The 204,763-nt window shown below is 46.7% G+C and overlaps 2 protein-coding genes across 12 annotated transcripts, besides 74 other annotated features; both read right to left on the bottom strand.

The window, feature by feature from the left end:
- Window positions 13,400-13,600: a silencer, noted in NCBI's record as "peak5617 fragment used in MPRA reporter construct". NCBI's record gives its function as "represses an SCP1 promoter by STARR-seq MPRAs in K562 erythroleukemia cells {active_cell/tissue: K562}" and the evidence as "EXISTENCE:reporter gene assay evidence [ECO:0000049][PMID:32103011]".
- Window positions 15,403-15,632: an enhancer, noted in NCBI's record as "active region_23853". NCBI's record gives its function as "activates an Ori minimal core promoter by ATAC-STARR-seq in GM12878 lymphoblastoid cells {active_cell/tissue: GM12878}" and the evidence as "EXISTENCE:reporter gene assay evidence [ECO:0000049][PMID:35858748]".
- Window positions 15,465-15,629: a silencer, noted in NCBI's record as "fragment chr6:434746-434910 (GRCh37/hg19 assembly coordinates)". NCBI's record gives its function as "represses an EF-1alpha promoter that drives an FKBP-Casp9 reporter gene in an ReSE screen in K562 erythroleukemia cells {active_cell/tissue: K562}" and the evidence as "EXISTENCE:reporter gene assay evidence [ECO:0000049][PMID:32094911]".
- Window positions 37,358-37,407: an enhancer, noted in NCBI's record as "active region_23852". NCBI's record gives its function as "activates an Ori minimal core promoter by ATAC-STARR-seq in GM12878 lymphoblastoid cells {active_cell/tissue: GM12878}" and the evidence as "EXISTENCE:reporter gene assay evidence [ECO:0000049][PMID:35858748]".
- Window positions 37,428-37,667: an enhancer, noted in NCBI's record as "active region_23851". NCBI's record gives its function as "activates an Ori minimal core promoter by ATAC-STARR-seq in GM12878 lymphoblastoid cells {active_cell/tissue: GM12878}" and the evidence as "EXISTENCE:reporter gene assay evidence [ECO:0000049][PMID:35858748]".
- Window positions 37,748-37,807: an enhancer, noted in NCBI's record as "active region_23850". NCBI's record gives its function as "activates an Ori minimal core promoter by ATAC-STARR-seq in GM12878 lymphoblastoid cells {active_cell/tissue: GM12878}" and the evidence as "EXISTENCE:reporter gene assay evidence [ECO:0000049][PMID:35858748]".
- Window positions 37,988-38,167: an enhancer, noted in NCBI's record as "active region_23849". NCBI's record gives its function as "activates an Ori minimal core promoter by ATAC-STARR-seq in GM12878 lymphoblastoid cells {active_cell/tissue: GM12878}" and the evidence as "EXISTENCE:reporter gene assay evidence [ECO:0000049][PMID:35858748]".
- Window positions 38,538-38,687: an enhancer, noted in NCBI's record as "active region_23848". NCBI's record gives its function as "activates an Ori minimal core promoter by ATAC-STARR-seq in GM12878 lymphoblastoid cells {active_cell/tissue: GM12878}" and the evidence as "EXISTENCE:reporter gene assay evidence [ECO:0000049][PMID:35858748]".
- Window positions 38,932-58,623, bottom strand: IRF4 (interferon regulatory factor 4). Of its 5 annotated transcripts, NR_046000.3 has the most exons (10): window positions 58,566-58,623; window positions 57,007-57,277; window positions 55,368-55,554; window positions 54,440-54,528; window positions 53,123-53,264; window positions 51,440-51,547; window positions 48,598-48,951; window positions 45,245-45,357; window positions 43,476-43,609; window positions 38,932-42,920 (listed from the first exon to the last, which is right to left on the bottom strand). NR_046000.3 is itself a non-coding variant. In NM_002460.4 (9 exons), exons 2-9 carry the CDS (start codon window positions 57,220-57,222, stop codon window positions 42,777-42,779), a joined length of 1,356 nt encoding a protein of 451 aa, NP_002451.2. In that variant the 5' UTR covers window positions 57,223-57,277; window positions 58,566-58,623; the 3' UTR covers window positions 38,932-42,776. The 5 variants fall into 5 exon arrangements, 4 of the variants coding, with proteins under 4 accessions (NP_002451.2, NP_001182215.1, XP_006715153.1 ...); NM_002460.4 differs by lacking the exon at window positions 43,476-43,609 and having other exon boundaries at window positions 53,123-53,267; NM_001195286.2 differs by lacking the exon at window positions 43,476-43,609.
- Window positions 39,588-39,737: an enhancer, noted in NCBI's record as "active region_23847". NCBI's record gives its function as "activates an Ori minimal core promoter by ATAC-STARR-seq in GM12878 lymphoblastoid cells {active_cell/tissue: GM12878}" and the evidence as "EXISTENCE:reporter gene assay evidence [ECO:0000049][PMID:35858748]".
- Window positions 40,158-40,247: an enhancer, noted in NCBI's record as "active region_23846". NCBI's record gives its function as "activates an Ori minimal core promoter by ATAC-STARR-seq in GM12878 lymphoblastoid cells {active_cell/tissue: GM12878}" and the evidence as "EXISTENCE:reporter gene assay evidence [ECO:0000049][PMID:35858748]".
- Window positions 45,286-45,405: an enhancer, noted in NCBI's record as "active region_23845". NCBI's record gives its function as "activates an Ori minimal core promoter by ATAC-STARR-seq in GM12878 lymphoblastoid cells {active_cell/tissue: GM12878}" and the evidence as "EXISTENCE:reporter gene assay evidence [ECO:0000049][PMID:35858748]".
- Window positions 50,296-50,415: an enhancer, noted in NCBI's record as "active region_23844". NCBI's record gives its function as "activates an Ori minimal core promoter by ATAC-STARR-seq in GM12878 lymphoblastoid cells {active_cell/tissue: GM12878}" and the evidence as "EXISTENCE:reporter gene assay evidence [ECO:0000049][PMID:35858748]".
- Window positions 56,207-56,256: an enhancer, noted in NCBI's record as "active region_23843". NCBI's record gives its function as "activates an Ori minimal core promoter by ATAC-STARR-seq in GM12878 lymphoblastoid cells {active_cell/tissue: GM12878}" and the evidence as "EXISTENCE:reporter gene assay evidence [ECO:0000049][PMID:35858748]".
- Window positions 56,297-56,406: an enhancer, noted in NCBI's record as "active region_23842". NCBI's record gives its function as "activates an Ori minimal core promoter by ATAC-STARR-seq in GM12878 lymphoblastoid cells {active_cell/tissue: GM12878}" and the evidence as "EXISTENCE:reporter gene assay evidence [ECO:0000049][PMID:35858748]".
- Window positions 56,657-56,716: a silencer, noted in NCBI's record as "silent region_16813". NCBI's record gives its function as "represses an Ori minimal core promoter by ATAC-STARR-seq in GM12878 lymphoblastoid cells {active_cell/tissue: GM12878}" and the evidence as "EXISTENCE:reporter gene assay evidence [ECO:0000049][PMID:35858748]".
- Window positions 56,757-56,936: a silencer, noted in NCBI's record as "silent region_16812". NCBI's record gives its function as "represses an Ori minimal core promoter by ATAC-STARR-seq in GM12878 lymphoblastoid cells {active_cell/tissue: GM12878}" and the evidence as "EXISTENCE:reporter gene assay evidence [ECO:0000049][PMID:35858748]".
- Window positions 57,237-57,286: a silencer, noted in NCBI's record as "silent region_16811". NCBI's record gives its function as "represses an Ori minimal core promoter by ATAC-STARR-seq in GM12878 lymphoblastoid cells {active_cell/tissue: GM12878}" and the evidence as "EXISTENCE:reporter gene assay evidence [ECO:0000049][PMID:35858748]".
- Window positions 57,467-57,576: a silencer, noted in NCBI's record as "silent region_16810". NCBI's record gives its function as "represses an Ori minimal core promoter by ATAC-STARR-seq in GM12878 lymphoblastoid cells {active_cell/tissue: GM12878}" and the evidence as "EXISTENCE:reporter gene assay evidence [ECO:0000049][PMID:35858748]".
- Window positions 57,687-57,736: a silencer, noted in NCBI's record as "silent region_16809". NCBI's record gives its function as "represses an Ori minimal core promoter by ATAC-STARR-seq in GM12878 lymphoblastoid cells {active_cell/tissue: GM12878}" and the evidence as "EXISTENCE:reporter gene assay evidence [ECO:0000049][PMID:35858748]".
- Window positions 57,907-57,956: a silencer, noted in NCBI's record as "silent region_16808". NCBI's record gives its function as "represses an Ori minimal core promoter by ATAC-STARR-seq in GM12878 lymphoblastoid cells {active_cell/tissue: GM12878}" and the evidence as "EXISTENCE:reporter gene assay evidence [ECO:0000049][PMID:35858748]".
- Window positions 58,237-58,306: a silencer, noted in NCBI's record as "silent region_16807". NCBI's record gives its function as "represses an Ori minimal core promoter by ATAC-STARR-seq in GM12878 lymphoblastoid cells {active_cell/tissue: GM12878}" and the evidence as "EXISTENCE:reporter gene assay evidence [ECO:0000049][PMID:35858748]".
- Window positions 58,547-58,936: a silencer, noted in NCBI's record as "silent region_16806". NCBI's record gives its function as "represses an Ori minimal core promoter by ATAC-STARR-seq in GM12878 lymphoblastoid cells {active_cell/tissue: GM12878}" and the evidence as "EXISTENCE:reporter gene assay evidence [ECO:0000049][PMID:35858748]".
- Window positions 60,604-60,653: an enhancer, noted in NCBI's record as "active region_23841". NCBI's record gives its function as "activates an Ori minimal core promoter by ATAC-STARR-seq in GM12878 lymphoblastoid cells {active_cell/tissue: GM12878}" and the evidence as "EXISTENCE:reporter gene assay evidence [ECO:0000049][PMID:35858748]".
- Window positions 70,487-71,433: an enhancer, noted in NCBI's record as "H3K4me1 hESC enhancer chr6:378942-379888 (GRCh37/hg19 assembly coordinates)". NCBI's record gives its function as "activates a minimal SCP1, AML or CMV promoter by ChIP-STARR-seq in naive H9 embryonic stem cells {active_cell/tissue: H9 hESC(naive)}" and the evidence as "EXISTENCE:reporter gene assay evidence [ECO:0000049][PMID:30033119]".
- Window positions 71,129-71,358: an enhancer, noted in NCBI's record as "active region_23840". NCBI's record gives its function as "activates an Ori minimal core promoter by ATAC-STARR-seq in GM12878 lymphoblastoid cells {active_cell/tissue: GM12878}" and the evidence as "EXISTENCE:reporter gene assay evidence [ECO:0000049][PMID:35858748]".
- Window positions 71,459-71,528: an enhancer, noted in NCBI's record as "active region_23839". NCBI's record gives its function as "activates an Ori minimal core promoter by ATAC-STARR-seq in GM12878 lymphoblastoid cells {active_cell/tissue: GM12878}" and the evidence as "EXISTENCE:reporter gene assay evidence [ECO:0000049][PMID:35858748]".
- Window positions 75,155-75,355: a silencer, noted in NCBI's record as "peak5616 fragment used in MPRA reporter construct". NCBI's record gives its function as "represses an SCP1 promoter by STARR-seq MPRAs in K562 erythroleukemia cells {active_cell/tissue: K562}" and the evidence as "EXISTENCE:reporter gene assay evidence [ECO:0000049][PMID:32103011]".
- Window positions 76,183-76,756: an enhancer, noted in NCBI's record as "H3K4me1 hESC enhancer chr6:373619-374192 (GRCh37/hg19 assembly coordinates)". NCBI's record gives its function as "activates a minimal SCP1, AML or CMV promoter by ChIP-STARR-seq in primed H9 embryonic stem cells {active_cell/tissue: H9 hESC(primed)}" and the evidence as "EXISTENCE:reporter gene assay evidence [ECO:0000049][PMID:30033119]".
- Window positions 77,590-77,839: an enhancer, noted in NCBI's record as "active region_23838". NCBI's record gives its function as "activates an Ori minimal core promoter by ATAC-STARR-seq in GM12878 lymphoblastoid cells {active_cell/tissue: GM12878}" and the evidence as "EXISTENCE:reporter gene assay evidence [ECO:0000049][PMID:35858748]".
- Window positions 88,735-89,234: an enhancer, noted in NCBI's record as "H3K4me1 hESC enhancer chr6:361141-361640 (GRCh37/hg19 assembly coordinates)". NCBI's record gives its function as "activates a minimal SCP1, AML or CMV promoter by ChIP-STARR-seq in naive H9 embryonic stem cells {active_cell/tissue: H9 hESC(naive)}" and the evidence as "EXISTENCE:reporter gene assay evidence [ECO:0000049][PMID:30033119]".
- Window positions 88,735-89,282: a biological region, named in NCBI's record as "H3K4me1 hESC enhancer GRCh37_chr6:361141-361640".
- Window positions 89,090-89,282: a silencer, noted in NCBI's record as "fragment chr6:361093-361285 (GRCh37/hg19 assembly coordinates)". NCBI's record gives its function as "represses an EF-1alpha promoter that drives an FKBP-Casp9 reporter gene in an ReSE screen in phorbol 12-myristate 13-acetate-treated (for megakaryocytic differentiation) K562 erythroleukemia cells {active_cell/tissue: K562(+PMA)}" and the evidence as "EXISTENCE:reporter gene assay evidence [ECO:0000049][PMID:32094911]".
- Window positions 94,041-94,270: an enhancer, noted in NCBI's record as "active region_23837". NCBI's record gives its function as "activates an Ori minimal core promoter by ATAC-STARR-seq in GM12878 lymphoblastoid cells {active_cell/tissue: GM12878}" and the evidence as "EXISTENCE:reporter gene assay evidence [ECO:0000049][PMID:35858748]".
- Window positions 96,348-96,397: an enhancer, noted in NCBI's record as "active region_23836". NCBI's record gives its function as "activates an Ori minimal core promoter by ATAC-STARR-seq in GM12878 lymphoblastoid cells {active_cell/tissue: GM12878}" and the evidence as "EXISTENCE:reporter gene assay evidence [ECO:0000049][PMID:35858748]".
- Window positions 98,049-98,903: an enhancer, noted in NCBI's record as "H3K27ac-H3K4me1 hESC enhancer chr6:351472-352326 (GRCh37/hg19 assembly coordinates)". NCBI's record gives its function as "activates a minimal SCP1, AML or CMV promoter by ChIP-STARR-seq in naive H9 embryonic stem cells {active_cell/tissue: H9 hESC(naive)}" and the evidence as "EXISTENCE:reporter gene assay evidence [ECO:0000049][PMID:30033119]".
- DUSP22 (dual specificity phosphatase 22) lies at window positions 99,020-157,888 on the bottom strand. 7 transcript variants are annotated; one of them, NM_020185.6, is made up of 8 exons: window positions 157,815-157,888; window positions 145,714-145,747; window positions 138,413-138,495; window positions 115,212-115,261; window positions 104,447-104,521; window positions 102,101-102,272; window positions 101,534-101,606; window positions 99,020-99,553 (listed from the first exon to the last, which is right to left on the bottom strand). In NM_020185.6, the coding sequence occupies exons 1-8, from the start codon at window positions 157,833-157,835 to the stop codon at window positions 99,507-99,509; spliced, it is 555 nt and encodes a 184-aa protein (NP_064570.1). In that variant the 5' UTR covers window positions 157,836-157,888; the 3' UTR covers window positions 99,020-99,506. The 7 variants fall into 7 exon arrangements, 4 of the variants coding, with proteins under 4 accessions (NP_064570.1, NP_001273484.1, XP_016866551.1 ...); NM_001286555.3 differs by having other exon boundaries at window positions 99,020-101,606; NR_104473.3 differs by lacking the exon at window positions 115,212-115,261 and having other exon boundaries at window positions 99,020-101,606.
- Window positions 102,577-102,796: an enhancer, noted in NCBI's record as "active region_23835". NCBI's record gives its function as "activates an Ori minimal core promoter by ATAC-STARR-seq in GM12878 lymphoblastoid cells {active_cell/tissue: GM12878}" and the evidence as "EXISTENCE:reporter gene assay evidence [ECO:0000049][PMID:35858748]".
- Window positions 103,347-103,396: an enhancer, noted in NCBI's record as "active region_23834". NCBI's record gives its function as "activates an Ori minimal core promoter by ATAC-STARR-seq in GM12878 lymphoblastoid cells {active_cell/tissue: GM12878}" and the evidence as "EXISTENCE:reporter gene assay evidence [ECO:0000049][PMID:35858748]".
- Window positions 106,949-107,449: an enhancer, noted in NCBI's record as "H3K4me1 hESC enhancer chr6:342926-343426 (GRCh37/hg19 assembly coordinates)". NCBI's record gives its function as "activates a minimal SCP1, AML or CMV promoter by ChIP-STARR-seq in primed H9 embryonic stem cells {active_cell/tissue: H9 hESC(primed)}" and the evidence as "EXISTENCE:reporter gene assay evidence [ECO:0000049][PMID:30033119]".
- Window positions 107,927-108,196: an enhancer, noted in NCBI's record as "active region_23833". NCBI's record gives its function as "activates an Ori minimal core promoter by ATAC-STARR-seq in GM12878 lymphoblastoid cells {active_cell/tissue: GM12878}" and the evidence as "EXISTENCE:reporter gene assay evidence [ECO:0000049][PMID:35858748]".
- Window positions 111,176-111,375: a silencer, noted in NCBI's record as "silent region_16805". NCBI's record gives its function as "represses an Ori minimal core promoter by ATAC-STARR-seq in GM12878 lymphoblastoid cells {active_cell/tissue: GM12878}" and the evidence as "EXISTENCE:reporter gene assay evidence [ECO:0000049][PMID:35858748]".
- Window positions 117,947-118,116: an enhancer, noted in NCBI's record as "active region_23832". NCBI's record gives its function as "activates an Ori minimal core promoter by ATAC-STARR-seq in GM12878 lymphoblastoid cells {active_cell/tissue: GM12878}" and the evidence as "EXISTENCE:reporter gene assay evidence [ECO:0000049][PMID:35858748]".
- Window positions 118,137-118,216: an enhancer, noted in NCBI's record as "active region_23831". NCBI's record gives its function as "activates an Ori minimal core promoter by ATAC-STARR-seq in GM12878 lymphoblastoid cells {active_cell/tissue: GM12878}" and the evidence as "EXISTENCE:reporter gene assay evidence [ECO:0000049][PMID:35858748]".
- Window positions 118,697-118,806: an enhancer, noted in NCBI's record as "active region_23830". NCBI's record gives its function as "activates an Ori minimal core promoter by ATAC-STARR-seq in GM12878 lymphoblastoid cells {active_cell/tissue: GM12878}" and the evidence as "EXISTENCE:reporter gene assay evidence [ECO:0000049][PMID:35858748]".
- Window positions 119,633-120,832: an enhancer, noted in NCBI's record as "BRD4-independent group 4 enhancer chr6:329543-330742 (GRCh37/hg19 assembly coordinates)". NCBI's record gives its function as "activates an origin of replication core promoter dependent on BRD2, P300/CBP, MED14 and CDK7 cofactors, and independent of BRD4, by STARR-seq in HCT116 cells {active_cell/tissue: HCT116}" and the evidence as "EXISTENCE:reporter gene assay evidence [ECO:0000049][PMID:35650434]".
- Window positions 121,592-121,651: an enhancer, noted in NCBI's record as "active region_23829". NCBI's record gives its function as "activates an Ori minimal core promoter by ATAC-STARR-seq in GM12878 lymphoblastoid cells {active_cell/tissue: GM12878}" and the evidence as "EXISTENCE:reporter gene assay evidence [ECO:0000049][PMID:35858748]".
- Window positions 125,509-126,320: an enhancer, noted in NCBI's record as "H3K4me1 hESC enhancer chr6:324055-324866 (GRCh37/hg19 assembly coordinates)". NCBI's record gives its function as "activates a minimal SCP1, AML or CMV promoter by ChIP-STARR-seq in naive H9 embryonic stem cells {active_cell/tissue: H9 hESC(naive)}" and the evidence as "EXISTENCE:reporter gene assay evidence [ECO:0000049][PMID:30033119]".
- Window positions 126,831-127,040: an enhancer, noted in NCBI's record as "active region_23828". NCBI's record gives its function as "activates an Ori minimal core promoter by ATAC-STARR-seq in GM12878 lymphoblastoid cells {active_cell/tissue: GM12878}" and the evidence as "EXISTENCE:reporter gene assay evidence [ECO:0000049][PMID:35858748]".
- Window positions 129,776-130,075: an enhancer, noted in NCBI's record as "active region_23827". NCBI's record gives its function as "activates an Ori minimal core promoter by ATAC-STARR-seq in GM12878 lymphoblastoid cells {active_cell/tissue: GM12878}" and the evidence as "EXISTENCE:reporter gene assay evidence [ECO:0000049][PMID:35858748]".
- Window positions 130,856-130,915: an enhancer, noted in NCBI's record as "active region_23826". NCBI's record gives its function as "activates an Ori minimal core promoter by ATAC-STARR-seq in GM12878 lymphoblastoid cells {active_cell/tissue: GM12878}" and the evidence as "EXISTENCE:reporter gene assay evidence [ECO:0000049][PMID:35858748]".
- Window positions 130,996-131,045: an enhancer, noted in NCBI's record as "active region_23825". NCBI's record gives its function as "activates an Ori minimal core promoter by ATAC-STARR-seq in GM12878 lymphoblastoid cells {active_cell/tissue: GM12878}" and the evidence as "EXISTENCE:reporter gene assay evidence [ECO:0000049][PMID:35858748]".
- Window positions 131,510-131,689: an enhancer, noted in NCBI's record as "active region_23824". NCBI's record gives its function as "activates an Ori minimal core promoter by ATAC-STARR-seq in GM12878 lymphoblastoid cells {active_cell/tissue: GM12878}" and the evidence as "EXISTENCE:reporter gene assay evidence [ECO:0000049][PMID:35858748]".
- Window positions 133,860-134,169: an enhancer, noted in NCBI's record as "active region_23823". NCBI's record gives its function as "activates an Ori minimal core promoter by ATAC-STARR-seq in GM12878 lymphoblastoid cells {active_cell/tissue: GM12878}" and the evidence as "EXISTENCE:reporter gene assay evidence [ECO:0000049][PMID:35858748]".
- Window positions 135,854-136,033: a silencer, noted in NCBI's record as "fragment chr6:314342-314521 (GRCh37/hg19 assembly coordinates)". NCBI's record gives its function as "represses an EF-1alpha promoter that drives an FKBP-Casp9 reporter gene in an ReSE screen in HepG2 liver carcinoma cells {active_cell/tissue: HepG2}" and the evidence as "EXISTENCE:reporter gene assay evidence [ECO:0000049][PMID:32094911]".
- Window positions 136,875-136,944: a silencer, noted in NCBI's record as "silent region_16804". NCBI's record gives its function as "represses an Ori minimal core promoter by ATAC-STARR-seq in GM12878 lymphoblastoid cells {active_cell/tissue: GM12878}" and the evidence as "EXISTENCE:reporter gene assay evidence [ECO:0000049][PMID:35858748]".
- Window positions 137,195-137,254: a silencer, noted in NCBI's record as "silent region_16803". NCBI's record gives its function as "represses an Ori minimal core promoter by ATAC-STARR-seq in GM12878 lymphoblastoid cells {active_cell/tissue: GM12878}" and the evidence as "EXISTENCE:reporter gene assay evidence [ECO:0000049][PMID:35858748]".
- Window positions 145,360-145,409: an enhancer, noted in NCBI's record as "active region_23822". NCBI's record gives its function as "activates an Ori minimal core promoter by ATAC-STARR-seq in GM12878 lymphoblastoid cells {active_cell/tissue: GM12878}" and the evidence as "EXISTENCE:reporter gene assay evidence [ECO:0000049][PMID:35858748]".
- Window positions 146,229-146,308: an enhancer, noted in NCBI's record as "active region_23821". NCBI's record gives its function as "activates an Ori minimal core promoter by ATAC-STARR-seq in GM12878 lymphoblastoid cells {active_cell/tissue: GM12878}" and the evidence as "EXISTENCE:reporter gene assay evidence [ECO:0000049][PMID:35858748]".
- Window positions 152,739-152,828: an enhancer, noted in NCBI's record as "active region_23820". NCBI's record gives its function as "activates an Ori minimal core promoter by ATAC-STARR-seq in GM12878 lymphoblastoid cells {active_cell/tissue: GM12878}" and the evidence as "EXISTENCE:reporter gene assay evidence [ECO:0000049][PMID:35858748]".
- Window positions 153,569-153,728: an enhancer, noted in NCBI's record as "active region_23819". NCBI's record gives its function as "activates an Ori minimal core promoter by ATAC-STARR-seq in GM12878 lymphoblastoid cells {active_cell/tissue: GM12878}" and the evidence as "EXISTENCE:reporter gene assay evidence [ECO:0000049][PMID:35858748]".
- Window positions 156,596-156,655: a silencer, noted in NCBI's record as "silent region_16802". NCBI's record gives its function as "represses an Ori minimal core promoter by ATAC-STARR-seq in GM12878 lymphoblastoid cells {active_cell/tissue: GM12878}" and the evidence as "EXISTENCE:reporter gene assay evidence [ECO:0000049][PMID:35858748]".
- Window positions 156,596-156,761: a biological region, named in NCBI's record as "ReSE screen-validated silencer GRCh37_chr6:293614-293770".
- Window positions 156,605-156,761: a silencer, noted in NCBI's record as "fragment chr6:293614-293770 (GRCh37/hg19 assembly coordinates)". NCBI's record gives its function as "represses an EF-1alpha promoter that drives an FKBP-Casp9 reporter gene in an ReSE screen in K562 erythroleukemia cells {active_cell/tissue: K562}" and the evidence as "EXISTENCE:reporter gene assay evidence [ECO:0000049][PMID:32094911]".
- Window positions 156,666-156,725: a silencer, noted in NCBI's record as "silent region_16801". NCBI's record gives its function as "represses an Ori minimal core promoter by ATAC-STARR-seq in GM12878 lymphoblastoid cells {active_cell/tissue: GM12878}" and the evidence as "EXISTENCE:reporter gene assay evidence [ECO:0000049][PMID:35858748]".
- Window positions 157,156-157,415: an enhancer, noted in NCBI's record as "active region_23818". NCBI's record gives its function as "activates an Ori minimal core promoter by ATAC-STARR-seq in GM12878 lymphoblastoid cells {active_cell/tissue: GM12878}" and the evidence as "EXISTENCE:reporter gene assay evidence [ECO:0000049][PMID:35858748]".
- Window positions 157,506-158,525: a silencer, noted in NCBI's record as "silent region_16800". NCBI's record gives its function as "represses an Ori minimal core promoter by ATAC-STARR-seq in GM12878 lymphoblastoid cells {active_cell/tissue: GM12878}" and the evidence as "EXISTENCE:reporter gene assay evidence [ECO:0000049][PMID:35858748]".
- Window positions 157,506-158,925: a biological region, named in NCBI's record as "H3K27ac hESC enhancers GRCh37_chr6:291666-292166 and GRCh37_chr6:292167-292667".
- Window positions 157,708-158,208: an enhancer, noted in NCBI's record as "H3K27ac hESC enhancer chr6:292167-292667 (GRCh37/hg19 assembly coordinates)". NCBI's record gives its function as "activates a minimal SCP1, AML or CMV promoter by ChIP-STARR-seq in naive H9 embryonic stem cells {active_cell/tissue: H9 hESC(naive)}" and the evidence as "EXISTENCE:reporter gene assay evidence [ECO:0000049][PMID:30033119]".
- Window positions 158,209-158,709: an enhancer, noted in NCBI's record as "H3K27ac hESC enhancer chr6:291666-292166 (GRCh37/hg19 assembly coordinates)". NCBI's record gives its function as "activates a minimal SCP1, AML or CMV promoter by ChIP-STARR-seq in primed H9 embryonic stem cells {active_cell/tissue: H9 hESC(primed)}" and the evidence as "EXISTENCE:reporter gene assay evidence [ECO:0000049][PMID:30033119]".
- Window positions 158,636-158,925: an enhancer, noted in NCBI's record as "active region_23817". NCBI's record gives its function as "activates an Ori minimal core promoter by ATAC-STARR-seq in GM12878 lymphoblastoid cells {active_cell/tissue: GM12878}" and the evidence as "EXISTENCE:reporter gene assay evidence [ECO:0000049][PMID:35858748]".
- Window positions 162,998-163,067: an enhancer, noted in NCBI's record as "active region_23816". NCBI's record gives its function as "activates an Ori minimal core promoter by ATAC-STARR-seq in GM12878 lymphoblastoid cells {active_cell/tissue: GM12878}" and the evidence as "EXISTENCE:reporter gene assay evidence [ECO:0000049][PMID:35858748]".
- Window positions 163,288-163,357: an enhancer, noted in NCBI's record as "active region_23815". NCBI's record gives its function as "activates an Ori minimal core promoter by ATAC-STARR-seq in GM12878 lymphoblastoid cells {active_cell/tissue: GM12878}" and the evidence as "EXISTENCE:reporter gene assay evidence [ECO:0000049][PMID:35858748]".
- Window positions 168,944-169,098: a silencer, noted in NCBI's record as "fragment chr6:281277-281431 (GRCh37/hg19 assembly coordinates)". NCBI's record gives its function as "represses an EF-1alpha promoter that drives an FKBP-Casp9 reporter gene in an ReSE screen in HepG2 liver carcinoma cells {active_cell/tissue: HepG2}" and the evidence as "EXISTENCE:reporter gene assay evidence [ECO:0000049][PMID:32094911]".
- Window positions 195,060-195,260: a silencer, noted in NCBI's record as "peak5614 fragment used in MPRA reporter construct". NCBI's record gives its function as "represses an SCP1 promoter by STARR-seq MPRAs in K562 erythroleukemia cells {active_cell/tissue: K562}" and the evidence as "EXISTENCE:reporter gene assay evidence [ECO:0000049][PMID:32103011]".
- Window positions 198,182-198,251: an enhancer, noted in NCBI's record as "active region_23814". NCBI's record gives its function as "activates an Ori minimal core promoter by ATAC-STARR-seq in GM12878 lymphoblastoid cells {active_cell/tissue: GM12878}" and the evidence as "EXISTENCE:reporter gene assay evidence [ECO:0000049][PMID:35858748]".

Raw genomic sequence — 204,763 nt, 5'->3', positions numbered from 1 at the left:
AACAGTCTTGCGCCGTGTGCCCGCACTCCTCAGCCCCTGGGTGGTTGATGGGACCGGGAGCCGTGGAGCAGGGGGCAGCGCTCGTCGGGGAGGCTCAGGCCACGCGGGAGCCCAGGACACAGTGGGGAGACTCAGGCATGGCGGGTTGCAGGTCCCGAGCCCTGCCCTGCAACCCGGGCGAGAAATCGAGCGCAGCGCTGGTGGGCCGGCACTGCTGGGGGACGTGGCGCACCCTCCGCAGTTGCTGGCCCGTGTGGTAAGCCCCTCACTGCCTGGGGCCGGCCACGCGGCCGCTCCGAGTGCAGGGCCAGCCAAGCCCACGCCCACCCGGAACTGTAGCTGGCCTGCAAGCGCCGCGCGTAGCCCCGGTTCCCGCCCGTGCCTCTCCCTTCACACCTCCCTGCAAGCCGAGGGAGCCAGCGCCGGCCTCCGCCAGCCCAGAGAGGGGCTCCCACGGTGCAGCGGTGGGCTGAAGGGCTCCTCAAGCGTGGCCAGAATGGGCGCCGAGGCCGAGAAGTTACCAAGAGCGAGGGAGGGCTGCGAGCACGCTGTCACCTCTCACCCATGTCACTCAAGACCTCAGCAGCAAATAAGTAGCTGAGCCCTCGCTCCTCGAAACGCAGCCCCTCCCGGTTTCTTGGACTCTGAGTTCCTTTCACCTCCTAACTCATCCCTTGGGTGCCCCAGAGCCCATCCTGGGATCGCAGCAGTTCTCGATCACAGGGTCTCAGGCAGGCCAGGGGATTGGGGCCATGTCCGCGCTGGCCACGCCCAGGCTTCCCGTCTCCAGCCTCAGCTTCCCCTGGACTCTTGGGGTCCTTCTTGCCTCTTGTCTTTCCCTCTCGCCCCCACACCGAATCTATTGACCAGCTTCATTAACTCTACCTTAAAGTCCATCCAGAATGTGCTGGCTGCAGCCCTCCGTTCTCATCTGAGCCTGCAGCGGCCTCCTGGGGCTCTGGGTCCTGCCTTTCCCTCCAGGTGAGCCAGTGGTCCCTTACTTGGAAATTCCTCGTACTCCCTTCTGCTGGGCTCCACCTTGCTCCCTGGGGTCCCAGCCGCCACCTCCCTGCCTCTGGGGATCAGTGAGAAGTCCTCACACACCCACTGGATTCCTCTGTGGCACCTGCCGGCGCCTGGAACCGCATCCCCATGCTTAGGGCCTGTGTGACTCCTGAGCCAAACAGCCCGAGAGGACAGGCCCGGCCCCCACCCATCGCGGTGCCCAGGGCCCGCCAGCGCCAGGCTCAGGGAACACTGGCTGAGCTGGTGAGCTGTGGGACCCAACACGGGGTGCCTCCATTTCCTCAGTTATAAAATCAGGGGGCTCGGTGACTTCCAAGCTTCGATATGAAACCATTTCTCTAGAAGGGTGCTGGGTCACTTTGCTCTGATTGCCTTAACGAGCACCACGCGCTGGGCGTGCACTCCGGGCTTCAGCAACACACGTTTGTTCTCTCACAGTCCTGGAGGGCAGACGGCTTTGAGCCACGTGTGGCAGGGCTGGCTTCTCTGGAGACCTCTCCTTGGTTTGCAGATGGTGTCTTCTCCCTGTAGCCTCGCGGGGGCCTCCCTCTGTGTGTCTGCGCTCTCTCCTCTTCTTAAAGGAGCACCACTCATGTTAGTTTAGGGCTCACCCTGAAGACCTCATTTTAACTCAATTCTCTTTCTAAAGGCCCTGTCTCTAAATGCAGTCACTTTGAGGTACAAGAAGCGTCTTCATCCATTCTCTGTCACTTATAACAGAATATCAGAAACTGGGCAATCTATAAAGAAAAGGAATTTATTTCTTGAAGTTATGGAGGCTGGGAAGTCCAAGATCGCGGGGTGGGGCTGCATCTGGTGAGGGCCTTCTTGCTGGTGGGGATTCTGCAGAGTCCTGGCAGCGCAGGGCATCACATGGTGAGGATGCTGAGCATGCCGGCTCACGTCTCTCTTCCTCTTCCTATAAAGCCACCAGTCCCAATAGCATGATAAACCATTAAATCCATTAGCCCATTAATGCATAAACCATCTATTAAAGGCCCCACCTCTCAAGACTTCCACACTGAGGATTACTTTTCAACATGAGTTTTGTGGGGACAAATCTTCAAACCATAGCATGGGGGTTAGGACTTCAACATATGAGTTTGGAGGGGGACACAGTCAGCCCATAACAGATTATAATGTCACAGCCTCGAGTGGAGCCACAGGACCTCCCGGGGGGACTCAGTGCCAGGCCTCCATGGCAGTGGCCTGGAGGAAGGAGGCAATTCTGAAAGCAACATCTGAATGATGAGAAGGTGGTTTCGAGATTGCTGTGCTTGTGCTTACGAGCCTGTTTATTAGATGATTTTCCAGTAAACCTCCTTGTGAAAACGTGGGGATTTTTTCTCCCATTGTTTTGCTGTCCGATGGCAGCCCAGACAGGTGAGTGGAACGTTGGTCTCACCGCTTCCTCTCCACTGCGGCGCTCGGTGCAGCCCTTCCTCTGGCTCGTTCTCCCTCCCTCCCTTAAATACAGAAATGAGCCCCTGAAACATTACTTCAAGGGATGCTTACTCTGTGGGGCGGCCTGCATTGGAAATTCCTGTGGAGGAGAGAGGGACCAGCCCTGCGGCCTGGGCTGTTTGCATCTGGATCCCTCGCCGGCACTTCCTTTCGGGAGGCTGCCTGGCTTTCTCATTGTGCAGGATCCATCATGCAGACCACTGCTCTCCTGTACTGCATGGTGGAACGCTCCTCAGCACAGTGCTCGCCTCACCAGGGGGAAACTGTGAGTGACCTCAGAAGACAGAATTGCCACGCCAGTAAAAGCCCGCATCCCCCGCCCCCATGGCCTCAGCTAGGGAGGGGCAATGCTGCGCGCTGCGTGGTCAGCAGGCTTCCAGGGGCACCGGAGGCTCACCCGACTGCTGTGTGCACGTCCATCTTATGAGCCCCGCCCTCCCAGCCCCGCAGCCTCTCCCTGGCCTGGACATGCGGTGCCACCCATGAGCACCTGCTGTTTGTCATCCGTGCCATCCATGAGCACCTGCTGTTTGCACCCACACAGCGTCTAGAAAAGGAAGCAGTTCGGGGAGGTCAGGACATGCGCTGGGAAGAGGCAGGCTGGCAGAGGGTGGTCCCATCCTTAAAATGGGGTGCTGGAGAGCCGGGTGAGGTGGCCGGCCCCGTCCTCCCAGCCCAGCGCGCTTGCGCCTGGGTTTCCCCAGCCCCTCCCGGCCGCCTCAGCCCCTGCCTGTGTTCCATGGGGGCTTCTTGGTTTCTTGTAAAAGACACAATTAGAGTAACCCCAGAGCTTGATTCCCACCTCACTTCATAAACACAACAGGGAAATGCCGGTGACACACAAGCGTTCCTCAAACCACCTTGTTTTTGAGCTCTGCAATGGAAACACACCACTTCCTTCCACTGAGTCAGGCCCACGCCTCCCGGCGGCGGGCACCGCCCCCCAGCTGCCTGTGCCATCCCAGCCAGAGCCCAGATCATTCTTTCCACTAAGACGCCTGAGTCTCCTGGTGGAACCCAACCCTTTCAAAGACTGTGGGTTGGTGTGGGGTTTTTTTGCTGTTGTTGTTTGGTTTTTGGTTTTTCTTAAATTGCATAAGACACTAAATAGGTTAAATGAGGTTAGTGGGGTGTGCTCACCTGCAGTCCACATTCCCAGTGACACCCCCCAGCACCCCCCACTGAAGAGACTCCTCTGTGTGGCTGTTTGGATCCACATCAGCGACCCTGAAGCATGAGCAGAAGCTGGACAGGGAGGCAGAGGCAGGGAGCAGCAGGCGCCGGGGGAGGGGACAGACCTGCGCCTTCTTATCGTGGCCGCTCTGAGCAGCCGCCTTGCACTGCTGAGTTCTGCTGCTCCAGGGCTGCCCAGCACTGCAGCTAGAACTTCTCTATGTGGGACCCCAGCACCCCGTACAGCATCCCTTTTGCGTGTGAATAGATGATCCCTGCCTCAACTTCCCCTGCAGGGGCTGCCCCAGCTTTTGCCTCATCTCCCCTACTGCTTCTCATCCTTCCAGGGAGCCAGGTTGGGCTGGGGGAGGGACAGGTCCACCAGGCGGGCATGCAGGTAGGTGGGCAGGTCCTGGGCCTGAGGAAGCAACAAGAAGTGTGAGGGACAGGCACCTGATATTTCCATAAAAAGTGTGACTCAGCACTGAGCCAGGACCCCTAGCAGACAAGCCGAGGGGCTTCCTGCTAGGTCACAGCTGGACTCAGGAGAAGCAGCCGAGCTCAGGGCAGAGATGGCTGTGCCACGCTGGGCAGGGTGGCAGCTCTGAGATCCCCACCAGGCTGGCTGCCCAGTTCCCTCTCCTAGCTTTGTCCCTCAGTCCTCCTGCCCGGCCACCCCGCCCCTTCTGTTCACCACAGCCTCCAGCCCCACCTAGGCACTTCCTGAAAGCCCACAGTGACCCCAGTATTTTCACATCACCAGCACATAGGATGAGCATTGCTTCATTTGGAAATTGCAGTGTCTTCTCCTAGAGGAGTGGACACAGTAAGACCACATCTAGCTTTCAGCATGACTCTCAGAGACCCACTCTGGCCCCAAGCTTCCTGTGACACTGGTGACCTGGAGTCATGGGCTCTAGAGCTTCACAGAAACAGCCCATCATGGGCCGGAGACAGAGTGACCGCCCCCTGTCCCCCCACCTCCCAGATTCCCTAGCTGCCCCACTGGGGGCTCCTCCACTCTGGGATCCATCTTCCGTGCCTCTGACTCACCAGTGCCCCTGCTTTTTCCTACCCGAACCTCTGACTATAACAGGGCTGCACTTCGAGAAAGATATTTCTGTTGCAATCAACCCATTTTTCCAGGGGCCTGAGTGCCACTGTGCCTGCATTTCCCTGGTAACCATTTCTTGAACAGTTCCTATGATGGTTTCTGGAAAGGCCCAAACCAGGGCCCTAAGCAGAGTCTTCAATCCTGTTACCTGTTTTGGTTCCAGAGACTCCACTGCATGACAGCAAAGCTAAAAACCCAGGAAACCAGAAGTGCCAGAGAGCATGTCTTGGAGGTGTGCCCTGCCTCCCTCTGCTTGTTTACAGCCATCCTGATGAATCCCCTAAACTATCACTTCAAACCCCTAAAGGCTGGAGGAAGACAAAAGCAAATGCCACCACTGTTGCCATCTGAAAAGCAAGAGCAGCTCTGAGAGCTCAGCACAACCCATGTTTGTGAGTCCCCCTCGCCTGGCCCAGCCGTTCTCCCTCCACACCACGCCCTGCCCTCCCTGGCACCATCCACTCGCTTCCTCCCCAGTGTTGTGGTTTGGTCTTTGATTTCAAACACACTCAACATCCATTCAGTACATGCTGAGCTGTCATCAAATTCATTCACCACGCATTTGCCTAAAGCCTGCCGTGCGGCGTCCTCTGGAGCTCCTCAAGGCCCTACGCCTGCTGTCCCTCCCTGCAGGGGCCCCCTCGGTGCCAGGCTTGCTCCCGGGGCCACACCTTGGTCCCTGAGGAGGGCTTGTCCAGTGGACAAAAGCACGAAAGGCCTCAGGACTCATCTGCTGCAAGGGGACTCCCCTTAGTAAGCTGGGACCCGGGGCCCACATTGCTGTCCGCATCCACCTGTGTAATTCACGCGATGCCCACCCCAGCTTTGTGAGCCATGTGCTGCTGCACCCCCACTTCACAGATGATGAAAACTGAGGTGCCCCAGGCACCCAGCCGATCAGTGGCACAACTTGGAACAAAGCCACAAAGATCCCACCACGGCACTCAGGAGACAAGGGCGTGCAGGGGAAGGTGAATAGTGCAGAGCCCGCCCGCACCGCATTCTATGCTCCAAGGAGGCTGCTCCAGTGCTAATGGGAAGATGTTCTTTGTTGTTGTTGTTGTTTTGTTGTTGTTGTTTCTTGAGACGGAGCGTCGCTTTGTTGCCCAGGCTGGAGTGCAGTGGTGCAATCTCTGCTCCCTGCAACCTTCGCCTCCCAGGTTCAAGCGATTCTCCTGCCTCAGCCCCCTGAGTATCTGGGACTACAGGCATGTGCCACCACATCCAGCCGATTTTTGTATTTTTAGTAGAGATGAGGTTTCACCGTGTTGGCTTTTGAACAGCATTTTGGAGCTCTTCTTCCCTCCCTTGGTTCCTTTTCCCCACTTCTCTGCTTTACTTTGGGCCCCCAGTTAGTGGGTTAGAAACTCTAGGAAAAGCAAAAAGCTGTACGAGGAAGGGAAGGCCACCCAGCGCCCCTTGGCTCCGCGGGGAAGAGTTTCCTGGTGCTTCAGGGACGTGGCCTCCCCATTGGCTCTCAGCCTGTAGGGCAGACAAAGCGCAGAAGACTCGGTTATGGTCGCCAAGCAAAGCCCACATCATCAGCTGCAATTTGATCACAGACGACCATAGGCGTATTGCAGTTTCGCCCCAGAGAGTGACCCTGTGGCTAAGCGGAAGAGAGAGGGGGCCTGCGGGAAAGGAAGGGGGGATGCCACGGAGGGACAGCCAGCAGGACAGCTGGGGACAGCACTGTCACCATCGGGGCGTGGGAGGGTAGACGGCTCTCGAAGGCAAACTCCCGCACTCACTGAGGAAGTCAGTAGGTAAGACAATCAGCAACCCGGGGCACAGGGCGCACAGTCTTGGGTGGAGTCCTGGGTGGAGGCAGTCCTGGGTCCACAGTCCTGGGTGGAAGCACCTGCAGACGCACAGGTGGAGGGAGCCAGGTGCCGCTCTGGGGAAGGAGTGCCTGGGGCTTCTTCTTCCTATTCAAAGCCTTGCTGTGTTCTTTGATATTTTACCACAGATGTCATTACCTTGACAATGTTTTACAAGACCAGTGAACACAGTACCAGAGGAGTTGGGTGCTCGTCTTGGCTTCTTGTTTGGGCAATAGCTTCCCACCTGTAGTTAATGAATATCTTCCCCCACGTACCCCCACACAGTTGTTTTGAGGCTCAAGGGAGATATTTAGATAGTTCCAAAGCAGCCAGGGCATTTTCAAGTAGTAGCAATAGTAGTAGTGATTATTGCATTATTATCATTCTTAGAACAGGGAAGGCAGACGTGAAAAACAGTCCAAAAATAAAAATAAATTAAGACACTAATGAGAGCCATTCAACACCACTTCAATGGAGGAAGAATGTTTATAAGGGAACACCTGAGGCCTGCAGAGATGTTGCCTGTATCTGAAAAGGTGCTGGTTGCAGTGAGGGTGGCTCTGCCCTCAAGGAGGCAAACCCACAGTATGTAGACAAAATTATTCAAAGGGTCACCCTTGACCCACTCACTCCACTTGTTAAGAACATATTCCTTGGAAATAATTATTAATATACATGCACACATCTAAGGGGGCCAACCTAAATTTCAACAATGGAGAAACAAGTAATAAAATGTGGCTCTTGGCCAGGCTCGGTGGCTCCCGCCTGTAACCCCAGCACTTTGGGAGGCTGAGGAGGGCGAATCACCTGAGGTCAGGAGTTCGAGACCAGCCTGGCCAACAAGGTGAAACCCCGTCTCTACCAAAATACAAAAAAATTAGCCAGGCATGGTGGCACGCGCCTGTAGTCCCAGCTACTTGGGAGGCTGAAGTAGGGGACTCCCTTGAACCCGGGGTGCGGAGGTTGCAGCGAGCCAAGATTGCTCTACTGCACTCCAGCCTGGCGACAGGGCAAGACTCCGTCTCAAAACAAACAAACAAAAAAATGTGGCTCTTAATCCTCCTCAAACATGTTATGAATACCCTGTAGCAACATGGAAAATGTTTATTCTATTGTAATTAGACAATACAATTGCATTTATACGATGACTATAGCCATGTCAAAAGCATGAATACAATTAGAAAGGAATAACGAAAAGTAAAAGTATCTGTTGTGTCAGGAAGTGTGCAATGAGAGATTATTTTCTACATTTTCACTCCTTCCTTCATTCAACAGCCATTCCAAGGTGAAGCAGCCCCTCCCTCTGGAGCTGAGGGTTAGTCCCGCGGTCCTTAGGCAACCATTATGGCGCAGGAGAAGGGACGGTGCCACGGCATTTCCCCCACCTTAACTTGACAGGAGGAGTCTGGTCAGGAAGCGTGAAGAAAAATGGCTCTCCTTGCGATTAGGAGGCCGTGGCAGTGGACACGGAGATGAAGGATGGAAGAGGGACATTTCACAAAATGTGCAGTGAATTTGTGACCCACGTTTGCCCCGAGAATTTTAAGAAATGAATGTACAAACAGGTTCCCAAATATTTAAGTGCATTGTCTGGGGGAGCTTCTGCCGCTGTCCCCATCATGAGTAAGTGTCTGGATGGTGGAGTCAGTGCGGGAGGTCAGAGGGGGCTGCAGACGAGCAGGGCTGCTGAGGGGCTGGGACACTGAAGTGTGTCACCATCATAGAGGTCCCCGCCACCAAATACCAGTAAGCCAGGCCTATGTCCTCCACTCTAATGCACCCCAGCCTGAGGGTTGTGGCCAGGGCTCCCTCCAGGCCTCTTCCGTGTGGAGGTTGACCTGGGGCTGGGGGAACACAGGCAGGACACATGAGTGGGTCCCTGAGCTTGGACATTGACAGTGCAGAGGGTTGTATGCACCAGAAACACCCGCTCTTCTGAGCCTAACACACGTCCCTGAGCCCGGCCCCTCCTGGGAGAGCTGCCGATTACACAGGCCATGTCTTCTCCATGGATTCTGAACCTGCATCCCACCTGCAACCCAAACAAGAGGTGACAGATGAGGCAGCCCTTTCCCAGAGGCCAGTCCTGCCACCGGAAGCATGGTGGAGAGAACTGAAGAGGCCACTCTCCTTGAGGCTGGAGGTGCAGGAGAGATTTGGGAGGTGACAGAAGAATAAGTGCCGAGACCCCTCTGTGGGTCCTGGGTGAGCTGGCAAGATGGGCCACCCTTCACCTGTGAAAGGCCCCTGGGGCACTTGTCTTGGTGTGGGAATGGAGGGCTGTGGGCAGCCCCAGCTCCCAGAGCACAAGGGGAGGTGCCTGCAGTAGCCGCCTTCCACTTCCACTCAGCCTGCTCCCCTTTGAAACCCACCTGAGGGTGGGCCCTGAGCAGGGGTGAGGTGGGAGGTGTGTTGGCAGCTGGAGCTGCCCACAGACTCCACACAAGTGTCCTGTAGTGTAAGGCAAGGACAGGGGAGTGGCTGGGCTGCAGAAGAGGGGTACGAATGCCCTCGAGCTTCTCTGACAGCGCCTCCATCACCCATGTGCCAGCTCTTAAGTGTCCGCCTGGAGGTGATGGGGTCACTTCCTCTCACATTTCAGCTGTTGAAGTCGGTAATGTGGCTGAGCTTTCCTGCAAAGAAGCCAGGGGAGTAGAACTCACCAGAAAGTTTGTGAAACCTCATGCTTTCTATAAAGGGAAATCGATTTTGTCTTCAGTGATGGGAGGGGCGTGCCAAAGAGTAAAGACAGTGCCACTGGCCGTAAATAACGAGCTGACTCCTCTAGGCAGCTGTAGAATGGGAAGGGATGGGAGGAGATGGGATGGATGGGAAGGGATGGGAGGGGATGGGATGGAGTAGGATGGGATTGAAAGGGAAGAGATGGGATTGGAAGGTAAGGGATGGGAAGAGAATAGACAGTAAGGGAAGAGATGGGATGGGACGGAAAGGGATGATATAGGATGGGAAGGGATGAGACAGGGTAGGAAGGGATGGGATGGGATGGGATGGGATGGGATGGGATGGGATGGGATGGGATGGGATGGATAGGATGGATGGGATGGATGGGTGGGAGAGGATGGAAGGGAAGGAAATGGAAGAGATGGAAAGGATGGGATGGGGTGGATGGGATGGGTTGAAACGGATGGAATGGGATGGATGGGATGAGATGGAAGGGATGGTAAGGAATGATATGGAATGGAATGGAATGGGGTAGAATGGGATGGGAAGGATGGGGTAGATTGAAAGGGAGAAGATGGAAGAGAATGGTGGGAAGGGATGGGAGGGGAGGGGATGGCATGGGATAGGATGGGAATGGAAGGGATGGGAAGGCAAAGGATGGGACAGGTGGAACGGGAAGGGAAGGGTGGGATGAGCTGGGATGGGATGGGATGTGATGAAAGGGATGGGATGGATGGAAGGGATGGGATAGGATTAGAAGGAAAGGGGAAGGGAGAGGAGGGCAAGGGAAGGGAGCGGGGAGGAAGGGATGGGATGCCTACTCCCCAGACGAGCGCCAGCCTTAACTCCCAGCCTAGGAGTGGCATCCTGGGCTGGACTATCACTCTCCAAGACCCTACTGACATGCCCAGCCCCAGCCTCAACCCGAGAAGACAAAGACCACTTTCTGACTGGCCAGAGGTTTGAATAAAGGTAGTTCAGCAGGCAAGTGTGATATGAAAGGACCTCAGCAAAGGGAACAGGATACTTCAATGCCAAATGTGCCTGTGCTGCCAGGGCCATCACAATGTTGGCCATCACAAGATTGGTCCCGTGAACCGCAAGTGATAGAAATAGAGATGCACAGTGAGCTGATGCAAGGGAACGCAGCACGCTCATGAGAAGGTGCTGGATGAATGCCAGGTACTTCATTATCGCCCAAGCCATAGGTGGTAGATTACAGAGTGTTAATTACTACGGAAGACTTGGATCACAGCTGCCTTGCACGTGGCTGCACTGACTCTATCCTGTTGGAACTCTCTTTCCAGAAGAGCTGTTGCAAAACCCTTTGCTTAGGCTTCCTCCAGTTTTCACAGCATCACTGGCAGAGAGTGATTTTGTTACACCCCTATCAGCAAATCAGTAGGGCTCTCCTGGGAAATTTAAATTTCCTATGTTTTCTAGTATTGCGTGATGCTCTTCTTTTTGGCCATATTTTTGGACAATGAACATCCACGGAAAAATCTGAGTTTCAATGCAACTAGACTAGTAGAATATATTTGGTACATTTATATCAGGAAATACTAAGATTTCTTTCTGGTAAATTCAGATGAATCTAAATAAAGCAAAATGATGGATATTTAACACAATCCTTAGTTGATGTGTATGATATATTTATGTTAAATATTCTGAGACATACAAAATTTTCTGAGACATATGTCTTTTAAGAGTCATTTGTTTCTTGGCACAATGTCTGGGATTTATTCCAAAATAATTCTAGGGGAGGGGCAAAGGGCAGGTCACAGATGAGATGAGGCTGGGGCTGGTGATGAGTATACATGGCCATTATGCTATTCTTTCTGTCAGTGCATGATTTGAAAGTTATTTCATGTACACTTTGAACAGACAAGTTCCTATAAGGCATCAGAGCAATTCTTGGTCTGCTGCTGACAATGAAAAATGTATGATGAGATCAAATACCTGGGAGGTAAGAATACTTTTCACATGTTGTTAATGGCTGAAAAAAAATTATGTGCAGTGAGCTGGGTTTGAACCACAGTCCGTCGTTTGCAGACTCCTGAAATGATATCAGAGAGAGATGAGCACAAAGCCAAGAAGGGAAGGCATGAGGCCTGGAATCAGCCCACCGGCCCCGTCTGACAGCCGTCTCACCAGGGAAACCTCAGTGTCTCTAAAGAAAGTCTCAATGGAGCCATGCTGACCCCTTCAGAGAAAAAGTCTGCCACCCCCTGTGGTACGTCCTATATGTTTATGCTCATTTGTTTATTATTATTTGTATCCCCAGCCACAGAGGGCAGGTGTCTGCTTCTTCAGCACTCTTCACCCTGCAGAGATGAGATCAAGCGCAGTCAGGCTATCTGGAGCGGAACTCGTCCCTCTTATAAGCTGGGTGACCACGGGTAACTTATTTGACCTCTCTGTTCCACGTCTGTAAAATGGGATGATCGTAGTACTTCCCTCATGGAGTTCTTTTATGAATCAGTAAGTTAATGCCAGCCAGTAAACGACAGCCATGTATGTGTTCCAGCGATTACTGCCCTGGTGGCAGTCAGAAGTCATGGAGGCTGAGCTCCTTTGTTTTGCATTTCTAAAACTCAGTGTCCCTTCAGCCAGTTTTCCTAGATCTACTCTACTTGCCAAAAAGAAAAAAGAATCCACTCTGTCCTAAAAGAAGACTGACTTCTCTCACGCTTAACAGGTTCAAATTGTGGCAGCTTTCATAGAATGGTGTTTTCTCTGCCTTTACTATCAAGGACTGGGGGCTTCTGGGACACAAGTGCAGGGGCCCCTCCCTGTGCACACTGCTGGGTGCTTCTGCCAAGCACCTGTTTTCACCAGTGCACCCTGCAAATACAGCCTCCTTCAGCATTTGGCTAAGGATGCAGCTCTGGAGAAGCCTGCCCTGGTGAGGCCTGAAGTCCAGTTCCCGTCCTGGCTCTGCCACCGTTGCACATACCTGTGCTGGGCATGGGATCTGTTCAGTTAACATCATGTTAACTGTCTCCTGTCTCCATTAAAAAAAGTCAAGTCAGCTGCTGCTGCAGAAAATAATATGGTGGTCTTCAAAAGTGACACGGAATTACTACCTGGTCCAGCAACTCCACTTCTGGGTAGAATTCTAAAAGAAGTGAAAGCAGGGCCTTGAGACATTTGCACACCCATGTTCATCGCAGCATTACATATTTGCACACCCATGTTCATCGTGGCATTATTCACAAGAGTCAAAAGAAAGCAACCCAAGTGTCCATCAAAAGAAGAATGGACCAGCAAAATGTGGAATGATATGATATGATGGAATGTTACTCAGATGGCAAAAAAAAGGGGATTCTAACACATGCTACAACATGCATGAACCTTGAGGATATTTGCTAAATGGAATAAACAGGTCATAAAAGGAAAAAACACTGTGTGATTCCACTTCTGTGAGGCTCCTACAGCAGTCAATTCGTAGAGACAGAGCAGAATGGTGTCTGCCAGGGGCTGGTGGAAGAGGAATGGGGAATTGGTATTTAATGGAGACAGAGCTTCAGTTTGGGAAGATGAAAACGTCCTAGAGAAGGATGATGGTGATGGTTGCACAACCATGAAAAGGTGCTTGGTGCCACCGACCTCTGCACGTAAAAATGGTTAAAATGGTGCATTTTTATATTATGTGTACATAAAAAAATTGATGTTGGTGCTTCCTTCATCTTTCTATTCCCTGCACCTAGCTGAGACCCCTGGTGCTCTCTCCTGGACTCATTCCAGAGCAGAATGAAACACATTCTCTTGAACATTCACAGTTGTTTCCAGTGAAATTGATTTAGGGAAACAGCCAGATATTACTCAGAGTCCAGTCAGCAGGCGTTGTTTGGTTCAGCACTTGTATGTGGTGGCAAATGGATGCGACTGTTTGCCTGTGAATCCCAGAAACAGAAACTTAGATCTGTGACCACCACACAATGCGTGCCCAGATAGCAGCACAGCTGGCGCAGCAGGCGTCTCCTGGGCCTGGAGCTGGGCACGGAGGCCAAAGGATGTGGACTTTCCATGGGAGCTTCCCAGCTCATGAATGAGATGAGGCTTGGCCTGTCCTGGGAGGGAACTGCGCTGAAGGACGGAACTCAAGAGGATGCCACACGGCGAGGGCAGTGTCACGGCTGCTGATGCGCTGCCCCTGCCAACGCCTCAGAGGAGCCCCTGGACTCGAAATCCTGCCTCTGCAGCTCTGTAGGCCTCCGTCGGTCTATTAATACCTCAACTGATAAAGAAACATTTCTTTCCCATTCCAACACATCCTAATCAAAAACAAATGAGACCAGCTTGCTGGCGGATTGCCTTGTGTTCAGTTCATGCCGGTGGCTCAGACCAGGGAACTGGGGGAAACCACAGTGTTTCTAATAACTGAAGAACTGTGTTTGACCTGGGCGTTTTCCCCGTGAAAGCTGAGTTGATCAAGCCCGCAGAGATGAAAACTGGGCGTCGGTGGAGAGATGAGTCACAGCGCTCCGTCCCTCACGGTGGCCCTCCTGCTGCCCTTCGTGGGCTGCTGCCTCTTCTTGTGTCTTCCTCCACTGCTCAGCTTGCCCATAGGGGTCTCAGGCACCGCAAGGCCGCTTTGTAAAGAATGGATGGAGCATGCACACACAGTGCCCGGCATATTCCTGCTGGGCCGCAGGGTACTGAGCTCCTTCCCTGTACTACTTCCCAGCTCTGCAGTTAGGGTTCTTCTCATTGGAATGGTAAAATGTTTATCCCAAGTGTATGTCATCCAAATGCTCAGTGAAAATAGTCCACCTGAGTTAACCTCTGTCCCCCAAAATGCCACCTTGTATCTCTGATAGAATTCTTGCTCCCTTCCTTTGAGAAGTGGAGCCAGGGGTGGCAGTCCTAGCCCCGTTACCGTGCATTTAATTTTTAAGCACATCTAGCTGAGTCATCCGTGACATCCCAAGCTATTTGTTGGTGCCTGAGAATACAGAATGAGTAAGATGCCGCTCCAGGCCCAGGTGAGAAGTGACACCGTGCTGGCAGCCTTCACAGCCCTCGCTCGCTCTCGGCGCCTCCTCAGCCTTGGTGGCCACTCTGGCTGTGCTTGAGGAGCCCTTCGGCTCGCCGCTGCACTGTGGGAGCCCCTTTCTGGGCTGGCCAAGGCCAGAGCCGGCTCCCTCAGCTTGCGCGGGGAGGTGTGGAAGGAGAGGCGCAGGCGGGAACCCGGACTGTGCGCGGCGCTTGCGGGCCAGCGCGAGTTCCGGGTGGGCGTGGGCTCGGGGGGCCCCGCACTCGGAGTGGCCAGTTGGCCCGCAAGTCCCGGGCAGTGACGGGCTTAGCACCTGGGCCAGCAGCTGCTGTACTCGATTTCTCGCCGGACCTTAGCAGCCTCTCCGCAGGGTAGGGCTCGGGACCTGCAACCAGTCATGCCTGAGCCTCTCCCCAATCCCAGCGGTGGGCTCCTGCACAGCCCGAGCCTCCCGGAGGAGCCCCGCTCCCTGCTCCAGGGCGCCAGTCCCATCGACCGCCCAAGGGCTAAGGAGCGCGGGCGCACAGCACGGAACTGGCAGGCAGCTCCACCTACGGCCTCTCTGAAGGATCCAGTGGGTGAAACCAGCTGGGCTCCTGAGTCTAGTGGGGACTTAGAGAACCTTTATGTCTAGCTAACGGATTGTGAATATACCAATCGGCACTCTGTATCTAGCTCAAGGTTTGTAAATGCACCAATCAGCACTCTGTGTCTAGCTCAGGGTTTATAAATACACCAATCGGCATGCTGTATCTAGCTAATCTAGTGGGGACCTGGAGAACTTTTGTTTCTAGCTCAGGGATTGTAAACGCATCAATCAGCACCCTGTCAAAATGGGCCAATCAGCTCTCTGTAAAATGGACCAATCAGCAGGATATGGCGGGGGAGGAGCAGGGAGAGAGAGCCAGGTAAGGGAATAAAAGCAGGCTGCAGGAACCAAAAGTGGTAACTCACTCGGGGTTGGTTCCACATAGTAGGAAGTTTGTGCTTTCTTTCTTTGCAATAAGTTTTGCTGCTGCTGAGTGTTTGGGTCCCTACTGCTTTTATGAGCTGTAACACTCACCACAAAGGTCTGCAGCTTCATTCCTGAAGTCAGTAAGATCACAAACCCACCAGAGGCACTGCCTTAAGAGCTGTAACGCTCACTGTGAAGGTCTGAAGCTTCATTCTTGAGCCGGCGAAACTGAACTCACCAGAAGAAAGAAACTGGAAACAGGAACATCACTTTTAAGAACTGTGACACTCCTCGCGAGGGTTTGTGGTTTCGTTCTAGAAGTCAGTGATAACCAGGAACCCGCCAATTCTGGACACACAGGTGGAGGGAGGATGCCTGTGTGCCTCCAGGGACTGAGCTGCATCCTAAAATCATGGGCTCCATTGTTCCACAATCTCTGAGAAAGCCTGGGGGCGGGAGGGCCTAAGGAAAATGACCATAGGACTTTGTTTAGCATTCTTGTGTTCAGTGCTGGGGGTGCCTGGCCATAGCTGGAAAACACTTCGCTCCTGCTGTTTTGAAACTTCCCTTGTGCCAAGACAGAAATGCCAAGGGAAGAAAAAACATGAAGCGTGTGGTCCCAGACACAGAAGCCATGTCCATCCCCTCCTCTCTCCCTCCTGTTCCATCCCATGGCTGGTTTTCGTGGCCCTGGGCCCTCGTTCCAGACCTACAGGTACTTGCTGTTCCTCACCTAGGGAACATGCTGTGAAAGGAAACGGGATTATAGGAAAATGAAAGAGAAGGTAGCGAAGATGCTGGCAAGTCAAAAATGTATCAGTGTCTGGGATGGCCTGTGGGGATCAGTGCCTCCCTTTGTCCCGGCAGAGTCGCAGTAGCAGGGCTGAAGCCCAGGCCCGACTTTGCGGCTCACACGCCCTTAGCTTACGCATCTGTGAGCAAAAGCATGCTGGGTCTAGGAGGCACTTTCTAGCCTGGCCTGTGTGGTGCTTAGGGTCCCAGCCATGGCATGCTGAATGTTTGCTTCTCTTTGCTGATCCTTTACTGACCTGAATGAAACGAGGAGACTATAAAAGTTGTCAATTACATCAGCTTCTTTTTTTCTTTTGTTTTTCTTTTTTAAGTTTAATTTTGGCTCTTCTAGGAACGTTATGTACTTGAAAAACAGAATACTATGGCATTCCTCAGTGGGAAAACAACTTTTCTCAGATCCGAAGCTACTAAAATGCCTACTTTTGACGTAGGGTTTTTATTTTTTTTGTTTTTAAAAAGAAAGGTGCAGTAAAATTTATTTTTTATTTATTTATTTATTTTTTCAAACGGTCTTGCTCTGCTGCCCAGGCTGGAGTGCAGGGGTGTGATCTCAGCTCACTGCAGCCTCCACCTCTTGGGTTCAAGCGATTCTCATGCCTCAGCCTTCTGAGTAGCTGGGACTATAGGCATGTACCACCATGCCTGGCTAAGTTTTGTATTTTTTTTTTTTTTTTAGTAGAGACAGGGTCTCACCAGGTTGGCTAGGCTGGTCTCAAACTCCCGACCTCAGGTGATCTGCCCACCTTGGCCTCCCAAAGTGCTGGGATTACAGGCGTGAGCTACCGCACCTGGCCAAATTCACTCTTTCTGGTGTGCAGTGCATCAAATTGGGTAAGCACTACCATAAGCACTACCATAAGCATGGCGCTGAACAGTTGGGTCCCTCCTCATGCTGCCCTGGGGCAGACTCCTCCCACCCTCAGCCCCTGGTATTCCCTGATCTCTCCTCTGTTCTTACTATTTTTTGCCTTTTCCAGAATGTCGTATAAGTGAAACCTACAGTAGGTAGTTTGTTGGGTCTGGCTTCTTCCACTTAAATGCATTGAAAATTAATTCATGCTTATGTGAAGATAAGATTTCATCTTTCTTGGTTAAGGGATGCCTAGTAGCAGAATCTTTTGGTCAGATGGTAAGCATATGTTTAACTGAATAAGAAACCACCAAACTGTTTCCCAAACTGGTTTACCATTTTTCACTTTCGCCAGCAACGCGTATGAGAGTTTTGGTTGTTCCGTGTCCTCTTCAACACTGGGTATTGCCAGATGTTTTCATTCCCGTTTTAGCCATTCTAATAGGACTGCAGAGCCCCTTGTAACTGAATTTGAATTTCTGAAATGATGAATGACATTTAACAGCCTTCCATGCGCCTATCTGCCATCCACATATCTTCCTAGGTGGAGGTTTATTTGCTCACGAAATATTCAAACATGCAGATGTAACAGGTTCTCCTCCGCCCACTCACCACTGATGTCTGGAGGAGGGAGTCTTTGTCTGGCTGTTGGTGTGCAGCATTCCCATGGATGCTCTTGATTATTTGTTACTTATGTCGGTCACCACAAACAATATAGCTTGAGAGGCAGCATGAACATAGAATATTTCTGGAAAAGCACAATGGAAATGGAGATTCCTACCCATCTTCAACATCTGACTGTTTTGGCAGTAGTAGACACTGGGGGCTACTAGGTCGGGGAGAGAGTGGGGTAAGGGTTGAAAACTACTTATTGGGTGAAATGTTCAGTACCTGGGTGATGGGATCCAACGTATCCCAAACCTCAGCATCAGGCAATATACCCATGTAACAAACCTGCACATGCACCCCCTGGCTCTAAAGCAAAAGTTGAAATTATATATACATTGAAAAAAGATGTGGCTCTCCAAGCCCACATCTCCTGATATGCTCCATGAGTTGGCCAAGGCTGCATTGGTTCTGTTGTGTGGCGCTCTGACTTTTCTCCTGTGGTCTTTTTACAGGGTTGGTTGGGATGTGAGTGTAACCTCTGCTGGATGTGGTCACATACAACTGTCTCTTCTCAGTTCTTTGCAAAGCTATGACTGTTCCTGTGAAGGTGTGGTTTGAGGTGGCTGCTGGATTTGACCCTGACTTCAGGAAGTTAAAGGCAGGCGCTTATTCGGAACTCTCCTTTCCCCCACCGCACCACCCTGCGGGAAGGACATGCATTTCTAGTGTTGGCTTCTGCATGGCTGCCTGGGTCATGCGTTTTTGTAGCTCATTAAGGATGACTCACAGGGAAATGAACAGAGGTGGCAGCTCTGCGTGGGTCTGAGGCTAGTTTAGCTTATTTGTCTAGTGAAAGGGGTAAGAAGGCCAATGCCATGGCATTGAAACCAGTGGATACCAAGCAGGTGTCAGCCATCCTCAAAGCACATATTTCCATGAGTATCTAGGAAAAGAGGTGGCATGAATGAACTAAGGGTCTCCTACCACTGGGAAACAAACCTGCCGGAGCCCTCGTGCTGGCGGGCCAACGACATTCTCTCTCTATGGGAGCAGAGCATGTTTTAAAGCTGTTTCAGATGGTGGTGATGCGTCTACCGGAGCAGAGACCCATTTCTTGGTCTAATGTTGTCCCAGCAGAGCTAGAAAGCTTAACTCAATGTCTTACTTTCACAAGACCACATGGCTCCAGGGGCATCCCCAGTCCTCAGAGACATGCCCAGGAGTACATCGACAGATACTCAGTGCACAGGAAGCAGTAATAACAAAACGTGGCAGAGCGGGAGTGTGACACCCACCACTGCCTTTCACCCCATTCGCCTCAGTCCCCCCTTTCTTTCTTCACCTCTTCCATATACTTTTCTTCCCGGGCTGATTTCCTTCTTTATCCTCTGCCTTCTCATTTTTCCCACTGTTATTGGACCTGTTTCATCCTGCCTGTTAGTCTAGCAGTTAGACTGTGTGTCTGCTTCCTCCAGTTGACTGATGGTAAAGAGGGTTGCTGTGCACTGTTGTGAAGGTTTTATGCTGCACAATTCCGAAGCATCATTCACATTGTGGTCGCTGTATGTGTATTTATAAATATATACATATATGTAATACATATACATTTATTAGCACAACTTTCTGATTGTTGGCAATAAAATTGGTTTCAGAAAGAGGTGCCTCTGTCTAATTTGTACAAAGGTACAGTCAGGCTAATGATGGACCACATCTTTTCAAAATATATATAGGCTCTATTTTTCAGAATAGTTTTAGGCGCACAGAAAAATTATGCAGAAAGTACAGGGAGTTCCCAAATGCTGTCTCCCTCACCACCAGGAACCATGTCTTTTTAAACATCAAGCTCCCATATCCAAGCCCAATGTCTGCTACCCAGGAGGTTTTCAATACATGTTTTTTCAAACATCAAATTGTGTTACTCACAACTGATGATCTCTACCAGAATGTGGTCCTGAATTACCCCGATGAAAATCTGAGAAAGGATGTATTTCCTAGAACCCCTAGAAAGAATTTTACCCAATGAATGGCACAACTCTTAATAATAGCAATAGGGTTCAGCATACCTCTGTGTGCCAGGCACCAAGAAAGATGCCTCCTGGGGATCTTGGACTCTATGGGATTATGTAGGCCTCACAGGTTAGTGGAGTAGGTATTTGTACCCTCATTTTTGACTTGAGGAAGCCTGGGTTCCAGCAGGATAGGACGATGTCTAAAGTCACATCCGTAAGCAGGAGCAGCACCAGCATCGGAGCCCAGGCTGTGCTTCCTGACCAGAGGTATGTCCTCATCTTCACAGTTGAACACCATAGCCACTGGCCACATGTGACCATTGAAAATTTGAGGGGGGCTGGTCTGCACCGAGACATGCAGGAAATATGAAATGCACACTGGGGTTAGTGCCAAAAAGAACACTAACTATCTCATTAATCATTGCTTTGATTGAGTACATACATGTTGAAAGGATACTATTAGATTATATAAAATAGATTACTAAAATTAGTAATAATATTAGATTACTATAATAGATTACTAAAATTAATTCCAACTGTTACGTTGTACTCTTTTTGAATGTGGCTACTAAGAAATTCCCAGAAGGGTTCTCATCTGCAGGCTGTATCAAGTTTCTATGGGACACCAACTGCTAGGAGAAACTTAGAGAGAGTTTCCTATTCTGAAAGGGAAGAACATGTCAGGGACGCTGAGGACCTGGGCAGTCTCTGCTCCATCAGCCATCCAGCCCTGGGCAGGTCCCTTTCCCGCATGCTACCTGAGTTTCCCTCTTAAAGAATGTGAAAGACTGGACCGGGTATAAGGCAGGAAGCTCTCTCTGGATGCCTGGTTTTAGGCACCCAAAGAGACATTGTGCCCTGCTTCTTGTCTCTCCTAAGAACACAGCCAGTTACCCTGGTGGTTTGTGGTTTGGAGACATCACTGTCCAGCAGAGAAGACAATGGCTTTCTCAGGGTCTAGAGGAAACTGCTATGATGCTAGTGCTGTTCCCTTAATCCTGAAGGGCACAAAGGCCATGCTTCTCATTCACTGGGGAGACTTGTGGAGGTAAAGGGATCATCAGATGGAGGAGAGTCAACTGGCTTTGGTTCTTAACCATTTTTAGCACAGTGTTCCTCTCTTACTCTTCATTTCTTTCTTGTGGTTTATTTCATCAATGGAGGACCTTGATGTAATTGTTTCCCTGTAATTTGTAGATAATATCTCTCTCACTAAATATAGAACACTGCCTCTATCTGTGCATTTTACAGGGAAGTCGTACCTTGCATGGAAATTAAACAAGAAATTAGAATTACTAATAATGACTTAACGGTTGAATTTAAGATGACTAAATGAAGACAATAACATCATTGGCATAAACATGCAGGGTAACAATTGTACCCATTGCAACATTTCCCTTCGGGTTCCAGCCTCACAGCTTCCAGAGCAGGCACCCTCTGTTTATACAGTACTCTGCCCATTTTTTCAGCTGCCTTGGTGGAAGCCAGTCTCTAGAAAAAGCAAGGTGGTTGCCTCCCTGTGTGCTCTGCTCAGTTAGCGCCTGGAGAATTCTGTTTGATGTTCAACATTTTAGGAGCAGGACACAGGAGTGAAGGCGGCGCTTGCTTCTCTCCTGCAGTGCCACGACTCACTCAATGGAGTCTGCTCATCTTGGGATGAAGGACAGGACCGGAGACGGTCGTCACTCCCACAGTTATACCACTCGACTGGGGTCTCATTTCCACATGACTTCTCTGGTATTAAAGAAATCCTTCTCAAGCCTGGGCAACATGCATGAGAGAAATAATGAAGAGATGAGACACCCGAACTCAGTAGAGATGGTCCAGTGGAACTGTGGGATATTGGCAGAGGGCCAAGGGATACGGGGACGCAGCCTACCGCTTGGGCTACCTTTTACTTTTTCAGATTTTATTTTTATTTATTCACGCCTCCCTGCCCCTGAGGAAGTGAAAATGTTGGGTTTCAAGAAAAGAAGGGTCAGCAGGAGCAGGAGAGCGGGGACGCATGTTTGAAGGGCTGCCGTGCCGCTGCCTCCCATCGAGCCACTTCCTAACCAGTGCAGCAGGTGTCTCGGCAGGTAGAGGGCTCGAGACTGTGCTGCTGCTTGGACCCATTAGAGATTCCACGGGTGCCATGTCTGGACAACTGAGGTCTCCTTGGGCCCTCTCCTGTCAGGCCTGCAGGGCCTGCAGTAAGGTGCTTTCACCTCCCACAGCTTCCAGGGACTCGTGATTCATGGGCATGAGGGCAGTGGGCATTTACCCTGGCTATGCAGCAAAGTGGTCCCTAAAAAACAACTCTTGCCCCAAGATGGGGGCAGAGACATGCACATGAGCCCGCTGGGCATCTTCCCCACTGAGAGCAGCTGCACATGTGTGGCCACGTCCCTGTGCGTTGGTGCTCCTTCTCCCATGCTGAATATGGCTGCCGTTTATTGAGCGCCTTCTGTGTGTTGGGCAGTGTGGGAGGGGCTTCCTGTTTTTTTCTTGGCTAAGCCTGTAGCAGGGCATCCTGGTTCTGCAGAGGAAACCCTGCACACACTAGCCGAGACTCTGTCCTGCCACCCCTCTCCAACTGGGACAAATGCAGCTCTTTCCACCCCACTGTCCCGGGAGGCAGAGGCAGTCCTCATGGAAGCAAACACGCCTGCACTCCAACCCTCAGCTGCTCCTTCTTCAAATGTGGTGCGCTGGGATGGCAGAGCCATGGCTGTTGCTCAAGAATCGCCTGCCATGCGTAATCAAGGCAAAGAGGCAAGGAGAAGCCTGTTTTGAAAGAAATCTGAAGATGATGGCATGAGACTCCTCAGATCCAGTGTCAGCACTGCGTCTCTTGGTTTGGCCAGGCAGATGCCTGGTGCAGGGAGGGGGAAGCAGGGAGGCTCGGACACCCTCACAGCAAGGAGTGTCCGTGGCTGGAGAGAACCCAGTGGGTTTCCCACCTCCCAAGGCCAGTGTGGTGGGCTGCTCTTTCCCTGCCACAGTCAAAGGAGGGGCGCTCCAAGACACACACACAGAGCCTGCAGACAGCTGCACCCAAGAGGCACGCACTCTCATCTCCCTGGCCCCAATGTCTGAGAAGTGGGGAAAGATGCCTGGAGAGAAGGAAAGGCAGACACAGACAGATGTGGGGCAGCCCCGGTGCGGGGAGGCAAGAGTGGACCCAACAGAAGTGGCCTGGCCTGCCTGAGCTGGCCCACCCCCGGAAAAGTGCCTTGGGCAGGGCCTGCAGGGATGGGACTTCCAAGAGCTCTCCTTCCATCCCTACAAACCACGCTCCTGGGGGACTTTCCCCCTGCCTCACCTAGGACTCATTCACGAGAGCCAGCCTTTGGATACCTCTGCCAGCCAGAGTTGTCCAAGAAAAAGCTGTATTATGATATTACCAGAGAGGGAGAGACCTCAGTTCCTCTCCATCTCTGCTGTCCTTCTTTCTCACCCTAGTAGCCCCAAGCTGCTAAGACCAAAGGTGGAAGGAATGGGGAGCAGAAGAGCAAATCAAACCCACCCAGGGTGTGCTGATGCATGGCTTGCAAGCCGCATGGAGGAGGGGGTGGAGCAAGCCTTGATGTGCAGTCTCTGCCCATCCCTGTGGTGTAAATACTCCCACCAGCTTCAAGCTCCCAGCCTGATGCCTCTGAACGCAGGGCTGGAAAAGTCTGCACTTCAGCACACCCTTCACCCCACAGAGGCAATACACACAAACCGCCTCTAAAGAAGAGATGCTAGTAAATGCAGTTGAGAAATCAGGAAGTAATGAGTAGTTGGAGTATGGATTACCTTTGTTGCTAATATAATTCATTAGAAGTTTATGTATTTTTTATGGTGGCTCTGTTGAAAAACAGCAGAGAAGCAGACACTTGGCTCTGGCCCCTGGGGCCTGGCCCCCCCACCCCAGGCCTGCCTTGGCAGAAGCAGGGCAGGAGGCAGAGATGCCCAGTGAGGGGCGCTTGCATTTGGCCAGATTCCTCCCCCTGTGCCTTTGCATCCGCACACAGAGTGCAGAGCCCAGGGCTGCTCCTAGGCCTTTGACTGGCAGGAAGCCGTGCTGTGCAGCCTCTTTTTCTCCTGCCTGCAAGTAGTCTGCGTGACACTGAGACGTGACAGCATACTGGCAGTCCTCACAGCCCTCACTCGCTCTCGGCGCCTCCTCTGCCTGGGCTCCCACTTTGGCGGCACTTGAGGAGCCCTTCAGCCCACCACTGCACTGTGGGAGCCCCTTTCTGGGCTGGTCAAGGCCGGAGCCGGCTCCCTCAGCTTACAGGGAGGTGTGGAGGGAGAGGCGCCAGCGGAACCCGGGCTGCGCGCGGCGCTTGCGGGCCAGCGCGAGTTCCGGGTGGGCGTGGGCTTGGCGGGCCCCGCACTCGGAGCATCAGGCCGGCCCTGCAGGCCCCGGGCAATGAGGGGCTTAGCACCCGGGCCAGCGGCTGCGGAGGGTGTACTGGGTCCCCCAGCAGTGACAAACCACCGGCGCTGCACTCGATTTCTCGCCGGGCCTTAGCTGCCTTCCCGCGGGACAGGGCTCGGGATCTGCAGCCCGCCATGCCTGAGTCTCCCACCCTCTCCGTGGGCTCCAGTGCGGCCCGAGCTTCCCCGATGAGCGCCGCCCCGTGCTCCACGGCGCCCAGTCCCATCGACCACCCAGGGGCTGAGGAGTGCCGGCTCACAGCGCGGGATTGGCAAGCAGCTCCGCCTGCAGCCCCGGTGCGGGATCCACTGGGTGAAGCCAGCTGGGCTCCTGAGTCTAGTGGGGACGTGGAGAACCTTTATGTCTAGCTAAGGGATTGTAAACACACCAATCGGCACTCTGTATCTAGCTCAAGGTTTGTAAACACACCAGTCCGCACCCTGTGTCTAGCTCAGGGTTTGTGAATGCACCAATCGACACTCTGTATCTAGCTCAAGGTTTGTAAACACATCAGTCAGCACCCTGTGTCTAGCTCGGGGTTTGTGAATGCACCAATCGACACTCTGTATCTAGTTACTCTGGTGGGGCCTTAGAGAACCTTTGTGTGGACACCGTATCTAGCTAATCTGGTGGGGCCTTGGAGAACCTTTACGTCTAGCTCAGGGATTGTAAATACACCAATCGGCACTCTGTATCTAGCTGCTCTGGTGGGGCCTTGGAGAACTTTTATGTCTAGCTTGGGGGTTGTAAACGCACCAATCAGCGCCCTGTCAAAACAGACCATTCAGCTCTACCAATCAGCAGGATGTGGGTGGGGCCAGATAAGAGAATAAAAGCAGGCTGCCTGAGTCAGCGGCGACAACTCCTTCGGGTCACGTTCTGCATTGTGGAACCTTTGTTCTTTTTCTCTTTGCAATAAATCTTGCTTACTGCTCACTCTTATGGGTCCACACTGGTTTTATTAACTGTAACACTTATCTTGAAGGTCTGCAGCTTCATTTCTGAAGCCAATGAGACAATAACCCTACTGAGAGGGATCGAACAACTCCTGAAGTGCAGCTTTAAGAGTTGCAACACTCGCACTAAAGGTCTGCAGCTTCACTCTTGAGCCAGTGAGACCACAAACCCACCACAAGGAAGAAACCGAATGCATCCGATACATCAGAAGCAACAGACTCTGGACATGCTGACGTTAAGAACTGTAACACTCACCGTGAGGGCCTGTGGCTTCATTCTTGAAGTCAGTGAGAGCAGGAACTCAAATTCCAGACACAATACTTGGAGCTCTGGAGCTGCCTGGCGGAGGCACACCAGGGAGTCTCAGGTTTTGACAGTTTCACTTGTTTCCTAACAAGCCTCAGCGGGGTTCTGCCCAGGACCGCTGCCTTGGGACCCCCAGATCCCTGCTCCAGTTTCTCTGCAGCTAGCTTTGGTTCTTCTGCAGGTCTCTGCATTCCTCCTCCCTGGCCACGGCTCCCTTCTGCCCTGCTGTGCCCGCTTTTCGCCTTTGGGTGCGCAGGTTTCCTGCGGTGCTGGTTGGAAACGCGGAGTAGGCCCCAGAGCTGTCTGCAGAGGGAGCCTGGCCCCTTCCTCTGTCCCAGGAGGAGGCCCTGACACCCAGGCGCCAGGCCCAGCACGGGAAGGGTAACGCAGAAAGGAAGGCCCGGCGGGGGGCTCCGTCGGCGGGGAGGGCGGGAAGGCCCGGCGGGGGGCTCCGTCGGCGGGGAGGGCGGGAAGGCCCGGCGGGGGGCTCCGTCGGCGGGGAGGGCGGGAAGGCCCCGCGGGGGGCTCCGTCGGCGGGGAGGGCGGGAAGGCCCGGCGGGGGGCTCCGTCGGCGGGGAGGGCGGGAAGGCCCGGCGGGGGGCTCCGTCGGCGGGGAGGGCGGGAAGGCCCGGCGGGGGGCTCCGTCGGCGGGGAGGGCGGGAAGGCCCCGCGGGGGGCTCCGTCGGCGGGGAGGGCGGGAAGGCCCGGCGGGGGGCTCCGTCGGCGGGGAGGGCGGGAAGGCCCGGCGGGGGGCTCCGTCGGCGGGGAGGGCGGGAAGGCCCGGCGGGGGGCTCCGTCGGCGGGGAGGGCGGGAAGGCCCGGCGGGGGGCTCCGTCGGCGGGGAGGGCGGGAAGGCCCGGCGGGGGGCTTCCTCGGCGGGGAGGGCGGGACAGTCCGGTCCAGAGCTCAGCAGCGCCCGCGGCGGCCTGGAAAGGACCTTGCGGACTGGAGAGCCGAGGCCTAGCGCCGCATGGTTGGAGGTGTGCTTTTCCCCTGGCCGGAAGTTGTGCTTTCGCTGCTGGTGTCGGCTTCCCATCGCGAAGCAGTTCTCCATTGGTTCGGACTGGCGGGGCTGTTGTGCTGGGCTGGCCGGGAAGGGCTGGCTCGGGGCCCGCAGGAGCCAGGCCACAAGGAGACGGCCCTGGGAAGCCTTCCCTGTGCCCTGTTCAGGACAGGCGAGCAAAGTCACCTGCAAGTCCTTACCGATCCTCTTCCCCAGCAGGGCCCAGCACCTCCTGCCCTCTTCCCGGGCACCCACGGGCTCCTGGAGGTGGTCCCAGCCAGCACGGGCCCCGCGGCCACGCGTCTCACGGCACTGGGAGCCTCTGCAGCCCCCGCCGCACCCCAAGCCTTGCCCTGAGGCCCCCTCCGCCCACACCCCACCTCTTTCCCCGCGGCCACACCCATCTTTCAGGGGTTTCTCCTTCAAACTCCAGGACAAAAACAGCCGTCCCAAATGTTGGGGACCTACCCAGGTCTCAGGCAGACTCTGCTAGCACTAACGTGCTTCCATTCTCTACCTTGTTCCATAGCTGAGTTTTTCTTCTGCGCTCCAAAGGGACTTTGTGAGGGCTCCCTGCCTCCATCCTACAGAGGAGGTGGCATCCTGTGCCACACATGGTCTCTCTTTGGAGGCTGAAGAAAGTCTGGGATCAAGAGTAAGAGGCACAAGGGCTCCCTGCTCCTCACCCAGAGTGTCTTGAACAGAGCAGTGGGAGAGCAGGGACTCCGTCCAGGCAGGCAGGCCACAAGCCCATGGAAGCCCCATGGCCCCTCCACTCACCTTCCTCTTCTGGCTGTGGTCACTGGTGAGGGGAGACATGAACTAGCGCCTGATTCCAGGTGGAAGGAACCAGGTAGAAGGGGAGGGACAGCCTCCCAGCACAGAGGAGACTAAGAACAAAGTGACCAGCCGGCCAGGTCCAGGTTGGCTGCATGTGGCCAGGCAGCTCACGCTGAGAGGGGACGTCACTCCATCTCTCATTCTGCTTATTCTCTCCTTTAGACGGTTAAAATCTATTTTTAAAATTTTCAACCTAAACATCTTTTAAAGTTCAATGTTTTGTATCATGACCTGGGTCCTAAATGTCAAAAAAAAAAAAAAAAAAAAAAAAAAAACCCTGAATTTTGTTTTGCCATTGCTTATGAACATGAGGGAAAGCAGGCCTCTTGGTTGTTTCATGAACCTTTAAAACATTGAGCAAAAGTTATGTGGTCACAAAATCACACGGTGGTGAGTAAGCTCCGGTGCGAGGTCACCCAAGCAAACATAGCCACGGGGATGACTAAAATGTTCAGGCACCTCTGAAGTGAGTGTCTCAGCTTCAGTTGTTTGCATTTCTTGGCTCTTTTTTTTTTTGCCAGGAAAAGACTCCAACATGTAATCATTTACAGAGAAGAGTCATGTTTCAGCAACATGGAAAAAATGTAAATCAATCTATGAGACTGACCATGGACAAGGACTTTATGTTCCTTATCCAGAAGGAAGGCAGAATTTTCCAACAAAGCTGTGAAATTGTAGGAAAGCATCCAGTCACCAGGTTTCAGAGAGATTTGCTTGTTGGAGATTTATGGCCGATCAGAGAAAACGGTTGGTCAGAGAAAGAGGAAACCCCTCCTTCCAGTCTATAACTTGACCTACTGATTAAAGTTACAGGGTAAAAATGAAGATCTCCCCTGAAGTCAATAATCAATCAAGTAATTAATTCTTAATTGATTAAATTTTCTGTTCATCTGATAAGCATGAGGCCCCAAAAGCAGATGCTAGGCACCATGGGAGACAGATGGGAATTTGGTGTCTCTCTAAGGAGTAGTACTACACCTGCCACGGGTTTCGGAATCCAGAGGACTTCAGATGCATCTAAAGGCATTTTAATTCTTATTAATTATTTAAAAAAGATGTTGGAAAATAGATATATCATTGGCCCATCAAACTTGTGGCTTTTACACGTTTTATTGCTCAACATGGTGCTAAAGTAGATATTTAACTTTAGGCCAGGCACAATGGCTCATGCCTGTAATCCTAGCACTTTGGGAGGCTGAGATGAGCAGATCACCTGAGGTCAGGAGTTTGAGACCAGCCTGGCCAACATAGTGAGACCCCATTTCTACTAAAATAACAAATATTAGCCAGGTGTGGTGGCACATGCCTATAGTCCCAGCTACTTGGGAGGCTGAGGCAGGAGAATTGCTTGAACCCAGGAGGCAGAGGTTGCAGTGACCCAAGATGGTGCCATGGCACTCCAGCCTGGGTGACAGAGTAAGACTTCGTCTAAAGAAAAATGTTTAAAACCAACAGTTTTAAGAAAATAGCAATACTTTTAAAAGTATTTTAAGAAGTAATGTTTTAAATAGATAACAGATACTAAATGCATAATAGTCATATTTTTAAATTAAATAATGTTTAAATAAATAATCAAAAGTTTGAAGGCAGTGTAAATAGGACTAAAATTTAGGAAACACTGAGGTAAGAAGGTACTGCCCTACTCTCAAAGGAGCTTCTAATGAATACCAAGTTAGTAATAGCTGCTGTGCTTTAAATGTGTCCCCCAAATTTCATGTGTTGAAAACTTAACCCCCACATTGATTTGCTGATGATATTTGGAGGTAGGGCCTTTGGGAGGTAATGAGGATTAGATAAGGTCATGAGGGTGCGGCCCCCATGATGGGACTGGTGGCTTCCTAAGGAGAGGAAGAGAAACCTGAGCTGGCGTGCCCATGCCCTCTGGCCATGCGACACCCTCAGCCATGCGACGTTATGATGCAGCAAGGAGGTCCTTACCAGGTACCAGTGCCATGCTCTTGGACTTCCCAGCCTCCAGAATCATAATAATACATACTTTTCTTTGTAAATTACCCACTCTATGGTATTCCATTATAGCAACAGGCAACAGACTAAGACAATTCGCCAATATTTACATAGGATTAACTGTGCCCCAGCTATTACTCTTAGCACTTTATCACTAATCCCGACAACTACCCTATGAAATAGGTGTCCTGTTTCATAGAAGAAACTAAAGCACAGAGAGTTTTATAGGATGAAGATGGAGCACCTGGGTAGGACCAGCCAGGATGATATCCTTTCACCAACACTTGCTGACCATGGGACCCTCTCAAGATCCTCCCTGTGCTCTGTGCCCCCATCTGTAAGGTGAGAAATGAAATGCCTGTCTCCCAGGATTACTTCAAGGATTACAGGAGTTGACACATGGCAGTGCACTTAGCACCTAATAAATGTTAATTAGACCTTTATGCTTAATCCCAAACTCTTGGTTCTTCTCCTTTCTTTGTGGAACAGGCTGTTCTCTCTGCTCCCATTCTCTTTCCCCACCTAAAGAAATTGGCTCCCATCTGTGGGATACCAAGCATCTTAGAAAGTCTGGGTGTGATGCTGGAGGGCTGCTCACCAGTGGTGTGGATACAGGTACACCGTGCCACCTCTCTGACTCTTGGTACGTCAATGGTGGAAGGGAAGGCAGGCTGGCATCAGAATTAAGAGATAAGGCTATGAAACCACAAAGGCCTGGATTTGAATCCTGGCTTCCTCTTTTAGTAGTTGTATATTAGGGTACTGGCTTTACACTCCTGGGCCTCAGTTTCTCACCTTAAAAATGGAGAATGAAAATATTTCCTTCTCGGAAATGCCCTGCCCGTAGCGTCTGTCTCAGTGCTTGCTGGCCTCCTGCACCCACACAGAAGCTGTGCGATTACAGCTGGCTATCCCTGGAAAGCAGGGAGGGTCAGGAACATGGGGAGTCTTCAGAAGATGTTTGTGGAATGAATCCTTTTTAAAAAAATCAATGTTCTTCAGAAAATAACAAGTGTTGGTGAGGATGTGGGGAAACTGGAATCCTTGTGCATTGCTGGTGGGAATGTAAAATGATGCAGCCACTGTGGTAAACAGTACAGTGGTACCTTTAAAATATTAATTATAGAATTTTCATCGCTCCAGCAGTTCCACTTCTGGGTATACACATGAAAGAATTGAAAGCAGGGTCTTGAAGACCCATTTGTCCACCCATGTCCACAACAGCGTTATTCACAGTAGCTAAAACACGGAAGCAACTCAAGTGTTCAGGACAGATAAATGAACAAAATATGGTCCACCCATGCAATGGAATATGATTTAGCCTTAGAAAGAAAGGAAATTCTGACACGTGCTGCAACATGAACGAACCTGGAGGACATCAAGCTCAGTGAAATAAGCCAGACACAGAAGGACAAATACTGCAGGATTCCACGCATACAAGGTATCCAGAGTAGTCAGTTTCATAGAGATAGAAAGTAGAATGGTGGGGGCTGGGGGCAAAGGGGCCAGGGAATGGGGAGATAGTGTGGGATGGAGACAGGGTTTCAATTTGGGAAGATGAGAAAGTCCTGCAGACAGATGCTGGATATGGCTGCACAGCAATGTGAATTACTTAATGCCACTGAACTGTATACCTAAACATGGTTAAGATGGTAAATTTTATGTTATGCATATTTTCCACAAATAAAAAAGAAGAATCAATGTTCTTATCCTTCCTGTTTCCAGGCAACCCCAAATGCTGACATTAGCGTGAGGGGAAACAGCAGGGCCAAAGGCAAAGAGTCAGTCCCTAGCTGTACAGAGACTGTGATGACTGAGGAAGGGCAGAGACTCAGGAGGGTCCCAGAATGGGGGTGAGAGTGAGAGGGAGGTTCTCACATGGGGGTTGGAGGTGAGGAAAGGAGATCCCACAATGGGGGTGCTAGGGATGGAGGGAGATCCCCACATGGGGGTGGGAGGGGGGAAGGGAGGTCCTGAGTTGGGGGTGCTAGTGGGGGAGGGAAGGGAAATCCCATATTGGGGTGCTAGTGGGGGATGGAGGTCACACATTGGGGTGCTGGTGGGGGAGGGAGGTCCCGCATGGGGGTGCTGGTGGGGGAGGGAGGTCCCGCATGGGGGTGCTGGTGGGGGATGGAGGTCCCGCATGGGGGTGCTGGTGGGGGAGGGAGGTCCCGCATGGGGGTGCTGGTGGGGGAGGGAGGTCCCGCATGGGGGTGCTGGTGGGGGATGGAGGTCCCGCATGGGGGTGCTGGTGGGGGAGGGAGGTCCCGCATGGGGGTGCTGGTGGGGGATGGAGGTCCCGCATGGGTTGCTGGTGGGGGTTGGAGGTCCCACATGGGGGTGCTGGTGGGGGAGAGAGGTCCCGCATGGGGGTGCTGGTGGGGGAGGGAGGTCCCGCTTGGGTTGGGGATGAGAACGGGTGGCCGAGGGAGTTTCCGCATGGGGGAGTGGGGGTGCCAGAGGGAAGTTCACAGGCTGGGGGTCCCTGCATGGAGGCAGCTGCAGCCAGAAAGCTGAGAGAGCGTTCATCCTCAGTGTCATAGCTCAGAGGACAAAGAAGCATCTTGGGAAAGATGAGGTGGGGGAAAGCATATCAAGGGGAAATGGTAGGAAAAGAAATTAATGGAGGCAGGACTGGGAGATGGGCCCTGAGACCCTGAGCCCCTGGTCCCTTCACCTCAGAGCTGGTCCCACCCCCAGAGCTCTGGGGACCCCACAAGGCAGCTTGAGAAACTGGAAGCCCACCAAAAAATATAAAGGGACGTATCAACTTAGAAAGATTACATTTGTGCTTTTCTCCCTTTCTAGTAACAAAATATGTGGTCTCAGGAGAAACTTTGAAAAGTACAAAAAAGCACACAAGAAAATAAAAAATTTCCATGACCCCACATCTCAGGGGTATAATTTACACTGTTGAATGTTCTTTTTAAAAAATTCTATGTATGAGCTCCATGAAATTTTAAAAAGATATCACATTGTTTTGAAACCTGTTTCTTTTTACTTTACAAAGTAACAACCATTTCCCCATGCCATGAAATACTTGTATACTGCACAATTTGTAAGTGGTTCTATAGCATTTCATGCCATAGGTGGCTCATCACTTGGCCAGCATCCTATTGGACACTGTTGGACATGGTAGACATCTAGGTTCGCCAACTGTGTCATTTCCTGAGGATTCGATGGTGCTGACTATAAGCCAGGTGCTGCACCAGTACTGGGTGTTTACTGGAAAGCACAGTTCCCTTCCTCAAGGAATTTATAGTACAGAAGACAAATTAATAAACAGACAATTACAATAAAGAATGGGCAGTGTTATGCTGCGGACATGGTGCGTAGAAATCTAAGTCCAGAGCCAAAGTTTTTAAGACATGTAGTTCATATTTTCTTTAACAATATAATTGTTAATTTTAAGCTCATATTCCACTAGGGTGATGCAAATTCAAGTTCAGTTCACTTTGGATCCCTCTCCTCCCTCTCCTCCCTCTCCTCCCTCTCCTTCCCTTGAACTGGGGCTAAGTTTGGCATAGCTCCCACAGAGCCAGAGCCTGTGCTGGTGGGCAGGGGATCTTGTCCTCAATGCAGTTTCTGCTCAGACACACCCAGGCATGCCCACTCTTTGGCCCCATAGTCATCGATCCACGCCGGTTACCATGGAGTTATCCTTCAGTCCTGCCCACCTGGCCCCTTCGTAACCTGCGGTTCTCACTGCTCCTTCCCACAAACTTTTCTCAAGTTTGCTGTCTCATCAAAGTTTTTCCCAGGAGGCAGAAGATCGTTCCCCTTTATCAGGGAGTGGCTGAAGTCTAAACACTCATTTCTTCCTTTCTCAGCGAGCACTCGCTCTCCCTTCCTCAACCCTCAGCATTTTGCTTTAGTCTCAAGTAGGAGGCCAGGAGGGAAAAGGAGCTTTTCTCACATTCCCAGCCAGTTTGAGTCCTGAGCACCAGTGACCCAGCTGCTTGGAGAGTAAGGAAAGGGGAATGACATAGTGGGGCAAAGTGTTTCTCAAGACAAATATCACACTTTGGAGACCCAAACAGAGGGTGGAATAAGGGAAGCAATGCCTGCAGAAGGGGAGTGTGCCACAGCCAAGACCTGTGGGCGCAGACTAGCCAGGGGAGCAGAGGCAGAGGGCAGAGGGAAGAGAAGGAAGGAGTCTTTGAGGACTCCCTAAGGACAGACATTTTGCCAACACACTACCAGTGTGGCAGGAGGAGGGGTCACTGAAAAGGCCGGGTTGCCTTCAAACACCATATAATTCATAATGCTACACTGAAACAGAGAATATATGTCTGCCTGTGTTAATTTAGGTATAGCCTGTCCAGAGCTCCTTTGCAGAGAGATGAGACAGGACCCAACGTGTCTTTCTGGCCTAGGGGAGTACTGGTGGCACACTGCAACAAGCGTGTTTGTCAGGTGATCATTGTTTTTAGGAAATCAAATCCAATACAGCCAAACTTGTGCTGCAGTTACAGAACAGTTTACGAGAATAAACACTGGTACCTTAGAGATACATAAAATTACTTCAGAGCAATCTCAAGGGCTCAAAACCCTTTGGAATACCCTTTTAGATATAACCAGTTGATATATTATTTGAAGAAAAACTTGCCTATGCATGTATACTGACTTGAGTCCACCTGTATTTGTTGAGCAAATGGAGCCCCAAGAAGAAGAAAGATTGTTTATTTGTCCATTATTTCTATTTCGTTATGAAGGAAACCAAAATACTTCTTCCAAAAATATTGAGGATTATTAAGTTAAACACACTGAAAATGCAAGGAAACACTCTGCCCCACCTCTATTTGCCTGATGTCAGGACATAAATCCTTCCTTACTAGAAATTGGCCCAGAGAAGGCATCAGCAAGCACCAGAACAATCTGGGAACAAGGTTTACTATCTTCCCACATTTTCCCAGTTTTTAAAAGACTGGAACTGCCCCCTCCTTTGCTTTGTCTCTATGCTAAGATTTATTGTTTTTTGTTAAAATACTACTTAAGAAAGATTCCTCATCTACTCTGCCCTGGGAGAGAAATACATTTGAACTGAGGCCTTCTTCTAGGTGATGGGTACAATATTCATCAATAAACTTCTTCTGGCTTTTCTCTTGTTAATCTTTTTTTTTTCAGGAAAGTGTCTCAGGTAAGAAAATATGAGGATTGAGAAAATAAATCATATTTTCTTTCCTTCAATTTGACAACCACAAAGGCACACTTTGCTCACACTAGGGCCAATGGATGGAGCTCTGAGAGATCTGAAAGAAACCAGCAGAAAAGGGTAAGGTTTCTTACCAACGTCAGCTCTTCACATCTCTATTTTTAGTGCTCAGTTGAGAGGGGAGGGTAAGAGTTTTTTCTTTTTTCCTTCATTTCCAAATTTAAATAGGAGAAAATTATTTGTATAAATTGGCTCTTGGATATAGTGACTCTGGTGTTTTTATTTTGGCTTATTGGTTTACATCACTTTGAAATAAATTAGACTGGCTATATTTAAAATAAATTTCTTTTAGAGAAGTTCACTTTTCAAATGCCTGTAAGTCATTGCAAGATTGACAAAACACTCTTCAGCCTAATTCTCTAAGCCTTTCTCAGCCCATGGAAGATGTTAATCTTACCATGTTTTTGAAATGTTATTCAGGGAATTAATTAAGCAGCATTCAAGCAGAGATTGGATTTGACACAGAGTTAAATAAAGTTCTTTAGACCCACCACCAAATTGATTTCCTTAGTAAATACCTTAGCTTGGGAGAGAAACATTTATACAAATTAGTGTAAATGCCTTGTTTTTAATTATTTATATGAGTCTTGACTTTTTGTGGTACCCATTGGTAATCCTTTCTACTACCATGAACAGCTTTTGATTTCCTCTCTTACAGACTGTCTTTTTTTATTCTTCTATCTATGGACACATGGGGTTGTAAGGCCTTTGTGTACTTTGTCAGATGAGAACCTGAGACCCTAGATAGAGGTGCTAGTGAAATTTTCCTTTCTTTATCACATGACCAGGCTGCAAATTTTTCAAACTTTTATGCTCTGCTTCCATTTTAAATATAAGTTCCAGTTTCAGGTTATTTCTTTGTTCACACATATAAGCATAAGCTGTTAGAAGCAGCCAGGTCACATCTTAAACACTTCACTGCTTAGAAGTTTCTTCTGCCAAATACCCTAAATCATTGCTCCCAAGTTCAAAGTTCCACAAATCTTTAGAGTAGAGGCTCTTTGCTAATGCGTAACGAAAGCGACCATTACTCCAGTTCCCAATAAGTTCCTCATTTCCATCTGAGACCTCCTCAGCCTGGCCTTCATTGTCTATATCACTATCAGCATTTTGGTCACAATCATTCAGCAAGTCCTTCGGGAGTTCCAAATTTTCCCTTATCTTCCTGTCTTCTTCTGAGCCTCCACACTCTTCCAATCTCTGTCTGTTATCCAGTTCCAAACCCACTTCCACATTTTCAGGTATCTTTATCACAATATCCCACTACTGGTACCAATTTTCTATATTACTCCATTCTTGCACTTCATAAATAAATACCTGAGACTGGGTAATTTATAAAGAAAAGAGGTTTAATTAGCTCACAGTTCTGCCAGCTGTACAGGAAGCATGGCAGCATCTGCTTGGCTTCTGGGAAGGCCTCAGTAAACATACAATCATAGTGGATGGTGAAGGGGAACCAAGCATATCTTATATGGCAGGAGCAGAAGGAGGAAGTGGGGGAGGTGCTACACACTTTTAAATAACCAGATCTTGAGAGCACTCACTCACCATCATGAGAGCAGTACTGAGAGGATGGTGCTAAACCACTCATGAGGGACCACCCCAATGATCCAGTCACCTTCTACCAGGCCTCTCCTCTGGCATTGGGGATTACATTTCAACATGAGATTTGGGTGGGGACTCAGATCCAAACTATATCATATGGATATGTTATTAATATGTGTTCTAAAATTGTATGAGATTCCTAAAAATCTGATATGTTTTGGTAATGTTGTCAGTTATAATTATGGGTATTATGTTAAATTGTTGTAAGCCACAGAAAGTAACCAAATTTCCATGTCAATTGTGTCTTTAACTATGTCCATTTTAAGTCTTGTTATCTGCTATTAATTGCTTTATTATGATACTTTTTCTAAAAGCTCTTTGCAGATCCTAAAGTGTTATGTCTTCAAGAAGGTTCATAGAAAGGACTGAAAGAAGTACTCTTGAATACAGGTTCCTGACAACTTTGAGACCATATTATTGGAGTCATTAAAAATTTCCAGAATGCTAATGAAAAAAAAACTGGACTCATAAAATTAGTAACCCCAAATCAAGCAAAACAAGAATTACACGAAACTAAACCAAGGAAGGACTAAAATGATTTTTTGCAACATTTTTTGTTTAAAGCATTGCTGATTCTTTTTATGTTTTCTTTCCATAGTTGAGAAAACTTTTTTTCCCTCTTAAGTAATCTACAGCTTTACAGTAATTTTGTAAAGTATATTTTTGTGCACAAATATTGAAACATTTATCTTTTTCTTTACCTGAGCCCTCCAGGATTTAGAAACTGTATGTGAGAAATTCTATTTTTATGGCAAGATAGTTATTTGCATAAGTTCACTAGGAATCTGCTCTCTTCGGACTGGAAAAATTGGAAACACAGGTTATATCATCAAGGCTATGACTGGGACGTCATTTTTTCAGATGTGACCAGACTGCTTAAAGGAATGAACGTTAACTTTAAGGAGCCAATAAAACCCTTGAAAGAACTGGCCTGGCACTTTGTTCCTGAACTATGCGGTGCCCTTCCAGCACTTCTAGCCTTGCAGTAAGTAAATAATGTCATTTTCTGACAAGCCCAGGAACCTCAAAACATTTTGGAGACCTCAAGAAAAAAATTTACCCAGGTATCTCAGATAAAATCTGTTGGTAAGTCTGTGGCACGGCTTCCTAGTCTGAAGAGGGTTTTAGTGTTCTAATCTAATAAAATTCTTTACGAAAAGTTCCAGCAACGCTGACTTAAAAAGAGCTTATATGTTAAATCACTGTTCTTGCTGTACTTATGTAAATGATCCGGTTAAATATAATGACACTAAACTTGTTTTGTAAGTAAACTGGACTTATTGTGATTATCTTTGGTAAACAGGGAGGTGACTGTAGAGAGAAAAAATGTTTCAGAACAGCTATAGCATAGCTGTTATTAGATTCTAGCCCTGTCCATTGTTTTAGAGTTTTTAAAAATTATCTGGACTGAATCCTGAAGTTTTAGTTTCCTCTAATATCTGCTATGGCTCTTCAGACTAACATTCCCAACTTTCTCCCACCTTTCTGACTTGAAATCACTAGGAATTAAAACCGTGCCTTTCCTGAAGCCCTGCAAATGAAAGCTGAACAACTTGATATAAACTTTGGAGAAGTCATCACAATTTATTTATGGACAAAAACTTCACTGGAACGTCTGATGCAAACTATAATCCAGAAAAATCTGTCAGATTGCCACTGCCTGTCCACTCCAACTTAAAATTATTTGAACCCAAATCTAGAAATCTCAGCTGGTTGCTCTCCAGAAACTAGCTTATAGACTGCTTGAAACATAGACCTTTGTTTTCTTTTTATTTCCATACAAATGTCTCTGATAAAGTACCTGTGTGCCTACACCATATGGAAGACGTAACTCTTATGGAAGCCCACTTACACCACCTCTGAAATGGGATGCAATGATTTAACGGAACTGACCTATTTTCAGGACTGAAAGACTGATACAATAAGAGATGGAACAATGTACCCAAATTGGTTCCTTTCTGCTTGTTCCAAACTATGTTCTCCTCCTCCTTTGCCAAATCTCTTATCTTAAAACTTCTAACCCAAATCTCTCCAAAACTACCAACTTAGCTTTTAACATGTGAAACTTTCTGAAAGTAAAGCTTCAAGGGGGGACTGAAGGAAACCAAAATATTTCTCCCCAAAATATTGAGAATTGTTAAGTTAGGAACACAGAACTCACAGGGAAGCACTCTGCTGAAGCCTGTCTCCTGAGATCAGGACATAAATCCTTCCTTCCTGGGAACAGCGAAGGCAGCAGTGGAATCTGGGAACAGATTTTACTACCTTCTCTCATTTTTGTCCCCTTTTAAAACACTGGAGCTGCTGTCTCCTTTGTCTTATCACTATGCTAAGATTTATTGATCTTTGTTTTCAGGAAAGTTTCTCAACTGAACTTGTGAGGGTTTAGAAAAGAAATTTTACCATTTAGCAAAATCAAAATTATGCTAATCTACTATTCTAGGGGGGGTTCTAGATCCAAACTACAAACTTTTCTGACAGCTCTATGTAACCTTCAGCTGCAAGGATTTTAGCACCAGCAGCTGCAGCCTGGTTCTTTGAGTTTTTCTGCTGGACTGGAAGTTAGTAGGTGCATAGGAGCTGAGCCATGTAATCAGTAGAAGCGATGAAGCTGAGAAAGGAGACTCCCTTGCCTGGCTGCTCAGAGAGAGGAAGAGTTTGGAGCTGAGGTCAACAGCAGACGTACGGATCCCCAGGGGTTCCATCTAAATCCTGTTCTCTTTATCCAGTTTTCCATTTGATTTTCACATTTGGAGTGTTAGTTAACCTATATCCCTTCTTTTTAGCAATGACCAAAATCAGAGGAGCTTCGAATATAAACAAAAGAAAACATTAAAAACAACTTCCTTGAAAGCCCTAAACCTTTTAAAGTACAGATAAAGGAAGAGGAGGCAGATGCTAACGGGAGAGCAGGATGATTACTCTTCACAGACACTCCTCTGTGTGGGAGGAGCAGCCCGGCACTTGGCCAGCGTTTGTCTCTTTAACAAGGTGAACACTTGGAGATCTGATTTCAGAGACACGTACAGCAGCCTCTCTGAAGGAACGTAACCGCAGGAGAAAGTGCTTTAAAAGCTATCAGGATGCATGTTTAATAACACACACACACATTCCATAACAAATTTTTAAAAGTTTTTATTTACCTAAAAACATAAATTTATCAAACATATCAATTTGCTTTGCAGAGCAATTTACATAAAAATTCATGATGTATACCAACGACAGCATAGCATTATCTACCTCAGTTTGTGAAGCATCCTTTCCTACAGATCTCAGCAAAACGCAGAGCCAGTAGGGGAAATTCAAGCTTTCATTTGGGGGCCTCTGGGGTCCTACCTGCTGGCAGTTCTTTCAGCAGAAAGTGGGGTACGGGGGATGCTGAAGAGGGGGAAGTGGACCCCATTGCCTGTTAAGTCCCATCTGTCTCAGTTTGAAGCAACACGGGAATTTCCATTGGAGGAGGGTTGGCCTGCCGGCCTGGCCCTTCTCTCACGTCCCCTCTACTTCAGCTACATTTCTTATGCATGTTCCTCAAAGCTGTGAAAATCAATACAAAAAAAAACTGACCTTTACTTCATTCCTGTAACAGGCTATCAGGATCTCAAGGAGATCCACCTGCATCGAGATCAGTCTCAAAAACGGGGCATGTAAAACATAACTTACAAAATGGTGTGTAAGGTCTGAGAGCCTTCACGCACCATTCAGACAGATGCAGCTGGCCACAGAGGACTTGGGGAGATACGTAATACAAATAAAGACCTTAACCAATCCCAACACTTTCAGAAAAACTTTCACCTGTGGGGAAGTGGGGGCATGTGACTGGAGAGCAATGAACGGAAGTTTACACTGGATCTGAATTGTTACTAAAAAAGTAACTGACACGCACACACAAGTGGCCTTCCTGGCGGAGCATCAACAAAGCCAAGAGGTGCGAGTACCCAAGACTCCCAGAGTTGTTCCACCCCTGGGGCTAGCTGTATTTATGCCCTCGCTCAAAGACCAGCTTTTTCAAACACTAATACCTACCTGCCCTTGGTGGTAACAATACTGTAAGGGCTGCTCATTTCACTGTAGGATTTTACATTTTTCTCACCATGGCACAGTCTCTTTTTAGTTCATACCCAATAGTCTAGCTGGGTTTTCTGTAGGGCGACTAACTCTCCTGTTTTCGCTCAGGACTCAGGGGCTTCCTAGGTTTCAGTTGTAAATGAGTCGGTCACTTGGTTCTCTATAGTGTTCCAGGAGATATTAATTACTGCTTGAGGTTTTCCTAAATATACAAAATCTCAAGAACAAGACATAAACCAAGAAATGCACCTGGGAGACACATACATTTTTTCCATATGACCCAGTGCTCTTTAACAAGTCCTCAAATCTTCAACAGCACTGTCCACTGAGTACAAACTAAATTCTAGTTTGCCAATTCCACTTTATCAAGACAAGGAATGAGGAAGCCGTTCCTTTTCAGAGTCCTGAGACAAGTGCTAGGATTCCTAACCCTGAGTATTTCATAGCTAGTTCATTCCCTAGGTCATACCCTGGATCACTCAGAATTTTAAAAAGTCAACATACACATAGATGTAAAGATAGGAAAGGAGGTAGTGGCCCCAGCCAAGAAGCATTTTCCAGAAAATTCAGCTCCACTGTTAAAGCAGCATAATATTTAAAAAAACAAAGAAGAAGAAGTCACAAAGCAATTGAAATGGAGCATCCGCTTGGAGAATTAAGAAGACAGGGTGCTCCTGAGACAGACTTCCAAGACAGCTTCTTTGAAGTGCTGTGTGGGGTTAAATATTCTTCAGCAAAGAGGGTCACAGGTAAGGGCCCCGTGAAACAGCAGTTCTTAATATCATCTTTATCTTCCCTTAGGATAATATACCCCAAAATACTTTGCATCTATAAGATGTATACATCACTGCAGTTCACGAAACACAGTCTGCTGCCCAATACATATCCATGTTGCATGGCTAATGAAATGTCAAACCCTACTGGGTACATGGCAGTGGAGCTCCACAGCAAGGCCTCTGAGCAGAACGAGGTAAATCTTCACTGTTAGCTACAAAGAGCACTGCATGAAAGTGTGTGCAAGATGACTCCATGAGGTTTTCTTTTTAAGTTTATGTATATTTACAGAAAAGTGAAATGTGTTGGAAGAATAAACACCCCTTCTTGTGGACACTTTTAGAGAGGAGAATTTGGGCTGGGAAAAAAGGAGATCCTTTTTATTTTTTTGCTGTTCTCTACTGTTTGTCTTTTCTGTAGTTAATATTAATATTAATTGTATTAATATTCTGACTTTAATATTAGAAACTTTTTAAACATTAAAAAATAATGTTTCAGTGCTCACTGCTCACTAAGCTTGATAAAGGCTGAACTGTGTAATGTAGGGATACAGCAGGCACTTACTAGGTGCTTGTTGAATGAATTTAAAATATCCATTAGAAAAGCAGGAACACACATTTGAGAGCTACGCAATCTTCTGCTGATCCTGGGAGTAATAGTAAATATCCTGTAGTATGAGAAACGGCCTGGAGGTGACGCCCCAGTCTACTGCTGTACTTTCTCAAAACCACAAAAATGTAAGTGATAGGTATACTTAAGCAAGTGGAGGTCTTTGGGATTCTATAAATAGAAGCATTTGGAAAAAGCCAAGTAATTTTAAGGCCCTGTCAAACTATAATTGGCACGAGGAAGCATAGAACAGATGAAATAAGCAGAAACAGCCCACTGAGTGTGCAGTTCCGTAGTCAGCTCCATCCTGCTTCCAGTGGTGGGTCCTGGCAGTGCTCTCCAGCCTGGGAGTCCCCGGCTCCTCCTCCTTTAGTGTCGCCATGGCTGATCGCTGGACAGCCAAACAAACAGAGGAGCGTGGCACAGAGGAAGGGAACAGATAGTTAAGTACTTGGACAGAAGGGCAACAGTTCAAGTATTAAGATTTATGTTCCTTAATTTCTTCTTCTTTATGCGAAGAATTTTAGCATCTCTAAAGAATGAGGGTCAAAAAGATGCAGAAACAAGAAAACTTAACCATTACTTAGACATTACTAGATTGTAGGACAGACAAAAATGTCCCATCCAAGAGTAGCGCTCATGTTTTTTGACTCAAGAAAATAGGAAGTTTACTAACTGGCTTCCAGGAAAGGCCAAGGAGAGAAAGCCAATGGGAAGGAGGGCGGGGCAGAGGGACCCACACCAGGAAACCGCTGGCAGGTGGGGGATGGGCCTCCCCAAGGCTACAGGCACGGCTTCAGTCAAAGATTCATTTCCTTCACTCAGCAAGTGTCTTCCACAAGAACTGCAGCTCCTACATACATTAATACATTTCTTTTACGTGTGAGGCTTCTTCAATTTACATCTTACTTCCCTGAGAAATGGCACAGACATACCTACAAGCAGTCATCACTCTAGTCAGTGTCAATACTGAAAGGCAAGTTTTCTCTGTCTTCCAGCAAGACCTAATCTACAACAAATTAAAGAGCGCATTTCAGTAAATGTAAACACATCACTTGGTCAATTTTCACAGTGATCATCAATGATGGCAGTCTACAGAACACAAGAAATGCAAAGCCACCCTTCCTTTTGAAATAAGCTCATCTGCCAATCAGATGTCACTGATTTTCCATGCTTGTCTCGCCGCAATTCTCCTCAACCGCTGAACTGAAATCTCCACTTCTGAATTCCTCAAAACAGTAAGAGGGCAGTCAATTGGACGCTTTCACTAAAGTCAAATATTTACAATGAAAATCACTTGTCTTGGGTGGGTGCAGTGGCTCACACCTGTAATCCCAGCTACCAGGGAGGCTGAGGCAGGAGAGTCTCTTGAACCCAGGAGGCGGAGGTCACAGTGAGCTGAGATTGTGTCACTGCACTCCAGCCTGGGAGACAGAGCAAGACCCCGTATCCCCGTATCAAAAAAAAAAAAAAAAAAAGGAAAAAGAAAACCACTCATCTTGACATTTTTCATTCTTGAATAGAGGAATGGCGGATAGATCTGTGGTAATCTTCTGGATTGCTGATGTGTTCTGGTAAATCGTAGCCCCTCAGGAAATGTCCACTGTTTTGTTGAGCAAAATAATATAGTTGTCTGGCTAGCAGAGGTTCTACCTTTAATAAGAGATTTTAAAAAGACATTACTGAGATATCCTGCAACTGGCTCACTATTAAACAGCACTCAGATTCTAAGGAGACAGTAACGTAAAGCCCAAAGTTACATCCTAGAACACATCAAAACATTTCATATTTGGAGCCATCTAAAGAAGCAATTTTTTGGTTAGTCCTTCCATAGATCAACATGTAAAAAAACAGCCAAAGTGACTTAATTCTGGGTTAAAGATGTTACTTTCAAATCGACTGCCACTTAAAATGTACATTTAACTAAAACTGCATCAAATCAAGTAAAGTGATCAAATTAAAAGGAAGTCTGAGGGAATCTGCAGGGTAATTTAGGCCAATGATTTTGTTTTTCCACAACTGCAGTTTGAAAGAAACAAGGAGCTCATCCTGAATGATTTGATTTCTAGGTAATCTGTATAGTTCTCAACCAGAGGTAAAAGAAATAAAAAGTAAAGTTAAACAACAACAAAACTACTATTGTGGAAAAAGAGAAGCTAACTGGCCTCAAATTTATACTGTCTGGTTATTAGCGTGGATCACACTCACCAAAAAACAAAAACGCCTTAATGTTCAGCTTTTCCTGAATTTACAGCATCTAAGGCAAGCTGAATGCTCTCCATCAATCATGATATTAGAGACTGTATTTTATATATGACGACTTAAGCTAAACTCCTAAGTACCTGAAATGAATTAAATTAATAATTTTTAAAAGTGGAACTCATAGGTGTACACGTGTGTTTATTCATTTTATGGACCACGCAGCCTCGTCTTCAGCATGAGGGGGTCATCTGGGGATCCATCTTTCCCTGACTTAGAGGACAGTGACTTGCATCCATGTCAACTTTAAAACTGGATTGATGTGATAGCTGAGCTGATCATCAACTTCTTTTTTTGTTTTTTTTTTGAGACAGAGTCTCACTCTGTCACCCAGGCTGGAGTGCAGTGGTGCAATCTCGGCTCACTGCAAGCTCTGACTCCTGGGTTCAAGTGACTCCCTTGCTTCAGCCTCCCGAGTAGCTGGGATTACAGGTGCGCACCACCACGCCCGGCTAATTTTTGTATTTTTAGTAGAGAGGGGGTTTCACCATGTTGGTCAGGCTGGTCTCGAACTCCTGACCACATGATCTGCCCGCCTCAGCCTCCCAAAGTGCCGGGATTACAGGCGTGAGCCACTGTGCCCGGCCGATCATCAACTTCTTAAATGCTGCTTATCAATGCCAAGTTTATTTAGTCATTTAGCAATTCCTGTTGTTAACAATGTATCAGTTATTATTTCAACAATCATATCAATTATTAAGTCAATCACTGGAGAGAACTCATGAGAAAACTCCTGAGTCTATGGGATTATATACTGGTTGGTTGGCTGGTCTTTGTTTTTAAAATCAAGAAGGGGGGTTGTATGTTCAAGATTAAACCATGTTTCATTTCAGTTCTCAATGAGAAATAGCATCAGAGCTAGAACATGATGAGAACTTTGATGTTAGGGGGTGTAACTTTTACCTGGTATTGCTCAGCATGCAAGCCCGTTAATAATGCTTGCAAGTATGTAGCAATGTGAAGTTTTCAAATTCAAAAGTCTTAAGGGTTCAAGATTCTGTTTCCCATGGCAAATTAATGCTTCATGTTATCTATGGAAACCTTTTCTCATAAAAAAGAAAACTCTAACCCTAATCCTAACCCTACCCTTTTAGTGTTACTTGCCACAGTTGAACCCATCTTGAGCTATGCTAGAGAACATTACGAGAGGGTCTGATTTGCTTGAATTCCTTGAAAGATTCAGCCTCTTTCAAATATCATATGCCCAATAATTAAATAATTTCTAAAATTCCAGAAATAAAAGAGGTGCTAGGACACAGCTGCAGAGACCTACAAAATGCCTCCAGGGAATGGATAGTTTCTCATTTGGGAAAAGCTTTTCCATTGAATGAAGATCCACTAGCTAGATAGCATTCTTACAGCAATCTTAACCTGGAGAATTTTAAAGGGCAACTTTAACCATCAATCTTTTTCAATCCCTATAAAATGGAAATACGACAACTTTCCTGAAAAATAAAAAAGATGGGGAAAGAGGCACCCTCCTTTGAGGCTGTCCTCCCTGGTTCTTTGATGAGCAGATCTCAAGTCTGGGAGGAGCACGTGAGTCCTCAGACTGTGCTGCTCGTTGGACCATGCTTCCTCCCTCACTAGTTTAAGGGTTACGCTTATTTTTCCAGGTCATTTGACATTTACTTTTCATTTGGGACTTTTCTAAATGAAACTCTGGCCTTTACAAAGAACAGGAAGCCACTATGGTAGGAGTGTAACTGAGGACTCACGTGAGCTGTGATGAGCTTTCTTTGCCTCTGAGGGTCTGGAAACTCCTCTCCAAAGCATAGAGTCACCTGGAATCTTGGCAGGGAGCGGCCGTGGTGAGCAAACGCTTGCAGCTCTGTAGAAGCCCACAAGAAAGAGACCATGTTCAGAAACCCTCATCACCGAACACACCAGGTTAAACAGGAAGCAAGAGCTTACTGTGATTCTGAACACTGCAAGAGGAATGAGCACTCTTACTCCGCTGAGTGGGGCTCTTGATGTGAACATCTCAGATACAAAATAGCATGTATGCATTCCTTTGGGTGCTTTCCCCCCAGGGCCCTCGGTCTCCCTCGATTCTTCAAGAGGAACTAGTCGACAGCTAAAGAACACTGCTTTGCAGCATTGGACCCACGAAGATTCAAAAGGTAGTAGACCACAGTGAAGTCGGGAGATAAAGAACAAGAAACGTAGTCACGCAATGGCAAAAGACCAATTTATGCCATGGACAAGTTTTCATTTAAAAAATCAGAATGTTTCGACATCCCAGGATCATTTTAAAACCTCATCCCCTCACTACAGAGCCCACATAATCCAGTATCTGTGCTACTGCGGACATCCACGTAACTCAGGCACCACAGAAAATATGTAACGTCAACGTGGTGACTGAGCACCAGCCATCGGCAGCTGAGTCCCACTGTCACTATGCCTGAACTGTGTAACTCTGAGTAGACTTCTTGCCTGTCTCCAGGGATGGAACAGTAACTTGACTTGAGAACAGGAGTGGGGCAGCCCCCCTGGCCTCCCGCTTGTGGATATACACATGTACATCCTGAAGCCACCACACCTACCCAAAAGATACAAAACGGACTGGAACATTGTTGGAAAGACAAGTGCCCATCCCCTGACTTTAGCCCATGCTCCCTCCCCTGTACACAAGACAAATCTTCTGCCTGTAGCTACAATAAAATGTCACGCCCGCAAAAGAAACGAGTTGACACAGGAGCCGCTACAGCTTCTGCAGAACAGACGCGTCCTTATCAGATACACACCCTCGGGCCGGGCCCTGGGGGCTGTCCCTAGTGCTGTGCAGACCTGAATAGGAAGATATCAAAGATCTCCACTGTTCTCTTCAACTGAACAGAAGTTTCTAGCTAACTTACAGGACTATTTGACTTCCTGCTTTTTTTTTTTTCCAGAATTCAAATCAAACCCAAATGACTTAGTCAGAATCTGTAAAATACATTCACACTGCCGTGATCTGAGACTACACCTACACAGGCTAATCAGAATGGCGAGTTGGCACAATTCTCTGAGAAAGCATGGCTCCAACCCTAGATAACATGAGAGTGTTTGGTGGGAATCCTTAATTATGCAGAAGCTGGTTGGCACAGCTGCAGTTTTTACGTTCACAGCATCCTCCTTGAACCTCAGTGAACACTTTGAGGTGAGAGGCTGCAGTGGGCAAAGAGCACAGCCCTTGGTTACAGAGGAAGGAATGAAAGCCAAGACCAGCTCTTGCTCACAGATTAATAGTAAGTTCTAGTCGCGCAAGTCTACAGCCCCAGGACACTCACAGGCGTCCACCCCCTGCCTGTGCTGTCTCTCACGCAGTGCACCTGTGACTCAATGTGCACCTTCCAGCTTAGTCACCACGGGGGCTCTACCTCCCTAAAAACGCCCAGCAAGAGGCACTCAGAAAAGCCAGTGCCAGTTCCTTGTGACACTTTCATTAGAAAGCCCTCACCTTGTGGTATCTTCTGAATCCACTGGCACCAAGGTCCAGAGTCTTCAGAAATCCAGGCCCAGTGGGCCTTAGCCTTCCTGGCCCATGTGAGCTCTTCCAGATCCCAAGGCAGACACAGGAGATGCTGACAGGGGAGGGGGGGTCCCCCCAGTTGCCCTTCAATTTCCTTGGTCCCCCATGAACACCATGCCCAACCCCAAGAAGGATGGGACCGCCCTGGCCAGGGCTTGGGGATGGTTCTGCCCTTAGAATGAGAGGTGTCCAGCCCCAGGTGACTTCCTCACTTGCCGCCGCCTCGGGGAACCAGCACAGTTCTCCCTCTTCCTATGGTCAGCCTCTGTGTGAGCTTAGTTATTTTTTTGTGGTGCGGGGGGCAATGGAGTCTCGCTCTGTCCTGCAAACTGCAGCACCGTGGTGCGATCTCAGCTCACTGCAACCTCCGCCTCCCACAGGTTCAAGCGATTCTTGTGCCTCATCCTCCTGAGTAGCTGGGATTACAGGCGCCCACCATCACGCCCAGCTAATTTTTGTATCTTTAGTAGAGACGGGGTTTTGCCATGTTGGCCAGGCTGGTCTTGAACTCCTGGCCTCAAGTGATCTGCCCACCTCAGCCTCCTAAAGTGCTGGGATTACAGGCATGGGCCACCACACCTGGCCTGAAGCTTAGTTATCTGGGGACATATTTGCTTTGGGCACCAAAAGAAAATCTGGATGAGCTTACAAAAACTTGGGTCACTTACACCCAGAAGTACGAGCACATGTCAACAGTGCCAGAGCACACAGACGTGTCATATTTTTATTTTAAATAAGTTGAATGAAGAAGCACATTCAAGAAAAGGGGAGGCACATGAGAAATCAAAGACACAGGAGTTTCTGAAGGGGCTCAGGAAGGGACAGGACTGGGAAAAGGCAGAGGAAGAGTTGGCGGTGGGGTGGCGAGTGGCGGGTAGAGCAGCTCCCTCCCACGCGGGAGGCTCCCTCCACCTGGACAGCCCCACAAAGCCAGTGAGGAAGCCCAGCATGACAGGGCGAGGGGCTTCACAGAAGCCAGCCAGAGGTTCGCTGAATTGTCATGAAATCCAAGGTAGAAAAACAAAACTCACTGGTTCTGAAAAATATGCTTAGAAATGTTCATATCACAGAGCCAACTTATAGCACTCTCCTATAACTTCTCCTGTGCAAAACCAGTACAGTCCACTCCACCCTCCGTCTCACTCGTGGGCCAGCATCTGCATGAGGGTGACACACCTGACAACCAAGAATGTTAACAATATGCTTCCAACCTTTATGATTTTTCTGGGAACCTGAAAAGAGCCGCCACATCAGCAGACGTATTTGTCGAGATCATAGTGCAATGAAATGGAACTGTTTTAAGAGGCGACTGCTGAAAACCAGAATTGCAAGAGAACAGCCTGAGCCATGGTCCACCTGGACCATCTGATCCGGACTCTCTGCCCACAACAGAGCCAGACAGAAGATCTCTACTGGAGTCAAGCCCCAAGCCCAGTGGGCGCCGAAGTCAACAGGAGGAAGACCTCAGCCTGGGGTGGGAGGGACCCTGTGGTTTCTGACCCCTGTGGCAGGCAGGCCATCACCACCTCCATTCTAACAGATAACGAGGTGCCTTACCTGACAAGAACTGCTGTGTGTCAAAGAGCTTGCAGGTCTGGTCTCTCTCCAGTTTGTTGGGCCGGTCGTTGCACAGCGCCAGGGGCCCGTCCCAGTAGATCCTGCTCTGGCACAGTCTTTTCGCATAGAGCCCGTCGGGGGCCATCCAGAGGACCACGCCCCTCTCCAGGTGGCTCAGCAGCTTCTCAATGTTTTTCCTCTGGCCATTGTCCTCTGGGTAGGGGAACAGGACCTGGTCCAGGTTGCTGGCGTCATACGTATGTCCATGGGAGATCCGGCAGCCCTCGGGGCTGGACGTGGTCAGCTCCTTCACGAGGATTTCCCGGTAGTACAGGCAGATGTGCAGCCGGCAGTCTGCAAACACAGAGCTCCGGAGTCAGTGCTGGGGGCCAAGGACACCACCTCGAGGCCAACGACTCCACAGAGCCAAGCACCTGTGGTGGAACTCTAGTGTCCCACATGTCCCGTGGGGGAACAAAAGGTTCCCGCGTCAAGGAGGCCTGGGAAACACAGCGTGCCCTTGTCTCCCCCAGAGATCCACAGACAGCATGAGCTCGGTCAACACTTGGAGAAGTCCCGTGGAAAGAAACCCATTTAATCTGTCTAAACCAGCATATTACAAACGTATGTGGCCACCGACTCTTTTTTTAAGGAACAAGTGTATCTTTCATTAATTTTCTGGAAATGTAAGTTGAATTCCTATTATAGAGCATCACTATTAAGAACTTGCTAAGTCTTATTTGTGAATTATGATGATGATAGTGGTGATGTCATTTAAGTCATGTGTCACTGAATGAAAATTCATCTTTAAGCAAATCAATTTTTACTTTGGAGGAAATGAACCCTAAGTTTAATTTATACTAGCAAAAAATATAACGGTGTTTCAGAAAGAAGCAAGTCGGTCCACATACCTGAAACGTCCCCAAAATAATAACATGACATCATTTAGGTAAAAAGCAAATGTGTGTGTGTGTGTGTGTGTGTGTACATATATAAATTATATATAGAATTAGGTGCTTAATTATTTATGTCTATATAATTTATATATAAACACACTCACATACACACATTAAAGGGTAAGCACTGAGGCCTTAATGGTGATTTCTGGGTGGTAGAATGTGATATTTTTATTTTCCATTTTTGTTTTTCTGATTTTTAAATTAGTTTTCCACACTGGATATGTGGTGTTTTTATCACAAAATTAATTCTTGTGAAAAGAAAGAAATTAATGAGAAAAATACTCTAAAAGTTCATGTAAAGTCTGCTGAAATTCCCACTGGGCTTTGTGTTTAAGTTTGAAAAGAACTCTAAAACTGCGCTCTCTGAAACTTTAAACAAGATGAATCCATTTACAAACGTTTTGCTGATTTCAGAAGCCTCTTTAAAATATCGCCCATGAGTTGAAAGAACCAAGCTGGGTTTGCACAAGCTCCTCAGCCAGACCGCAGGGGAGTGGCACAGACAGGAGGCAGCTGCCACTGGTAACTGTATGGAACCCCAAAATCAATGGGAATCACAGTTATCTAATAAATGTGCTCATGGCTGATAATTAATCTGTATCATGCATACCAAAAAAAGAAACCCACAAAACTATCTTATTCCTCAACAGCAGGTTTTGAGACTTAACCCACATCACTGTCTCAATTCTCTGCTTCAACACACTGTCTGAAAGCGAGTCAGACAGTGCGCCCCAAAGAGAGTGGGTGTTGGCCATTCGAGGTGATTCTCGGGGCAGGTTTCATTTCATTTAATGTCATCAGAAATCACGAGGTTGCCGAGATATAAATAGCTGTTTATTTCCTACTCTTCAGGCACCCACACAAGTCTTAGGTGTTCAAGACAAGGGTTTGAAAGTTTCTAAAAACAAACACAAGCCTTCCTGCTCAGAAGCACCTCCTCCCAAAGGGCATCCTCAGTTACTCACGAGCACCTCAGAAAAAAAGGTGCAAGCCTCATTCACAACTAGAAAGAGCTGGTAGGTCAAACTCCAGCTCCCCTCTGAGCAGCAAAAGTGCCACAACTCTCGCCTCCCTGAAACCTTCAGAATTTAGTTAGTATTTTTCATCACTGATTTTTAAAGATGCCAGAGGGCAAGATGAGAATTCCAAACCTTAAGCTATTTGGTTTTAATATAAAAACAAATCCCATTTAAAAACAATCCAAAATATTATCTGAAAAATAAATATACATATAGCACGTGTGCTTGCCAAGCCTAGAGGTGCCTTCTTTATAGTAGGTAAGATCTCCATGGTGCAGGGATTTTTTTTTTTTTTTTAGAAATAAAACTTTAAAAATCAGATTGAATCCATATTTGTTTGCAAGCTATATTAAAGTTCAGAGGAAGACCAAAATGTGTATTACTCTTAGGCACATCAATGTTTTAGAGATGAGGGACCAGAACTAATGTCCCCAGGGAGTAGAGGAGGAGGACTTATTTGTGGCTCAACCTGGAAGGATGATCAGCTTCTCAAAATGAGAAGCCCTTCTACACTTCCAAGCAATTATTCCACATCGTGAGAATGTTGGCTGAAGAGGGGCCCTCGGTAAAGGTAAAGGCACATTCCTAGAAATTCAGAGAGGTGCCAGTGAAGAAGCCAAAATGACTCCATTCAAGCCAGTGGCTGAAACGGTCAGCAGAACCACAAGCAGTGATGTCAGGTTTTCTAATGGTGCTCCTAAATCACCCTGGTCACCTCACACACAGGATGTGTCTACATCTACTCCAGACCCCAGAGGGAGCAAAGCAAGTGTCTAAAGTCCCATCGAATCTGCCCAAAGATGACAGAGCTGGCAGCAGAGGCTGGCCTCCTGCGGTGCCTCCAGGAGCAAACCCTGCACTCACCTGAGAACGCCAAGGCTTCGGCAGACCTTATGCTTGGCTCTGTGGGGACTCCGGGAGCCTGGGACTCAGGTGGGGCACAAGCATAAAAGGTTCCTGTCACCTGGCAACCTGCATTTGCAAATAAAAATCAGATGATGTCTAGACAGAGAGTCCGACGCACCGCGGGGCTTCCTGGGGTGTGTGTGTGAAGCCTGGGAAGGAAGGGGCTGGCGCCCAATCACCTTCCCACCCACTCCCAGCACCAGCAACTAGCAGGGCACGCTCTTGTGAGGCAAAGATGAGCTGGAGACCAACTGGAAAACCAAAGCTGATGGAGAAACGAGCCAGTGCACAGCTTTGGAAGGAAACTTGGAGCGCTCTCTCTGTAACTGACTAACAGGGAGACTGAGGCTCAGAGACAGATGACATGCTTTGTCCTTGTTCACAAAGCGGGTTCACAACAGAGCTGAGAGTTCAGGTCTACTTGAGTCTGTGCCAAAGAGCCCAATTAAAAACTAGCAAATTATTTAGTCCATTTTTATTTTGCTTGTCTCTTGTGGGTTGGGAGAACACTGAACCATGTTCCTGAAGACAATGTTGTATGAAACATGAATGGAAAAAGAATGTGGCACAGAACACCTGATCTTGCTGCTGCTTCATTTACTGTTACCGATGCTTCAAGACAGGTCTCTACCTACTCCATCACTTTACACAGTTCTAAGCATTGCCTCTTTCCCATGGTTACTAATTCCATAGAGCCAGAGCAGTAAACGCAAGTCTGAATTTCAGGAGCTAGTTTTATGTTAGCCAATTCCTCCACTACCATATTGGAAACCAGCCCTTGCTGCAAATCCCTCTTGAAAAGCCAATGCAACTGAATTCTGAGCTTTTTTGTGAACATGCCACTCAGTACAAACATTAAAGAGTGGTACACCTCTTCACTACCTGCAGCCAAGGATAACCTGAACATGACTGGGGAAAAAAAGGCCAAATTGCAAAGGAACAAATATTCCTAAAACATCCAAAGGGTTCAGTGTGTTGACCTGTCTCAGGACTTCCATTTAAGTAACTAACTCAAAAGTCCTGAAGGCCTGAGTTACCGCATTGCTAGATTCTCCCTGCACCCAGCTAATGAGAGCTTCTGCTGAGGGAGCTCATTTTGATGTCTGGGGAACTCCCGAGGGCAGGGGACCACATCTAATCCACAATCAGCAAGTCTTTCTGGGACCCAGTGGTAGGTAGGCACCTGTAGAGACGTTTTATGTGTTTGCCATGGTATTTTTCCGTTCCTTTTTTAGTATCACCTCTAATTCCAACAATAGCAACAATGAACACACCACTATTCGAGAGAAATATACCAGCTCAATAATCTCCCAGCATCCCTACTTATTATTTATGAGCTTCCACAATCTCCTCTCTATATAAAAAGTGGGGGGCTGTTTTCCACTGCCTGGAGTGATCTCTGTGGTGTTTAAATAAGATCCCACGAAGGGCAGTGCCTAGCATGGATCCTGAGAGTAAACTTGGCTGTGGGATGCCACCATCCCACAGGAGTGAGAAAACCCCCCTCTCCCCGAGCTGCACACGCAGCCTCTAAGAAGGGGAAAGAGCTTTGGTGCTGCCCAGGACAGACCAGGATTCGCCATGGCCCATGGCCACATTAGCAATTAGCTCTTCTATTTCCTGCACTGGTATCCTCCTTACCATTTTCACAAGCTGGGCCTTGCCAGTGGTGGCCGCGGGGTCCAAACGTCATGGGACATTGGTACGGGATTTCCGGGTGTGGCTGATCCGGGACGTAGTCCCTCCAGCTTCGGTCGAGGGGTGGCATCATGTAGTTGTGAACCTGCTAAAGGAGTGCAGGAGAGGCTGAGATAAGAAGCACTGGCATTGAGACGGGGGTAAAGGAGTGCAGGAGAGGCTGAGATAGGAAGCACTGGCATCGAGACGGGGGTAAAGGAGTGCAGGAGAGGCTGAGATAAGAAGCACTGGCATCGAGACGGGGGTAAAGGAGTGCAGGAGAGGCTGAGATAGGAAGCACTGGCATTGAGACGGGGGTAAAGGAGTGCAGGAGAGGCTGAGATAGGAAGCACTGGCATTGAGACGGGGGTAAAGGAGTGCAGGAGAGGCTGAGATAAGAAGCACTGGCATCGAGACGGGGTTAAAGGAGTGCAGGAGAGGCTGAGATAGGAAGCACTGGCATTGAGACGGGGGTAAAGGAGTGCAGGAGAGGCTGAGATAAGAAGCACTGGCATCGAGACGGGGGTAAAGGAGTGCAGGAGAGGCTGAGATAGGAAGCACTGGCATCGAGACGGGGGTAAAGGAGTGCAGGAGAGGCTGAGATAGGAAGCACTGGCATCGAGACGGGGGTAAAGGAGTGCAGGAGAGGCTGAGATAAGAAGCACTGGCATTGAGACGGGGGGTGCTCTTACAGCCTCCAAACTCCTCAGGGAATCCCTTATTAGACTGACAGCCGAAGCATTTTATCATCCGAAAAGACTGGAGTGAACCCTTCATCAGACTAAGTGAAAACACTCATGGAGGATCATAAAGGACAATGGAGATACTTGTACTGTTTTATGTAAAGCTTCGTCATATGGCTAAACCTGGCACCAAAAGTACCACAGGGGAATTTGCCTTCTTTTACCCACCAAAGTGGATGAAACAAAGCTGTCATTCACATCAAGAAAGCCTGAAGAGATCAGCTGCCCTGTGGTTTCACATGATAAGGCACTACTTCCAAAATCTTCCACTTCCACAAAACATCTGTTTCCCAGAAGACCTGAGAAGCATATTCCAACAGGCGGACACGCCCGACCCTCCCCAACTTAAAATCCACACCAATGGCAGCACCGTGTGGAAAGTGAGACATTCGTTCAGTGACCTGGGGTTTTTCTGGGCTGTTGGAGCAGCCATAGCAAATGGCAAGTTCTGCTGTCTGGGCTGCTGTGGTTCTCTGGCCATGTGGGCAGCTGGCCCACACAGCCTCGCCCTCAGGGAGCCCAGTGCCCTCCACCATACCTGGGCTGGGAGCGAAGGGTAAGGCGTTGTCATGGTGTAGGGGTGGCTCATGGACATCTGCGGGTCCTCCAGGGTGAGCTGCTTGGCTCCTACATGTTTGGGGAAAAGGGAAATGGCACAACGTAAAAACAGGAACTGACCTAACTAAATGTCAAATCTTGTAAAAATACCTGAGCATTTAATTCTTAGAATGCATAACACGGTGTTGACAAATAAGGTATTTTTCAGCAACTCCCTTGGGAAGTTATTTTTTCATGCTATTAAACTGATTTTTTTCTACAAGGTCTGAGTTGTACAGGACAGGTAAAGAAATACATGACAGATGGCATGCGAATGTGCCTTGTGACATAAAGGACCCCGCCAGCCAGATGTTTCCCAAGTGAGGTCACCTGAAGGATTTGTTCCAGATGCAGATTCCTGAGCTCTCTTCCAGACACACTGGTCAGAATCTTGAAAAGAGGGGTCCAGGAATCTGACTTTTAATAAACACCTCAGCTGACCATGTTACACTTTAAAAGTTGACAGTTTTATTACCATGCATAGTGATGAGATATTCCTCTCATTACTCCTTTTCTGCAAAATAGTCACTCACTAAAGACTATTAGATAAGTAAATTTTAACAAGTTATCCAGTTTTCTTTTTTCTTTTTTTTTTTGAAAGACTAACTGGAAAACACATATTCAATGCACCCCCCCCCATATACATTGAGGCATACAGTGTGATTAATTCTCCTATGCTGAACCCCACAGGAATTTCAACTTGTGACCCACATAACTCAGGCAAGGAGGCTGGGCTTCACTGTGAGGCAGAAGGCAGGCAGGCAGGCAATACAAAAGGAAAGCTAGAAAGTGATGCTCAGAATGAAGTTAAGGTGCCTCAAGGATCTGGCTGCCTCTGTTAGGTGACCCAAATTCAGGAGAGCCCCTACCTTTTTTGGCTCCCTCAGGAACAATCCTGTACACTTTGTACGGGTCTGAGATGTCCAGCTGGCTCCGCTCAACCAGTTCCTCAAAGTCATTGCTCTTGTTCAAAGCGCACCGCAGGCGCGTCTTCCAGGTGGGAGGGTCCGGCTTGTCGATGCCTTCTCGGAACTTTCCTTTAAACAGTGCCCAAGCCTGGTGGGAAAGAATGAAGAGAACGAAAAGTCAAAATACATGTCTGGTTTATTAGCTTTCTTTTTGGAATCAGAGTCCTGCTCTGCTGCCCAGGCTAGAGTACAGTGGCACGATGATAGCTCACCGCAGCATCGAACTCCTGAGTTCTAGGGTCCTCCTATCTCAGCCTCTAGAGTAGCTGGGCCCTCGGCCTACAGGTGTTCACCACCATGCCTGGCTAATTTTTTTAATTATTATTTTTTGCAGAGGCAGGGTCTCACTATGTTGCATAGGCATCCTTCCACCTCATCTTCCCAAAGTGCTGGGATTACAGGTGTGAGCCACCATGCTAAACCCAAAATACAGATATTTTATAAGGAATCTTGAAATTGTATTTCTAAAAGAAAGAATGGCGCATAGGTCCTTCAGATTTACACCGTTGCTCAGAACGTAAACTGAAAGACCCCAGCTATGCTCTAGGAAAATGATTTTCCATCTTGGACCCTATCACTGCCAAGTTGAAGACACATTTTCTGGGTATTTATAACCGGTAGAGTGAGATGCGGAGGTTCCTTGAGGGGGCTCTACCCACCCAGTGTCTGAGTGAGCTTGCCTAGGACTAAGGACAGCTGTGGTGTGAGCTGTCACCCACAGGAGACATCTGGATGGCAGCACAGCTGAGGCACTCTGAGAGCAAATTGAGACCAAATTCCCGGAGGAAGTCCCCTTCCCCTGCTCTGCCCACAGGTGGGGGCTGGGCCCAGACACGTAGTTCTCTGGGTAAACTGCCTTAGGGGAGAACAATCGTAACAACGACACACGTGTGTGCACTCGCGCAAAGGGCAAGGGAGACAGCTCTAGACAGAGGCCCTGAGTTCCACTGCGATGGGGGAAAGAGAGAGACAGAGACACACAAAGAGAAAGACAGAGGTGGGAGTACCCGCAGAGAGCTAGCAGGAGCGAGAAGAGAGGCTGACCTCAGGAAAAACATGGAGAGAGAGAGACTCAGAGAGAAAAGCAGCGAAAAGAGAAACAGAGACGCGGTGAGAGACGAAAACAGCCGCCGGCACAGGCGCGGACGCACGGAGAGGGCGAGGGGGACCCACGGACGGAGGCGGCAGACGGGAGCCCGGAGGAAGGGCGGGAGGCTTGCGTGGAAACGAGAACGCACGGACGAACGCGCAAAACCCCTCAAGCCTTTGGCCGCCCTTCCCCGGGCCCGGCCGGGCCTTCAGCGGTTTCCCTGCAGCCTCCACGCGCCCAGGACCCGGCTCCCGGCCCCCGCGGTCCCGCTGAGAGCCGAGGCCTCCTTTCCTCCTCCTGCGGCTCCGGCGACGCCACCTGATGCCTCCGCCGCCCGCCCGTCCGCCCCGCGCGGTCCCCTGGGCTCGCCTCGGAGGCGGCGCCGGGGACCCCGGGCTCTGTCTCTGGGCCCTCCCCGGCGCGCCCCCGCCGGCTCCCGAGGCCGGAGACCTTGAAGAGCGCGGCGTCCTCCTCGCGGTTGTAGTCCTGCTTGCCCGCGTGCTTCCAGGGGATGCGGAAGATGCTCTTCTCCTCGTTCTCCCACACCAGCCCGGGGTACTTGCCGCTGTCGATCTGGTCGATCAGCCACTGGCGGAGCTTCCCGTTGCCGCAGCTCACCGCGCTCATGCCGAACTCTCCGCCTCGGCCGCCGCCCTCCAGGTTCATGCCCCGCGTGCCGTCCGCGCCCGCGCCCGGGGTCCTCCGCCCGCTCTGCTCTGCACTGCGGGGAGAAGAGCTGCCCTTCAGCCACGAGGCACCGCACTCCGGGCACCCCGCCCCGATCCCCTGCGCCAGTGACCACGAGGCCCCGGAGTCTTTGAGGCTGCGAAGCGCGCGCGTGCCGTGTCAGGGTCGTCCGGGCCCCCGGAAGAAGGCACCTTCGCGGCCGGCCCGGGCGCATCCCCTGGGCGGGCACAGCCGTCCGCCTTCCGAGCTCGGCCCCCGCGAAGGCTCCTACCCGCCTGCTCTCCTGTAACGCACCCGCAGCCCAAAGGCTCCCGACACGCGCCGCTCGTCTTGCACCCTCTCTCCCCACCCAGCCGCCACCCCTCCTGGCCCTCCTTCCGCACTCACTCGCAGCTCTCGCTTGCCTTCGCTCACTCCCAACCCGCTTCTCGCCCCTTCCCCGCGACTCTGTCAGTTTCCACTCCCCTGGCGGCCTCCACGCGCGGAGGACCTCGCCTGCGGCCGGGCGTTCCAGGGGCGCAGCCCCGGGTTCCTCCACCCTCCGCTTTCTCTGCTCGCATCCAGACCCTTCGCCCCGAATAGGACCCCTATCCCTGCCCAGCTAGCGCGCACTAAGTGGGCTCTGCAAACGACAAGTGGCGCAGACGCGGGGGCTGCAGCCCCAGTACGGGGGATTCCGCGCGCAGAGCGTCCGCCGGACCCCGGAGCAGGCCCGGGAGAGCGGAGGCGGGGAGGGCGCGGGAGAGGGCGACGACAGCTGCGGAGCCTGGGAGGCAGGGACCGCGCCAGGCCGGCTAGGCCACCGCACGCAAGGCTCGGAGCGACCCAAATGTGGAGCTCCTCCTCCTCCTGCGCCAGCGGGTGAGCACCGCGCCGGAGGCCGCCGTGAGCTTGGGCCCCTTAGGAACGAAGAGCAGGGGAAGGAGCCTCGGATTGGGGTCCACAGGGCCGGGCCTGTTTCTCGCAGGCAGTTGTGCCGTCTTGTGTGGGTGCCTTGGACGGCCCCGCCTCAGCCACTCCTGGGGCCCCGACAGTCCGGTTAGCTCATCCCGTCCAGCTTGTGGCGACCCCGTCGCAGGAGCGCGGAGGGCAGGCGGGGAGGCTCGGGCAGAGCCAAGGAGGCGGGCCTTGGAGCCCAAACCAGCGCCTCCGGCTCAGCGCAGATGGGGTGGGAGTCGGAGCTCCAGGACGGGGCGCGCTCCCTTCCCGCTCCGAAGCCGGGGTACCCTGCGCTGCCCTGGAGGTCGAACCTCTGGTTCGCGCTCCGGGTCCTCTCTGGTATCAGCCTCACACCCCTCCTCCTGCCCGACTCCAGCCCTTACCTCGCCCTGGACTCGGAGCTGAGGGCAGCGGTGGGTCCCAAGATCGAGCGGTGAAACTGAGAGTGCGAGGTGGGAAAGAGGAACTTTATAGAACTCTCTGGGGCGGGGCCTGGGGCGGGGCGGGGCGCCGAGGCCTGTGGGGGCCGGGGGTTGGACTGGGGAGAGGGACTTTGCAAGCCGAGAGCCGGGGCCGGCCGGGCGGGCGAGCCTCAGGGCCGGCGTGAAGGCTGGGGGCTGCCGCGGCCGGGGTGGGGTTCCCGCGCCCTTGGCGACCCTCCGCGCGCCGCGCCCGGAGAGCGCACCTCCAGCCGGGCGCGCGCCGCTTCGGGGACTGTCACTGGGGCCGTTTCCCGCGAAGGGCGAGGTGCGAAATGCGAATCTCGCCTTTGCGCCAGGACCTCAGGAGGCCAGTCAATCACTAAACTGCAGCGATGTGGCCAGGGCGGGAAATGGGGGGCGTGTAGTAGCGGGAATCTGGTGCGAAGGGGACTTCGCTTTGCAGAGCGTGTAACGGAAGACGGAGGAATGGTCCAAAGAGAACTGGAGGTGGAGGTTGCGGGAGCACCCTCGGCAAGGCCATCACCGGGAACCCTGCCTCTCCGCGGTGTTTAGAGAACATCGCACTCACTAAAAAGAAAATAGGAAATGGCCCAGCTCCCTTGAGCTATTAAGCTTGATTCAAATACTGTCTCTGCGTGTCTGACATGCTTACATCCTTTTGCATCTATTAGGCTGGTGAATTGAAGTGACTCAGACAATGCCCCGGCCCCGAAGTTTTAATTATCTTAGCATGAAAGAGATGGGGGCGGGGAGAGGCTCCCTAAGGATCCAAGTGCTTAATCACTTCCAGACTTCAGTTCACCTTAAAATGATGTCGTTTTAACCTCAACCTGGAGGAAAGCAGTTTACCAGTGGGGTATAAAAGCCCAAAATAGGCCAGGCGCTGTGGCTCAAGCCTGTAATCCCAGCACTTTGGGAGGCCGAGGCGGTGGATCGCCTGAGGTCAGGAGTTCGAGACCAGCCTGGCCAACACGGTGAAACCCCATCTCTACTAAAAATACAAAAATTAGCCGGGCGTGGCCCCAGCTACTTGAGAGGACGAGCCACGAGAATCGCTTGAACCCGGGAGGCTGAAGTTGCAGTGAGCCGAGGTGGGCGACAGAGCAAGACTCCATCTCAAAATAAATAAATAAAAGCCCAAAATAGGAATAATACTTAAGTGGACCAGGGATTTTACATACTTTTCCAAGATGTCCTTAATCGCAAAATTAACCCCCTGAGCTTTCACCCGTTGAGCTTTCGATCGTCTGAGATGCTGAGTATGTGCATTTACTTCGCATTTTCAGGTAAACCATCAGATCTCTGGTTTCTATATGATTTTAGACCACCACCACCGTAGGTCAACCTGCAACTTTTGAAAAGCTTTTGATTTCACTTATTTCTCAGTTTTTGTTTTAATCTTATATATTGGGTCAATGTCTCCTAACCAAAGAAGAATCTATGTTTAGGCTAGAGCAAAACAGGTAGTGAGGTATGGATAGGTATGCTTTTCCTAAAACCAACAGACGTTCTCAGAAATTAACAGGATGCCATTTTTTATTTCACCCAAGTAAGTTTTCCATTACCAAAGTCTATGTAATAAACAACAGGGTTTTGTTCACAAAAAGTTCTGGTCACAACCTGTTTTTCTTCCTTTCCTTTCACAGATTTATTCACTTGACAAATGTATTTTGAGCACCTGCTACTTGTCAGGAACCGTCCTAGGCACTTGGAACACATCAGTGAACAAAGCAAAGATCGTTGCCTTCTTGTTGCATTATATTTTAATCAGTGTTACCTTTCCCTCAAACGTTCACAAACATACCAGAGAGGAGTTTGCTGAGGACAAAAAATGGCAAATGAGAGCTTTTTGCACTTTCGTATACGTGTCCTCTGCACCGGGTTTAGTCATTTTCAACATACCCTCCCCTCACTCATCCACATCCTCTGCTTTTAGTTCAGAACAACAGTCGTTGTGTGAAACTCTGAGCCTTCACACCACTACCTTGTTTTTAAATGTAATTGCTAATCTTCAACGCCATCTTCTGGTTTACTCATTTGCCATATTGATCCACTAGAAGTTATTTTTCTTAATGATGATGTGAATACAAGTAATAAAACATTTTAATCACTAAAACTCCGGATGGCCTCATTACCCGTCAGGGAGGCAGTGAACAGGTAGCAGCTGGCAGTGGTGACCAAGGACTTTTATATCTTAGTCACGATTGAAACAAAAAACGGCAAAGGTTCTCAAATTGAAAAGCTTCCCCACCAAACTCCCACCCCCTCCACACACTGAGACTTGAGAAAATCGGTATTCCTTAGTAAAAGGCTGGATATTTATCAGTAAATGACACAACTTGTTGACAAGCAGAAACTAATAGGAAACCAGTTCATTGAATGTGTACCCAAAACAAAGGCTGACCGTGATATTCCACGAGGAAGTTACTTATTTAGTGAATTATCCGTATGTTGAGGTTGTAGTCGGCACACCATCTGAATGGAGCATTTCCATTTTCAATTTCACATTTATCGTAAAGAGTCTGCAAGAAAAGCTGAATTTACCTCAATTCAGTATTTTAAAAGCCAATCTTTAAAATTATACATTCACATGCAAGTAAAATATTTCAGAAAAACCCATCCTACACACACAAACACACACACTAGATTCTTAAAATCTTGGATAACACTATTTTCCCACTAATTCACTCTTTAAAGGGGGGGGCTACAATTGGCTAAAAACAATGCAACTGTATCCATAAAGAAATATAAAGGGCAATCATTTTTAATTACCAGAAAAAATCAGGAAAATACTGAAAGTGCTATTTTCATGTAATTTATATAGAATATATGTCTCTTCTAATCCTCTTTGGTTATATGTGTTTGCAAATCTAATTACTGGCCATGACACATTGCATGGCCAAAAGGTAGTATCATTGGGGATTAAATAAGTGCTTGAGTTTTTAAGGCTGTGAGGCCTTGGGAGAGCCATTTAACCAAAGTCCTACTTCTGGGTGTACAAGGAGGGTGGGGGTGTCCCTGCCTCCCAGCAGTGTTTGTTGTGATGATGAAATGATGCTTTGCGCAATGCCTGGCACATCATCATGTTCAACAAATCAGGGCTATTATCATTTACTACGCACTTCAATACTTAGGGGTATCTCACGGACTTTCACTCATTTGGCCCCCAAACCAAACCTGGCAGGCAAGGAAGGCGGGATTCAGCCCAAGTGTAGGGAGAACGAAAGAGATTGTGAGAGGTCCAGATGGCTGGCCCAAGGACACAGCTCTGAGGAACTATTTTTTCTCCTTGTACACAGGGATTGGCTGCATTTGGCATGACTATTTCAGAATCAGCCTCTGAGTGCAGGCTGTCATAGGAGGGGGAGTTTCATCTCTGGTCAGGTCAGTGTGGGTAAGAAAGTCTTCCCTGGCCTCATCCTCCGCCCCTGTGAAGTGGAGGCCGGCGGCAAGTGACCACTGAATCCTCGTTTAACCCTAAGTAGGTGTTTTTTTCTTTCTGTTGCAACTTAGGATCATTAATGGCTGCCTCGTGGCCTTTTTGGTTATGGTAAATTCAGAGTAAGGAAAGCTGCATTTTATTTTTAAGCCATGGATCTAACCATTGACCTTCACTTTATTCTTCTTCACAAGGCTAAATTCTCTTTGAGGAAATGAGAGAAACCTGGTGCTGCCTCTTAGCCACTCTTCTCGAATGTTTAATCCTCTGGAAAAAAAAAATCTAACCTTCTAAGCTACTTATACCAGAGAGGAGTTGGGATGGAACACTCTGGAAATGAGATTATATTATAAATGCTCTCACTGCACACTCAGTTTAAAATAATTGAATGTTATTTGAAAAGTGATAAATTCTTTGGTAATAGAATACAGAGCATAAACCTGGATTTTTTCAAGTAGAGCTGTACACATTTTCCTAATTTAATTAGCAGAATGCCCTGAGTGCCTTCAATGAGAAAATTTGCAGAGCTTCGACAGTAAGCATTCCCAGGGCACAGGGCGTTCAGGACCAGCTTGTGATCTCTTTGAGGGCAGAGTTAGTAAGCGGGGCTTTTTCCTACATGCAGAGAAGAACCCGCTTTCAGGCTTGTAGGAAATGAGACTTGTGATTGTAATCGATGACGTAATGAGAAGCCAAGGATACGAGGTGATGTCTCCTTTCCCTGTTTATAAACAGCTCTTCCCTTTTCGCCTGCTCTTCTTGCCAGCATTCTAAGAAGAGTCCTGGCAACACTTCCCACCTCTCTGACGTGTCATGCTCTCTACAGAAACAGTGACGTGGCTTTACACAGGGCCAGTTGACACTGCCAACTCCTTAACCAAGCCAATGAAAACGCAAATGGTTTGCAATACCTTTGGGCAATTTTCTGAAAACTGAAGCAAGAGGTGAAAGGCAAACGGCTTTGTCTAATTCCACCCATTTGTAACAGCGCCTAATGTTGGGTTATTCTAAAGTTCATCAACGGCTCTTTCAGCGAAATTTTGTGAAACAGCATACCGTCACTTGTCACACATAAGACTCTAGGCATGCTGGATAGAGGAGTGTATCTTTCTAGAAAGGTTAGGTTATGCTGTGGTAACGAGACCCCCTGAGATTCTGGGGGGGGGGTTACTTCTTGTTCAAATGAGATATCCATGGCAAAGCCACGGGGATCCGGAACATTCCTGGCCACCTGATGGAGAGAAGGGTACGGGAGAAGCATGTGCTGGCTCTGTTAGTTCCTGCCCGGCAGCGAGTTACATGGCTTTGGCTCATATTCCCCCGTAATAAGGTAAGAACTACAGTAAAGGAGGAATTATCTGGCCATAGTGTGGGTACCGCCCGAGAGAGAACAATGGCCAGGAGGCCGGGGAGGCCTCGGGGTGAGGTAGAGAGCTCTCAGACGGGCAGGTGCATGGGTGGCAGAGGAGGGAAGGACAAGCAGTTATGGGGCTGAGTAGACGTGCTCGGCAGGGGGTGGGGCGGTCGGGGAGTCAGGGGTTGCTGGAGGGTTTCCAGGATGGGGAATGACACAGGAGTCCCCTGTATCCACCGTTTCCCTTTCCACAGTTTCAGTTACCTGAGGGCAACCTCAGTCTGAAAATAAGAAATGGAAAATTCCAGAAATCAACACTTTGTGTTTGAAGTTGCATGCCATTCTTTGCAGGGTGGTGACATCGCGCAGGGTCCCGCTTCATCCCTTCTGGGATGTGAACCACTGCTTTGTCCAGCAGACCCCACTGTATATGCTGCTGGCCCATCAGCCATGTGGCAGCCATCAGGCCATTAGAGGGCAAGTGCCATGCAGTGAGATGTTGGAGAGAGCAACAACATCCACAGCTTTCATTACAGCGTATGGTCATCATTGCTTGGTGTTATTATTAGTGTTGTTAATCTCTCACTGTGCCTAATTTATAAGTTACACTTTATCCTAGCTATGTACGTACAGAAAAAAACATAGTCTATAAGGGGCTCAGTACTGTCTTCTATTTCAGGCATCTGCTAGGGGTTTTGGAACATATCTATCCCCTGAGAATAAGGGGGGACTACTATTACCAAGAACCCTGATAAAGAAGTGAGGAGGAGGAACACGATTACCGGGGAGACAGGCGAAGTTAGAGATGCTGTCTCACCATCCATGCTGAGTTATTTATCCAGCAGGCATTGGGAAACACAGAGTTTCTTTCAATCACCTTTGAACCGTGACATCTAGAAGTAGTGAGTGGCTCATAGTAATATGCTATAAACATGACTGTGTCTTGCCTCTTGGGTCATGCTTTTGTTGACAGTGATCCTAGTCCTCCTTCAGCCTTTAACAGGGACGGTGGCAGACTCTGAGATGGAGGTCAGCATGTATGATTAGGGAGCATGCTTGGTTGGAGTCAAGGGGAAGGGAGCAGAACTGGGCCGAGAGGTGCCCGTGATGCAACGCCAAGCCAAATGGACTCCAGTCAATGCTGCAGAAAGCTCTGGAGCTAGGACGAGCCTGTTCCAGCGTGGAGTGAAGGGATAGGGCCCCCGCAGCCCTGACTGAGCTAGCATTGGGTGCCAGCTGCCTCTAGAGGAGACGTGACCTGGGAAGTTCGTTTTCTCCAGCTGGAGCCATCGCCACAGAAGGCTGCCTGCTGAGAACCACCTCCCAGGAGCAGTCTCAGTACCCGAGGGAATGAACCTCTCACTCCCAAGTGGGAATCCAAGCAGTGCACAGCAACATCCACCCAAGTCTACACCTCGTTCTGCTGTGATCCATTTCCTCTCATAGCTCCTGAGGGCAGCTCCTCCTGGTTCCAGTGGGCCTCCATCCCTGGAGGAGGGTTGCCAGTTTTAGCAAATAAAAATGCAAAACTCCCAGTTAAATTGGCATTTCTGATAAACATTGAATAACTTGTTTTAGTATAGGTGTATTCCATGCAATATTTGGGACGTACTTACACTAAAGAAACTACTTGTTGTTTATCTGAAATTCAAATAGCAACTTTATCCTGGAGAAAACTTAGAAGAGGAAAGTTAGTGGAACAGATTCCAGCCTCAGCCCCTGCAGCTGGAACGCCAGTGAAGACTCGTGAGCGCCTCCTGCTCTGTCCTTTCTAGATGCTCCCACCTTTCAACTACAGCTCAGTGGCCATACCCAAGCCTTCATCCTTGAGGGCTTTGAACTGGTCACGGTGCCCTTCCTGGTCCAGGGGTGCTGCACCTCCACATACCATTTTCCATCAGTACACACAGGGAGAGCCAAGAGGTGCCCGGATGGGTTGCCGGGGTCCTGCCCCATTGTATAGCAGCAGCTCCACACCTCCTGATGACCAAGGTCAACATGCCTTCTTGCTGCTAAGCTCCACCCAAGGAGCCTCCCAGAGGCCTCCCACAGCTTAGAGTCTAGTGGCACCCTTTCTGTGTCTCCTGGAAACTTGCAGAAACAAGAAGCACAAATTCCCCAAGGGGTCTCTGAGAGTTTTGGTAAGTGGGCCGTTCCTCACCCCCACCTTGGCTCGTACTGAGGACAAGCACTATGTGAAGGTTTCTGACGCAGTGTGCGAGCGAGCTGCATCCTCCCAGCCCTTCTCCCACAGCACGCCCTGGCTGCAGCACTTCTGCCTGGCTTCCTGTGGTTAATGCTGTCTCACGTTCCTGGGAGCCATCCTAGCTGTGTGTTTCAGCATCTCTTGGGGCCTTGCTGGGTGCTCAGTGCTGTGTCCCAGGAGCATGGCCACAGACTGAACCACTCTCTCTTATATGAATCTATGCTCCCCATACCTCCTTGGCCCAGCACTCTCAGACCCCAGGACCGTGACTGCTCTCCTGGATCCTGCTGGCATCTCTTTCTTTCAGACACAGCCCCATTCCTCCTTAGCATGCCCACCTGGTCCCCAGCTAGGCAGATTCCCCAGCCAGGTGGATCCTGGGTGGGCAGGGGGCATGTTTTCTTGCAGGAGAGAAGCCTCTGTATTGTTTCCAAATCAGGGTAGCACAGCCCTTAGGAGGAGGGGGATCCCAGAGTTCCCACAGTGCTCCCAGCAGCCCAGGGCATACATCCTTCTTTCCTAAGTGCTACCCGGGCAGAGCCTCCCAGCATGTGCTGCAGGGATCTTGTGCAAGGCACATCTCCTGGGGCACAGTGTCTTCTCTGTGCAATTCAACCATCCATTTCTTTTAACCATGATGCATTAAGCCAGTGCCTCCCAGGCTTGGTGGATGGGGTCGGGAGTGGGGGAGTGGACAGCCTCAATATGAGGTCATTGCACCTCTCAGGGAAAGAAGGGTTGGCAAGGAAAGACCCCACACATAGCTCAGCAAACCAAGCATGATGCAGTAAGGCTAGTGGGAGTGTGTGAGGAAGACGTAACATGCAGTGACATTTGAGCAGAACTTTGATGGAAGAGCTGGGCTTCTCTAGGCAGGGCAGGATGTGGGGGGATTCCTGGCAGGAGGACCCTGGGCGATGACAAATGGGCCAGGAACCTGAGGCCTGGTTCCCAGGCCACTCTGGGTTCTGGGTGTGGAGTCGTCCTCTGGCTGCTTGGGAGGACTCGGGAGAGCATTTTGGAGCGGGAGCTGCTGAGTGTGCCTTTGCTCCTTGCTTTCCAGAGGTCAGAGCAGTGGCGGGAGAATGAGGGTTCAGGTGCTTCCCAAATGAGAACAGATTTTAGCCAGAGGGTCATTAGGTTTATTTCAACATCAACATTAGGTGACTCATCAAAAGTCCTCTTTCAGCTTCCTTCCATATACGTTTAGCTTTAAAAAATCAGAACATTATCTTTTCTAATGCTCTGAGGCTCCCATTCAGGAATGCAGTTGATTTTTCCCGTTTCAGAAGCGTGAGCAGCTACCCAGGCCAAGTGGGAGGGCATTTCCACTGGGACAAGGCCTTAGAGGTCTACCCCGCACGTGTCCTGCAGAGCCACAGCTTCTGTTGGGGTGGGCACCTTCGCAAGTGTGACACAGAATCCCTGCTTTGAACCTTTGAACTTGAGTGAAGGGCTGTGGCCTCCCAGAACTTTCTTGGCTTGCCTGGGGGCTCCCCAAGGTACTGTGGCATTGCAGTACCACAAACCCACGCACTCAAGTCCAGACGTTGCTTAGGATGCAGAGAGCGATGCGAGGCCTGGCCCATCTGATGTGATAGCCTGGCCCACTCCCCTGACAAGCTCTCCTTGCCCTTCTTACTCGCTGCACGGGAGGCGTGGTACCTCCATGCGGCACCTGCCCACCAGGGGCAGCCTGCTGGCTATGAAGCTTCTCTCAGACACCAGAGAGGCCGTGCGATGCATTCAACCATAGTTTCCTCAATGATTTCCCACTATAGCCTGGTGGGGAGGAGAAGCAGGCTATAAGATTCGGCTTCGGAGATGAGCCCATTGATATGGGAGAGGTCATTTGGAGTTGCTGGATGTCAATAGAAGCGGGAGCACGGGCAGACCCAGCTCTGGCTCAGGTGGGCTGGGGAAGCTAAGCTACACAGACGTAACCGGGCTTGTATTTGCACAGTGCAGCCTCAGCTGCCTCCTGGATTTGCCCCCTCCAGTCTTCTCCCCCCTTACTCCTGACACTTCACGCTGGCCCAGGCCTCTGCCCCACTCGCCTCTTAGCCCACCTCCCTCCCTATGGAGAACACGGAGGCATGAGATGCACCTGTTGGCTGCCCCATCCACCCCTCTCCTGCTGCCTTAGAGGAGGTTCCTGCCTCCCTGAAGCCTATCAGGGTGGTCCAATGAGCGAAACAGGGAATAACTGGGGGCGCCACACTATGCTTATCCTGTGGCCCTTAAGCAGCCGTTGCAGAGAGGCCCTGGTGCTCATTCCTGCACTAGGTGTGGCTCAGTCATTTCATCTCAAACCTTCAGAGTTCTGGGAAGGGTTGAAGCAGAGGAGTGAGACAAGGGAGGCACCCACGGCCCTGCGGGAGTGGACACGCATCCTGCCAGGGGCATTCAACTCACAGGGACAGTTTGGGCATTGCACAGCGCGTGCCGGCATTCTGGAAAGGTGTATGCTATTGTCAGTGTTTTGCGTAAGGCATATTGGACAGCACCCAATAATGGCAGCAGAAGGTTTCAAGAGGACGATTCTACCAGAACCATCACGAGACTTCCGCGGCGATGTGAGCCTCCTTCCTGCCGAGCTTGTGGGCACTCTGGCTGTCCTCTTGCTATCCCTTCTTGGTGCCTTTGTGCTGTGGGGCCCTCCACTGAGGCGGGCTGAATCCTGGCTGTCTTTGTACACCCCGAAGCCTGCCGGAGGTCCTCAGTGGTCACTGAACTAAACAGCGTCCCTCATCCAGTTCAAACTGAAATTTCAGTTATGAAACTCCCTTCAGAAATTCCCTTTCTATTCTGAATGTTGTGCTTTTTCTTTCAGTTCTTTGCAAAATCACCAAAGCCAGGAGGCAGTGCATTGAGAACAAATCCATGGGCTAGGCTGTTTTCTCTGCTCACTGAATTCAGTCTCTGTTTTAATTTGGTATTATCTGCTAAGTGTAAATGGAGCTAACTTATATCAAAGATAAGATCTCAGGAGTTATGCTGTGAATATTTTAATTACACTTCTTTGGCAGATGTATTTTGCTTTACTTGAACACTCATGGGTGGCTGCAGTCTCTGATGAGATGGTCACAGTTTCACAAATTAATTCTTCCTGGTTCCATCTGGGTATGTTCATCAAGGGTGAGCTGCACAGAACTTTTGGGAAGCTTAAAATGTTAAATGTTGCTAATTTGTGATTTATGTGAACTTTTTATTTTGTAAGTTATATACCTTCCTTTTGGGGGTGAAGTTTGTACTCTTTCCTGACTTCTTTTTATACTGTCTGTAATAAAAAGCCCCTAATACATTCTTCTCCTCTACCAGTCTGGTTTATGCATTATAAACCACCCTCCTTTTCTATTTCATGGAAACTTCTGAATTCCATTTGAAAATCAAGTTCAAGTTCCAGTTGCAAAGTTAAGTTCCAGGATGTGTTCATTTTGATATCCCGGTTAAAACGGAGCCATCTGGCATCAGAAGGACACTTGAGAGTTACAGAGGATGCATCCTTGTGGCAGTCGGAGCGAGATTTCTGTTGGCTTTTTCATTTTGTGTAGTGGAGGAAGATGTCCCAACATGCACTGTGCAACCCCAGGAGGGACTCTACTTTTCCAGGGACCACGAAACCTATGGTGTGACCAGGCCTCTCAGAGAAATGTAAGCGGGAGCCATGCTGCGGGGTGCGGGGCCACTGCCCGTCCTGCTGACGCGACGCGCCCTCTTTCCCTCCACCCCTCCTGACTGGTATCTCATGCTGCACTCCCCATGTGCCAGGGAACACTCCTCTGCCTTTTTCTGAGTCCCTGCTCCGGAGTGGTGCCCTGGCCTGTGAAATGAGGAGACCTCCTACTGCACATGCTCCCTCCCTTCTGGCGAGGGGGCTCACAAAAGCAGGACTTGACATTGGTGGAGTTCCTCTTGCAATGGTTTCAAGCTAGAATCGCATCCTGAGTCTGAACAAAGCATGGGTTTCTTCTCAGGTTCTGTGATTTCTTTCAACCCAGTAGCTTTTGTGAGGCACAGAACCAAGGTACTGAGGAAGACACAAGGATGGCTAGGACACGGAGCCACTGTGAGGGGACATGCACAGTCCCTTGCCTGGCACTGGGGGCACGCCAGCTCACTCGGGGACAGTGTCATCCTCCAGGGCAGTAGAAGGTGGAATGAAAGACAATGATGACAAAATGGTAAGGGGGAGGAGGCAGCTGGCATCGTGAAGAAGGTGGCGTTTCACCTGAACTTTGAAGTCATGAGATTTCAATCCACAGAAGCAGGAATTCTAGGCGGAGAGCCCAGCCTGGCAGTAACTCCTCCCGTGTGACAGTGGAACAGCAGGTAGTCTGGGCTGGGGGCGGGACCCAGGGCGTAGAGGCCAGAAAGGAGGTTTGAAGCCCATCCAGGAAGACCGTGGGGAGGGAGCCCCAACGCCAGCGAAGGAGTCCATACTCCACGGGCAGGTCACTGGCCCTTCAACGTCACTGGATGTCAGAATCACTTGCAAGCCCCAACCAGCTGTCTGGCTTCAGCCAATGGACCCAGGAATCTGCATTTCCATCAGACAGCTGTGAGATTTTCATTTATGGGGTCTGAGAACCGCAGTCTTTGAACCACACAGCTGGAGAAAAGGGAGGCTGAAGGAGGCACATCAGACATTTTGTGCCAGGGGTTCCAGGCTGGACTGGAGGCGCAAGAGAGCCCCAGTGGAAGGACTGGATGCTGCTGGGCCAGGGTGGCCCTGGGGATCCGGGAGGGTGCTGCCCAGGAGGGCTGTCTTTGAACACCCCGGGAGGCAGGACCCCAGAGATGCTGAGTACCAGGGGCCGTGGCGCCATCATCGGGGACAGGAAACCGTGACCGAGGAGTGGCATTTGGGATGGAAGGTAGCAAGTCTGGCTGAGAACTGGCTTTGCAGCACCAGAGGGATGTTCTGGAGGACTGTCCCGTAAAAACCAGCTGGAAGTTCACTCCCAAAGCGGGCTAGGTAGGTGGACCCGGCCTGGGTGTGCGAATATGGCACTCATGGGCAGACACACAGGGAAAAGAGGGCTCGTGACCTGTGCAGAATGCCGGGGACATTGAGGTTAACAGCAGGCTTCTCTATTTCCGGCCCCAGGCGTCTCAGGTTAGGGCCAAGGGGAGGTCAGGAGGAACCAGGTTTCCTCTGACCGTAGCGCTGATCACTTCCCTGCAGGCAGGTTTTCTTCAGCACAGCTTTGGCGTGGCCCTGGGGGGGAACAGCGAGGTAACTTCCTGTCCAGGCTGCCGGGCTCTGGAAGTGCCGCAGGTGTCCACGCCTGTTGGGCAGACGCACGTGGGGAGCGGCCCTGGGAGGAGCACGGTGACCAGGGCAGGGGGTGTGCGGGTGGAGGGGCGGGATTGCCGGGCCCTTCCTATGAGCACAGCCACTGCAGGGAGGATTCTTCTCCAAAACTGGTTTTGAAACATTAAGCCACATGCTAGGAGGAGGGAGCCTCGAGGGGGTGGCTCAGCCTGGCACCTGTTTACACACTGAGGCCCTCAAGGAGGTCAGAGGACTCCACATAGGAGTCACATCAGACTGGCAGTGACAAGCTGCAGAGGGGTCAACCTCGTGTCTGGTCTGCGGCTGACTTGGTGGGATTCTCTGCACCAGCCTCTAATTTTTCACAGAACCCAGTGGGGAGGTGAAGCAGGCACTGTGATTCCATTTAGAGAGGAACACATGGAGGGGGACGGGTTGGTAGAATTGCTCGAAGCCAACAGGAGCTGCTGGGGAGTGAGGACGGCCTCTGACACACGTCTCACTAAGGAACGAGCCCAGTGCGATCAATATTGAAAACATTTTCAGCCTCAGTAATAATCCCTGTTGGATGACTGCCTGCTCCCTGGCTGCATCTCAGGGAGGTCCCCGGTGTCCCAGGCACTCCCACACCTCAGGTGCCTTCGCTTCTCCCACAGTGCCTCTCTTCCTGTGCTGGCCAACCTCTGCCTCTCTTCTGCGGTGTTTGTCTCTGTGAGTGCCACGTGGGCTGGGGCCTCGTCTCTCTTGCTCTCTGAGACTGCCGGTGCTACAACTGTGTTCCCACGTGTTAGATTTCCACATAAAATCTTTTCGAATAAATGAATAAAGGAGTGAATGATTACTAAAAAGAAAAAGCAAATTCACAGCCATTTAAACGAGAGCACACAAGACAATAACCGTGCAGCTGAAATGCGCGTGCTTCCTTCTGGAGAGCGATGGGACCACTCTTTTGCAAAGATGTCCATCTCAGCATTGGTTACCGTAAAACTTAGAAATATTTTAAGTATCTAGACACGGGGGAGCAGTTAAGTACGCAGTGGTACATCTACACACTTAGGAAAACTATATGAAAATGTTGGTTAATTTGGGGAAAATGCTTATGATATGAGGTTAAGGGAAGAAAGCATACGCAAAATTGCATGCATGATAGGATCTTAACTCTGAGAAAACTCCGCAAGCCTCGGGGAAATCCCCAACATGTTACCAACATAGGTGGTGGGGTCACACGTTCTCGGTATAAATTGTTCTGGTCTCAGTTTTTTCCCCGAATTTTATACTTTTGGGGGGATACACATGTATTATTAGCAAAACCATACAGATATTTTCTTAAGAACAGAAACACACATCAGGATTGACGAATCATGTTGATTTATGTCAAACCCCAGGACAATATCTCCTGACCTTAACTTTTTTTCAATCCCTCCCTCTACGCCAGTCTTCCATCCTCCTCCTTTGCATTGTAAAATGTATTCCTTAAACGCATCTTGATGCTGTTTACTTATTTTCACATTGATGCCTTTTTTGTTGTTGTTTGTTTGTTTTTTTGAGACAGAGTCTCGCCCTGTTGCCCAGGCTGGAGTGCGATGGCACAGTCTCGGCTCACTGCAACCTCAAGCGATTCTCCCGCCTCAGCTACCCAAGTAGCTCGGATTACAGGCACGCACGACCACGCCCAGCTAATTTTTTGTATCTTTAGTAGAGATGAGGTTTCACCATTTTGGCCAGGCTGGTCTCGAACTCCTGACCTCGTGATCTGCCCACCTCGGCCTCCCAAGATGCCTTTTTCTTAATTGCTTGAAATGTGGCTTTGGTTGAAGCTCTCAGCAGGAAAACACAGAACCCCAATGTCAAAAATTTGAAGATGATATTCTGGGCTAGATGTTTTTGGGAAATACAAAGATATACGACAGCATGGTTCCTCCCCTCAATAAATTTTCAGTTGAGTAGCTCTAGTTCGGTCTTTACCTTGGAGGAACTACTTTTACCAAAACCACCAGTGACATTTTCCTGGCAAAAATCCAATGGCCTCATCCCTTTTCTGAGCCTCTGGGCCTCTCGGCCTTCTGCAATGTGACAGTCCCCTCCTTCAAGTCGCCTCCCCAGTGTGGGCTTTGGGGGTGTTCCGCACACACAGTCAGACTGCTTATGACCCGCTGGGTATCTAACTGAACTCCTCTCCTCCTTCTCAGAATCTCTAGGCTCCACCATGACATTAATCAACCCCAATTATCTGACCAAAACCCTGAAAAATCTTTATCATGACACCAGTTGTTCTCCTAACCTTGGGCCCGGTGGCCTAGTTGCCCTCTTCAGCCCAAAAAAGATAAATAACAGAAAACAAACCTCACTGCTGCCTCTCACGTTCAGCCTATTCCCATTTTCTAATGATTCAAGTCTATGTCTTTAGCAGAAACAGGCAAGCCCCCATCCCAGCTCTAATTAAACCACAGCTTCCTCTTCCTGGATGGGGCCTCTCTGACCCACTCACCTGTAGTGGGCTGCGCAAAGTTGTAGCTCAGAATACATGTAGTATCTATGGGCACTTAAAATACGTATTTCCTAACCAAATGGAAATTTTTTTGTAATGTAATTAGCATCTAAAGACAGCATAATATAATTATATCAGCTACTCACTTTGGTCAGAAAATCTTCCTTTTTATCTATTTTAATTGAAAAGTAAACATTGTATATATTTATGGTGTACAATATGTTTATATATATACACACACATTGTGGAAAGGCTACATCAAACATGTATATATAACCTCGCCTTTTTTGTGCACTGAGAATACTTAAAATCTACTCTTCTAGCTACTTTCAAGTATACAATTCACTGTTATTAAATATAGTCACCATGCTGTACAATGGCCCTCTTGAACTAATTCCTCCCATCTAACTAAGATTTTGTATCCTTACACCAGCATCCCCCTAAGCCCCTCACCCCTGCCCCGGTACCCACCATTGTGCTACCTACTTCTATGAGTTGGACGTTTTCAGATTCCACATGTGACTGAGATCATGTGGTATTTGTCTCTCTGTGCCTGGCTTATTTCACTTAGAATCATGTCCTCCAGGTTCATCCACATTGTCACAAATGACAGGACTTCTTTCTTCTTTAAGGCTGAATCTTATCCCATGGTGTACGTCCACCACACTTTATCCGTGTGTCCACTGATGGGACACCAAGACTGATTTTGGATCTGGGCTATTGTGAGCATGGGAGGGCAGACATCTCTTCAATATATTGATTTCAATATTTTTTGGATATATACCCAGTAGTGAGGTTGCTGGATTATATAGTAGCTCCATTTTTAATCTTCTGAGGAACTTCCACACTGTTTTCCATAATGGCTATACGAATTTACCTTCTGACCCACAGTGTACCAGGGTTCTCTTTTCTTTGATGGACATGCTTTTTGATCTTTGATTTGTGCATTTCTCCTGTAATCTCTTATTTTCTCTTCTATTTCTTAATTATGTTTAATAGAACTTAAAATAGTGTTGTGCACAAAGTAAGCTACCCATCCGGCAAAAGAGAGTTTAGACAGTTTTTCAAATAAGGCTGATTTGTAAAAACCTGCTATTAAATACAGATAAGAAATGTTGGTCTGCACTACTCTAACTATCCATCGACACTGGCCAGACTCAGCGGCCTTTTCCCTCTCCACCTCACTCGGCCCCTTCAGCGACCTCACTGCTATTGCACATTTTACATGGTTCTCAAGCTTTCCACATGATGCTTGAGTGCTGCCAGGGTTTAAAAGTGTCTTTTTTTTTTTTTTTTTTTTTTTTTTTTTAGATGGAATCTTGCTCTGTCACCAGGCTGGAGGCTGGAGTGCAGTGGCACGATCTCGGCTCACTGCAACCTCCACCTCCCGGATTCAAGCAATTCTCCTGCCTCAGCCTCCTGAGTAGCTGGGACTACAGGCACATGCTACCATGCCCAGCTAATTTTTGTATTTTTAGTAAAGACGGGGTTTCACCATGTTGGCCAGGATGGTCTTGATCTCTTGACCTCATGATCCGCCTGCCTCGGCCTCCCAAAGTGCTGGGATTACACGTGTGAGCCTCCATGCCTGGCTAAAAGTGTGTTTTCATCCCAAGTCCTTTCACTTTATTCCACAGGGGAGTAGATCAGTAGAGTCTTCTTAACGGTTTGTCCAAGAGCTGCCCCATCTCTCATGCTCCTGACACTTTGGCAGTACTGGTCACTCACTTTGTGGATTGCCTCTCTGTTGGGTGTGTCTGATGTTTCCTCCGGTTGCACTGAGGTTAGTGAATGTTTGGCAGGAATGCCACCGACGGGCATGTGTCCTCCTCACTGCCACGTGTCTGGGGGATGTGATGTCCGTGGTCCTAGGAGTGGTGCTGTTTCCCTGGATCACTTGGTTAAGGTGGTGTTTGCAGGATTTCTCCATCAGCTGCGACAATGAGAATGTCCGGCTTCTCCTCAAAGCCTTGCCCAGTGGTTGCAGTGTCCACCCATGGCTCTTGCTGACAGCAGTTGCTGCTGTAAAGTTTGCCTAGTGATGATTTTGTATTTTTCTCATTCCTTCCACAATCATTAACCTGGGTTCTTCTATAAGGAAGAACCGTCTCTTCTCTGTTGTTTATTATTTATTCAATTATTTATTTACATCAATCTGGACTTAGGGATATTTATTTTTATTCCATGGATTAGAATCCATTATTCTCATTTTTTATTTTGTTGCTCAAATTGCTCCACTTTTGGCCACTGGAAGCTCCTTCAGGTTAGTCATGTGGCTTCTTGTCATACCCCTTTCTTTTTCAAGCACCTCTTCATTTTCTGGCCCCATAAGATGTCTGAGGCTCCTCTGGTATTTTCCCTGCTCCAGGCCGGGAATCGATCCATGAAACCTATACTCACATATTGTTATCCATTTCACAGTCATTTGTAATCCAAATTTATAAACAGTCAAAAGCCAGGCGGTGAACCGCTCCGGACCCCACGGAGCAGGGGCCACCGAATAGCAACGTGAGAAGCATTCTCGCTGCTGCTGGGCAGCACCACTCAACTCTCCCAGGATAAAGCACTTGAAGAGTCTCTTGTGATTCTTATCACGGGCAAAACATTCTAATTGAACTTTTCAAAACTACAGTTTGAATGACACAAGATGGACCAGAACCCCTTGATTTGCCCTTTTGCATTTGAATCCACTGGAGATGCTGGCCCCTGGCGAGCAGGGAGCTGGCCTCTCTGGTCCTGGCTGTGCCCACTCTACCTGGAGCAGCCCCTGACACGCTAAGGAGCTCACCAGTGTGAGGGCAACGAGCAGAGCTCGGCTCACTTCTGTCCCCCTTGGCGGCCCCTCATCCCTCAGCAGAAGGAGTACTGGTGAGCGGCCAAAGAAGGAATTGGTTGCTTTAAAGCAATTCCAGCTTCTGCCAGCCTGGGGAGCCTAAAACCAGGAATCAAACCTCAGTCCTAATTTTTCTAAAAATAGCTCTTAAGGAAATAAGGTTCAGGAAAGCATAAGTCGCTCTGCAGAGTTGAATTCAGGCTGCTGCAGCGGCCAGGAAGCAGGGACACGCCGTGGGACATGTCAGCCAGTGCGTCACTGGCAAGCTTGGTATGTAACGTGCAATCCTTACATGGATTCTGCAAAACCCACTGGCATGCCTATGCCAAATTTATAAACAGTCAAAAGCCAGGCGGTGAACCGCTCCGGACCCCACGGAGCAGGGGCCACCTGATAGCAACGTGAGAAGCATTCTCGCTGCTGCTGGGCAGCACCACTCAACTCTCCCAGGATAAAGCACTTGAAGAATCTCTTGTGATTCTTATCACGGGCAAAACATTCTAATCGAACTTTTCAAAACTGCAGTTTGAATGACACAAGACGGGCCAGAACCCCTTGATTTGCCCTTTTGCATTGGTAAAGCGAGGCCATTTGTGGCATGGATTCTCAGATTCATGAAATGTGGCATCATAAACTGTAAAGAACAGTCCTTTACACTTTCCAGGACAGGTCAACCTCTTAACAGAGCTGTAAAATGCTGCCAGTCCTGGCTCCTGACTGTCTTTGGGATGTGAGAACAAGGAAGCCAATTGAGTTTTCCTCACCTTTGGGAGGCAGTCATAAAAAAGCAAAGTTTAAAGCCAGCTGCAGAGTTCCAACTCTGATACTGACTGCCCTTCCCTCAGGCACCAGCAGACCTTCCAGCCGCCACCCTCGCCGGGCACACATCCACCACCTTCACTCCATTGTCCTTTATGAAGCACCTGCAATGTGCCATGTTCCCTGCGAGGGCCTGGAGGGGCACAGCAGTGAGCGGTGGGCAAGGCCGATGAATGCGCTCCTCTAGAGGGGTTTGCATTTTCTGTATCAGTCTGGGCTTGTGGGTGTTTATTTTGCTCTGTGGGTTAGAACGTAATACTACATCTTTTTTTCTCAGCTTGCTCCAGCTCTTGCCTTGGGCACTACCTCAGGTGGCACTGGTGGCCCTCCATGGGCCCTGTCCTTTCTCCAGCACATCCGTCTTTTCTGGACGGGGAGATAAAGGACTGAGCCGCAATGACAGTACCGGGGAACCAGCATGTCTGAGCTCCAGGAGCTTTCACCAGGCATGACTTAACCTGAGGTCCATGGAGGGGAGGGAGACAGGCCAGTGGGGTCGGGGTGGAAAGTGCAGAGGGGAGAGGGCATGGCGCCTTTGAGGAAGTGAAAGGAGGATGCAGGCTGCGTGCCGGTGGGGCATGTGGCCAGAGGAGGGCTGAGCAGCGGGCAGGCGCCGTGGCCAGGGGATCCTGTGAGGCCAGTGAAGGGGGCTCAGACGCCATGGGGGAAAGGAAGCCATGAAGAGTGTTCAACAGGGCTCCTGCTAGTATTAAATGAACTAATACCTGCTACAGTGTCTGCCACATAGGAGGTGCTCAAAAAACGGTGGCTGCTACTGTTACTATTATTACTACTACTGCTGCTGCGGCTGCCGAGGCTCTGATGCTGCTGCGGCTGTTGCACTGCGACTGCTACCTAAGCTGCTGCTACTCCTGCACTGCAACTGCTGCTGCTGCTACTCCTGCCACAGCTGCTGCAAGTGCCGCTGCTGCTACTCCTGCCACAGCTACTGCAACTGCCGATGCTGCTACTCCTGCCACAGCTACTGCAACTGCCGATGCTGCTACTCCTCCTGCCACAGCTGCTGCAACTGCCGATGCTGCTACTCCTCCTGCCACAGCTGCTGCAACTGCCGATGCTGCTACTCCTCCTGCCACAGCTGCTGCAACTGCCGATGCTGCTACTCCTCCTGCCACAGCTGCTGCAACTGCCGATGCTGCTACTCCTGCCACAGCTGCTGCAACTGCTGATGCTGCTACTCCTCCTGCCACAGCTACTGCAACTGCTGATGCTGCTACTCCTCCTGCCACAGCTACTGCAACTGCTGATGCTGCTACTCCTCCTGCCACAGCTATTGCAACTGCTGCTACTCCTCCTGCCACAGCTACTGCAACTGCTGCTACTCCTCCTGCCACAGCTACTGCAACTGCTGCTGCTGCTACTCCTCCTGCCACAGCTACTGCAACTACTGATGCTGCTACTCCTGCCACAGCTACTGCAACTGCTGATGCTGCTACTCCTCCTGCCACAGCTACTGCAACTGCTGATGCTGCTACTCCTCCTGCCACAGCTACTGCAACTGCTGCTGCTGCTACTCCTCCTGCCACAGCTACTGCAACTACTGATGCTGCTACTCCTGCCACAGCTACTGCAACTGCTGATGCTGCTAATCCTCCTGCCACAGCTACGGCAACTGCTGCTGCTGCTACTCCTCCTGCCACAGCTACTGCAACAGCTGCTGCTGCTACTCCTGCCACAGCTACTGCAACTGCTGCTACTCCTCCTGCCACAGCTACTGCAACTGCTGATGCTGCTACTCCTCCTGCCACAGCTACTGCAACTGCTGATGCTGCTACTCCTCCTGCCACAGCTACTGCAACTGCTGCTGCTGCTACTCCTGCCACAGCTACTGCAACTGCTGCTGCTGCTACTCCTGCCACAGCTACTGCAACTGCTGCTGCTGCTACTCCTGCCACAGCTACTGCAACTGCTGATGCTGCTACTCCTCCTGCCACAGCTACTGCAACTGCTGATGCTGCTACTCCTCCTGCCACAGCTACTGCAACTGCTGATGCTGCTACTCCTCCTGCCACAGCTACTGCAACTGCTGCTGCTGCTACTCCTGCCACAGCTACTGCAACTGCTGCTGCTGCTACTCCTCCTGCCACAGCTACGGCAACTGCTGCTGCTGCTACTCCTCCTGCCACAGCTACGGCAACTGCTGCTGCTGCTACTCCTCCTGCCACAGCTACGGCAACTGCTGCTGCTGCTACTCCTCCTGCCACAGCTACGGCAACTGCTGCTGCTGCTACTCCTCCTGCCACAGCTACTGCAACTGCTGCTACTACCACTACTATTACTGCCGCTGCTACTGCACTGCTCATGTAACTATTGTTATTACTACTTCTCCGTATCTTTGTCATTAACTCCCATTTGGGAAGCTATAATCAAAGTTCTTTCTTCAGTGAGCTCTTTGCATATCTGAGGACCCCCAAACCGGATCCTGGCCCCCCTCCATAACACTTGTTAATCTACAGCGAAGTTGTTCACACTCGATGGGTGCAGTGTGCCAGGGGGTCTGGGCCACCCCTCTGAGGCCCTTCTGGCCTGTTGGGAACTCCAGCATGGAGAGGACAGGCTCGGATGCACAGCCAACCATGAGTCTGTGACTCCGCATGTACTTATTCCCTGCCACTGTGTCAGCCTTGGGTTCATGAGAAGGTGATTTCAACCCAAACGGCCTTGCTCCCTCTAAAGGCATATGCAGAGTGCCCACCCTGTGCCAAGCACTGCTCTGGGGTACAGCAGGGTAAGGTGGCTCCAGGGTCCCCTCAGAGCCTACATCGGGGCAGGCAGAGCACGAGAAGGGTCTCCAAAATAATATGTCAGAACATCCGTCTGTACGTGTTTGCATCTAGAATATTAGAAATGAGCTGAAGCCTAGAGTGCCAGCTAGTAGTGCTCATATTAGCAGAAGTCACAGCAGTGTGTGCAGGGAACCTCCCCGGCCACTGCCACAGCCCACTGTAGGGAGCCCCCTTACATGGATTTGCAGGTTCTGGTTTTAAGCAGAAAACCCCCAAAAGAACTTTCAGCAACAAAACTGAAAGAAATATAATACAATAAAGAGCCAGCCAAAAAATGGTGAGCTGGGCCCCAGCCCAGCACAGGTTTGGTCGGCTGCCTGTCCAGGCCAAACCCATGAAGTGCCGACCAGATCTGAGCAGAAATCACCTCTGCAAGAGAAACCCTCAGAATGGCTATTTGAATATGGATTTCCGTCTTCAGTCCTCAACGCTGCACCCCATGCCGGCGTGTGTTTCACCCTAAGGTCTTAGCCAGTGCTATCAACCCTATCTCAGGGAATGGGAGGTGGGCACCTATGCTCCCTGCCCACATGGAGGTGCAGTGTGTAAATGTTTGGAGGACAGGGACTCAGAGTCACCGAAACCCCACACTCCCAGAATGAATCACTCATTCAATAACATTTATGCAGGCAGCATTTTGGAATCTGACAGCCCCTCACCTGCAGTCCGCTCCCTTCACATCCCAGAGCCCAGGAATTCAGAACTCTCTCCACCAGCCCCTCCGGGGAGGGCTTCCATGGGCCCTCACAGGGCAGCAAGCCACAGAAAACCTGGGGTCTGCCAGGCAGGACCACACAGACAGCTTCAGGACCAGGTCTCTGTTTGCGACCTGGCAAGGCCATTTCTAACTCTGTGACCCTAAGCAAGTTTCCCAGCAGTCTGAGGATGGAACTCGCAGCTTCAGCCTGATGCTGAAGGACATGAGGCTTGAAAAATCCTTGGCGAGTGGGCAGGCAGGGAGAAGGAGGCAGCAGCTGCTGCCTTCTTCTAGTGGCCATCCTGACCTCTGGAGTAAAAATGAGACATATCTCCTTTCCTTTCAGAAGTCGTGAAAAGCACCTCTTCTTTCTAAGGACAATAGGATGAGGGTTAAAAAACTCATCAAAATGCTTCATGCAATGGTTAAATCAAGCTAATTAACATATGCATTGCCACACATTCTTATATTTTAGTGGTGAGAGTACTTAAAGTCCACTATTTTAGTAATTTGCAAGCATACAATACATTGTTATTAATTATATTCACTGAATTGTACAATGGATGCTTTGTACTTATTCTACAATGTTTACGTATTTTCAAAATATATTGTACGCCATAAACATATACAATTTTTGTCCATTAAAATTTGTTGAAATTAAGAAGAAATGAAATGCTTTGCGTTCATTGGTAGAGAAGGTGGTCAATAAGCGTGGAATGGATTCGCAGTCCAGTCACTCGGCCGTGCAGGAAGCCAGCGTCTGGCAAGGGCTGAGTGGCCTGAGGAATTTCACTGTTTTTAGGGCTGATGTCACTTTTCCCTGGCTGCGCACTAGGTCATAGTATGTCTCCAAAGTTGGGATAAACATTTCCTGAGTGCCAGAGTCCCCATTTAAAAAATAATAGTAATGGCCGGGCGCAGTGCCTCACGCCTGTAATCCCAGCACTTTGGGAGGTTGAGGCAGGTGGATCACGAGGTCAGGAGATCGAGACCATCCTGGCCAACATGGTGAAACCCCCTCTCTACTAAAAATACAAATGTTAGGTGGGTGTGGTGGTGCCTGCCTGTAATCCCAGCTACTCGGGAGGCTGAGGCAGGAGAATCGCTTGGGCCAGGGAGTCGGAGCTTGCAGTGAGCAGAGATCGCACGACAGCACTCCAGCCTGGCAATAGAGCGAGACTTCACCTAAAAAAAAATAATTATAATAATAGCAGTTGAAATCCTCGAATTTACAAAATAAAATGTCTCCAAAGACCCAAGGATGAGAACGCGATCACAGAAACAAAGAGAAGGGAAGTCCTGGGGGCTGTGAGCCCAGCTATGCCCAGGGAGCCTGTGGGTTCAGGGAGCAGAGCTGGGGCGTCAAGTTCTCACAGGTAACAGCTTCTCACAGAGCTGGGAGCTTCCTGCTCCTGGAGAGTCCACAGGCCTCCATCAGCCGCAAACATTTCTGGGGGACAGAATGTCACCTTCAGGGAAGAACAGACACACTCCTGAGGGGACTGTAACAGCAACCACTAACCACTCTCCTCCCTGGGATTCTCAGAGCTTCATCCTCTCACTGACTCTGGAGAGAGGAGATGTGCGCAGAGAATTCAGAACCCCTCCCATCGCCACCACCTCCCACAGCCGGAAAGCAAACTACTTATTCCTGGAATGGTTTAGAGAAACACGTGCTGGGGGGCAGGGGGCTTCTCTTACATCTCCTTCTTTCTGGGGGCGCGGGGGGGAAGAGAGAGAGAGATTAAGTCTATTATCACACTACTGTGCCTCACATTCGGGTAGAATTCCATGCCCTCGTTGAGGTGAATGGTGCTCAGTGGTGCTGGGGTGACTGGGCTGGAACACCCGCGTGTGGAGGCACATCTTTTTAAAGGCAACACTTCCTTTGTGCTGCTTCTCTCTTTGCAGTTCAGATTTGGAGAGAACGTGGTTTCGACCCAGGCTCTATTACTTACCTGCTATGTGGCTCGGAGCAAATTATTTAACCTCTTTTGGCATCAGCTTCCTCCTCTGTAACACAGGACACAATATTGATCTGGCAGTGATGAATACAGAATGTGTCCAAGTGCCTGCAACAATGCTGAAGAATGTGTGTGTGTGTATGTGAGTCCTGTATGAGTGTGCATACACTTTGTATGTGTATGTGCATGAATCGTATGTGTGTGTATGTCTGTATGCATGCATTGTGTATATGTACACATGTGCACGTCGTATATGTGTATGCATGCATCGTGTATGTCTGTCTGCACGTGTATGCACACATGTGGGTATGCGTGTATTGTGTGTGCACATGCTATATGTGTATGCATGTTATTGTGTGTGTACACACATAGTATGTGTATGCAAGCATTCAGACATGTGGATGTGTGAATGTATCTGTGCATATGTGCACATGCTATATGTGTATCTGCATGTATTGTGTATGTGTGTGCATATGCACACGTGTAGATGCATGTGTCGTGTGTACATGTGTGTATGTGCATGTGCACACATATGCATGCATGCATTCTGTGTGTGCTTTGCCCTCAGTTTACTCTCACCATATATTTCTGGTGCTGTTATTCTTGGTGTCAAAACAAAGAAGAGGGTTGAGGAGGGACCCAAGGCTGCAGCAGAGCCCCCGGAGTGCGTCCCATGGCCTCCCCATGTCCTCCTCGCAGGGCCGAGGCAGACTTGCCCACTGGAGCAAAAGAGGGGTCAGGAGAGGAGATTGCCTGAGCAGCTGAAATGCCGCCATCATTTATTTGTCAAATCCCCAAAGGTACCCTCTGCCAACTACAGTTTACCGACTCGCATCACAGCAGTCTCCTCTTACGTTATTAAGCTCCAAACAGAGTGCTTTGTTTCTAATTCACCAACACACAGAGCTCCAAAGAACTGAGAGATAGAATTTCATGTCTTGGCATCTCAGCCACCCCAGAGAAAAAGAAGTAAGCAGTCAGCGAGTCCCTGGTCTCAGATAAAACAAAGTATGTTAATTCAGGCTGATTTCTTCTCGCTCCTAAAGGGATTTTATGCTGTGCCAAATGCTGGATGATAAGAACTTCTTCAGTTTTGTTTCTTTAGATCTGTTTCCTTTTAACCTCTACCCCACTGTGAACTTCATTCCTTCATATTAAGAATAACAGTAGATTCAAAATTCTGGAGCAGCACTAGCAAAATATAACGAGAATGTGGAACGCTGGTCCTCACACCACAAAAACAAATGAAATGCAACTTGTTGCTGAATAAACTTAGATTTACTTTATTAGATGACTTTACTATAAGCTTCCCCCGTTTCTGCGGCTTCATGGGATCTTAGCCTGCGTCAGCCAAACCACTTGCTATTTTTCTGTTGCTAAAACCAGGTCGTGTGGTGTCTCAACGAGGAGACGAGAGCTGTACTCTTTTTCTCCTCATCTTCCTCTCGTGGACAGTGCATACTACCAATAATATTTTAGGAGATTCCAGAATTTACCCAAATGGTAAGAAAAGTCATCAATTCCACAAAAGAGTTTGTATTTCAAATATATGTAAAAACTAAACAAAAACTCCAGTACAGTAGCATGCAGCACTCTCAAAGGGAAGGAGGTTTACATCGAGCACCACTTGGTTCTAGACAGGTACCCAGGTGGTAAGTGAAAATTCAGTGAAGTCTAACACAAGATCCTCCACCTTGGCTCTCGTGATACTTGGGCCGGGTAATTCCCAGCTCTGGAGGCTGCCCTGTGCTTTGTAGGGGGCTTAGCACCTTCCCCTATCTTCTTGATGTCAGGAGAAGCCCCCACACCAGGTGTGACAGCCAAAAATGTCTCCAGACAAATGTCCCCAGGGGGCAGTCAGCCCCGGTGGAGAACCACTGTGAGAACCAACTCACTAGTGATCAGTCCTGCACTCCAATAAAAAAGAAACCGGGCTGTTCAATCAAAAGGAAAGATCCACCCAGACGTGCCCCAGGGGGCAGAAGCTCAAAAACTTTATGCCGGGTGAAGAAAGCCAGACATGAAGGATGGCGTGATTCTTTTTATATGAAATGTCCTAAGAAGGCAAACTGATAGAGACAAAAAGCAGATTGGTGGTTGTCAATATGGGGAGTGGGAATGGGAATTCACTGTATTCACTGCATATAGGCAGCGGGATCTTACTGGGGCAATGAAAATATTCTGAAACCAGATGATGGAGATGGCTGCACACTGCAGTAGGTTTACTAAAAATCCTTGTACACTGTAGGCGAGTGAATTTTTTTTTTTTTTTTTTTTTTTGAGGTGGAGTTTTGCTCTTGTCACCCAGGCTGGAGTGCGATGGCTTGATCTCGGCTCACTGCAAACTCTGCCTCCCGGGTTCAAGCAATTCTTCTGCCTCAGCCTCCCGAGTGGCTGGGACTACAGATGCATGCCACCACACCCAGCTAATTTTGTATTTTTAGTAGAGATGGGGTTTCTCCATGTTGGTCAGGCTGGTCTCGAACTCCCGACCTCAGGTGAATTTTATGGTATGTGAATCTTACCTCAATAAAGCTGTTTTCAAAAAGCATGAAAAAAATTAGGAGAGGATGGTGTTTTGTAGGAGAAGAAAATCAAAATAGGAGTTAAAACCAATCCCAGTGACTTCCTTTAACTATGGGAAATAATCTCCTAAAAACAGAGAGATCAGATTCCCCACATTCTAGCTAGCCAAATGACCGTTACGGCAAGCCCACAATATTTTTGCTGGTCAGACAGCTGCAGTGTCTGTTAGCACCTGATGCAACCCAATGGGCTGTCTAATGAGCTCTGGTGTGTATCTTTCTGTGGAAAATAATGTGTATGCATGGTCACCCAAGTTCAACACGGCCAGGGGTGGGGCCGGGGGTCAGCACGGGTGTGTCTTGTAAGGCAGTCTGTGTTGCCTGTTAGGATATAAAACAATTGGTATCAGCAATGAAACATGCCCAGTGTGACCTGCTATTTAAAGAGGAAAAAGGCTTGAAACCACTCAGACGCCCAGAATTCCCCATTGCCCACTCAAAACTCTACCATAGTAAAAAAAAAAAAAAAAAAAAAAAAAAAAAAGTTTCTCTGTCCTTTGGTTTGCATTACAGAACAGCTGCTGTTGCTATTCAAAGACATTCTGAGGACTCTTAGTGTAAATGGGGTAACCCATGTCTTCTTGGAGAATTCAGCTGCTGTTAATTTACTGTAAAAAATATCCACTCTTTTAGAGACCTAGAGATTTTCAGGGGGTTCATGACCTGTCTGAGAGCCACGAGATGGGTGTCTGTCCACTACTGGAGGCCTTTCCTGCCATGTTCTAAATATGAACGTGGCTGTAACACTCAGCCCTGAGTCAGGAGGCAACCTGTGCCGTTTCAGGAATCTGTAGCTCTGTGGAGCCAAGCACCACGAGAAATGCGTAGAAACTGGGGTTTTGGGATAAATTATCCTGGGACGCCAATCTGGCAAAGTTTTGGATAAAGAAAGGTGATAACAGAAAATTCTATCATTTTCGAGACATGTTGTCGCAGCGACAATGAAGAGCGGAAATAGTTTTCATGATTCTAATTTCTCCCAAAGGCCACACATCAAAAAGACACTTCTATCTTTTAATGACTCTCCATCTGGTATGTTACAGAAGAGAAAACTCTGAGAAATCCTGCCCCTACTCTAAGGACTGGGAAACTGTGGACGGGAGAGGCTGCACTGAGCCTGAGCAGAAGGGCCAGTGAGGCAGGGGACGCACCCAGCAGCGTTTGACAACACTGCAGGGAGAGCCACCAAAGTCACAAATCATGCCAAGCGCGAGGTCAGGATCCACCTGATCAGATCCCACTCGTTTCCTAGAAAACGGCGTGTAGAACGTTCTCTCTGGTTTTTGTTGACCAGCAGGCTCTGAAGCGTCACAGGACAGCAGTGTCTATTCTGTGAAATGCACGTCGGGGATTTTACGGTGAGGTCTCCTTGAGTGAGATTTGGGCAACAACCACACTAAGAACAAGGGTCTCATAAAATACGCAAATAAGCAAAAGGTGATGTCGCTGCAGAAGCCACAGTTTGTTTGTTTTTACCTTAAATCTCGCCTGCTTCCTTTTGGCAAATAGATAAATAAATATAAGCTTCAGAGGTCGTTTTGAGAAGTTTTCTTTCCACACGTGAACATTTGTCTAGTGCTATTATCAGATCAAAAAGTATACATCTGGGACAAAAGAAAATCTTCACCACCCAAGTGATGCCAGTCAGGCGAATTTCCCAAATCTCAAGTTGTTTTTTACTTCCGAAGAATGTCATGGTTTTCTGCTTCCTAACCTTTGAGTCTGAAGCTGGTAGACGTCGAAGAGGGCGGTGGGTTTTCTGCTTCCTAACCTTTGAGTCTGAAGCTGGTAGACGTCGAAGAGGGTGGTGGTGGTGTGCCGAGTCAGTTCAGTCTGGCTCAGAAAGTCAGGAGGACGCCCACCATTCCACTGAATCACTGTCTCTTTAAACGGGTGGTTGTCACAGCCACTTTTTAATCGCCCCATTGCTTCTTTTCCGATTGAAATTTTTCTTTTGAAGATCATTCTTTTCCAAGGACTTGCAAGCTTTTCTTTTTTTTTTGTAAAAGTTTTGGGGCAAAACGATTCTTACCTCTGGGGCAAGAGGACATTGGCTGTACCGCCTTAGAAGTATATTCATTTGTGTTTGATGATTTGTATTAGACTGAATAGCAGTCACTGGTTCAGAATTGCATTTCTTAGAATACATAATTCAGTGCTTGGTCTGTCCAACTATGGATGAAGCGGCGCCCTCTGTCCACCTCAAGTGCTCCCCAGAGCACGCCCTTCTGTTGGAGCATCTGCGCCTGCTCCCAGGCAGTCACCCAGGTCAAATTTCCTCCTCCCTGCTTGCTCAGTGCTTGGGCCACTAGCCTCATCTGCCCTCCCAGGAAGCTTCTGGGGGCCTCTTGTTTCTTTTTGGTAGCTTTGTCTTTCTTGAATCTTCCAAGAATTTGGGAGACTTTGGAATTGTCTTTGCCTCTTCCGCAATGTCTCTCCTGGACAAATCCATGTCTACTCACTGCCATCTCATCAAGATGGCGCCCAGCTGTGTGTCCAGACTTCCTCAGTGGGATCCCACACACCGCCAGTTCATGCCTACTACGAGCCTCAAAGATGACTTCCAAGTCCTATAGCCTCAAGGCACACCCTCACGGAAAACCATTTTCCTGCATGACTGTATTGTGTGGTGACAACACTGTCTTGTGGATTAGGTAACTGTGGTCCCCTCCACTTGTCGTCTTTTTTTATTAACTTATAAACAAATCCATTTCAAATTAATTATGTCATCTGCTTAGGCTATCTCGACCTTTGCTTCTAAGTTATTCTGAAAGGACTTTGTTTTGCTTACTTGAAGAGCTCCTTGACCCTGGGTTCCAATGCGGTCTAGGGCAAAGAGCCTTGGACCCAGAGTCAGGCCGCAGTGCTAGATGAGCCTCCGCTGCTCAGAGCTAAATGTGCGCTAGTTATTTTATAGGTTTGTTGCGAAAAAGAGTTAATTTTTGTGAAAGTGCTCTGTAGCGGAAAACATTTTGAAAGCGTTCTAGAATTGGCCAAATAAAAGTAGTTTTCTGGATTCTGACATAGATGAAGGAACAATACATTTTTTTTTTTGTAATCTCAGAAAGAAACTATTGGACAGAAAATCTAGAGAATCTTTTTTTTTTTCCCTAAGAAACTACATAAAAGATGTTGCAAACTAAAACAGATTTGGAAACCTGAATGCCACGTGTGGCCCTGAAGCGTTCACAAAGGCACTGTGAAGTCTAGGCCGGGAGTCCGCAGCGGGGACGTGGTGGTCAGTCCAGTGGCTCACGTTGTTCAGTGTTAACCTGGGCATTTTATAGCAGTGCGGGAGGCCGGTATCAGAAGCTGTGCATCTTTCAAAGAAAAGTTGCTTTAAACAACTGTTTCAATTGCCACAGTGAACTTTGTTCAGAGCTAGTTTCACAGCAAACAGTCAACATCAAACTCTTCCAAGAAATGAGCGTACATTGAGAGAAAGGCAGTGGAAGAAAAAATCTAGGAAATAGAACAAGGCTATCAGATAGTAAGTGCATGGATCTGAGTGAAAGGTGACAAGAATCAGGTCAATGATAGGCTCAGAAAGAGACAATAGTTTAAAAACCCAAACCAGAAGGTGGACGAAGCTAGAGGCTGGAGCTGCAGGAGCAGTTCACGCAGGTGGAGACAAATGAGCTTGACACCAGGCTTCCCTCGCCTCCAAGTGCAGCCCCCACCCTCTCAGGTGGGTACGTGGCATCAGCTGGGTGGGGGTACGCACACAGCTGGAGGCACAGTGGGGCCAACAGTAATTTTGATGATCTGATTTCAATGCAGAAAAAGGGAATGAACGTGACAGGATGATTTTTTTAAGCTTAAGGAAGCAAAAAAGAAAGCTTAAGAGGCTAACACTCAATTCCTAAAACTTTCTTTTTAACAGAAAGTCCCAGAAACAAATGATGTCAACACACGGAGAAGCTTACGAAGCTCCAGGTGGACTAAAGCTGGCCCTGCCTATTCCACAGCATGCGAAGGGCAAGGAAGGGCTGAGCGTATTTCTAAAGGTGGGGTGAGTGAGGACTCGGGGAGCAGGAGTTTTGCTCCCAGGCAGACCGCTCAGCCAGGCACTCGGCCAGCATGCTAGTAACAGCGAGGTGCACACGCAGCTCCAAGACTGCGCTCTTTCTGTGAAGGATACACAGACTTTGTATCCGCAGCTCTGAGGGATGAGCTGGGGCCCCCGCAGCTGTCCTTGCTGGCTCGCGGGGTGCAGCAACTTCCTGAAACAAGCAAGGCCACAGTGAGGCTCTGACAACAGGCAAAGGGAGGGAGGAGCAGAGACATGCCCAGTGATTTGACAAGGGTCCGAGGGTCCGCGTGGAAGGTGACCCAGCACCTACTGCGTACCAGTCCCTTCTAAGTGGCAGAAAAGCCCCAGGCCCTGCTCTCAAGAAGCTTAAGGTCTCCTGGCAGGAAGGCGGGAGCCCCACCTTAGAGAAACTGTACATGGTGATTCTCAGTACAGTAAGAGGCATTTGCATGACTGGGCCTCATCAAACATTCACAAATATTTAAATTAGATCACATAATCAAATAGAGGTGTTCTGTGATTTTTTAATTTTTTTTTGGCAGTAGAAGTAGTCTTAACAAGCTGTATCTACATAAATTATTATGTTATTATAAATCTGACTCTGAAATGCACTTGGGGAAATGGTAATTTAAAGACACCCTAAAGGGGTTTCTTTGACAAAGAGAAACAGGGAAGCTTCCGCCTCTATCGGCCTCCTGTGAGACGCAGACTTTCCTACGCTGAGTCTCTTAGCGGGAGGGATACCCACAGAACACACTCAGGAAAAACAAAGCAGCTTTCTCATCCAGAGTCCTCAACAATCACCAGTCACCTTCAGTTATCTTTGAAGAAAGGACTAGAAAGAATGAAAGAAGCTGTGAAAAGTCAGATAATTTTCAAGACCTTTTCACTTCTGTTTCTGTAGAAAAAATGAAATGGAACCAGTTGGCAAGTGTGTCAGGTGTCAGGGAAATCCGATTAATGACACCCTTCTATATGACAATCATTAATAACCATGGGATAAAATAAGGGATAGAAAAAACGCATGCAGTAAAGCTTTTCTTTTATTGAATTTTATATTTATCATACCAGTTAAAAAAAACCAAGAAAATAAAATAAATATTACAGTAAAAAAGGGACATGCACGTGGCGATTCTTGGCACAGAAAGAGGGCGTGCTGCGTGACAAATATTTCAATCAGATCATATCGCTCAACAGAGGTGCACTGCAGTTTTTTGTTCGTTTTTGTAGAGGTAGTTTGGGAGCATGGTGGGTGCCCCTGAGCTCCAGCCTCTTCTGGAGGTACGTGCTACTCTGGTCACACCCAGGTGAGGTTGGGGCACAGGGCCGGGCATCTCTGCACCCTTCCCCAACCCTGGCTCCTCAGAAGGGCAGTCCCTGCTGGCAGCGCCCATGGGGCTGGTGGAGAGGAGGTGGGACCGAGCTGTAGTTGGAGGACCCAGCGGCCTCCTCCTCTTGTCACAGGTGTAAACCCCCCAGTGTGCCGTCTGCACCCCTAATGCTGCTTCTGCTTCTGGAGAACCCAAGCCACCGCAGCCAGTCACAAGGAGATGATGGCGATGGCCCCCACATTGTCACCTCATTTGTTCAATTCTTCCATGGAGAGGTCCCTGAGGCGTCCAGTCCAGGCAGTGGTTCCTGCTCCTGACTGCTCTTCCCTCGCAGCCGCCAGCCCAGCATCCCCAGGCCTAAATCAAGCCCCAGGGCCTTCCACAGCCGCCCACAGCCCACAGCACAGGAGCTTCCTGGGCAGGCACCTGGAAACCAGCCCTTCTTGCCTTCTAGTCTCTGGTCTCCCCAGGATAGGTCCTCAGCGTTTGCAAGTGTGATGCCAAGGCCATGCCAGTTCTGGGCCTTTACCTGCAGGCCATTCATGCCCCGGTGCCCTCACCCCTCTTCCCAGACCCCCCTCCTCGCCCAGGGTACCCCCCCCCACCGAGCAGCCCCTGTGGGCCTCTCCGCCCGGTGCACCTCCCTGCCTGCGCTCCAGGCTTCGAGGCTCCACTCTGTTCATGGAATATTCCAGAGTGACTGCCTTCTCTCCCCACCTCCTCCGAACAGAGGCTGCCCAGATTAAATATTCCTTTCCCTCATGGCAATCTGTGTGGTGCCAACCTTGCTCTCACTGTGGGCTGTGGGCACAGCGGCCAATGGGGCCGCAGATGAGGCCACCCCCTCTTCATGGGGGTCTCTTACGAGGACACAGTTCATAGCAGATGCTCCCACGCCCATAACACAGATGACCTTCCCTGGGAGGGGTCGGTTCTCCAGACAGGCTGCCAGGAAAAGCAGAGATCAGTGGGGCACATGGGCAGGAATGCTTCCGAAGCAGGGGGTCACAGGCAAAGCTCCGAATAGCACATTTCTGGAGCACATTGTGTAGGAGAGCAGAGACTCCCCACTCAGACCCCCTTTTAGTGTCAGCTTGTTGACACTCAGATGCTTCTCAGAAGCTGGTAGCACTTCCTCCATCCAATCACTGAGGTGCCAGCCCCACCCATGGCTGAGGGCCAGGGCTGCCTGTGTGAAAGGCAACCACCCGGCTCCGTGCCCACCACCCAGGCCACCCCACACAGACTCTTCCTCGCTGCACTTCTTAAAGCCTGCCTTGCCCAGGGCCTGCCGGCTCCCTCCAGGGTCCAGGTCCTAATGGGCTCAGGTGCTACCATTGCCCAGCCCTGCCCCTCAGCCTCAGGGGTTGGAGGGAGCTCCTGCCAGTCTGGTTGCTCTGACACCCACTGCTGCTTCTCTTGCCTGGTCTTGATGAGCCTCTCTTTGTCTGAGTTCTTCAGACTGGGCTGCTTCCTGCCAGGACCTGGTGCCAGGCTGTGGGAGAGGTCCCGTCTCGGCCACTCTGAACACATAGGGTGCTTTCTTGGACAAGCACAGCAAATCTCTGTGCTTCTGAAGATACCTTGTGGGACATGCAGAGCTCATCTTTCACAGAGATGGAGCATCGAGAACAGAAAGCACCCACCACTGCACACACAGGCAACTCTATATTCCTGCGGGGGGCAACCCAGGGCCCAGGACACCCAGTGCCCAGCCAGTTACTGCAGGCTAAGGCAGAAAGGTCCGGGCAGAGGCGTGCGTGGTTGTCCTGCTGCAACCCTTTGGTTGCAAGAAGCAAGAAGTGAATCTCTGCCACTCCCTACCTTCCCACACTCTACAAGGCCTCTAATCGAATGCACGCCCATCCTCAGGGAAGAACTTCAACACAGTGGCACGTGATTGCTGGCACTGCGTGGGTTTCACCCTCCTCTCGTGATTCCCCCTCAAAGGCACTGGGGTGACTGTAGGCGCACCTTGCCTGTGACTGGGGTCAGGCTGCTTGCATTCCAGTCCTGACCTGGCTGCCTCCTGGCTGTCAGACTAGAGTTCAGTGTCTTCATCTGAAAGCGAGGATCATAGTAAAACCTATCTCACAAGATGGTGGTGAGGACGTGATTTCAAAAGAAAAGGTCCTCTGCCAGTTCTCGCCATGCATCAGCGCCCAATGGCTGTTGGCCGTGCTCAGGTTGACCACCCTGCCATCTAATGGGAGGTCTTTGGGGATAGAAGGGGCCTTCCCAGACACATCAAATGCCACCAGCCAGGGTGCTGTCTGCACCCCTCATCCCTTCTAGGGAGTTTTTTTCATGGCAGTGGAGGGGAAAAGTTCCCCACATGAGTGTGTTGCCTCCTCGGGGACTTCCCCAAGGTATTCCAGAGAATCAGGACCCAACTGAACCTCAGCCAGGCCCGCCTGGCCCCAGCCACTTCAAGACTCTCATCTGCTGATACCACCTCTGCCCCAACCTGTGCTCCTGGTGGTCCTGGGAGCCGGAGGGTCACGGTGACGGGAGGGCCTGGCAAGGCATGGAGCGGGCCTCTTGCTGTGGAAGTGACTTTCCAGGCATGAAATGATGGCAGCCCACCCTTCTGCACCCCTCTCGGCCACACCTGAACCTGCAAACAGCCGCTGTAACAGCCAAGAGTCGGTTCCTCTCCTCTCACACCTTCCTGGCGTTCCCCGTGTCACCACATTGGCCCAGCTTAACACAAAACCCAGGAGAATCCCAGCAGCTGACCCTGGCACATGACAGGCCTCTCCCAGGACACTGGCTCTGAGGAAGCTCTGTGCGGCTGGGCCTGTTGCCATGAAGGGTACACCCTTTGTAAAGCAGAAGGTGACATTTCTTGGGTGCACGTGTTGGAGTCTTCTGATTCTTATTTTCCAAAAAGGCTGCCCATCAGTGTCTGGGGAAACCCAGCGCTGACTGACAAGCAGCAGACCTGCTCACCAGCAAGGTGCACTTCCTGTCTGTGCTGATGGGGCCGCTTCTGGGGGTGGGTGCCCGAGGCCCAGGGCAGAACAATGGACGACGTGCCTCTGCGGGGAGAGAGGGGCCAAGCTTCCTACCACTACTGTGCATCGTGGGGGCTGCTGCGTGGTGATGTGGCTCCTCGGGCCAAGCTGGGAAGGCGGCTCTTGCTGGGATTAGCACTTTTCCAAGCCCTGTCCTCCAAACATTATTCCTTGAAGGAATTATTAACCCAAAAAGCATCCCCCTAACCTCACCCCCATCATCTAGGTTTTTGTTTGTTTGTTTTCCAGACGGAGTTTCACTCTTATTGCGGAGGCTGGAGTGCAATGGTGTGATCTCTGCTCACTGCAACCTCCACTTCCTGGGTTTAAGCGATTCTCCTGCCTCAGCTTCCCAAGTAGCTGGGATTACAGGCACCTGCCACCACGCCCAGCTAATTTTTTGTATTTTTAGTAGAGACAGGGTTTCACCATGATGGCCAGGCTGGTCTTGAACTCCTGACCTCAAGTGATCCACCTACCTCGGCCTCCCAAATTGCTGGGATGACAGGCGTGAGCCACCCCACCCGGCCTATATAGCTTTTAAAATCAGGCCTGTGTACACAGGACATGCACAGAAATGACCCCATCCAAAATGTCTTTTCTGCTAAACCTACCTCTAAACCAATAGCTGCCACTACACGCAATTAGAATATTGAACTCCCTATACTTTCAGGCACCTGCTGAAATAGATCTCTTCCAACATCAAGCTCTAAAAACTGAACTAGAAGCTTCAGGAAGGTTCGCTGTGAACTTCTAACTCTTTATGACCAACAGTTTGCATACAGATTTGGAGCCAAAATAAACCCAAACTTGCAGATGTTCAAACATGCACTGGCAAATCTTTCCCCTGATGGAAAGAAACACATGCAGACCCAGCACTCGCACCCTTCAGTCAGATGGTAATTTAAGCTGGTTAAGTCCAAGCTGCAAGAGAACACTAATTGTGATACTGCAAGTCTCAAAGCAAGCTGTGCCTGAGGGCGGAAGGAGACCCCACTGCTGCATGTAAGAAGGGAATTAAGCCTCCAAGTGACAAGTCAAATGCAGTGTTGTTTTTTTTTCTCCCTTTCTCTGGGCAATGAAAAGGAAAGGGAAGAGGAACTGCCCGCTGCAGTCTTGGTGATTTCTTGTTAAGTACATATATAAATACAAGCGTGTTGAAAGCATATTCTTAATAAAATTATTAATAACTCAGGATGGGAGGAGACATCTGATGTGGGATCACAGGGGTGTGATTCTTAGTGTGTTCCTTATTTTTATGACTAGAGGCTGGTGTGCAGAGCAGCACTGTGACCAGCTCTGGCTGTGCGATGAGGGCTTGGCCATTCCTCGGAGTGCTTTCAGGTGCCTGCTGCTTGAGCTACCTGAATGGCCAGGAACCTGAGCTCAGCACTCTCCGAGATGTTGCACATGTAACTCTCCTGGAAGCTAAGGTGTTCTCTGAAATAAAACTAAAATGATAAAATACACATTGCCCACACATGCACACCCTGGTCAGCAGAATTTACGGCTGTCTTGTGTCCAAATAACATAAGGCAGCTCCAGAAGTTGGAAACAGAATTCTCTGCTGAGACTGAAACTAGAAAGAGCTGGCACCCAATAAACAAAAACAGCCACTAGCAGGAATCCAGGGAAAAGCACAAATGGTGCTGAGGAGATCTGGAAACACTCAAGTTTAAGGAAGGTGATCTGAGAAAAGAATCACCTTGTGCAGGCCAGGCACAGTCGCTCACACCTGTAATCCCAGCATTCTGGGAGGCTGAGGTGGGTGGATCATTTGCGGTTAGGCGTTCGAGACCAGCCTCGCCAACATGGCGAAACCCCGTCTCTATTAAAAATATAAAAATTAGCCAGGCGTGGTAGCACACGCCTGTAGTCCTAGTTACTTGGGAAGCTGAGGCAGGAGAGTCACTTGAACCCGGGAGACAGAGGTCGCAGTGAACCGAGACTGCACCACTGCACTCTGGCCTGGGCAACAGAGTGAGACTCTGTCAGACACACAAAATAATAATCACCATGGGCAGAGAGAACAGGTGTGCAGCAGGGGTCTGCCTGGGGCCCAGGAAAGGCAGCCTCTCAGGAGCAGCAGCCCTGCTCTCACATGTGCCTCATCTGCTGCACCAGCAGCACCCCAGCCCGGAGACACGGCAGGTATGGACAGAGCCTTGGCTACCCAGCTTCAGGTCCTGACCACTCACGCTCACTGCACAATGCCCCAGGACTAAGGTAATCTCCCCAAATCTTGCTAATGACAGAAACAGAGCTAGCCTGACCAGGAGATGACATTAGTCTTTGGAGAGCCAATATTTTATCCTTCACAGTAAAATAGGAAATCGGAAATTTGAATTCAATCTTCATTTTCATGAGTCTGGTCCCTGGGAATGTGTCCTGGATGATGGACAAACATGGTACCTAACCGCAGAGCCAGGTTACACCCAAGCACAGCCCCGCTTGGAGGCCCCTGATCTGGGACCCACCCAGCCCCTTCTGTAGCATCTTCCTTAAACCTTTTTGCAGAGGCATACACACCACACAGTACAGGAAGATGCTGGGACAAAAGAGCCACCGCACTGTTACCAAGGTCCCAGAGAGCAGGCGGGGCACTGGGCCCTCACTCCCCAATATGCAATCAGTCACCAAGAATAGTTGCATGTCCTTCCCCACCCTCCATCAAGTCCATTTGCCTGCTGGGCCCCTCTTCATCTCCACCACCATGACCCGTGGCAGGCTGCTGTTTTTTCTCACCGGCATAGTCCTAGCAGCAGCCTCCTGACTGGCCCCAACATGCAGTCCCACCCCACTTGGGCACCTGCGTGAGCCTTCTGCCTGCACATCCATCATGCGTCCCGCTGGCTCAGCACCCTTCAGCAAGTCCTCCACTCCCCCACCATCTGCAGAATTGCAGCCGCACCACTTACAAGGTTACAAGCTCAGGAGTCAGACCTCTGAGAACATGGTAAGGTGCTGCCCCTCTCAGCCTGCTTAGCTCCAAGGGCTGGCCTAGGAAGTAAACCTGGCTGGTCAGGCTTCGGCTGTGCTCGCAGCCTTGCTGGCACAATCCCAGCACTGCCCAGCCCTGGGGAGGCTGCTCTAGTTCTGCAGTGGCTCTCGTTCCTGACCCCAAGGTCTTTCATGCCTGCTGGCTAGCCCACGTGCTGAGCCTCCACCTGAACTCTCCTTCCTTCCCGCCATGCCCAGCTCATTCCACGGCTTATACTGCAGGTCTTAAATTAGGTACTGCGTTTTCTAAGATACTTCCCTTAAATGTTCCCACCTCCTCAAACTGGAATGTGTCTTTTCACCCCTTTCCCCCATACACGGCACCAGGGACAGCTGTAATAGTCCTTACCATGCTGTCCTGTAAGTCAGCAGTCCCCAACCTTTTTGGTACCAGGAACCAGTTTCGTGGAAGACAATTTTTCCATGGATCACAGTGGGGCAGGGATGGTTTCGAGACGAAACTGTTCCATCTCAGATCACTGGGCACTAATTAGATTATCATAAGGAGCGTGCAACCTAGATCCCTCGCATACGGTTCACGATGGGGTCTGTGCTCCTATGAGCATTTGATGCCACTGCTGATCTGACAGGAAGTGGTCACCTCCTGCTGTGTGGCTCAGCTCCTAACAGGCCATGGACCAGTACTGCTCTGTGACCCAGGGGCTGGGGACCCCTGCTGTGAGTGACAACTTTCCTAACTGCCAACCCCCCCAGGCCACAGTCTTTCTGAGAATCAGGAGTGTGTCTGAGGCCTGGCTGGATCCCATAGCACCTGTTACGATCATTATAAATTTGTCAAGTCAATGAATGAATGAATGAATGAATGAATGGAGAGGCAGCTGACCCAGTTAAGTCTCCTCTGCTTATAGGCTGTGATTCTGAGTTTCAGGCTAGAAAAGATCTGTGTTCAAAGAAATTGAAGAAAAAACAGCATAACGGAAAGTGCCGTGGACCTCAACCCACCTCATTGTACACGTCCAGGTCTTCACGGGGGCTCAGAGGTTGCCAATTCCCATCTCCAGGGTGACCCACAAGGCCTGGCCTGCTTGTGAACAGACCGGGATCTCTGGCTTGTAACATCTAAGATGGTCAATACCATCTCAGCATGGCCCTGAGCTTCCGGACAGAGGTCAGGAATTGACTGCCCCCACTCGATGGCCCAAAACAAACTCCCAGAGACTGGAGGGGGGCAGGCAAGGAGAGCTTCCTGGTGCCAACACTGCTGCCTGAGCCTGGCCCTGCCTCAGTGGAACCCTCCAGAGCCCTGGGCCGGAGCCCATGAGTGACTCTGCTGAGCTCCTCCCAGCTGCTTTCGCCAGCCACAGCTGGCAGCCCCTTGTGCCCTCACTCCTTCCCTCCCTGCCCACTGATTTGGGACCAAAAGATCCAGCAGGTTCCAGTCCCAGCAATGTGGACATCTTCAGGCGCATTCCGAGGTGCATTTCACAGCCCCTCTGAGCCTCGAATGAGTGAAATACCTTCTCTGTCAGTTTAAAAAGCTTAGGGGCAACAGTTCGGGACCTGCAGAGCAGCACGCAATTATGAGATGATGGGTGTTGGTGTCAGATATAAGCCTGCAGTAAGACATGGTAGTGGGGAGTGACATTGGCTGAGAGCTGGGTGACCCTGCAGACTGGGGCTGTTGCATGAAAACCTGTTTTCCTGCTGTGGCTACTGCCTCACACCCCAGGAGACACACACAAGTCTTCCTGGGCTGTGCTGGGGCCTGGCTGCTGCCTCCTGAGTGGGCCCCACAGGAGACACAACCAGGGCTTGCTGGTCTGGCCCATGAAAACACTCAGAGGCACCGAGGACAGAGCCACCTGTGCCATACCAGGCATTCAGAGTGTCCCCTCACGCTCATCGGACTGCTGCAGAGGCTAGAAGCTCAGGAGTCAGACCTCTGGGGACCTGGCAAGGTGCCTTACCTCCCTATGCCTCTCCTGTGGCCCCCAGCCACTCCCCTGAGCTGCTGCCGGGAGCTTCAAGGCATCAGAATCTACATAAAGTCTGCCACCTACAGTCAACCAGCTCATGAGTTCACTTGCCTTTAGATCAACCCAAACTTACCCTAGCAGCGTTAAATTTCCCTTTTCCTCCACCAGATCAGAGAAGGAAAATTTTACAAATTGACTTAAATTTCTCGTCAATTCAGGTGACGTTCCCTCAGATTAAAAGCTGAAGATGGAATGAGAGTAGCTGTGTTCAATGCTGTGCGGCAGATGCACACGGCGCGGCTGGCTGCATGCTCCTGGGCAAACACAACTCGTTCCAGGTGCCGAATACGCCGCTCCCACCGTGCAGGCAAAACAGAACTAACTCTCATGTCCACATTTCCTTCGCCTCACACTCATGGCCTATTTTTCTTTCTTGGAGACATGAATTCACCTTTTGTAGCATCTGCTATAGCGCCTTCTGGAGGCAAACAATAGCCTCTAAAATAAAACCAGGAGTAGGCTTCAGTCTTGCCTTGGAATCCCTCACAGGCAGAAGGGCGCGTGGTGACTGCCCCTTGGCTAGGGAAGAATGCATCGCACGCGACCTTAAACTTGGCTAAGTTGCCCTTTATTAACGAAAACATAGAGCTTTCGGTCAATTCCACCACGGAGAACACAAACCAGAGATAAAACCCACACCAAGGGCTATTTCCCAAGCTGGGGAATTTGAGAACACACGGGCAGAGTTCACGCCACACAACTACACTGGGCTCGTCCTTGGGAGGCGTTCACAGGAAGCAATCACGAGCGCCAAGCCACCCACAAGGCAGTGCGGCAAGGCTCCCGGGATCCTTACAGGCATCCAAGCGAGGTACAGAAACCTCCACAGCAGTGGGGATAAGGGGAAAATATTTTCTCTTGCTAAAGAATATCCTTAGTTCTCAACATAAACATGACTACGTATATATTCAGCTTCAAATGAAAAACAAGTTTACAAATCACTACTGGATACTTAAACTCTATGTTGCTTTTCTTTTTGGCAGCACCAGCCTAAACTCTGTGGGTTTGCAATATTTCAGAAACTTCAGGTACATTACAGTCTTCTGAGAAAGGCCCAGAACTTCAGAATTCCCGGAGCGGCTGTGAAGAAAGAACATTACTGGCAACAAATATTAAAACAACATTTCAAGAACTCCAAGAATACACTGAGAGGTTTGTAAAGGTGCACATATTTAAGCATTCAAGCTATATCCTAAATCATTTTTCTGTTAACGTATTTATTTTTGGCTTAGGAAAAACATGTACTTTATTGGCAAATTGTTTTAGCTGTAGACGGATGGATGATTCTACAGCCACACTCCCCTTTCCGGGTGTACATCCGGGGCCTGTGCACCTGCGCGGAATCAGGCAACTTTGTTTTTCCCGGTCCCCAAAAAGCTCACCTTTGACACACCCTCTATATGCACAGGAAAACTGCTCTTCTTATTCAGGGTCTCTTTTTGTGGTGGAATTCAGAGAAACTGGGTTGCAACATCTTTTTAGGGAGAGGTCGAGTATGTTTTTTCATTCGAGTGACTCTGCATGCTTAAGGAATCTGAGTCGGTATAAAGGACTAGACCACTGAATTGCGTACAGCGTCCCAGGATGCCTGCAGCCCCAGAGTACAAACTGTAGATGCTCTCGTGGCCTGAATGTGGAATTTTACCCACCAGAAAGCATTACTGGAGCCCAAACTGGCAACTTTAAATAGCTCAATGATATCGGTACCTTCCCCTTTGGTTTCAAAAGCAATCATGACCGAACATTTTCAACTGTGAGGCAAAGCTGACTTGCATACCAAAAAACACCTTTCCAAAAACATTCAATGAGGTAGCTCAGATCAATTATCAAACCCAAGTGAATACCAAGAAGCTTAATAAATGCTCAGGCATTTTAAAATGCAAATTGCTACAGTGCCTAATAAATGCTCTTTCTTCCCAATTCTTGCAGGTGCATGCAAATGTTGAGGAGGAGCCCCTGCAAAGTGAGGACAGCGAGAGGCTGGGAGTGAATGAAGCTGGCAAGGAGCAGAGAGGAGGGGGTGCCCTGGGGCACCCAACTTAGGCTAAAGTGCGCCTGCCCACCACAGAGCTCAAGTGCAATCAGCTCCAGAGAACAAACACCAAGTAGAACTCAGGGCTCGATGGGCTGAAAAGTGGCCTTGACTCAAGGCGCTAGGGAACCCTCAGCCTGGTGCATTCACATTGAGATGGAGGCAATCTAAGATACTTCCCTTAAATGCTGAGTTGGTATAAAGTGCTGGCCCACTGGACCAGCTCAGGGCAGTCTCTCACGTTTTCCAGGGCCCCAGAGCCACCCTCCCTCTAGAGGAGTCTGGCCCCTGTTGCCCCCACCACACCACCCTGGGTGGGTTCTGGGAGAGGCCATGCTCTTAGCCACTCGTCCCCTGAGTTCTCACGGTCTGCTCAGAGGCACAGACTGCTCTTTGCTGGGTAGCTTTTCGGAGGTCGAGCTCAAATGCCTTCCATGTGGAGTCTTGGACAAAGGGAAAGGTGGCCACACCAACCCGGGCAGCAATATGAATTCTGTGACTTCCAGCAGTAAGAAAGAGTTCACACACACACAAACATTCATGTGCACAGACACTTTCACAACATACACACATGTACACACTTAGGTGCACATACCCTCACTCACACAGGCACACACATGCATCCACTTAGTCACCCACACACAAGTGCACTCACACACACGCACGTGCACAGAGCAGTGCACAGCCACTGGGCAACATCCCCAGGGGCAGCAAGCTCAGGTGCAGCCAGGGTAGGGGTGGGCGGAGTGCAGGGGCCTGGAGCAGGGCTGGGCGGTGTTGCTTGGGGGAAGGAGCCCTCGCCCCACCTCGCCCTGGCTATCTCCCTTTCCTGTCCTCATCGGCCACCACCACCGCACCCCTGCCCAGCCGGGCACACTGAAGACAAGCAGTGGGAAGGAAGGCAGCAGGTCGCTTGCGTTAGGTCTCCGTCGTATAATTATCGTAGGTCAGCGGAGCCAGTGCCGGAAAACTGCTCCACCGCCTGGCGCCGGGCTGGGGCTCTGTGCGCCCTTGCTCCTTATATTTACCCAGAATGTTTTTGGCTTCTTCTGCATCCTGCAAAGGGCTCTCTCCATATTCTTCCTTCAGCCACTGCCGATACTGGAGAGGATGGAAACAAACCCGAAACGTCACACACATGTGCACGTCTGCATCCACGTGGGCTTGCACCTGTGACTTCACCACAGAGATGGTGCCACACATAACCAGGGAAACAAACAGCAGTGGGAAATCAGAGCTCTGTGGTTGGCCAGCCAGGGTCAAGCAAGAGAAGGAACTGCTCCTTCAAGGTGCTGGCCTAGGACATGAAAATAGGCCAGACCAAGGAAATGGTACGTCACCCAAAGGGAGAGAAACAAACTAGTAGGGAGTACCAGGCACAAGGAGAATGACAAAGGGTAGGCGCCTGTGGCTTCAACAGGTGCACGAGGGATCGTGACGACTTCTGAAGGGGTGCAGCTGGGCGCCCTGGGAGCCGATGTCCTCTGTGGGCCTTTCAACTCCAAACGCCATGATGCTGGCTGTGTACGGAAAGACTGTGGGCACCGTTCAGGGGCACCTGCCTGCATCTCTGATGTCCCCTAAGAACTGCTTACCTGATGGACCTCATGCTTCTCAAACTCCTGGAGCTGTCTCTGGAAGCCCACGTTGGGGTTGGCACAGGATCTCCCAGCACGCACGGTGTGCAGGGCATCCTCCCAGCCAAAGTCAGTGACGGTCATGATGTATGCGATCACCAGTGTCACGCTCCTGGAGACCCCGGCCAGGCTGCGGGGCCAAGAGAAGCACATGTGTGAGGGCAGTTTCAGATCTCCGGGTTCATCGCCCAATCCATGTGGAGCGGGGGACTCTAAGGACCTTGTTCAGAAAGTCTTCCTGCCTTGGATTATATGTGGACAGCAAGCTCGCCACCAGGAAGCCACTCAGCACTCAACGTACCAGCTCCCTATGCTTCCTGGCACTAGAATCGCATGCTTTCTTCTGCTGTTTGAGCTTCTTTTATTGGTTTTCTATGGGCTGTGGCTCCAGATGCTCCCTTGCTCCTCAGCCCCTCCTCAGGTCTTTCCCATTTCCCCGGACAAACGACATAACTGAGGTACTCCAAGGAAACGAGGCTTCCAGGGCCTACGCGACAAACCCATTTATAACCTACATTTGTTTAGAATGCTTCATGTTCCTTAAAAGTCGAGTTTTCTCAGCTATATGAGGGCTAGATCTATAATTTTTAAAGCCCATGATGTAGAGAAGCCCTTACCCAATCTTACTTTTGTACTCTTCCTGACATAAATATGCAGAGTACAGAGCAGGCACACTGTGTCCGCAGGGTGGGAGCAAGGCACCCTTGCAGGCAGTAACGGTTAGGGTCAGTTACCTGGAGCAGGCTGAGTGAGACCCGTTTTACATGTACATGCAAATGAAGGCGGTCACAGAATGGCTGTGCTTCATCAGACTTAGAGAGTTCTAGCAACAGGTTAAGATGGGGAAGTTCAGCAAATGTCTCACTTTTAGAAAAGCCTATCTTTAGGTGCACAGAACTGTATGAAGTATTAATTCCTAGAATATCAGGCCTACACATATTCAAATATAAACAATAATTTTAAAACCCCACTCTCAAGTAGTGGCTCTTCACTAGGGCTTTAGATTAGAACTACCAGGAGAGATCTTAAAAGACAGATCCTCTGGGGCTGCAACCCTGGAGATTCACCTTCACTAGGAGCCAGGAGAAGCCCAGGAGTGGGAGTTCCAGAATTCCGCTTTAATTGGCTCCAATTGAACCCCCAAGGTATGTTAAAGCCAAACAGAAATGAACGTTAAAATCCTACCATTTGTATTTATTACACTTTCTACTCTTTAAAAAAGTGAGATGAAAAATCATGTGATTTCAAGAACTGTATGAAACTGCAGACACCATTCTAAAAACAACTCAACTATCTAGCGTCCTCCCTGTCGTCCCTATCGGCCCTCAGAACACATTATAGTTTTCATAGGTGGCTTCTCTGGATGTCATGCACTGGGTCCCTGGGTCCCCTCTGTCCTGGCAGGGCTGCCACCAACCTCAGCAGCAATATTCCCCAGGAGTTATCACTTCACAGTCCTAAAGAGCTTACAGTGCAAGAGGAACTGTTTCGGGGAATGTCAAAAGACTGTTAGGCTTCCAGTTAATTAATAACACACTTCATTCAAGACAGAGAGGGGACATGTCCGGCCTAGCACTTAGACAACAGAGCCTTGGCTCCTGAATTTTGGCTACTGGTTCCCTGAACAAATTAGCCATGTTATTAGCATGATTACGAGTGGTCATAAAAATGCCATCCCACTTTCACTAAGAACTCTCTATGTGCCAGGCACACTGCCAAGCGCTTCAGATGCATCATCCTCGGGTTAAGCGTGATACAGTAGCTTTCTTTTCACTGTGTGTGTGTGTGTGTGTGTGTGTGTGTCTACACAAAATATAGCAGGATGCAAACAGACAGCCGTCACTAAACTGGGTCATTCTGGTGTCACAGTAGCGCGATACTGAAAATCCACATTTGCAATCAAGTCTCCTGAAGAAAAAACAACAGTGTCTTCAAAAAGCCACTGAGGTTTCAAGGATGAGCCTACAGAATCTGGGTCATCTGTAAGAGGCTGTTCTGATGAAATGCTGGAGGCAAGCCAGCAAAGGGAAGTTTCTGTTGTCCAGTAACCTTCACGGTCCCTACAGAAATCCTAGCAGTGGAAATGGGAAAAAAACAAAAGCAAAACGAGTTAGGGTTCTCCTTCAACAGAAGGAAAGGGCGACTAACACACAGCGCTGGACAAATGGAGCACGCGTTTGAGAGTCAGGGTTTACAGAAAACTATTAGGAGGTGAAACCATTATTCACACACGGAAAAACACTTGATGGGAAGCCAAGCCGACCAGAATACGCTAAGGCGCTATTAAGCAAGAGACACACGTACCAGTGTACAAGGCAGCTCTCACCGCGGAGCCGGCACTCGTGAATGAATTTAATACTTTCTTTGAAATGTCTTGTCCTGGGAAAAGAAAAAAAGAGAAATGACATCTCTCTACTTTACTCAATATATGATGAAAAGAAAATTCTACCTGAGGCTTCTTTCTTAAAATGTTAATTGATTTTTTTGTATAATTGACACATAATTCTACATATTTATGGGCTACAGTGTGACACTTCAATGCATGTATACATTGTATAATAATCAAATCAGGATAATTACCTGATAAATGCTTAATCACTTTAAACATTTATCACTTTGTAGTGATAACATTCAAAAGCTTCTCTTGTAGCTATCTTGAAACATATACTACATTATTATTTGCTATAATCAAATAATCCACCAGGTAATGGAAACCAGAACATGGCTGGGTGCGGTGGCTCACGCCTGTAATCCCAGCAATTTGGGAGGCTGAGGCAGGCGGATCACTTGAGGTCAGGAGCTCGAGACCAGCCTGGCCAACATGGTGAAACCCTGTCTCTACTAAAAATACAAAAATTAGCTGGGTGTGGTGGCACACACCTGTAATCCCAGCTACCAGGGAGGCTGAGGTAGGAGAATTTCTTGAACCCAGGAGGCAGAGATTACAGTGAGCCAAGATCACACGACTGCACTCCAGCCTGGGCAACAGAGGAAAAAAAAAAAAAAAAGAAAGAAACCAGAATTTATTCTTCCTGTGGTTTACTGAAAGCTCTCCTAGTCCCATACCATCAAAACCTGGTCATACTGTCTGTGGCTGGAGCTGTCTCAGCCTCAGAATCCATTATTTACAATGCTGAGGTCTAGGGAAGGCTGTGGGTTGTCTGGAAGTTTTGGAATTTCTCTGTAAGAAATCCCTGAAACACATAGTTACCACAGACTGGGGTTGAGGGAAGTTCTGGACGGCGCCCCCCATGTTCAATCGGAGCCCCTCAATGCCCCAGCAGCACAGCAGGAACCCTCACACCAGCTGTGGATGGTGCAGGCCACCGTGACGCAGGTGAGGAAGGTGACCACGTCGTGTGGGCTTTCCAAGTCCTAAAAGCTGATTTACTCCTGGCAATCTGGAAAATCTAAAAGCATTCTCTCAAACTGGTCTCCCGGGACTTTGGCAGTCCTGTCTGCAGCTCAGTGGAGAGCTGTGGGGAAATGGAAATTCTGGCTCCAATCCCTCTTTGCCATTTACTGGACCGTGTGGCCCAGGACAAGCCATTTATCTTCTCATTTATAAAGTGGGGCTGGTATCTCACAGGGCAGATGAGGTAATACATGCCAATATGCTCTGCAAACTCTGAAGTCCTAAATGGACTGAACGCGGTGGCACACACCTATCATCCTAGCACTTGAAGAGGCTGAGGTGGGCAGACCACTTGAGCTCAGGAATTTGAGACCAGCCGGGGCAAAATGTCGAAACTCATCTCTACAGAAAATACCAAAAAAAAATTAGCTGGGTGTGGTGGTGCATGCCTGTAGTCCCGGGTACTTGGGAGGCCGAGGTGGGAGGATCTCTTGAGCCCAGGAGGTTAAGGCTGCAGTGAGCCGAGATCATGCCACCGCACTCCAGCCTGAGCGACACAGCGAGACCCTGTCTCAATAAATAAACAAATAATAGAACTAAGTTCTAAATGATGACGCGTGCCTTAATCCTTTCTTCTTCTAACTCTTTAGTTTTTCAGACTGCCCTTTTCTCTTGTCACTCATTCAGCCCCCTAACCGTTCAGGGAGTGCCTGGTTGCACGGCCTTGTGCCAAGTCCCTGAGGCACAAAGCCAGGCAGGACTCGAGCCCCACTGTGGTGCGCTCCCAACCAGCATGTGTGTCCCCTGCCACTCAGACCTCATTCTGGACTGGTTTGTGGGTTAAGTGCTGACACCTCGGGATGGATAGCACATGTACCTCTCCAACGTCTTCTACCTTTGAATGGCTTATAAAACAGCAAAAGTTGCCCATGGACTAAACTGACTTCTCTTTAAACACTGACTGAGTACTGACAATTTGCCAGGGACTCTGATAAACTGTAAGACATTCAGAATGCCAGGGCACATGAATGTAATAAGAATGAGAAATTCAGGCACGGCCTAACAAACTCACCCAGGTACTGACTGCAGAAGAAACTCAGCGACCTCACGGCAGGTGCTCAGTGAGATGAGGACAGCCAGGGAACAGCAGCAACTGTCCATGTGCATGCATCCACATGCAAACATGCACACGCAAACATGCACACGCAAACATGCACACACATGTTCTGCAACAACTGCAAGGGTCACCACAAGCACAAATCCCTAGGGGACCAAATCAAGGACTCCGGACTCTGACCTGACATCTCTAACTAGCACATCTGCTTTTGTTAACTTTCCCAGGGATAACTGCCCCCAGATGTAAATAAGAACAGACCAGAGTGGGCACTGCAGGCAGGGACAGCGTCTTGGCACCCTTGGGGGGCCACAGCAGCGTGAGCAGACTGGGAGACCAAGGAGGGTGCCGTCCAGCTGCACCCCTGCAGCCAGCCAGTCAGCTGCCCCAGCCTGTGCACTGGCCTGTCTACTGTGGCCTGCAAGGAGGGCAGGCACCCGGTGTAAACCACCAGGCAAGTTGCAGACCAGCAGTCTGGAGCCACTTCTGGGCCAGATGAGTTGGCTCAAGGTTTTAAACATTGTTGAACTAGTTGCTGATATCAGGTAGCATGAATTTGGCCATGAGTAGCAGAATACCTGCACCCAGATGTAATAAGGTGGCTTGGTACACAGCAGGCAAGAAAGGATTCCTGCTGTAATCCCGAAATCTAAGGTATCAGTGCCGAAGGACACTCCAGAGCAGACACCCATTACAGCCAGGCCGCAAAGCCAAGTATACAGCAGAGTGGGGCACGAAGGGAGCCTTGTTGGGCAGGAGCCTGGCCCCCAGCAAAGAGCTGGGTAGCCAGCTGGGAGCTCCCCACACCTTCAGCACAACTAGCCGTCTGCGGTTGGCAGAGAAGTCTGCTGGCCTGGAGATAATGGAACCGGACAAGACATGTCAGCCGCACTGATTTTGTTTGGGAAGGACATCCTGTCTTCCTGCAGCTCTGTCCATGTTGAAGCAATGGAAAGGCTGTGGGTAGGGACTTCTGGAAAACCTTTCCCTTCCCGAAGAGAGGAAAGTGATCTATCTCTGCCCCTGACCTCCGGCCATGGAGCTGGGAGCGAGTGCCATGCTCAGAGCTGCACCACCTGCTGCCAAGTGTCTCTCTCCCTTAGAATGCCATGTGTCAGTCAAACACGGTATTCTGCCACTCATGGCCAAATTCATGCTACCTGATATCAGCAACTAGTTCAAAAATGTTTGAAACCTTGAGCCAACTCATCTGGCCCAGAAGTGGCTCCAGACTGCTGGTCTGCAACTTGCCTGGTGGTTTACACTGGGTGCCTGCCCTCCTTGCAGGCTGCAGTAGACAGGCCAGTGCACAGGCTGGGGCAGCTGACTGGCTGGCTGCAGGGGTGCAGCTGGACGGCACCCTCCTTGGTCCCCCAGGCTGCTCACGCTGCTGTGGCCCCCCAAGGGTGCCAAGACGCTGTCCCTGACTGCTGTGCCCACGCTGGTCTGTTCTGTGTGGGTCTCTTTCTGGTCAGAAAGAGCCGTGTCTGTACGCAGAGCAGCCAAAAAAGCAAAAGCAAATCTAGAAATGAATGACGACCGCCTGAGTAAATGAAAAACCACAGAGCACGTCAGAACACACTGCAAAGACCACACAGCAACATGAAAGTTAGCAGCTGCCCATCTGAGTGGGGACAGGATTGGGGTCACATTCAGTTGTACGAACCTCACCAAGGTCTTGTAAAGATGACAACTGAATCCCTTCACTGAAACCTTGGAGTGGGGACCACTTCTTATATCTCACTTTGACATCTGCACGTCCCCAACCACAGACACAATGAAACCGGGCTTCTTACATATTGTGGGGTTGAACCTGGGTTCAAGAGTCAGCCTTGCCACATCTCAAAATACAAGAGGGGAGTGTGCTCAGCCTGGCACCATCCAAACCCATCCGTGCCCAGAGAGCCGAGTGGGCGTGTGAAGGAGCTGAGGAGGTTATGGAGAGGTGACCCCACTCTGCACCACCACCCCCCGGTAGCTCTTTCCGTCTGTAGTAAGAGTTAAGTCCAGTAGAGCCCACAGGACATAGCTCCTATCCACCACCATGTTGGGGGCCTGGGCTGCGTAGCCCTTGTGCAGGCATCATGATAGGGCCATTCGCGGCGCCACCCCAGGAGCCGGAAGGATGCCAACAAGGCGGCCGCTCAGAGCCCCACAGTGCAGCTTGACTCATGGACACAATTCGGCACAAGGCCAAGCCAGAGAGATATTCCTAGAAATGCCTTTTCCAAGAAAAGCCCAGAGGCAGGCGAGCGCACTGCCACTTTGGTGCAGGACTGTGTGTGGGGGTGTTATTTCCAGGGAAGCTGATGACAGAAGCCCCAACTCTGGTCATTAAACTCCCTCCTCCACAGTGGGAAATACCCACAGTCCTGGTCCTTCTATTGCTCAACTGCAGTTAGAAGCAGAAGTGCGAGTCTGAAGCACTATCCTACCGCAAGCTGTTTCGATGAACACAAGTTCCCTGTTCCTGCTCTCCGTTTCATCGGCAGTTCACCTTTACGTCCACGCACAGCCGTGTGGAATAGGCTCAGTCCACAGAGAGCCAGCGAATGCTGCACAAGGAAGCACGGACCGGACCACGCTTGCGTTAGAAACTCACCAAACAGCGCCCGGGGCTATCATGCCCGCTCCTGCCCGCGGTCCTTGCAGCAGGGGCACCTCCAGGGAGAGGGGACTCGCAAACTGCCCAGTCACCCGCAGCTGTCTCCCTCCCTCGTCACAGACCAGCACCCTCTGCCTGGGTCCCTTCCTTTCTGCATCAAAGGCCAAGAGCCAGTGCCCAGATGGGCTCTACCGACCTTCAGAGAGTCTAAGAAAAGATGGTGGATGAGCTTGTACATCACACTACATGGTGTTCACTTTTGAGGCTGAACAACTACTTCTCACTCCAGGACTGCAAGATTTGGAGGCCTCAATCCCCACTGTAGGATCTAAGATGGTCCTGTCCTGCTCAAAAGGACTTTGCCTGTTGGAGTGGGAGCCCAGAGATCTGGCTGAGCACCTTGAATGGCAGCTGGCCCTACCCTAAAAGCCCATGGTACCAGACCACGCTATAACAGCAGCAAGGCCACAGGGACACAGGGTGCTCCTCCTTCCTGCAAATGATACAAAAGTGTATGTGCAAATGAAAGCAAAGGACAAATCCAAAAAAGGCAAGCATCCTTATATATAAGAAATCTATATTTTTATACATTACATATGTAAATATGTATGTTTTTGCTTAGAAAAAAAAGTTTTTGCTTGTTTTCTAATAGCAAATGAGTAGAGTATTCTATCTGGGTCCAGGCTCTGGAAGGTGGTTTCATAACAGAGAGCTGCTTCCTCTTCGGGCAGAAATCTGTCCACGGCCCCCAACCCACAGGCCCTGCCCCAGCACGCTTTCCAGCTGGAAGGCTGATGGTGAAGCCCCCAGTCCACCCAGAGGTAAGTGGGAAGAATGTTCCTCATCAGACAGACATGGTGGAGCTGCCCTATCAGCACACAGCATTACACACAAAACCAGCCCACGTTTGTATCAGTGATTCCCCAACTTTGATATTTCACGCACTGTCAACATTAAAAATAGAATTGGGGGATGCATATATTGTACTTTTCATTTGGCCAGATAAGGGCTTTTTAAAAGCAAACTAAAACAAAGGGCCTCTCTACCACTTACTACAACATCATTTCCCAGAAGAATATTTCAACAACAAAAAGAAGGACATAATCTAAGACTAAACGATAGTTCTTTTAAGTGGAATAAATGAAGTCTTATGGAAAACTGAATGCCACTTTCAGCTCTCATTTTCTCCTTGAGCAGGAGAACATCACTATGGGCTGGCAGAGCCCTCAGGAACTGTCTGGAAGCAGGACCACAGTAGTCCAAGGGCCCAACTAGCTCTCATCTTGCAAAAGTGCTCCTTTATAATAAAATAAAAGAAAAACGTAAATGAGAGAAAAAGAGAGTTGAAAGTACAGAAGGTGTCAGTTAAAGAAAATATAGACAAAAAGATAGGGAGATAGAATAAGGCAAGGACGTTTTACCGATGTTTTCAATATAGGCTCTCTGTATTGCTAAAGCTTCTTCTCCCCACAAAAACCTCAAGAAATTTACAGACCTGCTAGATTCTAAAACCACTGAATGTCACAAAGGCGCTACTGCAATGATGTATACCGACTCCATAGCCTGGCAGAGATCAAATGCCCTTGGACTTCACAGAAAAAGAAAAAAAAAATCTGTAATTACTTGCTTCATGATGTCAAAGTACAAAATGCCAATGTAATATATATTAAAGCAAGATGAGTAAATATAAGTTAATATGCATCTAACCATTCACTTTCAAAACATATTAATACTCTTTACTTGAATAGACAGAAAATATAATCATATTTCCAGAAATGCCTAGTGTTCATAAAAAACACTTTCACTTATATCATCTCACCTAATACTATAAAAAACCCTGTGAGATAGGCATTTTACAGATGAGAGAAGAGAGGTTAAAATGACTTTTCTAAGAAATCCCAGAGAGAAAGCAAAAGCAAGTGAGTATTTCCAAAGCCCTTAATTCACTAACCCATACCACGCTGGCCACTTGGGGAACACGCAGTGTGTGCATTTGATACAAACTCTAGGACGCCTCTAATCATGACAAAATCATGCAAAACACACCACAGTAGGTCTGTGGGGTTATTACAACTCTGAGAACTTGAACTTTTACATTTCCTGACTTGGCAAGGCTAGCTGGTTGGGGAACTGAGCTGAAATTCTAACATGTTAATGTTATCTCAAACTAGGTTTCTGCATTTTAAGTTCCTGGAAGATCAGAGAGGGAGATTTGAGAGGATAGAGGCCAAGACAGAAAACTGACCTTTCCGGGCAGTCTGCAGCAACTGAATGTCAAGTGACAACAGCTAGTCTCAAAGGTCACACATCTCTTACTAAGCATAACTTGCCAGAATTCCTGTTCGTGCAGGGATTTGTGGGGAAAAATTTAAGATATAGAGTGTTAAATTACATCAAAGCTGGCATTCATTTTTAAAATCTGTACTTAAGTTTAAAACAATGAGCAACATAGTTTTCCAGAATTTATTTTATCATTGAATAGAGAAACTCTGAAGCACCGAGAATTTTTTAAGTGGCTAAAGAGCTACTATTTCAAATTGTTTAGGTCCTGCAGAACACAGTTTCCAAGTGACAGGTAAGACTTCTTTTGCTTTTGTTAACTAGAGAAATACGAATATTTGTCGTCTGACCATCCTCATTGGTTGATGATACAGAAAGCAAAAGTTGATTGTCAGCACCTGATACTTGGTAATAAACACCTTAATAAATACCCCGAGAGAGGTAGGTGTTCTGCCTGCCAACTTGAGGGGAATCATTTGATTACATGGTGAAAATATGCTCACCATTAAAAAGTACACTATGCCTTCCAGTAGAACACTTGTAACAGGTAAAAAGAAACTCAAGCTATTTCATCGCCTGCCTCTTAACAAGCTGAGTCACTCAAAGTTCCGAAGTCAGCTCCACCATTTCCACATAACTTTAGTACAGCAAGCAATATTTACAGTCATGGACATATGTGTGTCGAAGCCTTACTTATTCACAAGATTTGCTGTTACTAATGGGTTAAAAATAAACGTTTCCCCCAAAAATCACACAAGAGCATGACTCCCAACAGCAGAGTGTCCACTTTTCCCCACCTTTTCATGAGCTACGGTCCTGACTTCCTTTTTCAGCTGAAACAGAAGTCTTACTGTCGTAGCTTCACTGGAGAGTGCAGCACGGCGCATCCTCCACTCACAAGCCCCAGACACGGCACTGCCACACCTACCTAACCCCTAAGCCCACCCACGTTTCTAGTTTGCCTTTGTAACTCTTTGTCATCCAGATACATCAAAGGCCAAGAGCCAGTCATCCAGCCAAAGAAAGAGTTACAAAAGCAAACCATAAACTTAACAGGACCTCTTCACATATTTGGGATAGGAGAGAACTAATTAAAAGGGTAGGAGGAGGTGAGGGGTGAAAAATTGCTTAAAGAGTAAAACGTTCACTATTCGGGTGACGGATGCGCTAAAAGTCCAGACTTTGCCATTAAGCCTTATATCCATGTAACAAAATTGCACCTGCAACCCCTAAATCTATACGTATTTTAAAAAGAAAAAGTATGGGCTAGTCCTTCAGCACCAAAGGTGACTGGAATTAGGCTGGTTTTGACAGATGATCTGAACTGACCCACGAGACCTAGAACTCAGAGAAGAAGCTGGCATATCTCTGTCTCCCCTGTCCCTCCATGTCAGCAGGTCTCTCAAGTAACTGAAGCAGGCTTCCTGGGCACCAAAACTTGTTATTGCAACTACCTTTTCTGTAACTCTCAAGATACATTAATATACGCTGAGTGAAAACAGACTCAGTTTTACAAGTGCTCAGAGTTCGCAGAAAACACCTTCACATACATGCCCTTGCCTCCAAAAACCCTGAGGGCAGGCATTTTCAGATGGGAGAATGGAGGTGTAGATGGGTTAAAATGACCTGCCCAAGGTAGGTGTAACTGGCTTTACAGTTGAGATTTTCTAACATCTACGCCTACTACTTACTTGTCTATAGTGCAAGGGGTCACTCCACGCTTAAATCAGGTCACTGTCACAGACAAGAGAGCACTCAGCTCCTAGCAAAGCTGAGAAGCACTGGGGACAGCTCAAGGACAGGTAGCCACCTGCACTGACAGCAGATGTCCAGAGCCCAGAGTGGGTCACATCTGAGTTTTTCTTCTAAAGAATCAAATTGCCAATCAGGTACTGACAAGTTCAACAGCATGTCAGAATCTCGGTTTGAGATAAGAGCAAAGCAACCATTCTAAAAATAGCCACCAAAACATGGGCAGAAGATTGCTATGGTCTTCAGAGAAAGGCAGTGGCTCACTTCCTTCCGTGTGCACCATGCCTTCCAACCACTTCTGTTTCTTGACACGACTAGTAACCAAGGAAGTTCTCTAATGCTGCTTCTCCTCCTTCCAGGCCTAGAGTGCTACTCTGTTTTCCTAGGAAAATCCCCCCTCCACCATCCTCAATCTTAAACGTTCACCTTTCTGTGAAATATCAAGAGTGCATGTGGAAACACAGCCCCTGGGGAGCACACAGTGGCTCCAGCTTCCCACCTCCCGTTCCCCTCCTGATCTACCACCTCACTTTTCCCATGTCAACCCATCTTACTCCAGCTCTATTTTTTTTCCCAAAAAGGTAGATCTCACAAAATTATCGCATAACCTGTGATTTCTCTGCTCTGCCCCAGTGAAGGCTCAAGGTCGGCTGATGGCCAGCGTTCAATAACTCCCAGAGTGGTGGCACACCTAGGGTCCTGAACATTGGGGCACATGGTCTGCACTCCTGATCCATAGGGTGTGCGTGCACCAGTGCTTGGGGCATAAAAGGGGAATCCAGACGAGCCTGAGGACTCCCAAATTCACAAACTTCACCACAGCCTACAACTTCCCTGTGACATGCAGTAACACACAGTTCTAGGAGGGTTGCTGTGTCTTTGACCTGTGGCATATAGCACTGGGCCAACCTGAGAATCAGAGGCCAGACTCAGTGGCATGGGATGCTAAGTACTTTACTTCCAGCCCCAGCCTTTCAGCCTGCACAAGTCAGATGTGTGCTTCAGGAAAACTGTAATCTACTCCACATCATGATATTTCCAGGTCCCTTCTATACAGCCAAGACGGACTGCTAAAGCTGTAGCTGCCACGGGTCCCCAGAGCCCTATCCCTTATCTTGCCAAAACCTAATCCTATCTGTCTCCACGGGATTTCTTCAATATGGAAAAGGGAACAATTATGAATCTCTCTATAGGTGCAGAGTTAAAATAACATCAAAGGTTTATTCTGCTATGAAGAAATAGAGGACTGGACTTTCCTAAGCCACAACGACCTATTCATTCCACTCCGCCAGGCTTTAGCCAGCATGCTGCCCCATAAGGCAGCCGCCAGCCTCCTGGGGTTCTCAAGCCCTGGAAACACAGCTGGTCTGAACGGAGATGTGCCAAGTATGAAACAGCACGCCAGAGCCCCCAGACTTCGTATGAAAGAAGGACATAAACTTGCTCATTAATTTTTTATATTGAGTACATATCAAAATAATATTTTAGATACACTGGATTAAGTAAAATATATTATTAGAATTAATGTTGTCTGTTTCTGTTTGCTGTTTAAAATGTGGCTCCTAGAAAATTTAAAACTGCCCATTTGTGGCTCACTATCTATTTCTATTGGACAGCGCTGCTTTAGACAGAACCCAACAAATCCTTCACGGTTTTATTTCTAGAGGAAAGATGAGCATACTAAAGGTTTAAGGTATCCTTTGTAAACATCAGACCCTTCTTGTGGACAGCCCATGAGTCTCTCTGCATAATGGAAGGACCAGTCAACCACAAGGAGCCTCCTGCCACAGCTCATCCCAGCCTGCCTAGCGTTGGCCTCTGTAGGCTCACAGCCTCTTCCCTGGCAGGGTCAGCAAGGGTCCCGTGAGCTCTGACAACTTCACAGTCTTCTACTTCTCTGACTTTACCATCCTCTATTCATTTTTTTAAATGTCTCCAAATAATACAGAAATAAGAAACTTACAGGTTTTGAGATGGTGAATCCGCTGCTGGGATGCACAGGTATTTAACTCCCTGCAGAATAATAAAAAGTAAATACATAAAAATAAAAACATGAAACTCAGTGGAGAAAAGTATTTAAGGAACTATTTACACAGGTCAAAAAATAAAAAAATAAAAAGGAGAAGTTTTTCACTCATCTTTTGTTGCCAAGGAACTGCAGAAAAACTAATTAAAGTTCCTGGTTATTTTCCGTGACCATGCGTACAAATAATCCTGCTTTGGTTTGCAAACAGCCTGTAGGTTTAGGCAAAATTCAAAGGGCACATCAAAAAAGTGAAATAGTTGAGTACTTTTCAGTAAGTTTCAACTACTTTCAAAACCAGCATCTCAGATGTTAGTTTATATATTCCAAATTTTTTATATATTTCATTTAGGATTCTGAATGTTCAAAAAGGAAGCACTGTTCGTAAGTAAAAACCTTAACAAGAGTGAAAACTATAATGTCACATTACAGCTTTCTACATCAATTTTAGTACCATGACAGCTACAATTTCACTGACGCACCAATACGAGCTTTACCCTGGGGATAATTTGTTTTATTTTGCTTGCTTTTCAGGACAATAAAGGTTTATATATCAAACAAAAATACTTTTTTCTTTTTTAAAGAATGGCCAAATTTGAAAAAAATAAACTTCATATACTCCTCTATAAAACTCAGAAAAAGGTTTATGTAAATCCATGCTACAACAGGCATGCTAAATGTGAGATTTATTTAAAAAAAAAAATGGCTGTTTCTCTTTCGGAGGGACTGAAAGAATGTTTCAAAAGCTCTGTCAAGTAGAAACACAAAACATAAAAATCTGATATTCTCTTTGTAAGAGATTATGGCCTGATGAAGAATTAGATGAATCATTTTTAAATTATTCCTCTCTTAATTGCCTAATCTCACAGAATCTTGCCACCGTGTCACAGACAATGTTAGGGGTACACATCAGACACTGGAGAAGTAGCCAACCTTGGAGAATAAAAGCACAGAGGCAGAAGAGGGACACAGACAACCTCAGGTTCTCAGAAGATGGAGTTACAACGCAACGCATCTTCAGTAATTAGTCACAAATAATTTCTGCATTTTTAATTAAACTTTTACCATTAACTCCTATTGTTAGGAATTTCTGTGCTGTATTTGCCAATAGGGACAACTAAATGTGTAGCTGCCCCTAATCCTTCCACACCTCCTACACATTTTAATAGCCCCTGACATTGTGAGTCCTACTTTTCCAATACAGGCACCAGACACACTTCATGTCCCAACCTCCCTCGCGATTAGGGACTCCCCACCTGGCCCTCAGGAGTCGGATCGGCAGCTACTGAGTGGGATCCGGGAAGCACACGTGGGCTTCGTGGGCGCAGGGCGGGGGCAGAGCACATGCTCTTTGCGGGGCAGGTGGGGCAGGGGTGGGCTGGCTCGGGGCAAAGTGGGCGCTGAGCTTGGGGCCAGTTTTCTGGGGATCACTCCTGAACTTCAGCCTAAAACCTGTTCTCCATCTATTCTGAGGGAACCATGAGCTTTCAGTCTCTCTTAGTAAAAGCTGTTTCCTGCTGAAACTGAGTCAGAGCAGGATCTGTTCACTGCAACTAACACCTAAGTGAGAGAATTCCCTCTTGCCTCATCCACAATGATGAGGGGTCAGAAAAACATCTTTCCCCTCACAGTTTCTGTATGCTTTGAATCAAAAACGTTTTCTCCCTCACAGTTTCTGTACATTTTGTTTCCAGCTTTAAATCAATCTTTACACCTTCCAATAAAGGCCCTTTTGGGTCTTGAAGGAGATGAACTTTATTGCTGTTTATCCACATGGGAACATCTCACTTAAGACCAAATGGGCTTCAACCATGCCAAGGGTTAATTTAGAATCTGCTGGTGGAAGAGGAAAGTGAGGCAGCAGCTTCTCCCTCCTTTGCCTTCACTTTGTTATCCCCAGTTGCCTCCTCCTGTCTCTGTCCTCATTTCTCCTGGGCTTGTGGGCTGTGCTCTGCTGGGAACACTGAAAGTATCTTCAAACCTAGAGTGGTATTACAGCTCGGACTTCAAGGGAAAACAAACGGAAAAGGAAGTATTATTGTTAAAAGTAATTTCAGTCCTTTCCTTCGTGGAGGCCAAACAAGCTTGTTGGTATAGATGCACATACATTGATCACCTCCTGCAGCCACCATTGAAATGACTCATTCACTTCTTTCCTTTTACTCTTAAGTGAGAGTTGGCAGTCGATCAGTCCAGAAGCTTGTGAAATCCTTTCCTCCCACACTCTCCCTCCACGCTCCTTGGAGACCAGCACCTCCAGACAGACCAGAAGGAGCCTCAAGTTCCCACCTTCCCTTCTAGTGCCATCTTCAGTGTCAGCGACTTCCATCTGGCAAGGAAGCTTAAGACGAGATGGAAATGCCGGCGTCCCCCAGATGTTGACTGACAGCCACTTTATTCCAGCAGAATCTAAAATCAGCCTAGTCTATATATCAAGAGGAAAGAAAAAAAAAAAAAAAGAAGGACAGGAAGAGAATGGACAGAGGGTCTGCTGAATAGCTCTTTGCTGGCTATAAATACCAGCCGTGGGACTGGACAGTATTGTGCTTCCTATGGGCAGTCTCCATGTGTGGTTGTGTTCCCCTTTGTGGCACCCGATGAGCAAAAGGACCAACTCAGGCTGGTCCCATGAGGCAGGAGCACCTTGTCAGGTGGGCACGAGAATCTACCCACAGGAAGACGGCAAAGGCTATCTCTCCATCTGGGAACCACCAGGATGAGGAGGCAGCTCTTGGCCATGCTGGCCCCTGCCCACAGTCGCTGGGGTGGGCGTGTGGAGCTGCAGCCTCCCATCTGTGAATCCTCTGAAGAGGAACAAAATGGCTCCCAACCACAATTTGGGGACCACCTGCTGCTAAGGCAGGACAGATAAAAATAGAAAACCTGAGTCAAGATTATATTCTGTTGAAGACAGAATGACAACAGCAATGATAACAAGCTTCCCTGCAAGGGTGCCCGGCACACAGCAGGCACTCACTGAAATGTCTGCAGAGTGATGAGACAGAGGATGAGAACAATGAACACAAAGATCACACTGCCAGATGAGTGCAAGGAAAGAAAAATACTGTAAAGCACCATCATTTGTGCCAGTGACCACGAAACGAGAGCTGGGCTTCAGCCCACACCATGCAAACAGCAAGCCACCCACACATGCTCAAGGGACACCAGCGTCCCTCCTGGCCACTGCAACAGGACGCAGCTGAGAGCCAGTCGGCGTGATCCACAATAAGAATATGCAAACTCAGTCAAGGAAGGAGTCAAAACTGTCAAAAAGGTTCAGCTGCTCGCCACCTAAGAACATCTATTTATCTTGGTTTAGTTATTAACAAAGCATGAAAAGTCTCTCCCAAGCCACAGACTACAGAATTTGAGTTACCTTAGAACAGCTTCAGATACCTGCACATGTGTACAATTCATGACAGTTAATTACTAATTCAGAAAGCAGCATGAGTCCCCCAGTGCCACAAGAAAGCTGGCCCACTTAAAAGTATCCTAGTACTAATGAATAAGTTCTGCAAATGTTTTAATGTGATGTGGAATAGATGGTTTCACCAAATAGGTCCTCAAGACAGGACCACTCTCCGGTTTTGAAGTTTACAGAAATAGAAATAAAGGACAGGATAAGTTTAGATAAATTATGGAAAGTATAACAAACTTGGAGGTTAAAAAAAAAGCAATAAAAATTCTAGAACAATCTGAAAAATTTGTAAGTAATGAAGATAACAGCAATGTTTCCATTAGTACAGTGTTTGCTGTAAGGTATTCACTCCCTCATACTACCTCTAATATTTGAAAAAGTAAAGATAAAATGGGTTGTCTTCCTGTAGCAATAAAAGTCTCACTAAATAAATAAGAATTCAGCACTTTCCACGATGTTCCAAAACAGTGGATTGGTGGAAAGCCAATTAACATCACAGTTTTATGAGGCTATTAAACGTCAAGTTACGGTGCTTCAATCTCGAGTACACTGAAATACAAAAACAAGCTCAGTTAAGAAAAATGGGCTCTGTGTTTGCTTCAAGACCGTCATGATTTCTATGAGGACAAAGAAAGAGCAGCGATGATGGCATTTTAAGTGGCGTAACATGACGAAGTGAGTACCAGGAGAGGAAAAGGGGGAAGAAGTAAGGAACAGTCTCTACCTGTGTTGAGGGGACCAGGTGTACACCGTATATTACTAACGCCAAGCAGCATGTATAAAACAATTAGTATAGAACAACCGGTATAAAACCACGTGATGTAAAAATTTGGAAGATGCTGCAAAGAGGCAGGAGAGATGGGGGATCTGCTAAGGACAGCTTTCTAGTGAAGGTTTTGTGTTTAGGTTTTGAAAGAAACAACAGACGTCACTTGGAGGAGAAGAAAGTTCAGAAGGTTTTCCAGCGGCTCTTCAAACCAGAGCTTAGAGCTGCCTGAGTCCATCTTCTCAAAAGTTCTAAATACTTTTCAGTTTTCTGTTTCAACAAGTATAGTAACCACCAAAAGTAAGGTTTTTACCTTTCTTTGGGCCTGAAACTAAAGATTACACTTAAAACGATACGGAGGCAGGTCCCTGAAAAGCAGGGCCAAGGTTCTGATTTCACGACTGGTAAAGAAAGAGATCAAACTCTCGCTTGTTTCAAGCATGATTTCTAACATTCACTGTTCTTTTCTTTCTGAGGCGTTGTAAGAAGGAGAGTCTTCTCAAGAGCCCAGCTGACATTCTGCTTTGCACAAGGAAGATAAACCCTTCAGAAGCCATGTCTCTCTCCTCTCAAAGCCAACAGAAACCAGTTACAGGACAGAACTGGATCCCTGCAGGAGCCTCTTCAAAACACAAGGAGGGGGAGAGCAAGTTCCTAAGGGCCAGGATCAGGAAACCACGCAATGGAAACGTCATTTTGGCTGCTAATAAACATGTCACCACTAGAAGCCCCGGTTTCTCATCTCAGCCTGTGCGGCAGCAGTGACGGTATGGTGAGCCCAGGGGGGTCCTCCTCCAGCAATGGTGTCTGTTATTTGAAAATGAGTCCCATGAGGGAGGTGCCGGGTGCCCTGCTTCACCGGCCTGTGTGGCCCCTGTACACACACTCTGTATTCACACTGACCCTCCACCACAATTAACAACTGAGCGAAACCAGCCAGCGAACTCTCAAGAGCGACTTTCACCACATTCCCAGAAGCCTGACCCTGAAAAAAAAAAAAAGAATTAAAAGCCAAATTTAAATTTGAACCACTCCTCCCCTGATCAGAAGCAAGGTCACAGCTTGTAACACTATGATGAGAAACACACACAGCAGAAGACTCTCTCATTGGAGACAGCCTCTCTCTATACTATTTTGTGGTAAAATACACATAAGATTTATCATCGTAGGCTGGGCATGGTGGCTCATGCCTGCAATCCCAGCACTTTGGGAGGGCAAGGCAGGTGAGCCACGAGGTCAGGAGTTCGAGACCAGCCTGGCCAACATGGTAAAACCCCGTCTCTACTAAAAAATACAAAAATTAGCCAGGCGTGGTGGCATGCACTTGTAATCCCAGCTACTCAGGAGGCTGAGGCAGGAGAATCGCTTGAACCCAGGAGGTGGAGGTTGCAGTGAGCCGAGATCACACCACTGCACTCCAGTCTGGGATATAGCGAGACTCTGTCTCAAAAAAAAGCAAAGATTTACCATCGTAACCATTTAAGGCGTACAGTTCAGTGGCCTTAAGTACATTCACACTGTTGTGCAGCCATCACCTCACCCGTCTCCAGGACTTTTTCATTCTCCTAAAGTAAAACTCTGCACCTATTAAGTAATAACTCCTCATTCCTCGCAGCCCTTGACAACCACCTTTCACCTTTCTATCTCTATGAATCTGACTGCTGCACTTTCATATAAACCTGACAGCAAGCAAACTGTGAAAACCGTCTGGCCACACTCTTGAAGATCGTAGACCCAGGAGATGGCAATCAGGAACCTGAAATTGCTTTTTGAGGCACCCTGCAGGTTTGATGAGCTGTCTCCTCTTTGCAAGGTGTCTTTATTCCACAGAAAGCATAAGAGAATGCTCATTTACGTGTGTGGCAGCCCAGCTCGGTGCGTGGCACATGCATTTTGATTATTTCTCCTCCAGGTATGACTTTCACATAGCCCATAACATTTGTAGAAATTATGTAAGGTTAAAGGGAAAAAGCAGAATTCGAAATCCCATCCCAAGGAAGATTACACCTGGAAAAACTTACGTATGCCTATGGACTAAGTACTGGAAGTCAACACAAAAAATAGGCAAGGTCCAGCAGACAAGACCTCTCCTCTCTTTTTTGTTTGCATCACAGCAAAAGTCCCAAATAAATTACTGCAGAAAGCCGCCACGGCAGATAAATATGCTCCATTAGTTAGGCTGCATTATTCATGTTTTAAGTCCAGGTTCTAAACTGAAGATGTATTTTCTTAAAGCACCCATTTGCCACTGATTCTTCCTGCATCAGCTAAATTTAGGAAACCGTACTACAAATAATAACTTCCAAGAACTCTGTGGTACTGATGGGGCGGGGAGGGAGCAGGAGGTCAGAGTGGAGAGACAAGATTTAGCCTCTGGTTTGATACTGTGAGACAACATGCAAATGAGAAACCTCCAACACCTGTGACTTCTTTCAGGTTAGTCAAAAACCGACATGCATTTGACTTGTCAGATCAACAGATGAGAACTCAAAAGCTTATTTTTGTTCAAGATATTTCAGTGCAAGGCTAAAGTGGGCACGGTCAGAATGTTGGATTTCCTCCAGCCAGTACGGGCTGGGTTATGGGAAGGCAGTGAGGGAGATTCACTCTAGCTCCGTCTCACCACTGAAAGCCCTACCGGGTGCTTTCAGTTCAGCTGCAGGACTTGCTGATGTACACAATTGTGACTCATGAAAACTGGGCCAGTTTCAGCAGTCACTTGGGACCAAGGCATTCCGTGGTATTACTTAATGAAGGTGAAGCCTGAACAACCCATCTCAAAAAACTGCCATGAGTGAAAGCTGCTGCTTAGAAATCAGCAGCAGATATTCTAGGAGTGTTCTCTGTACGTATCACCAGGGAAAAATTTATCTCTTACAAACATTATCTGATCACACATCTCAGCTGCTGAAAAATATTCAGTGGCTCCTCTCTGTCTGCAAAGTAGAGAAGACCCATTTTCACAGTGCTTCAGCATCTGTCCACAACCCCCTTCCTGACCTCACATCCATGATCTCTCCCTCCTACCACCCCTCGCTCCTCAAACTCCAGCAACCCTGGGCTGCTGTTAGTCTCCCCACATGTTCTGTGCTTCCCTGCTCCCGGCCATCCTGCCAAGTCCCTGTGGTTTTCTCTCTCTGGAATAGGCTTTCTGCGTGGCTCTTCTCAGTAAAACCTCCCTGACATACCCACCAGGCTCTCTGTGGAGCCTTCCCTCACCTCCTCGGCCTCCCCCTTAGCAGACTTCAGCCCCACGCTGGGCCCCCACACCACCAGCAGCACACAGGCGCATGGCCCTGGCACAGAGGACTGGCACTGCGTGTGAAGGGCCAGTCTCTCTCACTAGACCCCAGATTCCTCGAACTCCCACGGCTGTGGTCATCATCTATCAGTCTCCTGGCACCTCTCTCCTGTAAACGGTTCCAAATGAAGAAAGGAATGCATGAGGAGGGACATGCCATTTCAGAATTTTAAACATGTGGCCACCAACCCAATGCGCCCTGACAGCACTGCTCCCAGGCTGGCCACGGCACCTGCAGGTAGCCCTGGAGTCACCGTCCAGTGCGGGCCGGCCTCCACCTTCACTCTCCTCCAGCTGTAAATGGGGCTCTGCTGGACGTGGTGAGTGCACGCTCCCACACAGAAAACCATGACAGGCAAAGACAAGGCAAAGATGCTGGGCATTTCTGGGGCTGCATTAAACTGGGGGCTACCCAGCCCCAAGATTCAGACCTGGCTGGGCTCCTGGAAGCTCTTAGTTTCCTCTCAGTAATGCTCCTGCTGCCCAACAGCGAAGCCCAGGGTGGGTGAACTAGGGCCCATGTTCACGGGGCACAGCTGTGCCCACTGATTCACGTATTGTCTGTGGCCCCTCACCTCATGGTGGAGGCTACAGTAGCTGCAGCAGAAGTCCCCAAAGCCCCAAATATTCCCTGGGCCTTGACAGCCAAAGCGTGCCAAGCCTCGGTCTAGACAGTCCCATTGCACAAAGTCATTCTGATGGTGACAGCTTGTTTTGCACATCCCATTTGTCTTCTCCATTTAAATGACATCTGATACAGCACACCACCTTCTTAGAATTGCAGCATTCTTAATCTGCAGCTGTGCTCAATTCTCCTTTGCTCTGATGCAGAGAGGGACAGAAGGATTTCCCTTGAACACAGGACTTTAAACAAGGAAAGTCAATGTGACATGTGAAAAATACTAAGTGCAGTGCCAGAACACAGTAGATGCTCAATAAATGGTAGTAGACAGGATTTGCCAGTGACTCTCCCTCAAGGGCAATCCCATCTGCATAATTACCAGCAGATACAGCACTGCACACACCAGGACGCAGAAGCCCAGGGCAGATGACTCTCCAGGCACCAGCAGATACAGCACTGCACACACCAGGACGCGGAAGCCCAGGGCAGATGACTCTCCAGGCACCCGCAGATACAGCATTGCAGACACCAGGACGCAGAAGCCCAGGGCAGATGACTCCAGGCACCAGCAGATACAGCACTGCACACACCAGGACGCGGAAGCCCAGGGCAGATGACTCCAGGCACCAGCAGATACAGCACTGCACACACCAGAACGCAGAAGCCCAGGGCAGATGACTCTCCAGACACCAGCAGATACAGCACTGCACACACCAGGACGCAGAAGCCCAGGGAAGATGACTCCAGGCACCAGCAGATACAGCATTGCACACACCAGGACGCAGAAGCCCAGGGCAGATGACTCTCCAGGCACCAGCAGATACAGCACTGCACACACCAGGACACAGAAGCCGAGGGAAGACGACTCTCCAGGCACCAGCAGATACAGCATTGCACACACCAGGACGGGGAAGCCCAGGGCAGATGACTCTCCAGGCACCAGCAGATACAGCACTGCACACACCAGAACGCAGAAGCCCAGGGCAGATGACTCTCCAGGCACCAGCAGATACAGCATTGCACACACCAGGACGCAGAAGCCCAGCGCAGATGACTCTCCAGGCACCAGCAGATACAGCACTGCACACACCAGGACGCAGAAGCCCAGGGAAGATGACTCCAGACACCAGCAGATACAGCATTGCACACACCAGGACGCGGAAGCCCAGGGCAGATGACTCTCCAGGCACCAGCAGATACAGCACTGCACACACCAGAACGCAGAAGCCCAGGGCAGATGACTCTCCAGGCACCAGCAGGTACAGCACTGCACACACGAGGATGCGGAAGCCCAGGGCAGATGACTCCAGGCACCAGCAGGTACAGCACTGCACACACGAGGATGCAGAAGCCCAGGGCAGATGACTCCAGGCACCAGCAGATACAGCATTGCACACACCAGGATGCAGAAGCCCAGGGCAGATGACTCTCCAGGCACCCGCAGATACAGCATTGCACACACCAGGACGCGGAAGCCCAGGGCAGATGACTCTCCAGGCACCAGCAGATACAGCACTGCACACACCAGGATACGGAAGCCCAGGGCAGATGACTCTCCAGGCACCAGCAGGTACAGCACTGCACACACCAGGACGCAGAAGCCCAGGGCAGATGACTCCAGGCACCAGCAGATACAGCACTGCACACACCAGGATGCAGAAGCCCAGGGCAGATGACTCTCCAGGCACCCGCAGATACAGCATTGCACACACCAGGACGCGGAAGCCCAGGGCAGATGACTCTCCAGGCACCAGCAGATATAGCACTGCACACACCAGGACGCGGAAGCCCAGGGCAGATGACTCTCCAGGCACCAGCAGATACAGCACTGCACACACCAGGACGCAGAAGCCCAGGGCAGATGACTCTCTAGGCACCAGCAGGTACAGCACTGCACACACGAGGATGCGGAAGCCCAGGGCAGATGACTCTCCAGGCACCAGCAGGGAGAGGGCCACACTGCTCTTCAAGCTGTGTGCTGTACCTATCTCCCTGAGCCAGCCTCCCCTTCCCGGCAGGATGCGGCAGCCTGCCTTAAACACAGCTCCCTCCTTAGGGAGGCACGAAGCGCTGCTGGGAACACTGTGCCTGTTTTGCAGTTGGCTAAGCCAGTGAGCTCTCGGAGCCCCTCGCTGGTGATGGAATGGGTCCCTCAGCTGCAGATGGGTTACAGGCTTTGTAGACTGCCGCTTGTCTTCAGGCTTGGACACAATCTGCAGCATCTAGGAAGCCCTTTCTAAACAGCACGGATGATCCCTCCAGCCGAACACCACATCCTCCCTCTGGGATCATACTCTAGAAGCTGTTTTGAGAAAGAGGCAAACACTGACCCAGAGCAGGGTGCTGCCCTCCAGGGCTGGCCAGTTCTGCATGGGCAGGGCTGAGGCTCAAGACACGCAAAGGCTGGACGTGGTGAGTGCCACGGGAGCTCAGGGCAGAAAGAACGTCCACGGGGTGGGAGAGTGGAGAGAAATGAGAACAGCGGCTCTTCTGTTTCTCCTCAACACCAGGAGGGACACCCCTCTGTTATGCAGCAAGTTAATATTAGAGACGTGCTGCATTCCTGTGCTCCGCGGCACTCACTGCCTGAGGTTCGCGGCAGCAGGTGTGGGTGGGAGAGCGTGTTCCTTGCTCTGATTAAGGATGAGCGGGTCACTGCTCCCAGGCCTCCCCAGGAAGGGCGGCACTCCTCCAAGCCCTCCACCCTCTCCACGCCTGCCGCTGCTAGCATGGCACAGAAGGAGGCCCTAGGTCACCTCGGTCAGAGCCCACATGTGGAAGCACAGGGGAAGAGAGTGCTCCGGCCACCAAGGAGGCTAGAGGACACTCACTGGGGTAGCCATGCGGCTGCAAGCCCACTGCTGAAGTAGGAGCAGCTGCAGAGGTTTCCATCAGAAAAGGCAGGAAACCTCAGCTTAAAGGAACAGTTTTTAAAAACCAGGAAGCCAAAAACCAAAAACACTTGGAAATGTTATCTTCCTTTGCTAGTTATGAGATCTTTTCTTCTTCAGGGCATAGGGTGGAGCCATTCCATAGTGCAATTTAATTGCACTCTCCATCTGCTCTCACTGACAATCATGTAAAGGAGACTTCGAACTGCTTCCACTTGGGTGCTGCGGGGCTGATCTCCTGGAACAAGGTATTTCATAAAATAGATATATTTGATTTGTACCTATTCTACCCCGGCGAGGCTCTGCCTCCTCCCAGGTCAGCACAGCTGAAATGATCCTTGAACTCCTCTGCTTAGGAATAATTTCCAAGAGTAGGAGTCTCAAGCCAAGGTCTGAGCTCTGCTCTGTTCACCCCAGAGTTACAAACTGACAGGGAAATCTGTGCCTATACAGCCATCCTAAGATGGCAAAGGGACGCCCTAAGAGCCACTTCCCCGCGTCCTCTCCTTGCACTGATAGTGGCTGCACCTCTCACGGAAGGAGCCAAGGGCCTTGTGGATTAACCCCCACTAGCCGGGGAAAAACCTGAGAACAAAAAGTTGGACCTCAAGAGAAAGAAGCTCTAACTCAGATTTCAGATGCACCTACTTCGTTCCCACGCCCAGAACTTTCACCATGCATTTCATTTGCTTTCCCATGGGAAAAGAAGGCCAGAGCTAGCTGGCGATGCCCCTGCTCAGTGATGAATGCTGAAACTTGACGCTGGCAGTAGCTGCGGTGATAACTGAAAGGAGGGAAATAACTTCTCAATTCAAACCTAGGGTTTGATACTGTCCACCTCAACACACACACACACACACACACATGCACACACGCCTTTAAAACATCCCAGGGAGTCTGGCCACACAGAGGGGAACACATTTTTAAAAGCATGGACAGAGCTTGTTCACAGCCTGTAATAAGGTGATGAAACTAGCTAGGTGCTATTGCTTCACTCTCAGAGTTTTAAAATAAGATTGGAGCACTTCCCTTGCAGGTGTGGGCAAACACAAGGTCCACCTGCATTGCCTAGCAGGCAATGATTATTCAGAGCACCTGAAAACAGCAGATTTGCTTAAACCAGTCTTTGGTAAACTAGGGCGCATTTTCTTATGGCTAAAAACAACAATGGTGCCCAGAGAGCCCTTTAACCCGGCTTTGGGTCTTAACCAACCTACCCCCTTTAACTTCCCATTCAAACTTCCTATTGCAGACTCGAAGGCCCCCCCCCGCCCCACCAAGCAGCCATAACCCACGGAATCTCCCTGGACTAGATGTCCTCTTCCATCACCACCACCACCATGATGCTTAAGCTTTCTGCTAGTCAGCCAGCCACACACGGTGCTGTCCCGACCCGGAACAAGAAACACTCTTTCCCTCCGTGGATGCTCTCCACGGATATTCTCCTTGGTTGTTTCTACCAACCTAAGCCTGTCTTCTCTTTCAAACGCCTTACAGAATTGCATCTCCTCTGAAAGCATTTCAGACTTGCTATTCACGTCACCTAGTCTCCCCTTTCCAGTGTCCACAGCACCTAAAACAGCCAAACACGAGGGTCTTCTTGGGTTGGAATCTGTGAATGAGAAGCTGCAAAATCTCAGCTTGGGGGAAGCAAAACTCAAGCTCTACACTGGGGCCAGAGTACCCTGAGGCGCCCCTGCAGGGAACCCCAAGGACTGCACTCAGAAGAGCTGAGACTAACTAGAACCCACACAAGGGGTTACAGGAGTAACAAAGATGTGTGTCTCCCAAGATCACGTGTTCACAGGCTGTGAATTCCATTGCATAACACCACATAAAAGCAAGACGCTGGAGGATGGCCCCACCATCATTCCCTAGTCATGCTGTCCTAGCATTTTCTCCCATGGTTTTATTTAAGAGCAATGGCTTAGATACACTATGTAGATGATATGTATACACTATGTAGATATGTATACACTATGTAGATATGTATACACTATGTAGATGATATGTGTACACTATGTAGATGATATGCATACACTATGTAGATACACTGTGATACTGTGATGCCCAAATCTTCACGTCCAGCCGAGACCTCTCTCCTGAGCCCTGGACCTGTATTTCTATCCAGTGATGAATATCACATGAACATTCCACCCATGACTGAGCTTGGTCCCTTTCTTCCACCCAGCTCTGTTTCCTGGAGCACTCACATCCCTGGATGGCAGAGCCATGGGTACTTATAGCCTAATTAGCTGTACCCTCAGGCATCCCTGACTCCCCAGTCTGAGAAATGACTCTCTTTCTGTATTTTGAAGACGTCTGATGAGTTTATGGCTGTTGTAACTTCTCAATGGATTGTTCCTTTTTTTTTAATGTAGTTTCCCTCTTTACCCTAATTATTATTATTTTTTCTTTTGCTTTCAATTCCATTTTATCTCACAAAAACTATCACTATGCCATGTTCCTTTTGCTTGATTCTTGCTAGAGAATCTTTCCCCTTCTTTCATTTTCAACTTTGTTATGTCACTTTATGGAAGATTTTCAGATCAAATCTGACTCTTTCACTTCTAAAAAATATCCAGTCCCCAGCATCCCAGTTCAGACCCTCATCACTTCTAACGAGGATTACTTCAAGAGCTTTCGAGGGTCTCTGGGGTACCCAACTCCCTCACTCCACTCTAACCTTGAGACAACATCCTGCAAAAGAAATCGGAATGTGTCACCTGGCTTTGTTCATGAATCTTTGCTGGGTCTCTGCTTACTGCAAGATGAAGTTCAGACTCCACAGCTTAACAAACAATGTCTTTGCTAATCTGCTCTGAGCCTGCTTTTCCAGTCCAGCCACCCTGGTGAGCTCCCAAAGTGCCAGGACACACCTTCCCTTGCATGCCCCATCCCTTAGTGCACCCTGTACCTCTGCACACACAGCTTTCTCTACCCAGAATCCCACCTCCAACTCACCTGTCATCTCCATCACTGCCTGGCAAACCTCTATGATCATTTAGGACCACACCAGATTTTCACCTTTGGTGAAGCCTTGCTGTCTTGTCTGCCCTGCAGTGTTAGCCGCCTCCCCTGGGTGCCCAGGGCCCTTGCCTCTGGTATGCATTTTTAAGGATTTACACGCCTGTCAATCCTTAATGTTGGGACACATCTCACTTCTCTTTGTATTTTATCCCCAATCCCTGCTGCAAGGTAGGTGCTCAATAAATGTTTGCTGAGTCTGGAGGAGTAACAACTTCCAACGTAGCCAAAAGGAGAACTGAAGACAGCACCACCCTCACCCGTACTGACCACCGCCTCCACTCTATCATCAGGTGGGGCTCATCTCCCCCTCCCTGACCTGCCCTGAAGCACTAAACCTACAGAAGACACACCCCTCACCCTCCCTCCCCACTGAGTCAAACCGCACTAGTCCTATAAGGCTGCCTCAACACCCCTCTCTTTACAAAGTCTTCCCCAAATCTCCCAGCCCATGACCATGCAGCCCTTGCGTGGACTGGCAGAGCCCATGCCATCTATGATAGGCACTTTGGCACCCAAAGGCAACCAGGCTGCAGTGGTGTCTATGCACACTACACTCAGTCCGAACACGGAGGAGCCCACGCGCTGCATGCTTCTCCCAAGACCTTGGTTTCGATATCCTGGCAGATCTTGCCCTTCACACATTCCCCAACGTGGACAGGGTGAGATGCAAACCAGGAAACCCACTCCAAGAATGCAGAGTCCTCCACACACCTGTGCCAGGTGACTGCTCAAGTACAGCCGTCAGGAGGAAATGCTCAGACACCGGGACTCAACATGAAGGCAACATCTAGGAAGAGTGTCCTGCAAAAGTCTTCAGTTGTAAGGAGAGGCTGGTCAGTGAGCACGAGCCCTAGAGAGAAGGTCCCCAGCTGAAGGACAGGGTACCTCTAGGAAGCCAGGCCAAAAGAGTTCTTTGATTTAGAAGTTTAAAAAACCATGTCCTCCCTAGACTCAGTTAAGTACTGGAAGATCTCAAGCCCTCTGAGTCCAGCCATGCAGGAGTTCTAGGGCTCCATTTGCAAGTGAGTCTGTGGTAGCAGGACCAGCCAGTGGAGGGGCCGCTCTTACACACCCGACTGCCACACGAGAAACCTAGATACAGCTTGCTTCAAGAAAGAGCGATTACTAGACAGTTTTCGATCCCTGCTATAATCATTTCTATTTGAGTCATATCTATTTAAATCTGGGGTTGGCTTCAAACAAATTTGCCTCAACACACGAAAGCTGCTGTAAGCTTTTGGTACAGCAAAGTACCACTGATTCTGGGTGGCTTCAAAGAGGTTTTCCTAGAGAGATGAAAACAACTGAGGTGTGCTGGAAACAACTGTCAATCTGAAAACCATTCCAGGTCAAACAGCAACTGGTTTTCAAAAGACTTGGACCTTTCTAGCAACTTGACACCCACAGTGTTTTTCGGTAAGATAGCTGAATTCACCCACGCTGGAAACAATGGCCAACGCAAATGGGAAATCTTGCCCAGTGCTTCAAGCTGTATCCCCCGGGCATCTGTGAGTCCTAAAAAAGGGCACAGATTCATTTTGTGTCCAATCATTCAGGTAGAAATAGATCACACAGGAAAGAAAGTCTAGACCAGTAAATACATGTCTTGGGCCATCTTCTCCCTTTGAAGATTGAAGATTAAGATGACTGAAATAAAGTGGATGACATACTTTGCTTTGTACCAATCGGCCGTGGACAACAGGATGTAGCTTGCCTGACATCATGCATCACACATGCATCTATGAACACAGCGCAGCCAAACACAGATCACCTTCCAGCCAGGCCTGAACATTCAAATGAAATCTACCTGTCATTACCAGACACCCAGAGCATGGCCCACAGACCCCCTTCCCTTCTTTCTCCCACTGTCTTCACTCGAATAGATACTTGGACATGATCTTATTGTGACAAATAAATTCAAGAATTTTTTTTTTTTTTAAATAGAGGAAAAAGTGGGAATCATCCTTCCCTCCCTCCCCTCCCATTCTAGTTCTCTAGGAAATCACCAGTTTGAGGAGTCTGGCCTGGTCCTTTCAAACCCTTATCTGTGCATTATCATGCATATAAATGTAATACAGAAATACACCATTGACTTTAAACTTTACATAAATGTGATTATATGATGGGTATCATCCTATAACTTGCTTCCTTTTCTTAACAGTGGACTTAACCCTGTGAACACACAGACGTCTTCCTTTTCTTGTTGAATTGCTGCCGAGTATTCCTTAATATGGATGAACCAGCACTGACCACTCCCCTTCTGCTGAATATGTGGGTTGGCTCCAATTTGTTGCCATTACAAACAGCGCTGCCATGAATGGCTGCACACTTGAACATCTGTACACATCTGTGTGTATGAGATGTGTGGCTTTGGGGGTTTATCCTCCTTGTGCCTGGAGAAGGGCAACCTATAGCTTCTGTGACTTGCAGGTTCTGGACAGGAAAGGCCCTGGGGTCCTGAGAGCTGAGGCCTGCTGTGGTCACCTGGGGAAAGGCCCTGGGGTCCTGAGAGCTGAGGCCTGCTGTGGTCACCCCCTGGGGTCCTGAGAGCTGAGGCCTGCTGTGGTCACCTAGGGAAAAGGTAGGGCTGGAGGTGATGGCCTGCATGTCAGCCTCAATGGCTGCTGGAGGAGGGCCACAGGCAATGAGGCTCTCCCTTTACAACCAGAACACAAGTCCCTGTGCCCTGAATGTCCTCTTAGCTTTTCCTAATGAGGATAAGCTCCATGAAGTCTGTGACAGCGTTTCCACAAGCTGTGTGCCAACCCTGGCATGGGGCTTGACCATGGCAAATCCTCCTTTAATTGACTGTCACTGTCTGTGTCTTGGATGCATGGTCCTCTTTGTAGAGCCAAGCTTTTAATGACAAGCAAAGGTAGCTCTCTAGATTTCAATCAGAAAGTCACAGGAGCTGCACAGGGGATTACTGGTTGTAACAACTTAGGAAAAGATCATTCTGAACCAGAGGCCACAGCAGCTCTGTAGAACAGGACATCCACAGGCACCGCTGCTTACTAAGGAAGTGAGGAACTACACAGACTGCCCATATAAGCGAGGCTGCATTGCACTAACCGATCCTCTGGCTTCACAAATTGCTCATGATAAAGAAATCACTCTTGACCCCACTCTACTTTCACATCCTAATGAGCCACAAGGGGCCAAAGACGTGATGAGACATGATTTCTCACTTTGGAACGGGGCTAAATGCGTGATAAGACATGATTTCTCACTTTGGAACGGGGCTAAATGGTGCAAATCTCGCCTTTCATCAGCAGACATCTGCAGAGGGGCCCCTGCGTGCTGGATCCAAGCCGAGTGCTGCAAGGACCAGAGAAACCCCAGCACGGCAGCTGCCTGTGTGGGCTCCCAGGCCAGCTCAGGAGCCCGATGTGGGCCATGAACACTTACGTCATAAAGCACAGGTTAAATGGATGCTTAATATCCTACAGAAGCAGGGACAGTGCACACGTGTCTCATGGCCCAACTGAGAGTACAAACTGAAGACATTACAGAAAAGGGGCCGAAGTCCTGAGCTCGGAGGACCCTGACGGTGTCCCTCTCAGAGGAAGGAGAGCTGGGGCTGAGCTCGGAGGGAGGGGAGAATTCATGTGAGCAGGAGAGGGTGGGAAGAGAGGAAAGAGAATACACACATGCCTTCTTCAACTTTAAACACCCTTTATCATCTTGCTTCTGGCTTGCTTTACATTTGGGAAGCCAACAAAACTTTTGTTCAAGAGAAATGGGGTGGATCAGCAAGAGGAACACGTGGCAGGAAACCAGGGTCCCTCCAGGAGACCTCGGCCTCAGGCCCACGTGGCCGCTGGGCACTGACCCGGGGAAAAAGGATGGGGCCGTCCAAGCAGACTGGGCGTCTCACCTTGGTGAGTTTCCTCATCAATAAGCAGGTAAATAAAGACAGAAGTACAGGCACACAGTTAACAACCAGAGGAAGAAGCCAACTACAAACAAAACTAACACAAGTAAAGTCTTGGCATCAACACTTCAAAAAATGTCTTCAATGTTAAAAGAAATATAAACAGAATCACCAAGAATAAATGTCTGCATATGAAAACATCCCATTCTTTTAAAAACACCATAAATGGTTCACACTGAAAACAGAAAATATCCAAGCTGAACTCTAGCTCATAAAATCTACCTGGTATATACATACAATACCCTGGTCTTCATAAATGAGTATAAATCATTTTTTCTCTACTTGATCCTACACTGTCATCTTACAGTATGTGTCATTTTTAAAAAGGTAAGGTTCTTCATGTTAGAAGCTTAGTGAAGGCATGAGAATACTTCTTAAAACTTTTTTTTTGTTAATAGTGAGAAATAGTTTTGTTTCCTGCAGGTGCTCTGCTTAAATACACAAAATGAAAAATGAAACACCGAAATTTTTACATTAGAAAGAGTTCTGTTTCTTTTTTTCAGGGGAAGGGAGAAACCTTTCATTGCTCAATATTAGTTTCTCAGCAACTACAAACAATATCAGGTTTCTGATTTGAAAAATCACTGTCTTTGCAATAGGAGTTTTCACCAGCCCTCAAACCTGGAGCCATCAGTAGACGCTGAAGACACCGCTCCCACCCGTCCCCACAAATAAGGAAACACTTTTCAGCACACAGGGGCAACTCCCTGACAAAGTCCTGAGCACAGAAACAGGCGAAGGAGGATTTTGCTTTTTCCTCTTAAACAGGTCTGGGCTTACTTTCTATTGAAATTAATATATGCGGCAATGATTTTCCGCCATTTTACTAGCATCATGTGCTCCGAAGTTTTGATACCAAAAGTGTAGTCCTGAAGGGCTATGGCTGGCAGGAAGACCCTTGCCTCTGTAGTGAGAAGGCCTTGGTTCCAGCCCTGGCCCTGCCACTTGCTGACAGATGATGTGAGAACCAGCCTGGTTAAGCCATAGAGGCACTAAATAACACCATCCACCTTGCTGGACTCAGAGTTCTCAGAGGAAGTCATGTCCTGGCATTCTCCACCAGCTGGAATGCCAGGGATCACATTTTCTGAATTCTTAGGCATCGCCAAAGGCCCAGTCAAATGTCTCCAGATTCAACGGCAGAAGAAGGATCTCATTCTCTGGGCTTCCACAGGCTCTGTTCCTATGGGATTTGCCACCTGCTCCAAGCCACAGCTCTTCTCTCACTGTCACCAATATTTATAAAGCAGCTACAACGCGTATCTTGTGCATACACCAAAGGCTCTGCCAGGGAAGATCTTGGGATGAACTCACTTCTGTTACCCACAGTACCTGTCCCAAGACCTGGAACATAGGAGGAGCTCAAGAAATGAATAAATCAGTAACCCTTTGTCTTCAAAGGGAAGAACTTTCTGGAAAGGGACGGGATGTGTGAAGAGGGTATTTGCAGCAAATAACAGCAAAAATCTTGCTAATTAAAAGGAAAGAAGAGCAAAGCTCTGTGCTGGTGATGGCATGGCAGGGAAAGGCACTTTCATACATTGCTAGTACAAGCACAAATAGCACAACCTTTTTCAAAGGTGATCTGGTAAGATCTACCGATACCACTAAGGATATCAGAAACATCAGTCGTGCTAGGAGAGAACAGAGGCAGTGGGGCATGCTGGGAAAATCCCCAGTCTGGGAGAGGAGTCCCGGCTTCCCATCAAGCTACCCAGACAGCCATGGGAATCCCAGGCAAGTCCTTTCCTGTCTCCCAACGTCCAGGTTTTTGTCCACCCAATGATAGAGTTAGGCTTGCTGATCTCTAGACCCTGTTTAGCTGGGATTTCTGTCTCCGACAGAGAGCAGTGGGGCATAGAAACGGGTCAGAGCTCCTCAGAATCTCAGATGTGAATTTAGGGCTTACTAGAGAGCTTGAAGGTCCCCAGGTTTCTATTACGTTTCTAAGATCTTCATTCTGGAAGGTCTACCCCTTAGCTACTCTTCTGAAGAGGTAGTAATTGGAGACATAGGCCTTTTTCCCTTGGCTGACCACCTCACCCATCATGGTCCAGTGGATAAACACATCTTCTCTCATCCACCCAAGACGCATCAGAGACCACCCAGCCACTCCCTGACCAGAGGCAAGGCACAGCCACTCTGAAGGCCTGATAACAGTACCTTCTATTTTCTTTTTCCAGCCAGGCTGCTAGGAAGAGTACAAGATGCTATGAATGCTATTTTGGGAAACCCCAACCCCCAACAAATTACCCAAATAATGGGGTCCAATCTAATCCAACCAAAAGCAACCAAGTCACAAGTTCCTTAGTTCCTTCCTAAGTAAAAATGGGAGCCTCCTTACTTACATCCCCTGGATTTCACAGGACATGTTCCATGGGGGTCTCAGTAGGAGGCACATCACATAAGCAAGCACATACAATGTCTCCCGGCTCACAAAGGCTGATACATGTCTGCACAATAGGGCTCTCAAGCCTTTATTCCGACAACACAACTGTGAACCTTCCAGAGGGGAATAAAGTGTGCTAAGTTTTCTAAACTTGCATGGCCACATCCAACAATATGAATACCCTCTCTCACTTAGTCTCCATCACAATAAAGGCAGAACTAGAGTTTCCAAAAGCCCTTTGTAACTGATGCTAAGTAACCCAGAGCTTTAAACTCATTGAGATGTTTGTTGGAAATGACCCAAAGAAGTATCCACAGTGTAGTGCCCAATACGTCGCTTCACAGCAGCAGGGCTCGCAGGACACCTGCATGGATGTAGCAGGACCAAAACCCTTCCATTTTAGACAGTAGCTACCTTCCCACTTCCTACCAAGCCCCAGCCTGGGGCTGCCCAGAGAAGCCAGCGGCCATTCAATAAATACGTATGGTTTTGAAGATCTCGGGAAATAAATGAGGCCCAGCTCTCTCCTCTCCCACCATTTATCACCCTCACTTAGGGGCTCTCACCAGCCAGGGGTCAGCTCACTGCATTTGCTTGACCTCGCACAGTCTCCCCGCTCACCTTCATTCCCTGCCCCATTTCTCTCCCGGGATCAGGGCTGGCAAAACAAGGAGCTGCTGAAGCACCAAACCCGTCCGCTAATTCCCCACCGACTCCAAACACATCATTTCCCTGACTCATCTCAGGCTGCGTGAGGACACAGCTTATGGATCTGGATTTGAAACTCAAGACAGAAGACTGCCTTTGTGCCCCAGGCAGACAGCTAAACAAAGATTTGGAACTTCTGAGACTATAACTTAATGTGGGCACCACCAATTCAAATAACTTTTGGCCCCTCACTTTTCCCCACTGTGCAATCAGAGGCTATTGTTTTAATTTTTAAAATAAGAATATATCATGAATTACTTGTGAAATTAAAGATTGATAAAATGCTAAGAGGGGCAATACTAATACATTATGCTACAAAACAGTGGCATAACAATAAATATAAAATCACATGGAAGTACTTATTATGAAGCTAAGATAATAATAGCACCCGGAGACTACAATAGGGTGTCTCCAAGTAAAAGCTGTCCCAGTGAAGAAAAGGGGTAGCACTTCTCTCTCTCTTTTTTTAAAGGCAGAATTTGTCCTTACAGACTGAGCTACACAGGGAATAAAAAGAATGTGTAGTGTGTTGTGTCGGGAACACAGTTTGCCCACAGCTCTGAGGTTTTACACAATCAGCGGGCTCTTTATACCTGGGTTACAAACCCACCTGCTTTACTCGCTAGCCTGTGGTTTCCCAAGTGATAAGGGCTGGAGCTCTTTGATTTCTAACCCTGGCAGATCTCCTATCTACACAGAAGTTACAATGTGAGCAGATTTAAGGGTCATGTGCACACATGACAGTGTGTTCCATTTAATGGAGTATGAAGCAGGGAGGCAGGCCTGGGGCTGAGGGTGGAGAGGGCATCTCTGCAATTTATTAAAATAAAGGAAACCTCAAGCCTCATCTTGTGATTTAAGAGGAAGTCAATCATGACCAGTTTGCAGTTTAACTTAGCATCTTGGCCATAGCTTGGCTGTATTTTAAATACAAACTATTGTTGACAGATTAAAAAATGGAGTGGTTATTTTCAAAGGAACTGTTAGGCTCCAAAAAAATGTTTTGTTGTTGTTGTTATTTCCAATAAAATCATGCTGGAACACAAATTACAGCACCTTAGCAAAAAAAAAAAAAAAATTATGAGCTAAACAATACAAGGAAGTAGGAGCTCGGAGATCTGGAGAAATTAATTGAGGTTTGTTCACCACCTATGATTCTCTGGTACTACAATGTTTAGTAGAATCATTTATTATTCTACATTCTCATCAATTTTAGCTTACTTTATACTAACTAAAATCTGGCAGCCCTAATGGCTAAAGAAAATAGATACATTTGAAATAAAAAACATTACCTACTCTTGCCTAATATAAATTTAAATGAAAACAGCCTGAACCAGGATTCTTTCTTTCAGAACAAGCCACCCCTCCCTTTCCAACACCCCACCCTAAAATAGAAAAACACATACACATCACAACCACACAGCATTATTTTCTAAAAGGAGGTAACTCGGGCTCTGTCAAGGCTAATAAACATAAATAGATTTTACCTCTAGCCAACAGCTCAAACCGTCCATTAGGGTAAATTTAAAGATGTTTTTGGAATCAGTGCACAAGCAGACACACCCTGTTTACCCCGAAAACCTAAAACACAACAGCTTCTACACCGAGAGTCTCCACATTAGAGCGGCCCTGGGAACCCTCCAGGACGATTCACCTTCTGTTTTCTGTGACCCCTGAATGCCAGTGGTAGCTATTTGAGTTTAAATGGGACAAAATCAGGAAATGAGCAGGCTGAAGTTTTTTGGATTTTAAAACCAGAGATAATTCTGAAAGGAATGAAAATGGGGTTTAAATGTCCTTAAGGTCCAGAGGGAAATGCAGCCTCAGCTTATTCCTAGGCATTTAGCCACGAAAGCCAAAGTGGCAATGCAGCAGGAGTGTGATCAGAAAAAGCACACACCCTCGCGCCACGCTACAGACAGCGTGTTAACATCAACACGGCCTGAACACAATGGGAATGCCGCCAGAGATCACAGGAGTACGTTCGCATTGGAGAGAACCTGGTTGCCTTCATTAACGTCGTAGGTACTCCCACGGAATACAAATGAGGACACCCACACACGCCCCACGGTGCTCTCTTACCTCCAACATAGGCCTGGCACTATCGTGGACAGACAGAATATGTGTCACCTTGTTCTTGCTCAATTGTTCCGCGTCTCTGGCATCTGTCAGAGAAGAAAGGGGATGGACATTTTGATATCTTTGCAAGTTAATTACTCCTAAAGTCTAGCCAGAAAAAAAAAAAAACCCACAAAATGACTTGCATATTTCTTTCCTGAAACTTCATAACTGACCATACATGTAGGAAACTTAGGGCTACTGCTTTCATATATTTTGCCTAACTTTATTTCTTTTGTTTTTTTTTGAGACGGAGTCTCACTCTGTCGCCCAGGCTGGAGTGCAGTGGCGCCATCTCGGCTCACTGCAAGCTCCGCCTCCCGGGTTCACACAATTCTCCTGCCTCAGCTTCCCGAGTAGCTGGGACTACAGGCGCCCGCCACCACGCCCGGCTAATTTTTTGTATTTTTAGGAGAGACGGGGTTTCACCGTGTTAGCCAGGATGGTCTCGATCTCCTGACCTCGTGAGCCGCCCGCCTCGGCCTCCCAAAGTGCTGGGATTACAGGCGTGAGCCACCGCGCCCGGCCTTGCCTAACTTTATTTCTGATTGTCTCATCTTTTGACCCAGAGTGAGAAAGAAAAAAACTTTCTATGAGGAAGAAGAGTCCCTTTAAATGATCAGGTGCAGAAAGGCCTCTGTAATATAACAGCAGTCTCCTCTCCCTCCCCCTTGAGCTAAATGGTTACCTTGAAGCCATCTGCTATGTGGTCCCTAGACTGATGCCAAGTAGACATAAAATGCCATACATCATAGTTCAATATCGTATAGCCAGGCACTAACCAATGTTATTTCTATAAACCAATGAGAATTCCTGCTGAACAATTTTTTGTAATTGCCACTCTCCTGATTCGTCTTTTTTTCTTTAAAAACTTGAGCCCCTATTTTACTCTCCGGGGCACTCCCCAAGGCAACCTGAAAGTGTGTTTCAGGCTACAGTCCTCAAGCTTGGCCCAAATAAACCCTCTGTATTAATTTTGCCTCAGCTTCTTCCTTTTAGGCAACAAAAGTGTTAATCTAGAAATTGAAATGCACTTAGATTAATAAACATTGTAATCATGATGGATTACATGGATTACATCATCAAGAAGGTAAATTTACGAGACCATTTTGTAGTTAGCATTTGTAAGAGATGACCTTAGGTCAGTCTTTCTGCATGAGACACATAATATTAGGGATATTTAAAATATTTTTTTAATTCAATGGCCTCTTAATGATGAGAATTCTTAAAAAGCTAAATACAAAACCATTAACTCTAGAAGACAAAGGAAACTGCCCATTACTTCTTTCCCCAGACGTCAAAAGCAGGGACAGTTCTGGATTCAGACAGGACTGTGGTTTACATCATCTATATTCACTTTAAAGCACAATTAAAAAATGAAACTTTTTCTGGAAATTCCAAACAGAACTGTCTATCAGCTATCAGTTGGCTATTAAATTATCTCCATATGAAACTAAGAAGATAACAAAATTATATTCCCTTCCAATGTCCCTACCTGCAAAAAGAAGACCAAATGGTGTGATCCCCTGAAGTGGAACCCTTCTACTAATCTACAAAACAGGGGGCCAGCAGGAAATGAGGAGGTCCACTTCCCTACACCCCCATCCCAGCCTGGCTGAACTTTCCTAAATGATACAGGAGAAATGGATCAGAAGGCAAATGTTTAGGCCGGGCATGGTGACTGACACCTGTAATCCCGGAACTTTGGGAGGCCGCGACGGGCCAATCACCTGAGGTCAGGAGTGTGAGACCAGCCTGGTCACCACGGCGAAACCACATCTCTACTAAAATTACAAAAATTAGCTGGGCGTGGTGGTGTGCACCTGTAAACCCCACTACTCAGGAGGCTGAGGTAGGAGAATCGCTTGAACCCAGGAGGCGGAGGTTGCAGTGAGCCGAGATCGCCCCACTGAACTCCAGCCTGGGCAACAGAGTGAGAGTCTATCTCAAGCAAAACAAAACAAAACCAAACAACAACAACAACAAAGAAAGGCAAATGTTTAATTATCATGGTTCTGGAGACTATTTCATGGCATGGGAAAATGCTCAGGGTATAATGTAAAGCAGGTACCAAACCATAAATATGACACAAACCCAACGTATAAAAATGCAGAGACAAACACATGGCAGGGAGGATGGCGGGACTGGTACAAAGACAGCCCCAGCTCAGAGACGGAATTACAAGGGTTTTCTTCCTTCTTTATAGTATGTGTGTGTGTGTGTGTGTGTGTGTGTGTGTGTGTGTGTTCTACATGAGTGGCTCTGAAGTTTAACACCCTAGGAACTGCCAAGAGGCTAGTTAGAAAGATCTACCCTGGGGCTGAGGAATCTCCATCTCTAACAAGCCTTGATGATGAAGCAGAAGTCAAGAAACATTGTTCTAAACATTCAGCAACGTCAGGAAAAAAAATTTAGGTGATATTAAAATACCACTTTTAAGACTCTTTTCATTGCTCCAACCTCTCAGGCTTCAAATTCCAGGCTATTGCTTTCCCAGATTCAAATTTTCGAGCTTCAAATTTAGGGCTATTGTTTTCAAGTATTTTGCCTAAGTTTATTTCTGACTGGCTCATCTTTTGACCCAAAGTGAGAAAGAAAAAACCTTTTTATACGAGGAACATGAGCCCTTTAAGTTATCAGGCTCAGAAAGGCGTCTATAATATAATAGCAGTGTCCTCTCACTCCCCCTTGAGCTAAATAAATAGTTACCTCAAAGCCACCTGCTATGGATGAGAGCCATCTACATAGCACATGGGGACTCACTGCCAACCCCCAACCCCTCACAAGTTGGGGTACCAGCAAGGCTAGCTTAGAATTAATTAGGCAGAAGCTAGAATCGTTTTGGAAGCCACAGGCAGCCAGTTCCCACATTCACACCAAAATGGGATTTTCCAATCGCCACCAGCATGGGACATTTTAGAAAAGCAGTGAAACAGACAAAGCCACAGCTTCAGCGCTCACAGAACCTGGAGGAGGTGGGGCGAGGACCCAGTAGAGGCGGGGCAGCCTGATGGCGCCAGCTCATCTGACCCACCCACCTGGCTCCTCCAGACACCCATTCCACCTGGCATTTGAATGTCAACCATCCGTATTTGTTTCAATCTACTTTTCTCCTTTCACAAAGCTTTATTGGGATATAATTCACATACCATAATACGGACCCTGATCAAGTATATGATTCAATGGTTTCATACGTTCACAAGGCTGCACAATAGCCACAATATATAACTTTAGAACATTTTCTTCACCCCGTAAATATGCTTTGATAATACAGAGTGAATCTTTTTAAAGTGGCCTGGGGAAAAAAGCATACATTTCTGAATAGAGAAGACCACTTGATATCACGACAGCCCACTGCCGGCTGGACTCCAAAGCACAGGGAAGCACTCCGGGGCCAGCACCTCCCCTCTTCCTCACCGCACGCTAGCACCGTGTTCGCTGATGCATCCTTTCCCATAAGGCACAGGCTCTGCCCACTTACTTCAGAGTGCATAAAATGCTTAATCAAACCTGCTGGGTGATGACCCTGGAACTTTAATTCTTACAGACTTCACACTATTGGTTGTCCTGGAAGGCGACCTACAATCATGAGCAGCGAGGTAATGAGCTGGGAATCCAGCTGTAAGGCTCAAGGTGGAGTTTCCTAATGTGCACAGACACAAGCTTGTACATTTCAAACTAGCTCCTCCTGAGCACAGACCTAGAGGGGCAGAACTTAGCGCTTTGGTGCTCAACATGGGGTCCTCCAACCGGCAGCAGAGCATCAAGTAGACCCCATGTCTACTTGATCAGAACATGCGCTTTAAGAAGAACCCCAGAAGGTCATGTGCACCCTAACACTGAGCCCTGGAGGGAATGACCTTTGGCCCGGTGCCAGCGGGCCCCTCCCCAACTGGCAGTCACAAATGCAACAGGTTAGTAATTCATAAAACCAACAGGAAGGTTATCAGTTAGAATTCATGTGGAAAAAATAAGTCTGGATGGACATATGCTGACCTGTTAAGCATGGTGATTTTGTCTCAGTAAGCTGACAGCAGACTACCTCTGACCAGGCTGGCCTTGTCCAAACAACTGGGTACCCACCAGGACTGTCTGTCTTACTGGCAGGCACAAAACACAAGCTCAAGACTGCGAACATGGTCTCAATGCACACCACTCACGTACACACAGTACCTAAGAGCGTTCCCACTTTTCTAGAATTCTGTGGACATCTTCAAACAATGAGGGCTTCGTCTGTCAGCTGACATCTACTGTCGCTGGTGCCAAGTTGTAAGGAAGCCACGGACCCACCCTCCGGCCCAGGGAGGGGCTGCTCTCTCTGGCTTCCACTCCCTGCCTTCCCTCCTGGCTTCTGGGCAAGGCTGCCTGCTGCATCCTGGAGCCTCAACAGAGAGGCTCTCACCAAAGCATCGAAGACCCAAAGACCGGGCTCCAGAGCTGGGTTTGTTTGTGGTTCTTCTCCAGGAGCAAAAATCACCAGGCGCTACAAAACCATTTGTGGATTCATTACAAAGCTTTTTTTTCTTAAGAGTTGCAGAGTGACAGGCGAGGGATCCTACTGAAAGGAAGGAGGGAAGAGGAGAAGGAAGGGAGGGAGGGAGAGAAGTGGGGAGGGAAGAAAGGAAACGGGAAGGGGAAGAGAAGGGAGGGGAGGAAGGAGAAGGGACAGAAGAAGGGAGTGACTGTTTACGTTCCTTTCTACTCTACTGGTTCTTGTGTTACAAGAGGCACATATTACTCGTAATTTTAAAAGAGCAGGATAAATGACTATATGAGATGCCAGGCAAGAGCACAGATGACAGCTGGATTCACCGCCCAGGAAAAAAGAAAGAGGCCACATTCCACATTGGGTTTCCACCCTTGCCAGCCAATGCCACCCAGCTGCCTACTGCAGACCTGGCATCGATCGGGCTCCCATGGCAGTAGCAGTGAGTGTGTGGGTGCTTATTTATCAGGGCACCAGGTATTGGGCACTGAGCCCACCGAGGGCATCACCCATTGTCTGGGTCAGCCCCGCTACAGCCCTGTGAGACAGACTCCATCTTCCCAGTCTACACCCCCAGGTGTGTAACTCATGTGAGGACACACACTGGCCCCTTCCTGTTCTGCACCTGCTGTTGGACTCTGATAGCCTGAGGGCAGGGACACTGGTCCACATTCAACTCCCAGCACATCGTGTGTTCCCGATAAGCTTGTGCAATGAACAAGTGAATTCACAGCACAATTGGGGAAAATACTTCCTCTCCTTCGAGCCACTCGCCAATTCACTGTACTCTCATTCCTTTCTTTTAGATAAGCCTTGTACCTGGAAAGCGTTTAATAAATATTTGGCTAACGAGTGAATAAAACACAACCTCATACCAATATCAGAATAACTTAAGGTAATAATGCAGCATTAACCCTATGAACAAGGAGAGGTGGTGGGCTGTTTACAACACTCTCATAGACGAAACCACAAAGCACAAGATCCAGGAACTTGCAAGGAGTCCTATGTTATTGAATATTTAGAAAACAGGTATAGCTTGTAGTGTGAAAAGAGTTTTAAATATTTCCTTAAAGCTGTCCTTCCAAAAAAAGTAACCTTTCATGATTAAGGCTAAAACTCTCACATACTGTTGTCAGAAGTGTTGAATTTGGTTCATATTTATTAAAATTTTTAATTTCAAACCTTTCATCTAGCAATTCTACTTCTAAGAACTTATCCTAAACTCTGTTCTCAAAGACACTCCCTTTCCCCATGAAAACAGTTAATAACTCACTAAATAACTCTGACGTTTGCTACATTAATGTATCCTGGCCTACTCACCACAAAGGGTTTGCTGCTTTTTCAGAACTACAAAGCTTACTAATTTAGCAAGTCCAGTACTATTTTTAACATGTTCTTGTAGCAATTAGCAGCTGTCAGCTCTCTGTGCTCAATTCTCTTTGAGGCCTAATAGTGAGCTGGGGGGATACGGGTGTGTGTGTGGAAACAGACATTATAGAGCAACAATAAAGATTATTTGTACAATCAATTTGAATCTGAACTCAGAAATTTCAGCAACATCCAGAAAGCCAACAGGAGTGGCCATGTTCTGGCTTGTTAGGGAAGGGAGGAGCATTAGCTGCCTATGACATGGTCTGGCTCTGTCCAACCTAACATGAGTGGGGACCTGCCTGCAAGCTTCCCAGGTCTCTCCCATCCTATTAAGGGCCCCTCATCTCTATCTTCCCACCTCATCTCAGTGATTCACTTACACAAACTCTGAAGGTCACCTGGCAGGGGGACTTGGCCCCTCCCTGGAAGCCGACAAGCCCAGTGACCACCGTGCTCCAGAGCTGAGTGAAAATAGAGTCAATAGCTGACAGTAAATCAATCAGTACGGAACAAGTGGCAGGAAATGTGTGAGAAGAGAAGCACCAGATGAGAAGAATCTGCCAGAGATGAAATTGTCACTCTTGTTTCCCAGGTGACTTAAAAAGAACAGGCTTCTGAAAATTTCTCAATAGTAACTAAAAAATGAAAGTTGTAAAAGGTTATAAATAAGTCACATGATTGCTAAATGTGCCTGTTGTCCAACACCTTTTGATGATAATGTTCCAACAGGTGTGGAGAGTTCAAAGGAGAACCAGGGCAGAGCTGGAGCGGGCACAGCCTCACATCACTCCATCAGGTGATGGTCAAGGGGCTGCGGTGCACCCAGCAAGGGGCTTGGGTGCAAGTGGGGGCCACTCCCAGAACAGACTGTAGACTGAGTCTACACTTTGCCTGTCAATCTCACCCATGAGAAGTCTAAAGCTGATCTTTTAAAAAGTGAACTCACTTTTGGTGGAAACAGTCCAAGTGTCCACGAACAAATAAATGGAAGCAAAATGAGGCCTATGCACACAATGGAGTATTATTCAGCTTTAAGAAGGAAGGCCATTCTGACACACGCCGCAACACGGATGAACTGTGACACTGTGCTCAGTAAAATAAGCCAGTCCCAAAAGCACAAATACTGCATGATTTCACTAAGAGGAGGCTCCGATAGTTGTGAGATTCATAGAGGCAGAAAGCAGAATGGTGGCTGCCCGGGGCTGGGAGGAGAGGAATGGGGAGTTGGTGTTTTAAGGGACACAGTTTCAGTTTGGGAACATGAAAAGTCCTGCAGAAGGATGTTGGTGATGGCTGCACAGCAATGCAAATTACTTAAAGCCACTGACCTATACACTTTAAAATGGTCAAGATGACACATTTTATGTTATGTGTATTTTATCACAACAATAAAAAAGCAAGAACTCACCTTTGAAGTTGCCGATGTACAGGCCGGGCAGGATCTAGGAGAGAGACAGACACAGACATGAGCATGGCAGACTCTAAGTGGATGGTATTGCAGAAGGGGGCCTCATCCAGCAGCAGGATCCCTGCAAAGGCCAGGTGCTTCCCCAGTACAGCACCTCCCTGACAGACACGCGGGTGACCCAACATCCCCAGCGGCCTGTGGAAGGCCGTGGGTTGGTGCCCATCGACTCGCTGGGTTTAGGGCCCGGCTTCGACCCCGTCATCCTCATTTGCAGCCCTGCAGTGCTGGTGGGCATTCTGAGGGTCCAAGTCCCCTGCCCCGCCTGCCCACCCTGGCCCCACAGCCCTGGCGGCCCTGCAGCTCTGCACTCTGCTGCACGAGGCCACTGCACACACGGTGCCCACTGCAGGCGGTTACACTCCCGCCCACCTCACCCTTGGCCAGTCCTGAGCCCCAAGTCCAGGGTTGGCCCCCGGCTCAGTGACAGTAGCCCTCTATGTCCCCTGTGTGGCGATGCTGCTGCGAGGGCATGACCAGGTGAAGGCCCATCTTTCTGTCGGGGAAAACTCCTTGGGCAGCAAACGAATCCTGTTGCTCACTGCTGCCTCCCCAGCCCCAGGCCAGGATGACAGTCAACAATGGGTTGTTAAATAAATGATCCAACCTCCACATATATGCAGGTTAAGAAGAACACGTCTTTGTTGCAAAATGTCAACTCTTCTAAGGCAGTGGTTCTCAAACCAAACTCCCCATCAGAACTCCAGAATCTGTTAAAAATACACATTTCTGGGCAAGCCCTCCTCTCCACCTCCAGCCCCCGCATGGAATGATTTAGCAGGTCGGCAATGAGAAATTGGGGTGGCTTCTTTCACACCCACAATTTGCGAAGTAGGAAGCAAATTCTTGTCTTGCCAGCACTTTGCATGGACACTCTGAAATTTAAATAAGAACACAGTACCACTTGTTAAAGTATGCTCACGATATCACTTGCCACGATTTCCAAGCACATACAACCAGCTCGTCTTGGTGACGCTTCACCACAGATCCCTAGATGTCCTAGCCTCGCCCCCACTGTCTGCCAACCCTGCAGCTCCCCTATCTTCCTTCACTCCCACTGAGGAAGTCCAAAGAGCCTGTAGTACAGTTCTTCATGTTAGCTGATTTCTTCAAGCATCTTCCTGACCACCGGCTGCCTCGCTAAAAACCCATGGCTCATGTCTAGTGATTGCAGGGGATCTATTGTGGCTCATGTCAGGGCGGCAGTGCTAGGCCCAGAGCTAGTCTCTGTGCAGAGGGACAACCAGCCAAGGGGCCACGTAATGTATCGGCCAAACTGGGACAGTCCAAGAATGAAAAGAGGCTTTGCTAATCATTACTCCGAGACAACAGTCTATACTTTATCATTCCTATCTTGAAAGACGGGAACAATGCAAGTTCGTCCTGGATGTGGATCCCACTGATGTTCTCTGGCAATGCTTGACTGCACAGAGCTTTGCTGTGTGTAGTCTCTCATTCCCGAGGGTCTCTCCTGCCTTTTTTAGGATGTGGCAGTAGACACTAGAGAGCATCATTGCCATGTGGCTCTTCTGTCTGGCAGTGCAATGACCCCTCCTTGACCAAACTTTAGTCAGGTTCCTCTGAGTCCTTTTCTCAACAAGGCCTGGTCCTTGCCCGACCGAGTCCAGTGCGAGCAGAGACCTGCTAAGCGTATCCCCTAAGACCCCACCAAGCTCCTGTTCCTCCACCCCGATGTCTAATCCAGTTCCCCTGAGTGGTATTCCACCCACTCCCTCACCCTGCCCTTGGCTTTCCATCCACCCTTGTTCCTGCCATATTGGAGTCGCGTCCTCCCCTGTTGTGATGGTCTCGAATAGAGTCTTCCTTGCTGGCTTAACCAAGTGTCAGGATCACTTTTTACAGCAGTGACTCTACAGTTATAATCACTAGGCGATTTTCTAGATCAAAATGTTTCTAGACTATAAGCATGTTTATCTGCCCAAAGTCAGAGAACGTATCATAGTGGCTAAAGTTCCTCAGGCACAATGCCGGGCACTCAGCGTAGAGGTGTGACTGAGAGAGACAGGGCCCTGCCCTCATGAGCAGCTCACACAGGGAAAGTGGAGGTGACCTGACCACTCTGGGGTCGCAGAGGGCTTCCTGGGGACAGTGACACTCAGGACCTGCAGCCCAAGAGCAGTGGGCAGACAGGGAGGGGACAGCAGAACGGTCAGCCTGCAGAAAGGGTCTTGTCTCTACTGGAGGGAGTGGGAGAGAGGTGGAGAGAAGGCGGGCGTTAGTGCAAGGAGCTGGTCCTGCACAGCAGACACTGTGGCCACTGGCCACTATCCAGACTCCAAGTTAGGTGCCATGAAATGGAATACGACGCCTAAGATGTGTGGGGCTGTGAGGAAGACGATCTTACGCGTTTTAACTTAATATATCTTGAAAATGGTATGAAAAACAGGAAAGGTACAGCTGTGTGCACGTACACTCCCTTCGTCACCATGCTCACCTCCGTGACGGCGATGGCGGGGTCCTGGAGGAGGGCTTCTGCATTTCTCTCTGAGCTTGCCTCCGCCATCTGACACTCCAGTCCTGTGCATGCACTATGCCAATTTGCACTTTTTTTAAATCAAGAGGGATTATTCGGAAAACAGATTATGGCCCATTTTTGCTTTTTTTCTTTGTACATCTACTATCTTCTCTACTAAGCACAAATTAATACATTTTATATTATCTTTAAAATTAAATGAGGGCATAAGAGTAGACCGTCTCTACATTCTAATGTTGTAGAACCATGATGTTCTGACTCCTAAATTCATCGTCTGGAGCCCGGCTTGCTGCAGGACTATCTCAAGCAAACCACTGTTTTCCCACCACCGTTGTCAAGTCCTCCTGCCCCTGATGGTGCCACCTTCTCCCAGTCACCCCGAATGAAAACCCAGGGCTCCCACCGCTGTGGCACCTCTCTCTCAATTCTCTGCTCCCCTCCTCCCGGGAATTAGAAGGCCTCTCACAGTCTCCCTCCTCAGCCTTGCGCAGAGCCTCAATTCACACAGGGGTTACAGTAGTAAACACTGAACTCATTCCTCTGTCCTATCAAATTAATTTTCTAAAGCCATATTCTTCCTGGGTGATTTTCTACCTCAAAATGTTCAGTAACAACCCTTTTACTTAAAAAATCAAGGCCAAACATTGAACTAAATATTCAGCATGGCTTCCGCAGGTTGGCTCCAACCGATCTCTGAAGGATTTCCCCCAACTTCTTTCTTATGTCCAGCCGAGCCAGGTCATCCCCATTCTCCCAATACCCCTTACTGGTCCCATCTTGCAATAGCACTTTCTTTGCCCTAAATATTCTTTCTAAACAGAGAAGAGGTTCCCACTGTTTGGGGTCCTTTATCCCTTGGGTATGCTCGAAAACCACAAACCCTGTAATGGCCATTTATCTTATTGGTTTTCCAGTCTCTGAAACCCTTTCCTAGGTTTGGGGATACCCTGGCCCCAGGGAGTCTTGGTGGGAAGCAGAGCCCAGCTGTTAGTATAGAAGCTGCCAATGCCAGATACCTGCTCACGTAAGCCTTTGCTGCTACATGGGTGTGACCCACGTGTAACAAGTCTGCACGCCGGCTGCAGGGATAGCCTAGAGTGTCCTCTTTGGCAACAGAGGCAGCAGGGCTGGTGGCACATTCAGTGTCCACTGGCTGTAGCATCAGCATCTTGCGGTAGCCCCAGAAATGCTCTCACTGACCACTTACAGCATCTGCTCCTGCCAAGGTTGCCCCTGAGTCTGGCTCTCCAGCCTTCCAGGCTGTCTGCCCTGTTCTACCTAAGGTAACCACATTTGGATGCTGTTGCTTACAGCCAAGGACCCTGATGTGGGCTTTCAACCTGGAAAAATGCATAAATGCAGAAGAGTGCACAGATCTTGAGGCAAGTCACAGGCACAGCAGGTCTGTTCCTGCCCTGCCTCTAGTACCGAGACCTACCCGCCCTGCTAGGACCAGCTCAACCAGGAACCCTCCAGAGATCACTCCGACAGGAGACTCTGCCCTTTCTGGACTTCACTGCTGCTCATTTGCCATTTACTTCCACGCAGCAGCTCTCCCACTCATGTGCTCCTCTTTGAACTTTCAGGCTCAGCTTCTTAGCGTCTCCCTTCTGAATTCCTGCAGCAGCTTCCTAGTGAGCTCCCTACCTCCAGACTGAGTGGTCCCTCCAAAGGATTCCTCAAACCATCTCAAGTGCAAAGTTGATTGTGTGACTCTTCAGCTTAGGGCTCCGTGTAGCTTTCAGCATGAAACCCAAATTCTACACCTTGGCAAGGGAGACCTTTCAGGAGTGGACCCTCAAATGTCTTCAGCCTGAGCCCGAGCCCGAAGGCATTCTCCAATCTCACCCACATCTAAGGAAGTGACCACGGTGCAACCAACCAACATGGCTATGCAGAGACGCAGGCCAGGGCCCCCAAATTCCAGGCTGTTTTATGGGAAACAGCCCAATTTTCAAATATTGTCAATTAAATTTTAAAAACCACTAAAATACTGTGGTTGACAAACTAAACCCATCTGTGGGCTGACCAGGGCCCATGGACCTCCAGTCTACGATCTCTACCTGCTGCCTGTATCTTCTTTGTAAATATATTTTTGAACTCGATTGGTTCTCCCTTGGGTAGGTACTCAAGTCAACATTTCTCCAATGAATGAGTGAACAAACAGACAATGTGAACAGGGTGAGAGGAAAGGAGAGAGAAAAAATGATGATGAGTGAAGCCTGATACGAGCTGTGCCAGGGAGAGGGAACGCTGCCCCTTTCTGCCCTGAGTGGACTTCCACATGCGAAACGGTGCCCGGCCACACCTGTGGCATGGGCCTAGTGCTGGGGAGCTGCTGCAGCAGCGTGCTGGCAAGGATGGGAAGTCTGACCTGAGGAGGCAACTTCTTAAAAGGAATTGAAGATGAGTATTTTACATACATTTTAAATATTTTTAAGTAATGTAAAGAGAAGACCAAATTGTGTCAGTCAACCTTTAACTTCATGTTTCAGACCAGGAGACTGAGCTAGAGTTTCAAGACTGGAAATGGAAAGCAGGTTGCTCAATCCCTCTCTGTAGTCACAGTATGATTCTCTTCCATATAGAATTACAAACAAGATTAAGCAGGGCTGGTTTCAAGGAGACTAAATAAAAGGCCCATGAATATTTCAACTTCTACACTAGTCAGCTTCGTAATTCAGACTTGAAACCCAAAAATTTTGACCCATCTATTTTCACGATATTTTTGTTGCTGGTAATCCCTGAATACAGAGAAAGAGAACATGAAATAAAATCAAATAATTTTCCAGCAGAGAGACGATTTATAGAGGAGACCTGGGAACCACAAGGTGTTTATCTGCAACAACCTGGCTGACCAGTCAGGCCACGCAGGAGCTGAGCTCAAGCCAGAAGCAAGAAAAACAGAGAGAAAATGAAATCATTACCACCTGGTAGAAAGCAAGGACAAGTTGGAAAAAAAAGCCTGTAAAGGCAACTTGGGAATGTCCCACTATGCTGAAGTAATAAGCACAGAATTGGTGCTAAGCATCTGTGGGCCTCTGAAACTGCTGCTCTTTCCCTTTGCTGGGGACACTGTTCCTGAGTGGCCTCCCACAAGATGACCATTTCCAGGGAGGTCTCTCCTGACCACCAAACTCCCTGGCACTCTCTCTCTCATATCGCCTTGTTTTATTTTCTTCACCACATTTATCAGTGACTAAATGGCTGTATTCATTTCCTTACTTTCGGACTGATCTTGCAGCAGAGGGTGCATCTGTCTTGTCTCCTAATGTGTCCCTAAAACCTGCCCAGAGTCTAACACGCTAAGAGGAAGTCTGAATAAACGGTGACGAAACAGCACAGGCCACAGAGGAAGACGGTCTCTGGCATTCCGCAGGTCAAAGATTCCTGTTTTCTGTTACAAGACCGTCTGGGCATAGACAATATAGGCAGAATCCTTCTGCAGAAATGCTTTGAAATCACCCTAAAGATTCTCCACGCTTGATGGTTCCTCCTGATGGACAGCTTCACAGAAATGCAAAAACACAAATCCTCAGCCACAAAAACGCACTTAAGCACAAAAGAATACTGCTTCTAAGGCAGGAAATATTTTGAGTTTACTTTTTAAACATTTATTTTAGTCCTTCAGGATGCATGGCATCTAAGAACCCCACCCAAACTGATGCTGAGAAGTAAACTCCTGAGCAAGCAGCTGCCCAAGGCCATGTGTGGGGTGGGGGTGGCAGCGGAATCTTAATTCTTTCTATGTCAGAAAGGACTTTCTGGGTTTCAAAGCCAGGCATGAAGGGGAAAACTTTGGTGGATTCCTTGAAGGGTTAAATGTCACAGAGACATTTTAAATGCCATTTGGCCATGGACTTAACCAGTTTGCATATAAAAAGGGAAGAATATGAGAATACTCTCCTGGGCCCTTAGAACACTGCCTTTAACATCTGTTCTTCAACACGAAATAAAAATGTAATATTAAATGGAGAAAAGAGAGAGCCCTCGGGGGGTGGTGTAGAGGAAAGGAACCAGAGCCCACCGGCATGTGGCCATCTGTCTGTCAGTCCTGCAGCAGTGGCTGAGTGTTCATTTCCTGCAGGAGGCTCCTCTCCAAGCTGCCTGGGACTGATCTGCATGGCAGGGTCTTCGTGTCTTTCCTATTAACAGCTCACTACAGGATCTAACACAGTGTCTTGACTGTGTTCAATAACAATATGGTGAACAGGTGCATGGATGGATGACTGGATTACGCAGGCAGCCAAGTCACCTGCTGCCAGGTGGAAAAAATGGATTTAGCAGCACAAAGGTGCCTGACCTGCCAGCCCTTCCCGTATGAAAACAGAGCTTCTCAACCCTGTAAGCCCTACTCCACCTTTTGATAACTCTCCAGTTCCAGATCACACAGGCCTCAGGAAATTCTGAGAGGAAGAACCCTCAATAGTGGTTCTCAACTGGGGATGATTTCACTCCCCAGGGGATATCTGCCAACATCAGGGACATTTTTGGTTGTCACAGGTGGGGAGGTGCTACTGGCAACTATTGGGTGAAGATCTGAGATGTTGCTAAACCTCTCATAATCCACATGGCAGTCTCACAAGTAATTATCCTGAAATGTCTACAGGTGTAGCCGTTGAGGAACACCGGTCTATGCCTAGAGGGAACATATTCTCTTTGAATTATAATCCTTTCCCAACTATACTCCCTCATCTTCCTAACAGGGCAAGAGCCATCCTCAAACAAGTGTCAGTCACATCCAAGAACACTCAAAACAGACTGTATTTGCACTTCACAGTTTGGAAAAATGTGTTCTAATAAATTCCCATTTGCTTCTCCCAATAACCCAATTAGTAATTGGGGAAGGTATCATTACCCTCATTTTACAGCCAGTAAGGAGACTGGATTAGCTAACCACCTAAGGTTTCTTAGTTCTATACATCTATGAATCCAGGAAGGAAAAAAATCCTGAAGCTTAGAAACATTTAAGTGACTTCTTCAGGATCACACCCATGAAGCAGCAGTGGTGGAGGTGCCCCAGATCAGGCTTTTTGTTAGCCAGCCCCTCTTAGCAACAGTGCGCTCCCCATGGAAACAAGATGCACCCACTGAAGTGAGGCCTCCCAGCACCATGAGAGGCTTCCCGAGAAGGACAGGGATGGCAGCCATTCCCACCAGGCAGGGTGCTTTCAGAGGACACACAGCAGGGAGGAAGGAAGAGGCCACAAGACCAGGCAGGCCGGATGCTTGATGAGCTAAACGAACCCTGGCAGTCAGTGGAGGGCAAGATGCCAACCAGAGGGTCCTCATATCCTGCCCTAGAATGCAAGGCTTCAGCCCACTTTTAGGCTGATCAAGATAAAGACTTCTTGCACATGAGAAGCATTTGGGGCAGCCTTCTCTGACATAATGTTTGGCTAGAGACTAGTCGTTTGTTTTGTTTTTAATGGGGTATTGTAGTACTGAAGACTAATAAGTAGACAGTGAGGATAGGAGTTTTGTTTATAGGCTCTCCCCCAAAAGATTTGAGGGTTCAGACTCGAGAGAACTTTGAGTCAACTAGGAGTTTTCAAAGGCTCCACAGGAACACGACATTTGCATGCAACACCCTGTTTAGTTTAACCCTAATCTTACCAGAGACATTTACTAGACTAATATCTTAGCAGCGTGGTGAGGCACTCTGCATTGTGGCCGAGCCAGACTGTGGCTTTGAGTCCAGGCTCTGCTACTCACCAGCTGGGTGACCCTGGCAGTTCCCTTAGCCTCTGTGTACAACCAGAAAACAGGCATGAAAATAACAGGATCTACTTCATGGAGTTGTGGCTTACTCTATGTGGTAAAGTACTCAAAACACACCATAAACTCATTGGCAATTATAATTTTGGCCAGTGTGGGGCATCTACCTAGGAATTGCACACACAAACAAAAACAATAAAAAAAAAGTTTTAGTTTCTTGCCTGTAATTACCCCCTTCCTTATCAATGTCAAACATAAAGGAAGAGAGGAGGTGATTTTGGCTATTTGACAAGTAATCGAAGCTATGAGGAGCTTTTCAAGTTACTTTTTAGGAATTTTAAAACTTACTTGGGATGAATTAGCATCTCAGCTCAAAGGAAAGACTTTTCCTATCTTCAAAATCAGTGGAGACTGGGTTCTGCCCTGCCTGGCATTACTTATGCTACCTAACCTCTCCAAATCTCCATTCCCCAATCTGGGCAAATATAAGGTCGTTTGACCTCATAGGGCTACCGTGAGGCTGAGATTTTATAAAGTGTTAAAAAAAATGGTTCACAACTGTGTTGTTGTTGGGTTTTTTTTTTTTTTTTTTTGAAACAGGGTCTCGCTCTGTCGCTCAGGCTGGAGTGCGGTGGCACAATCACGACTCGCTCCAGCCTAGACTTCCCGGGCTGAGGTGATTCTCCCACCTCAGCCTCCCAAGTAGCTGGGACTACAGGCACAAGCCACCACACACTCGGCTGATTGCTTTGTTTTTGTGGGTTTTTTTTTTGTATTTTTGGTAGAAACAGGGTTTTGCCATGTTGCCCAGGCTGGTTCTAAACTCCTGGACTCAAGCAGTCCACCTGCCTCAATCTCCCAAAGTGCTGTGATTACAGGCACGAGCCACCACGCCCAGTCCTGTCTTTATTTCCTCATCTTTAATTTTCTAGAATATAAAAGCCTTTTTCCCCTCCATCTTCTGTATAATCTGCTGCGTACACCTAACGGAAACGGGCACAATATTCCGCCGTACAGGAGCCCGGAACGGACCGACAAGAAGAGCCACCACAGGGATGTGAATGATAAAAACTGCTGTCCCAAAGCACTCAGAATGCAGCGTGCACTGTTTAGACCAGAAATGCTCTTTTGCCAAAAATGACCAATGTGTACGAGATTGGAAAGAAATCTTGTCCCAGTAACCTCAGGGCACACACATTCCAAGTTATGTTAGTTCCAAAGACATTGCACATATTTATAAATGTTCTTAGAAAAGGATTTCTAGGGGTAGCACCTTCCGCTGATTCTGCAAATCAACCATTCTTCTTTTTTTACAGATGAAGCCTCGTTCCAAGTCACACAGTAATATATGGAAAAGTTCTAGTTAAGGTTCTTAAGTTACTGGCCTCCTGCGATCTACTTTGCCACTAATGAACCTTGTGATTTGGGGTAGTTCCTCCTGATCTCACGTTAAACATGTTTACTGCAGCAGGATTCCTTGCCTGGGCTGAATGCCCCTTCTAGGTCACTTTCATCCCATCTTCTGCTTTCCCCACTTTTCTGAAATTGCCTATTTTATCCTCTGGAGCCTCTACTCCTCCCTACCTTGTGTTTGTTCTCTCTCTCACCCCCACACACATACACACCCTGTGTTGTGCAACACAGCAGCCATTAGCCACAGTGACTATCGAGTACTCCAAATGTGGCTAGTCCAAAATGAGATGTGATTTAGGCATAAAATACACACTAGACTTTGAAGGTTAAGTGATCTGGGGGTCCCGAGATTTTTCCTTTCACAAAGACATAGTAAAAAACATGGAATCTTCCATGAATAACTTTATATATTGGTTACATGTTGAAACAATAGTTTTAATATATTGTTAAATAAAATATATTATTAAAATTAATTTCACCGGTTTATTTTTTAATGTGGCTACCGGAACATTTTAAGTTACATATATAGCTCGCATCATATTAGTGCTGGACAATGCTGACCTGTACTGAAGGTTCTGTGAAGAATCTTTGGGTCATTTACCACTGTACTCCCTTTGCCCCCTCCCCACCCACTAGCACAACACCTGGCTCATAGTATGTACATAATCAATAAGTGTTGAAGCAGGGAAGTCTCTAAATCTCTCTATACATGTATTTCTTCATTGATACACTGTGAGTCTCTATTCACAAGATAATAAAAGTCAAGAAATTTATTACCCATTTTGAAAGGTAAAAAGTATATGAATATTACTGCTTTTGTTGAAAAGCATGAAAATAACGTTGATCCCTTAGGCAACCATCTGTATTCCTAAATATATTTTTTGAATTGTATTACACAAATACTATAAATTAAATGCTGAAAACGGTGGAGAGTGAACAGCTCAAGTGGGAAAACTAGAAACAGCCAAAGGAAAGCTGAGATACCACCACCAATGGGAAGGCAAACGGAGCCCACAGACTTATGATGACCATCTTTATTGTTCTGTTTTAATTTAAAAAGCAGAAGGCTCGTGGTGCTGATGGATTCCAGTGCTCATCGGAATATAATACAAGTATTTATCCAAGAGAGAGACAGTCTGTTTCCAAACTTGATCACTCGCCAAAAAAAAAAAAAAAAAAAAAGTGAATACAATTCTCTTTACCAAAATACCCCAGTATTGATATGCAGGTCCCAAACACACAATAGTTCTTTCACAAACTGGGTAACCAGGACACAATAAACACGACATGCGCACGTGAAAAGTTAGCTAGGTTTTCCCTGCCCTACCGTGAATCCGCATTTGCAACACTCCAGCCCCAACACCCAAACCACTGCTGACCCAGTGCTGAGGGACATGAAAAAAAACACAGCCACATTGCCATCCCCACCCAGTGTGGAAGCTGACGGCATGTAGAGATGTGGGTGGGTGGAGCGCAATGAAAAAGTGAAGCAGAAAGACGACTCATCTAATCCAGGACCATTCAAAGACCCGTAAAAAGGTACTTGTCTTTGTTGCGGGCTTTGTAAAGTCTTGTCAATCCTTCCTCGAAACCAGCCAAGTACCAAGTAACAAAATCCTTAACCCTGTGGTTCACATGAATACACCCCGGCAACTCTCAGCTGCCAGAGCTGGAATCTGGCAACTTCCCTGGACGGGAAAGGCTAGCCCACCGCCCGGGAAGTGAGGTGCGGGCAACAAAAGAACACAGGGTGGGGCCCAGAAACGGACGGGACAAATGGAGCAACACAGATTTTCCAGAAGGCCTCATCAGCGCAAGCAGCCAGCAACAGGTTGCCCTTGTTGCAGAAGTCACATAACCTAATCAACTCTGAATCTTTTCTCTCCTCCCCACTATCTAGAAACAGCTCAGGACTTAGGACTCTGTTAACTTCTCTGTCCACAAGAAAAACTTCTCTGTGCTCACAGGCACACACACAGAATCTGAGGAGAAAGAGGAAATTACAGAGGACACCCGTTTACTAATGATGTGGGGGGGGCGGTGGTGGCTTCAAGAGCGTAGTTTGGGAGCGAAGAGGAGGGCAAAAAAGAAGCCACATCCATTCGGAGCTCAGCTGACCTCTCGGCAGAACAAGTGTCAACGCTTTCAAAGGGCGCGGCTTGTTTCAGCCACGAAAACGCACCGGCTGGCAAGGCAGGCGGCTGGGGGCTGCCTACCCGGAAGCCGGGTGGGGTGGGGGCGGGAACACCTCCGAACCCCGACTCCGCGGTCGCCGCCCAGGCGCGCCGCCCCTCCCTCCGCGCCCGTCCCCACCGCGGGAAAGGGCACCCCGGGCTCGAGTCGTCGGGCAGCCGACGCCGGCGAGACGGCAGGGCGTCGGAGCGGAGGCAAACCCAGCGCGAACGAGGGAAGACGTTACCTTGTTCATCCCATTCCCCATGGTGGCTGAAGGCGAACGCTAGCGCCCCGGCCGTGTGGTCGCAGGCGCACTATGGCATGTTACAGGGAGGAGGAGCGGCGGGGCGGGCGGGGAGGAGGCGCGCGGGAGGGACTGAGTGCTCGCAGTGTCAACAAGTCAGCGGCAGGGACCGGCCGGGCAACCCAGGGCGCTCCAGAGACCCGGCGTGGAGGGCAGGGCTTTCTGTGCGGCGGCCTAGAACTTCCCGGCGGGAGCCGGGCAGGGGCACCGGAGCCTATGCCGGGAAATGGTCCCGCCTTGCCGGTCCCCGCCCCCGTGCGCACCGGGCAGGCCCAGCGTCCCTCCTCGCTCCGCCCGCCCGCACCCTGGGATTCGTAGTCGGGTTCCTGGCTGCCGCGCCCCACTCCGCCCTCGCGGACCCCGGCTCGCGGCCGCCGGGCGTGGGAGGCACTAGGCTCGGGCTCCCAGGCGGCCGGCCCCGGAGGCCAGAGCGCGTGCGCGGCCCGAGCCGCCCCGCCGGGACACCCGAGGCTGCGCGGCGGGGCCTGGCGGACGCGCAGGCGCTGCCCTGACCGGGCGGCTGCGCTCGTCTCGGAGCCCGCTCCCCGGCCGGGGGTCTCCAGATCCCCCTTTGGCCTTTTCCCCTGGGGCGACTCCGGGGGCCAGTTACCAGCAGTCGCTACCCAGCCTTGGCTGCCTCCGTGAATCAGGTGCTAATCAGAGGCCTGGTCTCTGGGGGCTCCCCTGCCTGGGTTTTCTGAGTGCGGCAGATTTAGGCTGGGGGATTTCCTGCGGCCCTGCCCCATGCACCAAGACCGAGAAGCCTCGCCTGGTGGGGAGAGGTGGGCTACGTGACTCACCCCGGGGAGGCCCGACCTCCCTACCCTGGGGGAGCAGATGGCTGGATCTCTGACCTCAGACCTCACGGCCTTAGATGATGTGTGTCCCTTAATGTCTGCATTGTGGTTCTGTCTGGAATGGATCAATTTCTAAACTGTAGCAGAATTGTTTTGGGTGTTCTATCAACGTTATTAAACTCTGAAGTTTCTCTCCAGCGACAGAATCCTTGAGCCAGTGGTTTTTCTTCTTAATTTATGTATCCTCAACAATGTCCTGAACATAGTAGGTGCTTAATAAATATTTGCTGAATGAGTACATGCGTCAATCTGACGTGCCCTGGCTCACCCCTGCTGACTTCATTTTATCTTCTTGCTAAGCGAGTTACACACATGCTGGTCTCCTGTCTGTTCCTTGAGCCTGTCAGGCTTGCTGGGCTGTGCTCTCTATCCAGACACCTGGATCCCCAGCTCTCTGCATACCTGCCTGTTATCGCTGAGGTATCAGCCCAAATGCCATCTCTCCTAAGAGGCTTTTCCTAACCACCCAATTCCAGGTTGGTCCTCCAGTCACTATCATATTACTCCGTATTATTGATCGGAAATACATGTATTTGCTTTCTTTTTATCTGTCTCACTAGCCAGCAACTTTCAGATTAAAAAAAAAAAAAAAGTTGTCTTATTCAGTAATACAGCCATGTGGCCTGGGACAAAATCTAGCACAAAATAGTGATTTTTAAAATATTTGTCAAATAAATTAATAATTTCTTGTGGCCGAGAAAACGGGTGAGGTTCTGAGGAATGTGAACGTTTGGAAAGAGCTTGTAGACTCCATCTGTCGCCATTTCTGTACTTGTACCCCATATCTTCTGGGCAACAAATGGTATCAAAACCCCCCGTGTAGAAAGCCCTCAATCAATATGCGCTTGCATGTTTTCTCTAGGTAGAATGGGACCCAGACCCGGAGTGCCCTTTCTGCCTCTTGTTTTGGGAGAGTGTTCCTTCTTCACTGCCTTCACTTCCTCTTCTCCCGCCTGCTTCTCAGTCACCTGGACAGCCTGCCCTTTCCCCTCTGCCACACACTGCCATTAAGTAACTGTTTTTACCACCTTCCTGCTTAGAGACAACACAGAATCGTTAGTGGACTGCCTGGGGAATCCCAGTAATCAGCCTCTATTTCTAATTCTTAAGGAGGTCTTGAGCAAGATGATCAACTTTTCTGAGCTAGCTTTTTTTTTCTCTTTAAAACAAGAGCATTAAACTGTGAATTTTTGAAGCTTCTATCCAGCAACCAATGAATTACTTCTGCAGCCTTCTGCCCTCCTTGGGCCATTCATCCAACAGTCAGATGAACGTTTAAGAACACAACCAGTTCATAAACTGGTACTTGACCATGAATGACAAATTCATACTGATTTTTTTCTTCTGTCATCCACTTGCAATATTTCTCTCTTATTCATACTCTTCTTGTAGATATATTTCTCCAGCTTGGACCATCTGCTTTTCCCCCTAAACTCAGAACCTGCCATGGCTTCCTCCTTACCGTCAAAATCAGCATTCAGTATGGCCTAAAAGGTCCACATGCCCAGAGTTCCTATCAAAATCTCAAATTTTTCTTTTGGGTTAAATAGGAAAAGAGGAGACTATTAACACCAGAAGTCAGAAGAGTAAGATTTAAAAAAAAAAAAATTATTGGTTTTGGCTGGGCGTGGTGGCTCAAGCCTGTAATCCCAGCACTTTGGGAGGCCGAGGCGGGCCGATCACCTAAGGTCAGGAGTTCTCGACCAGCCTGGCCAACATGGCAAAATCCCGTCTCTACTGAAAATACAAACATTAGCCGGGCGTGGTGGCGTGTGCCTGTAATCCCAGCTACCCGGGAGGCTGAGGCAGGAGAATCGCTGGAACCCAGGAGGCAGAGGCTGCAGTGAGCCAAGATTGTGCCACTGCACTTCTGCCTGGGCAACAGAGCAAGACTCCGTCTCAAAAAAAAAAAAATTATTGATTCTGTGGGGTTGGGGGGTTTCCCACAAGAGACTTGCTGTACTCTCCTCCACCCTAACCCTGAACACCTCTCTTTATTACAATAATAATTCCCAGTTGTTCATGTCTTGCAGTTCTATGACTTTTACTCTCTAGCTCTTGATTATGGAAAGAAAGGAAGAAGGGAAACACTTCAACAAAGCTGGCGTATTTCACATCCATAGTAGAATCTCTATTCATTTGTGCTTTATCTCACTCATAAAAATTTTAAGGCATCACAAGCCTGGTGGATTTTCACACTATGTAAGATTTTTACTTCCACTTTTCTTCTTGTTATTTTCTTCCTCTCAGTTCTGCCAACATCACAAATTTTGGCAACAACTCCGAAAGAAGTCAAGCCTTCATGTGTGCACAATAAGGAATGGTCTACAGAGTGTGTAGGATAGCTGAGTCCATACTTACACATGGTTAAGGATAACTGGTTAATAGTGTATTTAGTGAGCAGTAACCTTAAACTTTAAGGTGGCGGTGTTTAAAAGCCCGCAAGCAGAAGCTCAACCATTAGAGTTAGCCAAATCATTATAGGTGTTAGTGATAATTTCAGAGCATCAAGATTAACCTCTATCCAACAGAGAAGTAATTATGTAATCTTCACTGGCCTCTTGAACATATTGCAGTCCAGGGTTTCTCAACCTCGGCAAAACTGACATTTGAGGCTGGATACATTTTTGCTCTAGAAGGCTGTCCTGTGCACTGCAGAATGTTCAGAAGCATCTCTGACTTGTGCTCATTACATTTCAGTAGCACCCTCTCAGTCATGACAATCAGAAATGTCTCCAACCCCCTCTCCTCAATAACCAGCTAAATCTACACTAATAGATCATGTTAGTTCTCTGCAGAATTCTTAAGCCACAATTGTTCATTATTAACAAATTGAGAACAAGAAGTTAAAATGAAGATCTAATCTAGCCAAAGCCTGACTAAAAGTAAAAGAAAGTGAGAATCTAATGAATTGTGGAAAGAAGAAAAAAGGTGGAACCTGGAACTACGGAAGCAAAAGCACAAAACATTTTCTCTGTTTCTCCAGCATTGTCCAGAGAGAGGCTGCCCAGTTGAATACCTGAGTTCTCAAGGCCATGCAGAACAGCCTGACCATGAGGATGGGCCCCTGTGGTATACGACCTCAACTCTTCAAAGGTCACAATTTCCAGCCTTCCAAGCAGTCTTCTAATTATGAACGTGGTTTCCTCCTTTCGCTGAAGAGATTTGCGGGGCTCAGATCTCAGCACGGATATCTGGAGAGTGTGGGGTCAGGGAAGAGCAGCAAGAGGAATGGATATCCAGGTAAATGACTGGGAGGGCAGAGAATCTGGGAGCAGGTAAAGGGAAAATGTTCTCAGGCATTTAGTTGGGAGTCAACAAAAGTCTGTGGACAGAGTTCCTGGGAGGATTGGCAGAGGCTTGCAGGAATGAAGTTATCAGGCAGATTATAAAACAGTGCCAAGCAAAGGGGAAATAAGACAGAGCCCTGGTTCCTAAAATTTGGAGGTCACATTATTATCAGCCTGCAGGTCAGAACATACATGCCTGTGTATTCTCAGGACAACTGTTGTTTTCCCCCAAATGGTAGCTGCCTGAGGGCAGGGACCAGTTGTTAATCAATCTCAGTATCCAGCATCTAAGATAGTCCCTAGTGTGTGGGGAACTATGTAGATGTTTGTTGATTTAGGAAAGAAATACATCTGGGAGGCTGTTGAATTTGTCCAGGCATAAGGATCACAAATAATTCATCCTTTGATATGCCAGAGACTCCATCAATACTGCATCTCCTCATGTTTCCTTTTCTTGAGCAATGTAGTTTCCATGTGAGATGGCTCTCTAGGAGTAACCAGAATCCTGTTGTCTTTTGTTTCTGAAACAGATATAGGGCACACTCAACAGAGAGAGAGAGAAAGAGAGAGGAGAGAGAGAGGAGAGAGAGGAGAGAGTCCTTGCACACAATGCTTCCGTGTATTGCTGTACTCCACCCCTTGGTCTACAGCCATAGCCGTACTTGGCAGAGCACAAGACTCTCTGTGGTTCTGCCTCTTGGCATCATGTTGTTTTTTGATCTTTGGTAAGAAACCATGCCTGACTTATGCATGGCCATCATGGAAGTTGCTTGTGTTCATTTTCCGTGTGTGGAATGGTCTGACTTGGCCCATCTACTTCCCTGTCTCTACAAAGGAAGGTCTACCTGGGACAACAAACTAGGCCCTTAAAACTTTTCATGGTTTAAAAACGAAACAAAACAAAAACAACATTTTATGGTTGATGACTCGAGCCCAAAACAGTTAACAAAATCTGAACCACGAATACCTTTTTAATCTCAGGAGAATAATCATCATTTTCATCAGTGTTTGACAGGACTCCTGTAAGACAAGAGCTTGGGCATTGCTTCCTCAGCCTAACTTGCCTGGGCGGAAGGAGACATGGCCAGAAGGTCTTACCATTTGCCTTGTATGTGGTACTCTTTCTGAGGTCTCCAACTCTCTTAAAATCCTGTTCAAAATGATCATGTGGACTGCAGTCTTGTGGACAGCAGGAAATGGACCCGAAGTGTCCCTGCACAGAGGGTCCTAACCATCTGTGCTTGCTGCACCTGCACCGTCAGCTACCCTCTCTGAGGCACACTTCTCCTTCTTCAAATGCCTGCAGGGACCAGGGGGCAGCCCAGAAGTGAAGACAGAAGGGAGGACAGCAAGGGAAGCCCCAGCTCAAAGAAGTGACTGGGCTAGGGCGGCCCTCCTTAAAGATGCTTCTGCCTGCCTGCCGAGTGTCACTGTTGAGCTCTTCCCTAGTGCAGAGCTTTGCACTGCTTTCATTTGTTTTTGTTATTCACTCTTTCATGCAAAACTGAAATTGAACTGGATCTGAAGACACTGAAAAATGTCTGGGTAGGGGGCTGCAGGGAGCAGGGGTTTTCCTGAGAGAATGGAATGTCCCATGAGAAATTTCACTTACCATGAGAGGGGAAGTCCATTTCGTATGACATGATATAACACTGTCATTATAAACTCTCCGTTGGTTTCACATGTGTTAATATTTATCATTCTTTTGATTAGTTATTCATCAAGAAAACCCTGTGAATTCTGAAAAAATCATCATGTATCAAGGGTTCCTCAGGCTAGATGATGGACCCAGGATCATTTTCTCTATTCTTTGCAACAGAGAGCTTGCTTTTTATTTTTATTTATTTATTTTTTTAACCAAACACCACTTGGTCTGCAGGTGAGGAGCTGTCCTTGCCCACATGAGACAATCTCATCTGAAGCAACAACCTGGTACCAGGATATCATGTTTACTCATGAGAATACCGTCGACCATTGACCTTCAAGTGAAGGTTGATCTGTACTTTTTTTTTTTTTTAAGACAGAGTCTCACTCTGTCCCCAAGGCTGGAATGAAGTGGTGCGATCTTGGCTCACTGCAACCTCTGCCTCCTGGGTTCAAGCGATTCTTGTGCCTCAGTCTCCCCAGTAGCTGGGATTACAAGGGCATGCCAACACTCCCTGCTAATTTTTTATATTTTTAGTAGAGACAGGGTTTCACCATGTTGCCTAGGCTGGTCTTGAACTCCTGAGCTCAGGCAATCCACCCACCTCGGCCTCCCAAAGTGCTGAGATTACAGGTGTGAGCCACCGTGCCTGGTCTGACCTGTGCTTTTCACCTTCTCTGCACACCTGTGTGCCCTTTCTACATGGGGCCTCAACTCCAGACCCCGCAAACAACAACTAACATGAGGACAACTGCTGGGAAGAGGCTGAAGCAATTGCAGCATGATCACACAAGGTTGGGATAGATTTCTTTCTCATCTCTCATACACACCCCTTGCAAAAAAATAGGTGGGCAGAAAAGTCTGGGGCTAAGCTTGCCCTGTTTCATCAATGTACAGTTTGCATTACTGAACAGACTAGAACAATGTGTCAATGTAAAAACATTTATATCTGGCTTAAATGACAACAGTTTATCTGCCCTCCCTCCCCAAAATACAAAGCAGTACCTATCTTACCTCTGATGTAATTAAAGTGTCCATGATGGTAACTTTTCCCAAGCAAAGCCACAGTCTGTCTTAAAGGTGAGATGAGATCTTTATCTCTACAGACAGAAAATGTTGTAACTTTTAAATGGCAGTTCACCTCCTGCTTGTTGAGGTTTACAGGGCAGCTTAACAGGTGGGTAGGTGCAGTGGATGGGCAGAGAGATAACTGATATATAAGACAGAGAGATATGTGGACATATTTTCTTACTGTAGTGCTTTTAAAAATATGTACAATTTAAAATAAACTTTTGCTTTCAAAATTTCACTATTTTTGTTGCAGTGATAACCACCAAGCCAAAGGGACAGGAAGCTCTCGGCATTGTTGGTGTTTTACTCAAGCCATGGTATGAAGCTTCTTTTTGGTCTAAAAGTATGTGTTTTTAGTAATAGCAACTCTAGAACTTCAGAGGCAGTGTAAGTGTTGGTTCTAATTGGTAACGTTACATATCTGAGGATCACAGGGCTGCGGAAGTTAAGACATCTAATCGAGTGCTCGCAGAACAGCTCCTTTGAAACAGAACATGCTTTCCTCTAGTTGTGGATTAAGTGCAACCCTTTCACAGACTTAACAATAATAATCCCTTGGCCTTCTTTTTCTGTTTTCTTAAATATATGGTTTTAGTTGTATCGGTTAGTTTCTATTTAATTTGGTAGAATTTTTTATTTCTAAAATGTTTAGTCACCACATTAAAAGGGGGCACAATCTTCTATTTGGTATAAAAGCCTCTGTGCTACGGTTTGCCCAGGATTTTCCTGATTTTGACACTGAAAGTTCTGTGTCCCAGGAACCCCTTTAGTCACGAGCAATGTGGGGCAGTTGGTTACCCTCAACTGTGGTATATTTTGGTGAAATATACTTTAGCTTTAATGAGAAAAAGACAATTATCATTTAAACACCATCCTCTTTAGGTACAAATAATTCCCTGTGTGAGATGTTGAAGGAGAGCAGCTGCCTCCCATTGCTGGGCAGGGCCAGGCACACTCAGCTGCTTGGAACACATGGCAGGAACGAATTTCTGCTCAAGGCTTGGATCAGGCAATTGATGCTTTCTGGAAGGGAAATAATGGCTGAGGAAACGTCGATGTCAATATTTCTTCATGGAGAAAAACACATTTTGATCTTTCTTCATGGAGAAAAACACATTTTGATCTTTTCCTCAAACAAGTCAATAAGGTATCAGGTTCTATTTGAATCTTTTCCCTGGAAAACATCTTACAATTATGAGAGTCTAATAACTTTTTCTTGTAACATTAAATTGAGGCAATTCCAATGCTTCAAACAGTATTTATTTAAAAGGAGATGGACAACCTCCTAAAAGTTGTTAGATTTTCATGAAATGGAGAGACTGAGTGCATCAATGAGTTGGTAATTAATCACTTTTAATTTCCCCTCTTAAGTCTCCTCCTCCATACTGTCCCTCAGCCCAGGTAGCTCTCCAGGTAACAGGGTTTCACAAGCCCTGTGCACATTCTCTATCTCCAAGCATTAAGGGGCCTTTTTAATTCATTCAACCAACATTTTTTGAGAACCTCCTATGTTCTAGGCATTGTGCTAGTAACTGGGGTTACAGAAATAACAACCTGCCCCACTCTTAACTCGGTGTTGCTTTATAACTTCATGGGAAAGAGGGACCCACACGTAAGTGATTCCATGTCATGAAGTATACTCTGAGTTTGTAAAACTTGCTTTGGGAACTTAGAGGAAGCCATGCTTAGAACTGCCTCAGCTGACTCTTCCTTTCCGTGAAAACAAGCATCCTTACCTTTCTGTACTGCTGTGAAGTTATTTCAAACATACATACTTATATGTGTTTCCAGATGAACAACTTTGGTTATTTAGGGCAAAGAATATGATTGGCCTGTCTTGGGCAGTTCTGGAGCTCTTGGTTTATGAAGTATCGCTTCCAAAGGGGCCATATGTAGGGAGTGATGCAGGTGCCGTATGCCAAGTGAAAGGGCCATATGACTGTGCTCCTGCTTCTCAGCCGCAGCTGATTTGGTGAATTTCCACCTTTCACTGTGCCCACCCCTTCCCTTCTCCCTTTATATGGGGTGCTCACAAGTACCATTTCTGAGAACAGCCTTTGAATTTAGAAAGGCTACAAATCTATAAAAGTGGCATAATTCTGTGAATACAGGTTTGGGAACGTTTTAGTCGTGAAGGGAAACCTTTTCCTCTTGAGGAAAACTCAGCCTTGAGAGATAGATGGTTGGCAATGAGCTAAATCAGCAAATCAAATTTGACATGTATTGAAGAAAATCAAATTGTAGAGCGTGAAAGGCCTTTGAAGATCATCAGATGCTAGTCTAAGCCACTTAGCAACGGACGCATTCAGTGATCTTTCGCGGCCACACGAATCGGCAGAATCAGAAAATATTCGCTGTCCAGATTCCCTCCTCACTACAAAGGCCCCTCCTCTGGGGCTCCCCCTACCTTTCCACTGTCTAGCAACTAAAGGGTGAACACCAGGCACAGCTTGGGAGCCTTCAGGCTTTAAACCCCACTCCTGCTCCAAGCTGCTTTGTGTTTGCTCAGTATCCATGGTATCGTGATATTTTGAGCATCTCCCCCGGAAGGCTGAGTACAATTCCAGCAGGAGGTGAGGACAGCAACCACTGCTTCTGGTGGGAGGAGGGATGTGAGCAGCCACACAAAGGCTGGAGTCGGAGGATGTTCTGGAAAGCAGGAGGCGGTGGTCATGGTCACGGCAGGAGCAGGAGAATTTGAAGGTCGTTTGAGGCCAAGTAAGGATGCCTTGCTTCCCACATCTCTCTGAGCATCATGAGATGAACAGGAGCAGGACTGTAGGGGAAGAAGTGGAAGTAGGAGATCCCCAGGAGCCGTTTCCAAGTCCACAACACTCAGTGCTCGGGAGGCTGGAGAGAATGCTGGGGAGAGTGGCGCCAGAAGCCATCGTCAATGATGGCATTGAACTGAACACCTGGCGCCCGCTCTACATACATCAGACCCCGGGCAAGGCCCTGCGGGTGCACAAAGAGCAAGGCATGGTTTCTGCCCCCAAGGAACCTGCACCTCCATAGGGAGCACAGAGCTGCACGCCCAGGTGTTCAGGGCAGAAGAAAGAAAGTGGTCCAGGGTACTCGCAGCCAAGGCACCCTCAAGTGTCCCAGCAGCAGCAAATGAAACTCCAGTCAGACAGTTGAAGCACCTTCAGTGAGGAATCACTTCATGAATCGCATGGCAGGGTGAAGAGAACCCAGAGGAGCCCTGGGCTTGGAGACCAGACAGTGGGAAGCCGTGACCATCGTAGGCCTGAAGGGGCGGAGGAAGAACAGCCTCGTTGGAGCCCAGTGGCCGCTGGAGCCACGGCAGGGGGGCCACCTGCGGAGTAGGTGGGGATCTCTAGGGGCTGAGTTGAGTCCCTCTTCCCCAAATTCCTATGAAGCACCTCAGAATGTGAGTGCATTTGGAGATCGGGCCTTTCAAAAGGTAAGTCAGGTCAAATGAGGCCATCAGGGTGGCCTGGATCCAATCCGACTAATGTCCTTACAAGAAGAAGAGGTGGGGACACAGAGACACAGAGGGAAGCCCATGTGAGGACACAGGGAGAATGAGCCAAGGCGAGAGGCCTCAGAGGAAACGCACTCTGCCTACACCTGCCTCTTGAATTTCCAGCCTCCAGCCTCACAGACTGTGAGTAAATAACTGTTGTTTATGCCACTGAGTCTGTAGTGCCTCACAAACTAATGCAGGGAGAGACACACCTGCTGCCACAGATACAGCTTGATCATGGACAGCATGGGGAAGAAACGCCCTGGCCTTTCTCAACCTTTTCCAAACGCCAGACCCACCCGGAAGCCAGCAAAGGAGTCCAACTGATGTGTTCCATATGTGCCAAGCTCCCAGGACACCTGTGGGGCAAAGAGAGAGGGAACATAAACAGGGAGGGAAAAAATAATCTGCAAAGGCATCCAGTCAGGTATTGAGAAATCAAGACAGGCTGCATGGAGGAGGTGAATCGTGAATGGAGTCTGGAATAACAAATGAGTTAATATGAGTAAAGCACTTAGAATCCTACTTGTCCTACAATAAGAGGTATCTGTGTCATTTTTACCACATATTGATATTTATTACTACTTCTAATTCCTCCTAGAAATACTGGAAGGTTGGTATTATTTTCTCCTTTTTACAGATAGGAACGTTAGACTCAGGGAGGCTGAGCAAATGGCTAAGCCGGGATCCACACTCAGGCCTGCCTGGCTCCAGAGCCACCAGTCCAGGCTGCATCCCAAGAGGAAAAATCCCTCAGCCAGAGGAGGAAGCCTGGGTGAAGGGCAGTTCCGGAGCAGGGTGTTGCAGACTCAGAGGCGTGGTGGCGAGAGAGATGGGCACCTTTGGGGACCCAAGGTGGTACACCAAGGTGGGCCTACAGAGTGCAGCATGGGGAGAGGCAGGAAGCGAGCGGAAGGGAGGCAGGGACAGATGACGATCATCCTCTCCTGCCTTGCCAGAAGCTGATACTCCTCCCAGGGAGCTTGGGAAGCCTTCCTGGGATTCAGATTTTAGATTGAACATCTTGAGAGCAGTTTAGAGGATGTCATATTCTAGCAAGTAAGACTGAAGGCGGGGAGATCAGTTAGAAGACCTTTACAGAAAGCCAGGTAAAAAATAATGAGGACCTTAACCAAAGATGGGCCTTGGGGAAGGGGGACTGAAGGGTGCTGGTGGAGGAAGCCACAGACTGCAAGATGTGCAGGACTTGAAACTCACTGGATTTGGGAAATGGGGAGGAGGAAGACGCAAAGGGTAACTCTGGGTTCCTGGCTTAGGGAACTTCATGGATGGCGGTGCCCTTCCCAAAGGCTGGGAGCAGAGGAGGAGGAACCTGTTAAGTGAGAAAATGATGATTGCTGCCCAGACACCTGAGTTTCAGGTGCCTCTGGGTTACCCAAGCAGAAAAGACAGAGCCAAATTCCATGAGAAAAAACAGCAAACCCAACAACAACTTAAATTTTGTTAAGTGTCTTACAGCAAAATCACAAGATTTTGATTGCTCTAAAAATGATTATTTGTTCCACCTTTGGGAGCAGTGAAAGCACATGCCACCATGAGTAGGTCATCGCTATAAGCATGTTACTTTAATAATTTTAAAATAAGCAGCTGAATTCTAATTTTGCAAAAAATACTTAAATAAGCATTGGAAGATAAAAAGGTAAGAGTGAAAGATGAATAAGACAGAGTCTTCGAGGAAGAGCTGATGGTGGAGTCACAAAACTGAAACAAAGGGTGGCTAAAGAGGATGGAGTGCCAAGGCCTGGCACGGCGGCTCACACCTGTAATCCCAGCACTTTAGGAGGCTGAGGCGGGTGGATCACGAGGTCAGGAGATCAAGACCATCCTGGCTAACATGGTGAAACCCTGTCTCTACTAAAAATACAAAAAATTAGCCAGGCGTAGTGTTGGGCGCCTGTTGTCCCAGCTACTTGGGAGGCTGAGGCAGGAGAATGGTGTGAACCCAGGAGGCGGAGCTTGCAGTGAGCCAAGATCGCACCACTACACTCCAGCCTGGGCAATGGAGCGAGACTCTGTCTCAAAAAAAAAAAAAAAAAAAAAAAAAAGATGGAGTGCTGAGTGCAAAAGCAAAATGGACTTGGTAGATACTGAGGTTCCCACCTGAACACCTATATGACGATGATGGCTACTTCTGGTAAGTCAGGTCAAATGAGGCCATCAGGGTGGCCTGGATCCAATCCGACTAATGTCCTTACAAGAAGAAGAGGTGGGGACACAGAGACACAGAGGGAAGCCCATGTGAGAACACAGGGAGAATGAGCCAAGGAGAGAGGCCTCAGAGGAAACACACTCTGCCTACACCTGCCTCTTGAACTTCCAGCCTCCGGCCTCACAGACAGCCTCACTGAGAGCCACTTCCAGTCCTGTTGTCAGCAGTGGAAGGTAATGCTGGGCGTAAAGGCCAGATGAAGGCAAGGACTCTTAAATTTGACTGGAAGAGTGAATTATACATGTCATGCAGTAGGCCTCTTTCTAATCTATCATTTCAAATTTGTCAGCTTAAATAGGCAACGGATATTGAGGAAGTGAACTATGCGATGTCCTGAATTGTAGAGATAATTTTTAAAAGTCAATGTATGCTAAATAAGTAACCTCAAAGATGGTTTTATGAGATCTTAATTTGAAATAATTTATTTTATCATGCACCTCATTTCCAGTAGTTTGGTAGTTCTGACAACCCCAGCTGTGCTCAGCAGATAGCCTTAGGAATGAAACGGTATGAAAGAGAGACAGCCTCATCGAGAGATGGCTCTCAGTCCTCCTGAAAGTTCTTTGCAATAACATCCATGCAGTTATACTGTTGGTCAAATAATGTCCCTAACATATATTTAGAGAATAATAAAGATAAGGCACTGTCTTTATTATTTATTACAACAGAGGAACCTATGTGCTTTGCAAGACCAATTAAAGAAGATTCTAATGCATACATTTAAAGCTCTGTTTTATTATGTCCTTACTGAGATTTCTACTCATAAAGAAAGACAGATGAGGAGTTGAAAATATACAGAATGGCAGGAGTACTGCCCCCACTCTAACAAGTAAAAACTAGATATACCATAGAATTGTAACTTTTCCTGAGCGCATCAAATACCTGAGGTCATAGGGTAACCAAATAGTTCCAAATCCAAAAAAAAGACAATTCTTTCCGAGGGTAGAAAGGATTTGAGCATTTGTCCACCAGTGGTAAATGGGAGAAACAGAATCCCAGCTACCGTGCAAGTAGATAAGAAGATAAACCTTCAAGACAGATTTCTAGAGAACAACAATGAGCTAGTATGAGAGAAAGCCACTTCCAGGCTCTCCCCACAGCCTTCCACCAGATTCTCATGAGAGGCCACTTCCAGGCTCTCCCCACAGCCTTCCACCAAATTCTTACGAGAGCCACATCCAGGATCTTCCTCCACAGACTTCCACCAAATTCTCTTGAGAGCCACCTCCAGGCTCTGCCCACAGCCTTCCACCAGATTCTTATGAGAGAGATTTCAGGGCTGCGGTTGGAGGATTAGAAGGAGCCTCAAGGTGGTGCAGACGTAGACTGGGAAAGCTCTGTCACTGCGGGACACTCGTGAGTCCCACCCAGACCCTCTCTTCTGTGGAACTAAAGCTTTAATTCACTTTGAGGAGCAGGAAACATTCAGTCCCAGGGCACAGGTGAACATGCCTATGTTTGAGGAAGAAATTTTTTCAAGAAACCCTCTAAACTTTGGGGAAGATAAGAAAACAATCCTGGTCCCAGAGCCCTAATGGGCCTCCTACTACTGGGGTACTGGGGGAGGGTAGAAAACACCAAACATCTAGGGTTACCAGATTTAGCAAATAAAAATACCATTAAATTTGAATTTCATAGAACAATAAATAATTTTTACTATAAGTATATTCCAATATTTGTGACATAGTGATGTTAACAAACTCTTCATTGTTTACATGAAATTTAAATTTAAATGGGAATCCTGTATTTTCCCTGACAACCCTAGGGACACAAGCTCTGCCAAAGATATGCAGGAGAATTCAGCTCCAAGGGAAGGAGCAGAAACCCCAACCCTGAAGTCCCAGACACACAGGGCCTGCCTGAGGCTGAGGCTAGACCAGGACAACAAAGAATTCTCCTGCTTCCCACCACAACGATTGTTCATAGCAAGTAAGAAGAAGCAGCCTACCACTGGGAGATGGCAAGAGCACAGAGAGAGAGAATGTCTGTGGTGCAAGAGTACCAAGGAGGCCAAAGCTGAGGATGAAGAAGGAACATTGAGGAAAACTCTCCAGGACCTGAGCAGCCATCCTAAGCACAATGTAACACCAGAGACCACGGAAGCCAGTGGTGCACTGAAGTGAACCAGAGCAGCAACAGAAGTCCAGTTCAACTCAACTCCTGACCAGATTGAGTCAGGCTCCCAAATAAACTACCAGAAGAATCCAGTTCAACTCAACTCCTGACCAGATTGAGTCAGGTTCCCAAATAAACTACCTAGAAGAAGAGTTATAACTATTTCCAGGGATAGATACTATACACCTCAGTATATCACAGCAAAACTGAAGGTAGGAACTCAAAAAGATACCGCAGGCCAAATTTCCTGGGAGAAAAAGATGGAAGCAATCCAAATGTCTATCAGCAGATGAATGGATAGACAAAACATGGCTTATACATGCAATGGAATATTAATTCAGCTTTAAAAAGTAATGAAGTTCTGATACTTAAATGAATCTTGAAAACATTATGCTAAGTAAAATAAGCTAGAACAAAAGGATAATTAGTGTATAATTCCACAGTAATTATCCAAGAGGTACCAAGAGTTGTCAAACTCATATAGACAAAAGTAGAATAGAGGTTACCAGGAGCCTGGGGGAGGTAAAAGTGAGGAATTATTATTTGGGGTGATAAAAAGTTATAGAAATGGGTGGTGCTTATGGTTGCATGTGCTGTGAATGTACTTGGTGCCACCGAATTGGACATCTATAAGTAGGTGAAATGGGCTGGGTGCTGTGACTCACACCTGTAATCCCAGCACTTTGGGAGGCTGAAGCAGGTGGGTCATTTGAGGTCAGGAGTTTGAGACCAGCCTGGCCAACATGGTGAAACCCCATCTCTACTAAAAATACAAAAATTAGCTGGGTATGGTGGCGGGCGCCTGTAATCCCAGCTACTTGGGAGGCTGAGGCGGGAGAATCGCTTGAACCCAGGAGGTGGAAGTTGCAGTGAGCTGAGATCACGCCACTGCACTCCAGCCTGGGCGACAAAGCGAGACTCCGTCTCAAAAAAATAAAAATAAAAACATAGTTAAAATGGCAAATTTTATATTATATTACATATATGTTTTACAATTTTTAAAATAACATTTTTAAAAGAGTTCATAAAAATCTCCAGGCTCAGATAGCTTCACTGGCAGATTTACCAAACATTTAAGAAAGAAATAGTGCCAATTTTACACAAACTTAGCGTAAGAATTTTCTTCCACTTAGCGTAATGTTTTCAAGGTTCACTCATGTATCAGAATTTTATTCCTTTTCAAAGCTTTCAGATAATTGAGAGAGAACACTTATCCATTCGTTCTGTGAAGTTAGCATTGCGTTGGCACCAAAACCAGATGAAAACAATACAAGAAGAGAAATCTACAGGCCAATTCCCGTCATGGATATAGGTGCAAAAATCTTCAACAAAGGATTAGCAAGTCAAATAAACGATATATAAAAATATAATAAATCATGACCAAGTGGAATTTATTCCATGAATGCAATGCTCGTTCAAATATTAGAAAATTAAACAATGTAATTCACCATATCAATAAAGAAAATAAATTATAATTTGATGAGATTCAGAAAAACCATTTGACAGAATCCAAAATCCATTTTTGATAAAAACTCTCAGCAAACTAGGAATATGAGGGAACTTCCTCCAAGTGAGCATCTACCAAAAATTTGCCAACATCATACTTAATGGTGAGAAACTAAATGTTTTCCCCTTATGATCAGGAACAAGAAGGGATGCCCACTTTCACCAACCCTATTCAACCTCATATTAGAGATCCTAGCCAAAACACTAAAGTGAGGTGGGGAAGAGAATACACATTGAAAGAAAGAGATAAAACTATCTCTATTTGCATATGACATGATTATCTAAGTAGAAAATCTCAAATAACATACAAAAATGGCTAGAACTAGCAAATGAATTTAATAAGACCAGAGGATACAAGGTCAATACTAAAATATCAATAGTTTTATTATATAATACCAATAAAAAGTAATAATTGAAATTTTAAAAACTGTGTTATTTACAATTGTACCAATAAACAGAAAATACTTAGATATAAACCTAATAGAGTTTATATGAGGTCTGTGTGTTTGAAAATAATAAAACACTGAGATGCGAAATCAAAGATCTGAATAAATGGATGTATACCATGTGTGCCATGTCCATGGACTGAAAGACTCAATATTTCTAAAGTGCCAGTTTTCCCCCAAGTTGATCTATGGATTCAGTGCTATCCCAGTTATAATCCCTGAAGGATTATTTGTAGAAATCAATAAGCTTGTTCTAAAATGTATATGGAAAGGCAAAGCAACTGTAATTGTCAGGTAAATAATAAATATCCTTATGGTTTAAGTCACATTTAGTTGAGTTTTATGTTGCAGCGGAAAGCATCCTAACCAATAAGAAGTCAACTGTTTTGGCAACGACGTTACCTGATATCTGAAGGTAAAATGAAATAGTCTTGACAATTCAGAATAACGAATCAGCCCATTGAAAATACTTGAAATATCTACTTTAAATGTTCTTCGTATTTATTGAATAGCAATAATAATTATTATTATGATAACAATGGAATGCATTAGGCATTTTCTATGGGCCAGAACTCATCTAAGTAATTTAAATATATGAACTCATTTAATACTTACGGTTCTATAAATCAGTACTGTATTCATCCTCATTTCAATGGCTCAAAAACTGAAGAGAGGGTAAGCCTTCAGAATTATGTGCTAAGTAAGTGGAAGGAGTGGTATTTTCACCCAGTAGTGCGGCTTCAGAGGCAAACACCTAACTACTACTCTACCACATGAACTCCCTCCATATTTTCTGTGCACACTCATTCACTATGTTGGATTTCATTAGAGATAATCACAGAACAACCCTACCTGAAATCCTAATCGTTACTTTTAAAACAAATAATAAAGTTATTTTAATTTTTAATAGCATCATTAAAGTTCCCATAGATTCTACTGAATCACAGGTTAGAACTTTTTGTTTTTATTTCATATACCTGTATTTCTTAACTGCTATAATTCTAATTCTGCTAAAAGAAGAACAACTGCTAACTATTTGTCTTTGCTTGGTTGAGTTTATCCAAGTTGGTAGAGGAAGCGACAACAATAACAACACAAAACAAAACTTCAGATCTAATTCTGAAGAAAAATCAATAACAGCGTAGAAATGTCTTTGTCTTCGTAGAGTATGGACTGACAAAGGAAAGATAACACTGAGCATATCTAGGCACATATCACAGGTTTTAGGAAAACACATTTTCTTTCTAATTCAGAGAATATATGGGTTTAATCTTAAATTCTTAAATAACCAAAGATTCTTTTGGTTCTAGCAGAAAGAAATTGAATTTACTGGAATAATACTGGATGTATGTATTAGTTTTCTATTGCTGCTCTAACAAATTACCACAATTTTAATGGTGTAAAACAACACAAATTTATTAGCTTACTGTTCTGTAGCTGTAACATCTGTAACATCTGTCAGAAGTCAGACATGGGCTGGGTGCAGTGTCTCACAACTGTAATTCCAGCACTTTGGGAGGCCAACTCAGGCATATAACCTGAGGTCAGGAGTTTGAGACCAGCCTGGCCAAAAGTGGTGAAACCCCATCTCTACTGAAAATACAAAATTAGCTGTGTGTGACGGTGCATACCTGTAATCCCACCTACTTGGGAGGCTGAGGCAGGAGAATCACTTGAACTCAGAGGCAGAGGTTGCAGTGAGCCGAGATTGCACTACTGCACTCCAGTCTGGGTGACAGAGTGAGACTCTGTCTCAAAAAACAAAAAACAAACAAAAAAGAAACCAGACATGGGTTTTGCTGGACTAAAATCAAAGTTTCAGCACACTGCATTCCTTTCTGGAGACTGCAGGGGAGAATGTTTCCTCCCCACACGATTTGTTGGAAGAATTCAGTTCCTTGCAGCTGTAGAACATAGGTCCATGTTTTCTTGTTGCTGTAAATTGAGGCCAGAGGTCACAGGATTCCTTGGCTCATGGCCCCTTTACTCCATCTTCAAACAACAGTGGCTTGAATCCTTCACACATTGCGTCACTCTGACCCACTCTACTTTCATTGTCTTCCACTTTTAAGGACTCATCTTTAGTTTCAGTGTGCATATATATATGCACACATACCTACAGAGGGATGTCAAGGAAGATGGCCAAGTAGGAAGCTCCAAGAATTGTTCTCTCTGCCTAGTCAACAGTGGTATTGCCAGAACCTGACTGATGTAATGAGTTTTGGAACTCTGGAGTCTATTTGAAGATGTCTAGCTTCCAGAAAGAGGCTTGGCTGAGATTTAAGGATTAGGACATTCAAAAGAAATTGCTTATATGAGGAAATTTGGAAAGTCAGTATGCATGTCTAGGGAAAGATACAGACTCAGAAAAGACCTGAGGTAACCTTAAGTTTACATCTCAGGCTGATCCCCAGTATAGAATATATATATATTTTACATATATATGTAAAATAAAATAGTCTTGACAATTCAGAATAATGAATCATCCCATTGAAAATACTTGAAATATCCTCTTTAAATGTTCTTCATATTTGTTGAATAGTAAAAATAATTATTATTATGATAATAGAATGTATTAAGCACATATATATTTTACATATATGTTCTAAATATATATATATGTATATATATATCAGTAAAGACAGAAAACAGAAATTCTGGAGTTGAAAAGTACAATAACAAATATAAAATTCACTTTGGTGAAGTTTTGAAACTCTTTAGTTTCAAAAGCAGATTTGAGCAGGCAGAAGAAAGAATCAGCAGACTTGAAGATGGGACAATGGAAATTACTGAGTCAGAGAAACAGAAAAAGACTGAAGAAAAGTGAACAGAGTCCAGGGGACCCATGGGACACTGTCAAGGAGACAAACATATTCATTGTGTCAGTTCAAGAAGAAGAAAAGAGAAAGAAAGTGATTTAAATACATAGTGGCTATAAATGTAAAAAATGCTAAAGGAAGATTTTCAGGTTGAAATGAAAGGATGCTAGAAAGAAACTCAAAGCCATATGACGAAATAAAGATAGCCAATAGAGGATTTACATGGGTAATTATAGAAGTTAATATAATTGTAATTTTGTGTTGTAACTCCCCTTTTATTTTCTATGAGTTAAAAGACAAATACATAGAGAAACAATGATTAGTCATTGTTTTTGATCATGTATAATTTATGACATCAACAATTAAAAGGTACAGACAGAGCTGTAAGCTTGTGTAAGTTCAAATTAGACTGTTATAAATGGAGGTGTTAAATGTAATTCCCATGGAAACCACAAAGAAAATAGCTATAACATATATACCAAAAGAAATGAGAAAGCAATTAAAATGTTTCACTACAAAAACTCAAACAAAGTAAGACAGTAATGTGAAAGATGAAAACAAAAGGCAAAATGGAAAACAAATAGCAAAATGGCAGAAATAAGTTTCTCCTTACTAGTGAATATTTTAAGTATAAATGAATTAAATTATCAAACGAAAAGACAGAGATTGATGAATAAATTTTTAAAAATAATTCAACTATGTGCTGTCTACAAGAGACTCATTTTAGATCCAAAGACACAAAAAGGTTGAAAGTAAAAGGATGACAGAAGATATTTCATGCAAATAGTAACCAAAAGAGAGCTGGGGAAGGGATAGAAATATTATACAAAATAGAGTTAAGTTTAAAAAAAAGTTGAAAAGAGACAAGGAATGATATTAGATAGTAATAAAAGTTTTAATATAGCAAGGTGATATAACAGTCATAAACATTTACACACCTAATAACAGACCCACGAAATACATGAAGCAAAAATGGACAGAAGTGAAGAAAGAAGTGGACTGTTCTACAATGATAGTTGCAGACTTCCATAATCAATAGAACAAGCAGACAGAAAATAAGCAAGGAAATAGAGGACTAGAAGAACACAATAAACCAACTACATCCAACAGACATGTATAAAACGTCCCACCCCACAAAAACAGAATACATATTCTTCTCAAATGCAGATGGGACATTCTCTAGGATCGAACATATGTTATGCTACAAAACTAGTGTCTATACATTTTTAAAAGATTGATATTATTTTTATAAAAGTGTCTTCTCCGAATATAGCAAGTTGAAGTTAGAAATCAATTAACAAAAAGAGAAAACTGAAAAATTCACTATATATGATAATTAAACAACATTTTCTTATGCAATCAATGGATCAAAGAAGATATCACAAGGGAAATTAGAAGTTACTTATAAATAAGTGAAAATTAAAACAATATACCCAAATTTATAGGATGCAGTGAAAACACTGCTAAGAGGGAAATTTAAAGCTGTAAATGCTTACATTAAAAAAGAAGAAAGATCTCAAATCAACAACCTAAATTTATACTTTAAGGAACTTGAAAAAGAAGAACAAACTAACCCCAAAGCTGCAGAAGGAAGGAAATCATAAAGATTAGAGCAGAGATAAATGAAATAGAGAATAGAAAAACAATAGAGAAACTCAGTGAAGCCAAAAGTTGGTTCTTCAAAAAGATCAACAAAATTGAGAAACTTTAGCAAGATTGACTAAGAAAAAAAGAGAGACGACTCAGATTACTAAAATCAGAAATGAAAGTGGAGACATTACTACCAATTTTTCATAAATATGAAGGAATATAAGAGAGTACCATGAATAATTGTACACCAATAAATTAGCTAACCTAGACAAAATGGCCAAAATTCTAGAGACACAAAATCTACCAAGACTGAGTCATAAAGAAATAAAACAATTTCTGGGAGGCCGAGGTGGGCGGATCACCTCAGGTCAGGAGTTCAAGACCAGCCTGGCCAATATGGTGAACCCTTGTCTCTACTAAAAATACAAAAATTAGCCAGGCGTGGTGGCACATGCCTGTAATCCCAGCTACTCAGGAGGCTGAAGCAGGAAAATTGCTTGACCCTGGGAGGCGGAGGTTGCAGTGAGCCGAGATCGTGCCACTGCACTCCAGCCTGAGCAACAGAGCAAGACTCTGTCTCAAAAAAAAAAAAAAAAAGAAAGAAAGAAAACATTTTAGTAGATCTATAACTTGTGAGAAGATTGAATCAATAATAAAAAAGTTAAATAAATAAATAAATAAATAAATAACTTCCAATCAAAGAAAAGCCCAGGACCAGATGGCTTTACTGATACATTCTACCAAATATTAAAAGGAGAAAAAAATACCAATCCTTTCCTGACTCTTCAAAAAATTCAGGAGCAAGAAACACTTCCTAAGTTATTCAGAGGACAGCATTGCTCTGATACCAAAACCAGGGAAGAATGTGACAAAAAACTATAGATGAATATCCATTATAAATATTGAGGTAAAAATCATCAAGAAAATACTACCAAACCAAATTCAGCAGCATATTACAAGGATCATATACAGTGAGCAAATGGACTTTTGTCCTGCAATGCAAAGATGCTTCAACATATGGCAATCAATCATGTAATACACGACATTAACAGAATGAAGGAAATAGAGAATAGAAGTAAGTTCTCTTCTTCTTCATCAATAATTTCCATTGATGCAGAAAAAGCATTTGACAAAATTTAACTCTTAACTCTTTTTCATGGATAAACAACACCTCTAATTACCATCTCAATTCAGACTAGGGCCTCAACAAATACATTTGGGGAGGACACAACACTTAGTCCATAGCATAGCCACAGAACTTAGGCAAGAAAAAAGAAATAAAAAGCATTTAATTTGGAGAGGAATAGGTAAAATCTTTCTGTTTGTAGATGACATGATCTTATATAAAACCTGAAAGATTATACACACACACACACACACACACAACTAATATAAAAATTCAGTAAAGTTGCAGAATGCAAAATCAACCACAAAATTATTTGCTTTTCTGTACACTTACAATGAACAATTCAAAATTAATATTTAAAAAATTCCATTTATAATAGCGCTTAAAAGAATAAAATCTTTAGGAATTAACCAAGGAGGTGAAAGATGTGTACACCAAAAACTAGAAAACTTTGTTGAAAAGAAATTAGGGATAAATAAATGGAAAGACATCCCATATTTACGGATTGTGACTTAATATTGTTAAGATATCAATACTACCCCCAAGTGATAATCCACAGATTGAATGATATCTCTATCAAAATCCTAACATTGTTTTATGTTGACAAATAGAAAACTCCTACAATTCATACAGAACTTAAGGGACCCTGAATAGTCAACGAAAATCTTAAAAAAAGAAATATCAAGTTGGAGCATTCACACTTCGTGATTTCAAAACTTACTACAAAGCTACGGGTAATCAATACAATGTGGTAGTGACATAAAAACCGACATATAGACCCATGGATTATAATAGAAGGCCCAGAAACAAACCCTCACACATATGGATGTATGATTTTTGTCATGGATGCCAAAAGCATTCAAGGGGAAAATAAATATTTTCAACAAATGGTGTTGGGAACCTGAACATCCATATTTAAAAAAAATGAAGTTGCACCCTTACCTAACACCATGTGCAAAAATTAACTCTAAATGAATCAAAGACCTAAACATAAAAGCTGAAACTATAAAATTCAGAAAACATAGGGGAAGGATTTCATGACATTGGATTTGGTAAATATTTCTTAGATATGACACCAAAATCATGGGCAACAAAAGAAAAAAATAGACAAATTGTACTTTATCAAAATTAAAAAATTTTTGCCCAGAAAACACTATAACCACAGTTAAAAGGGCAACCCATTTAATGAGAGAAAATATTTGCATATCTAATGGGGTTTAATACCCAGACTATATAAAGAACAATAACAAAAATCACACAACCCAATTTTAAAATGAGCAAAGGACTTGAACAGACATTTCTCCAAAGAAGATATGCAGATGGCTGATAAGCACATAAAAAGATGCTCAACATCACTAATTATTAGAGAATTTCACGTGAAAACCACAAAGAAGCACTACTTCCCACTCATTATGATGGCTATTATAAAAAATATAAAAGCAATAGAAAACAAAAACAAGTGTTGACAAGGATGCAGAGAAATGGAATTCTTGTGCATTGCCGGTGGGAATATAAAATGATGCAGCCGCTGTGAGAAACAGCATGGCAGTTCCTCAAAAAAATTACACATAACATTACCACATGATCCAGAAATTCTACTTCTGCAGAGATACACAAAAGAATTGGAAGCAACGACACAAACAGATATTTTTATAACCATGTTCATAGCAGTATTACTCAAAATTAGTCAAGAATAAGAATAACCCAAAGGCACATTGATGAATAAATGGGGAAACAAAATGTGGCATTCTCTACTCTTTAGAAGCAAGTCATCCAGCAAAGCCCCACATGCATGAGCTGGCAGAGGCGGGGAGGGAGGACTAAGCGCATCTCCTGGGGAGCAAGGTATTACATAAATTATTTGTAATCCTTCCATGTGAAAGATTTGTCTGTTCTTGTCTATTTACATATTTATTTGTTTTCTTTTATTATTATTATACTTTAAGTTTTAGGGTACATGTGCACAATGTGCAGGTTAGTTACATATGTATACATGTGCCATGCTGGTGTGCTGCACTCATTAACTCGTCATTTAGCATTAGGTATATCTCCTAATGCTATCCCTTTCCCCTTCCCCCACCCCACAACAGTCCCCAGAGTGTGATGTTCCCCTTCCTGTGTCCATGTGTTCTCATTGTTCAATTCCCATCTATGAGTGAGAACATGCGGTGTTTGGTTTTTTGTCCTTGCGATAGTTTACTGAGAATGATGATTTCCAATTTCATCCATGTCCCTACAAAGGACATGAACTCATCATTTTTTATGGCTGCATAGTATTCCATGGTGTATATGTGCCACATTTTCTTAATCCAGTCTATCGTTGTTGGACATTTGGGTTGGTTCCAAGTCTTTGCTATTGTGAGTAGTGCCGCAATAAACATACGTGTGCATGTGTCTTTATAGCAGCATGATTTATAGTCCTTTGGGTATATACCCAGTAATGTGATGGCTGGGTCAAATGGTATTTCTAGTTCTAGATCCCTGAGGAATTGTGCATATTTATTTGTTTATGCAGTTTATGTTAGTATGGACTCACGATGTTTATTTTACACTTTGGGTTATAATTCAATAGTATGTTCTCTATTTTCTTGTTCACATGGTTTCAGCTTTGGCTGTCGGGAGCTCTTCCAAGTTGGCTCCTGTGTCACTTGTTCACATCCCAATTGCTTTATTTCTTTTCTTGCTGGCACTGCAAGACACTCCGGGTCTATCTTGTATTTTCCCTGTCAGTCCCATAGTCAGCGATTTCTCCAAGGAACCCTGGCTCCTTTTGTTGAAGAATGATTAGAAATTAAGACCTTGGCACTGGGTATGCCCATTGCCACTGGGGGCTCACTGACTCAAGGCCCTCTCAATGGGCAGACCTAGGATGTAAATTGTATACTAACTCATGGACACACACGGCTATAATTATTCTGTATCTGTCCATCTATATTAAGCTAACCTGAGTTCATACTTATGTCTCCAACTCTAATACGGTACCACCAGTACCACAGAGTTCATTCTAGCCTTCCCAAGGAGTGATATTTTGAAATTTTTTCCCCAGAAATATCAGTTTATGAATGCAGTTTTACATTTAATTCCAGAGAGCCCTAAAACATAGCACCATGGGCAACACCCTCCAGTGGCTCCCCCATTGCATATAGACTCAGTACCAACTCTTTTTTTTTTTTTTTTTGAGACAGGATCTCACTCTGCTGCCCAGGCTGGAGTACAATGACGCAGTCTCCAGGCACTGCAGCCTCTGTCTCCTGGGTTCAAGCAATTCTCCTGCCTCAGCCACCCAAGTAGATGGGATTACAGGCATGTGCCATCATGTGTAGCTAATTTTTTTTGGTATTCTTAGTAGAGACGGGCTTTCACCATGTTGCCCAGGCTGGTCTGGAACTCCTAAGGTCAAGTGATCCATCCACCTGGGCCTCCCAAAGTGCTGGGATTACTGGTGTGAGCCACTGTGCCCAGCTGACTCCATACCAACTCTTGAGTAGTTTGTATTTTCTGGAGTTTATATAAATGGAATAATGTACTTTGTTCACTCTTTTTGTCTGCCTGCTTTTACTCAGCATAGTTATTTTGAGATTTATTCATATTGCTGCATGTATTAATACTTAATTCATTTTTATGGTTGAGCAGTGTGAATACTCCTTTGTATGTGTTTGAATATACTACAATTTATTTATCCATGCAGTTGTTAATGGACATTTAAGTAGTTTCTAATTTATGGTGATTACACATAAAGTTGCCATATATATTTATGTACATATTTTATGCTTTTGTTTCTCTAGGTAAATAACTAGAAGTTCAATGCCTGGATCATGTAGCAGGTTTGTATTTGACTATGTTTAGCTTATATTCCCTCCACCAATTAAGGAGGGTTCCAGCTATTCTACATCCTCACCAATACTTGGCTTGGTCATCATCTGTAATTTGAGATATCTTAATTAGTATCAAGTGATGTCTTATTCCCTAATGACATATAATGTTGCATATCTTTTTCTGTGCTTATTTGCCATTCATATGATTGTCTTTGTTCAAATGTCTGTAAAAACTTACCATTTTTAATGGTTGTTTGCTTTCTTACACTTGGACTTTAAGAGTTCTCTATATATATAGCCGATAAAAGTTATTTATCAGGTATGTGATTTATAAATATTTTCTTCTAGATGGGTAGCACATCATAATAGGAATAGAAAACAGTCAGAGATACAACTCTGTCAGAGATACAATGGTTGATCTTGGGGTGGTATCACAGCAGATTACAATAGGGCTGCATTCCTCATTCATAAAAAAAAAAAAAAGCAAACCTAATGGCACCTAAAAGGTTTTCAAGGCAGTGGCCCACTGAAAGCTGTAAAAAGATACAATCATTGAAATGAAGTGCAGATAGAGTCCAGGTTATAGCAAGCCCATTTCCTAACCTGGAACAGAAGGTTAGAATGGAATAAGCAGGAATATTGACTTGTTGACAAATTATCTACCTGGCTGACCTAGGAATCCTTAGATGTCTTTTCTACTAAGGACAGATTTGGTAACAAAATATGGGACACAGCTGCACTGTTTTACATTAGAAAATTCTCTGATCAGTGGAAGTTGGCTTCAGCAGATACAACACATTGTTTTCACAATTAGATCACACCAAAGCTAATTCAATATACTTGTTACTATATAGTTTGGGATAACTAGAAAGCCACCCAGAAAGGTGAGTAAATATAGATCCCTCCCTTACACTTTGTATCAGCATACATTCTGAAGAAATTAATAATAGGTAAAAAAAAAAATGAAAAAAGAAATAAGAAAAGTACTAAAATCATTTAAGGAAAATGTTTCAAACACCCTTTGAATGAAGAATCATCAGCTATTATACAAAACTCAGAACACTTTTATAAATTCAGATACATGAAAGTCAAGTATTTCTGCATGGAAAAAGCCATTATGAACAAGTCAAGGAACAAATGGCATACTAGGAAATGAATATTTACAAAGTAGATTGGAATTAAGAAGTAACTTTTCTAGTAAATTAAGATAACATAATTATGTTATTATAACAATAGCATAAAATAATTGTTATGTGTAACAATAATTTTAAAATAAAAAATGAGCTAAGGCTATGAGCCTTAAGTTTATAGCAAAAGGAAAAAAATGACTTTTTAACATGTGAAAAGAGGCTCAGTTGCACTCATCATAATGAAAATTCAAGAACCAAGAACATTAGCAGAGATGAAAATGTTATATAGCAAGACTTGTGTTGGGAAAAGTGTAGGCATAAATTCATTTAAAAAGATATAACAATGATAAACATATATGCATAAAACAGAGCCTCAAAATATATGAAGCAAACTAGTGGAATTGAAGGGAGACAGAGTTCTACAATAACAGTTGGAGATTTTAATACCCACTTTCAGTAATAGATAGAACAACTTGGCAAAAGATAAGTAAAGAAACAGAGAACTTGAACAACATAATAAACAATTAGATCTAATCGACATGTACACAACATTCCACCCAACATAAACAGAATACGATTCTTCCCAAATGTTGGTGGAACATTTTCCAGGATGGATCATATGTTGAGTCAAAACAAGTTTCAACAAATTTTAAAAGAAAGTATACAAAGTATGTCCTTCAACCAGGAACAGAAACCAGGAACAGAAGGAAAAATGGAAAAGTCACAAATATGTGGACATTAAATTACATGCTTTTAAACAACCAATGATCAATGAAATAATCACAAGGGAAATTAGCAAATACACTGAGATGATTAAAAACTTAAGTATTACATACAAAAACTTATGAATGCAACAAAAGCAATGCTTAAAAGGAAATCTACAGCTGTAAATGCTTACCTTTATTTATTTGTTTGTTTGTTTGTTTTGAGACGGAGTTTCACTCTGTCGCCCAGGCTGGAGTGCAGAGGTGTGATCTCGGCTCACTGCAACCTCTGCCTCTTGGGTTCAAGCAATTCTCCTGCCTTAGCCTCCTAAGTAGCTGGGATCACAGGTGGACGCCACCACGCCCAGCTAATTTTTGCATTTTTAGTAGAGATGGGGTTTCACCATGTTGGCCAGGCTGGTCGTGAACTCCTGACCTCAGGTGATCCTCCAGCCTCAGCCTCCCAAAGTGCTGGGATTACTGGTGTGAGCCACTGTGCCTGGCCAATGCCTACCTTTAAAAAGAAGAAAGATTTCAAATCAATAAACCTAACTTTACACCTTTAGGATCTAAAGAAAGAAGAAGAAAACTAAACTTCTTTCTGTAAAGCTAGAAGGAAGGAAATAAAGATTAGAATGGAGATAAATATAGCTGAGAATGAAAAAAATAGGCCAGGTGCGGTGGCTTGCGCCTGTAGTCTCAGCACTTTGGGAGGCCAAGGCGGGTGGATCACGAGGTCAAAAGATCGAGACCATCCTGGCCAACATGGTGAAACCCCGTCTCTACTAAAAATATAAAAGTTAGCTGCGTTTGGTGGCATACACCTGTAGTCCCAGCTACTTGGGAGGCTGAGGCAGGAGAATCACTTGAACCCAGGAGGTGGAGATTGCAGTGAGCCGAGATCATGCCATTGCACTCCAGCCTGGCGAAGGAGCGAGTCTTCGTTTAAAAAAAAAAAAAAGAATCAATAAACCCAAATGTTGGCTTGTTAAAAAGTGCCACAAAATTGGCAAGTCTTCAGCTAAAGCAGCAAACCAAAAAGAGAGAAGACACATATAACTAAAATAAGAAATGAAAGTGGAGGTATTAGTACAGATTTTACAGAAATAAAAAATTATAAGAGAATACTATGAACAACTGTATGCCAACAAATTAGATAACCTAGATGAAATTGATGAATTTCTGGAAACACACAAATTACCTGAAGTGACTCATGAAGAAATAGAAAATCTCAACAAATATAAAACAGGAGATTGAATCAGTAATCAAAACCTCCTAACAAAGATATGTCCAAGACCAGATGGCTTCACTGGTAAATTATACTAAACATTTAAAGAATTAACACCAATTCTCTATAAACTCTTCCTCCCATCCTTGAAATAGAGGAGGGAATACTTTTTATGGGAACTCATATTATAAGGACATCATAACCCAGATGTCAAACTAGAAAAAGACATCAGAAGAAAAGTATAGACCAATATCCCATATGAATAGAGATGCAAAAACTTCAACAAAATACTAGCAAACCAAATCAAATGACACATTAAAATAATTATACACCATGACTCAGTAGGATTTACCCCAGGATGCAAAGGTGGCTCAAAATTTTGAAATAATCAATGTAACAGATCAATTAAATTAATATAACAAGGGGAAAAGATGCATGCTCATCTCAATTGATGCAGAAAAGGCATTTTCAACCCCCTTTCATGATTTTTTTAAACCCAGAAAACTAGGAAATAGAAAGGAACTGCCTAAATATGATAAAGAGCAATTATAAAAAACCCACAGCTAACAGCATACTCAATAGTGAAGCTTTCTCCTTTAAGATTTTTTAGATTTCCTCCTAACAAGACAAGGATGCCCACTTTCATTCCTTCTATTCAACATTATAAGTTCTAGCCACAAAAATTAAACAAGAAAAAGAAAGGACAGGCATTCAAATGAAAAAGGAAAAAGTAGTACTATCTCTATTTGTGAGGACATGATCCTATATATAGAAAATTCTAGAGTCGACAGGAATACAAATCCAGCAAAATCACAGGCTACAAGATTAACACAAAAAACTCAGTTGTGTTCCTATATACCAGCAATAAACAATCAAAAAAGAAAATTAAAGCAATTCCATTTATAACAACTTCTAAAAGAATAAACACCTAGAGATAAATGTAACTAAGTGGGTGAAAGAATTGTACAGTGAAAACTACAAAACTTTGCTGTAGGAAATTAAAGAAAGAAATTAAAGAAATAAATGGAAAGACATTTTGTGTTCACAGATTAGAAGACTTAATACTGTTAAGCTGTTAATAGTACCTGAAGCAATACATAGATTCAATAAAATCGCTTTCACAATTCCAGCAGCCTTTGCTGCAGAAATGAAAAAGTCAATCCTCAAATTCATAGGCAATTGCAAGGGCCCTGGAATAGTCAAAACAATCTTTAAAAAGAAAAACAAATTTGGAGGAGTCACACTTCCTAATTTCAAAGCTTACAAAGTTACAAAAAGCAAAACAATGTGGTACTGGCCTAGATATAAACATATAAACCAATGTAATAGAATGAGAGTCCAGAAATAAACCCATACATCTATGGCCAATTTATTTTATTTTATTTTATTTTATTTTATTTTATTTTATTTTATTATTTTATTTATTTTTGAGATGGAGTCTTGCTCTGTCACCCAGGCTGGAGTGCAGTGGCATGATCTCAGCTCACTGCAAGCTCCACCTCCCGGGTTCACACCATTCTCCTGCCTCAGCCTCCCAAGTAGCTGAGACTACAGGCGCCCACCACCACACTTGGCTAATTTTTTTGTATTTTTAGTAGAGACAGGGTTTCACCATGTTAGCCAGGATGGTCTCAATCTCCTGACCTCATGATCTGCCCACTTCAGCCTCCCAAAGTGCTGGGATTACAGGCATGAGCCACCGTGCCCAGTATGGCCAATTTATTTTTGACATAGATGCCAAGTTCATTCAAGGGAGGAAGTAATAGTCTTTTCCACAAACAGTGCAAAGACAATTGGATTTCAATATGCAAGAGAATGAAGTTGGACCCTTACCTCACATCATATATAAAAGTTAACTCATGGATCAATGATCGTAAAATCTTTGAATACACAGAAGATTTTTTTAGGGCAGTGAAAAGATTCTGTATAATACTGCAATGATGGATACATTTGTTTAAACCTGTAGAATATACAACACAAAGTGTGAATTCTAAGGTAAACTACGAACTTTGGGTGATTATGGTGTGTCAAGGTAGGTTCATTAATTGTATGCACCACTCTCATGAGATATTTTGATAGTGGGGGAGGCTGTGCATACGTAGGATAAAAGGCACATGGGAAATTTTTGTATCTTCCACCTAATTTTGCTGTGAACCTAAAACTCCTCTAAAATAATAAAGTCTTAAAACAAAACTCTTAGAAGACAACATAGGAATAAGCTGTTATAATCTTGAGTTCAGTAGTAGATTTTCAGGACACCAAAAGCACAAGAAACAAAAGAAAGAGTAGATAAATTTGACTTCATCAAAATATTTGTATATCAAAGGACATTATCAAGACAGTAAAAGACAACTACAGAATGGGAGAAAATATTTGCAAATCATATATCTGGAATGGGATTAATATCCAGAATATATAAATAACTCCCGGAACTCAACAACAAAAATACAAAACATATAACCCAATACATAAGAAGGAGAAAGGACCTGAATAGACATTTCTCCAAAGAAGATTTGCAAATAATTGGTCATTAATCTCAACATTATTAATCATTATAAAAATGCCAATCAAAACCACAATGAGACACCACTTTACAGCTACTAAGATGACTATAATTTTAAAAACACAAAATAAATGTTTACAAGGATGTAGAGAAATTGAAACCTTTGTACATTGATAGCAGGCATTTAAAATGGTGCAGTCATTGTGGAAAACAGTTTGGTGTGGTTCCTTCAAAAGTCAAGTGTAAAATTGCCACATGACCCAGCAATTCCATTCTTACATATATAACCAAAGAATTGGAAGTGGGGACTCAGCTACTTGTATGATAATGTTTATTGCAGATTGATTCTCAACAGCCAAAAGATGGAAACACCCCATATCCATCAGTATATGAACGGATAAACAAAATGTGGTATATGCATACAATGCAATATCATTTAGCCTTGAAAAGGAATAAAATTCTGATACATGCTACATATGGATGAACCTTGAAGACATTATGCTAAGTGAAATAAACTAGTCATAAAAAGACAAATACTGTACAGTTCCACTTATATGAGGTACCTGTGTCAGGCAAATTCACAGACAGAAAGCAGAATGGTCGTTGTTAGGGGCAAGAATGTGGAGGGAAGGAGGAGTTATTGTTTATTAGTTAGAGTTTCAGTTCAGAAAGATGAAAAAAGTCCTGGCAATGGAGAGTGGTGATGGTTGCACTACAATGTGAATGCGATTAATGCCACTGAACTGTACACTTAAAAATTGTTAAAATGGTATATTTTATGTTACGTATCTTTTACCACAATAAAAATTTATCTAAACTTTCATTTTTGCTTTTTAGCTACCTGGTTAAAACGAAACAAAGATGTAAGTTTGGGGTTTATTTTTGACCATTAAAGAGCACTCAGTTTGTGGTTGTAATATGCTTCCTGCAATATAGTAAGCCTTAAAACGAAAGTGTCTCTTGCACAGCCTAGATGGTCAATAAATCCATTGTGTAAATTTTGTTGGTGTTTGTGATTTGTCACCTATGCCTTCTTATAATAATTGTCCCTTGAGGAACTGTCTCAATGAGAATCCTCAAAGTAACTGTAATGTGCCTTATAAATATGTTGATTTATGCAGGGGTGTCCAATCTTTTGGCTTCCCTAGACCACATTGGAAGAAGAATTGTCTTGGGGCACACATGAAATACACTAACTATAGTTGATGAGCTAAAAAAAATTGCCAATAAATTAAAAAATCTCATAATGTTTTAAGAAAGTTTACAAGCTTGTGTTGGGCCGCATTCAAAGCCATCCTGGACTGCGTGTGGCCCATGGGCCATGGGTTGGACAAGCTTGATTTATGTGGAAGCACATAAAAGGCAAATGCACACATACGTGAAATTCTCTCCAAAGATTAATTACTTGGTCACCGCAGTTTCTTTCCACCAGAATGTAAATTCTATTTTGTTTAGTGCTGCATGCCTAGCTACTACAATAGCATATAGTAAGTGCTCAATAAATAACCGTTGAAAGAATTCTAACACTAATTTGAAAGAAATCCTCTGTCTTCAGCTTCTTAGCTTGTAATTTTGATGTTAGGGACAAGCAACATGGAAAGACTCCCAAAACAAAAGAGGCACCAGTGTCAGCAGCAGGGAAAGGGAAGAGGGGAGGAGGAAGCGATTGCGTGCCCCCATGCCCACAGAGGGGTACTGGGTCCCCAGTCCTGTTCATCTTTGCTGGTGCCTATCCTGGTCTGAGGTTGGAGCTCAGCTCATTGCCTCTGTTGGTGGGACCATGCTGGCAGTACTGGGAACAGAGTGTTTATTGAAGAAGTGAGATACAGTGGCTTTCACAAGAGTTTTCAAATGATCATTTAAAACTTCATCACAGCCCTATTCACAATAGCAAAGACATAGAATCAACCTAGGTGTCCATCAACTGTGGAGCAGATTAAAAAAATGTGGTACATATACTTCATGGAATATTATGCAGCCATAAAAAAGAATGAGCTTGGCCAGGTGCAATGGTTCACACCTGTAATCCCAGCACTTTGGGAGGCCAAGGCGGAAGGACCACTTGGAGCCAAGAGCTTGAGACCAGTCTGGACAACATAGCAAGACCCTGTCACTACAAAAGTAAAAAATAAAAACTCAGGCAAGTGTGGTGGCATGCACCTGTAGTCTTAGCTACTCAAGAGGCTGAAGCAGGAGAGTTGCTTGAGTCCAGGAGGTCAAGGCTGCAGTGAGTGACAGAGCACAATCTTACCTCTATCAAAAAAAAAAAAAAATGTCCTTTGCAGCTGGAGGTCATTATCCTAAGTGAATTAATTAACACAGGAATAGAAAACCAAACACTGCATGTTCTCACTTATAAGTGGGAGCTAAGCACTGGGCATTGGGTACACATGGACATAAAGATGGAAACACTAGACACTGAGGACTACTAGAGGCAGGAGAGAGAGATGGGGACAAGGCTGAAAAACTAAGTTGGGTGCTATGCTTACTACTTGTGTGACGAGATCATTCACGCCCCCAAGCCTTAGCATCATGCAATAAACCCATGCAACAAACATGCACATGTACATCTTGAATCTAAAATACTAGTTGAAATTATAAAATCAAATAAAACTTTTTCTGGGCTTTCAAATTTTGATGCCCTATGGGCAAAGCTACACTCAGCAAAGCCTAGTGTGCACAACAGCATTTGCAGTGACCCACTGGAGTGACCAACCAAAGGGAGACCTATTCTCTTGTCCCCACCTGCTCCTGCCTCTGCCAAGGAAAAGGAAATGCCCGACCTTTCAGACATTGGAAATAACTTTTTTCTTCTCCTTACCCCTTTCTAACTCTTCAGTATAGATGACTAATTCTGCTGCTCATTAAGGGTTGGGGTCACTGTGTAAAGGTTCACCACTCCCCTCTCCTTGGTGTGCTTTCTGTCTCTCTCATCATTTTTTAGAACAGCCTGGTCACAGGATGCACCTGCCCTCCTCTCCTCCATGGGGTGAGCCCAAGGAGCCAGGTGCAGCCCTTGTGGGGAGAGGCCCACAGCTGTCCTGCCTGTGGGTGGGTGGGCCTGGTTAAGTTCAGTGGAAAACCATTCAGACCTTGGGTCCAAGTGGAGGTTTTTTAACCCAGCCTTACCAGAAATAAAGCCAATACACTGACTTATATCTGCTTTCTGTACCTGGTCTTAAAGCTGTAACTGGCAGAGGTGTGGTAAATTTACCTTCTCAAACCCCAACAACAATGGGTTTGATTTTCCTTAGGCACAAAAGACATTTAAAAGTGAGCAAATAAAGATTAGCCAATTCCCTTACATAATAGTTCTGCAGGGCTTTGGCAAGGCTGAAATCAAGGTATACCAGGTTTAGTTCTGGAGAAGCGGAGGACTTGGATGCATGCTTGTCAGTGTGGGTGTCTTCATGGAAGCCTAATTAGCACTTCCCGTTCCCACCTGAGGCCCGAACTAAGCAATCAGCCCAATGAGTACGGATGAAGGTATACTGAGCTTCCCTCCTAAGCTTGTCAAATCTAGCAGTTTTCATTTTTAAACATTACAAAGTTAACTTCTTAAACTTAAAAAAATCCGCTTGTGAGGAGATGTTCTTCCAGGGAAGTGATTATCTGTCTGAGGCACTGACTTCCTCTTAAAGAAAAATTGGAAGTTTTCTTTTCCCCATGGAGATGGCGTCAGAATTAGAATTGCCACATCAAGGGGAGATTTTTCATGATTAGTCAACCAAAGGCAGTCAGAAAAAGATGAAGTTATTTCAAAAAGGAAGCCGCTCCTCCAGGAAGTATTTTTTTCTAGCACACATTTAGTGTTTTAGAGGAAAATGTGTTGACTTTGTAAATGGATATGTTGTCCTTCAATAACACGAGTGGAATTGTCATGCTGAGAAATTTCTTACAAACTTTATTCTTCAAGGAATTTTAGATCTAAGTTAAAATTTTAGACTTGATTTAAGATCATGATCAGCTTACATTTTTTCAATGTCAAAGATTCCTTTCTTTAAAAAGTCCCCATGAGATATGAAATAGATAAATTATGGAAAGTATAACACTGTCACAAAAGTGTGTGTATAATGTATGTTAAATATAATTTAATATTAAACAAAATTATGGAACAAATTTATAGAAGCATATATCAAACAAATACAATTTGACATAAATTATAACAGCTCTCGGCTGGGCACAGTGGCTCACGCCTGTAATCCCAGCACTTTAGGAGGCTGAGGCAGGGAGATCACCTGAGGTCAGGAGTTTGAGACCAGCCTGGCCAACATGGTGAAACACTGACTCTACTAAAATACAAAAATTAGTCAAGTGTGGTGGCGCATGCCTGTAATCCCAGCTACCTGGGACGCTAAGGCAGGAGAATCGCTTGAACCCGGGAGGCCGAGGTTGCAGTGAGCCCAGATCACACCACTGCAGTCCGGCCTGGGCGACAAGAACAGGACTCTGTCTCGAAAAAAAAAAAAAAAAAAGACATCTCTCCCACTCTCCCACCACTATGTCTCCATGTGCTGCCTGCCTGGGAGACAGTGTCAATATAAACCTGTGACCTCTTTGGGGCCCTGACTCCGGGCTAGCAAGGCTCAGACCCATGCATCCTAACTTTGACGTAGCTCTTGTTAGCCAGGGCTGGGAGAATGAGGTGTTCACGCACAAATCAGGCGCAGCTTTTGAGGTCATCCACACATGGCTTTGGTGACAACTGAAGCTCAAGATTCTCCAAAACACTGAGCCAGGGGTCCCCTCTGTCTCTAGCTGGCAGCAAGTAGTTTAACCTCTTTTGTAAAGTTAGGGCAAAGAACAAGATGCTGGGACAGGCTCACTTTAGCTCTAAAATGCCACGATTCTCCATTAGAAACTTTCTTTGGATTTTAGGGTCATGGCTACGAGAATGCAAACGGGCCTCTCTGTCCTCATTGGTCGTTCTTTGTTGATATCAGTATTTTGAAATGGACATGAAAAGCTCTGAGAAAGACTTCTAAGTCACTGAAAACTCAAAAGAGAAGTCATTCCGTCATCACTTCCTACTTGTTTGATACCTTATAAGAAAACACACACGCGTTCTCTGTATTGTAAGATACTAACACATGGCTGTAAACTGTGAATGCACAGTGTCACGTGTCGAGTTTCATGCCTTCCAGGAAGCTCTGTTTCAAAATTGTGTGACTTATTCTCTTCTGCTAATATTCTTTTAATTTCCTCTTAAAGCCAAGAGTGGGGTTCACTTGGTATGTTTTTCTTTACCTATAATTTCACTCTTACTTGATTGTATTCACACGTTCATTCATTCAGAATGCAGGTTCTGAGTACCCACTCTGGGCTAGCACCAGGCACAGAGAGATGAGCAAACCAGCGCTGATCACAGGCCCTACCGGAGCTGGAGGACATGAAACCTTCCCAGGCGTGTCTCTCCCATCCCATTCTCATGGTGGAAGGATGAAAGGCCATTGTTTGACCTTAAACTCCCCAACCTCCACGTCAGCCAGGCCACAGTAGAGTGGATTGGAATGGGAATCACAATTATTCCCTAGGAATTCAGAATGGAGACTTAGACAGAGTTTGTCTCGTATATAAAATGCTGTGGTTGTCGAGGCTATTTTCCATGAAGTAGCAGCTATGGCCAAAGTGAAGAATGAAGCAGGCTGCCAAAAAGACATGGAAACAGAAACGGAGAAGTGACTTTCTGGTTCCCCTCCACATTCAGGGTAATGTCTCTAGCCTTTTACTGAGGCCCAGTTGTATTCCTGCTTATGACTTTTATGAAATACTTCAACTCCTGTAGTATTACAGCAAATCTACCCCTTTGCTTAAGTTAGTCCCAGTCGAGGCTTGACAGTGTCCTTGCTCATAAGCAGATCTCAACTTAGTCAGACAGACTGAGAAATACACTGCAGGACATGGTACTTCACAGAGTGATAGGACCTCAGTTCCTGCATCCCTGGCACATGGTAGGAACCCAATGGCATGCGTGTTGACTTCACAACCAAATGAGTGAAGGAAGCGCAATGAGACCCTGACTCATTTTTTTCCCCAAGTTCCTTCTCTGATAGGATCCTTAGAAATCATCTGGGGCTGGGCAGCGGCTCACGTCTGTAAATCTAGCATTTTGGGAGGCCGAGGTGGGAGGATTGCTTGAGCCCAGGAGCTCAAGACCAGCCGGGACGACATAGTGAGACCCTGTTTCTACAAAAATTAAATAGCTGGGCATGATGGTGTGTGTCTGTAGTCCCAGCTACTTGAGAGGCCAAGATGGGAAGATCGCTTGAACCCAGGAGGTCAGGGGCTGTGTGATTGTGCCAGTCCTGGGCAACAGAGCAAGACCCTCTCTCAAAAACAAAGCAAACAAACAAAAAAGAAATAATTTGGTTCAAATGTGTCTTCTACAGAAGAGGAGGCTGAGTCCAGTGAGGTAGAAATCATTTGCTCAAGGTCACACAGCTATACCTGCTGCAGAACTGAAGCTATAATTCACGTCTCTAAGCTCTAAATCCAACGTCCTTTCCACTATCCCAGGATGCCCCCTTCCTGCCGAACCAACTTTCGTTGACCTCAAGAAGGCAAAAAGCCCCCAAAGTCAACCTCCCCTCTTTAAAACCTCTTTAATACAGATTCATAATTCAGCCATCATGCAGAAAAGCACTCAGAAAGGAAATTCCTGATGCTGCTCACCATGGGCTTGGCCAGCCACAGACATGATCCAGCCCATGGGGGAGCCGCCCCGTGCTGGCGTGTCATGAAGACACCAGTATGAGGCAACCGAGACAGCCCACAAAAGGATTCTTGGTTTTATTGTCCCTTGAGACGGGATTGTTCTCTGCCCTTGCCGGTTTTGCATGCTTCTTAAACCCTGTTTGAATAAATGAAGAATTAATTATGAATAAATGAAGACTTAATTTCCCCAAAATGGATGAGCCAAGCCATTCCCTCTAGTACAAAGATGTGAAAGGCATATCTGAGTGGGATCTGGGAGGGACTTAAAAATAAAACAAAATAAATCAGCTTGTTAATCAGGAGACACAAAGTGAAAACCCCACGTTAAAAAGGGAGGCAAGGGAATGATGGACAAGGATTTAGAGTCACAGTTACCAGCCTGCGAGTCAGGTGGGGCGAAGCAGGGACAGAAGGTCGCAAAGGAGCAGAAAATCTGAGTTAAATTGTCATTGTCCGGCAGGGCATGGTGGCTCACGTGTGTAATCCCAGCACTTTGGGAGGCTGAGGTGGGGGGATCACCTGACGTCAGGAGTTCGAGATCAGCCTGGCCAACATGATGAAATCCTGTCTCTACTAAAAACACAAAAATTAGCCGGGTGTGATGGCGCATGCCTGTAATCCCAGCTACTCAGGAGGCTGAGGCAGGAGAATTGCTTGAGCCTGGGAGGCAGAGGTTGCAGTGAGCCGAGGTCATGCCACTGCCCTCCAGCCTGGGCGACAGAGTGAGACTGTGTCTCAAAAAAAAAAAAAATTCATAGTCCTGGCTTATGGATCAGTGGTGATGGGTGGTGGGTCCGTGGGTGTTTTTTTTGTATTATTAGAAATAAATAAATGAGTAAATTAATAGAAAAGGGCCGTGCATGGGCCAGTGGGGAAGTGTGTGGTGAAGCAAGAATTATGAGTCATCTGATTCTGTGCAACCGAGGCCCATGAATGAAACAGTAAAATAAAGCGTAATTAAGGTGCCAACATAATTTCCTCTCCAACTAGAAAATAAACACTTCATGGCATCCCTAAGAGTTTTGGATTTATTATGATTTTACCTGTTGAGATAAATAATCTGTCACTGTAGGTAGAAATTGAAAGTCTCTTTGGTCTGTTTAATATCTGTGTTAAGCTGTCATACATGCATGTCAGCTGTAATTTATAGAATAATAGAAACAATAATGCCTGGCTTACCATTCTAGAATAAGACACTCTACGCTGACCTTGGGTTTCCTGTGTATGGCTTACAAGATCAGACTGACATGCTAAAATTTGTTTTCGTTTCAGTTATGAAATAATTAAGGACAGGCTTTTTCAGGTCCTTCAGTGTTGTTTAAATGAATGAGAAGGTATGTTTCTTTGACTTTCTGAAACAGGGTTTAAGAAGCATGCAAAACTTAGAAGGAAAACAAGAACAAACTGACTAAGGAAGCATTTTGAATGAGTTCGGGTGCAGTGAAATCCTTCGGTGGGCAACTATTAGATCATTTCTGTGCAATCAAATCTTCTAGACTGAATAAAGATAAGCCAGCTTCATCTTAGAGAAAAAGAAACTTTTTGATATATGAGATAATCACAATGCAGAGGTAGATGAGGGAGAGTTTAAGGGGACGGTTTGCAGAAAAGGCTGTCGAATCCCTAAAAATAACAAGGCACTGCCACAGTCATTGGAAAACTCAAATCCTGAGGTGAGGTAATACTAGGAAAATGCTAAGTTCACTAAAATAGTTTTTTCCGCTGCAGTTTAAACACAAGTTTAGAGAGTATTTTTGTTGCTGATGGTGGTTGGTTTTGTTTTTTAAAGTATATTAAAGAAAAAATAATTCATCTCCTTCTAATAACAACAAAATTGAGACCTCTGTTGCAAGGATGAAATGATGGATTATCTCCTCTCTTTATCAAATCATCACTCTGGAATTAATATAAGAATCATAATCTTATTTACCTAGCTCTGTGTGAAAGTGGTCATCTATCAATATATGTGACATTTCATTCAGTAAGAAAGGAAAGAAACTTGCAACCAACTTTCAGGGAAGAAATAACATTTCCTCTGAACAATTCTAAGGAGGAAGGCAAAGTAGAGTTTCATGTTCTCAATTCTGCTGAAGATATGAATCATCACACCTTTGCTAGCAGTTACATGTCATAAGGGCTTTGAGATGCCAAGTGAGTCAAGCCCATTTGTGACATTTGATAGGCCTACTTTTTATCCATGTGGCACTACAGAATGGATTCAAATCTCACTAGAACAATCTTTCTCTTTCTCTCGCTCAGTCTTTTTCTTCTGTGTTTTTCTAGAGTCGAGAAGTTTTAAAGAGGAGGGGCTAGGAGACCAAACATATCAAAAGAAGCCATGGGGGAGCAAAATCCAAAGGAATCTGTCGCATGTAAAGAGATAATATTTTTGCTTTCTTGTTTTTCCTATAGTTGCTGTCAAGGAGATGAGCCCAAGTAATAAGGAGGATAGGTAGATGACAGGGATGGGGAGAAACTTCAAATTAACATTTTTATTTTAACATGTGTATACCAGACACAAACTATTGAAGCCGAGAGAGGGGTAAATAAGAAATACGAATAGACATGTAGCAGGTAAGGAGATTGAATTGGTAATTAAAAACTTCCTACCAAAAAGCTCAGACTCACATGGCTTCATTGGTGAATTCTATCAAATGCAGAATTAGCAACAATCTCTCATAAACTTTTTTTTTTTTCCTTAGACGGAGTTTCGCTCTTGTTGCCCAGGCTGGAGTGCAGTGGTGTGATCTCGGCTCACTGCAACCTCCACCTCCCGGGTTCAAGCAATTCTCCTGCCTCAGCCTCCTGAGTAGCTGGGATTACAGGCATGTGCCACCACACCTGGCTAATTTTGTATTTTTAGTAGAGATGGGGTTTCTCCATGTTGGTCAGGCTGGTCTCGAACTCTCAACCTCAAGCGATCCGCCTGCCTCAGCCTCCCAAAGTGCTGGGATTACAAGCATGAGCCACCACGCCCGGACCCTCTCATAAACTCTTAAAAAGAGAAGAGGAGGAAACACTTTTCACCTTATTCTATGTCGCCAGTATTACCCTGATACCAAAACCAGTCAAAGATATCATAAGAAAAGTACAAACCAATATCCCTTATACATATCAATACAAACATCCTCAACAAAACACAAACTGAATCCAATGAGATTCATCCAAAGAAGATAAGGATGCTTTAACTTTGAAAAATCAGTCAATGTAATGCACTGTATTAATAGCATGACAACAAAACCACATAGTCATCTGAAGAGATGGGAAAAAAAGCATTTTACAAAATTTAACAATCTTTCATAATACAAACACACAAAAACTAAGAATAGAAGGGAACTTCCTCCACCTGATCAAGGGAATCTACAAACAAACCACACCTAACATTACACATGTGGTAAAAGACAGAATGTTTTTGCCCTAAGGAAGTCCACTCTCACCACTTCTATTCAACATTGCAATGGAGGATCAAGCCAGGACAATTAGACAAGAAAGAAAAGTGAAAGACATCAGATGGGAAAGAAAGAAGTAAAACTATCTCTGTTTGTAGATGACATGATCTAATATTAAAAATTCTAAGCATGCCACAAAATAAACTATTAGGCATATAAAATTAGTTCATTAAGGTTGCTGGGTAGCAGATCAATATACAAAAGTCGGTTGGTTCTATACACTAGCAATGAACAATTTGAAAATAAAAGTAAGAAAATAGTTCCATTTATAATAGTATCAAAAAGAATAAAATATTTTAAGGATAGATTTTTCCAAAAAATTCAAGACTTCTACACTGAAAACTATAGTACAAAACATCATTGGAAGAATTACAGAGGATCTAAATTAATGGAAGACATCTCATGAACATAGATTGGAATACTCAATACTTATTGTTAAGACGGCAGTACTCCCCAAATTGATCTACAGATTCAATATAATCCCTATCATTATCCCAGCTGGCTTTTTTTTTTCGGCAGAAACTGACAAGCTTATTATACAATTCATACGGAAAGGCAAGGCACCAAGAATAACCAGAACAATCTTGAAAAATTAAAACAAAGTTGAAAGACTCACACGTCCTGATTTTAAAGCTTACTACAAAGTGACAGTAAGCAAGACAGTGTGGTACTAGCCGGACATGTAGATCAATGGAAGAGAATTTAGAGTCCAGAAATAAATCCTTATGTTTGTGGCCAATCAATTTTGACAAATAGAGCTACCCTAGAATCCAGCAATCCCACTGCTGGGTATATACCCAAAAGAAAGAAAATCACTATACTGAAGAGATGTCTGCATGCCCATGTTTATTGCAGCACTATTCACAATAGCCAAGATCTGGAAGCAACCTAAGTATCCATCAATAGATGAATGGATAAAGGATATGTGGTACATATACACAATAAAGTACTATTCAGCCATAGAAAAGAATTAGATGCTGTAATATGCATGGGACTGGAGGTCATCATGTTAAGTGAGACAAGCCAGGCACTGACTGACAAACTTTGCATGTTCTCACTCACTTGTGAAAGCTAAAAATTAAAACAGTTGAATTCATGGAGATACAGAGGGGAAGAATGGTTCCCAGAAGGTAGTAAGGGCTGGGGTGGGGAGGACAGAAGGATGGTTAAAGTGTACACAAATATAGTTAGAATGGGTGGGTGCGGTGGCTCATGCCTGTAATCCCAGCACTTTTGGAGGCCGAGGCAGGTGGATCACTTGAGGTCAGGAGTTCGAAACCAGCCTGACCAATATGCTGAAACCCTGTCTCTTCTAAAAATACAAAAATAAGCCGGGCATGGTGGCGTGCATCTGTAGTCCCAGCTACTTGGGAGGCTGAGGCAAGAGAATCACTTGAACCCAGGAGGCGGAGGTTGCAGTGAGCTAAGATCATGCCACTGCACTCCAGCCTGGGTGACAGAGCGAGACTCCATCTACAAAAAAAAAAAAAAAGAAATATATATATTTCTTTTCTATTTATACATATGTATATATATGAATTAGAATATATGTATATATTCTAATATATATATTAGAATGAATAAGATCTAGTATTTGATATCACAACAGGGTGACTACAGTCAACAATAATTTATTGTACATTTTAAAATACCTAACAGATTATAATTGGATTGTTTGTAACACAAAGCTATGACAAATGCTTTAGGAGATGGATACCCCGTTTACCCTGATGTGATTGTTATACATTATATGCCTGTATCAAAATGTTTCATGTACTGCATAAATACATACACCTACTATGTACCCACAAAATTAAAAATTAAAATATTTTTAAAAATTAGGAAATTATTAGACTCATAGATATAATTTTAAATTAGAAATTAGAAAATCAAGCACGGGTGGTTTTATGAGTAGGTCCAGTATTACCCTCCTCTCTCTAGATCTTTTTAACAAATGGTGCTGGGAAAACTGAATATCAACATGCAAAAGAATAAAGTTGGACTCCTTTCTTACATACACAAAAATTAAATCCATATGAGTCATAAACCTTAATGTGAGAGCTAAAACTATACACTCTTAGAAGAAGTACTAAAGGTAAATTTTAATATCCTTGAGTTAGGTAAAGTCTTCCTAGATAAAACAACAAAGCAAAAGTGGCAAATGAAAAAAAAAGATTGATTGGACTTGATCAAAATTAAAAACTTTTGTTCTGCAAAAGACACCATCAGGTTAAAAAAAAAAACCCCACAAAATGGGAAAAATATTTGCAAATCAAATATATTCAGAATAGAAGGGTAACTTGCTTCTAGAATAAGTACAGAACATCTACAACTCAATAATAAAAAGAAAAATAAGCTATTTTTTAAAAAAATGCACAAAGGATCTGAACAGACATTTCTCTAAGAAAGATATATAAATGGCCAACAAGAATATGAAAAGATGCCCAAAAATTATCCACCATTAGGGAAGTGAAAATCAAAACCACAATGAGATATCACTTCACACCCATGAGGATGGCTATAATTAGACAAATAATAGTAAGTATTGGCCAGGCGCTGTGGCTCCCGCCTGTAATCCTAGCACTTTGGGAGGCCAAGGCAGGCAGATTACGAGGTCAGGAGTTCGAGACCAGCCTGACCAACATGGTGAAACCTCATCTCCACTAAAATACAAAAATTAGCCGGGCGTGGTGGTGCTTGCCTGTAATCCCAGCTACTCAGGAGGCTGAAGCAGGAGAATCGCTTGAACCCGGGAGGCGGAGTTTGCAGTGAGCTGAGATCACGCCATTGCACTCCAAATAGAGTGAGACTCCATCTCAAAAAAAATAGTAAGTATTGGCAAGGACACGAAAAATTGGAACCCTCTTAGTTTACCATGGGAATGTAAAATGGTGCAGCCACTTTGGAAAACAGTGTGTCAGTTACCCACAATATTAAACAGAGTTCTTATATTACCTAAAAATTCTACTCCTGGGTGTATACCCCAGAAATCAAAACATATGTCTACGTAACATTTGTACATAAATGTTCATAGTAGCAGCATTTTTTGTAATAGCCAAAGAGTAGAAACAACCCAAATGTCTATCAACTGATGAGTGACTAAACAGAATGTGGTCTATCCATACAAGAGACTATTAGCCACAAAAGCAAATGAAGTTCTTATCCATGGCACGGCGCTAATGACCCCCAAAGACCTTGAAAATGTGAAGTGAAAGAAGCCAGGCGCAAAAGACCACATGCTGTATCAGACCATGGATGCGAAATGTCTGAAAAAGGGAAATCCACAGAGCCAGAAACTAAATTAGTGATTGCCAGGGGCTGGGAGGAAGAGAAAATAGGGAGTGACTGCTCATAGGTGTGGGATATATTTTTTTTGAAGGTGATAAAAATGTTCTAAATTACGTAGTCATGATGGTTACACAACTCTTCAAAAGTATTAAAAAACGCTAAATTTCACACTTTAAAAGAGTGATTTTATGGTATGAATTATACCTCTATAAAGCTATTATGCAAAAAAGTGTGTATTATTTCTCTTTTGTCTCTCCCTCACCCTGTTCCATATATATATATATGTAATTTTTTTTCTGTATTTCTCTATGTCTCCACAACAGTCACTCCATTAAGAAGCATGTTTTACTTACTACTAATGATTAGAGAAAATTCAAGTTCTTCTGTACACAATAGTAAACTTCACCAACTACAACCCAAGCCAAGACATGGTAATTCCTTCTCTTCCCTTTCTCTGGAGACAGATTTTACAGGCTGACATATTGACATATTTCTTTCTTTTTTCTTTTTTTTTTTTTTTTTGTTGAGACGGAGTCTCTCTCTGTCACCCAGGCTGGAGTGCAGTGGTGTGATCTCGGTTCACTGCAACCTCCACCTTCCAGGTTCAAGGGATTCTTCTGCCTCAGCCTCCTGAGTAACTGGGACTACAGGCGCCCACCACCACACCCCGCTAATTTTTGTATTTTTAGTAGAAATGGGGTTTCACCATATTGACCAGACAGGCTGACATATTTCTAAGGGCTGGTGCCTGTGCTGGAAGGTCACATACATTGCAGAGGAGAAGGTGAGAACGTGAAGGTGGCTCAACACAAGTCTTTCCCATAATTAGGAAACCGAGCATGAGTGGCTCCACGAGTGCGTCTAGTGTCACCCTCCTCTGGTGCGTGTGAGTCATTAGCATCATGTCGGCACCTTCACCATGATGGACATGGGAGAGTGTAGGTTTGTGAGTCAGGCGGATGTGTTCTGCAAAATGTGGAGAACCAAACTCAGAATCGCTGGATTCCTGCCAAATGGAATCTCAGCCACATTTTGTGTTTGCTGCTCTCTTAGTTTGGTAGAAAGAGGCCAATCAGGAAAAAAAGGTTATATCAGGAAATATTTTTCTTCAAAACTGAAAGAAGCAAAACAAAAGGAAAATAGATAATTTTAAGCTTCAACTCAACCCAATCTCCTATCCATTCTGGATCCTCAGGAAAAAACAGATTGAGAACCTGTAAAATCCTTCAGAATCCAAGAAAAATTTACTAAAGTAATGTCCACTAAAGGGATGAGTACGTCTTAGAGCAAGTGAGACTGTAGGTTTCCTAATTCCTGGCCTCATAAGTTTCCCACAATATAGCACAGACTCCTCTCCTCATTTCACATAAACTTCCAGAAATTAGAGTTTAAAGGAACAGAAACACGTACACCAAGAAGCATGATTTTCTGCTTACACCTAAATTAGCCCAGAACTTTCACTCATGATGTAGTTTTACTCTGTATGAATGCGTGCGTTGTGTATCTCTACATACACATCCATATGAGTGTTATAATTGCATACATATCTATTAGGTCAAACCATGGGGATTTGCTCATATTGAACACTTTAACCTGTAGAACAGCAATTTCATATGGTTCAACCTAACATGCCTACACAACTGTAAAATTTATATAAGGGGAGTAGATACATTTGATGACTTCAAACCATTACCAAGACTGGGTTTCCAGACTGCTCATAATGAAGGTAATCACTTTATGACATCTATCTTATTTGATGTCCTTTCTTTTTTGCAGAGAATCTGGGCCCATCATGAGCCTGTGATTTGCAGACCTTGTTTCAGGGTTTGCTTCATGTCAGAAGGTGATGCGGCTTTATGAAGGAGGGAAGAGTGAA

The sequence above is a fragment of the Homo sapiens genome, chromosome 6, assembly GCF_000001405.40.
Source record: "Homo sapiens chromosome 6, GRCh38.p14 Primary Assembly".
In the NCBI taxonomy this organism is placed as follows: domain Eukaryota; kingdom Metazoa; phylum Chordata; class Mammalia; order Primates; family Hominidae; genus Homo; species Homo sapiens.
This window is presented reverse-complemented; position numbering and strand designations above follow the sequence as displayed.

What these genes read in the sequence shown, in the direction of transcription:
- IRF4 (NM_002460.4), bottom strand. Translation starts at nt 57,222, where the DNA reads ATGAACCTGGAGGGCGGCGGCCGAGGCGGAGAGTTCGGCATGAGCGCG. An exon ending in AGGACGCCGCGCTCTTCAAG is followed by an intron (nt 55,555 to 57,006) that starts GTCTCCGGCCTC and finishes CTTTCCCACCAG; the next exon opens with GCTTGGGCACTGTTTAAAGG. An exon ending in CACACAGCAGTTCTTGTCAG is followed by an intron (nt 45,358 to 48,597) that starts GTAAGGCACCTC and finishes GGGCTTCTACAG; the next exon opens with AGCTGCAAGCGTTTGCTCAC.
- DUSP22 (NM_001286555.3), bottom strand. Translation starts at nt 157,835, where the DNA reads ATGGGGAATGGGATGAACAAG. An exon ending in TGGGGAATGGGATGAACAAG is followed by an intron (nt 145,748 to 157,814) that starts GTAACGTCTTCC and finishes TCTCTCTCCTAG; the next exon opens with ATCCTGCCCGGCCTGTACAT. An exon ending in GTACATCGGCAACTTCAAAG is followed by an intron (nt 138,496 to 145,713) that starts GTGAGTTCTTGC and finishes CTTCTCTGACAG; the next exon opens with ATGCCAGAGACGCGGAACAA.